At 42.2% G+C, this 276,367-nt stretch overlaps 2 protein-coding genes and 1 long non-coding RNA gene across 3 annotated transcripts; 1 reads left to right on the forward strand and 2 right to left on the reverse strand.

Moving 5' to 3' along the window:
- The first annotated feature begins 6,756 nt into the window (after positions 1-6,756).
- LOC139569804 (tyrosine-protein phosphatase non-receptor type 13-like) lies at positions 6,757-167,500 on the forward strand. Its single transcript, XM_071391162.1, is given in 43 exon segments — positions 6,757-6,940; positions 8,173-8,248; positions 8,866-9,019; positions 24,507-24,578; positions 24,863-25,037; positions 25,144-25,279; positions 25,405-25,543; positions 26,158-26,310; positions 27,086-27,271; positions 27,402-27,564; positions 27,671-27,926; positions 47,105-47,205; positions 47,360-47,437; positions 47,547-47,654; positions 47,802-47,918; positions 48,070-48,114; positions 48,424-48,605; positions 64,716-64,845; positions 65,376-65,590; positions 78,963-79,061; positions 79,201-79,598; positions 79,775-79,925; positions 80,042-80,554; positions 85,785-85,952; positions 86,180-86,354; positions 87,034-87,244; positions 87,381-87,418; positions 88,088-88,189; positions 100,222-100,230; positions 107,226-107,290; positions 107,707-107,868; positions 113,540-113,697; positions 113,776-114,032; positions 114,221-114,345; positions 119,439-119,524; positions 138,541-138,677; positions 139,026-139,174; positions 139,322-139,412; positions 151,548-151,704; positions 151,979-152,156; positions 152,490-152,705; positions 166,274-166,336; positions 166,995-167,500. Coding segments are annotated over 43 exon segments (6,588 nt in total). The 3' UTR covers positions 167,205-167,500.
- Positions 167,501-218,470: 50,970 nt separating this feature from the next.
- Positions 218,471-235,157, reverse strand: LOC139570619 (zinc finger protein 488-like). The gene is made up of 4 exons (XM_071392635.1): positions 234,987-235,157; positions 222,992-223,214; positions 222,471-222,702; positions 218,471-219,763 (listed from the first exon to the last, which is right to left on the reverse strand). Exons 2-4 carry the CDS (start codon positions 223,205-223,207, stop codon positions 218,664-218,666), a joined length of 1,548 nt encoding a protein of 515 aa, XP_071248736.1. The 5' UTR covers positions 223,208-223,214; positions 234,987-235,157; the 3' UTR covers positions 218,471-218,663.
- Positions 235,158-271,323: 36,166 nt separating this feature from the next.
- On the reverse strand, positions 271,324-271,871 carry LOC139569728 (uncharacterized). The gene is made up of 2 exons (XR_011673941.1): positions 271,760-271,871; positions 271,324-271,407 (listed from the first exon to the last, which is right to left on the reverse strand). It is a non-coding gene; the product is annotated as an uncharacterized lncRNA (long non-coding RNA).
- Positions 271,872-276,367: the final 4,496 nt, after the last annotated feature.

Consider the following 276,367-nt stretch of genomic DNA (forward strand, 5'->3'; position numbering starts at 1 on the left):
TTATGTCGGAAAAAATATGTTATCCTCTTTCCTATTTAAAAAACATCCAATAGGCTTTGATTAAATTTCCAATATCCTCGCCCATGTGGAAATTCAGTAAGAGAAATGTTTATGCCAATTATCTGATGGTCCGACCACATTCTATCCCCTATCAACACTTTGTAAACTTTTGGTGCCAACGAGAATGACATAAGAAATAAGCCAAGATGACTAGCTTGATTAAACCTCCGCCATGTATATGTCACTAGGTCAGGATATTAAACCTCCTCCATGTATATCTCACTAGGTCAGGATATTAAGGAGTTAGAGCCCTGTCTATGTTTGTAGATAAGATGAGAGCAACCCTCCAGCTAGGATGGAGTCCGTCACTCCTCAGCAGGCCAGGCTTGTTCCTGTTTGTGGGTGAGTCCCAGAAAGAGGGCCAAATATCTACAAATTCTATCTTTTGGGAGGGGTAGAAAACAGTTTTCAACCAGCGATTGAGTTGTGAGACTGCTGTAGAGCTCATCACTCCCCTTAACTGGGAGGGGGCAAGAGACAATTACTCAAGGCCTACACATTTTTCTAGCTGATTTACATGCTGAAGCTATGTTGCAGTTGGTGACCTCTGACTGTTTCATCCTGACATCGTTGGTGCCGACGTGGATAACAATATCCCTATACTCTCTACACTCGCCAGTTTTAGCTTTAGCCAGCACCATCTTCAGATTAGCCTTAACGTCGGTAGCCCTGCCCCCTGGTAAACATTGTATGATTGCTGGATGATTCTTTTTAAGTCTAATACTGTGTGTAATGGAGTCGCCAATGACTAGAATTTTCAATTTATCAGAGATAATGGTGGGAGGCTTCGGCGCATCAGACCCCTTAACGGGAGGAGGAGGAGAGACCAGAGAAGGCTCGGCCTCTGACTCCGACCGTTAATGGGGAAAACCAGTTGAAAGTTTCTGTCGGCTGAATGAGCGACACCGATTGAGCATTCCTACAGCATTTCCTTCCAGAAGCCATGAGAAAATTGTCAGGCTGCGGCGACTGTGCGAGGGGATTTATACGACTATCTGTACTTATTGGTGGCACAGACGCTGTTTCATCCTTTCCTACACTTATTACCCTTGCCTAACGATTGCATCTGAAGCTGGGCTTGCAGCACAACTATCCCTGCCATAAGGCAATTGTTCTCTATATTATGAGTACAGTGACTGCAATTAGAAGGCATAATGTTGATGTTACTTCTTAGCTTCGGCCTGGTGGTGGTCCTGACGAACCACGTCCAGATAAAGTGTCCGGGGTGAAAAAGTTGAATGAAAAAAGTTGAGCGAGGGAAAAAATACAAATATATAACGGTAATTAAAAAGTAAAAAACGTAAAGTTGGCAGGTAGCAAAAAAAGGTTAGCAACAAACTACGCAGCAGCACGTAAACAAGTCTACAAGTTGTGACTGGAAATGACGTCAAGTGCCTGAAAATGAGTTAATACCTACAGACTAATGAGTTGTGCCAGTAGTACACAACGACAGGGGGTCAGAAGTCAGACTGACAGGGGTTAAAACGCAAAGTGATACAGTATATTGGCTAATGTTCTATATTTAAGTCTGCTAATTCAGGCAAAACATTGGAATTCTATGGTAGTCTATAATACAAATTCTATAACATTAGGCCTAAGCGTACCCGGAAATTGCATCTCCTGTGTAACGAGTGCGCTGAGAGTTGGGAAGCAAGTACAGGGAGTGAGTGTTTTAATATATAAACAAAACAATAAACACGAAACACAAACAACGCACTGACATGAAACAGAGTCAATAACCCTTGAGGAAAGAACCAAGGGGAGTGATAGATATAGGGAAGATAATCAAGGAGGTGATGGAGTCCAGGTGAGTGTCATGAGGCGCTGGTGTGCTGGACGATGGTGACAGGTGTGCGGGATAATCAGCAGCCTGATGACCTAGAGGCCGGAAAGGGAGTATACGTGACATCCTGATATATTACTAAAAACAAATGGTTTAAAAATAACCTAACAATCAACCCTATAGGGACACTGTAAGTGTGGGCTATGTATTGTCTCAGTTTGGGTACCATACTAAATGGATAATACAGATTTGATTATATTCCCAATAAGAGTTTTTGATTCTTCTATTTAGCCTATTATTAGTTTATTTCAACAACTACAAAAAATGTTGTTCGGGCCCTCCAAATACACACACACAATATGTCTACTTACATCATTCATTAAAACAAGTTGTTTTAAAACAGTCAAACTACCCAGTCTCTACCCTTTAGCTCAGTGCGAATGTTGCCTGTAATCCATGGCTTCTGGTTGGTGTATGTACATACAGTCACTGTGGGGACGACGTCCTTGATGCACTTATTGATAAAGCCAGTGACTGATGTGGTGTACTCCTCAATGCCATCGGAAGAATCCCGGAACATGTTCCAGTCTGTGATAGCAAAACAGTCCTGTAGTTTAGCATCTGCTTCGTCTGACCACTTTTTTATAGACTGAGTCACTGGTGCTTCCTGCTATAATGTTTGCTTGTAAGCAGGAATCAGGAGGATAGAGTTGTGGTCAGATTTACCAAATGGAGGCCGATTGAGAGCTTTGTACGCATCTCTGTGTGTGGAGTACAGGTGATCTAGAATTGTTTTCGCTCTGGTTGCACATTTAACATGTTGATAGAAATTTGGCAGAACTGATTTAAGTTTCCCTGCATTAAAGTCTCCGGCCACTAGGAGCGCCGCCTCTGGGTGAGTGGTTTCCTGTTTGCTTATTTCCTTATACAGCTGACTGAGTGTGTTCTTAGTGCCAGCATCCGTCTGTGGTGGTAAATAAACAGCCACGAAAAGTATAGCTGAAAACTCTCTAAGCAAGTAGTGTGGCCTGCAATTTATCACAATATACTCTACTTCAGGCGAGCAATATCTGGAGACTTCCTTAGATTTCGTGCACCAGCTGTTGTTTACAAATATGCACAGACCGCCCCCCCTCGTCTAAGATAGTGTGCTGTTCTATCTTGCCGGTGCAGCGTATATCCCGCTAGCTGAATATCCAATATCCACCCATTTTGAAATCTGACAAAGTGGCTGGATTAACAAGAAGTTAAGCTTTTAAACAATGTATGACACTTGTATTTTCATGAGTGTTTAATATTACAATTTTTGTCTTTTGAATTTTTGTATTTTGTATTTTTAACCTCCCAAAGAAGTTTTAACATTTCTGGATTTTTTTTTTCAGATCATGAAACATGGGACAAACACTTTACATGTTGCATTCATATTTTTGTTCAGTGTAGTTTAGAGCAATGATGCCCGTACACCTCCGTCTTGTCGTTTTGTTTGAACAATATCAGTCAGTTAACATGACCTTTATGAATTATGAAGTCTTTATGTACTTGTTTTGATTACATACACTTTCAAAATTCACATAAGGTTATCTCATTGAACAAAACGTATAAGATCTCCTAAGCCTGTGTTTACCACAGACCTCGGCATTTATACAAAAAACCCTACAAAACCCCCATTCATTTCCTCATAGGCTTTGGCCAACGGAGTAAGTGCCTATTAAAAGCCATTAGGTTACTAGTGCTACAGCTACTACTGACTTGCAGCTTTGATGGAACAGGTCTTGTATTTTCTAGCGCTGGTTCTGGAGGTCAGAGGAATTAAGTAAATGGTGACTGTGAACACAGATCTTCCCTGCTCGGTATTGGCGGTTGCGCCTCTGACCTGATGCCTGTCAAACTGCGCGTGTGTAATCCAATTGACTTCTTAGTGCCAGGGCGGGCTAATAATAGTGGCAATTTACAGGAAGAAACAAAACGTTTTGAAACACCATAACATTTCAAGGATCTGGTTATGGAAGAAATGGATTCGGCTGTTTTGTGTTGAGGCACTGGCATGGAGTACAGTTTGGTTACAGTCTTGTGTTGCTTGATGGACTGTAGCTCCTAGTTACAGAGAGGACAACAAAACTACATGCAATGATCACGAGGATTATATTGGAGCAGTGTTGACGACGCTAAGGATATTACTGAAGGTTCGAGTTCTTCACATATCGATTGTGACCAGGTAAAATGAAACCCGCATGAACAGAATGTTCTTCTTTCTATCTTTTTAAACCGGGAAGTGTAATTTAGTCTATCACCTGCCAATAAAATTTGATAATTGGATAGTTAGGGGCTGTTCTGTATCCTGTTGTAAACCCACTGTATCACTTTTTGTTGTTGATACAAGTAGGCCTAAACATTATAGACCATATAGTATATTGCCATATCCATGTTGGCTTCATGCCAAACAAAATACAAAAAGGTAGGCTTAAAGTTTGAGGGCTTATATAGGCTACTCAACAACTGCATACTTACTTCCAGTCTTTGCCTTTGTAGGTCGTCCTTTGGTAGATACTCAGCCTAAAGTGTAGAAAGTATGCACGAAAGTACATTTCTGTTTGAGTCTGACAGTGATTTGTAAACACATCATGGGCAAACTCTCTCCAACATATATATATACACACACACACACACACACACACAGTTCCCAGACTCACTCTCTATATTAGATATCCCTCTCAATGTCTGACACAAATATTTAAAATATAATTCAAAGTATGTCTTTGTTATTCACATGACAAGAGGTACAGTTAGTGTCAGACTACGACAGTACATTGAAGTTCACATGGCAGCTACTGCTTCACGTCATTGGTTGTCATGATATGCGGGATTGTTGGCATGTGGCACATTTAAAGGGATACATCACCAAGCCTACTGTAAATGACTGGAAGCCACTGATTATCTGATTGTGTTGTGGTGCAGATTCAAAGAAACACTGGAGAGGTCTATTTGTGTTAAGTTTTTGTTTTGGCAACATCCCTCCCTGCAGACCATTTTTGAACAGACACTTATCAGACAAGCTCAGAAATTATTTCAGACCCCTTCCATGTACTTCACTCCGAGTATCAGCTTCTCCCCTCAGGTAGACGCTATAGGGTCCCAATATGTGTGTATGCTGAACATGCATAAGCACTCCTTTAGTCCCATGTCTATCAAATACCTAAACAGCGTAGTTGAGCTGTGTTAATACACCACTGGCATAATGTGTAAAGGCAGTGTGCAATATGCATTATGTATGTGGTTGTACGAGACATGTACAATATGTATGACATGGGTAATGTATGTATTATGTTGAGTGTGTAATGTACAGTGGTTATTTTGGATACAGTAAGTAGTACTGTATACAAAGTAGTCCTATCCTATTCTCTAATCTACTATTCTATGACATGTGCTACTATTCTACAAAGTTTATAGGGGAGCCTTCCCCTTCCTGGCTGATAGGGTTCTTACTTCCTGATTAGGGATTTTCCGATTTATCTTTAAGGATTTTCTAGAAATGAGTGGCCTGCTGCACCTGAGAGGTTGCTGTCCACTGCCTTGTGGTGCTGAACTTCAGAATTCTGATTATCCCGCTGTTCGCTTCAGTGGTGTCTGCTATTTGTTTGCTTGTTTACTTTAGCACCCTCAGAATTCTACACATGTGACAAAGTTGCCACAAATGTCTCAAACGGCCAACATGGGTGTAAGCGATGGACTGGGGCGTCACTCTGGAAAATTATGTTGCAGGGATGTTACTACTTGAACCATAATCACCAGTGGGAACCCTCTTCTTGAAATATCCTGTAGTTTTCAATCCATAGTACATATTATTAAAAAGAAATGTCTCCTATCAGTAGATGCAATCACATTGCAGATTGCAGTTAGAAGCCTACATTTCCATGGAGTGTGTCTGCCCCAAGTCCCACCATTCACCCTTGTACCACACAACCTGGGCCTAAAGTGACAGTGGCAGGGGTTTTGGAATTGTTTTTAAAAGTGGTAGGAATTTACAGTATATCTGATCCAGAGCTTGTAATGGATTACAACAAGAAAATGGGCAGGGTTGACCATCTTGACCAACTGAGGAGCTATTACAATGTTTGACACACAGACAGAAAATGGTGGAAGAGAGGGTGTGTGGTGTGGATGCAGTGCAGAGAGTGGGAAATGTGTAGAAACTGCCACTATATTATCTTCCCAATGTGATTTGACTTCTATTTGCTGATTCTTCAAATTGCTGAGTCTACCTTTAATCACATCTAATAGTTTGGATTAGGTTGTTGTATGTCACGTGTAAACATAAAAAGGTCATTTTTAACTTTTAGCGTTACTGACAACACAAAGACATAGACCACCTCTATTGTTCCTGCGGTAAGACTTTGGTAAAAAAGGATTAAGAGTTTAACCTTGGGGCACAGCAAGGATTAGGACCTGCAGTGATAACTAGTAATCTATGGATACAGAGTAGACGCACGCACACAAACACACACTTACAGACTCGAAGATGGAGTAGTTACCCAGGTCAAACGGACAGGCAGCCATACTTACCCCTATTTCTGGAACTTTGTGCAAGAAGCAATAAAGAAAATAAACTCTAAACTCTTTGATCGCGGACCATACTATTTTGGCATCTATGGACTGACTGTCTTTAACTCCACAAACAAAGACATAGACAACTAACGAAGCTGGGTAAGATTTGTGTTTATGCACTGAAAAAACAACAACACTGTGCTATGGAAAGTCTATGGTATTTATGGAACGTGGAACCTTGGTTTGAACCTTTAAACCAGGTAAAGCCATTAGTCACCTGGTTGTTTACCTGGGTTGTATTCACAAAGCACTCAACGGAAGAAAACTTCTTTCCATTTCCTGCTGCAAAACATATTCTTATGTTTGCTACGATGTCCGCTAATGAATACGCCCCTGGTTTTACCGGTTGTTTTACCTGGTATTTCACCTGTTATCTACCAGGTATTTTACCTGGTGTTTTACCAGGTAAGCATGATCGGTATCCTGACTACAGTGAGGGCTGTGCGGCTGGAGCAGGGAGCAGACAGTACTCTAACAACTCTGACACCAAGTCAGGTCAAATGCATGGGTTAGAATGCTTTGGTAGGAACACATGATAGAAAGTGTTTTGAATAGGAGAATTAGTGTTCTTATTGGACAATTGTTTTCTCTCATTTAGTGACTCCTGAAAAAAATTACTGATGTATAGTCCATTCGGAAATGACTTTTTCCACATTTTGTTACTTTACAGCCTTATTCTAAAATTGATTAAATGATTTACACACAATACCCCATAATGACAAAGCGACAACAGGTTTTTCGACCTTTTTGCAAAAAAATAAAAAATAAGAAACAGAAATACCTTCTTTACATAAGTATTCAGACTCTTTGCTATGAGACTAGAAATTGAGCTTGGTACATCCTGTTTTCATTGATCATCCTTGAGATTTTTCTACAACTTGATTGGATCCACCTGTGATAGATTCAATGTATTGGACATGATTTGGAAAGGCACACACCTGTCTATATAAGGTCCCAATGCAGAGCTTGAGAGGATCTGCAGAGAAGAATGGGAGGAACTCCCCAAATACAGGTGTGCCAAGCTTGTAGAGTCATATCGAAGAAGAATTGAGGTTGTAATCGCTGCCAAAGGTGCTTCAACAAAGTACTAAGTAAAGGGTCTGAATACTTATGTAAATGTGACATTCACGATTTTCATTTGTAATAAATTTGCAAACATTTCTAAAAAACAGTTTTTGCTTGGTCGTTATGGTGTATTGTGTGTAGATTGATGAGGAACAAAATCTATTTACTCCATTTTAGAATAAGGCTGTAACGTAACAAAATGTGGAAAAAGTCAAGGGGTCTGAATACTTTATGATGCACTGTACATCGTGTGAATTCATTTTGGATGTGCAAGGGGGTAGCTAGACAGAGCTCAGTGTTTTTAAAACTGTATATTTGTTATTACTGTACAATAAATTAGATTTCTGTTTCATCTGTTTTTTGAAGAATGTTGTAGATGGTCTAGATTAGGCACTCCTAATGGTTAATTTGCTCAGTACAGTTACTGAGATAATATTGCAGTGGACCATGGAAGCTGCTGAAATGCGTCCAAAGGGAAACCTTCCTTTTTTTTAGTAAATGAGTGATATGTGTATACTTTTTATTGCAATTGGTTCAACAGTATAATGTATGATATATGTTTAGAATATTTAAGTGTCTTTGAACGAAACAAATGTTTGTATTAGGCCTATCTTTTCCTTAAGTATGTGTTTTATCAGTGTCATTTGGTGTTTGTGTTACAGAGAGTTTACTTCACAAACCCTGGAGACAGAAACCCAGAAGTTCTCCCACCCCTGCATACCCACCTAACATAGACAGGTATACATGCCTAACAAAGCAGATAAACAAACACACACACACATTTGCACACACACATTTGCACACACACACACACACACACACACACACACACACACACACACACACACACACACACACACACACACACACACACACACACACACACACACACACACACACACACACACACACACACACACACACACACACACACATACACACACACACATACCTGTGGGACTGACCTGTGTGTGACCTCAGGCAGTTAACAACAAGTAAGACTCTGGGGAAAGACGCATTCCCACATCCATTACTGTGTCCTATACAATAATGGACATAAATAAATAATTTTATGTTAATTACAATCAACTTGATAATGAGCAACTAATGTTGTGAAAGTATTGGAAAATGTGGACAAGTGTTTCAATTTTTTGAGATTGAGGCGTACGGTTGAAGCACTTTTTCTGAACTTTCTATATCTGCCTCTCGCTACCTGTCGTGTCTGTCGCTCATCTCCCCTTTCCCCTTCTGAATGTTCTCCTTGTTTATCTCTCTCGCTCTCTCTCTCCCTGTCTTTTAATCTCTCTTTCTGACTCTCTTCTCTCTCTGACTTTCTTTCTCCACTGTCCCTCCAGACTGCCACGAGGTCTCAGACACATGGAAAGTAGCAGTAGCTGGCTGTATCAGAGCCCCTACATTGGCGCCCCCTCAAAGGATGCACCCCAACCCCACAGCCCCTCCATCACTTTCAGTGACCCCTCAGCCAGCCTCACCGAGAGGAAAGCCAAGGTAAATCTGTCTGTCTGTCCGTCACTCCATCCGTCTGTCCATACATCCGTCCGTCTATGATCTATCTATGCCACGGTTCCTCAACTGGCGGCCAGCAGGCTGAATTTGACCCATGGGGGATTTTATTTGGCCCCCCAGGTTTATTTATTTGACATAAAACAGCAAATCAGCTCCAAGTGATCTTCATTTTGGAAATCTGTTCCAAAGTATTCCCAATCATAACAAAGAGATATGATAGTATACATACAGTACCAGTCAAAAGTTTGGACACAACTACTCATTCAAGGGTTTTTCTTTATTTTGACTATTTTCTACATTGTAGAATGTAAAGATATCAAAACTATTAAATAACACATATAGTAACCAAAAAGTGTTAAACAAATCAAAATATATTTCATATTTTAGATTCTTCAAAGTAGCCAACTTTTGCCTTGATGACAGCTTTTCACACACTGGGCATTCTTTCAACCAGCTTCACCTGGAATGTTTTTCCAACAGTCTTGAAGGAGTTCTCACATATGCTGATGTCGTGTCTTGGACTATCATTAATGTGAAGACTGTTATATTATCAAATCAATTCTCTATGTGTAATTATTATGTGATTAACTAATCATGTAAGCATTAATTAACTAGGAAGTCGGGGCACCACGGAAAAATGTTGTTTAAAGAGTTACTATTTCCCGAATTTAACTCTCTTCAGATATTTTCTTATCTTATCAATAACAGTCACTTATTAATGTATTATTTCCTCATCAGTCATATTCTGAATGTTGCAAACTCTTGGATATCTAGCATAAATGATGAATCAGCGATATACCAATTGGCTTAATTATTTATTAACTAACTAACTAAATAATCACACAGAAGTACATAAACACACACAGGCTAGGTTATACAGGTTATACATTGCTCCTCAGTCGCAGTTGCTAATATATTCATATTATTAGTAGTATTGGATAGAAAACACTCTGAAGTTTCTAAAACTGTTTGAATGATGTCTGTGAGTATAACAGAATTCATATGGCAGGCAAAAACCTGAGAAGATATCCAAACAGGAAGTGGGAAATCTGACGTTGGTCGATTTTCAACCAAGCCCCTATTGAATACACAGTGGGATATGGATCTGTTTGCACTTCCTACGGCTTCCACTAGATGTCAACAGTCTGAAGAACCTTGTCTGATGCCTCTACTGTGAAGTGGGGCCGAAGGAGACAGGAATTAGTCAGGTCTGCCATGAGGTGACCATGCTCTGACCATGCGCGTTCACATGAGAGGGAGCTCTGTTCCATCGCACATCTAAAGTCAATGGTATTCTCCGGTTGGAACGTTATTCAAGATTTATGTTAAAAACATTCTAAAGATTGATTCAATACATCGTTTGCATGTTTCTACTGACTGTTACGGAACTTTTTGACATTTCGTCTGCTTTTAGTGAGCGCGCTTCCTGACTTCGGATTTGTTTACCAAACACGCTAACAAAAATAGATATTTGGACATAAATGATGGACATTACCGAACAAAACGAACATTTCTTGTGGAAGTGGGAGTCCTGGGAGTGCATTCCGACGAAGATCAGCAAAGGTAAGTGTAGATTTATAATACTATTTATGAGTTTTGTTGACTGCACAATTTGGCGGGTAACTGTATGGCTTCCTTTTGTGGCTGAACGCTGTTCTCAGATTATGGAATATTGTGCTTTTGTCGTAAAGCTTTTTGAAATCTGACACAGCGGTTGCATTAAGAACAACTGTATCTTTAATTCTATGTAAAACGCATCTTTCATCAAAGTTTATGATGAGTATTTATGTTATTTGACGTGGCTCTCTGCAATTTCTCTGGATATTTTGGAGGCATTTCTGAACATGGTGCCAATGTAAACTGAGGTTTTTTGATATAAATATGAACTTTATCGAACAAAACATATATGTATTGTGTAACATGAAGTCCTATGAGTGTCATCTGATGAAGATCATCAAAGGTTAGTGATTCATTTTATTTCTAGTTCTGCTTTTTGTGACTCCTGTCTATGGCTGGAAAAACGTCTGTGTTTTTCTGTGATTTTGCGGTGACCTAACATAATCATTTGTGGTGCTTTCGCTGAAAAGCCTATTTGAAATCGGACACTATGGTGGGATTAACAAGAAGATTACCTTTAAAATGGTATAAGATACATATATGTTTGAGGATTTTTATTTAATTTTACCCCCTTTTCTCCCCAATTTCGTGGTATCCAATTGTTAGTAATTACTATCTTGTCTCATCGCTACAACTCCCGTACGGGCTCGGGAGAGACGAAGGTCGAAAGCCATGCGTCCTCCGAAACACAACCCAACCAAGCCGCACTGCTTCTTAACACAACGCGCCTCCAACCTGGAAGCCAGCCGCACCAATGTGTCGGAGGAAACACCGTGCACCTGGCTCCCTTGGTTAGCGCGCACTGCGCCCGGCCCGCCACAGGAATCGCTGGTGCGCAATGAGAAATGGATATCCCTACCGGCCAAACCCTCCCTAACCCGGACGACGCTAGGCCAATTGTGCGTCGCCCCACAGACCTCCCGGTTGCGGCCGGCTGCAACAGAGCCTGGGCGCGAACCCAGAGTCTCTGGTGGCGCAGCTAGCGCTGCGATGCAGTGCCCTAGACCACTGCGCCACCCGGGAGGCCATGTTTGAGGAATTTTAATTATGAGATTTCTGTTGTTTAAATTTGGCGCCCTGCACTTTCACTGGCTGTTGTCATATCATCCCGTTAACGGGATTGCAGCCATAAGAAGTTTTAGCAAACTATAGTTAGCACATCTATTTTGTGCATAACACAAGTATTTTTTCCAACAATTGTTTACAGACAGATTATTTCACTCATAATTCACTCTATCAAAATTCCAGTGGGTCAGAAGTTTACATACACTAAGTTGACTGTGCCTTTAAACAGCTTGGAAAATTCCAGAAATTGATGGCATGGCTTTAGAAGCTTCTGATATGCTAATTGACATCATTTGAGTCAATTGGAGGTGTACCTGTGGATGTATTTCAAGGCCTACCTTCAAACTCAGTGCCTCTTCGCTTGACATCATGGGAAAATCAAAAGAAATCAGCCAAGACATCAGAAAATAAATTGTAGACCTCCACAAGTCTGGTTCATCCTTGGGAGCAATTTCTAAATGCCTGAAGGTACCACGTTCACCTGTACAAACAATAGTAGCCAAGTATAAACACCATAGGAGGATGCAGCCGTCAGACTGCTCAGGAAGCAGATGCATTCTGTCTCCTAGAGATGAACGTACTTTGGTGCGAAAAGTGCAAATCAATCCCAGAACAACAGCAAAGGACCTTGTGAAGATGCTGGAGGAAACAGGTACAAAGTATCTATATCCACAGTAAAACGAGTCCTAAATCGACATAACCTGAAAGGTCGCTCAGCAAGGAAGAATCCACTGCTCCAAAACCGCCATAAAAAAGCGAGACTACGGTTTGCAACTAACTGTATATGGGGACAAAGCAACTAACTGTATATGGGGAAATTATGTAACAAAACAAGATTCATAAAATGGGGTGATGACGTTGTGTAAGGGTAAGAGTGTATAAAAACCAAGCACTAAGAATGAAGATTCAGTTCTTCCATGGAACTGCTCGGCTTCTGTTACTTTTGTAATAAAAGTCTAATTGAATTTACGAACTCCGGTATCTGGGAAGTATTTGATTAAACATTTTCCACAACATTAGCGGGTTTTCTGTTGTGCAGTAAGCACACATGATGTGATTTGGCCACCAATGGACTGGGTGAAGTAAAAGGCCAGCAACACCATATTATTCAGAGCCCAATGAAATGACACCGCATATACATATCTAGCCTGCATAACACGTTATAGACTTATTTGTCGATCTGTAATGCTAGCTAGCTGTGCAGCCTGTTTGCAATGGGCAGCAAGCTAGCTAGATATGTCTAGCTAGTAGTGCTGAAGAGACATTATTCAAGTTGAAGTTGAATATTAGTAGTGGTGAAGGATCTGTTATCCAGCCAGCTCAAACTTAACTTCAGGACTTCAGTCAGTCTGCTGGTGAAGGATCTGTTATCCAGCCAGCTCAAACTTAACTTCAGGACTTCAGTCAGTCTGCTGTCTGCAGATCATACAAGCCAACATAAAATATCAATAGCATCTACCCGACCTCTTAGCTGAATGGTTATTGACACGTTTCTACTATAACGTGTGGGACGTTTATTTTGAACATTTCAGAAATTTCGTGACCTGGAAGCACTTTTTTAGTGTTGCTGATGAGTCGCTGATCAAGTGAGGAGTTCACAAATCAAAGGTCCCACTTGTACTGCCACTGGACAGCGAAAAACAGGTAAGTTAACCTTTATTGTCATTTAAATGAGCTTGTAGTAGTTGTTAAGTGCTGAGTTACATTGCATACAATTTTGGTGACTTCACAGCAATTGCTATCTAGCCAACATTTTGCTAGCTAGAAGGCTCAACTAAATGCAAATCCCCCTAGATACAGCCATGTCTTAGTCATGCCATGAGATCTGTACATGAAAGAAGAATATAATAATACGAATTGAATCGAGTTCCCATTTAGAGTTTCTGGCGCAGCACAGAGTTTCCCTTATCCAGATGGTGTGACAAAGGAATTTCCTAACAGACCTGCTAACTTACTTTGTTGTTACTTTTAAGGTTTGAACCAACATGCAGTGCCTCCAGCAGGAAGAAAGGCTAGAACCATTTGTCTGCCAGCACAGGGACAAGCTACACTATTCACAGCCCTGTGTAATGTTCAATGTAATTTTATTGCCAGACTTTTTGAAACTATTTGTATTGTTTTAACAATGTACAAATAAATAGAAATGTATGGTTTAAACATGTCTTTAATGTTTATTTGCTTTAGCTGTTAGTGATAATTCCCTAAGTGTTAATACATTTGTGTTTACATCATTAAGCCTTTATGTATGGGTTATGAATGCCCAAAGGTGTCTGACTTTATAGTAAGTAAAGCGTCATATGATAAGTACATTGTTAAAGATATTATATTGTATATTGTAATTGTATTATTTTGGTAACTACATGCCCCAGTGAACAAGCACCAAACCAGCGTGCGTGAGTGCAGAATTTGGATGGTGAGCCGTGCATTGCATGACGTGCAATTTTGTGCTGTTCCTATCAGAATAAATCTCCATGACTGGTGCTACACGTTGGAGTTCGTGTCGAGGATTGATTGTACACAACGCAAGAAGAGTACTGTTACAGTGGTGCCGTGACCGTTCTTCTGGATCGGATCATCCTTCGCTGGATTTCCATCTCAGAACTTCGCCGTGGTTGCCGTTGAAGAATCAGATAAGACGTTGCTGGGGCAGTTTATGGCGATATCGCATTTCGCCACAAGAGGGCGCCACCAACGTTTTATTATCGAAATTGATGATTTCTCTGGCTGAGACACATCACAGATAAACGATATAACTTTTGTGTTACTTGTTTATTTGCAATTCTAATGTATATCTGATATAAGTAGGGTGAGTTTTACCAGTGTACTAGATATAGGTTAGATTTTGACGTGAGGTTAAAGAAAGAAATATATATATGCATTTTTTTGCTATTTACATTTTTATTAGTGTGTTGATTTCCCATTGAAAATGGAAGGTGTTGGGAGAGGTAGGGGTTTCCTGTCATTTAATCTGTCACCATCTGTTGGTAGGGGTTCAGGCAAAATTCCAGTTGCTTCTACACCTATGCCTAAACTGGAGGGTTTTGGGAGTTTTGATGATAGTGTACCCATGGAAACGCCCAAGGATGTGTATGACAGAGTTTTGCCAAATACAGGGAGTGGGGAGGTCTCCATGGATTTCATAGCAGACATAGTACAGCAGATTGGTCATTCCATTGGGGAGAACATTGCCTCCTGTTTGGAGTCAAAGGCAATTGTTGGACATGTTGGGGACAATGTTATGGGGAATGCATGCAGCTCTAGGGGTTTGGATGTGTCAGGCCTGAACCTGGTATTGAAGTCTGATATCAGGGAACCGGTGTACTTTCGGGGGGATGGCTCTGAAAAGTGCACAGTGCATGAGTGGGAGGATATGGTCATGGTTTACATGCGTAAGAGGGGCGTATCTGTGATGGACCAAGCTGTTGAGGTTATGGGTAGGCTTATGGGAAGGGCCCGCGATGTTGTTAAAGTGGGCATACGCAGCAATCCCTCCGTTGATTTATCTAAAGGCCCGAGTCCCATCTTTGACATACTGAAACAACATTTTAGTGACACTGCTTTTTCAAGCATGCCCCTCGCTGACTTTTATGCCACATTACCTCTGACTGATGAACAACCATTTGAATATTGGCTCAGACTGAACAGGGCTATGGAGGTTGCTGAAGATTGTCTAAAGAGACAGAAAAAAAGAGTTGAAGACCCATCTCGTGAGCTCACAGTCATGTTCATCAGACATTGCCCTAACGCTGAACTGTCCCTTTAAGTGCAAGCCATTACAGCAATGGTCTGCTGCAGATGTTCATGAGAGGTTGGATGAATACAGGAGGGAGCAGAGGTATTCTCACTTATCTAAGGTGACCCCAGCCATCACAACAATGAAGCAGGAAGTTGGTGATGTCTTGCCAATCACCATGTCTGCTGTGAGGCCCCACATGGAAGTACCCAATACGTTGCCTTACCCAGCCCAGACAATTCAGGGCTCAGCTGAGCCGATGGAACGTATCCTTGCAATGCTGGAGCGTGTGCTGGAGCAGAGGCCACAACAGTCTGACCATAAGTTCCAGAAAGGGAATAGGAGCAAAGTGAAGTCTAATGGGCCATGTAACGTGTGCGGGGATGCTGGACATGATACTTACTTTCACTGCAGGGCCAATCACCTCTGCTTTCTTTGTCATGTAGCTGGCCACGCACGCTCTCAGTGCCCCAAGGCCCTAGCTCTGAGCACAGCTGGTGGAGTCCCTACAGTAACCACTGCTCAGCTCCCGGGAAAACTAGTAGGCCTGCATGTAGAAGGGGAGAGTGTTGGGCCTTTTGTAGAGTCCCCATCTGTGAGAGCTGTTGATTTGTAGTCTGTCTATAAAAGTGTTTGTGACGAAATGGAGACTGAGAAGAGTATCATAATGCAGAACACACAGAGACTTTCCCCATATGATGATTTCTTCTATGCCACGGTGTTAATAGGAGGAGGAGTAGAAGTGAGAGCTATGCTTGACAGTGGATCCATGGCTTGTACCTTGAGCTCTAGGGTCTTACCTGAACTGTTGCATGCAGGAGTGTTGAAAAGTCCATCATTGAGTCCGACAGAGGTAGTCTTGGTTGGTTGTGGTGGGTTGAAGACGAGGCCTTTGGGAGTATGTGAGCTGGAGATGGAGGTGTACGGATGTAGAGTTGCCGTGCCTACACTGGTGGTTGAAGGCCAGAGTGATGACCTCATCTCGGGCAGCAATCTCCTAAAGCACTTGATTCGCCATCTTGATTCGCCATCGGATGGAGATCTCTGGAAGGGGGTTTATACTCCTGTGTGTGACGGGGGTGAGGAGAGCAAGCTAATCGATATGATGGCTAATGTGGAGAGATGGAGAGACAGTGAAGTACCTGACAAAGTTGGAACTGTGAGACTAAAAGGGGCTGTGACTCTAGAGCCTATGCAGGAGCACTTAGTCTGGGGCAGACTACGAAACACTCAGAATCTATCAGCGGGCAGTGCTGTTCTCATTTAACCCAGCAGTTCAAGGTCAACACCAAGGTCAATACTGGTAGGGAGGACAGTAGCTCTATTGCGGGGGGATGGGTGGCTCCCTGTTAGAGTGATAAACCCTTCTCAGAAGACAGTGACATTGAGACGAAATGCCACTCTAGCCGATGTCTTTCCTTGCATGGCTCTAGAGGACTTTGACTGTTCTTGTGTGAATGATGATTCATCAGCAGCTTTACAGCAGCAAGTGCAGAGAACGGCTGATATACTCACTGACTGCCAAGATGACTTGACACTGACTGATGACGGTTCCAGCCAACTTCACGATACTGACGGACCTGACAGTTCAAGCGATCCTGAGGTCTTACGTGACTTAGGTTTGACTGATATTGATGTCGACTCCTGTCAAGCGTCTCCTGCTGGTAAGAAGAAACTCATCCAGCTCATAGCTGAGTACCAGTCTATTTTTTCCAGGCACAAGTTGGATTGTGGAAAAGCTTCCGGATGTCTTCACCGCATTCAACTGAGTGATGAGAAACCCTTTCGGATGCCCTACCGACGCCTTTCACCAAATCATTATGAGAAGCTCAAACAAGCATTGAATGAGATGGAAGTACTGAGACTCTGTACTGATTTTCGTTTGCTCAATGCTCGCACCATCAAAGACGCCCACCCACTCCCTCACCAGGCTGACGCGCTGGCTGCTTTAGGTGGAAATGCCTTTTTCTCGACAGTGGACCTTACCTCTGGCTACTACAATGTGGAAGTGCATGAGGATGACCGGAGATTCACAGCTTTTACGTCGCCATTTGGATTGTACGAATACAATCGTATGCCACAGGGGTTATGTAATAGTCCTGCAACCTTTATGAGGATGATGCTAAACATCTTTGGGGATCAGAACTTTCTTAGCCTGCTGTGTTACCTTGACGATGTCTTGGTCTATGCGCCCACTGAAGATCTGGCTATACAGCGCCTGGAAATGGTTTTTGACCGTCTCAAGGCTCACAACCTGAAGTTGGCGCCAAAAAAGTGTAACTTTCTGCAGAGGTCTGTGAAGTTTCTGAGGCATATCATTAGTGCGGATGGTGTAGCTACAGACCCTGAGAAGGTGAAGGCCATTACAGGAGTAACAGAAGCTGATCTGATGGAAGATGGCACTGACATTCCATCTCAGAAGAAATTGAGGTCATTCCTTGGGATGGTGGTGTATTATCAACAGTTCATTGAAGGTTGCTCGACCATTGCAAAGCCTCTCTTTGGATTGACTACTGGACACAAGGCTCCACGCTGGAAAAAGAAGCGACGCTCACCTGTCAGGAAGTTGACGGCTGCCGACTGGACAACAGAATGCAGACAGGCCTTATTCCAGCTAAAGCAAGCCTTACTGGACCAGGTTTTGTTGGCCCACCCCAACTTCGAAAAACCCTTTCTACTCTCGGTGGATGCGTCCAGCAATGGCTTAGGTGCTGTGCTGTCCCAGGTGCAGGAACAGGGAGCTACAGCGAGACCTATAGCCTTCGCGAGCAAGTCCCTCAGTTATGCGCAGTCGAGGTATCCTGCGCACAGGCTCGAGTTCTTTGCCATGAAATGGGCTATCTGTGACAAGTTCCACCACTGGCTACGGGGACAGCAGTTCACGGTATGGACGGATAATAATCCCTTGACATATATTCTGACCAAAGCAAAGCTTGATGCTTGTGAACAGAGATGGGTCGCCAAGCTGGCACCGTACGAGTTTGACATCAAGTACATCCCTGGAAAAATAAATGTCGTTGCAGATGCTTTGAGCAGAGAGCCCTTCGTACGACCCAGTGCACTCCATCGCCTGACAAGGGTCCCGTACGAGACCTTACTAGCTGAAGCCGACGCTGTGCGCACAGACAGAGTGCAAGATGTGTTTCGCTGGTCCAGCCACCCCTTTGACAAAGCCTCTGACTCCAACGAAGTGGTCATTAGCTGTCAGGCTACTGTTGACCCCCCATCTGGTGCTTTATCAAGACATGAAGTTGCAGCTGTTCTTCATTCACACAGGTGCTGGGGGGGTGAAGTGGGCTCACATGCACTGCTGTTGCCACAGCTTCCACAATGTAAGCTGTTATGCCATCAGAACAGACCGATGTCGATGTTCTGCCACACGACCTACTGATGAGTAAGCAGCGTGATGACAACGTGATCAGCAGAGTGATCTTCTTTGTGGAGAGGGGGAGAAGACCATCCCGGAGAGAGCTTGCCCATGAGAGTGTTGAGGTTTTGTGTCTTCACAGAAGTTGGGACAAGTTGACCATGAAGATGGGTGTACTGTATCGTGTTTCAAAGAATGTGGTTACAAAGAGGAAAACGTATTTGTATGTGGTTCCAGCCTCCATGAAAGCAATGGTGTTGAAGGGTGTCCATGATGAAGCTGGTCACCAGGGCCAACAGAGAACAGTCTACCTGACAAGACAGAGGTTCTTCTGGCATGGCCTGGAGAGGGAGGTAAAAGCATATGTGAAGTGCTGCAGGAGATGCGTCGTGAGCAAGACTCCTGATCCGGAAGCAAGAGCTCCTCTTGAGAGCATAATAACAACTGAGCCTCTTGAACTAGTGTGCATAGACTTCTGGTCTGCAGAAGATTCTTCAAACAAGTCCTTGGATGTGCTCGTTGTTACTGACCACTTTACCAAATTGGCTCATGCCTTCTTGTGTCCGAACCAGTCTGCTAAGTCAGTAGCTCATCAGTTGTGGAACAACTATTTCTGTGTCTACGGGATGCCTCGCCGTATACACTCAGACCAGGGAGCCAACTTTGAGAGCGCTTTAACAGCTGAACTGTTGAGTGTTGCAGGTGTTCAGAAGTCTCACACCACGCCGTACCATCCGATGGGGAACGGGTCCTGCGAAAGGATGAATAGGACGTTGGGAAACATGATCCAGGCCCTGCCAACGAGAGCAAAGCACAGATGGCCTCAGGCGCTGAAGTCCCTCACGTTTGCGTACAATTGTACAATCCACGAGACCATAGGCTTTGCCCCTTTCCTGCTAATGTTTGGGAGGACGCCAAGACTGCCTGTTGACATAGTCTTTGGCTCTGTCATAGAGAACCCAGAAGTTGTTGACTATGACCAGTTTGTTAAATCTTTGAGGAGAGATCTAAAAGAAGCCATGAATGCAGCACAGGCATCTGCAGCGAAGCAGTTGAAGAGGCATGCTGACCTTTATGACAGAAGAGTCAGAGGAGCACCAGTGGAGATTGGGGATCGAGTGTTGCTGGCTAACAAGGAGGAGCGGGGAAAGCGAAAGCTCGCTGACCGTTGGGAGGATACTGTCTACCTTGTCACTGGATTGAATGCTGACAGTCACACTTTTAAGATTCAGAACAGCTCCACTGGACGGGAGAAGACGGTACATCACAACCTGATAATGCCAGTCAACTTTCTTCCTCTTCCCCATGCTGCCATTGATAAGGGAACAGACATGTCTGGATTAACAGAGTCTGAGGGCATGAATGACAGCCTTGTGGTCTCAGCTGCCATGGACACTGCAGTGGATGATGATGCTGAGTACAGAACAAGAGTGTGGGTGTCAGAATTGCCTTCTGAAGGAACAGGTGACACAAGCCTGGAGGGTGATGTGCGATCCTTGGATGCTCAGGATATTCCACCTTTGGATTCTGTGGAAGATATACTGCAGCTGGAAGGTCTGCCTCGATCAGAGAGTCTTCAAGAATCTGACCGAGACCGTAACAGTGTAGTGAGTGAGCTAATTGACCAGTCTACTTACGATATCCGTACTGACCTACCAAACTCGGACCATTCCTTACCTGATCAGTTACAGACGGACTGTGTTGACAGACCCACTATTGCAACAGTACACAACACTGTTACCCCTTATGCAGTTGAAGGTACTCAGGGTCGTATTAGGTCAAGGGCAGGAAGACTATTTAAACCAGTGTCAAGACTGATTGAGATTATGAATCAGCAGACAGTTAGCTCTTGAAGGTTAAATGTGTGAATAGAGGGTCAATGGTATTGACATCTTTTATTTGTTTTGCTTTTACATCATTGTGACCATGATTAGAGGTTGCAAGATGGTAATGTGACGGATATGATCAACTCTCTTATGGTAGTTTATTTTATTACTTGGATGTTTTAAAGTCACTGAGTGTACTTAACATGTAACAGGCATGTTTACCTATGAGGGCTAAGGGGATTGATCAACTGCTTTTCACTCTAATTCTCAAGGAGAATAGTCTAATGACTGGAATATTTAGTGACTGATTTAAAGCAGGGTCTGCATCCTTGATATACACAGCTTTACCTTTTAGTTTCTCTATTAGGTAGTATAAAAATATATCTATTTTTTTTCTCTGGATTATTCTGTACATATGTTGAGTGTCTCTGTATCTGGTATGTTTGCACAGTGCCGTTTTGTATTTTTATTATTTTTCTTTGCAAGTGGAATTCAGTAGGGGGGAGTGTAACAGGGTTATATTGGTGATTCCCCTTGCCACTTTATTGTTAAGCCAATGGGTTTTTGGTTTTAGTTTTGTCTTGACTTCACCTACTCAACATGGCATCTTATTGGCTGGTTTGCGTAGCTTGCTTACGAGGGAGGATGTTTCAGTTAGAATCATCCCAGTGAACAAGCACCAAAACCAGCGGTAAGTTGTTGGTTGCAAAGCACTGTACGTCAAAAGTGATTTTTATACTCCCAAGTGATGATTTAAATGTACAATTTATATCAACCGGTTTGTAAATGTTATTCGAACATCACACATAAGATGCAGTGTTTTTTTGGAGAATATTGGTTGTGCATTTTGTTGTAAAGAATTCCCGCCAGTACTAGCTAGCAACTTACTGTGTCTGGTGGGGGGGGTTCATATATTTTGTACAGTGCGTGAGTGCAGAGTTTGGATGGTGAGCCGTGCATTGCATGATGTGCAATTTTGTGCTGTTCCTATCAGGTACATTGTTAAAGATATTATATTGTATATTGTAATTGTATTATTTTGGTAACTACATGCCCCAGTGAACAAGCACCAAACCAGCGTGCGTGAGTGCAGAGTTTGGATGGTGAGCCGTGCATTGCATGACGTGCAATTTTGTGCTGTTCCTATCAGAATAAATCTCCATGACTGGTGCTACACATTGGAGTTCGTGTCGAGGATTGATTGTACACAACGCAAGAAGAGTACTGTTACACTTGCTCAGGAATGGCAGCAGGCAGGTGTGAGTGCATCTGCACATACAGTGAGGCAAATACTTTTGGAGGATGGCCTGGTGTCAAGAAGGGCAGCAAAGAAGCCACTTCTCTCCAGGAAAAACATCAGGGACAGGCTGATATTCTGCAAAAGGTACAGGGATTGGATTGCTGAGGACTGGGGTAAAGTAATTTTCTCTGATGAATCCCCTTTCCGATTGTTTGGGGCATCTGGAAAAAAGCTTGTCCGGTGAGCGCTACCATCAGTCCTGTGTCATGTCAACAGTAAAGCATCCTGAGGCCATTCATGTGTGGGGTTGCTTCTCAGCCAAGGGAGTGGGCTCACTCTCAATTTTGCCTAAGAACACAGCCATGAATAAAGAATGGTACCAACACATCCTCCGAGAGCAACTTCTCCCAACCATCCAGGAACAGTTTGGTGACGAACAATGCCTTTTCCAGCATTATGGAGCACCTTGCCATAAGGCAAAAGTGATAACTAAGTGGCTCGGGGAACAAAACATCGATATTTTGGGTCCATGGCCAGGAAACTCCCCAGACCTTAATCTCATTGAGAATTTATGATCAATCCTCAAGAGGCGGGTGGGAAAACAAAAACCCACAAATTCTCCAAGCATTGATTATGCAAGAATGGGCTGCCATCAGTCAGGATGTGGCCCAGAAGTTAATTGACAGCATGCCAGGGCAGATTGCAGAGGTCTTGAAAAAGAAGGGTCAACACTGCAAATATTGACTCTTTGCATCAACTTCATATAATTGTCAATAAAAGCCTTTGACACTTATGAAATGCTTGTAATTATACTTCAGTATTCCATAGTAACTTTGTGAAAATTAATATTTGTGTCATTCTCAAAAATTTGGGCCACGACTGTATATGCTTTCACATCAATGCCTCAAGAATGTTGTCCAGAATACAATTACCCCAACATCTATCCTTTTATATGATGCATTAACCAGTAAAGCAACTAACCCAACCCATTTATGGCGGTTAAGGTAGCTCCCAGACGCAAACCCTCTGCATGTCTACAGTGGAATCTAGTATTTCTCTCTCTTTAGCTCCACTTCCTCTGTCATGGCATCTTCAAGCTCACCCATTATGCAGTTGGATCTCTCTTCACATGAGAATTGTGAACCCACCGACGAGAGACATGACGATCATTACCGCCCTACATGCTGCAAGGAGTACTGTGTCTGGACCAGACCAACGCTGTCCCAACACCCCCACCTGATGTATCTTTATGTACACTCAATCTCCAGAATTCAGCCCGTGCTCTCGGTTATCTCCTGTGTCTCACTTCAAACTAAGTATTACAGGACACTACATGAAGTGTCAATAAATAGGTTATTAACATTCTGCTTATTTATAAAGTTCTCTCATGATCCACAGGGTACTGTAGGGTGTGAGAGGTATTTGTGATAGAACACATACCACAGTCAAAAAGTCATAATTATTGTTAACCCTGCCCATTTCCACAAGTTATCTTTTTTATATTTATTTTTAAACCTAACTAATGAAGTCCAAGTTTGATGGGTTGGTCCACCAGACCTTCCGCACATTTGGGCAGAAGTATCTAGGAATGAGATTAGGTGTAATGTGACTAGGATGTTATCACTTTAGAGCGTATGCCATCCTTCAGCACGTCACCCTTTATAAAGCACATGTTTATATCATATTTGACATACCGTGTTAAGTCACTTTAGACATTGGTGATTATGTCACACAGTTATGCCACATTTATGAACCCTTTATAAAGCATGACATACGCGTATAGATGCTTTGTAACACATTTATGCAGCGCTTACGAAGGCATTATGAAGGCTTCATGAAGCCTTTATAAGCTGAATGTGATTTAAAGAGGGACCCAAATATTATATCTGTTTGGGCTTTTTGTGGACAATTTGCAGTCTACAATTTATTTGTAATTATGTTCCGGCCCCCTGACCTGAGAACAAATCAGCCCGCTGCTGAATCTAGTTGATGATCCCTGATCTATGGCACCCTGTGATGTGGGTTGATGTTCTTCTGAGACCCCGTCGAGTTATCTGCTGAGCTCTGGAGGTGATAATACACAAATAATATGCAACAGAATGCATGACTCTGAGTCATACATTCTATAGATTCCATACTTCTTATTATTCTCATAGTTTTTCCTCTGACGCATACAGCTCCTTCACAGTTTAAGATATAATCCCAGTCTCATACACTAAAGCAAATATGATAATTAGATTGATTTGTATGTTACTCAATGAACGTTCATTGAAAATAATTTGTCTTTAAAAACTAGGATGTGTACGCACAGCGGAGTGTGTATGGGGATGAAACGAAGATACAGTAAGCTGGGTGTAGTCAGCGTAGCCTGTGATGTCACTGCCCCAGTTAGATTGAGGTAGCTGTCACCTCCGACCCAGTTCTGGTTTATCAGTCTTGACTTCAGACTGCAGTGCTGCTGGAGCATGGTGACGGTCATAGCCAGGACTGATGCATCCTGTGTGTGTGAAGGTGTGTGTGTGTGTATTGTGGTGTATGAATTGTTTCCACGTGTAGTGATGTTAGCATGATGTGATTGTGTATCTGCACTGCTGTGTTTACATCGTGTTGTGTCTTTTCAGGCTCTGGGTCCTGAGTTTATCAGGATGGCTGACGAACCCCATGTATGTTTGGAGCTTCCCGGATCCATAGTGGTAAAAACATCAACTTTTGTTTCTAGAATTGTTCTGGAAGATTTATGTTTTTGGGTTTTGAGTGTATTTTTTGTTGACTAAAGATTGATTATCCTCTCTCTCTCTCTCTCTCTCTCTCTCTCTCTCTCTCTCTCTCTCTCTCTCTCTCTCTCTCTCTCTCTCTCTCTCTCTCTCTCTCTCTCTCTCTCTCTCTCTCTCTCTCTCTCTCTCTCTCTCTCTCTCTCTCTCTCTCTCTCTCTCTCTCCTTCTCTCCCCCTCCACCTAATCCATCTTCTTCCCCCCAGTCTAAGAAGGGTAGGTCTAGTTCGTACCAGAGAGAGGTTAGTGTGGTGTTGCCCAGTGGTCAGTCTGTATTGGTCAGATGTGACAAAAAGTCCAGAGGCAGAGACGTGTTCGACATGGTGGTGGCTCACGCTAACCTGGTAGAGCACTTCTACTTCGGACTGGCCTTCATCGATGGTAAGAAACTGACAACAACCCATCTTATGTCTCTCATAAACATATACTGTAGTTGATTTATTGATTTATAGTCATACTACGTATCCTATGTCATTCTTTCTTTTAGATGATGAATATTTTTTCCTGGACCACGAGATTAAAATCTCAAAAGTTGCTCCTGACAGTTGGAAAAAAGTAGTGTCGACTTCTTTTCTTGTTTTTCTACGGGTCAAGTTTTTCGTTGACGACATCTCTTTCATATTGTGAGTCTGATCATTATTTTATATCTTTCATTTTACTGAAAAGTATCTAGTTTTGGTATCATGAACTGTTAGTGAAATGCAGTTATTAGTTGTCTCTTTAAAGAACTGCACATTGGGTGTTCCAGACACAGGGTGACGCGTCACCAATACTACTTGCAGCTGCGGAAGGATATCCTAGAAGACAGGTTGTACTGCAACGAAGAGACGTGCATGTTCCTGGCGGCTCTTGCTCTTCAGGCAGAGTTTGGGGACTACATGTCTGAGGTAAACTGAGTGAACCACTGTCTCAGAAACAGAATTTTCCTTCAGTGTTTTTCTTTTCTTTAATGATCTACATTTTTTATTTATTTAACTAGGCAAGTCAGTTAAGAACAAATTCTTATTTACAATGACAGCCTAGGAACAATGGGTTAACTGCCTTGTTCAGGGGCAGAACAACAGATTTGTACCTTGTCAGCTCGGGGATTCAATCTAGCAACCTTTCGGTTACTGGCCCATCGCTCTAACCACTAGGCTACCTGCCACCCCATAATGGATTAGGTTCTCCATAAAATCCTGAGAGATTGTATGGCTCTTAATCATTTTTCCAGCCAAAGCAGTATGTTTATGAGGAAGTAGTATCTCATATCTACCTGTTATATCTGTCCAGTACAACATCAATGGCAATATATTGACAGACCTGGGTAATGTTCAGTATGGCACACAGTACCAAAACATTTTGAAACAGAAAAAGAATTAAGTCAAGGTAGTCCTTCCCTGTTGCAGTTAGTTTTATTGAGTTTGGTACCTATTGAATGCAATCCTGTTATATCTGTATGGTAAAGACTACTACATTAGTGGCAGTATATGTCATTGACAGGCCTGTTATCTCTGTTCAGTTGTATGGTAGGAACTACTACCAGCCGGAGCAATATGTGTCTAAGAGAATGCTGGAGAAGATGGCTCTGCCCACTCTAAAGGAGAAGTTGTCACGGTTCCACGCTAACAATGCCCAGATGCTGCCCGATGAGGCTGAGACCGAGTTCCTAAAAGTAAGAAAATTGAACAGTGGTTGAACACTGTATTAAATGTATTATTATTTGCAGAAATCAAAGTTTTGGAAATGAATCCCCAGTTCAGATACATAAGATGAGACAAGACGGTTTCCTGCAGTTTTAGAACAAAGTTTTCTTGATCTGAACGGCCTAGTTTTAAAACGGCTCATGTCTGCTGCTGGAGTCAACATGTCAAATCTTTAGCTAAAGTCTTGCGACGAGACGGATCTGTTTAGCCAGTCAGAGAACAATGAGCTGATGTTCTGTTTTAACTACGCAGTTAGTTAGCTAGCCTAGCTTGCTGATACTTCTCTGACAAAATACCAATGTGTGGTCTGTTTCTGGTGCATGTGTTTCATGATACTCGTTTGATACAACAACTTGCTACAACAAGTGGCCACTTGTTTCAAAATTTCATCACGTCATTGTAAAGAGGCACCATTAAAGTGGAAATGGTCTCAACTCCACGTCTCGTTTGTTTGATCTGAATGCCCGGTCTTCAGTCAGTTTTACAACACAACATTCTAAAACTGGGTAGTTTTGTCTCGTCTTATTTCGGCTGATGTATCTCAACTGGGCTTAAAGATACAGTAAAACAAAGCTTCTATTATTGCAAATCATAATCAATTTAGTGCTTGCCCTTTCAATTTTCTTTAATCTATTTTGGTTCCCAGGACCCTTTTTACATGTCTACACAAGAAAATTTTGAATTGAGCATGTTCTCCTCTACTGAGATCAACCTTGCAACACACTTGTTCTATCTACTCTCTAGATCGCTCAGCAGCTTCCAGAGTATGGGATGATGTTCCATCGGGTAGGCCGGGAGAAGAAGCCGGTGGTGGGGGAGCTGGTGCTGGGAGTCTGTGCCACTGGAATCATTGTCTATGAGCTGAAGAACCACCTCCGTACCGTCACACGACGATTCCTCTGGAGGGAGACCGATACCATCTCTGCCAATGTGAGTACTACTGGAATAATAGTGTTGTATTCTATACTGTGCTTTCAGAAGTGTGTTTGACATTAACAGCTCCAATGCTCTTGATTTAAAAGACAAGCCCCTGACGATTGTCTCTCCCCCCCTTCCCCAGCGTTGTAAACTGACAATAGAGTGTGGTGGTCCCAGCAGTAAGAAGCACAGTTTTGTGACAGAGAGTTCTAAGATTGCTCAGTACCTCCTTAGTCTCTGCTCCGCGCAGCACAAGTTCCACAGTGAAATGACCTCCAGGCAACTCAACTACAGCATCGCTCAAGGTACAGGACTCTTAAAGCACAAAGTCAGGCAGGAAGGCACGCATGCACACACACACAAACACACACACATTTGTGTATTCATTATGATTATTTGTTGTACTTACAGATGAGAACATTGAGAAGTACCAGTCTATCTGTCGAACACGTGACTCCCATATGAAGCGTCTTTCATGTTCCGAGGTCGTCCTGAACAGTGTAGAGATACCGGCCAACCTCAGCCAACGCGAGTCGCTAAGTAAGTTGTGTGATGACATCACAGCGAAGGTGGAGGCATGTCTACGGCAACAGAGTGAGATGAGGGAAATCAACAGAGATCTACCCGAGCCATGCCCACTGTCAGAGGTGAAGGAACAGGCCTGGAGGTAACATTACATAACACTACATACACTACATGCAGGTAACTGCCAAAATAAAGGAAACACCAACATAAAGTTTCTGTATAGGGCGTTGGGCCACCCAGAGCTGCCAGAACAGCTTCAATGCCCCTTGGCATAGAACAGCTTCAATGCCCCTTGGCATAGAACAGCTTCAATGCCCCGTTTCATATCTATGAAACGACATGAAATGTAGAAAGGCGCTGGAGGGGATGGCTGATGTTTTACGTGCTCTTAACCAACTATGCTATTTTGTTAGTTTTTTCACATTGTTTGTAACTTATTTTTTTACTTATTTTGTACATAATGTTGCTGCTACCGTCTCTTTTGACCAAATATAACTTCTGGACATCAGAACAGCGATTAACCACCTCGAACTGGAAGGACAATTTTTCTTTAACGAGTCCGACGCAAAGGATATACTGCTTTCTCGCCAACGGGCCCAAATCCCAGTAATTTGCGTGAAGAAAAGATGGAGGAAAATGGGCTGCCTTCTGAGAATTCGTAGGCGAGTGAGTAAACTCCCAATGCCATCCGTTCTATTGGCCAACGTGCAATTATTGGAAATAGAATGGATGACCTATGATCAAGATTATATTACCAACGGGACATAAAAAACTGTAATATCTTATGTTTCAGCGAGCCATTGCTGACCGACGACATGAATAATATAGAGCTGGCGGGATTTTCCATGCACCGGCAGAACAGAGAAGATACGTCTGCTAAGACGAGGGGCGGGGGTATTTGTCTACTGACAATAACAGCTGGTGCGCAACGTCTAATATTAAAGAAGTCTCGAGGAATTGCTCGCCTGAGGTAGAGTATCTTATGATAAGCTGTAGACCACACTATCTACCAAGAGTTCTCATCTATATTATTCATTCATATTTACCACCACAAACTGATGCTGGCACTAAGACCGCACTCATCCAGCTGTATAAGGCCCCAACCAGCTGTATAAGGCCAAATGCTCATCCAGAAGCGGCGATCCTAGTGGCCGGGAACTTTAATGCAGGCAAACTTAAATCAGTTTTACCTAATTTCTACCAGCATGTCACATGTGCAACCAGAGGGAAAAAAACTATAGACCACCTTTACTCCACAGACAGAGATGCATACAAAGCTCTCCCTCACCCTCCATTTGGCAAATCTGACCATAATTCTATCCTCCTGATTCCTGCTTACAATCAAAAACTAAAGCAGGAAGTACTCTCTCTCAATACGGAAGTGGTCAGATGACACGGATGTTATGCTACAGGACTGTTTCGCTAGCACAGGCTGGAATATGTTCCGGGATTCATCAAATGGCATTGAGTATACCACCTCAGTCATCGGCATCATCAATAAGTGCATCGATGACGTTGTCCCCAAAGTGACCAAACGTACATATCCCAACCAGAAGCCATGGATTACAGGCAACATCCACATTGAGCAAAAGGCATAATTAACTCAGGAAGCACCTGCTTTCAATAGGCTCTGTATCCTTCATTTACTCAAGAGCTGCCACTTTCAAGGATGGGACACTAATCTGGATGCTTATAAGAAATCCCGCTATGCCCTCAGACGAACCATCAAACAAGCAAAGTGTCAATACAGGATTACGATTGAATCCTACTACACCGGCTCTGATGCTCGTCGGATGCGGCAGGGCTTGAAAACTATTATGGACTACAAAGGGAAACCCAGCCGCGAGCTGCCCAGTGACGCGAGCCTACCAGACGAGCTAAATGCCTTTTATGCTCACTTCGAGGCAAGCAACACTGAAGCATGCATGAGAGCACCAGTTGTTCTGGACGACTGTGTGATAATGCTCTCGGTAACCTATGTGAGCAAGACCTTTCAACACGTCAACATTCACAAAGCCGCGGGGCCAGACGGATTACCAGGACATGTACTCAAAGCACGCACAGACCAACTGGCAAGTGTCTTCACGGACATTTTCAAACTCTCCCTGACCGAGTCTGTAATACCTACATGTTTCAAGCAGACCACCATAGTCTCCATGCCCAAGGAAGCAAATGCAACCTGCCTAAATGATTACCGCCCCGTAGCACTCACGTCGGTAGCCATGAAGTGCTTTGAAAGGCTGGTCATGGCTTACATCAACATCATCCTACCCTAGACCCACTCCAATTTGCATACCGCCCCAACAGATCCACAGATGATGCAATCTCTATTGCACTCCACACTGCCCTTTCCCACCTAGACAAAAGGAACACCTATGTGAGAATGCTATTCATTGACTACCGCTCAGCGTTCAACACCATAGTGCCGTCAAAGCTCCTCACTAAGCTAAGGACCCTGGGACTAAACACCTCCCTCTTCAACTGGGTTCTGGACATCCTGACGGGCCGTCCCCAGGTGGTAAGGGTAGGCAACAACACGTCCGTTACGCTGATCATCAAAGCTGGGGCCCCTCAGGGGTGTGTGCTTAGTCCCCTCCTGTACACTGCGTGGCCAAACACAACTCCAATACCATCATTTTATTTTGCTGACGACAGTGGTAGGCCTGATCACTGACAACGATGAGACAGCCTATAGGGGGGAGGTCAGAGACCTGGCAATGTGGTGCCAGGACAACAACCTCTCCCTCAATGTGAGCAAGACAAAGGAGCTGATCGTGGACTACATGAAAAGGCGGGCTGAACAGGCCCCCATTAACATCGACCGGGCTGTAGTGGAGAGTTTTATGTTCCTTGGTGTCCAGATGACCAACAAACTATCATGGTCCAAACACACCAAGACAGTTGTGAAGAGGGCACGTCAGCACCTTTTCCCCCTAAGGAGGCTGAAAAGATTTGTCATGGGTCCCCAGATCCTCAATAAGTTTTCTACAGCTGCCCCATCGAGAGCATCTTGACTGGTTGCATCACCACCTGGTACGGTAACTGCTCGGCATCTGACTTTAAGGCGCTACAGAGGGTAGTGAGTACGGCCCAGTACATCACTGAGGCCAAGCTTCCTGCCATCCAGGACCTATGTACTAGGCGATATCAGAGGGAAGCCCATAAAATTGTCAAAGACTCCAGTTACGCTGGCCATAGAATGTTTTCTCTGCTACCGCACGGCAAGCGGTACCGGAGCTCCAAGTCTAGGACCAAAAGGCTCCTTAAAGCATTTCCTTCACATGATGCATCAATTTAGACAAGTGTGTCGGGTAAGCGTCATTAACATTTATAAAATATTTCGATCTGGACACTTATGTTTTTGACATTGCAAGTAACCATTTCACTGTACCGTTTTCACCTTCTGTATCCTGTGCATGTGACAAATAAACTTAGATTTAATTTGATATTTAATTTATTTTTATGTCACCTTTATTTAACCAGGTAGGCCAGTTGAGAACAAGTTCTCATTTACAACTGCAATCTGGCCAAGATAAAGCAAAGCAGTGCGACAAAAACAACAACACAGAGTTACACATAAACAAAGGTACAGTCAATGACACATAAGAAAATAAAAATTTTAAAATCTATGTACAGTGTGTGCAATGTAGGCAATAAATAAGAAACAACACTTCTATTGCCTCTCCCTCTACGATACGCACTTCCGGTTTGGTTTGGAGCGAGTAGTTGCATTCCGCTTTGCTCCACAGGTAGTATTACAGGTAGTATTACATTTCATTTCATTACAGTACAACAGTTTGATTTGTTTGATCTTAGCTGGCTACATAGCCGTCTTTGTATCCAAGATAATTGTGTAGTCTAGAGTAATTGTCGAGGTTACCTAGCCAGTTAGAGGTTACCTAGCCAGCTACACTTTCAAACAAAGTCAACAACGCAGCCACTGCTAGCTAGCCTATTTCACCAGCCAGCAGTACTATATCATTTTAGTCAATAAGATTTTTTGCAACGTAAGCTTAACTTTCTGAACATTCGAGACGTGTAGTCCACTTGTCATTCCAATCTCCTTTGCATTAGCGTAGCCTCTTCTGTAGCCTGTCAACTATGTGTCTGTCTATCCCTGTTCTCTCCTCTCTGCACAGACCATACAAACGCTTCACACCGCGTGGCCGCTGCTACTCTAACCTGGTGGTCCCAGCGCGCACGACCCACGTGGAGTTCCAGGTCTCAGGCAGCCTCTGGAACTGCCGATCTGCGGCCAACAAGGCAGAGTTCATCTCAGCCTATGCTTCCCTCCAGTCCCTCGACTTCTTGGCACTGACGGAAACATGGATTATCACTGATAACACTGCTACTCCTACTGCTCTCTCCTCGTCTGCCCACGTGTTCTCGCACACCCCGAGAGCTTCTGGTCAGCGGGGTGGTGGCACTGGGATCCTCATCTCTCCCAAGTGGACATTCTCTCTTTCTCCCCTGACCCATCTGTCTATCGCCTCCTTTGAATTCCATGCTGTCACAGTTACCAGCCCTTTCAAGCTTAACATCCTTATCATTTATCGCCCTCCAGGTTCCCTTGGAGAGTTCATCAATGAGCTTGACGCCCTGATAAGTTCCTTTCCTGAGGATGGCTCACCTCTCACAGTTCTGGGTGACTTTAACCTCCCCACGTCTACCTTTGACTCATTCCTCTCTGCCTCCTTCTTTCCACTCCTCTCCTCTTTTGACCTCACCCTCTCACCTTCCCCCCCTACTCACAAGGCAGGCAATACGCTTGACCTCATCTTTACTAGATGCTGTTCTTCCACTAATCTCATTGCAACTCCCCTCCAAGTCTCCGACCACTACCTTGTATCCTTTTCCCTCTCGCTCTCATCCAACACTTCCCACACTGCCCCTACTCGGATGGTATCGCGCCGTCCCAACCTTCGCTCTCTCTCCCCCGCTACTCTCTCCTCTTCCATCCTATCATCTCTTCCCTCTGCTCAAACCTTCTCCAACCTATCTCCTGATTCTGCCTCCTCAACCCTCCTCTCCTCCCTTTCTGCATCCTTTGACTCTCTATGTCCCCTATCCTCCAGGCCGGCTCGGTCCTCCCCTCCTGCTCCGTGGCTCGACGACTCATTGCGAGCTCACAGAACAGGGCTCCGGGCAGCAGAGCAGAAATGGAGGAAAACTCGCCTCCCTGCGGACCTGGCATCCTTTCACTCCCTCCTCTCTACATTCTCCTCTTCTGTCTCTGCTGCTAAAGCCAATTTCTACCACTCTAAATTCCAAGCATCTGCCTCTAACCCTAGGAAGCTCTTTGCCACCTTCTCCTCCCTCCTGAATCCTCCTCCCCCTCCTCCCCCCTCCTCCCTCTCTGCTGATGACTTCGTCAACCATTTTGAAAAGAAGGTCGACGACATCCGATCCTCGTTTGCTAAGTCAAACGACACCGCTGGTTCTGCTCACACTGCCCTACCCTGTGCTTTGACCTCTTTCTCCCCTCTCTCTCCAGATGAAATCTCGCGTCTTGTGACGGCCGGCCGCCCAACAACCTGCCCGCTTGACCCTATCCCCTCCTCTCTTCTCCAGACCATTTCCGGAGACCTTCTCCCTTACCTCACCTCGCTCATCAACTCATCCTTGACCGCTGGCTACGTCCCTTCCGTCTTCAAGAGAGCGAGAGTTGCACCCCTTCTGAAAAAACCTACACTCGATCCCTCCGATGTCACCAACTACAGACCAGTATCCCTTCTTTCTTTTCTCTCCAAAACTCTTGAACGTGCCGTCCTTGGCCAGCTCTCCTGCTATCTCTCTCAGAATGACCTTCTTGATCCAAATCAGTCAGGTTTCAAGACTAGTCATTCAACTGAGACTGCTCTTCTCTGTGTCACGGAGGCGCTCCGCACTGCTAAAGCTAACTCTCTCTCCTCTGCTCTCATCCTTCTAGACCTATCGGCTGCCTTTGATACTGTGAACCATCAGATCCTCCTCTCCACCCTCTCCGAGCTGGGCATCTCCGGCGCGGCCCACGCTTGGATTGCGTCCTACCTGACAGGTCGCTCCTACCAGGTGGCGTGGCGAGAATCTGTCTCCGCACCACGTGCTCTCACCACTGGTGTCCCCCAGGGCTCTGTTCTAGGCCCTCTCCTATTCTCGCTATACACCAAGTCACTTGGCTCTGTCATATCCTCACATGGTCTCTCCTATCATTGCTATGCAGACGACACACAATTAATCTTCTCCTTTCCCCCCCCTGATAACCAGGTGGTGAATCGCATCTCTGCATGTCTGGCAGACATATCAGTGTGGATGACGGATCACCACCTCAAGCTGAACCTCGGCAAGACGGAGCTGCTCTTCCTCCCGGGGAAGGACTGCCCGTTCCATGATCTCGCCATCACGGTTGACAACTCCATTGTGTCCTCCTCCCAGAGTGCTAAGAACCTTGGCGTGATCCTGGACAACACCCTGTCGTTCTCAACTAACATCAAGGCGGTGACCCGTTCCTGTAGGTTCATGCTCTACAACATTCGCAGAGTACGACCCTGCCTCACGCAGGAAGCGGCGCAGGTCCTAATCCAGGCACTTGTCATCTCCCGTCTGGATTACTGCAACTCGCTGTTGGCTGGGCTCCCTGCCTGTGCCATTAAACCCCTACAACTCATCCAGAACGCCGCAGCCCGTCTGGTGTTCAACTTTCCCAAGTTCTCTCACGTCACCCCGCTCCTCCGCTCTCTCCACTGGCTTCCAGTTGAAGCTCGCATCCGTTACAAGACCATGGTGCTTGCCTACGGAGCTGTGAGGGGAACGGCACCTCCGTACCTTCAGGCTCTGATCAGGCCCTACACCCAAACAAGGGCACTGCGTTCATCCACCTCTGGCCTGCTCGCCTCCCTACCTCTGAGGAAGTACAGTTCCCGCTCAGCCCAGTCAAAACTGTTCGCTGCTCTGGCACCCCAATGGTGGAACAAACTCCCTCACGACGCCAGGTCAGCGGAGTCAATCACCACCTTCCGGAGACACCTGAAACCCCACCTCTTTAAGGAATACCTAGGATAGGATAAAGTAATCCTTCTAACCCCCCCCCTTAAAAGAGTTAGATGCACTATTGTAAAGTGGTTGTTCCACTGGATATCATAAGGTGAATGCACCAATTTGTAAGTCGCTCTGGATAAGAGCGTCTGCTAAATGACTTAAATGTAAAATATGTAAATGTAAATAGGCCCTAGAGGCAAAAATAATTACAATTTAGCATTAATAGAGATACTGGGGTGCAAAAGAGCAAAAGGGTAAGTAATAATATGGGGATGAGGTAGTCGGGTGTGCTATTTACAGATTGGCTGTGTACAGGTACAGTGATCGGTAAGCTGCTCTGACAGCTGATACTTAAAGATAGAGAGGGAGATTTAAGACTCAAGCTTCAGAGATTTTTGCAATTCGTTCCAGTCATTGGCAGCAGAGAACTTGAAGGAAGGCGATCAAAGGAAGTGTTGGCTTTGGGGATGACCAGTGAGATATACCTGCTGGAGCGTGTGCTACGGGTGGGTGTTGCTATGGTGACCAGTGAGCTGAGATAAGGCGGTGCTTTACCTAGCAAAGACTTATAGATGACCTGGAGCCAGTGGGTTTGGCGACGGATATGTAATGAGGGCCAGCCAACGAAAGCATACAGGTCGCAGTGGTTGGTAGTATATGGGGCTTTGGTGATAAAACAGATGGCACTGTGATAGACTGCATCCAATTTGCTGAGTAGAGTGTTGGAGGCTATTTTGTAAATGACATTGCCAAAGTCAAGAATCGGTAGCATAGGGTATGTTTGGCAGCATGAGTGAAGGATGCTTTGCTGCGAAATAGGAAGCCAATTCTAGATTTAATTTTGGATTGGAGATGTGAATCTGGAAGGAGAGTTTACAGTCTAACCAAACACCTAGGTATTTGTAGTTGTCCACGTGTTCTAAGTCAGAACCGTCCAGAGTAGTGATGCTAGACGGGCGGGAGGGTGCGAGCAGCGATCGATTGAAGAGCATGCATTTAGTTTTACTTGCATTTAAGAGCAGTTGGAGGCCACGGAAGGAGAGTTGTATGGCATTGAAGCTCATCTGGAGGTTAGTTAACACAGTGTCCAAAGAAGGGCCAGAAGTATACAGAATGGTATCGTCTGCGTAGAGGTGGATCAGAGAATCACAAGCAGCAAGAACAACATCATTGATGTATACAGAGAAAAGAGTCGGCCTGAGAATAGAACCCTGTGGCACCCCAGTAGAGACTCCCAGAGGTCCGGACAACACGCCCTCTGATTTGACACACTGAACTCTGTCTGAGAAGTAGTTGGTGAACCAAGCGAGGCAGTCATTTGAGAAACCAAGGCTGTTGAGTCTACCGATAAGAATGCGGTGATTGAAAGAGTCGAAAACCTTGGCCAGGTCAATGAATATGGCTGCACAGTATTGTCTCTTATCGATGGCGGTTATGATATCGTTTAGGACCTTGAGTGTGGCTGAGGTGCACCCATGACCAGCTCGGAAACCAGATTGCATAGCAGAGAAGGTACGGTGGGATTCGAAATGGTCGGTGATCTGTTTGATAACTTGGCTTTCGAAGACCTTAGAAAAGCAGGGTAGGATAGATATATGTCCGTAACAGTTTGGGTCTAGAGTGTCTCCCCCTTTGAAGATGGGGATGACTGCGGCAGCTTTCCAATCTTTGGGGATCTCAGACAATATGAAAGAGAGGTTGAACAGGCTAGTAATAGTGGTTGCAACAACTGGGGCAGATAGGTTTTAGAAAGATTACATTAGTTTACTCTTTAGTTTATCCCAGAGAACTGAGAATCGGGAAGGGACTCTCTCTCTGTACTGTATACAGTCAAGACAGTGCTGTCAGGAGCCTACCCACGGTGTACATCAACACCGAGGTCAAGCCAGCCATGACTGTCCAGCCTTGTGGTAGTCCTGACTCTATTCTACTTCACCTGTAGAGATTTTTTTGAGAAAGAGAGAATCCTCTCTGTTTCTGGGCATGTGTGAGCTATGACATTATTTACAGTGACATAGCCCTACCTTCACAATAAGCTACTCAAATGAATGTGTACACTGCATTTTTCTAGACAAACTCCAGTGAGGCTGAATTGTTGTTGTCTGTTGACTCCTGAAACACAGACACAAATGTGGAGTTAGTGAATAGTCGCATTGTCTCTCTGTCATGGATAAACATATAGCCTAAATTATATGAACTTGACAATAAGATACAATGCCATACTCAAGTGTTCTCCGTGGAGAGGAAGGTGTCTGTCTGGCCATGGTTTCACTTCTGTGGCCATATAGAGCAGAGGGGGGCTTGGATGGTGCCTGTATGGCTCAGAACATGTCGCTTGAAATGCCAGGGTTGTGGGTTCGATTACCACGGGGGAAATGTATGCACTCACTACTGTAAGTTGTTCTGTTTAAGTGTGTCTGTTAAATTACTAAAATGTATTTGGGTGGCCAAATAGAAAATGGCATATAGGCAACTACAATATTAGTTCTCACATCCGGTGCCTGTTGGATAGGACAGAATGATACTCTGCTTAACACAGAAGTGCAACATTTTGGGATGAACTAATTTCACTAGCTACAGTGCATTCGGAATGTATTCAGACCCCTTGACTTTTTCCACATTTTGTTACGTTACAGCCTTATTCTAAAATTGATTAAATTGTTTATAACCATCATTAGTCTGCACACAATACTCCATAATGACAAAGCAAAAACAGGTTTTTAGAAATATTTGGAAGTTCATAAAAATTATAATAACTAAAACATCACATTTACATCGGTGGAGGCAACTACATGTTCACATAGACATGCGTTTTTGATTGGACACCCTATATATAGTTAGTGACCCTTAGGCCTACTCATGCTGCTATGCATATGAAAACAACTCAAACTTTACTTGTCACCTGCGCCAAATACAATGTGTAAACCTTACCCTGAACTGCTTACTTACAAGCCCTTAACCAACTGTGCAGTTCAAGAAAGAGTTAAGAAAATATTTAAGTAATAACAATAAAATAACAATAACGAGGCTATATACAGGAGGTACCGGTACCGAGTCAATGTGCGGGGGTACAGGTTAGTCTAAGTAATTTGTACAGGTAGGTAGGGGTGAAGTAACTATGCATAGATAATAAACAACAAGTAGCAGCAGTGTAAAAAACTAATGATGGTGGGGGGGGGGGGGGGGGGGGTTGTTAATTGTTCAGCAGTCTTATGGCTTGGGGGTAGAAGTTGCGTCCTGTCGACAACATCCGGTGAAATTGGATGGCACGTAATTCAAATAAATAATCGTAATATTAAACATTTATGAACATACAAGTGTTTTATATCGGTAATTACCTTCTTATGGCTTGGGGGCAGTATTTCGACGTCTGGTTGAGAAGCGTGCCCAAAGTAAACTGCCTGTTACTCAGGCCCAGAAGCTAGGATATGCACATAATTGGTAGATTTGGTTAGAAAACACTCTAAAGTTTCCAAAACTCTTAAAATAATGTCTGTGAGTATAACAGAACTGATATGGCAGGTGAAAACCTGAGGTAAATCCATCCAGGAAGTGGGACTTTTTTGATGTGGGTATTTTCAATTGAATGCCTATAGAGTATCTAATGGGTTAGGACCCAGATTGCAGTTCCTATGGCTTCCACTAGATGTCAACAATCTTTAGACATTGTTTCAGGCTTGTTTTCTGATAAACGAAGAAGAATGAGATCTTTCTGTCAGTGAACTGTAGAATTATGCAGTGCTGGTTTGCGCGTGTGACCGAATGCGCGCCCTTCGTTGTTTTTCCTTTCTATTGAATACGCTATTGTCTGGTTGAAATATGATCAATTATTTAGACAATTGACAACCTGAGGATTAATTATAAACATCGTTTGACATGTTTCAACGAACTTTACCGGTACTATTAGGATGTATTCGTCTGCATGTTTTGACCGCCTTTGAGCCAGTGGATTACTGAACAAAACGTGCCAACAAAACAGAGTTTTTGGGATATAAAGAGGGACTTTATCGAACAAAACAAACATTTATTGTGTAGCTGGGACTCTTGTGACTGCAACCATATGAAGATCTTCAAAGGTAGGTGATACATTTTATCGCTATTTCTGACTTTTGTAATTCCTTTACTTGGTTGTAAAATGTTTGCATGCTTTGTAAGCGGGGCGCTGTCCTCAGATAATTGCATGGTATGCTTTCGACGTAAAGCCTTTTTGAAATCTGACAAAGCGGCTGGATTAACAAGAAGTTAATCTTTAAGTCAATGATTTTTTATAAATGTTTATTATGACTATTTCTATATTTTGAATTTGGCGCTCTGCAATTTCACCGGATGTTGTCGGGGTGGGTCGCTAGCGGAACGCCTGCGCCAGAAAGGTTAAAAGCTTAAATTCTTGTTATTAATCTAACTGCATTGTCCGATTTACAATAGGCTTTACAGCGAAAGCATACCATGTGAATGTTTTAGGACGGCGCCCCACATCAACATATTTTTCAACAGGCACAGGCTTCATAAAATCACAAATAGCGATTAAATAATCACTTACTTTTGAAAATATTCCTCTGTTTGCAATCCCAAGGGTCCCCGCGATAACATGCATGCTTGTTTTGTTAGATAAAATCCTTCTTTATATCCCAAAAAGTCAGTTTAGTTGGCGCCATCAATTTCAGTAATTAACTCGTTCAAAATGCAGACAAAGGAATCCAAAATGCTACCGCTAAACTTTGTTAAAACAAGTCAAACTATGTTTCTATTTAATCCTCAGGTACCCTAAAATGTAAATAAACTATAATATTTCATACGGAAAGAAGTATGTTCAATGGAAAAGTAAAATTAGCAAGTGCGAGTCCTCTTCGTCGCGCGCCCACCAGACTGATTTCCAACTGTGATTCCTGGTACCAAAACTAAAAATTCTTCCTCGTTTTGGAAGAAACAAGCCTGAAACCTTGAACAAAGAGACGGTTGACATCTAGTGAAAGCCATAGGAATTGCAATCTGGGAGCTGGAATTGCATAGGACCCATAGCATTCCATTGAAAGAGCATGGGGTTTTTCTTTGTCTAACATATCAATTGTGTTATAGTGTCATACATTATTTTAACATTTCTCCAAACTTCAAAGTGTTTTCTATCCAATGATACCAATTATATGCATATCCTGGCTTCTGGGCCTGAGTAACAGGTAGTTTTCTTTGGGCGCGTCAGTCAGGCAGAAATTCAGAAAAAAGGACCCTAGCCCTTTAAAGAGCTAACCAACTAGGTTCAAAGTTAGCTAGCTAACATTAGGCTATGACTAGCAATGCAAATTACTTTCTGATTCGAATAATATTACTACACAGATCATACACGTAATGTTAGCTTACGCTCGCTAGCTACTGTAGCTATCAGTATGCTTTAACTTGCAATGAAATGTATAATATCTGAAAATGTAGCTAGACTCTTACCAGTATACATGGATGAATGCTTCACATCAGACTGGAACCATTTAACTCTGTTTTGTTTGTATCTACCAACTGATCTGTCGATAGCACCTGCTAAATTCAGGGCATCAATCTTGTTGAGAAAAGTAGCAAAACTTTTGTACATTATATCTATCAAGACATACTGACCAGCTCACGCTATAGATAGAAGCATGCTACATGGCAGACTAATCCAAACTCATCTCCTGGCATCTCCAGCCCATCCATTATCTCAGCCAATCATGGCTAGCGAGAAGGTTCCTGATTTTCTCCGTGGCTAAACCAACTAAGCTCGTAATTTAAAAATTGTATTCGCATTTACGGATGGCATACACGTTTGTTATTAAAGCGCATGGAAGTTCACATGTTCCAGAAGGCATTTCTGCCCCAAAAAATGCATTTTTGAACAAAATAAATGTGTACGTTCAAATGCCTCTCCTGTGAAGTAGTGACGTGTGACTTCACCTATTTTCCTGAAACGAGTCACAATTTTTAAACGGTCTGTTTGAGAGATAAGTTTGAGGTAGGGTTTTTTAAGTGTTTTTTCTCCAATTTATGCTTTGTCCAAATTCGAATATAGGACGAGTCAACAACATTATTTGGGTAATGGCTTTAACAGTTGCAGATGGTTGCGGATAATTTTCGTGATGCATCAGGAAATTCAAATGAGCCTCGTGATTGGCTAAAAATGAGCATTTCTCTTTCTCTCCATGCGGGGGGCAGTCGAGTCAATGGAATCAAGGCTCGCTATCTTAATCTAGCGCTCGCTCAAACGCTTTAGGCCTAGGTCCTATTACTGCAACATTCAAATGTACAAAAATGTATCTGATTGGCTTAAAATGAGCAGAGGGACATTTCAAAATGGTGAATTTTTGCACTTTAGCAAGTCTTTATTCATATAAAATATCAGATTAATTTAATTTTCCATGTGGTCTATATTAAAGATTTGGCAACTAGTAGGTATTTTTTTAACCTCCGGCTTTGAGCTGGATGTGTCAATGTGTAGTTCATAAATTCATAATCTATGAGCAGAATTACTGTCTTACCTCAATTATCCATGAAATCCCTAGTTTGAAAGCAACTGTTTTCTGGGAAATGTGTGGTGCCATTTTCCCTACATTTACCCCCACGTGGGCCAGCCCCCTAGCGATTCAATGTTCAGTTAATGACCTTCATTCCCTTGCAATTTGAGTGACAGCTAGTAAGATGCACACACAGTAGACCGAAAGAGAGAATGACAGAGAGCACATATCTGCACATTTGTAACGTAGTACGCAATTTTCGGGGACCACATAGTTGGTGGTACAGTAACCAAAAATTTTTGGGGAAACATTGACTTAGATTGTATTTTACTCAAGTACAATGTGCCGCCTTAAGAAACTACTCAAGTAAGAGTAAAAAAGTATTATTACAAATTTAGTTTGGTAATTGTTTATACCTTATGGTAAACTATGACAGTAAACAAAAAGGACAACAGCTAATTTGACATTTAATTTATTATTAAAGCCTGCCAACAACATCTTGCAGATGTCCTCCAGCATAGGTAGTCTCCAATGAAGACTGACATCAAACAAAGTCCGTAGGCTGTACTGTTTCAATTACGGTCATTCAACGTTGACTTGTTCTCTATCAATGTGCAATTTCATTTACCCTGGATTTACCCTCCATCCTCCTTCTCTTCTGAACCGCTCCTTTCCACTTTGAAAGTTATTTAATTTTTTTGGCTGGCCCATTCTCACACCCTTGGTTGTGTCGCTACAAGTTGTAAATAAAAAGACACAGAAAAACTAGATGTCTAGTATATGGCACCAAAAGCTTATGGAGATCATACACTGACTGTATGGCAGAGGGGCTTATTGGCCTTTTCATAAAAACAGAATGACATTTAAACACACATACACAAACATACACTGAGAGCGAGAGAGAGCAATGCGTAGGAGGATGCTGTGGTGGACTGACCCATTGGTCTAGCTAACGTTAGTTAACTACATGGTTGACACTGCAGCTAGCTAGATAGCTTAGCCAGTTTATTTAGTGACAACCTAATGTGATAGCTAGTTACCCACTGCCACACATATCTGATTAATCTGTGCACGCTTTATGCCAATGACAAGGTGGCTAGTTAGCCAAAAAACAGAGATTATGTGGGAATCTAAAAAATTGATATTAAACTTTTTCTGTCAGAATCTGGGTCAGCCGAAGCTAGTTAACTATCTAGCTAGTTAGCTACCTAGCCATTTAATTTGCACTTGTCCACAAAACACCATTTCAGCAGCAGAATTATATCTTAGAAATAGATTTCTTACTCCAGAAATATATAATAATACAAAGGCAGAAGTGAATTAAAGTCCAATATACCTCTGATCGTGTCTGGCTGAGAACCCAAGAACAAAGTGAAGTGCGCTTCACTTCAAGAGCCTTGGTAGAGATAAAACTGGGTTTGATGGACAACTTGGAGAGCCATTGGACTTAAGAGTTTTTATGAGAAGCTATGTTGAATTTCATTGGTCAAATGTTGTGAATTTCATTGGTCAAGGGGTTGTGAAACGTTCATACAGACATAAAAGGGAACCAATAGTATCGGTTCATGTACAACATTTGGTTAGGTGGTTTTCCTCCGACAGCAACAATATAATAATATACAGTGCCTTCGGAAAGTATTCAGACCCTTTGATGTTTTCCACATTTTGTTACTTTAAAGCCTTATTCTAAAATGTATTAAATAAATACAAATCCTTAGCAATCTAGACAGAATACCCCATAATGACAAAGCAAAAACAGGTTTTAGACATTTTTGCAAATGAATAAAAAATAAAAGACACAAATACCTTATTTACACAAGTATTCAGACCCTTTGCCATGAGACTCAGGTGTATCCTATTTCCATTGATCATCCTTGAGATGTTTCTACAACTTGATTGGATTCCACCTGTGGTAAATTCAATTGATTGGACATGATTTGGAAAGGCACACACCTGTCTATATAAGGTCCCACAGTTGACAGTGCATGTCAGAGCAAAAACCAAGCCATGAGGTTGAAGGAATTGTCCGTAGAGCTCTGAGACAGGATTGTGTCGAGGCACAGATCTGAGGAAGGGTACCAAAACATTTCTGCAGCATTGAACATCCCCAATAACACAGTGGCCTCAATCATTCTTAAATGGAAGAAGTTTTGAACTACCAAGACTCTTCCTAGAGCTGGCCGCCTGGCCAAACTGAGCAATCGGGGGAGAAGGGCCTTGGTCAGGGAGGTGAACAAGAACCCAATTGTCACTCTGACAGAGCTCCAGAGTTCCACTGTGGAGATGGGAGAAACTTCCAGAAGGAAAGCATCTCTGCAGCACTCCACCAATCAGACCTTTATGGTAGAGTGACCAGATGGAAGCCACTCCTCAGTAAAAGGCACGAAAAACCGCTTGGCATTTGCCAAAATGCACATAAAGACTTTCAGACCACGAGAAACAAGATTCTCTGGTCTGATGAATCCAAGATTAAACTCTTTGGCCTGAATGCCAAGCGTCACATCTTGAAGAAACCTGGCACCATCCCTACGGTGGGCATGGAGGTGGCAGCATCATGCTGTGGGGATGTTTTTCAGCGGCAGGGACTGGGAGACTAGTCAGGATCAAGGAAAATATTAACTTAGCAAAGTACAGATATCCTTGATGAAAACCTGCTCCAGAGCGCTCAGGACCTCAGACTGGGGTGAAGGTTCACCTTCCAACATGACAATGACCCTAAGCACACAGCCATGACAACGCAGGAGTGGCTTCAGGACAAGTCTCTGAATGTTCTTGAGTGGCCCAGCCAGATTGAACGTCTCTGGAGAAACCTGAAAATAGCTGTGCGGCAACGCTCCCCGTCCAACCTGACAGAGCTTGAGAGGATCTGCAGAGAAGAATGGGAGAAACTCCCCAAATACAGATGTGCGAAGCTTGAAGCGTGATACCCAAGAAGACTCAATGCTGTAATCACTGCCAACGGTGCTTCAACAAAGTACTGAGTAAAGGGTCTGAATACTTATGTAAATGTGATATTTCAGTTTTATATTTTCAGTAAATTAGCACCAATTTCTAAAAACCTGTTTGGCCTTGTCATTATTATATTGATGAGGAAAAAAATGATTTAATTAGTTTTAGAATAGGGCTGTAACTTAACAAAATGGGAAAAAAACTCAAGGGGTCTGAATACTTTCCGTAGCCATTGTAAATCTTTTGTAACTCAAGTGATTTGGTAAAAAGTAAGTTACTTCCTTCAGAAATTACTTGAAATTACAAGTACAGCCCAAGGAGAGTAACTAGGAAAGGTACTAGTTCCTCCAAAAATGTAAAGGTAAGTAGTGGGCCAGATTCAAACCCATGCCTACTCTGGCACGTGTGCTGTTGTCAGCAGCAGTACCTGCTGGACTACACAGGCACTGAGATTATATGTATATATATAATCTCAGTGCCTGTGTATATATATGCTTGCCCTGAACATATAATAAACCATTGATCTAAAAAAACGGATTTTACATCTACCCCCTGCAAATATTGTACATTTATTATAATCCGCATACAGTGCCTTCAGAAAGTATTCTCACCCCTTGACTTTTTCCACTTTATGTTGTGTTATAGTGGAACTAAAATAGTTTTAAATGTCTTTAAAAACATTTGTAAAACATTTATGAAAAATAAAACACTAATATATCTTGATTAAATAATCATTCAACCCCCTGAGTCAATAGATGTTAGAATAACCTTGGGCAGCGATTACAGCTGTAAGTCTTTCTGGGTAAGTCTCTAAGAGCTTTACACACCTGGATTGTACAATATTTGCACATTATTCTTTTTAATATTCTTCAAGCTCTGTCAAGTTGGTTGTTGATCATTACTAGACAGCTATTTTCAAGTCTTGCTATAGATTTTCAAGCTGATTTAAGTCAACACTGTAACTAGGCCACTCAGGAACATTCAAAGTCATCTTGGTTTTAGGTTATTGTCCTGCTGAAAGGTGAATTTGTCTCCCAGTGTCTGTTGGAAAGCAGACTGAACCAGGGTTTCCTTAATGATTTTTCCAGTGCTTAGCTTTTTTTATCATAACAAGTTCCTTAGCCTTGCTGATGACAAGCATACCCATAACCTGAGCGGCCGTGCTTGAAAATATGAACAGTGGTACTTAGTGATGTGTTGTGTTGGATTTGCCCCAAACATAACGGTTTGTATTCAGGACATAAAGTTAATTTCTTTGCCAATTTTTTGGCAGTTCTACTTTATTGCCTTATTGCAAACGGGATGCATGTTTTGGAATATTTATATTCTGTACACTCTTCTGTCTTTTAAGCTAGTATTGTGGACTAACTACTGCAATACCCTTGTTAAAACCAAGTAGTGAGTTTATTTGTTATAATTAATTGGTATTAGATTTAAAAGGTGATTGAATTGCTCCTAAATTGTAATGTTTATAAATATTTACTTAATGTATAAGTGAAAAGGTTGGTTTATTTTTAAGTTTAAGTTTTGACCAATAAGGTCGCCTGTTAAGCTGTGGCCAATGGGAGTGGACCTGCTTAATTGGAGGCCTGGGAAAAAAGAGAGGGAGAGAGACCTTGAGAAAAGGATGGGTTTTTACATTAGGACCGTTGGTGAGGAAAAATTATAAAGAAGACGACAAAACTAGAACAAAACCCATACCTGCTAAGACATGAAGGGGAATACCGATTTTATTTTATAAGAGAGTTGTTATAATTTTGTTAAGACTTAGTGAAGACTGAAGCTAGCATCTCATCGTGAAGGTATTTGACAGCCTTGAGGTTAGCCTAGCATCGTGTAATACTGAGAGAGAATTGCTTGGGAAAGCTTAAACGACTTCATGTTCCCATGGGATGTCGGTTATGGCTAAGGAGTACTGTCTGCATTGATAGCGGTGCTTGCTGTGGATCTTGTGAGGAAACCTGCAAGGAACTGCCATACTTCGCTAAAGGAATATCTACAAGTAACGTTCGTGAGTAACCACAAGGTGAGGTGCTTCTGGACTTTATGTGTGTCGTAATTTTTTGCACGACTCATTGGGGTTTATTATTATTATTATTTTTTTATGTTGTGCTATGTTAATATGTAATAACACACATATTGAACCGTATGTATGTTGCTTTGGTGGAGTTATTTAATGTTTCAATCTAATTTAATGCATGGGATAGCCTATCCTGATACAATAACAGAAACATATAATAATTTCATCTGAGGTTAATACCAATTGTCATCACCCTAGAAAGTTTACAATAGGAATTCTTATCGGAGATGTCCTTCTCACCTAACATCCCATGCTGTTGAGATACGTTAATAAGTTCATATTGCGAGAGTCATATTCAAGCCCGGTGAGAGGGTTACACTACGATGTTTCCCCCCCTCTTCCCCTTAAAATGCAGGCTGTAACACAACAAAATGTGGAAAAAGTCAAGGCGTGTGAATATTTCTGAAGGCACTGTAAGAATTCATACAAGACTAGCTTACATAGGCTACTTGAACTGACGCTCAGTGGACTTGCAGTCTAAGTGATTGTATAGCATACAAACACCACTTCCAGCTGTCCCGTGCAGTGCTTCTAAATATTAAATATCCTTTCAAATCCTCCTGCTGTAGGATTTTTCCCTCCTGCAACAAAATGGGACATATTAAGATCCGACATCTGTACAACCATTTTTTTATTCGTCCACAAATGCTTACTTACATTGACTTCATCCTTTGATGATGATAATCATTATTCTGACAAACTGTGTGTCGTTGTGTTCTAGTACTCCATAATTATTTCCATCAGATAGATAATTAGTATAATAATAAACTATGTAAACCCATGACTGTGTTTGTGTTCCAGTACTTCAGAGCCCATCCCCAGAATCATCTCCAATGCCTCTCTACAGAAACAGGACTCTGAGGGCTTCTTAGAGGCCCCCTCCACAACCTCCTCCATACGAGGTGAGGACTGAGTACGCTATATCTGAAATATATACTCTCAAGCTGCATATGTTTAACTCTTTGCATTAACTTAATTCCTTCACTCTTATCTTAGCTTATTTTATGAATGCTCTTGGTATTGTGTTTAACCCCTGACCTGTGCGTTGTTTTACAGTAGACACATTAACCAGGGGTTCTCCAGAGAGAGAGATCATCTGTCTGGTCCTACGGAAAGACCCTAAATTGGGCTTTGGTGAGTAGTAGGGTTTTAGGGGTGATTGGGTGGTTTTCTAGATTCTTTTTTAGCCATAGAAATACAATGACTCTGGTACTCTGTCTCTGTGTGTTTCTGTTTTTTTCAGGTTTTGTGATAGTGGGGGAGGACAACACAGGGATCCTGGACCTGGGAATCTTCATAGCCTCCATCGTACCTTACGGACCAGCGGACAGAGACGGCAAAATCAGACCAGGTACTGAACAGGGAGCTAAGTCATCAGGATTCAGACGAGGTTACTCATCAAGTTAACAGACACACACAAACACATCATACTAGTCTTTTCATTTTTCTTTGGTTGATGGTCAGACTGATACTGTGGTTGGATTGATTGATTATGTAGGTGGTCGTCTGATCTCTCTGAATAAGATCAGTCTGCAGGGCGTGACGTTCACCAATGCAGCAGCCATCCTCCAGAGCAGCCCTGATGAGGTGGAGCTCATCGTCTCACAGCCCAAATGTACTTAGCACCTATTACAATAAAATACATCCCCACCCAACTATACGCTACATACTCTCTCATCGCCACAGTTCTCACTCTGTCATACACTCTCTGACAGACCTTGTCTGTCTGTTTCTCCCTCTCTCCCTCTATCCTCTTTCCCATGCAGGTTCTTTGAGGGACAGTAAGAGCTTGCTGCCTCCCAGTACCCGGGGTATGACATTGAAGAATTGACTTAAACACTTTTGTTCTTGGGGAACATAGGTTATGATGTTGGAGAGGGAGTTCAAAAAGCCACCCACCATCTGGTGCTGTATAACCAGTAACAACTTCTATATTGCCCTTTTCAGACTATTGTGTCAAACTGTGCTGGGCTGGACATTTTCTTTTTACATAGTCTTTTTCAGCACTTTTCCAGCAACTGTGGTGGTTGAGTAACCAGGCCAGCTCAGTACTGCTTGGTTTGGCTTGATACGGCTCATTAGTGTGAAAAGCCCTTCTGAGTCCTCTCTCTCCCATGCAGATTCTCTGAGGGACAGTAAGACTTCTCTGGCCCCCAGTACTCAGAGTCTGATGTTGGAGAGGGGCTTTGGGTCCCAGACCACCCTGAATGGGACAGAGGAAGCACTGGCTATGTCTAACAATGCCACATCTAAACATGGCAAGAGACTCCACAACCCTGTGGTCCGGATCCTAGACGCTCAGGTAACACTGCCCACTGGGCACACCGTCAGCACACAGTAATATTTGGTTGAGACATTGATAAATGAGATTTCAACCTTTGTTCACCCACTCAAAAAGACAGCCAACAGTTATTTTTTAATTTCAGTACTATCGAGTTTGAAAACTATACACAACTAATAATCAACTACATTTAAATATTGGAGTGAGGTTAACCTCACTAGGGTATGTGGGACGGTTGCGTCTCACTTCTTCAACAGCCAGTGAAACTGCAGGGCGCCAAATTCAAAACAACAGAAATCCCATAATTTAAATTCCTCAAACATACAAGTATTTTACACCATTTTAAAGATACACTTGTTGTAAATCCAGCCAAAGTGTCCGATTTCAAAAAGGTTTTACGATGAAAGCACACCAAACGATTATGGTAGGTTAGAGCCAAGTCACAGAAAAAGACAGACATTTTTCCAGCCAAAGAGAGGAGTAACAAAAAGCAGAAATAGAGATAAAATTAATCACTAACCTTTGATGATCTTCATCAGATGACACTCATAGGACTTCATGTTACACAGTACATGTATGTTTTGTTCGGTAAAGTTCATATTTATATCCAAAAATCTGAGTTTAGGCGGGACGCTACTGTCTCACTTGGCAAAAAGACAGAGAAAATGCAGAGCGCCAAATTCATATTAATTACTATAAAAATCAAACTTTCATTAACTTCTTGACGCTAGGAGGCAGAATTTTTATGTTTGGAAAAATAACGTTCCCAATGTAAACAGCCTATTTCTCAGGCCCAGATGCTAGAATATGCATATAATTGACAGATTAGGATAGAAAACACTCTAAAGTTTCCAAAACTGTCAAAATATTGTCTGCGTATAACAGAACTGATTTTGCAGGAGAAAACCTGAGGAAATCCAACCCGGAAGTACCTCTTATTTGGAAAAATCCCTGTTCCATAGCCTCCCTTTGCTGGATTTAAAGGGATATCAACCAGATTCCTTTTCCTATGGCTTCCTCAGGGTGTGAACAGTCTTTAGACATAGTTTCAAGCTTTTATTCTGAAAAAATGAGCGAGATTTATCAAATCCAGTGTCCTTGATTAGTTCTTGTGTGCGAAAAATGTAGCTCAACATTTTATTTCTGTCTTCTATTGAATAGTTTACCGTCCGGTTGAAATATAATAGATTATTTATGTTAAAAACAACCTGAGGATTGATTATAAAAAACGTTTGACATGTTTCTACGAACTTTACGGATACTATTTGGAATTTTTGTCTGCCTTCATGACCGGCACGAGCCTGTGGATTAACTGAACATAACGAGCAAACCAAATGGAGGTTTTTGGATATAAAAATAATCTTTATCGAACATAAGGAACATTTATTGTGTAACTGGGAGTCTCGTGAGTGCAAACATCCGAAGATCATCAAAGGTAAGCAATTCATTTTATTGCTTTTCTGACTTTCGTGACCAATCTACATTGCTGCTAGCTGTTCGTAATGTTTTGTCTAGTGATCGATAAACTCACACAAACGCTTGGATTGCTTTCGCTGTAAAGCATATTTTCAAAATCTGACACGACAGGTGGATTAACAACAAGCTAAGCTGTGTTTTGGTATTTGGCACTTGTGATTTCACGAATATAAATATTTTTAGCAATTTTTTATTGAATTTTGCGCTCTGCAATTCAGCAGTTGTTGATGACAATTATCCCGCTAAAGGGATCCGTGCGCCAAAAGGTTAAATCACACATGATAGATACCAAATTCAAGCTACACTGGTTGTGAATCCAGACAACATGTCAGAATTCAAATAGGCCTTTCGGCGAAAGCAAACGATGCTATTATCTGAGGATAGCACCATTGTAAACAGAGAGAGAGAAGCATATTTCAACCCTGCAGGCGCGACACAAAACGTGGAAATAGAAATATAATTCATGCCTTACCTTTGACGAGCTTCTGTTGTTGGCCCTCCAATATGTCCCATAAACATCACAAATGGTCCTTTTGTTCGACTAATTCCGTCGATATACAGTGGGAAGAACAAGTATTTGATACACTGCCGATTTTGCAGGTTTTCCTACTTACAAAGCATGTAGAGGTCTGTCATTTTTATCATAGGTACACTTCAACTGTGAGAGACGGAATCTAAAAAAAAAATCCAGAAAATCACATTGTATGATTTTTAAATAATTAATTTGCATTTTATTGCATGACATAAGTATTTGATCACCTACCAACCAGTAAGAATTCCGGCTCTCACAGACCTGTTAGTTTTTCTTTAAGAAGCCCTCCTGTTCTCCACTCATTACCTGTATTAACTGCACCTGTTTGAACTCGTTACCTGTATAAAAGACACCTGTCCACACACTCAATCAAACAGATTCCAACCTCTCCACAATGGCCAAGACCAGAGAGCTGTGTAAGGACATCAGGGATAAAATTGTAGACCTGCACAAGGCTGGGATGGGCTACAGGACAATAGGCAAGCAGCTTGGTGAGAAGAAAAACAACTGTTGGCGCAATTATTAGAAAATGGAAGAAGTTCAAGATGACGGTCAATCACCCTCGGTCTGGGGCTCCATGCAAGATTTCACCTCGTGGGGCATCAATGATCATGAGGAAGGTGAGGGATCAGCCCAGAACTACACGGCAGGACCTGGTCAATGACCTGAAGAGAGCTGGGACCACAGTCTCAAAGAAAACCATTAGTAACACACTACGCCGTCATGGATTAAAATCCTGCAGCGCACGCAAGGTCCCCCTGCTTAAGCCAGTGCATGTCCAGGCCCGTCTGAAGTTTGCCAATGACCATCTGGATGATCCAGAGGAGGAATGGGAGAAGGTCATGTGGTCTGATGAGACAAAAATAGAGCTTTTTGGTCTAACTCCACTCGCCGTGTTTGGAGGAAGAAGAAGGATGAGTACAACCCCAAGAACACCATCCCAACCGTGAAGCATGGAGGTGGAAACATCATTCTTTGGGGATGCTTTTCTGCAAAGGGGACAGGACGACTGCACCGTATTGAGGGGAGGATGGATGGGGCCATGTATCGCGAGATCTTGGCCAACAACCTCCTTCCCTCAGTAAGAGCATTGAAGATGGGTCGTGGCTGGGTCTTCCAGCATGACAACGACACGAAGCACACAGCCATGGCAACTAAGGAGTGGCTCCGTAAGAAGCATCTCAAGGTCCTGGAGTGGCCTAGCCAGTCTCCAGACCTGAACCCAATAGAAAATCTTTGGAGGGAGCTGAAAGTCCGTATTGCCCAGCGACAGCCCCGAAACCTGAAGGATCTGGAGAAGATCTGTAGGGAGGAGTGGGCCAAAATCCCTGCTGCAGTGTGTGCAAACCTAGTCAAGAACTACAGGAAACGTATGATCTCTGTAATTGCAAACAAAGGTTTCTGTACCAAATATGAAGTTCTGGCTTTTCTGATGTATCAAATACTTATGTCATGCAATAAAATGCAAATTAATTACTTAAAAATTATACAATGTGATTTTCTGGATTTTTGTTTTAGATTCCGTCTCTCACAGTTGAAGTGTACCTATGATAAAAATTACAGACCTCTACATGCTTTGTAAGTAGGAAAACCTGCAAAATCGGCAGTGTATCAAATACTTGTTCTCCCCACTGTATATCCTAAATGTCCATTTATTTGGCGCGTTTGATCCAGAAAAACACCAGTTCCTATATATCGGGGTTTCGCCTGCTAAATATGTTCTGTTATACTCACAGACATGATTCAAACAGTTTTAGAAACTTCAGAGTGTTTTCTATCCAAATCTACTAATAATATGCATATCTTATCTTCTGGGGATGAGTAGCTGGCAGTTTAATTTGGGCATGCTTTTCATCCAAAATTCCGAATGCTGCCCCCTACCCAAGAGAAGTTAAGAAAACATTGGGATCTGATTTGACCAAAACACACCATGAATTCAACAAGGATTACCATCAATCCATGAAGTTTGTTGATTAGTTGTTTAGAAGTAGTTGCCATTTTGTGAAGTAGGCTTGTTTACTTTAAATAAGGATAATTTCCTGAGCTAAGAATAGGAAAACAAACTGTATCAAGCAGGACCTTTCTGATGTTGCACATTCTTGAAAAGCATGCTAATGTATAATACATTTTGCACCAAGAGTAGAATTGTATCTTCTAGACTTAGGGTCTATGCTACTGTTGGCTATTGTCATTCTGTGACAATTAGAGCAGTAACTTGGAAGAGCATTGTGTAAACCTTTGTCTATGTAAAAACTGTTATGCAAAGTAAATAAAACGGTCAACATTTTATTACACTTGAAAAGAAAATGCTATGCACCATAAAATACTGTAGATGTACAAGCCATAAAAAAATTATTAAAAAAAAGCCCCCAAAAGTTATTTCTGGCACAGGCTTCTGGAAACACAAATGAGAAGTTCAATAAACCAGTAAAAGTCACTGTCGGAAAAGGCTTTAATGCTTTTAATTTCTTAAGTACTATTTTATCTCCTTAGTCATTGGTCCTCCCACTGCCCCTCTTGCAATCAGGTGCATGTTTCAGGCAGGTTGACATCGCCTGTAGTATTTCTGCCTATGTAGCCTTTGATTCGCAAATACTCACACAAAACAAATGATTAGCTAGAGAAGGTATTCAAATGTCATGTAAAATGTCATAATTTGGTCTCCACTGTACCTATAATTATGCTGCAAAGGTTGGAGACCTCAAAGACCCTTTTGTTTCCTTTCATATTCATCGTTGACATGAGGCCGTTTGTCAAGGTTCTGTATAGAACACAAAATATGTACTTTACAACCAACATGCCAATTTCAATCAAATTTGTTTATAAAGCCCTTTTTATATCAACTCATACCAATGAAACATTTAATTTCTCACCATGTATTTTCGAAAATCATTCTCCATTAGCTGCTCTTCCATCTTTAGTAAATATTCCTTTGGCTCTTTCAGGTTAAAGACAAATTCCTCAACCTGACTCGGGCTACTGGCCTTTACAAGATGTTGCATCATCTTTCAACTGAACAAGAACAGGCAAACATTCAGATATTATGCTGGGGATAATTTTGATGCAGAACATAAGATGGCAACAGTATTAGAAAAAAGTTTCAAAAAGATATCTTCAGGAACGAGTGAGCTACATGACATTGAGCATGTAGTCACCCAGGTGTCCCACACAAGTTGCCCAAATGTACCCAAGTGGCCAAATTGGTACAGTGATACATTTTGAAGTAAATGACTATATACAAAATACTAAAATGCTATTCTAACACACACCCCAAAATAATAATAATAATAATAATAATATGAAAATTTGATTTAAAAAAAAATCAATCAATCAAGTTTATTTGATATAGCCCTTCGTACATCAGCTAATATCTCGAAGTGCTGTACAGAAACCCAGCCTAAAACCCCAAACAGCAAGCAATGCAGGTGTAGAAGCACGGTGGCTAGGAAAAACTCCCTAGAAAGGCCAAAACCTAGGAAGAAACCTAGAGAGGAACCAGGCTATGAGGGGTGGCCAGTCCTCTTCTGGGTGTGCCGGGTGGAGATTATAACAGAACATGGCCAAGATGTTCAAAATGTTCATAAATGACAAGCATGGTCAAATAATAATCAGGAATAAATGTCAGTTGGCTTTTCATAGCCGATAATTAAGAGTTGAAAACAGCAGGTCTGGGACAGGTAGGGGTTCCATAACCGCAGGCAGAACAGTTGAAACTGGGACAGCAGCAAGGCCAGGTGGACTGGGGACAGCAAGGAGTCATCATGCCCGGTAGTCCTGATGTATGGTCCTAGGGCTCAGTTCCTCCGAGAGAGAGAAAGAAAGAGAGAAGGAGAGAATTAGAGAGAGCATACTTAAATTCACATGGATAAGACAGGAGAAGTACTCCAGATATAACCAACTGGCCCTAGCCCCCCGACACAAACTACTGCAGCATAAATACTGGAGGCTGAGACAGGAGGGGTCAGGAGACACTGTGGCCCCATCCGATGATACCCCCGGACAGGGCCAAACAGGAAGGATATAACCCCACCCACTTTGCCAAAGCACAGCCCCCGCACCACTAGAGGGATATCTTCAACCACCAACTTACAATCCTGAGACAAGGCCGAGTATAGCCCACAAAGATCTCCACCACAGCACAAACCAAGGGGGGGCGCCAACCCAGACAGGAAGATCACGTCAGTAACTCAACCCACTCAAGTGACGCACCCCTCCTAGGGACGGCATGAAAGAGCACCAGTAAGCCAGTGACTCAGCCCCTGTAATAGGGTTAGAGGTAGAGAATCCCAGTGGAGGGGAACCGGCCAGGCAGAGACAGCAAGGGCGGTTCGTTGCTCCAGAGCCTTTCCGTTCACCTTCACACTCCTGGGCCAGACTACACTCAATCATATGACCTACTGAAGAGATAAGTCTTCAGTAAAGACTTAAAGGTTGAGACCGAGTCTGCGTCTCTCACATGGGTAGGCAGACCATTCCATAAAAATGGAGATCTATAGGAGAAAGCCCTGCCTCCAGCTGTTTGCTTAGAAATTCTAGGGACAATTAGGAGGCCTGAGTCTTGTGACCGTAGGTGTAGGTATGTACGGCAGGACCAACTCTGAAAGATAGGTAGGAGCAAGCCCATGTAACGCTTTATAGGTTAACAGTAAAACCTTGAAATCAGCCCTTGCCTTAACAGGAAGCCAGTGTAGGGAAGCTAGCACTGGAGTAATATGATCAAATTTCTTGGTTCTAGTCAGTGCTAAATACGGCTGCTGGAATCCTAACTGAAGTTTATTTAGTGCTTTATCCGGGTAGCCGGAAAGTAGAGCATTGCAGTAGTCTAACCTAGAAGTAACAAATGCATGGATTAATTTTTCTGCATCATTTTTGGACAGAAAATTTCGGATTTTTGCAATGTTACGTAGATGGAAAAAAGCTGTCCTTGAAACAGTCTTGATATGTTCGTCAAAAGAGAGATCAGGGTCAAGAGTAACGCCGAGGTCCTTCACAGTTTTATTTGAGACGACTTTACAACCATCAAGATTAATTGTCAGATTTAACAGAAGATCTCTTTGTTTCTTGGGACCTAGAACAAGCATCTCTGTTTTGTCCGAGTTTAAAAGTAGAACGTTTTCAGCCATCCACTTCCTTATGTCTGAAACACAGGCTTCTAGCGAGGGCAATTTTGGGGCTTCACCATGTTTCATTGAAATGTACAGCTGTGTGTCATCCGCATAGCAGTGAAAGTTAACATTATGTTTTCGAATAACATCCCCAAGAGGTAAAATATATAGTGAAAACAATAGTGGTCCTAAAACGGAACCTTGAGGAACACCGAAATGTACAGTTGATTTGTCAGAGGACCAACCATTCACAGAGACAAACTGATATCTTTCCGACAGATAAGATCTAAACCAGGCCAGAACTTGTCCGTGTAGACCAATTTGGGTTTCCAGTCTCTCCAAAAGAATGTGGTGATCGATGGTGGCAGCACTAAGGTCTAGTAGCACGAGGACAGATGCAGAGCCTCGGTCTGACGCCATTAAAAGGTCATTTACCACCTTCACAAGTGCAGTCTCAGTGCTATGATGGGGTCTAAAACCAGACTGAAGCATTTCGTATACATTGTTTGTCTTCAGGAAGGCAGTGAGTTGCTGCGCAACAGCTTTTTCTAAAATTTTTGAGAGGAATGGAAGATTCGATATAGGCCGATAGTTTTTTATATTTTCCGGGTCAAGGTTTGGCTTTTTCAAGAGAGGCTTTATTACTGCCACTTTTAGTGAGTTTGGTACACATCCGGTGGATAGAGAGCCGTTTATTATGTTCAACATAGGAGGGCCAAGCACAGGAAGCAGCTCTTTCAGTAGTTTAGTAGGAATAGGATCCAGTATGCAGCTTGAAGGTTTAGAGGCCATGATTATTTTCATCATTGTGTCAAGAGATATAGTACTAAAACACTTAAGTGTCTCTCCCGATCCCAGGCCCTGGCAGAGCTGTGCAGATCCAGGACAGCGAAGCCCTGGAGGAATACGCAGATTTAAAGAGGAGTCCGTAATTTGCTTTCTAATGATCATGATCTTTTCCTCAAAGAAGTTCATGAATTTATTACTGCTGAAGTGAAAGTATCAATTTTTTGGGGGGGATTGTTCTTATTTTCCTCAATTAAGTTGGAAAAGTAGGATGATCGAGCAGCAGTGAGGGCTCTTCGATACTGCACGGTACTGTCTTTCCAAGCTAGTCGGAAGACTTCCAGTTTGGTGTGGCGCCATTTCCGTTCCAATTTTCTGGAAGCTTGCTTCAGAGCTCGGGTATTTTCTGTATACCAGGGAGCTAGTTTCTTATGACAAATGTTTTTCGTTTTTAGGGGGGCAACTGCATCTAGGGTATTGCGCAAGGTTAAATTGAGTTCCTCAGTTAGGTGGTTAACTGATTTTTGTCCTCTGACGTCCTTGGGTAGGCAGAAGGAGTCTGGAAGGGCATCAAGGAATTTTTGTGTTGTCTGAGAATTTATGCAGATTATTTGTTGCGATTTCAAACGTAATAAAATGGTGATCCGATAGTCCAGGATTATGAGGAAAAACATTAAGATCTACAACATTTATTCCATGGGACAAAACTAGGTCCAGAGTATGACTGTGGCAGTGAGTAGGTCCAGAGACATGTTGGACAAAACCCACTGAGTCGATGATGGCTCCGAAAGCCTTTTGGAGTGGGTCTGTGGACTTTTCCATATGAATATTAAAATCACCAAAAATTAGAATATTTTCTGCTATGACTACAAGGTCCGATAGGAATTCAGGGAACTCAGAGAGGAACGCTGTATATGGCCCAGGAGGCCTGTAAACAGTAGCTATAAAAAGTGATTGAGTAGGCTGCATAGATTTCATGACTAGAAGCTCAAAAGACGAAAACGTCATTTTTTTTTTTGTAAATTGAAATTTGCTATCGTAAATGTTAGCAACACCTCCGCCTTTGCGGGATGCACGGGGGATATGGTCACTAGTGTAACCAGGAGGTGAGGCCTCATTTAACACAGTAAATTCATCAGGCTTAAGCCATGTTTCAGTCAGGCCAATCACAGCAAGATTGTGATCAGTGATTAGTTCATTGACTATAACTGCCTTTGAAGTGAGGGATCTAACATTAAGTAACCCTATTTTGAGATGTGAGGTATCACGATCTCTTTCAATAATGGCAGGAATGGAGGAGGTCTTTATCCTAATGAGATTGCTAAGGCGACCACCGCCATGTTTAGTTTTGCCCAACCTAGGTCGAGGCACAGACACAGTCTCAATGGGGATGGCTGAGCTGACTACACTGACTATGCTAGTGGCAGACTCCACTAAGCTGGCAGGTTGGCTAACAGCCTGCTGCCTGGCCTGCACCCTATTTCATTGTGGAGTTAGAGCCCTGTCTATGTTGGTAGATAAGATGAGAGCACCCCTCCAGCTAGGATTAACGCCAGCAGCATACCACCCTGCATACCACTGCTGGCTTGCTTCTGAAGCTAAGCAGGGTTGGTCCTGGTCAGTCCCTGGATGGGAGACCAGGTGCTGCTGGAAGAGGTGTTGGAGGGCCAGTAGGAGGCACTCTTTCCTCTGGTCTAAACAAAGATCCCAATGCCCCAGGGCAGTGTTTGGGGACACTGCTCTGTGTAGGGTGCCGTCTTTCGGATGGGACGTTAAACGGGTGTCCTGACTCTCTGAGGTCATTAAAAATCCCATGGCACTTATCGTAAGAGTAGGGGTGTTAACCCCGGTGTCCTGGCTAAATTCCCAATCTGGCCCTCAACCATCATGGTCACCTAATAATCCCCAGTTTACAATTGGCTCATTCATCCCCCTCCTCTCCCCTGTAACTATTCCCCAGGTCGTTGCTGCAAATGAGAACGTGTTCTCAGTCAACTTACCTGGTAAAATAACGGTAAAATAAATAAATAAAATAAATAGGATGGAGTCCGTCACTCCTCAGCAGGTCAGGCTTGGTCCTGTTTGTGGGTGAGTCCCAGAAAGAGGGCCAATTATCTACAAATTCTATCTTTTGGGAGGGGCAGAAAACAGTTTTCAACCAGCGATTGAGTTGTGAGACTCTGCTGTAGAGCTCGTCACTCCCCCTAACTGGGAGGGGGCCAGAGACAATTACTCGATGCCGACACATCTTTCTAGCTGATTTACACGCTGAAGCTATGTTGCGCTTGGTGACCTCTGACTGTTTCATCCTAACATCGTTGGTGCCGACGTGGATAACAATATCTCTATACTCTCTACACTCGCCAGTTTTAGCTTTAGCCAGCACCATCTTCAGATTAGCCTTAACGTCGGTAGCCCTGCCCCCTGGTAAACAGTGTATGATCGCTGGGTGATTCGTTTTAAGTCTAATACTGCGGGTAATGGAGTCGCCAATGACTAGGGTTTTCAATTTGTCAGAGCTAATGGTGGGAGCCTTCGGCGTCTCAGACCCCGTAACGGGAGGAGTAGAGACAAGAGAAAACTCGGCCTCAGACTCCGACTCGCTACTTAATGGGGAAAACCGGTTGAAAGTTTCTGTCGGCTGAATGAGCGACACCAGTTGAGCATTCCTACAGCATTTCCCTCCAGAAGCCATGAGAAAGTTGTCCGGCTGCGGGGACTGTGCGGGGGGATTTATACTAACGTTAGTATCTGTACTTACTGGTGGCACAGACGCTGTTTCTTCCTTTCCTACACTGAAATTACCCTTGCCTAACGATTGCGTCTGAAGCTGGGCTTGTAGCACAGCTATCCTCGCCGTAAGGCGATCGTTCTCCTGTATATTATGAGTACAGCGACTGCAATTAAAAGACATCATGTTAATGTTACTACTTAGCTTCGGCTGTTGAAAGTGCTGACGAACCATGTCCAGATAAAGCGTCCGGAGTGAAAAAGTTGAATGAGGGAAAAAAGTTGTGATGGAAAAACTAAAAATATAAACGGTAATTAAAAAGTAAAAAGAAAAAAACGTAAAGTTGTCAGCTAGCAAAGTAAGGTTGGCAACAAAACGCACAGCAACAAAACGCACAGCAACACGTCTGCAAATTCAAGAGGAAGTTGAATAACAAGGTTAACTATTTACACACATTCAATGTATAATATACAATATTGTGAAGACCCTCAGTCCTCTACATAATATTGTTCTGCTGATGCCATGCCCAATAGCAGTCTCTTTCTGCTGTAAAGCAGAGGGTTACTGAACAGGTGGTGCAGGTGATGGGGCATTTCCTGTGACAAAGCACACATCGACGCCTCCCCACTGTGCCCTTTTTGCCCTGAGGCACATTCATGCCTGCAAAGATGAATCTGGGCAGGTGAACAGCACTGGTTGGAGCAGAAGGGGCAGAGGTAGAGGGAACAGAGGTAGAGGGGACAGAAAGTGCTGCAGTAGACTTTCTGTAGCAAGCAAGCTCCTGGATGAGCAGCTCTCGGAAGGCTAGCTGTGAGATGTGGGGCTGTCCACAGCTCTTAGCCATTTCCTTCTGGAGGATGAAGGAATTCACCACAGCAATGTCAATGAAGTGATAGAAAAATGTCGTGTACCATTTCATTGTCTTGTGGAGGACATTGTAGTAGCCAATCAGTGCATCTGACAGGTCCACACCTCCCATGCTCTTGTAGTCCTTGATAGCTAAAGGAATGGGGACATTTTTGGTGGTCCATGCCCCGGCACCGTCTTTCACACGCATGATGACATGATCCCCACTGAAGGACTTGTGGATAGTGGAGCACATGACCACCTCTCTGGTATCCATCCACTTCACAAACAGCAGGCCGTCTTGGCGAATCCATCTCATGGTCCCCCGCTCAGCACGCTTAGGCATGTCGTTCACCTTTGTCTTCGGAAAGCCCACTCTGTTGGTCCGAATGGTGCCACAAGCCCACACCTCCAGCGTCCTCAGGTCTGCAAACAGGGTAGGGCTAGTGTAGAAGTTATCCACAAAAAGTTTGTAGCCCTTCCCTAGCAGCTGAAAATCTAATAACTGCATAACGGAATCATAACTGAGTCCCTTACCGGTCGCAAAACTGCTCTTCCCCTCATAGACAAAAAAATTGCATGTGTATGCACACACAGAATCAGCCAAAACAAACAGCTTGTAACCCCACTTAGTTGGTTTGTTACGCATGTATTGTTTTAGGCCAATTCTGGCCTTTGAGGCTACCATCCTCTCATCGATGGACAGGTTCTGGGCAGGCTGAAAATAAGTCTTGCATGCCTCAACGATGCTGGGGTAGAGGTTTTATTTTGCAAACCATGCTGTGCCTCAATTCTTCTCGTTGTCCTCATTAACTTCTGGGTCACTGATGTGAAGTGCCCGTGAGATTGTCAGAAACCTTTTGCAAGACATGACAGTGGAGGGGAAAGGCAGTTGATAGAGGGGAGCAGTTTTCCAGTAGTCTTTCAGGGTTTTGAGCTTCACAAGACCATTGACAGTTAAACATTAAATGACCATTGACAGGAAACAAAAGATCTGACATGGAAATGGGCTTCCATCCCTCTTTCTTGCCTGCCTGCTTCTTAGCACCATACTTATTAGTGTTCAACACCAGGGAATCAACAACAGATGAGGTGAAAAACAGCTGAAAAAGTTGCATGGGGCTGTACTTGGATGTCATATCCAGCTGAGGGCCTGATGGCCTCTTTGGTCTGAATAATGGAGGTGGAGGCGCCACATCCTCCTCCAGCACAGAGTGCCAATGACCCTCCTCTCTGATTGCAGGTGTATCTCTTCCCCATCTCCGCTTTTTTGTCACAGACTTCACACCTGGCAGGGCGGGGGTAGATGTGGAGCCGGAGACAGCAGGGGTCCGGCTAGATGAACAAGCTCCCCTGGGGGATGGGCAACTTGGTAGTGGGGGCTCCCAATCAGAATCGGAGGGACTGTGAAATAAAGACACAGACACACAGATTATATATAGAGTAGTGAAACAAAATCATTTTGGGGATCTGTGGTTCTATTCCATATTTAGATCAAATAAATGTAAAAAATCACATATATATAGAGTAGGGAAACTCAATCATTTTGGTATTATTTTCAAACAACGGCATGAGAGTTACTTACCAATCGAGAATTGCGTCTTCTCCATACCAAAAACATATCCTCAAATTGGGAGTCCAAACTTGACATACAATCTGATACATCTTCTTGTAAATCTGTGTCACTTTCTCTATCAATTTCGTCAATAATTGCATGTAGATCTGTATAGCTGGACTTTGCCTTCGATTTTCCAGATTTACTCGCCATAATTCTTTCAATAAAATAACGGAAAATGATCTCGACTCAATACTGCTACGCGCAAACAAAGTGGCTCCTTCAGGTAGAAATTAATGGCGAATGTCTGCATAACGCACGACTTTCGTTCAAGACCGGGTCTTCCCGGATATAACCATTAGATATTGGCGTTTACCTCAGCTCATTGGCTCTCTACCAAGCTAGATTTCAAGACAATCAGTGGTCATTGGGCCAAAATACAGTCAATCAAAGAAGCACTGGTCATATCATTGGCACGCAATGAGGTCATTGTTTGGTGTGTTCAAATCAGTTCCTTTCGGTCAATACGTCCCGTAAAAATAACCATCAGGTATGGTTGTGTTACTAACAAATAGGATTGCAATGAAACCCACCATGACTAGTAACACGTACACTTAGTGTGAGTAATTACATCGACTGTTTCGTCGAAAGTTGAAGGAGTCGGAACTCATGACACAAGCCGTTTACAAAATGTGTCGTGTTATGCTATAAAAATGGATTTAATCGAACAAAACAACTATTGCTATTTCTGACTTTTGTGACGCTACTGCTTGGTTGGAAAATGCTAGTTATACTTGTGTGTGCGGCGCGCTGTCGTCAGATTATCGTAAGGTATGCTTTCGCCGAAAAGCATTATTGAAATCTGACACCACGGTTGGATTAAGAACTAGATAAGCTTTTAAATGATGTTAGATACATGTATTTACAAGAACGTTTAATACTACGAATGGTGTATTTAGAATCTTTGCGCTATGCTATTTCACCGGATGTTAGCCAGGTGGGACTCTACCGTCCCACCTAGCCTAGAGAAGATAAAAGGGTCTGATCATTTGCAGTGATTTGGTGAGGGGATCCCTCAATTAAGAAGACACAAGCCCACAAGTCCTCATGACCTCGAGCCGTCATGCTCCAATGTTAAGCCATATAAGAGACCAAGATGATTGGACAACATCATGACGATTGTTTTTACAATTAGAATACCTTTCTCAAATACAATGATACGGAGTTGGCTTACGTTGTGAAGGGTCGTCTTCACCATCATTACTTGGTGGCTTGTGCTGCGTTTAAAAAAAACTTTTTTTTTAGTAGTTCTGGCACAGGTATTTTGGTGAGGGCTTGGGTAGACCTTCGCCTGAAAATATCTAGCCTTTTTCTACACACATTTGTGTTTTATTGAAGTGGAAGAAGACTTTAAAAAAGTAAACCTAAACACATTACCAAACTTGAAACCCAAATTCTACAACATGCCGAAGTTAACCACACAAGCCCCTACCCTGGAAATCCAGATGAATTTCAGCTCAGTTTCACTTTTTTTCACTACACTAACAATGGTGAAACAAATAGTTATTTCGTCTGGGTTGACACTACCTTCCCACTAGCCACACACTTGTAGATTTGAAGGGATCAGTTAATACTTACTGCATTTAAGTATAATGTACAGTGCTTTCCGAAAGTATTCACACCCCTTGACTTTTTCCACATTTTGTCATGTTACAAAGTGGGATTAAAATGGATTTGTCATTTTTTTGTCAACGATCTAGGCTCAGTAATCTGTAATGGCAGAGTGGAAGACAAATTCTAATACTTCAATTTTTTATGGAAAATATCTTGACTAAAAGTATTCATCCCGCTGAGTCAATCAGACAGGTCACTTGTGATACAAGTCAGTATTCAACGTCCATCCAAATCTGAGGATTTTGGGAGATGACGTGGAAACTGGCCACTAGGGGCAACAGTGAGCATTGTTACCTTCAAGAAGGTTTCAGTGTTGTGGATGGGTATGGCGGCTGGGCGTAAGCATCTGCCTCAGATTCCAAAGGTTGCAAGTTCAAATTCAGCGATAAAATGTTTTTTTCCCCCAGATTTTCTTTTAATTTAAACTTCTTAGGGATAGACACCAGTCGACAACATCCTGTGAAATTGGAAGGCGCGCAATTCAAATATATAATTGTAATATTAAACATTCATGAACATACAAGTATCTTATATAATTTAAAAGCTTAAATTCTTGTTAATCTAACTGCGTTGTCCGATTTACAATGGGCTTTAGAGCGAAAGCATACCATGCGATTGTCTGAGGTCGGTGCCCCACATCATCATATTTTTCAACCAGCACAGCCTTCACAAAATCATAAATAGCGATTAAATAATCACTTACTTTTGAAAATCTTCCTCTGTTTGCAATCCCAAGGGTTCCAGCTACAACATGAATGGTCGTTTTGTTAGATAAAATCCTTCTTTATATCCCAAAAAGTCTGTTTAGTTGGCGTCATCGATTTCAGTAATCCACTCATTCAACATGCAGTCAAAGGAATCCAAAAAGCTACTGCTGAACTTTGTCCAAACAAGTCAAACGAGATTTCTGTTTAATCCTCAGGTACCCTAAAATATAAATAAACTATAATATTTCATACGGAAAGTAGTATGTTCAATAGGAAAGTAAAATTAGTAAGCGCGCGCCCTCTTCCTCGCGTGCCGAAAGACTGATATCGTTCCAGTGGTCTCTTCACAGAAACTCCAAATTTATTAAATTGTTTTTTCCCCCTCATCAATCTACGCGCAATACCCCATAATGACAAAGCAAAAACAGGTTTTTATACATTTTTGCAAATGTAGAAAAAATGTAATAAATTCTGAATACTTTCGGAATGCAATGTGTATATAAAGCCCAGATTCCAGAACAATAACCAGTAACATAACAAATCTAGCTTTTTCCTCACATGACTTCACTGGCATAATGAGTCTCTAAACCTTTACCCCCTGTTGTCGGACAGCATTCTGTGTTTCTAGCTGTTACAGTAAGTGTTTTTTTGATGTTTACTGAGTGTATGATCGCTGTGGGTGAATGATCGTTGTATGTGCAATTGCTGTGTGTGCTTAGGTGGTGTGCCTGCTTCTAGAGAAAGAGCTCCAGGTAGCTTCACAGAGCCAATCAGGAAACCTCAGGAGAGACAGCTCCATGGAGATGACCTTGAGTGGCAAGACCAAGGACTACAGCTTTGTCACTGATGGTGAGAGGACGCACACACACAGGCACCCAAACAGGCAGACACACACACACACTCCTGTGACTTATCTGACAGCTACATTGTGGTGACTGTCACACATGTGTGCATTCCACAGTGCACTTGTACGTGAGTGAGTGTGTGTGTGTTCCGAGTCAGAAGCACAATCTGGACTTTACGGTTTACACACATTCCAGTCTGGTGGAGGGGGATAATGTACTCAGTCATTTTTTAACAGTAGAACATGCTCATTGTTGCATGTAAATAATGTGAAGCTGAATTAAAGGTGCACTAAGCAGAAATCACTCCGCCATTTCCTGTTTGCAAAAATTCTAATAGCTAGTCTAACGGAACTTAAGTACGGGAAGCATAGAAATAGTGCACATAGAACAGGGATACCGCTTCTTAGACTTGTTTTTGCAGGTACATTTGGTTGGGTTCCCCAAAAAGTTACATATTGCAGCTTTAAATTAAATACAAACACACACCGTCCCCCCTCTTTCAAACACAGCTAAATAAAATTGCACTCTTCTCAGACAACACTCTGGATGTGCGGTTGAAGAAGACTCTGTGTGGTTTGGGCTTCAGCTTCTACATCAGTGAGTTGAACAGTGGTTCTGACCAGGGCAGCAGTGTGGTGCAGATCAAAACTCTGTTCAAGGGTCAACCAGCCCAGGAGTCAGGACAGATCAGAGAGGGAGACATCATATTGACTGTCAATGGAAGATGGGTTTCAGGACTCAGCTACCAGGTACGCAATGTCTTTTTTGTACAAATCCCTTTGTCAATCCCTTTGTCAAATCTCTTTGTGTTAAGGTTCGATGTTAAATATTTACATATGTTGACGTACCTTGCTGAATCTGAGTGAACGGGGGGATGGCTGCCGTTTTACACTCCAAACCAATTGTTATTTGTAAATTATTTTGTGCATAATGTGTCTGCCACTGTCTCTTATGACCGAAAAGAGCTTCTAGAAATCAGGACAGCGATTACTCACCTCGTATTAAAATACAATGTTTTTCTTCAACGAGTCGGACGAGATGGATGTTTAAAAACTGTAATATCTTATGTTTCACCGAGTCGTGGGTGAATGACGACATGAATAACATACAGCTGGCGGGTTATACACTGTATCGGCAGGATAGAACAGTAGCCTCTGGTAAGACAAGCGGTGGTGGTTTATGTATATTTGTAAACAACAGCTGGTGCACGATATCTAAGGAAGTCTCATGGTTTTGCACACCTGAGGTAGAGCATCTCATGATAAGCTGTAGACCACACTATTTACCAAGAGAGTTTATATCTATTCTTTGTAGCTGTCTATTTACCACCATAAACCGATGCTGGCACTAAGACCGCACACAATGAGCTGTATACGGCCATAAGCAAACAAGAAAATGCTCATTCAGAGGCGGCACTCCTAGTGGCCGGGGACTTTAATACAGGGACATTTACATCCATTTCACTTAATTTCTACCAGCATGTTAAATGTGCAACCAGAGGGAAAAATGCTCTAGACCACCTTTACTTCACACATAGAGACACATACAAAGCCCTCCCTCACCCTCCATTTGGCAAATCTGACCATAATTCTATCCTCCTGATTCCTGCTTACGAGCAAAAACTGAAGCACCAGTGACTCGGTCAATAAAAAAGTGGTCAGATGAAGTAGATGCTAAGCTACAGGACTGTTTTGCTAGCACAGACTGGAATATGTTCCGGGATTCTAACGTTGGCATTGAGAAGTACACCACATCAGTCACTGGCTTCATCAATAAGTGCATTGATGACGTCGCCCCCACAGTGACTGTACGTACATACCCCAACCAGAAGCCATGGATTACAGGCAACATCCGCATTGAGCTAAAGGGTAGAGCTGTCGCTTTCAAGGAGCAGGATTCTAACCCGGAAGCTTATAAGAAATCCCGCTATATCCTCCGACGAACCAACAAACTGGCAAAGCATCAATACAGGACTAAGATCAAATTGTACTACTCCGGCTCCAACGCTCGTCAGATGTGACAGGGCTTGCAAACTATTACAGACTACAAAGGGAAGCACAGCCGCGAGCTGCCCAGTGACACGAGCATATCAGACGAGCTAAATTACTTCTATGCTTGCTTTAAGGCAAGTAACACTGGCCAGACGGATTACCAGGACGAGTACTACGAGCATGCGCTGACTAACTAGCAAGTGTCTTCACTGACATTTTCAATCTCTCCCTGTCTGACTCTGTAATACCAACATGTTTCAAGCAGACCACCATTGTCCCTGAGCCCAAAAACACTAAGGTAACCTGCCTAAATGACTACCGACCCGTAGCACTCACATCTGTAGCCATGAAGTGCTTTGAAAGGCTGGTAATGGCCCACATCAACAACATTATCCCAGAGACCATAGACCTACTCCAATTTGCACACCACCCCAACAGATCCACAGATGATGCAATCTCTATTGCACTTCACACTGCCCTTTCCCACATGGACAAAAGGAATACCTATGTGAGAATGCTGGGACTAAACTGGCACTAAACACCTCCCTCTGTACCTGGATCCTGGACTTCTTGACGGGCAGCTCCCAGGTGGTAAGGGTAGGTAACAACACATCTGCCAAGCTGATCCTCAACATGGGGGGCCCCTCAGGTGTGTGTGCTTAGTCCCCTCCTGTTCTCCCTGTTCACTCATGACTGCATGGCCAGGCACGACTCCAACACCATCATTAAGTTTGCTGATGACACAACGCCTGATCACCGACAACTTTGAGACAGCCTATAGGGAGGAGGTCAGAGACCTGGCTGTGTGGTGCCAGGACAACCTCTCCATAGTCTCTAGGCCGTGCTGAGTTCAAGGACATGCCCCACTTGACCGTAGCTCGCTCGTCCTGACCGCAGCGAGCATGCAAAAAAGTAGGCTCAAAATTAAGCTTAACCTAAAGTTGAGGTGCTTTTGAGTGACAGTGGCAGAACCGTTGAGGCTAGAAACACAATTCAACCACAGGAACGTTCCTAAGGTCCTCCCAATATGTGCAAGCCTAACCTGACCATGTGGAATTAACCCTTAACTTCTTATGGCTGCAGGGGCAGTATTGAGTAGCTTGGATGAAAGGTGCACAGAGGTGCCCATATTAAACGGCCTGCTCCTTAGTCCCAGTTGCTAATATATGCATATTATTATTCATATTGGATAGAAAACACACTGAAGTTTCTAAAACTGTTTGAATTATGTCTGTGAGTATAACAGAACTCATATGGCAGGCAGAAACCTGAGAAGTTCCACTTCCTGTTTGAATTGTTTCTGAGGTGTCAGATTTTCAACCATGCTCTCAATTGAAATGACAGCGAGATATAGATTCCTACGGCTTCCACTAGATGTCAATAGTCAACAGAACTTTGTCTGATGACTCTAATGTGAAGGAGGGCCGAAGGAGACAGGAATGAGTAATCACTTCCACGGGCTGATCACTTATTCACCATGCGCCTTCACATGAGTGAAGGACGTCCGTTCCATCACTCTTCTGAAGTCAATTTAATTTTCCGGTTGGAACGTTATTCAAGATGTATGTTAACAACATTCTAAAGATTGATTCAGTACATCGTTTGACATGTTTCTACTGACTGTTACGGAACTTTTGGTCATTTCGTCACGTTATAGTGGAGGCGCTTTCTGACTTTGGAATTGTTTACCGAAGGCGTGAACCAAAGTAGCTAATTGGACATAAATAACGGACATTATCGAACAAATCAAGCATTTATTGTGGACCTGGGATTCCTAGGACTGCATTCTGATGAAGTTCATCAAAGGTAAGGAAACATTTATCATGTATTTTCTGGTTTCTGTTGAGTCCAACATGGTGGCAAATTTGGCTATTGTTCTGAGCTCCGTCTCGGATTATTGCATGATTTGCTTTTTCCGTAAAGTGTTTTTGAAATCTGACACAGCGGTTGCATTAAGGAGAGGTATATCTATAATTCCATGTGTATAACTTGTATTATCATCTACGTTTATGATGAGTATTTCTGTTGAAACGATGTGTCTATGCACTATCACTGGATGTTTTTGGAACTAGTGAATCTAACGCGCCAATGTAAACACAGATTTTTTTGTTATAAATATGAACTTTATCAAACAAAACATTCATGTATTGTGTAACATGAAGTCCTATGAGTGTCATCTGATGAAGATAATCAAAGGTTAGTGATTAATTTTATCTCTATTTCTGCTTTTTCTGACTGCTATCTTTCACTGGAAAAATGGCTGTGCTTATTGTGGTTTGATGGTGACCTAACAATCATTTGTAGTGCTTTCGCTGAAAAGCATATTTGAAATCGGACACTTTGGTGGGATTAACAACAAGAATACCTTTAAAATGATATAAGACGAGGGATCACGTGACCCCTGAACGAGATGGCCGCATGAACTAGGAGCTCCGCACAAGTAGTTTCCAATTCCTAATCTTACCTCCACTTCAAGTTTAAACTCATTTAGCTTTAGTCAAAAAGTCATGGCGGCTACAAAAGGCGACACTAAAGGTGACATTTTTACCCGGACTCGAGCACTAGCGACGGAAAAAGCCTCCAAGAAGCAGCTAGCTTCAGAAAAAGCTAGCGCCATTAGCCAGGAGCAAGAGGACCCGTTCCCCCCCGAGGCCCAACGAAGGCCAACCTCGCACTCTGTCGAAGACATCTTTTCTGAACTGAGATCCCAACGTACAGAACTCAACACTAAACTAGATGCCATTAACGCTCAGCTCAGTGCGATAGGGGGCAAGGTGACAATCCTGGAAAATGCTTTGCCTGACATAAACAACAAGATAACCATAAACGCGGGGCGCCTGGACGAGGCAGAGGGGCGAATCCTATCCACGGAAAACTTATTGACAGACGCCATGGAAACAATAGCATATGCTAAAAAAAAAATAGAGCAGCTGGAAGAGAAAACAGAGGACCTGGAAAACAGGGGGCGAAGGAATAATTGTGTTCTATTAAATCTGGGCGAAAAAGAAGAGGGAAACATGCCACTGATCCGCTACCTGCAAGACAAACTTCCCGAGTGGCTCCACCTGTCCACCGACAGACCCATAGAACTCGAGAGAGCTCACCGAGCACTGAGGCCCCCACCAGCAGCCAGACAACCACCGCGCCCAATCACCATACGTTTCTTGAGATTCACCGACAAGGAACGAGTCCTACAGGCGGCGAAAACCAACACCATTACAGTGGGAAACGCCAAACTCACCTTACTCCAGGACCTGTCAGCTGGAATACGCCGAAAGCGCCGAGAGTTTGACGAGGTGAAGAAATGCTCCATTGACCGAGGCATCTTTAGGGGATTCAAATACCCAAACGAGCTCAGGATTCTTCACCAAGGAGCCCTGCGACACTTCAAAACTCCCGAAGAGGCAAAATGTTTTTTGAAAGACAACCCCGGTCAATGAGACATGGACCAATGACTAAATGCGATTACTATTATTACTAAAGGAGGTAAGACAACATATAGCCGATATCCAAAGACCCACCCGCCCTGCTAAATGTCATTATAGCCGTCTAATCTATATTTATGTTCCTTTAGCTGAGAGGGATAGGCTCCATATTATAACCTAGGCCTACTATATGTAGGCTGGGCTATTGATTTTATTTTCTCCCATTTTTAATGTGGTCTGGACGGGGGCTACGTTGTCATTTACCCAATGCGGGGCGGAGAGGATGAGGCATTTCTTTGGTGGGGAGGGGGAGACGTTGTGCGTTGCTAACTGTTCCTGGTTTTTTTTGTTCTTGTTGTTGGAACACAGAATTGTGACTGAGCGGGGAGGTAATAGATCCAACGGGATATGTCGAGTTGTTTGGGAACTCGGCTGGGGTGTTCAGAGACTGTTATTTTATGTAAACCATTTATTTTCCTTTTATGTGAACGCAGCTGTAACTACTATCCACCTTTACCCAGAGATGACTTGCACTAAAGTTCGATTACTGTTCGATGACGATGACTAGTACCTTAAATCTATTGACATGGAACTGCCATGGTCTAGGTCATGCAATAAAACGGAAAAAGATACTATGTGCTCTAAAAAAGGAAAAAGCAGACATCGCGCTATTGCAAGAGACACACCTCTGTGATGCTGAACATGCCAAACTCCGCAGAGCTTGGGTGGGACAGGTGTATTTCTCATCTTTCAAATCCAACAGTAGAGGCACAGCCATACTTATCCATAAGAATGTTCCATTCATAATTGACAAAAACATATCTGATCCGGAGGGGAGATTTATTTTGATAACTGGGTCACTGTATGGGCAACCAATTACTCTCTTAAACATATACGCCCCTAACACAGATACTCCTGCTTTTTTGTCGAAAATGATAACCCTGTTCAATGAGCATTGTGTTTCCTTTGGAGTGTTGGCCGGAGATTTTAATTGTACCCTGAACCCAACCCTAGACAAATCATCTCAAGTCCCCACCACAAATCCTAGATCTGCAAAGATGTTGAACTCTCTTACTAAAGAGATGGGACTGATAGATATCTGGAGAGAGACTAATAGCTCATCTATGGACTATACATACTACTCTAATGTCCATAACACCTACTCCCGTATAGATTACATTTTTATCCCAAAGAGTTTCATAAATTCAGCCACGTGTAGAATCGGACCCATAGCGCTTTCGGATCACGCCTTTGTCCACCTCCGCTTTGACCTCTGCAAAAACATCCCGAGGTCAAAGAGCTGGAAATTCAACACCTCCATGCTATCAAACGAAGCATTCCATACATTGGTAACTACATGGATAGACAACTACACACAAGACAACAAAGATTCTCCTGTTTCTCCGGCCACAATGTGGGACGCTGCTAAAGCCACACTAAGAGGTCATCTAATTGCATATGCTTCCTCTAAGAAAAAAGCAATGGAAGCACACAGGCTAGATCTGGAGAGGGAGCTGGAACGCTGTGAAAAAGTACATAAACAATCCACAGACAGCACCTCCTGGAGTCAACTTAAAGCAGCCAAAGCCAAACTGAATTTGGACTATACTCGGGAGATTAAAAAAAAAGTTTTCTTTACTAAACAGAAATACCATGAGTATAGCAATAGGCCTAGTAGATTGCTTGCTTATCAATTAAAAAAAGAGCAGTCAGAGCGTACAATTATGGCTATCCGAACAGCAGAGGACGAGGTCACATATGACCCAAAAAAGATCAATTTAACTTTTCATGATTTTTACTGCAAACTATATACCTCTGAGAGAAAACACACGGAAGCAGAACTCCACTCCTTCCTAGAGGGAATCTCGCTACCTAAACTATCAGAGACTGACCAAGAAGATCTCAACTCCCCCTTCACTCCTGAGGAGATCCTGGAGGCAATTACCTCCATGCCACCTAACAAGTCCCCAGGCCCAGATGGATTCCCCAGAGAGTTCTACAAAGCTTTTTGGCCCCAGCTTAGCCCTATTTTCATGCCAATGCTGGAGGATTTTTGCAAAAACGGAGTTCTCCCAGACTCAATGCGCACAGCTCGCATTACAGTGTTGCTCAAAAAAGACAAGGACCCCCTATCCTGCTCCTCCTTCCGGCCCATAAGCTTGTTGGATTTCGACTACAAAATAATTACCAAATTGCTGGCCAAAAGACTAAACACTCTTCTTCCCAAAATAATAAAAGCGGACCAAACTGGATTTATTAGAGACAGATACTCTTCTGATAACATTCGCCGTCTTTTTGATATTATTGATCAAGTAAACGCACAGAAGACCCCTGTCCTGCTGGCTTCACTGGATGCTGAGAAGGCGTTCGACAGGATGGAGTGGAGCTTTTTGTTCTCAGTCTTAGAAAAGTTCAATATGGGCCCAAACTTTATTAAATGGATCAAATCACTATACTCTCATCCAAATGCCATGGTGACTACTAACGGACTGAACTCTGACAGATTCCCTTTGGGACGGGGCACAAGACAAGGGTGCTCGCTATCCCCCCTGCTCTACTTGTTGGGGGCGGAGCCTCTGGCAGAGTTGATAAGGAGCAATCCAAGTATTACAGGTGTTCCTGCAGGCGGCCTGCAGCACAAGATTTCGCTTTACGCGGATGATGTCTTGCTCTACATATCCAACCCTGAGAAATCCCTTCCTCCCATTTTAGACACAATTGCTCAGTATGGCACGTTTTCAGGTTATAAGATAAATTTTAACAAATCCACTGTCTGCCCTCTCAATATTACACTCACCAGTTCTATGAAGACACTATGCCCATTCCAATGGAAGACACAGGGGTTTCAATACCTTGGGATATTCATAACACCAGATCTGAATAGGCTTTTCAAGGAGAATTATCTTCCACTCCTGGATCGAATCAAAAACAACCTCCAAACCTGGATCTCCCTCCCAATTAGCTTAGTAGGAAGAATTAATGTAATCCGTATGAACATCCTCCCTAGACTGAACTATTTATTTCAGATGCTCCCATGCTATCTCCCAGCTTCCTTTTTCAAAACAATTAACCAAAGCATTACCAAATTTATATGGGGCAATAAAAAACCTAGGATCAAGCTCTCCACTCTATCGAAACCTGAATCTAAGGGCGGTCTTGCCCTTCCCTCCCTTCAATTGTACTACTGGTCTGCCCAAATCCGCAACATGCTAACATGGATCACAAACAGACAAGAGTCAACGTGGATCCAGATAGAAGCCCAATCCTGTGGTTCATTGCCACTAAGCTCAACTATATTCATTAATAACTTTAGTGAAGTGGGCAACATAGCCAAAACATTTGTGATTTACAGCACCCTACTAGCGTGGAGGGACTGTAAGAAATACCTGGGCATCTCCTCCCAAATATGCTCTCACTCGCCTATAGTAGGCAACCCAGACTTGCCAAAAGCCCTGAGGGATGCCAACTTTAATCTTTGGCATACTCTAGGAATCAGGACCTTTTCAGACCTATTTCATCAGAAGACCACTACACTGAAATCCTTTCAAGAGCTCTGCAGTGAATTCAATGTGCCAAGATCCCATTTTTTTAAATATCTTCAAATTAGACATGTCATCTCCTCATTTACTTCCAAGAGGAGGTTTAGAACTCAGTTGAACGAAGTTGAAACCCTTCTTGTCACAGCGCAATCCATTAAAGGCAAAATATCCTATATCTATAGACTCCTTTCTGAGAAAGGAGGCTCCTCCTTTACTCCTTTGAAAATAATCTGGGAAAAGGACCTTGGTCTGACTATCAGTGATGAGTTATGGGCGGAGGTTTGCGACAGGGTATACTGCTCCTCTACTAATGTAAAAAGGAAAGAATCGAATTACAAATTTTTGTACACATTTTATTACACTCCCTTGAGACTCCATAAAATGAAAACAGACATTTCTCCTAACTGTAAAAGATGTACCTCTGAAAGTGGAACCTATATGCATGTATTTTGGAGATGTAGAGAGATTGCCAGATTTTGGCAATCTATACATACTGCTGCACAGAAAATACTAGATGTACAGTTTGATATGACCCCGTGTCTCTATCTTCTTAATGCCCAGCAGGACTTTGTTCTTGATCCTGACAGAGAAAATTTGCTCATGACCATTACATACTTTGTTAAGAAATGTATCCTTCTATTGTGGGCCTCTAGTACCTCTCCTACATTTAAAATGTGGATTGACCAGATTGTTGACTTTCTCCCTCTTGAAAAGCTCACTTATGACCTCCACAAGAGACAGCCCAAGTTTGATAGACTCTGGTCTCCACTACTCCACTATATCTCAAATTGGACAGAGTGAATGGGGGGATCGGGGAGGTGGGCAGATGCGTGTTGTGTAAGGTGCTGTAAAATCTAAAAACTAATCATTGGCTCGTCATCTCAGCTAAGGCTGGAAATAGCAAATAAGAACCTTGATAGTGCTGCTGCAAGTTCTACATTTTAAATTTTGTTATAATTATTATTTGTGTGTATGTGTGTATGTATGTATATGTAGGTATGTATATATGTATATATATATATATATAACATTTTTTTTAATTATTATTATTTTTTTTTTTTTTAAGTCTGTCACATCTGTGAATGTGGAATGTGTTTGGTTGGTTGTTTGAAAACTTAATAAAACTTTAAATTGAAAAAATAAATAAAAATGATATAAGACACATGTATGTTTGAGGAATTTTAATTATGAGATTTCTGTTTTTTGAATTTGGCGCCCTGCACTTTATCTGGCTGCTGTCATATCGATCCCGATAGCGGGATGCAGCCATAAGAAGTTAACCTGATGAGGACAGGGGGTGCTGTTTTCACTTTGGGGGAAAATCGTTCCCAATTTAAACGGCCTCGTACTCAATTCTTGCTCGTACAATATGCATATTATTATTACTATTGGATAGAAAACACTCTCTAGTTTCTAAAACCGTTTGAATTTTGTCTGTGGGTAAAACAGAACTCATTTGGCAGCACACTTTGTGACCAGGAAGTGGAAAGTCTGAAATCTATGTTCTGTTCAAGGACCTGCCTATAAATGGGCATGATACGTATGACTATACGTGCACGTCATACACCTTCCCCTAGATGTCAAGAGGAAGTGAGAGGAGAAAGGAGTTGATTATCTTGTTCTGAGGTGGAATACATCCTCTTGGAACGTGTCCCCCATTTTCTGTTTTCTGCAAGGCGCGTGCAGGGACCTGTTATTGCCTTCTGAAAAGCTGTCGTTATGGGCGAATACTATCTCCTGCGTTGATTTTATTTGATACATGTCACAATATCATCGTAAAGTATGTTTTTTCAATATAGTTTTATTAGATATTTGAAATTTTTTCGGGACGTTAGGCGTGTTGCTTTGTCTGCATATGTTCAGGAAGGATAGCTTCGCGCCACTTGGCCAGTGTGCTTGCTAATTCAAGAGGGAAAAACGAAGTTCTGATACTAAACAAAGACGGTTCTGGACAAAGGACCCCTTGTACAACATTCTGATGGAAAATCACCAAAGGTAGAACCCATTTTGGGATGCAATTTCATATATCTGTCGAACTGTGTACTATTATTTTTGCGTTCAGGTTTTGGGCTTTCACTTACCATAACTAAGCCTTATGTCGTAATGAATAGATTTTTTGAATTCTAACACTGCGATTGCATTAAGAACTAATGAATCTATCGTTTCCTATACAACATGTATTTTTTTGTAATGTTTATGAATAGCTATTTGGTCAGAATAGGTGAGAGTCTAATAGAAATATCTGCACATTCTGGGAAAAAGATGCTACGTTAGCATATTGTGTAACCACTGATTTCAGCTCTAAATATGCACATTTTCGAACAAAACATAAGTGTATGTATAACCTGATGTTATAGGACTGTCATCTGAGGAAGGTTTATGAAGGTTAGTGAAATGTAATATCTTTTGCTGGTTTATTCGCTAACGCTAACGTGCCTATTGCTATCGCTAACGTGCCTTGATGAATGAATGCGGTAGTGTGGTAGGCTATTGTAGTAAGCTAATATAATGCTATATTGTGTTTTCGCTGTAAAACACTTAAAACATCGGAAATATTGGCTGGATTCACAAGATGTTTGTCTTTAATTTGCTGTACACCATCGATTTTTCAGAAATGTTTTATGATGAGTATATAGCTATTTCACGTTGGTCTCTATAATTACTCTGGCTGCTTCGGTGCTATTTTTGACGGTAGCTGTGATGTTAGCTGCATTGTAAAACTGATTTATACCTCAAATATGCACATTTTTCGAACAAAACATAGATTTATTGTGTAACATGTTATAGGACTGTCATCTGATGAAGTTGTTTCTTGGTTAGTTTGGTTGGTTCTAGGTTAGTTAGGTTGGCTTTGTGCATGCTACCTGTGCTGTGAAAAATGTCTGTCCTTTTTTGTATTTGGTGGTGAGCTAACATAAATATACGTGGTGTTTTCGCTGTAAAACATTAAAAAAATCGGACATGTTGGCTGGATTCACAAGATGTGTATCTTTCATTTGCTGTATTGGACTTGTTAATGTGTGAAAGTTAAATATTTCAAAAAAATATTTTTTGAATTTCGCGCTCTGGCTTTTCAGTGGAATGTGGGAGGAGTTCCGCTAGCCATAGCTGGGGCTAGAACGGTTAATGAGGGATTTTCCATCACCAAATGGAGTGGCTGAAATCAACACAAACGAGTGATTGGACAGTGTCCATTACACATATGCTATTTTGTCCAACTTCCTATGATCATATATGGCAAATGGACATAACATACTGATTTAGTACTTTCAATACTGATATATGTCATTTGGACATGGTTCACTGACTTTTGGGCTCTGGCCGACATCCTATGATCATATATGGCAAATGGACAAAACATAGGCCTTCTGGACAAATTCAATAAAATAAGAAATGTATGTCCTTACGGTTGCTACATATGCATAGTTGACTATTTGTTATTTTTTTTCTTCGAAAAACGGTCCAAAAAAGAACTTTATATGAGGTTTTAAAATTGTACTTTTTTTTTTTTTGATTTTGAAGATTTCACCCTTGAGACCTGACTGACCATTTCCCACATGAAATCCTACAGTGGAGCGCGTTCACTGCCTTTGGGATTTTTGGAGTTATGACACTTGGCATTTGCCATGTCCACTTGCAATATCTTTTTAATGTACTACTGTCCATTTGAGTGGTATTTGCTATTGTGTATATGGTTCACCCAATGCCAATAAGATACCCTTCATTTTTGTCCGTTTCATGGGGGTCTTCTCTTATGTTCTTTGGTGAGTCAGCATCACAGATTATTTTGACAATTTATGGAGTAGTTGCTTGAAGAGGAGGCTAGGATTTTAACCAGAAACTGTGGGTAGTTATGTTAGTCAGCTAGCTAGCTAAAGCATGCAAGATTTGGTTCTGGTTTCTGAAAATAGGGTTAGTTCAGCGTTATAATGCAGTGTGTGTCTCTGTATGTTAGCTCTGTGCTTTATTAAGCACGCTCCCTCGCTATACCTCCTCTCTCTGTTCCATGTTACAGTTAACCTCTCTTGGGTAGGGGGCAGTATTTTCACCTCCGGATGAAAAGCGTGCCCAAAGTAAACTGCCTGTTACTCAGGCCCAGATGCTAGGATATGCATATCATTGGTAGATTTGGATAGAAAACACTAAGGTTTCTAAAACTGTTAAAATAATGTCTGTGAGTATAACAGAACTGATATGGCAGGTGAAACCTCGAGGACAAACCATCCAGGGAAAAAACAAATTGAGGTCATAGGATTTTCCATTGGGTTTCTTTGGGATACCCTTATTAATAGGAACCTGGTTGCAGTTCCTATGGCTTCCACTAGATGTCAACAGTCTTTAGAAATTGTTCTTTGTTTTTCTTTTGAGAAATGAAGAAGTAGTCCTATTCATAGTCACTATTCAAGTGTCACTCCAGGTGGACTCTACTGTTTTGGTGCGCGTGAACTGGAGCGCGCTTCACGTTGTTTTTATCCGGTATTAGTTTATTCCGTCTTAAATTTTTTGATTGAAGATCTTCAAAGGAAAGGCGTTTATTATATCGCTTTTTCTGACCTTTGTGGCGCACCTGCCTGGTTGAAATATGATTTTCATGTGTTTGTATGCGGGGCGCTGTCCTCGGATAATCTGCTTTCGCCGTAAAGCCTTTTTGAAATCTGACACAGCGGCTGGATTAACAATTAAGCTTTATTTTGATGTATAACACATATATTTTCAAGAAAGTTAAATATTTGAATTTGGTATTTTTGAATTTCGCGCTCTGCAATTTCACCGGATGTTGGGCAGGTGGGAAGGTAGCGAAGAAGTTAATTCTTTGATCTAGTAGAAATTAGCTCTGTGTGTCTCACTTCCACCTCTGACTCTGAATTCAGGATTACACAGCGATCAGACGGTCTGCCTCAGTCTAGTTAACATGCAAATGAGTTGTTGTCATGGAATGCTTGGTGCAAATTGATACTGTATGTATCTGTGGCCCACCATTGTAACCACACAATCTAATTTTACATTAGTGCACAAAGTATGGTGAAAAATAAATTGAGGCTGATTCAGATAATTTGTTGTGGTTAGTAAAAGCCTGCAGACCTCCCTACCAATATGCCCCTGCCCTCCGCAGCAGACACACACACCCATAATTCCTTGTACTGGCCCTTGACCTCTCATCAACAGAGGGTCTTGTTCCTGCTCAGTGGGGCTCAGTCTGAGGTCCACCTGACTCTCTGCAGACCTGTTCCTGGAGTACTGTCTCAACTGCACGCTGACACACTGGTGATTTTGCGCACGCACACACACACACACACACACACACACACACACACACACACACACACACACACACACACACACACACACACAGTAACAGGCAAACACATACTGAGCACTGAGTTTTATCTCACTCTTTAAATAGGTTCCTTTCCCATCTCCTACCAGTGGGGTGAGGTCCAAGTCTCTAGACATCAGGCTGGGAGAAGACTACAGCCAGCTGCTCAAGCTACAGTCACACCAGATTCACCAGAACCATCAGTACAACAAGGAGAACCAGTCCCAGAAGGGGCCTATGAAGTCATCATATGCCCAGGAACAAGCCTCCAGTCAAGAGAGTCAGGACAGCGAGATGAAAGCAGCTGAGAAACAGCCATCCTCACTCTCTCCCACCCCTCCCTCACCCCCTTCCCCGATTTCCCTCGCCAGCAGAAGTGACCCAGCAGACCATGAAGAGTTGTCTTTTGTGGACGAGGAAGTTTCCGAAGAAATTAGCTTGGCATCTGGTGGGTCCAAGACCAGCGTTAGTCTCATGTACGCCAGGTAACATTATTGAACATTCTATGTACAGTAACATATTATTGATGGCTGCCTTTTGGAAACCGGTCTCTCTTGTAAAATACATTTTTGTTTTCAATGGGATTTACCCGTATAATTAAAGGATCAAATAAATTAACACACACAACCGAACTGTGATTGAACCCTGTATGCACTTCCAGTTGCATCAGAGACGAGGCGGATGGCGGTTTGACATACTGCCTTATGGGTGATCGAATAACCATTCTGGCTGATCAAGAGTACTTGACCATCAGTTCAACTTCTGACAGTCCCTCTAGCCTCACCTTAAAAACCTCACGTACCCCCAGTGTGGTTTCACACACCACCTCTCATACACTCATACACCCAGGCCCAGATCCACCACCCCTACTAGTGTCCGATCCACCAGCCCCAATTGTATTTCCATCCCCCACAGCTTGTCCTCGCAGACCACAAGTTCAACAAACCCCAATGTGTCCTCGAAAACCACCTCTGTCCAGCAGACACAATCTCAGCCCTCTTCTAGGCCTCCATCCAGCCTCTCTTCTAGGATGTCTGACCTCAACATCAGCCACTCTGTGCATCATCCCCAGCCCCAGCCTGCTACACCCCCTCTTCCCAGCCTCTCCTCCCATACTGCAAACCCTAACTCCAGGACCTCCGATCGCAAACACAGCTTTACCTCCAATCGTAAACATAGCATCACCTCTGATTGCAAACCCAGCATCACATTCAATACTACCAATGCCTCCAACATCACTAGTACAGTCATCCAATACCATCCCCAGCCCCCTGACACCTTGCCCCTCTCTCAACCCCCCACACACCACCCCTCTCCCCAGCCTCCCCCATCCTCACTCTCTCCCCTCATTCAGCCTGCACCCCTCCCATGCACACATACTACCTGGAGACAGGAGACAGAAGGGGAGGAGGATGAAAATTATGATGAGGATCCCAGAAAGGTAAGACCTAGGGCTCTATTGTAATAAACCTAATGCAATGGTAAATCTAAGCGCTTGCGGTAGCGCCATAGGAAAGTATTCAGCCCCCTTGACTTTTTCCACATTTTGTTACGTTAAAGCCTTATTCTAAAATCGATAAAATACCCCATAATGACAAAGCAAAAAATGTAATATCACATTTACATAATTATTCAGACCCTTTACTCAGTACTTTGTTGAAGCATCCTTTGGCAGCAATTACACTCTTGAGTCTTCTTGGGTATTTGGGAAGTTTCTCCCAATCTTCTATGCAAATCCTCTCAAGCTCTGTCAGGTTGGATGGGGAGCGTCACTGCACAGCTATTTTCAGGTCTCTCCGGAGATGTTCGATTGAGTTCAAGTCCGGGCTCTGGCTGGGCCACTCAAGGACATTCAGAGACTTGTCCCGATGCCATTCCTGCGTTGTCTTTGTGTGCTTAGGGTCAGCTTGCTGTTGGAAGGTGAACCTTTGCCCCAGTCTGATAACCTGCTCCAGAGAGCTCAGGACTTCATCAAGGATCTCTCTGTACTTGCTCCTTTCATCTTTGCCTCGATCCTGAATAGTCTCCCAGTCCCTGCCGCTGAAAAACATCCCCACAGCATGATGCTGCCACCACCCATGCTTGACCGTAGGGATGGTGCCAATCTTGGTTTTATCAGACCAGATAATCTTATTTCGCATGGTCAGAGTCCTTTAGGTGCCTTTTGGCAAACACCATGTGGACTGTCATGTGTCCTTTACTGAGGAGTGGCTTCCGTCTGGCCACTCTACCATAAAGGCCTTGTTGATCGAGTGCTACAGAGATGGTTGTCCTTCTGGAAGGTTCTCCAATCTCTGCAGAGGAACTCTGAAGCTGTCAGTGACAATTGGGTTCTTGTTCACCTCCCTGACCAAGGCCTTTCTCCCCCGATTGCTCAGTTTGGCCAGGCGGCCAGCTCTAGGAAGAGTCTTGGTAGTTCAAAACTTCTTCCATTTAAGAATGATGGAGGCCACTGTGTTCTTGGGGATGTTCAATGCTGCAGAAATGTTTTGGTACCCTTCCCCAGATCTGTGCCTCGACACAATCCTGTCTCAGAGCTCTACGGACAATTCCTTCGACATCATGGTTTGGTTTTTGCTCTGACATACACTGTCAACTGTGGGACCTTATATAGACAGGTGTGTGCTTTTCTACATGTCCAATCAATTGCATTTACTACTGGTGGATTCCAATCAAGTTGTAGAAACATCTCAAGGATGATCAATGGAAATAGGATGCACCTGAGCTCAATTTCAAGTCTCATAGCAAAGGGTCTGAATACATATGTAAGTAAGTTGATTGTTTTTCACTCTCTTTGTTAGAACGGACAACTAGTCAAAGCTCAAACCAAGTTCATTCACTAAAGGGATCAAACAGCTGCAAAGACCAAGACATATTTACACGAGCACTGGTATTTATACCTTCCTGCTATGCTGTGTCTCCTCCTTACACATCTGGACAGCAAATCCATCTGTTGCTAGACACGACTTTAGTGAGACCTGTTCCTTCTCACTTCATCTGACCTGACCTCGGCACAGATTCCTCACTCCTCCCCAACTCACAGCTGTCCTGTTGTCTGGAACCAGACTGTGACCCTTCTCGTCTCCATAGGATACCTGATGTCTAACAAGATGTTCTGACAGAATGTAAACTTTCCGCATTCCCCTCTCTTCCTCAGTAACATGAATACTGTTCAGACTATATAAACTTGGAAATTACTTTTAAACGAACAGAAAATAATACATGAACATTCACAGTTGATTATTATGTTTACACCTCAGACTTATGGCTTCTGATCTCGACTTACACTATGCACGCATCTCTCGTCAGACAACTGAGAAAGACATTTCAGCTGGAGCTTTTCACTTCCTCCATTTCAGCTGGAGCTTTTTACTTTCTCCATTTCCTTCTGATTCCTAAGAGAGTGATAGCACAAGACTTGGAAAGCAGAAAGAAACACAAAACATAAGTATTAATAATGTGTTAAGCTATGCATAATTATATATGCAAAGAAAATCTGAAGTTTAATAACACGATGATACCCACTCTCTCTTCACCTGAATCTATGCCTTCTGGAACATTTTCTGCTGGGTTACACAAAAATGAAAACTTCCTCATGCTTTCACCCAGTCTTCCCCGCCCAGACACTGGTTACTAGAGGTGTTCCCAAGCCATGTCATTTTCACTTCGCTCCCAATCTCCTTCCTCCTCCATGGCCATCGTATATACACATGCTGTGGCCCTAATCAACTTTACCTCAGGAAAATCAGCACTGTATATAAGTTTCAACATAAATGCCCTCAGAAGATGATATCCCAACAATGCTACCAAGCTAACCCCTGCTACTACTAACACTGCCCATGACGCATACTTCAAAATACCCCTCATTTACGCCTTAGTCCAGTTCCATGCTGTGACTATAACATCCTTCACTACTACTACCGCTCCTTCAGTTACTGTCCCTACAGCGACTGCCATGAGAATAGCTATTACATGGAATCTGTCTCCTGCTCTCCTATTGCCTTCGTGGTTCACTGATAGATCTAGGACTGAACCTTTCAGATACTCCCTACCTGTCTCCCAACTCATACCCGGTCCCATAGTCACCAACCTCTCCAATGACCTGTTTTCTGCTACAGTCGGTACCTGTGGATAACACTTTCCTGTGCTCAGGTTAGGTAAACATCGCTCATCCCAAGGCCGATTTACACCCCACCCCTTTGTGAACGCCTTCGTTAGTGTAAACTTTGGGTCCTAACGGTTGATAACCACCTTCTGACACTTTCCGTTTAACGTCACTCGGTCCCAATCTTCTGGGAGATATGTCAAGTGTTTGCTGGCTGTTAGGAATGGAGGAGAGATTAGTGGTGTTGGAAGAGTATCCAACCTTACAAAACTCTGAGCCACATGTTTCTTAATCACACTCTGCAGGAGATGTGATGCTACTACTACAGCGAACTTCTCTTCCGTTGATGTGGCCTCCTGTATACAGGGATCTGTGGCTATTCTTTCAGGCGTTGTACCTTCTTTGACAATCCCATCACTGAAAGTGTCTGAAATGACAACACTATCTCTGCTACTCTCACCATGATCTGGGTATGTGTGACGTTCAATTTAACTTCATAGTAGTCTTTATATTGTGCACAGTTAGCTGTCCTTCCTCTCCTATGAGCTATCCTCTGTAACAATATACATAGAGGAGTGGTATCGTTCCCCAGAGACTCTATTACCCACTTCATTAATTTATTAGCCACTCAAATCTCCGCCACAGTCATATTAAATTTTGCTTCCCCAATTCCCTGTGATGTTAACACCTTGGCACTGACATCGGTCCTGCCATAATCTGCAACCAACACTCCATAAGACTGACCCTTGACACTCCCCCGCCATCATACCATTTACACTGATGGATTTCTGTCTCAGTCACTAGTTCAGCCCCTAATTGAGACTAAGTATGCCTTCATCTGCTCATATGCATCTTCTTCCCCCTTGACCGTAAGAATTAGTTGGTTCCCATATTCACCCCTTAGGATGTTGTCCAGAGTATAATTACCCCCAACAAGCTATCTTTCCCCATGTTCTTAGTCCACTGGTGTCTAAAACTTTCCCTGACCACTTCACTCCCTTAGTTGCTGTACTAAGGGGCATCACTGGTGAATAAAACCTCCTTTTACGCGATAGCACTTCCCCAACACTATCCTTTGCTGCTCCATTGTCAGCAATGGTTGTGTCAATGCTATTAACCTCCTGAAATGCTTTTAGTCCTGGTAGCATTAATCTGAAATTTATCGACTGACCTTCAGCTGATTTAGAACCCCGGCACCTTATGTCCATCTGCGGCAAAAGAGGACATCTAGTTTCGTTCTTTAGACTCTATTACGTTCCTTCCACACTCAAATCAAAGTTTGTCATGTGCGCTGAATACAGTGAAATGCTTACTTACAAGCCCTAAATGCTTACTTACAAGCCCTAACCAACAGTAACTTTTAAGTAAAAAATAGGTATTAGGTAAACAAAAGATAAGTAAAGAAGAAGAAAAAATGGACCTACAGTACCAGTCAAAGCTGTGGGGATGTTTTTCAGCGGCAGGGACCGGGATACTAGTCAGGATCAAGGGAAAGATGAACTGAGAAAAGTACAGAGATCCTTGATGAAAACCTGCTCCAGAGCGCTCAGGACCTCAGACTGGGGCAAAGGTTCACCTTCCAACAGACAATGACCCTAAGCACACAGCCAAGACAACACATGAGTGGCTTCGGGACAAGTCTCTGAATGTCCTTGAGTGGCCCAGCCAGAGCCCGGACTTGAACCCGATTGAACATCTCTGGAGAGACCTGAAAATAGCTGTGCAGTGACACTCCCCATCCAACCTGACAGACCTAGAGGGGATCTGCAGAGAAGAATGGGAGAAACTCCCCAAATACAGGTGTGCCAAGCTTGTGTCGTCATAACCAAGAAGACTCTAGGATGTAATCGCTGCCAAAGATGCTTCAACAAAGTACTGAGTAAAGTGTCTGAATACTTATGTAAATGTAATATTTCCTATTTTTTTGTATGAATTTGCAAACATTTGCAAAAACATGTTTTTGCTTTGTTGTTATGTGGTATTGTGTGTGTGTGTGTGTGTGTGTGTGTGTGTGTGTGTGTGTGTGTGTGTGTGTGTGTGTGTGTGTGTGTGTGTGTGTGTGTGTGTGTGTGTGTGTGTGTGTGTGTGTGTGTGTGTGTGTGTGTGTGTGTGTGTGTGTGTGTGTGTGTGTGTGTGTATGTATGTATATGATTGAGGGGGGGAAATATTTAATCAATTTTAGAATAAGGCTGTAGTGCAAAAAATGTGGAAAAAGTCAAGGGGTCTGAATACTTTCTGAATGCACTGTATTTACACAAGCACTGGTATTTATACCTTCCTTCTATGCTGTGTCTCCTCCTTAAACATCTGGACAGCCAATACATCTCTGTTGCTTGACAGGACATTAGTGAGACCTGTTCTTTCTCATTTCATCTGACCTGACCTCGGCCCAGATTCCTCATTCCTCCCCAACTCACGGCTGTCCTGTTGACTGGAATCAGACTTCGGCCCTTCTCTATAGGATTCCCGATGTCTAACAATAACATGTTCTGACAGAATATAATGTAAAACAGCAGAGATGGTGTCCAGTCCTTTGGTCTATATATCTATCTTTATTTCCCTCCAGGTTATGATGGAGTTTGAGATGTGTGTGGTTCTGACCAAGTTGTCGCGCAGTAGTTTTGGGTTCACCATCACACGCAGCAAACTGGATGCCTGCTACTACATCCAGGACATACTGGACAACCCTGCTAAGACTGACGGACGGCTCAGACCAGGGGACAGACTAATCACGGTACACCAGTGGAGGCCGCTGAAGGAAGAACGGCTCATAATGGCTGGAATGGAGTCAATGGAGTGGTATCAACTACATGGAAATCACGTGTTTGATATGATTCCATTCCAGCCATTATCATGAGCCGTCCTCCCCTCAGCAGTCTCCACTACGGTACACACACACCCACACACACCCACAGGCACACATTATCCCTTACCGGTTTCTTCCATTTTCCCCTCTCCCAGGTCAACGGCCAGGATGTGACAAACGTGACAGATGAGGTTGCCATGTCGATCCTGAGGTCATCTCCTAGGAGGCTGAGTATGACCCTGGGGAGGGCAGTGACCAACCTGATAGCTCCACCTTCTCCAGACAACCTGCAAGACATCATTCTACACAAGACACCTACTGGACAGCTTGGTAAAAAACTGAGTGGGAGCGGGACAATTAGGATTTAGTTGAGGGAATCATCTTATGGGTATGCTTGTAATCGTTAAGGACAGTTTTTCAGGATAAAAACGGAATGGAGCCTAAGGACAGGCAAAATCCTAGAGGAAAACAATGCAAGCCCAAATATACACTGGAGTTGCTTAGTAAGAAAACAGTGAACGTTCTTGAGTGGCAGTTTTAATTTAAAGCTACTTGAAAATCTATGGCAAGACCTAAAAATTATTTTCTAGCAATGATCAACAACCCAATTAGAATTTTTAAAAGAATAATGGTAAAATGTTGGTGTGGAAAGCTCTTAGACTTACCCAGAAAGACTCACAGCTGTAATCGCTGTCAAAGGTGCTTCTTCAAAGTATTGACACAGGTGTGTGATATTTCATTTTCAATACATTTCGCACAAATTTCTAAAAACATGTTTGGGGTATTGTGTGTGTAGATGGGTGAGGGGGAAAAATCATTGATTTATCCATTTTGACTTCCGGCTGTAACACAACAAAATGTGGAATAAGTCAAGTGGTATGAATACTTTCAGAAGGCACTGTATATCTGGATGGTGTTCATTAGGGCACACCTTAACAAATATTTGTAAGATGAAAACATTGTTAGTCAAGGTCTCGTCGTTTCACTGAGTCTAATGAACACCTCTCAGGTATAAAGCTGACAGGTGGTATAGGCAGCAAGAGGCAGGGGATCTACTGTCTGGAGGTGGTTCCTGGTTCACCTGCCTGTGAGGAAGGCAGCGTCCAACCAAACGACAGGATCCTGTACATCTGTGGCCGATGCACCATGGGAATGACTTTGGAGGATGCTGTCAAGGCCTGTGAGAACGCTCCACGCAAAGTGAAACTCAAGGCCACCAGGTGTGTTTGCGGAGGGCGGTGTGTGTGTGTGTTTGCGTGCCCTTGTGCTTGTGTGTGTATCTTCTGCATGCATGCATGTGTGCGTGCACTCAAGTGTTTGTTTTTGTTGTTAAATTAACTTTCTTTCTTGTTGTAGAGATGATCAGCCTGTGACGCCCAAAGCCAAGAGGAATGGTGTGTATCAGACCATATAGGGAGATGATGACCACTATGTTCAGTTCAGAACTCCTCTTGATGTGGATGACTGCTGGTTCAAAGAGAAACAGAAACTCTGGAAGGTGGCCAAGTGGTGCAATAGGTTAAGTTGATATAATGAGAGGTTCGTAGGTTGACGCCTCATTGAGGAAGTAGATGCTATTCTCAGATCAATCGTTACCAGAGTTGATAACCATACCTCAGACAGAGACAGGCTTCATGGTTTGGCGTTTCAACCAGTGGAGGCTGCTGAGTGGAGGATGGCTCATAATAATGGCTGTAATGAAGTGTAAAGGCCTTTAATTAAGTGAATGAAATGGTATCAAAACAATGAGAACCATGTGTTTGATACCATTCCGTTCACTCCATTCTGGCCATTATTATGAGCCGTCCTCCCCTCAGCAGCCTCCACTGGTTTCAAAATAGGGTGGCAGGTAGCTTAGCGGTTAAGAGCGTTGGGCCAGTAACCAAAAGGTCACTAGTTTGAATCCCAGAGCCGACGAGGTGAAAAATCTGATGTGCTCTTGAGCATGGCACTTAACTCTAATTGCTCTTGTAAGTCGCTCTGGATAACAGCATCTGCTAATTGACAAAAATGCAACAGTAAATGTAAACATGACAGTGTGATTCGGTGTCCTGTCTGTCCAGGTCTCAGTGACCTGAGAGAGTGGAAGAAGGAGAAGGAATTGAAGTATTTCACTCATTTTGAGGAACCTGCCTTTCCTGAGCCAGAGACACCTACAGAGCAGGGTAAGAAACTTCTCGCTCATTCTTTCGCTCTCTCCTCTCGTCTCTTTTTCTGTGTTTGTAGCCGTAGATTGGTGCTAATAGACAGGGTGCTGTGTGTGGGGGGGGGGGGTTGCTGACGACCACACGGTTGTAGGCCTGATAGTCATCAACAACGGCGAATCAGCCTATAGGGAAGAGGAAAGTGAACTGGTATTGTGGTGCCAGGAAAACAACCTCTCCCTAAACGTCAGCAAAAGAAAAGGAGTTGGTGGTTGACTTCAGGAAGCAGAGGGAACATGCCCTGATCCACATCAACGGGACTTGCAGTAGAGAGTCAGCATCCACATCACTGAGGACTTGACATGGACCAAAAACACCACTCTCGTCAAGAGGGCACAACAGCATCTCTTCTTCTTCTTAAAGCGGCTGAAGAAATTTGGCATGCTTCCCCGGGTCTTCTCAAAATACTACCACTGATTCATTGAGCGCGTCCTGACTGGTTGCATCACGGCCTGGTACAGGAATTGCTCAAACCAAGACCACATGGTGAAGACAGCCCAGTACATCTCTGGAAACGTGCTCCCACCCATCCAGGATATCTACTTGAAACAGTGCCTGCGGAAGGCCCGCAGCATCAAGGACTCTACACACCCCAGCCACGAGCTGATCACTCCTATACCGTCGGGCAGACAGTATCAGAGCATGAGGTCTGATACTAACAGGCTCAGAGACAGTTTCTATCTACAAGCTATCAGTCTGCTGAACACATGAACTGGACCCAACACTCCGCACACATGCACTCACTCACGCACACACCCACACAGATATACACTCATCCACGCACACACACCCACATAGACATAAATGCTACACACACATCACAACCGCAAAATTCTGCACAATTTAAAAACTTGCCCCCCAAGACACATGTAAATATTGGACTATAAATTGTGCCTTCCTATGGAAGCCCAAGCCCCCCCCCCCCCCATTTTTTGTTGTTGCAATTACCTTGTTTGAACACCTTAGTATTTAGTTTTGAATGACTTAATTGTTTTGCCTGATTAGGCCTCTTTTATTATGCAGTTTGTCATACCATGTAATGGTTGATGCAGCCATTCATTCATAGACAGTTCTTTGATCGCTTAAAGCCGAACTGCTTTTGAATACTGGAGCATGTAAAAGGGGAGAGTTTGGAGTAGAGCATAATTCAAGCAGATTAAAACAATTGTATCGGCCTTCTCTCCTGCTCAAGTTTTGCTCTGGTACTGTTCAGCCACAAGCTCTGGGCATGATCTGCCTAACATTTATTGTTTCCTTTATCACTATTTTAATTAGAACCCAAAGCAGGTGGAGGAAAATAAGTTTATTCAAAGAGAACAGATTCTCTCCACAGAACAAAGAGACAGGATGTAGCTTTACAACCCAGCCCTAGCCTCTCCCCGTGTACTGAGGACGTACAGTTGAAGTCGGAAGTTTACATAGACTTAGGTTGGTGTCATTAAAAATCGTTTTTCAACCACTCCACAAATTTCTTGTTAACAAACTATAGTTTTGGCAAGTCGGTTGGGACATCTACTTTGTGCATGACACAAGTAATTTTTCCAACAATTGTTTACAGACAGATTATTTCACTGTATCACAATTCCAGTGAGTCAGAAGTTTACATACACTAAGTTGACTGTGCCTTTAAACAGCTTGGAAAATTCCAGAAAATGATGTCATGGCTTTAGAAGCTTCTGCCAGGCTAATTGACATCATTTGAGTCAATTGGAGGTGTACCTGTGGATGTATTTCAAGGCCTACCTTCAAACTCAGTGCCTCTTTGCTTGACATCATGGGAAAATCAAAAGAAATCAGCCAAGACCTCAGACAAAAAGCTGTAGACCTCCACAAGTCTGGTTCATCCTTGGGAGAAATTTCCAAATGCCTGAAGGTACCACATTTATCTGTACAAACAATAGCACGCAAGTATAAACACCATGGGACCACGCAGCCGTCATACCGCTCAGGGAGGAGAAGCGTTCTGTCTCCTAGAGATGAACGTACTTTGGTGTGAAAAGCGCAAATCAATCCTAGAACAACAGCAAAGGACCTTGTGATGATGCTGGAGGAAACATGTACAAAAGTATCTATATCCAGAGTAAAACAAGTCCTATATCGACATAACCTGAAAGGCCGCTCAGCAAGGAAGAAGCCACTGCTCCAAAACCACCATAAAAAAGCCAGACCACGGTTTGCAACTGCACATGGGGACAAAGATCGTACTTTTTGGAGAAATGTCCTCTGGTCTGATGAAACAAAAATAGAACTGTTTGGCCATAATGACCATTATATGTTTGGAGGAAAAAGGGGGATGCTTGCAAGCCGAAGAACACCATCCCAACCGTGAAGCACGGGGGTGGCAGCATCATGTTGTGGGGGTGCTTTGCTGCAGGAGGGACTGGTGCACGTCACAAAATAGATGGCACCATGAGGCAGGAAAAGGATGTGGATATATTGAAGCAACATCTAAAGACATCAGTCAGGAATTTAAAGCTTGGTCGCAAATGGGTCTTCCAAATGGACAATGACCCCAAGCATACTTCCAAAGTTGTGGCAAAATGGCTTAAGGACAACAAAGTCAAGGTATTGGAGTGGCCATCACAAATCCCTGTCCTCAATCCTATAGAAAATTTTGGGCAGAACTGAAAAAGCCTGTAAAAAGGCCTGCAAACCTGACTCAGTTACACCAGCTCTGTCAGGAGGAATGGGCCAAAATTCCTCCAACTTATTGTGGGAAGCTTGTGGAAGGCTAACCAAAACGTTTGAACCAGGTTAAACAATTTAAAGGCAATGCTACCAAATATTAATTGAGTGTATGTAAACTTCTGACCCACTGGGATTGTGATGAAATAAATAAAAGCTGAAATAAATCATTTTCTCTATTCTGACATTTCACATTCTTAAAATAAAGTGGTGATCCTAAAACAGGGAATTTTTACTTGGATTAAATGTCAGGAATTGTAAAAAACGGAGTTTAAATGTATTTGGCTAAGGTGTACAGTATGTAAACTTCCGACTTCAACTGTATATGTTTTGCAAAAGATATGGGCAATACAGTGAGTTCTTCACCTGTATCTACTGTTAAGCTATTAGCCATGTTCACATATATTCCATCCGATTTCATATGTACCCCAGCTGAGATAGGACGTAAGAGGGAGTCTATTAGTTTACCTCCACAGCGTCCATCAAACTCTGCTGAGCCGGAGAGAGATTCTTCAATTTCTGCATCAGCATTGTGTCGTTGTGGCTGTTGTCTTGATTCTATTTTCCCTTAGACGGACCCTTCTAATAAGAACACGTTTTATTTCCCGACATTCTTGTTGCCAGTGACCAGAAATCCCGCAATGACATTCACCAGGTTTCTCTTCTGCTGAAAGAATAATGTTGGTTTCACTTGGAACCTGCACAACTCTGACAGCCAGTTTATTACGTTGATTGATGTCTTTGTCCAGTCGTGGTTACCTGTCGCCAAAGTTTTGTCTCCCAGTCATTAGTTGTGGAAACATGTTGACTCAAAGCCAGGCAATGCTGACCAGATGCTTGAAACCTGACCTGCCTTGCTCAACTCAGTGTGGGTAGATTGAGGGAACAAAGGGTCCACATGTTGGAGCCAAGTCTGTTTTTACGACCGTTGCCTATAATTGTTCTACTTTCAGGGTTTTTATCTGTTCACCAAGAGCTCTCAAACTATCTGTATCTCTCTGCAATGTCCTGTCATGATTCTCCAGAGACAATTTCTCATCCCGTTTTCTTACTTTGTCTAAAACAGTTAAAGACCATCTTGTATTTCTCAACTAGTTAGATTTCCTCTATTTTTCCCCAAGCTTTTTGTATATCAGACAGATTCCATCTGTGTCAACAATGACAGAGTATTTCTTTATCTCTTGCCTACACCTCTCTACTTTGAAATGGTTCTTCAGATCACAAAATCTTTTTCATGCTCACATCCGGAGGAGCTGTCCCACCCTTTCTAAAGTGTTTTTCTCACTTAACAATGGCATTACATTAACTTCAAAAGTTATATCATATATATCTCTGTTTATTTATTTATTTAACCCCCCCCCAAAAAAAATATATCACCCCTTGAGAACTCAAACCTCCTATCTATAGATCACATTGTTTCTGTAGGGCCTGGTTACCCATAACACGTGTGTTCACTTCAAAAGCTTGTTGAAGGCTTACATTAACAGCACATTTCTCAACACTGGTGCGACTCATGTCGCCTATGGTAGGCCTACAGTATATCTAAAAAATATTTTTTTCAATGAAGTGACCGCCAATAATTACACATGGGTCACCGGCACGGGTATCTAACATGCATCTGTAGCAACGCATTTTGTACTGCGATGCAGTGTCTTAGTCCACTGCGCCAATCAGGAGGCTCCATCCACAAGTATCAAAATACATAGAGGTGTTCGTAAAGGTATATTGTCCTGCTAACAGCCCATAATGGGCTATTATAATACTCTACATGGTGTACAGGTCAGGATAACCAAAACATTTCTTTATTAACTTCTCTAGGGTATGTGGGACGGTAGCGTCCCACCTCGTCAACAGCCAGTGAATCTGCAGGGCGCCAAATTCAAAACAACAGAAATCCCATAATTTAAATTCCTCAAACATACAAGTATTTTACACCATTTTAAAGCTACACAAATCCAGCCAAAGTGTCCGATTTCAAAAAGGTTTTACGACGAAAGCACACCAAACGATTATGTTAGGTATGAGCCAAGTCACAGAAAAAGACAGCCATTTTTTCCAGCTAAAGAGAGCAGTAACAAAAAGCAGAAATAGAGATAAAATTAATCACTGACCTTTGATGATCTTCATCAGATGACACTCATAGGACTTCATGTTATACAATACATGTATTTTTTGTTCGGTAAAGTTCATATTTATATGAGTTTAGGCAAGACGCTACTATCTCACTTGGCAAAAAGCCTGAGAAATTACTATAAAATCAAACTTTCATTAAATCACACATGAAAGATACCAAATTAAAGCTACACTGGTTGTGAATCCAGCCAACATGTCAGAATTGAAATAGGCTTTTCGGCGAAAGCATAAGATGCTATTATCTGAGTATAGCACCATAGTAAACAAAGAGAGATAAGCATATTTCAACCCTGCAGGCGCGACACAAAACGCAGAAATAAAAAATATAATTCATGCCTTACCTTTGACAAGCTTCTGTTATTGGCACTCCAATATGTCCCATAAACATCACAAATGGTCCTTTTGTTCGATTAATTTCGTCGATATATATCCAAAATGTCCATTTATTTAGGTATGCTTTTCATCCAAATGTGAAAATGCTGCCCCCTACCCTAGAGAAGTTAAAGACTATCAGAAAGAATGTTGGTACTTATTTATTTTGATCCAAAGCCAAGAATGAGTGAGTCACTCAGCTTTATGTAGGTGCCGGGCTATATTACTCTGCCATCAACTTGATAATATATAACAATATATTGGAGGTTATTTAGTTTTCAAAAGAAAGTGAGCGATTTGTAATTTGAATAAAGGCCAAAATAATATTTTTAAACGCCTGTCACGTTCTGACCATAGTTCTTGTGTGTTGTGCTTGTTTTAGTGTTGGTCAGGACGTGAGCTGGGTGGGCATTCTATGTTGTTTGTCTGATTCTATGTTTGGCCTAATATGGTTCCCAATCAGAAGCAGGTGTTTTGTGTTGTCTCTGATTGGGAATCATATATAGGTGGCTTGTTTTGTGTTGGGATTTTGTGGGTGGTTGTTTCCTGTCTCTGTGTTTTCTCTGCACCCGATAGGGCTGTATCGGTTTGCCACATTTTGTTATTTTGTATCGTTGTAAGTGTTCAGTTTTCATCTTATTGATTAAATCATGTTGAACACGGAATACGCTGCGTCTTGGTCCGATCCCTGCTACACCTCCTCTTCAGACGAAGAGGAGGAAGGCTGCCGTTACAAGGCCAAAACATTTATTTCTGTTTTTTAGAGGGAGAGAACGCTAGGCCATTTGTCTGCCGCCCTATGGGACTCCCAATCACGGTCGGAATTGATACACAATAATAATAATACTTTTTTGTATTATTTATTTTGTATTTTCTGGTGGATTAAATTGCAACCAATCACGGCCGGTTGTGATACAGCCAACCTAACTAACCTAACCAACCTACATTTGACGATAGAATTCTCCCCCTACCCTCCTTCTAGGCAAGTCTATTGTCCAGCTACCTCCTAATAGCCATAATGGCGCTGTACAACATGACCGTGTGTGTTTGAAAGAGTATTTTCCAGTAAGCAACAATTTGTTTACCTTCATTAGACAACTTTGTTCCAATATTTCTGGATTTCAGTGATATTTATTCCCATAGTAATTCATTATGGATCATAACTAAATAAACATCAGTATTTTTATCATTATTTTATTAACAAAAGTATAAAGATGCTGATAAAGAAATACAGTACTGTACAGTAAATGCTTTTACATTTGGATAGTAAAGCATTTTGAAGATATAAGCCACCTGCATTTGTTTATTAGGCTACTGTGCAGTCTGACAAATAAACATAGCCTACAGTACATGGGAAAGTGCCTAATTCTTTACATAAGGGAGAGCAGGCCATGTCCAGACTTTGTCGGTGACCTCAAGTACTCATTAACTCTGTCCTTAATGCTTTTTCGGGTTGCATCAGTCATGGACAGAAACTTCTGAGACAGTGTTAATGATGAACACCCGGAGGTTCACTGGTAAGCCACATTTGCCTTGGTCAAGTTATGTTGTCAGAAGAGGAATGGAAATGTCAGGGTGAACCGACGACCTGACGAACCTTCCAGTTATGTTGACTCTGCCTGGCAGAGGTGGAGTTCCAGAGCTCACAGTTGTGCCTGGCATAGATTGTGACTCCATCTCGTTCCTCGCCCTCTTCAATGCGTCATTCTCCGCCTGACTCTCCGCCAATGCCGCCTGGCTCTGGAACAATGCATCAGCTGTCGTCCGTATCTCTGCCCTCCAGATAATGTTTCGATCTCTGCTGGTCTGCCTTCAATGACTCGATCTCTGTCTTCAAAGATTGAATCTGATCAATGTGCACCTTCATCAGATAAGCAGAATGGTACCGCCCTGAGCCCCCATCGATTACAGTGGCATATGATAGAAACGGTAGATTAATTAAAAGTGACTCTAACACACAAATTCTGCGTACACATTTTAAGAATCTAGTAATTCTAACCGCTTTCTTGGCAACCATGCGTTTTTTCGGTGCGGCCCGTGTCCAGCCCTTTGTCCACTGATCTCCACGAATGGTTGTCGGCATGGTTGTATGCTCTGCAAAAACACATTCACGATTTTACTACACAATATTTTATTTTTTATTTAACCCTCGATTTCATTACACAGTATGCCTACACATTGGTAGGCTATATACATTTTATTTTATTTAAGAAAATGCACTGAAACCAAAATACCTTTTTGTTTTGGTGATTCTCAGCTCCTGCTCATTTTCAAGTCCTCACCGTAGAAAGATGCTGGCTTGATGAAAACGATGTCCATTTCGTTTGTTTTCTTTGGTCGCAATGTCATTTTCTTTAGATAAACAGCTAGTTTATGAATGGTAACTGTGTTACGGGTGGAGTTTGGGGCGGGGTGAGGAGAACTGGAAAGGTGTGACTTTCAGTTTACAATAGGCCGTAAGTATACAGCAGATCGCCGATTATGCTGCTAATCGGGTTACAAGTGTTTGAAAACCTGTTTTTAAAATGTCACCAGCTGTCCATCACCACTGTAAATAACATTTAACATTTCAGCCCTCTTTCTTTTCCCTGGATCAACTCACAGTTGAGTTTTTCATGACCAATACATCCGGGTCACGGCACCAAGTGTTAGTAGTTGATGTTACTCTTCAATAACACAGACCCCAAAGCAAATAAATGTTATTCATTTTGTATGGCCCTAGCCTGTGGTTGACCAATTTAAAATTCCTTGCAATAAAACTGGGCCAATGGCCAAATAACAAGTATCCTATTTCAGGTTCAAAGTATAGACAATTTGGACCAATGAGAACTTGCCATGTAGCTATGAGTCCCGGACTGAAATTGCTCCCATGTCTCTGACCCATTGATATTACAGAAAATGTCCATTGATTGTTAGTACCTTATTGACCTCTCATCCTCTGCATTGTGTATTTATCTTGGAAGTATTCTTACACCCTTTATGTCTGTATGAACGTTTCATGACCCCATGCCAAATGAAATGTATTCAAAATAGCTTGTCATCAAAACTTTTAATTCCATTGTCTCTCAAAGTTGTCCGTCAAACCCTGTGTGACATCAACTGAGTGATGTCACACACTCTGGTACCAGGGAATCAGAATGTCAGAGGTAAGTTGCACTTTAATTACCGTTTGCCTTTGTAATATTATACACTGAGTGTACAAAACATTAAGAACACCTGCTCTTTCCATGACATAGACCAGGTGAATCCTGGTGAAAGCTATGATCCCTTATTGATGTCACTTGTTAAATCCACTTCAATCAGTGTAGATGAAGGGGAGGAGACTGTTTAAATAAGGATTTTTAAGCCTTGAGACAATTGAGACATGGATTTTGTATGTGTGCCAGTCAGAGGGTGAATGTGCAAGACAAAATATTTAAGTGCCTTTGAACGGGGTATGGTATTAGGAGGTGCCAAGCGCACCGGTTTGAGTGCATGAAGAGCTGCAACGACACTGGGTTTTTCATGCTCAACAGTTTTTCTTGTGCATCAAGAATGGTCCACCACCCAAAGAACATCCAGACAATTTGACACAACTGTGGAAAGCATTGGAGTCAACATGGGCTATTATCCCTGTGGAATGCTTTCGACATCTTGAGTCCATGCCTAAGACGAATTGAGGTTGTTCTGAGGGCAAAAGGGGGTGCAACTCAACATTAGGCAGGTGCCCACATTTTTGATCCATATTTCTGCTGTTGAAATAGTGTTTTGAGGGTGAGTGCAAATGAAATGGCTTGGTAGCTAATGTTAGCTAGTTAGCTTAGGCTAACCAAGATTCTGCCAAACAAAGTTTTATCTCCTGTTTTTAGCTCCCAATCTCTGCTTGTTGGTTAACTAGCCACCTTGTCATTGGCATAAAGAATGAAAAGATTAATCAGATGTGTGTGACAATAGCTAACTAGCTATCACATTAGGTTGCCGCTAGATAAACTGGCTAAGCTAGCTAGCTGCAGTGTCAACTAAGTAGCTAGCTAACGTTATCTACAGTAGATCAACCGGTTAGCCCAGTGCCAGGGGGGTCTAAATGTTATTCATTTTATTCTCAGTAAGCTTTTTGTGCCACATACTAGAAATGACTTTTTGTTGTGTGTGTGTGTCTTTATTTACAGCTTGTAACACAACCAAGGGGGATTAGAATGGGCCAGCCAGGAAAAAATACCCTTCAAAGTGGAAAGGAGACGTTCGGAAGAGAGGCAGGGTAAATCCTACCTCGGCAGGGGGGGGGGGGGAGTATTGAGTTGACTATTGCAATTAATTCTGTTTCTCCGCTTTGATTAGTTATTACTTGCATGATTCTTACCTGAATAGACTACCTACCTTGCTGTTTAATTCCATGCTGAAATGTGTCTGATTTGTATACTAGTAACATTGATAGTGAAATTTCGACATTGATTGTTGTTTGACTGCTGTAACACTTCCTCCTTGATATTGAAGTAAAACATGAAACATCACACTTGGTGTAAATCTTTTTAGTACGCATTCACCATCATATGTACTTGAAATTAATTTCAAATAGTTATATTTAAATTGGGAAATTATTCCAATGTCGAGTAGGGCTGTTATGGTGACCGTATTACAGCTACACCAGTGGTCACGAGTCGTGATGCCAGTCAAATTCCACGTGACCGTTTAGTCACAGTAATTAGGCTTCTCCATGCCCTGATGCTGCTTATGGTTATTAGTAATGTACCAAACGTACTAACTGCCTGGTACTCAGCACTCTATTGTCCCTCTAATCACTTTGACATCAATCCAAATCTAATCAAAAATCTAATCAAACCCTTCATTAGATCCCATGAGCTCATGTTACACAACATTTCTTAGGCTATGCTATTGCGTGAGTAAACTGCGTTGGCCTCTATTAAAAAGAGGAGGATCCCATCAGCTTTCTATGGGCTAGGCCTAGTATATAAATGTAGTAACTTGACAAGGAATGCCCACACGCATTTCTATATTACTTTCCATTATTTTCAACTTAAGAAATAAAAGGTGTACAGCCATGTACAAATGTTACCAATATAGCAAAACGATACAGCCCACTCAACATGTGATAGTCACCTTTTACAGATACGACTGTGGGTGATGACCTCATCAAAGGGGAAAGGTCATAGTCAATGCTAATGCAAATAATAACCATGCACACATGAATACCAATCATACTATACTGCAGGTAAGGACAATACATATTCAATGTAGTTATTTATATGGTGTCGACACTAACAAATATCTAGACTTTCCTAATATGAAGCACATTGCTTGTCTTTACAACATGGGTATAGCCTACCTGACTGGCATAAAAATGAACCACTGGAAAAGCGTCCTCCATTTGCTATTTAAGTGCATAGATGACATGGATTTTTTTTCTGCCCATTTTGAGACAGGTGCATGATATGGTCCATTCTAAATCAAAACAAATTTCACACATATTAGTTAGTATAAGTCAAGACAATATTAAATCAAGAATAGTCTAATGGATGAAAATATTAGCATATCACTTAGCATACCTTTTTTTGCAACTTTTTCAAAGTCTTGTAGCCTAGCCCATAGGCCTATATGTTTGTATCACAACTAAAATGGCCAAATAACTTAAGCACATTAATCCGCTTTACAATGGGTGTAGAGGGTAACTGGCATACATACGTAGCGCGTGAGTTTCAATTTTGGGGGAGAATTTTCACCATAAAAATGCACCTTTATAATAAAAGCATTACATGCATAATCGCATTAGCGGTCACTTTTGATAGTGATGTTTCCTGCTAATGGAACATCCAGGCTTATAGCCTCCTGCCGTGGGCGCATTACTTCGCTTACGTGAAGAAATAGCCTAATAGTTTATCAACATTTTAAGCTGAATGTTCTGATCTGTTGCATCAGCCTCATTGTGTAAATAAATATTTTAATGCTAGTGGTTGTATAAATGTGGGATCTATCGCATCCCACAACTGTCCTAGTCTATGTTTGGAATATTTATCTCTCGCACAGAATAGTATAGTTAAACTTTTGTACTATAGGGGATAGTAGATTGACATAGCCTAGTGCGTTTGCTGTTCGTTAGGCCTACTCATCTTGTTGGCTAACGAAAAGTAAATGTGGACAGTGGACACTTCCAATATCTTCAAATTGCGCCTCGGAATTGGATAAGAACGCTTGCAGTTGTGTCCCCAATGTGTCTGTCTTCACTTGTAGCCTGTGAGAAAGACCCGATCACCTGACTGAGAGCCATGTGAGTGAGAGATGCTTCGGTGTCACGCCCTGGCCTTAGTATTCTTTGTTTTCTTTATGTTTTTTAGTTAGGTCAGGGTGTGACATGGGGAATGTATGTGTTTTTGTAGTGTCTAGTGTAGTTGTCTAGTTATGTCTATGGCTGCCTAGATTGGTTCTCAATTAGAGGCAGCTGTGGTTCATTGTCTCTGATTGAGAGCCATATTTAAGGCAGTCATAGGCATTGGGGTTTTGTGGGTAATTGTCTGTGTCTATGTTGCATGTTTGCACTTAGTCTTTGATAGCTTCACGTTCGTCGTTTTGTTTCGTTGTCCTTCTTCTAATAAAGAGAAGATGTATTTTCCACACGCTGCGCCTTGGTCCTCTCTCTCTCCCATTGACGATCGTGACATTCGGAGCATTAAGCATGCAGGGAAAAGGGAATTAAAATGATTATATTCAGGCCAAGGGCACAATGGCTACTGGCCGCAAAAGGCATGGATATTTTTAGGGGGCATTACGGTCACACAAAGGGGATGCCGTAGGGAAATTCAAGGCATTAGCAAGTGCTTGTCAAATTGTGAATGAGAGACTAATGAAGTGTTCAGCCTGTACAAAAAACATAGCAGAGCTCATGCCTTTCATGCAACCTTTTTCAAAACATCATTACTTGCATCATGCAGCCTTAGAATGTATTAAAAATTTAAACCATATAGCCCTACGTTTGTATCACAATTAAAGTTACATAAATAACTCTAAATTAAGCGCATAGGAGTACCTGTTTCTTTTGTTAACCGCTCTAATTCTGTGGAGAAAATATCCTTTCTATTTTATTCAGCTTTGTTCAGTTGTATTCTTCATACTATGAAATACAATAAAATAATGCGACGGAATTCTAAGCAAATCTCGTCTGCTAATTGAGTATAGCCCACAGCCATATGGCATAGCCAGATCAGGACCTAACATAAGGACAACTCAGAGTATGCTATTCAGTTCTTCTGAAATAGACTTCATTTTCTTCATATCGTGTTTCTTTAGACCTGTCTAAAATAAATAAGGGATTTATTGTGAAGGTGTAGGCTATATTACATGGATTTATTAGACTTTTTAAAATGTAGATGTTCCAAAGGTCTACATCAGTGGCTTGTAGGCTATGTTTTGAAGCCAGGTGATGCTAAATGTGTTTGTTAATTAACGGTCAATTACCGTGAGACCGGTAGTTATTTGCTTGACAATCACCGGCTGACAATTTCGGGACTGCCACAGCCCTAGTCTCGAGTACCATTGACCTTTTAGTAAAATTGAGCACATTGATAGATATTAAGTCAACTTTGAATAAGACCATAATTGAAACTGTACAGCCTGCAGACTTTTTTTGGCGTTTGTCTTCATTGGAGACGACCTGTGCTGGAGGAAACCAAAGGGTCAGGACAAATCCTCTTTGTGATATCAGAACAGGTTTGGCAGATCTCTGCTCTGCTTCAAATGCCCTGATTGAGAAATATGCCCAATCTATTGTGACACTTTTGTTTACTAAACGACTACACACAACATTGTCCAAATAATCTGTGCGCACCTCAGACATGTTTTGCCCAGCAGGTGGTTTTTGACTCCTGGGCTGCATTTACACAGGCAATTTGTTTCACTAATTGGTCTCTTGAACTGGACTGTGTTTACAGCGCAACTTTGGATCATTAGAACGCATTCGCCAAAAGCCACAAAACACTCCTGAATGGATTTCTGCACATTTGTAAATGCCACGGGAGTCCTCTTACATTTGGGAACTTTACAGTCCATGAAAAGGTAGGCACTCACTCCCTCAGTTATGCACATCAACAACAACAAGATCAAGAACTAATGCTAGCCAGAGGAAGATTATCTAAAATCCAATGAAGGAACATTAAAAACTTAAACGTTTTCAGCTAGTTGGCTGTCAAAATTGCACTGACGAATGATGGCTGACGTGATCATTGCCCTTGCTAATTTGATTTTATTGACATTCCCAGCCTTAGTTACATTTGTCCGTTTTTGTCCAGAATGTTGAGTCGTTGAAACTGAAACAGTGCATTCCCAATGGAGACAGCAAACAATGTACCAGGCCAGCTATGATTTACAACCTGGTAGCAATATTTTTTGGACTACCAAGAAATGTATTGTTGAATTATATTAATCATGCATTGCACTGAATCCATCTATTCTGCCAACAATGTCTTAGTGTACGTCATGCAATGTTAAGTGAAATAGAATCTATTTTTAAAACCTCTTATGAAGTTGGTTTTGTAGCATAAACTGGGAATTTGATATTTTTGTCTGTTTCATGTCTGCAAAGTAGTTAAAACACTGTCAATTCCACCTAAAACTTTAGGTCACCGGTTACTTTATGTGCTAAACGTGAAATGTTTTTTGCAATGTGAAGTAGTAGTTTTACATTTTGATTGGGAAATGCTTAATTGTTTTTATTTTTAATGATTGGGACCTACTGGCTTATTATGTCCGAGTTTACGGACTGCTTATCCTTTTAACATCATGCTTAAACCACTTTAATCTGATTGGGTGGGCCTGTGTCCACCCAGGCCCATCCATGTCTACGCCCCTGATGCAAACAGCGCAACATGACAATTGCACATCACAAATAACACTTCGAACTAAAATGTATCAATACCTGGTTTGCATACATATTGTTGCCTTAGTTAGCATTTACTGGTAGATATCATAAGTTGAAATGTCTTTCCTACCCTACCGGCTACCGATTCTTCTGTGAGCTGCTCAATGCCAAAACCAGTTTAGAACTGAAAACTCTTCCTGCCTGCAGATGACATTCCGCTGAAACTAAGCTATGTGCAGCGCACATGTGAATGTATTTCACGTGCTTTGCGATTGTGTAAGCTACTTTATGCATGATTTCTTTATTGTACTACATAAATTGTATACCACCACTACACTACTTTCATATGCATCAGTAGGAATTAAGAAGTGAGTATACGCAATACCCACAGAAAAAAAGTGTGTTGTCTTTCTGTCCGAGAGGAGACCTACACACCAAAATGGCCACAGAGGATGGAGGTCAATGTGAGTTTTTGTCCTGTTCTGACTACAGTGCATTCGGAAAGTATTCAGACCCGTTGACTTTTTCCACATTTTGTTACGTTACAGCCATTGACATCACCAGACCCGGGCTTTCGTGGCTTTAGCCGCCCGACTGATTTTGCCTCAGCCCGAGTCTTTTGCCCTGCTGGGATGGTGTAAAACAAGCTAGGCTATACTGTATTACACATGGCAATGAATACTCCAAACTAGAGCCCTGGCCTGTCTCTGCCTTTTTTAGTGCTGCCTCAAACCAGCATTTCTGTGTACGATGTCTCTAGCAGGCGGAGTCAAAGTGGTTTTCCAAAGTCATTTTTGATTCATCCCAAAAAAGTATATTTTGGCGCCTGCGGGCGACTGTTCATTCTCTGAGGGAGAAAGTGTTAAGATGAGAAGGAGAACCGGAGGTAAACTTTGTTGGCTTGCTATTACTATAGCACATTTTGTTAGCCCATGATGATGTTATTCAGAGTTATTGACCTCACATTAAGACAGATTCGACTAACTTACATTTAAACATGTTGACTCAAAAGCTGAACTGACAGATCATGTTAAGATAACTAATTAACGTGAGGGACTACCCAGTCTAGCTAGCAGCAGTGCTGCTTAATTAGAAACCTATCAAATTTTATGAGCAGAGTTTTGACAGTACATTTATTGATTAGCTATCTGGACACTGAATCCAACTGCTGGAGCTCTGTTCACCACCCGACAAAGTATCACTAACTAACCAATTACTGTCTAATCAAGTACTGTCCAAATATGCAAAAAAATAAATAATAAAGATAGCTTGCTAACGTGACGTTAGCTACTTTTGGAAATGTCGAAGGAATTGTCTAAAGGACTCTCAGACCATGAGAAACAAGGATCTCTGGTCTGATGAAACCAATATTGAACTCTTTGGCCTGAATGACAAGCGTCATGTCTGGAGCAGAACTGGCACCATATCTACGGTGAAGCATGGTGGTGGCTGTGGGGATGTTTTTCAGCGGTAGGGACTGGGAGACTAGTCAGGATTGAGGGAAAGATGAACGGAGCAAAGTACAGAGAGATCCTTAATGAAAACCTGCTCAGGACCTCAGACTAGGGCAAAGGTTCCCATTCCAACAGGACTATGACACAAAGTACACAGCCAAGACAATGCAGGAGTGGCTTCGGGACAAGTCTCTGAATGTCCCTGAGTGGCCCAGCCAGAGCCCGGACTTGAACCCGATCGAACATCTCTGGAGAGACCTGAAAATAGTTGTTCAGCGACGCTCCCCATCCGAACTGACAGAGCTTGAGAGGATCTGCAGAGAAGAATTGGAGAAACTCCCCAAATACAGGTGTGCCAAGCTTGTAGCGTCATACACAAGAAGACTCAAGGCTGTAATAGCTGCCAAAGGTGTTTCAACAAAGTACTGAGTAAAGGGTCTGAATACTTAAAAAGTGATATTTCAGTATTTTATTTTGAATACATTTGCAAAAATATGTAAAAACCTGTTTTTGCTTCGTCATTATGGGGTATTGTGTGTAGATTGATGAGGGAATAAAACCATTTTATACATTTTAGAATAAGGCTGTAATGTATCAAAATGTTGATAAAGTTGTGGAGTCTGAATACGTTCCGAATGCACTGTATATTGTTGAAGTGAACAGAAATGAGGCTTTGTTTTGTGACTGGAGGGATATAACTATTTTCAAGGTCAAACAGGCATTGATACAATGTATGTGTTATATTAATCTTGTTTCATTATAAGTCTGCATTGGTTATTGTACCTTTGCTTATGAATAAGACAAGGGGCGGGGGTGTGTCTATTTGTCAATAACAGCTGGTGTGCGATGTCTAATATTAAAGAAGTCTCGAAGTATTGCTCGCCTGAGGAAGAGTACCTTATGATAAACTGTAGACCACAAAATCTACCATGAGAGTTCTCATCTACGTATATTATTCATAGCCGTCTATTTACCACCACAAATCGATGCTGGCACTAAGACCGCACTCAACCAGCTGTATAAGAAAACAAGAAAATATTCATCTTGAGTGGCCGAGGAAACTTAAATCATTTTTACCTAATTTCTACCAGCATGTCACATGTGCAACCAGAGGAAAAAACTCTCGACCACCTTTACTCCACACACAGAGACGCATGCAAAGCTCTCCCTCGCCCGCCATTTGGAAAATCTGACCATAACTCTATCCTCTTGATTCCTGCTTACAAGCAAAACCTAAAGCAGGAAGTACCAGTGACTCGCTCAATACGGAAGTGGTCAGATGACGCGGAGGCTACGCTACAGGACTGTTTTGCTAGCACAGACTGGACTTTGTTCCAGGATTCATCCAATGGCATTGAGGAGTATACCACCTCAGTGATCAGCTTCATCAATAAGTGCATCGACGACGTCGTCTCCACAGTGACCGTACGTACATATCCTAACCAGAAGCCATGGATTACAGGCAACATCCGCATCAAGATAAAGGCTAGAGCTGCCGCTTTCCAGGAGCGGGACACTAATTCGGACGCTTATAAGAAATCCCGCTACGCCCTCAGACGAACAATCAAACAGGCAAAGCATCAATACAGGATTACGATTGTATCCTACTACACCGGCTCTGACGCTCGTCGGATGTGGCAGGGCTTGAAAACTATTACGGACTACAGAGGGAAACCCAGCCGCGAGCTGCCCAGTGACATGAGCCTACCAGATGAGCTAAAGGCCTTTTATGCCCACTTTGAGTCAAGCAACACTGAAGCATGCATGAGAGCACCAGCTGTTCCGGACGACTGTGTGATAATGCTCTCGGTAGCCGATGTGAGCAAGACCTTTAAACAGGTCAACATTCACAAAGCTGCGGGGCCAGACGGATTACCAGGACGTGTACTCAAAGCATGCGCGGACCAACTGGCGAGTGACTTTAATTATATTTTCAACCTCTGCCTGACCGAGTCTGTAATAACTACATGTTTCAGGGAGACCATCAAAGGTCATGTGCCAAAGGAAGCAAAGATAACCTGCCTAAATGATTACCGCCCCGTAGCACTCACGTCGGTAGCCATGAAGTGCTTTGAAAGGCTGGTCATGGCTCACATCAACAGCATCATCCCGGGTAACCTCCCCTCCGATTCGCATACCGCTCCCACAGATGCAATCTCAATCGCACTCCACACTGCCCTTTCCTACCTGGACAAAAGGAACACCTATGTGAGAATGCTGTTCATTAACTAAAGCTTAGTGTTCGACGCCATAGTGCCCACAAAGCTCATCACTAAGCTAAGGACCCTTAGACTAAACAGCTCCCTCTTTCAACTGGATCCTGGACTTCCTGACGGGTCGGCCCCAGGTGGTAAGGGTAGGCAACAACACTCAGGGGTCTGTGCTTAGTTCCCTCCTACTCCCTGTTCACCCACAACTGCATGGCCAAACACGACTCCAACACCATCATTAAGTTTGCTGACGACACAACAGTGGTAGGCCTGATTACCGACAACGATGAGACAGCCTATAGGAAGGAGGTCAGAGGTCAGAGATGCCAGGACAACAACCTCTCCCTCAATGTGAGCAAGACAAAGGAGCTGATTGTGGACTACATGAAAAGGCGGGCCGAACAGGCCCCCATTAACATCCACTTGTGCTGAAGTGGAGCAGGTCAAGAGTTTCAAGTTCCTTGGTGTCCACATCACCAACGAAATATCATCATCCAAACACACCAAGACAGTTGTGAAGAGGGCACGACTGCATCTTTCCCCCCCAGGAGACTGAAAATATTTGGCATGGGTCCCCAGATCCTCAAAAAGTTCTACAGCTGCACCATCGAGAGCATCCTGGCCGGTTGCATCACCGCCTGGTATAGAAACTGCTCGGCATCTGACCGTAAGGCGCTACAGAGGGTAGTGCATACAGCCCAGCAAATCATTGGTGCCAAGCTTCCTGCCATCCAGGATCTATATACTAGGCTGTGTCAGAGGAAAGCCCAAGAAATTGTCAAAGACTCCAGTAACCCAAGTCATAGTCTGTTTTTCCCCCCCACCCCCATTTGTTTTAACACTGCTGCTACTTGCTGTTTATTATCTATGCATAGTCACTTTACCCCTACCTGCATGTACAAATTGCCTTGACAAACATGTACCCCCCGCACATTGACTCAGTACCGGTACCCGCTGTATACAGCCTTGTTAAACTGCGTTGTTGGTTAAGGGCTTGTAAGTAAGCATTTCACGGTAAGGTCTACCTACACCTGTTGTATTGGGTGCATGTGACAAATAAAGTTTGATTTGATTTGATCAATGATGGCTGTTCCTAATACTTTGCAAATAGTTTTTGCCTCTCAGTAGATTTGGTTACGTTGCGCAGGATTGAGGAACAGTAGCTATCAATTACCTTACCTGCCATACTGGCCTTTGCGACTTACATAACATAGCAAACTTTGATGTTCTTGCAGAGATATGTTTTTTAAGCTCTCCTCTGTCTCATTTTGTTCCGTCTCTCTGTGTTTGTTCTGCAGCTAAAGCCGTGACCGAGACCACTGGGAAATTCAGATCACGTCTCTTTGTCACCTCAGATCAAGATGTAAGTAAGATCGCTGTCTACCTATCTCTTTTTCTTTCTCGCTCTCATTATCTCCCTCTTTCTATCGCTCTCTCTCTTCCTCTCTCTTTCTCTCAGTGATGACACAGGTTGAAGCTAGAGTCATCTGTGCTCTCGGCTCTGGGGGGCTGTGTGGGCATTCTCACCTGATTCATTCATTCATATTTTACTGCTCAAACACTGCTCACTTCAGCCTGTTGGCAGATAATTGCTTAATGCACTTATATTTGTACTGTCTTGGTACAAGGGGTATAGGGAAATTCCTAACTTCCTAAACTGAATTTTCACTTAATCATGCATTGATATCAATGGGAGACTTAGTGCAAATGTGTCTTTAAGTGGAAGTTAGAATTGACCCCTATGAGTGGATTTGTAACGTCCCCCTTTCCCTCTATCAGAGCGGTATCTTGCAGATAGATGTCTGTAAGCCAGAGGGAGGGTGGCTGGGCTTTGCTCTGATTGGAGGATGCAATGGGAGCGTGCTCAGAGTGAAGAAGATCTGCACTGGAGGCGTGGCCCAGCAAGACGGGCGGCTCAGAGTGGGAGACATACTGCTCGAGGTACGCGCAAGCACGTACACACACACACTTATCAATGACTGATTATGAGTCCTAACATTACTTTTAATATATTTGTACTAAATACAGTGAGCTCCAAAAGTATTGGGACAGTGACATTTTGTTTTTGTTTTGGCTCTGTACTCCAGCACTTTGGATTTTAAATGATACAATGACTATGAGGTTAAAGTGCATTTTGGGTGAAATGTTTTAGAAATTACAGCACTTTTTGTACGTAGTCCCTCAGTTTTAGAGGACCAAAAGTATTGGGACAAATTCACTTACTTTACATGTATAAAAATAGTCAAAAGTTAAGTATTTGGTCTCATATTCAAAGCACGCAATGACTACATCAAGCTTGTGACTCTACAATTTATTGGATGCATTTTCTGTTTGTTTAGCTCGTGTTTCAAATTGTTTTATGCCCAATAGTAATTCATGGTAAATAATGTATTGTGTCATTTTGGATTTACTTTTATTGTAAATGAACACTTCTACATTAATGTGGATGCTACCATGATTACAGATAATCCTGAATGAATCGTGAATAATGATGAGTGAGAAAGTTACAGAGACATACATATCATACCCCTGGCTAAATTAAGGCAGTTATACAATTTTAAAAACATTACAATACATTCATTACAGAATTCACAATGTGCCCTCAGGCCAATACTCCACTACCACATATCTACAACACATGTGTACGTGTGTGTATAGTGCATATGTGTGTGTGTATGCATGTGTCTGTGCCTATGTTTGTGTTGCTTCCCAGTCCCCGCAGTTCCATAAGGTGTATTTTTTTCTGTTTTTAAAATCTGATTCTACTGCTTGCATCAGTTACCTGATGTGGAATAGAGTTTCATGTGGTCATCGCTCTATGTAGTACTGTGTACCTCCCATAGTCTGTTCTGGACTTGGGGACTGTGAAGAAACCTCTGGTGGCATGTCTTGTGGGGTATGCATGGGTGCCCGAGCTGTGTGCTAGTCGTTTAAACAGACAGCTCGGTGCTTTCAACATGTCAATACTTCTCACAAATACAAGTAGAGATGAGGTCAATCTCTCCTCTACTTTGAGCCAGGAGAGATTCACGTGCATATTATTAATGTTTGCTAACTGTGTACATCCAAGGGCCAGCCGTGCTGCCCTGTTCTGAGCCAATTGCAATTTTCCTAAGTCCCTCTTTGTGGCATCTGACCACAAGACTGAACATTAGTCCAGGTTCAACAAAACTAGAGCCTGTAGAACCTGCCTTGTTAATAGTGCTGTTAATAAGGTAGAATAGGGCAGACTTCTCCCCATCTCAGCTACTGATGCCTCAATATGTTTTGACCATGACAGTAAATTCAACTTGCTCAATTTCCACATTATTTATTACAATATTTAGTTGAGGTTTAGGGTTTATTGAATGATTTGTCCCAAATACATTGCTTTTAGATTTAGAAATATTTAGGACTAACATATTCCTTGCCACCCATTCTGAAACCAACTGCAGCTCTGTGTTAAGTTTTGCAGTCATTGCAGTTGCTGTAGTAGCTGACATGTATAGTGTTGAGTCATCCACATACATAGACACACTGGCTTTACTCAAAGCTAAGGGGCCTTGACAGCTGCCCTAGGGAATTCCTAATTCTACCTGGATTATGTTGGAGAGGCTTCCATTAAAGAATACCCTTTGTGTTCTGTTAGACAGGTAACTCTTTATCCACAATATAGCAGGGGGTGTAAAGCCATAACACATACGTTTTTCCAGCAGCAGACTATGATCAAAAATGTCAAAAACCGCACTGAAGTCTAACAAAACAATATTTTATCATCAATTTCTCTCAGCCAATCATAAGTCATTTGTGTAAGTGCTGTGCCTGTTGAATGTCTTTCCCTATAAGCGTGCTGGATGTCTGTTGTCAATTTGTTTACTGTAAAATAGCATTGTATCTGGTCAAACACAATTTTTTTCTAAACTTTACTAAGGGTTGGTAACAGGCTGATTGGTCGGGTATTTGAGCCTGTAAAGGGGGCTTTACTATTCTTGGGTAGCGGAATGACTTTTGCTTCCCTCCAGGTCTGAGGGCACACACTTTCTAGTAGTCTTAAATTGAAGATATGGCAAATAGGAGTGGCAATATAGTCCGCTATTATCCTCAGTAATTTTCCATCCAAGTTGTCAGACCCAGGTGGCTTGTCATTGTTGATAGACAACAATCATTGTTTCACCTCTTCCACACTCACTTTACAGAATTCAAAATTACAATTCTTGTCTTTAATAATTTGGTCAGATATACAGTACCAGTCAAACGTTTGGACACACCTACTCATTCAAAGGTTTTTCTTTATTTTTTACTATTTTCTACATTGTAGAATAATAGTGAAGAAATCAAAACTATGAAATAACACATATGGAATCATGTAACTAAAAAAGTGTTAAACAACTCAAAGTATATTTTAGATTATTCAATGTAGCCACCCTTTGCCTTGATGACAGCTTTGCACACTCTTGGCATTCTCACAACCAGCTTCACCTGGATTGCTTTTCCAACAGTCTTGAAAGAGTTCTCACATATGCTGGGCACTTGTTGGCTGCTTTACCTTCACTCTGCGGTCCAACTCATCCCAAACCATCTCAATTGGGTTGAGGTCGGGTGATTGTGGAGACCAGGTCATCTGATGCAGCACTCCATCACTCTCCTTCTTGGTCAAATAGCCCTTACACAGCCTGGAGGTGTGTTGGGTCGTTGTCCTGTTGAACAAATGATACTCCCACTAAGCACAAACCAGATGGGATCGTGTATCGCTGCAGAATGCTGTGGTAGCCATGCTTTTTAAGTGTGCCACCATCACACCTCCTCCTCCATGCTTCACCGTGGGAACCACACATGCGGAGATCATCCGTTCACCTACTCTGCGTCTCACAAAGACATGGCGGTTGGAACCAAAAATCTCCAATTTGGACTCATCAGACCAAAGAACAGATTTCCACCGGTCTAATGTCTATTGCTCGTGTTTCTTGGCCCAAGCAAGTATTTTCTTCTTATTGATGTCCTTTAGTAGTGGTTTCTTTGCAGCAATTCGACCATGAAGGCCTGTTTCACGCAGTCTCCTCTGAACAGTTGAAGTTGAGATGTGTCTGTTACTTGAAATCTGTGACGCATTTATTTTGGCTGCAATTTCTGATGCTGGTAACTCTGATGAACGTATCCTCTGCAGCAGAAGTAACTCTGGGTCTTCCTTTCCTGTGGTGGTCCTCGTGAGAGCCAGTTTCATCATTGTGCTCGATGGTTTTTGCGACAGCCTTTGAAGAAACTTTCAAAGTTCTTGTAATTATCCGGATTGGCTGACCTTCATGTCTCAAAGTAATGATGGACTGTCATTTCTCTTCGCTTATTTGAGCTGTTCTTACCAGAATATGGACTTGGTCTTTTACCAAATAGGACCAAGAGTGTCCAAAGCTTTTCATCAAGGAAAAGGGGGGCCACTTTGAAGAATATAAAATATATTTTGATTTGTTTAACACTTTTTTGGTTACTACATTATTCCATATGTGTTATTTCATAGTGTCGATGTCTTCACAATTATTCTACAATGTAGAAAATAGTAAAAATAAAGAAAAACCCTGGAATGAGTAGGTGTGTCCAAACTTTTGACTTGTACTGTACATGTACTTGGATGTGTAGTGTCAGCTTTTGTTGCTGGAATTTCATGCCTAAATTTGAAAAACTTGCCAATGAAATATAATTAAAGTAGTTGTCAATATCAATTGGTTTTGAATTGAATGAGCCATCTGATTCAATGAATGATGGAGCTGAATTTGCCTTTTTTCCCAAAATATCCTTGAAAATCAAATCAAATCAAATTTTATTAGTCACATACACATGGTTAGCAGATGTTAATGCGAGTGTAGCGAAATGCTTGTGCTTCTAGTTCCGACAATGCAGTAATAACAACAAGTAATCTAACCTAACAAATTCCACAACTACTGCCTTATACACACAAGTGTAAAGGGATAAAGAATATGTACATAAAGATATATGAATGAGTGATGGTACAGAACGGCATAGGCAAGATGCAGTAGATGGTATAGAGTACGGTATATACATATGAGATGAGTACTGAAGGGTATGTAAACATAAAGTGGCATAGTTTAAAGTGGCTAGTGGTACATGTATTACATAAAGATGGCAAGATGCAGTAGATGATATAGAGTACAGTATATACATATGAGATGGGTAATGTAGGGTATGTAAACATTATATTAAGTGGCATTGTTTAAAGTGGCTAGTGGTACATTTTTACATAATTTCCATCAATTCCCATTTTTAAAGTGGCTGGAGTTGAGTCAGTATGTTGGCAGCGGCCGCTAAATGTTAGTGGTGGCTGTTTAACAGTCTGATGGCCTTGAGATAGAAGCTGTTTTTCAGTCTCTCGGTCCCTGCTTTGATGCACCTGTACTGACCTCGCCTTCTGGATGATAGCGGGGTGAACAGGCAGTGGCTTGGGTGGTTGTTGTCCTTGATGATCTTTATGGCCTTCCTGTGACATCGGGTGGTGTAGGTGTCCTGGAGGGCAGGTAGTTTGAAGGTGCTCCAAAGCCTTTTACTGTCATTCTTTGTCATTTATCTTTGTTTCATAGTGTAGTTTCTTCTTTTTATTCAGTGTAGTCACATGATTTCTCAATTTGCAGTACATTTGCCAATCGGTTGTGAAGCCAGACTTCTTTGCCATTCCTTTTGCCTCATCCCTCTCAACCATGTACTTTTTCAACTTTTCATCATCCTCTGGGATTTAACAGTTTCTTAATGGGTGCATACTTTTTAGTAACTGGGATAAGCAATTTCATAAATATGTCAAGTGCACCGTCTGTTTGATCCTCATTACACACCACAGACCAACAAATATTCTTTACATCAACAACATAGGAATCACTACAAAACTTATTGAATGACCTCTTATACACTGTACTAGGCCCAGCCTTTGGAACTTTGGTTTTCTTGTATATGGCTACTATATTGTGGTCACTACATCCAATGGATCTGTATACTGCTTTCAAGAACATTTCTGCAGCATTAGTAAAGATGTGATCAGTACATGTTGATTATTTCAATCCTGCACAGTTTGAACCTGAACCAGGTTGCAGGCACTGGTTACAGTTTGAAGCTTTTTTTTTGAGTGGGCAGCTATTTAAATCACAGTCTATTTAAATCACCCAGAAAATATACCTCTCTGTTGATATCACATACGTTGTCAAGCATTTCACACATGTTATCCAGCTACTGACTGTTAGCACTTGGTGGTCTATAGCAGCTACCCACATGAATGTAACTTTGCATCCAACACGTTTGTACAGTCACAAGCTTAATGTAGCCATTGTGTGCTGGGAATATGGGACTAAATACTGAACTTTTTATCTACTTTAATACACATATAAGTGAATTTGTCCCAATACTTTAAAATAGGGGGACTATGCAAAAAAGTGCTATAATTTCTAAACTGTTCACCCAATATGGATGAAAATACCCTCAAATTAAAGCTGATAGTCTGTACTTTATCCTCATAGTCATTGTATCATTTAAAATCCAAAGTGCTGGAGTATTGAGCCAAAACAACAAAAATGTATCACTGTCCCAATACTTTTGGAGCTCATTGTATGTGTCATTGTTGTATTCCAATGTGTTTTAGGTGAATGGGATAATAGTATCAGGTCTGAGCCACAGTAAGGTGGTGGATATCCTTCGTAAGGTAAAGGGAAACGTCCAGCTCATCATCTGTAGAGACATCATACCACGGGTCAATACAGCACCCTGCACTGATGGTTCCTTCTATATGGCCTCTTGCCCTAGAGACAACATGGCCGCCTGCCCTGGATCAAATACGGCCTCCTGTCCTGGATCAGGATCCAATATGGCCTCCTGTCTTGGATCAAATATGGCCTCCTGTCCTGGATCAAATATGTCCCCTTGTCCTGGGTCAAATATGATGACCTGCCAAGGAGTCAACATGGCTATCAGCACTGGGTCAAATATGGCCTCCTGTTCTCAATCAAATATGGCCTCCTGTCCTGGATCACATGTGACCGCCTGCCCTGAAGCCCATATGGGGGATAAAGCGGAGCTTGTCTCTAACCCTGCTGCCTGCTCCTTACCTGATGTCCAGCAGGAGGACCTTCCCCCTGGTGAGATCTAAGAGGGCCAGTTAATCCCAAATTAATGTTTATTGGGGGGGTTTCATACTTAAAAAGTTATATTTTTAGCTATTTTTAGCTAAGTATATATTCCAATCTGCAGTCCTCAAACCTAAACAAAATGTACTTAAATAATTGAGTTATACTGTATGTATTTTTGCCTGTGTGTTTGATTCCAGAGTTGACTTCAGATCCAGTACCCTATGTAGAGGAGGATATTACCCCCCTTTCTCCCCCCCACCTCTCTCCTCCCCATCATCCCGCACACCGCCTGCAGGCCCTGACAGGGGGAATGGCTGGACAGGTAACGCACACACACACTCACAGTGCTCTAAATAAAATAACATAAATGGTGGCACTGGTGCTCCCAACTTTAGAAAGTTAGGAGTACCACATAAAATTTAGGAGCACCAGAAAATAAAATTTCTTGTTGATTGAGACAGTCTTTATTGGGCCTATATTAATTCTAGTTATCGTGGTTTCCAAGCAGATGTTGTGCCCTAGAAACAAATATGTTACCCTGTAAAGACATTTGTTTATTATAAAAGCTAAAATCTTGATACAAATACCTGTCATTGAAATTACAAAGTAATTTGTGGAATATTAGGTTTCTACATTGTGTAAAAAGCACTGTTTCCTATTGAGATGCATTACATTGAAAATTGTACACTGTCTCTTTAAGAATGTCAGTGACGTTCTGAGTGACAACATGCAAATATGTCATTCATTAATTGCTATGAGCATTGATCTCTCATTTCCATTCTTTCTGTGCCCCAAAATGTTTGGATATACTGGAAAAGTTGGCAGGTGGTTAGCTAGCCACCTATTGAGGTAACATGACTGAACAAGGTGTTAACAGCCCACAAGTAGTTTTAAAACGAGATGGTTTAAGAATGTAAAATGTGGTCCGCCAATTGAGATGCATCCAGCTGCAACGTAGATTATATGGTTCACAAATTCTGAACAGTTTGGGCTAGAGACAAGCGGTTTTCAATGTAGTAATGGTACAACCACCACGGTCACAAATCTGCACTCACTTTTTTCTCTAGGGCACTTGGAAACAGCAGTACAGCGATGCTTATTTCAAATGCTTTTACTCAAATAGTATTTTACTGGGTGACTTTTACTTGAGTCATTTTGTATTAAGGTATCTTTACTTTTACTCAAGCAAGTATGACAGTTTGGTAGTTTTTCCACTTCTGCATGTTATGTGTATGCTTGTCATCAGTAAGGACTCAGGAGTTTAGGATAAGAATAAACGGAATAGAGCTTAGCACGAGCAAAATCCTAGAAGAATATATGGATCAGTCTGCTTCCAACAGACACTGGGAGACAAATTCATCTTTCAGCAGAACAATAACCTAAAACACAAAGCCAAATATACACTGGAGTTGCTTACCAAGACGACATTGAATGTTCCTGAGTGGCCTAGTTACAGTTTTGACTTGAATCGTCTTGAAAATATATGGCAAAACTTGAAAATGGCTGTCTAGCAATGATCAACGACCAACTTGAGAGCTTGAAGAATTTTTAAAAGAGTAATGCACATATGTGACCCGTTTCAGGTAACTAGGTAAGGAGCAGCAGCACGGTCAGATGATCTGGGGACAGCAATGAGTCATCATGCCAGGTAGTCCTGAGCCATGGTCCTAGGGCTCAGGTTCTCCGAGAGAGAGAAAGAAAGAAAGAGAGAAAGAGAGAATTAGAGAGAGCATACTTTAATTCACACAGGACACCGGATAAGACAGGAGAAATACTCCAGATATAACAGACTGACCCTAGCCCCCCAACACATAAACTACTGCAGCATAAATACTGGAGGCTGAGACAGGAGGGGTCAGGAGACACTGTGGCCCCATCTGATGATACCCCCGGACAGGGCCAAACAGGCAGGATATTACCCCACCCACTTTGCCAAAGCACATCCCCCACACCACTAGAGGGATATCTTCAACCACCAACTTACCATCCTGAGACAAGGCCGAGTATAGCCCACAAAGATCTCCTCCATGGCACAACCCAAGGGGGGGCGCAAACCCAGACAGGAAGACCATGTCAGTGACTCAACCCACTCAAGTGACGCACCCCTCCTAGGGACGGCAAGGAAGAGCACCAGTAAGCCAGTGACTCAGCCCCTGTAATAGGGTTAGAGGCAGAGAATCCCAGTGGAGGGGAACCGGCCAGGCAGAGACAGCAAGGGCGGTTCGTTGCTCCAGTGCCTTTCCGTTCACCTTCACACTCCTGGGCCAGACCACTCAATCATAGGACCTATTGAAGAGATGAGTCTTCAATAAAGACTTAAAGGTTGAGACCGAGTCTGCGTCTCTCACATGGGTAGGCAGACCATTCCATAAAAATTGAGCTCTATAGGGGAAAGCACTGCCTCCAGCTGTTTGCTTAGAAATTCGAGGGACAATTAGGAGGCCTGCGTCTTGTGACCGTAGCGTACGTGTAGGTATGTACGGCAGGACCAAATCGGAAAGATAGGTAGGTAGGAAAGATAGGTAGGAGCAAGCCTATGTAATGCTTTGTAGGTTAGCAGTAAAACCTTGAAATCAGCCCTTGCCTTAACAGGAAGCCAGTGTAGGGAGGCTAGCACTGGAGTAATATTATCACATTTTTTGGTTCTAGTCAGGGTTCTAGCAGCCGTATTTAGCACTAACTGAAGTGTATTTAGTGCTTTATCCAGTTGCAGTTACCAACGCTCTGGATAACTGCCTAACCAGCTCTGTTATAGCGAGCAATGTTCAGTGAGCCCTCAATTGTGTCTGGAAGTAGCTAGAAAGTTAGCTTGGGTACCTGACTGCTTTTAAATAAGGATCGGTGTCCCGTTAGCAGGCACGCAATTCAAATGAATAATCATAAATATTATGGATTTTAAACATTTAGGTACATATAAGTGTCTTATATCAGATGAAAGCTTACATTCTTGTTAATCTAAATGCACTGTCCGATTTACAGTAGCTATTACAGCGTAAACATGCCATGCGATTGTTTAAGGACGGCGCCCCACATCAAAATATTTTTCCACCGGCACAGGTTTCATACATTCACATATAAAGATGAAATATTCACTTACTTTTTGAAAGTCTTCTTCTGATTTGTCATCCAAAGGGTCCCAGCTGTAACATGTCGTGTCATTTTGTTAGATAAAATCCTTCTTTATATCCCAAAAGGTCTGTTTAGTTGGCGCCATCGATTTGAGTAATCCACTCGTTCAATTTGCAAGTCAAAATATATTTCTATTTACCCCTCAGATACCCTAAAATGTAACCCTAAATGTAAAATGTGCGTAATTTCTTCATGGCTTGCGCAAACACGGATTTCTAAGACTGTGTCCTTCTACTAAAACTGTTATTTCTAATTTGTTTTTGAAGTTACAAGCCTGAAACCTTGAACATAGACTGCTGACACCCTATGGAAGCCATAGGAATTCCATCCAAGGAGCTAATTTTAAATATGACCTTTCTCTTGTATTTCTAACAGGACGGTCTCTCAAAATAAAAATATTTCCAGTTGGTTTTTCTTTAGATTTTCTCCCTACCATATCTATTGTGTTATATTCTCATTATTTGCATGTCCTGGCTTCAGGGCCTGAGCTACAGGCAGTTTATTTTGGGCATGTCATTCAGGCGGAAATGGAGAAAAAAAGGGCCTAGCCCTTAGAAGTTCAAATGTATTTTGTATTATTATTATTATTATTATGAACAAAACAAATACAAAAACAGAATTATACAAACAAGAGTACATAAACCTAACAGACAGGGGTATTACATATCGAGATGATACATTTTCAATTTGTCAAAGTTTTATGGTATGTATTGCTTTTTTGATTTTACACTTACTGATAATTTCAAAATAATATTTTGATTATATTTTAAACAATGTGAAGACGGGTTTGTTCTCCACACACTTCATTTTATGGATAAAGAATCTGCCGTGAAAAATAAACAAATTAACAATGTAAGTTAAATCAGGGTCCGTATAATTTGGATCAAAATAAAACATAATGGCCTCCTGGGTGGCGCAGTTGTCTAAGGCTAGCTGTGCCACCAGAGATTCTGGGTTCAAGCCAAGGCTCTGTCGCAGCTGGCCGCGACCGGGAGGCCCATGGGGCAGCACACAATTGGCCCAGCGTCGTCCGGGTTAGGGAGGATTTGGCCGGCAGGGATATCCTTGTCTCATCGCGCACTAGCGACTCCTGTGGCGGGCCGGACGCAGTGCACGCTGTCCAGGTCGCCAGGTGTACTGTGTTTCCTCCGACACATTGGTGCAGCTGGCTTCCGGGTTGGATGGGAATTGTGTCAAGAAGCAGTGCTGCTTGGTTGGGTTGTGTTTCGGAGGACGCATGGCTCTCGACCTTTGCCTCTCCCGAGTCTGTATGGCAGTTGCAGCAATGAGACAAGACTGTAACTACTACCAATTGGATACCACGAAATTAGGAAGAAAAACGAGGTAATTAAAAAAATAAAACATAATATCAGTCTTTCAAATTAACATTAATAGTAGTTTCTTTTAAAATAAAATCTTCTAACGCACTCCAAAATCTTCTGACATAAGAACAGTCTCAAAATAAATGGTCAAGAGTCTTTGGGTCACAACCACAAAATACACATTTGTTATCAATAGCCATTTTGAATCTGACTAAAAAAGGTCAGATAAAACCTTAAAGAGATGGGTGGGGATAAAGCTTAAGAGGGTGTGAACGATGTTGAATGGGTGTAGACAAAGAAAGGCTCTCCAGTAGTAGTAGCAAAATATTCAAAGGCCATTTTCTCAAAAGTGAGTTTATAAACCTTCAAAGCAAAATAACTTCCCCATTGCTCTTCGACTGTAGTGTATGATATACCATTTTCTAGCTCCGAGTCTCTACTTTTATCCAATGTAAAAAAAAAAAAAAAAAAAAAAAAAAAAAAATACAATTTCAAATGTTGCTACATAAGACTGATTTGAGCCGGTCGGTCACATATATTGTTATTTTCCAGGTGTGCAAAGCTCTTAGAGACTTACCCAGAAAGACTCACAGCTGTAATCACTGCCAAAGGTGATTCTGACATGTGTGAATACTTTTGTACTTCTGTAAATTAGATATTTCAGTACTTCATTTTCAATACATTTGCAAACATTTCTAAAAACATGTTTTTACTTTGTTGTAATGGGGTATTGTGTGTAGACCAGTGACACATCTCAATTTAACACATTTTAAATTCAGTCTGTTACACAACAAAATGTGGGAAAAGTCAATATTCTCTGTATGCAACAAAATGGTTGCGCTTTAGAGCCCTACACACAACACACACACACACCACTGTAACATTGCAGTGTATCTTAAGAGCCACCTGTCACCTCACTCTCTTTCTCTCTTGTTCTCTCTCTGTGTGTGTGTGTTTTGTGTAGGAGAGCTGTAACAGTACACCCTCTCATCAGGCTTGCTGCCTGTCTAGCAAGAGTGTGACTAACTTGCTGTATGAAGCCTCTGACAGGTAAGACTAATTTGATCCTCCTCTTTTCCTCTCTTCTCTTCCTCTGCTCCATCTGTCTCTCAATAACAATCGCACATTTGGGCCTGTACGATTTTGATTCTTAAAGCTAAGTTCACTTTACTTGAATGATCAGTTTCAGACGCAAAATAGATGTTTCCTTGATGAGTTAACTGCCCTGTAAGCTCTGTGTATTAATATTAAAGTCATGTTTCAGTTGTTGTTCTCAGAGTACCCTGTGTACATCTGTAGTGCCAGACCACACACTGTTACTCCACGTTACTGTAGTGTAGACTGACTTTGACCACAAGGAGGGAGCAAGGAGTCACTAATAAAACACAAACTCATGTTTCCTATGATGATATAACCATATCACAATAGAATGTTCTAGTTGAATAGAAGTTGACTTGACTCTTAAAGGCTCTTCATGGTCAATCCGAACTGCAGTGGCCATACAGCATTTACTGCCTCCCCAAAAGTCAGAGCATTCATGCTTTTTGCACTTCAGGGAGCTGTCATACACATCCAATACATTTTTCTGTACTGCGCTACTCGTAATGATTGAGGGCTAATCTCTATTGCCATCCAGTTAATTACAAGCAACTGGCTCAATGAAAATACCTTACCTCTTCTGAGATGTTGGAGTTCATTTCCCGGTGCTTGACATAGGAGCTCAGCCAAGATAGCATGAAATAAAAAGACTGCCCTGTTTTCCCACCTGCATCTCAACCCCAAATATCTCAGCAAAAGTAGCCTACATTTAGGCTATTGTTTATTTGTGTATTTCAAACTAAGTTGAAGTAAAAATCTGAATATAATGCTTGTATGGATTTCAACCCCATCGTCATCAATCAACTACATAACAGTTAAAAACTACTTTGACTACCATAACTGATTTCTGTGTGCCAGCTATGCTACCAGCTTATACGAATGGCAGTTAGCATTTGGCAGTCACTTTTCTAAACCTTAAAAGGGACAACTTCTAAATGCTATGCAGCCAAATACACTGCTCAAAAAAATAAAGGGAACACTTAAACAACACAATGTAACTCCAAGTCAATCACACTTCTATGAAATCAAACTGTCCACTTAGGAAGCAACACTGATTGACAATACATTTCACATGCTGTTGTGCAAATGGAATAGACAAAAGGTGGAAATTATAGGCAATTAGCAAGACACCCCCAAAAAAGGAGTGATTCTGCAGGTGGTGACCACAAACAACTTCTCAGTTCCTATGCTTCCTGGCTGATGTTTTGGTCACTTTTGAATGCTGACGGTGCTCTCACTCTAGTGGTAGCATGAGACGGAGTCTACAACCCACACAAGTGGCTCAGGTAGTGCAGTTCATCCAGGATGGCACATCAATGCGAGCTGTGGCAAAAAGGTTTGCTGTGTCTGTCAGCGTAGTGTCCAGAGCATGGAGGCGCTACCAGGAGACAGGCCAGTACATCAGGAGACGTGGAGGAGGCCGTAGGAGGGCAACAACCCAGCAGCAGGACCGCTACCTCCGCCTTTGTGCAAGGAGGTGCACTGCCAGAGCCCTGCAAAATGACCTCCAGCAGGCCACAAATGTGCATGTGTCAGCATATGGTCTCACAAAGGGTCTGAGGATCTCATCTCGGTACCTAATGGCAGTCAGGCTACCTCTGGCGAGCACATGGAGGCCTGTGCGGCCCCACAAAGAAATGCCACCCCACACCAGACTGACCCACCGCCAAACCGGTCATGCTGGAGGATGTTGCAGGCAGCAGAACGTTCTCCACGGCGTCTCCAGACTCTGTCACGTCTGTCACATGTGCTCATGTGCTCAGTGTGAACCTGCTTTCATCTGTGAAGAGCACAGGGCGCCAGTGGCGAATTTGCCAATCTTGGTGTTCTCTGGCAAATGCCAAACGTCCTGCACGGTGCTGGGCTGTAAGCACAACCCCCACCTGTGGACGTCGGGCCCTCATACCACCCTCATGGAGTCTGTTTCTGACCGTTTGAGCAGACACATGCACATTTGTGGCCTGCTGGAGGTCATTTTGCAGGGCTCTGGCAGTGCACCTCCTTGCACAAAGGCGGAGGTAGCGGTCCTGCTGCTGGGTTGTTGCCCTCCTACGGCCTCCTCCACGTCTCCTGATGTACTGGCCTGTCTCCTGGTAGCGCCTCCATGCTCTGTACACTACGCTGACAGACACAGCAAACCTTTTTGCCACAGCTCGCATTGATGTGTCATCCTGGATGAACTGCACTACCTGAGCCACTTGTGTGGGTTGTAGACTCCGTCTCATGCTACCACTAGAGTGAGAGCACCGTCAGCATTCAAAAGTGACCAAAACATCAGCCAGGAAGCATAGGAACTGAGAAGTTGTTTGTGGTCACCACCTGCAGAATCACTCCTTTTTTGGGGGTGTCTTGCTAATTGCCTATAATTTCCACCTTTTGTCTATTCCATTTGCACAATAGCATGTGAAATTTATTGTCAATCAGTGTTGCTTCCTAAGTGGACAGTTTGATTTCACAGAAGTGTGATTGACTTGGAGTTACATTGTGTTGTTTAAGTGTTCCCTTTATTTTTTTGAGCAGTGTATATCTAAATCGTATTTTAGTAACCACATTGTGGGCCTCTTACAATACATCAATCATGACAGATTTGACAAATATCCACTTTGTTAGACCAGATGTGTTAACCTTTTGTCATTAGGGGGAGCTGTTAGCATTATATATTTTTTTACATTTCCAAATTAAACTGCCTCGTACTCAATTCTTGCTCGTACAATATGCATATTATAGAACAGGGCTCCGGGCAGCCGAGCGGAAATGGAGGAAAACTCGCCTCCCTGCGGACCTGGCATCCTTTCACTCCCTCCTCTCTACATTCTCCTCTTCTGTCTCTGCTGCTAAAGCCAATTTCTACCACTCTAAATTCCAAGCATCTGCCTCTAACCCTAGGAAGCTCTTTGCCACCTTCTCCTCCCTCCTGAATCCTCCTCCCCCTCCTCCCCCCTCCTCCCTCTCTGCTGATGACTTAGTCAACCATTTTGAAAAGAAGGTCGACGACATCCGATCCTCGTTTGCTAAGTCAAACGACACCGCTGGTTCTGCTCACACTGCCCTACCCTGTGCTTTGACCTCTTTCTCCCCTCTCTCTCCAGATGAAATCTCGCGTCTTGTGACGGCCGGCCGCCCAACAACCTGCCCGCTTGACCCTATCCCCTCCTCTCTTCTCCAGACCATTTCCGGAGACCTTCTCCCTTACCTCACCTCGCTCATCAACTCATCCTTGACCGCTGGCTACATCCCTTCCGTCTTCAAGAGAGCGAGAGTTGCACCCCTTCTGAAAAAACCTACACTCGATCCCTCCGATGTCAACAACTACAGACCAGTATCCCTTCTTTCTTTTCTCTCCAAAACTCTTGAACGTGCCGTCCTTGGCCAGCTCTCCTGCTATCTCTCTCAGAATGACCTTCTTGATCCAAATCAGTCAGGTTTCAAGACTAGTCATTCAACTGAGACTGCTCTTCTCTGTGTCACGGAGGCGCTCCGCACTGCTAAAGCTAACTCTCTCTCCTCTGCTCTCATCCTTCTAGACCTATCGGCTGCCTTTGATACTGTGAACCATCAGATCCTCCTCTCCACCCTCTCCGAGCTGGGCATCTCCGGCGCGGCCCACGCTTGGATTGCGTCCTACCTGACAGGTCGCTCCTACCAGGTGGCGTGGCGAGAATCTGTCTCCGCACCACGTGCTCTCACCACTGGTGTCCCCCAGGGCTCTGTTCTAGGCCCTCTCCTATTCTCGCTATACACCAAGTCACTTGGCTCTGTCATATCCTCACATGGTCTCTCCTATCATTGCTATGCAGACGACACACAATTAATCTTCTCCTTTCCCCCCTCTGATAACCAGGTGGTGAATCGCATCTCTGCATGTCTGGCAGACATATCAGTGTGGATGACGGATCACCACCTCAAGCTGAACCTCGGCAAGACGGAGCTGCTCTTCCTCCCGGGGAAGGACTGCCCGTTCCATGATCTCGCCATCACGGTTGACAACTCCATTGTGTCCTCCTCCCAGAGTGCTAAGAACCTTGGCGTGATCCTGGACAACACCCTGTCGTTCTCAACTAACATCAAGGCGGTGACCCGTTCCTGTAGGTTCATGCTCTACAACATTCGCAGAGTACGACCCTGCCTCACGCAGGAAGCGGCGCAGGTCCTAATCCAGGCACTTGTCATCTCCCGTCTGGATTACTGCAACTCGCTGTTGGCTGGGCTCCCTGCCTGTGCCATTAAACCCCTACAACTCATCCAGAACGCCGCAGCCCGTCTGGTGTTCAACTTTCCCAAGTTCTCTCACGTCACCCCGCTCCTCCGCTCTCTCCACTGGCTTCCAGTTGAAGCTCGCATCCGCTACAAGACCATGGTGCTTGCCTACGGAGCTGTGAGGGGAACGGCACCTCCGTACCTTCAGGCTCTGATCAGGCCCTACACCCAAACAAGGGCACATCCACCTCTGGCCTGCTCGCCTCCCTACCTCTGAGGAAGTACAGTTCCCGCTCAGCCCAGTCAAAACTGTTCGCTGCTCTGGCACCCCAATGGTGGAACAAACTCCCTCACGACGCCAGGTCAGCGGAGTCAATCACCACCTTCCGGAGACACCTGAAACCCCACCTCTTTAAGGAATACCTAGGATAGGATAAAGTAATCCTTCTAACCCCCCCCCCTTAAAAGAGTTAGATGCACTATTGTAAAGTGGTTGTTCCACTGGATATCATAAGGTGAATGCACCAATTTGTAAGTCGCTCTGGATAAGAGCGTCTGCTAAATGACTTAAATGTAAATGTAAATATTATTATTACTATTGGATAGAAAACAATCTCTAGTTTCTAAAACCGTTTGAATTATGTCTGTGGGTGAACCAGAACTCTTTCTACAGCGAAAATCATGACAGGACATGCGAAGCTCTGAAAAATAGTCTCGGATCAGTTTTAAGCTCTGTGTATGCCCTATGGATCTAAATGAACTGCACCCGCCTTCCCCTGGATGTCAGTAACCAATGAGAAGTGGAATGGCGTCTCTACGTGTTTCTCAGAGTTTATAAAACGCAATGGAGTGAGATGTCCCTTCTTTTGGACGCTCGCCAGGACGCAAGGGAGGACATCAGAATGGCATGCTCAAAAGCTCTCGTTATTGATCAAAGATATATCCGTCTGTGATTTAATTCGATATAGGTGTTAGAAACATCATAACGAAGTTATTTGAAACCGATTTATATCAGTTTATGCGAGTATATTGCTAATTTTCGGAATTTCCTTAGTATTGCGTTTGAGGATTTGGACATGTGTGTGCCGTGTAGCTATCGTTAGCTGCTAGTTCCGAAGTTGAAGAGGTCGTTTTACAACAAAGCAACGATTCTTTTGGACAAAGGACACATTGCCCAAGATACTGATGGAAGCTCGTCCAAAAGTAAGAGTTATTTATGATTTTATTCCGTATTTATGTGGAAAAATGTAAACACAGTTGTCGGCCATTTTTTGCGGCACTAGTCTGGCTGTAACTCACAATGTATGTCTAGTAACGTTAATTTAAAAAATCGAAATCAGCGGTTGCATTAATAACCAATGCATCTTTCATTAGCTGTCCAACCTGTATTTTTTTTGTCAATCTAATCGATAAATAATCGTAAACATAGGTGCCTTTCCAAGATGGCGCCGGCCAGAATGCATGCCATGTTTTGACAGATTACATTGCATAACCACGATTTGTGATGCTAAATATGCACATTTTCGAACAAACTCTATATGCATTGTGTAATATGATGTTACAGGACTGTCATCTGAAGAATTCTGAGAAGGTTAGTGAAAAAATTAATATATTTTGGTGGCGATAACGTTATCGCCCCTTTTGCCTTGATTCAATGCGGGGGTGATGTTAGCTCATGTGGTATGCTAATATAACGATATATTGTGTTTTCGCTGTAAAACACTTAGAAAATCTGAAATATTGTCTGGATTCACAAGATCTGTGTCTTTCAATTGCTGTAGGCTGTGTATTTTTCAGAAATGTTTTAGGATGAGTATTTTGGTAATTGACGTCGGTCTCTGTAATTATTCCGGCTGCTTCCAACGCTATTTCAGATTGCAGCTGCAATGTAGAACTGTGATTTATACCTGAAATATGCACATTTTTCAAAAAAAACATATGCTATACCATAAATATGTTATCAGACTGTCATCTTATGAAGTTGTTTCTTGGTTAGTGGCTATATATATCTTTATTTAGTCGAATTAGTGATAGCTACTGATGCAGGAAAAAAATGGTGGAGAAAAAAAGTTGTGTCTTTTGCTATCGTGGTTAGCTAATAGATTTACATCCCATCCTGCATAAGATAATGTAAAATCTAAGTTACAATTAAAGACTAAACCGTACGTAAGTCTCATGAGTCGTAATTCTAAGAAGCCTTTAAGGATACTACATATTTGGCGATGAGGATAACTATGGAGAACTGCGTTGGATTTTTTTTGCCACGAAGTTAACGGAGTGTTTGGCGTGCGACGCGGGAGGTGAGACTCAAGTGAACGGTGGAAGATTCTGAAGGCTTGATTCCCTGGATACGGGTAGGACAAATTATTGACTGTGTGAGGGGAGAAACAATCGGAAAAGATGGCTTTGGCAACAATAGGCTCGCTACCACCATTTGATCCTAAAAATCAGGAATGGGAGGAGTACTGTGAAATAATGGAACATTTCTTTGCTGCTAATGAAATAACTGATGCCGCTAAACAGAAATCCATACTCATAAGCGTTGTCGGTGCACAGACGTACAGCTTAATGAGAAACCTGTTGAGCCCAGATAACCCAGGAGAAAAGTCATTCATAGATTTAGTCGAACTATTAAAAAATCACTTCAACCCCAAACCCAGTGAGATAGTACAAAGATTCAAGTTTGATTCACGCATGAGAAAACCTACCGAATCAGTGGGGGAATATGTGGCTGAGTTGAGAAAACTAGCATTGGACTGTAACTATGGGAATACATTATCGCAAATGCTACGCGATCGGCTGGTGTGTGGGATTAATGATGACAGGATACAAATACGATTGTTATCAGAGCCTAATCTCACGTTTGAGAATGCACTCAAACTGGTCCAGGCCATGGAGTCCGCAAATAGAAATGCACTGGATTTGCAGACAAGAGGCGCAACTGCGTGCCATACAGTAAAAGAGAGCAACGCTGAGCGCGTAGAATTTCAAAGAACAGAAAGCCGTGGTGCAGCAGCCAATAGAGACTGTTACGCTTCGAACACACCGGCTGCGTCATTGCGTTTCGAAACACCAGAAGTACATTCATTTCCAATGGAACGCTGCGTTTGCCTTGCAGCATTGCGTTGCAGAGGCAGTTGCAGTGCGTTCTGTGTGATGCATACGTTCGATTTATCGAACGTATGCATCAAATTGTATGCGTAGATTTACTTGACAGAAAGTAGCATAATGTGAAGGTTCAAGTTTTGTTGCACACATATGCAGTAAAAAAAAATGTGTGATAACATAATAAAAACAGTTTGAGTGGAGAATTTATTTACATTTTTTATTAATTTATTTGCCAAGTATATTATTTATTTGATGACATCCACAAATTAATTGTGAGAGCCTATAATATAATTTCCCTCAAATGCAGTTTTGGAGCAAAATGCAATAATAAATAGTCAAGATAGCAGCTTAGGCTCTTTCAACAATGAGACCAACGTTGAGGAAGGTGGTCTTGATCGCGCTGTTGGGCCGGGACCAGCCCCGCCGAAAGCGCAGGTCTGTGTGGTTCCAGAGATGGTTTATTTATTATTTATTTGACTATTTCTTTCACACACACCTCATTGGCTAGTTAGCTAGCTAGCTAACGCTAACTAGCCACATCTAGCACAAGCTCACTACTAAACTGACCTGGCAATCCTACTATCGTGAACACTTGTCTCCAAGCAGCATTTTTTTGTGTTTATGTCCCTGTAGCTGTCAGCAGTTGTGTCAAAAAGACACGGTTTTGAGGATACTGCGAAAATTATTCTCTCTTCCATGTGTCCAACCGCATGCGACCATTTGCAAAAGGTACCTGCATCAGTATAGTTGCCTAGCTGCGCAAAATGTTATGCAGCAGTGATGCAATGACGCAGCCGGTGTGTTCGAAGCGTTATCGTTGCAAAGGCACACACGCAGCAGTTGACTGTAAATTCAAACACGAAAAGTGTTATGCATGTGGGATAATAGGCCACATTGCGAGGGCGTGCCGCAATAAAAAAAAGCCACGGGCTGCAGAAAAGAGGACGGACAGAAAACCGAATAGCTCTAGCTACCGCTCTAATCAAGTGATAGAAAGTGAAAGTGAGTGCGCAGACGCTGTGCAAGCATTCTCAATGTACAGTGTACAGGGGGCAAATATGAAGAAGGTGGAGCCTTTCATTGTGGAAATGGGAATAAATGGATTGAAGGTACCGTTTGAACTAGACACCGGATGTAGTGTCACTCTGATGAACAGGTCCCAATTCTATAGGAAGTGGAAAACCGTTGAAGTGCCTAAACTGAGAGACACCCCCATTAAACTAAAAACGTACACAGGGGAGAAGATCACTGTGATTGGAGTTGCTGATGTTCAAGTGGAATATCATGGACAAAAGAAAAATCTGCCTCTCTTAGTAGTGGAAGGTACTGGCCCCAGCTTACTAGGAAGAGGGTGGTTGGAGGAAATAAAATTGAACTGGGATGAAATCAAACATGTCACCACAGAGACATTGACACTACAGCAGGTGCTTTCAAAGCATGAGTGTGTTTTCAAAGAAGAGCTAGGGACATTAAAAGGGGTCCAAGCTACCATTCATGTTGCTGCTGATGCTACTCCCAGATTCTATAGGCCAAGATCAGTTCCATATGCCATGAAGCCTAAAGTGGATGTGGAAATTGACAGACTCTTAGCAGAGGATATAATTGTACCTGTCAAGTTTTCTGAGTGGGCAGCACCAGTTGTTCCCATACTAAAACCAGATGGTTCAATCAGATTATGCGGTGACTATAAGCTGACTGTAAATAGAGTTTCTTCTCTGGAGCAGTACCCAATACCCAAAGTGGAGGATTTGCTTTCAACGTTAACCGTAGGGCAACAGTTTACAAAACTGGACATGAGTCACGCATATCAGCAAGTGCTAATGGATAAAGCTTCACAGAAGTACCTGACCATAAACACCCACAGAGGGATGTTTACCTATAAACGCTTACCTTTCGGGGTGTCTTCTGCACCAGCTATCTTCCAAAGAACTATGGAGGGAATTCTGCAGGGGATACCCAAGGTAGCAGTTTACCTCGACGACATTCTTGTCACGGGAGTCACGAAGGAGGAACATCTCAGAAACTTAGGTGAAGTTTTGAGGAGGATGGAGGATGCCGGTCTCCGGCTGAAGAGGAGCAAGTGTACACTGTTAGCTGATGAAGTGCAGTACCTGGGTCACAAGGTGGATGCCAAGGGGTTACACACTGTCAAAGCTAAAGTGAAGGCTGTTGTGGAAGCTCCAGCTCCGACAAACGTGACAGAGCTGAAAGCCTATCTAGGCTTACTGAACTATTACAATCGCTTCCTTCCGAACCTCTCTACCTTCTTAGCTCCTCTACATCAACTGCTAAGGAAGGATGTGGCCTGGAAATGGTCAGAAAGACAGGAAGAAGCTTTTGCAAAGTCAAAGGTGTTACTGCAATCAGCTGAAGTGCTAGTCCACTACTCAGCAGACAGAGATCTTATCTTATCGTGTGATGCCTCAGCGTATGGTGTGGGGGCGGTGCTATCCCACCGGATGGAGAATGGTGCCGAGAAACCTATCGGGTTCATGTCAAGAACGTTGTCGCCAGCGGAGAAAAAGTACTCTCAGCTGGACAAGGAAGGACTGGCTGTCATATTCGGAATACAGAGATTCCACAAGTACTTGTACGGGAGAACATTCACTATTGTGACGGATCATAAACCTCTGATCTCTCTGTTCCATGAACAAAAGCCAGTACCACAAATGGTCTCTCCAAGAGTTCAACGTTGGAATGTGTGGCTCAGGGCCTACGAGTACAGAATCATTTACAAACCAGGTCGATACCATGGGAATGCTGATGCTCTGAGTAGGCTGCCTGTTCCAGAAATCATCAGTCAGGAAGAAGAAAATGACCAGGTTTTGATGATCGACGTGTTGGATGATGCACCAGTGAACACAGCACAAATCAGGCAATGGACTTCAAAGGATGTGACGTTATCACAAGTGCATGAATTTATCCTGAAAGGATGGCCTACAGTGACAGAGCCTCAGATCATGCCTTACTACACTCGCCGCTTGGCATTGAGTGTTCGAGATGGATGTGTTCTGTGGGGTTCAAGAGTAGTTATCCCACCACAAGGGCGGGGGTTGCTACTGAAGTTGTTGCATCAGTCGCATCCAGGTATGTCGAGAATGAAAGGCCTAGCGAGGTCATATGTCTGGTGGCCAAAGATGGACCACGATGTGGAAAATGAGGTTAGCCGGTGTGAAGATTGTCAGAGTAACAGGAAGTCACCACCCACCGCGCCATTACATCCATGGGAATGGCCAGAAAAACCATGGACACGACTACATGTGGACTACGCTGGACCTTTCCTAGGAAAAATGTTCCTTGTGCTGATTGAATGAGAATCAAAGTGGATGGATGTTTACCCCATGAACACGTCAACATCGTACGCTACGATTGAGAAGTTGAGACAAAGCTTCAGTGTTATGGGATTGCCTCAAATGTTGGTTAGTGACAATGCTACTTGTTTTACAAGCACTGAATTCACAAGTTTCATGAAACAAAATGTAATTCAGCATGTAACGTCGGCCCCTTTTCACCCATCTTCAAACGGATTAGCAGAACGTGCGGTTCAGACCTTGAAGGAGGGGATGAGGAAGATGCAAGGGCCCAGCATTGAAACAAAGGTGTCAAGATTCTTGTTTAGCTACAGGATTACTCCTCAAGCTACGACTGGGTTGTCACCTGCAGAAATGTTGATGTCAAGGAGGTTAAGGTCAACCTTGGATCTCATCAGACCAGACCTGAAAATGAAAATACAACAAAAGCAATGGAATCAAAAATGGAATCATGATACCCGAGCCAAACTCAGAAGTTTCTCAACTGGAGATGATGTCTATACAAGAAACTATGGGTTTGGTCCTAAATGGATTCCAGCTACCATTGAGGATTGCTCAGGACCAGTATCTTATACTGTGATCATCGGAAGTGGACAAAGACTAAGGAGACACGTGGATCAGATCCGAGCTCGAATTCCAGTTCCATCCGGAGATCTGGATCAATTCTTAAACGAGCAGGACAGGACATTGGAACGTTCCCCAGAGTTGCAGTTGGACAAACCACCTGAGACCAACAATGCTCAACTTCCTGAGACCACCAGTCCGGGACGACCTCCTCCTGTGAAGTCTCCACAAAAGGACTTTGTTTCACCATCAAGGGGTGAAGATCTGGTGGCACCAGCTACACCACCTCTGAGACGCTCTATTAGAGAGAGACGTCCGCCAGACTTTTTCAGATCCTAAAGGAGATCATTTTTGAAAAAATGTAAATAAGAATATAGCATAGCTCAGAAAGGAATTAAATTGGGTTATTAGCTTTAAAGGGGGGGAATGTAGTAACCTGGTATATTTATGTTTACCAATAGATGGCAGTATTGACTCAAGACGGGTTTGCTTTCCGCTATCCGTAGCTATTTCCTATGTCTGCCTATATTACCATGATTAAGAAAGCTTCAGGTAGTTTTTAAGCCAGGTGCATAAGATAATGTAAAATCTAAGTTACAATTAAAGACTAAACCGTACGTAAGTCTCATGAGTCGTAATTCTAAGAAGCCTTTAAGGATACTACATATTTGATTCTCCATCCGGTGTCTAGTTCAAACGGTACCTTCAATCCATTTATTCCCATTTCCACAATGAAAGGCTCCACCTTCTTCATATTTGCCCCCTGTACACTGTACATTGAGAATGCTTGCACAGCGTCTGCCGCACTCCCTGTAAAACATTTTAAAAATCAGAAATGATGGCTGGATTCACAAGATCTGTATCTTTCATCTGGTGTCTTGGACTTGTGATTTAATGATATTTAGATCCTTGTATTTACTTGTGACGCTATGCTAGGCTATGCTAGTCAGCTTTTTTACTGTGGGGGGTGCTCCCGGATCCGGGATGAGTACCAAGTAAAATTAACTGTCACAGACCTTTCAGAAATGTCTAATTATAGCACTGGGTGAGCACATTCTAAGCATTGTGACTTTTGACACAAATCAGCTACTTTGACCACTTTCCCATAATTTAAAACAAAGCTTAAGAGTGTATGAACCTTTGTCTACTTCTCTGCTTTTCAAATATAAAATCAAAACAATACAGCTGTTTTAGTAACTGCATCAACTCCATTTTTTTTTCAACTTTTAGAAACAACTGAAATTTTGACCACTTTCCCAGTACATTAGACAAAAACTTAAAGGGTATGACATCTTGATGTACTTCTCTGCTATTTAAATCGGGAATAAGAACACAATTATCTTCTACCAATTAAGAGTGTCGTGACTTGACTTTAACATCAATCTGAAGACTGTTATTTATCTAAATAACTAACTATGTTTAATTGTTACCTGATTTAAATTAATGTAACAATTAACTCATTAGGATCTGGGGCACCACGAAAGCAGTACTTTAAAGAGTTACCATCTCTCGAATTAAACTCTAAAATGTCTTTAGCTATCACATCTATAAACAGTTAACTTATTAATCATAACCTCGTATCATATCATCATTCTGAACAGTCGTAACCTCCTTGCATCTGCAAAAATCTGAGCCTTACTTATGATTCAGTACTACACAAATTGGTTTAACCTCTCTAAGGTACGTGGGACGGTAGCGTCCCACCTCGTCAACAGCCAGTGAAACTGCAGGGCGCCAAATTCAAAACAACAGATATCCCATAATTAAAATTCCTCAAACATACATGTATTTTACACCATTTTAAAGATACACTTGTTGTAAATCCAGCCCCAGTGTTCGATTTCAAAAAGGCTTTACGACGAAAGCAAACCAAACGATTATGTTAGGTGAGTGCCTATTCACAGAATAACACAGCCATTTTTCCAGCCAAAGAGAGGATTCACAAAAAGCAGAAATAGATAAAATTAATCACTAACCTTTGATGATCTTCATCAGATGACACTCATAGGACTTCATGTTACAAAATAAATGTGTGTTTTGTTCGGTAAAGTTCATATTTATATCCAGAAATCTGAGTTTACATTTGCGCGTTACGTTCAGTAGTTCCAAAACATCCGGTGATTTTGCAGAGAGCCACATCAATTTACAGAAATACTCATTATAAATGTTGATGAAAATACAAGTATTATGCATGGAACTTTAGATGCACTTCTCCTTAATGCAACCGCTGTGTCAGATTTCAAAAAAGCTTTACGGAAAAAGCAAACCATGCAATAATCTGAGTACGGCGCTCAGAGCCCAATCAAAACAAAAAGATATCCGCCATATTGTGCAGTCAACAGAAGTCAGAAATAACATTATAAACATTCACTTACCTTTGATGATCTTCATCAGAATGTACTCCCAGGAATCCCAGTTCCACAATAAATGTTTGTTTTGTTCGATAATGTCCATAATTTATGTCCAAATTCCTCCTTGTTGTTCTAGCGTTCAGTACACTTTCCAAACTCACGACGCGCGTGCAAGTCCAGCGGAAAGTACGGACGAAAAGTTAAAGAAGTTATATTACAGTCCGTAGAAACATGACAAACAAAGTATTGAATCAATCTTTAGGATGTTTTTAACATAATTCTTCAATAATGTTCCAACCGGAGAATTCCTTTGTCTTCAGAAGTGCGATGGAACAGAGCTCGCTCTCACATGAACGTGCATGGTCAGCGCATGTTCAGCTCATGGTAGACCTTACTCAATCCCCTCTCATTCGGCCCCACTTCACAGTAGAAGCATCAGACAAGGCTCTAAAGACTGTTGACATCTAGTGTAAGCCTTAGGAAGTGCAACATGACCAATATCCCACTGTATCTTCAATAGGGAATGAGTTGAAAAACAACCAACCTCAGATTTCCCACTTCCTGGTTGGATTTTTTCTCAGGTTTTTGCCTGCCATATGAGTTCTGTTATACTCACAGACGTAATTCAAACAGTTTTAGAAACTTCAGAGTGTTTTCTATCCAAATCCACTAATAATATGCATATTTTAGCTTTTATGGCTGAGTAGCAGGCAGTTTACTCTGGGCACGCTTTTCATCCGGACGTGAAAATACCCCAAAGAAGTTAATTATTTATTTACTAGCTAATTAAATGGGAACACAGGATAAACATACACACGTTGCATCGGTTATTGACTTAATATGCTGAAGACAGGTCCCTAGCAGAATGACAACAACTTTGCTGCTTGTTAAAGAAGAGATGGAGAGAGAGGGGGACAGAGACACTTAGCATTGGTACATTCAGAAATTACTGTCACTTACAGTAACCATATACTTGCATTTACCATCATTTATACAGTTTGTAGGAAAGGGGCGGTTCCGGCAGGCTGACACACTTTCTGATCTCACTCAGGGGCGGTGACTACACTTTGCAAAGTCTTAAAAAAACAATTATGTCTTATAGCTAATCAAACACATCCCACTCTGAACAAAAACACTTTCATAATTTTTTATAATACATGCTCAAAGCACAGTAAGGAAACTTTATACATGTAGTGGGTATACTTTCAAGTTACAGTATTTCCATTATAACCTTTTTTATGACATCACAAAATAACAAACAAAATTACATTAGTGTTTTATAGATCGCCTCTGACCATTCCCCACGTTCTATGTTACACAGTCTGTTTGAGATACAAGTTTGTGGTGGGCTAACAGAATATTACACTGGACAGTTATTTTCAGCTAACTTTCCACTGTTGAATTTACTTTCAGAAATATCTCATTATAGCACTCGATTAAGACATTCTAAGCCTAGGACGATGAGTAAACATTATGACTTTTGATACAAATCAGCTACTTTGACCATTTCCCAACAACTTCGACACAAACTTGGAGGGTATGACATCTCGGTCTACTTTTCTGCTTTTCAAATCTAAAATCAGAACAGAAATCAAGAGTGACCTCTGTTTTAGTAACCGCATCAACTACTTTTCATCTCAACTTTACAAACAACAGAAATTTTGACCATTTTACCAGCACTTTAGACACAAACTGAGTGGGTATGAAGTATTGATCTTACTTCTCTACTATTCAAATCTAAAGCCAGAACACTTCTTACAGTACTAGAAAAACAATTTTAAAGAGCTGAAGCAAGGCACATAATTTTACTTCATGTAAAATTACCATCTCGTTTGATATCAGATATAATAGCAGCTTTTCTAGACCGTATTTGGTCCCGCTTTAAATGACATGCAGCTTATAAAGCCTTCATAAACCCTAAATAAATGTGTTACAAATCATCTATAAGCATATGTCATGCTTTTATAAAGGATTCATAAATTTGGCCTAACTCTGTGACATAACAACCAATGTCAAATCTGACATAAACCTGTGCTTCATAAAGGCTGACATATTGGGTTCAATTCCCTTGACAACCCATATGTAAAAATGTATTCACGCATGACTGTATGGTACATTTTATGAATTATATTATATTTCATGTAACGGCAGTCTAAGTCGTCCTCCTCATCGGACGAGGAGAGGCGAGAAGGATCGGAGGACCAATGTACAGCGTGGTAAGTTTCCATGATTTAATAACACGAAAACTAGACAAAATACAAAACAACAAACGAACCAACCGTCACAGTCCCGTGTGGCACAAACACTGACACAGGAAACAACCACCCACAAATCCCCAACACAAAACAAGCCACCTATATATGATTCTCAATCAGGGACAACGATTGACAGCTGCCTCTGATTGAGAACCATATTAGGCTGAACACAGAAACAGACAAACTAGACACACAACATAGAATGCCCACCCAGCTCACGTCCTGACCAACACTAAAACAAGCAAAACACATAAGCACTATGGTCAGGACGTGACATTTCACTAAAACATTTTTAGGATGTCCCAACCTCTTTCCCACTAAGGTGCATAGTCAATATTGGACCTGATCTCAACTTCCCCCAAAATGTTGGTAGGGCCTTTTAAAATCGTTTTAAATTTTTTGCCTACTTCTGTTTGTTTGTTTTTTTCGTTTTCTTGGTTTTGGTTTTCCAGGTTTCGGTTTACCCCACTTTTTTCACACTTTTTTCATAGAAAAACAACAGCATTTAATTTTCTGTGTTAACAACAATGCTTAAACCACATCAGGGGATGTCTTTTGAGGTCTGGAAACAATCTAAGAAATGCCGATTTTTGAGTGTACTTGCCCTTTAATTCAGTGAGCATGCCCATTGAATGTGGAGTACATTGAATGTGACATTGAATGTGATTCGGCCGCCAATGTAATGGGTGGCGTAAAAGGCCAGCAACACTCCGTATCATTCAGACCCCCATGAAATGATACCATACAGTACATTCTACAGACCCTACTGAGTATTCACTACAATTATTTTGCTGTTGCAGAATGAGTTATTTCTCTAAGCCAATATGTATTCCATATACAGTGATTCGCATTGTCTTCATTTATTTGACCATGGAACATGTTTTAAAACAGTCATTTAATGCATGTCAATTAAATATGAACAAATATGAATCATTGTTAATGTTTAGACAATTATTTTACATATATCATGAATGGTTATTGACACTTTTCTACTATTGCGTGGGGGACTTTTATTTAGATTTTGTATTTTAATTCCGTGACCCGGAAGTACTTTTTTAGTGTTGTTGATGAGACACTGATTTTTCCACATTTTGTTACATTGCAGCCTTATTCTAAAATGGATTAAATATGTTTCTTTTTTCAGCAATCTACAAACAATATCCAATAATGACAAAGCGAAAACAGGTTAAGACGTTTTTGCAAAATATATATTTTCAAAAACAGAAATGCATTATTTACATTAGTATTCAGCCCCTTGGAGTTTGCCAAAATGCACCTAAAGACTCTCAGACCATGAGAAACAAGATTCTTTGGTCTGATGAAACCAAGATTGAACTCTTTGGCCTGAATGCCTTGTGTCACTTCTGGAGAAAACCTGGCACCATCCCTACGGTGAAGCATTGTGGTGGCAGCATCATGCTGTGGGGATGTTTTTCAGTGGCAGAGACTGGGAGATTAGTCAGGATCGAGGGAAAGATGAACGGAGAAAAGTACAGAGAGATCCTCGATGAAAACATGCTCCAGAGCGCTCAGGACCTCAGTCTGGGGCGAATGTTCACCTTCCAACAGGACAACGACCCTAAGCACACAGCCAAGACAAAGCAGGAGTGGCTTCGGGACAAGTCTGAATGTCCTAACATATCTAGATTGACCTGAAAATAACTGTGCAGCAATGCTCCCCATCCAACCTGACAGAGCTTGAGAAGATCTGCAGAGAAGAATGGGTGAAACTCCCCAAATACAGGTGTGCCAAGATTGTAGTGCCATACCCAGGAAGACTCGCTGCTGTAATCGTTGCCAAAGGTGCTTCAACAAAGTACTGAGTAAAGGGTCTGAATACTTATGTAAAAGGGATATTTCAGTATTACATTTTTTATGAATTTGCAAAAATTTCTTGAAACCTGTTTTTGCTTTGTCATTATGTGGTATTGTGTGTAGATTGATGAGGGAAAATAACGATTGAATACATTTTAGAATAAGGCTGTAACGTAAAAAAAAAAAAAAAAATGGGTAAAAAGTCAAGGGGTCTGAATACTTTCCGTAGGCACTGTATGTGTTATGAATGACCAAAGGTGTCTAACTTCAAACTAAATATTACAGGACACCACATAGTGTCAATAAATAGGTTATTAATGTTCTGCTTATTTATGAAGGTTCCCTTCATGATCCGCAGGTGGTTACTGTAGGGTGTGAGAGGTATTTCAATTGGTTGATGGACCTGCAAAGCGTGTGTGTGAGTGTGTCAGAACCAATATGATTTGGAGTAGTCCAACCTGAGACTACCTGTTCCCATGCTGGAGACCAGGGCTTGATTACAACCTGTTACAATGGTGCCAACATTTTGTCGCTGATCTTCCCCGGTGGGGGGGTGAATGTTTTTGTTGTGTGCATGTTTGTGTACTGAGGAACATGTGACTTGGTTCCAGAAGAAAGACACTTTCAATTTCATTATGTTGGGGGCATTCATCAAGTGTTTCTTGTGGTAGCGTCGTCCCCAGGCTATTGCACACATAGCACATATAAGCCTGTGAATATCTATCAACCAATTTGGCCTTAGTAGGAGTGACCATAGAATTCTATAGGAATGACCTTACTGAGTAAAGTATTTGTCATTATCACTACTTAACACTACTTAACCCTTCCCATTTCCATAATTTATCTTCTTAAAATTTTATGTTAAACCTAACCCTAACTAATGAAGTTTGATGCGCTGGTCCACCAGACCTTCTGCACATTTGGGTGGAAGTGTCTAGGAATGAGATTAGATGTAATGTGACTAAGATGTCATCCCTTTAGAGCGTATGCCATCCTTCAGCCCAAAATGTCACCCTTTATAAAGCACATGTTTTTATTATATGTCACATTTGTTATGTCACATTTGACATTGGCGATTATGTCACACAGTTATGCCACATTTATGAACCCTTTATAAAGCATGACATACGGTTATAGATGCTTTAACACATTTATGTAGTGCTTATGAAGGCATTAGTACGGTTTTAGGAAGCCTTTATAAGCTGAAAGTCATGTAAAGCGCGACCCTGTAGGTCAGGTAAAAAAGAAGCAGGGAAAGGAGGGTCAGCCTTGCACGATTTCAACCCTATTACGGAACACTATAAATGGTCTGGTCTGACCCCTACAGAAGAGTAGGAATGGTTTCATCCCTGACCCCTCCCCTCCAGGAACCAAATCTCTGTGACAACATTGGGCGAACCCATCACGGGCAGCAAGAAAAGCCAATCAGACGGCTGGAGCAGCGAGGATGAGGATGATGGGACGTTTGAAGCTAATGGTCAGGAGACGATGTCACCTTCCTCAGGTACAGGGCAGGGCCGCCGGTTCAAATCCCAATTTTTTTTGCCGTTGTGGCTTTGAGCAAGGGCACTTAACCACTAAACTGCTCCAGGAGCTCTTGCATCATGGCTTTTTCTTTTTCTAGCACTGTTAAATGGTTGGTCTACAAAAACCTTACTACAGGTAGCCTAGCGGTTAAGAGCCTTTGCTCCAAAGCCCGCTGGTTCGAATCCCCGAGCCAACTAGTTAGCAAACTGTCGATGTGCCCTTGAGCAAGACAATTAACCCTAATTGCGCCTGTAAGTCGCTCTGGATAAGAGGGTCTGCTAAATGACTAAAATGTAAGAACTGATTCCCTCCCCTCTCTCTCCAGGCCCACCTATAATTTCAGAAGAAGAGTTGGCCAGCCTAGCCATGATCAGTCCAGCTAAGACCAGTCAATACTCTGGGCCCAGAGTGAAAGCCCTGATACAGATGATACAACATCAACTAGACCAGCAAGAACTGGTCCGAGAGTTCATGGTGGGTATACAGTTTGTGTTCCTCATACACATACACGCACGCAAACACACTAATGAAGTATGCTAACCATATCATGCACGTTGGTCTACCTTTTCAATAGCAGAAGCAAACCTTTTCAGTTGCTGTTGTTTGTGTTGTTTGTTTTAGGCCTTGGAGCATCTAAAGCCATTTGATAACTGTCTGGTGGGGAAAGCTCCTGAGAACCGGGAGAAGAACCGCTACCAAGACATCCTGCCCTGTAAGTTCTGTTAAACTACTTAAACTACAGTCCCTTTTACCCTGCTGTGTAGTCTGCACTAGAACTATCTAATCTGGGCTGGGGCTGGAGAGAACAGCTGCGGGCCAAATTGACACAAGACGTCTTAATGTCATCATTTTCTGGTTGTAAGACCACAACCCAGTGGTCCTTGTTGCAACCAGATGAGAGGTATTTTTAATGACAATAACAAGACATCATGGGAAAGATGTCATATTTTGGTCGTTATCTGGTCAGATAATAGTTCAAGATAAATATTGTTTTTTGTGGTAGCTTAAAGAGGCAATCTGCATTTCAAACAATAACAAAGTGGTTTACCCTGCCACTGATATGGTAAACAGCTGAGGGATGGAGCTGGAGAAATGTAACCACTTTCGAATTCATAGACAGAGCTATGGATGCAAGGACTTACCACCCATGAGATCAAGTGTACAGTTCTAGTAATGTTTTGAGGCTATACAGTGTTTGTTTACAATGACATTGGTTACAAACATTGGAGTAAAACAAGCTTTTATTTTGGGTTCTGATGGGGTAGCGCAGTTGAACTAAGCTCGTGAGGCATTCACAAGTTATATTCTTCAAGAATCAATGAGTATAGAGTTTGTCATTAATTTAAAAGTCCAGAAATTGATGTAGCAATCGCAGGTTGCCGCTTTAAAGACATCAACAAAACGTCCTTGTACAACCGGTATATAACCTGACCATAATATCGTCATTGCAACCAGTTTTGCTTGCTGGGCAGTGTTTACTCAAATCGTATCCCTTCTTTTATGACTTCCCATATTTAGGATATTTATTTTCACTCACACTCTCACAAATGAAACATTTCTAGTCAGCATGTTTACAGTGTTGACTGATCACTATTACCTGAGAGGAAACTGCCACAGCACCCCGATATACAGCTGCTAGTGACAGGATGGAAAGAGTGTAACAGAAGGTATACATTTACAGGTGAACAGTGGAGCACTTGACTCCATACAACACACACACACACACACACACACACACACACACACACACACACACACACACACACACACACACACACACACACACATTACATGCAACATTACATGCATCATGGCAATTAAATGAAACTAATCCGATTGCTGTGGTAATTTACGGCTGTGTGAGTGATAGGTGAGGCAAGTCTGCTTGTCAGAGACTTCTCTCCCTCTTACAAGCTGGAGACAGAAAGTTTTCCAAACATACAGTCATAAAAACACTGAAACAGTTTAGCACGTTAGAGGGTTTGAGAACATTGTCATGGGAAAAGATCAGACCTGATCCTCAAATGCATACACACACACTAGGGCTGGGCGATATGGACAGAATATCATATAATTATATTTTTTACGGTATTTTATGTTCTTGAATAATAAAAGTTCTACATTTGCTTTATGAGTTGTGCATGACCCTAGGTTAGCAACACATACATTTTAAGTATTTCAATGGGGTTTTCGCCATTTCAGTGGGGGTTTTCTGATTGTTTCATCACTCAAACTTCAACCAAAAGTTTATCTCATTTGAGATAATTTCCACACTGCCACATAGGTCTGCACAATATGGGCAAAAAATCTAGGCCTTATTTGTAAACAAATATTGCTATTTCCTTTTGACTGGTGATTTAGATCAAAACACTTGGGTGATCTGTTGAAATTATGGAAATATAATCATTATTCTAATTCTACAGTTAGAATGTACAGTTGAAGTCGGAAGTTTACATACACCTTAGCCAACTACATTTAAACTCAGTTTTTCACAATTCCTGACATTTAATCCTAGTAAAAATTGTTTTAGGTCAGTTAGGATCACCACTTTATTTTAGGAATGTGAAATGTCAGAATAATAGTAGAGAGAATGATTTATTTCAGCTTTTATTTATTTCATCACATTCCCAGTGGGTCAGAAGTTTACATACACTCAATTAATATTTGGTATCATTGCCTTTAAATTGTTTAACTTGGGTCAAACGTTTTGGGTATCCTTCCACAAGCTCCCCACAATAAGTTGGGTGAATTCTGTCCCATTCCTCCTGACAGAGCTGGTGTAACTGAGTCAGGTTTGTAGGCCTCCTTGCTCGCACACGCTTTTTCAGTTCTGCCCACACATTTTATATAGGATTGAGGTCAGGGCTTTGTGATGGCCACTCCAATACCTTGACTTTGTTGTCCTTAAGCCATTTTTCCACAACTTTGGAAGTATGCTTGGGGTCATTGTCCATTTGGAAGACCCATTTGCGACCAAGCTTTAACTTCCTGACTGATGTCTTAAGATGTTGCTTCAATATATCCACATCAATTTCCCCTCCTCATGATGCCATCTATTTTGTGAAGTGCACTAACCCCTCCTGCAGCAAAGCACCCCCACAACATGATGCTGCCATCCCCGTGCTTCATGGTTGGGATGGTATTCTTTGGCTTGCAAGCATCTCCCTTTTTCCTCCAAACATAATGATGGTCATTATGGCCAAACAGTTCTATTTTTGTTTCATCAGACCAGATGACATTTCTCCAAAAAGTACAATCTTTGTCCCCATGTGCAGTTGCGAACCGTAGTCTGGCTTCTTTATGGCAGTTTTGGAGCAGTGGCTTCTTCCTTGTTGAGCGGCCTTTCAGGTTATGTCAATATAGGACTCGTTTTACTGTGGATATAGCTACTTTTGTACCTGTTTCCTCCAGCATATTCACAAGGTCCTTTGCTGTTTTTCTCGGATTGATTTGCACTTTTCGCACCTAAGTACGTTCATCTCTAGGAGACAGAACGCATCTCCTTCCTGAGCGGTATGACGGCTGCATGGTCCCATGGTGTTTATACTTGCGTACTATTGTTTGTACAGATGAACGTGGTACCTTCAGCGTGTGGAAATTGCTCCCAAGGATGAACCAGACTTGTGGAGGTCTATATTTTCTTTTCTAAGGTCTTGACTGATTTCTTTTGTTTTTCCCATGATGTCAAGCAAAGAGGCACTGAGTTTGAAGATAGGCCTTGATATACATCCACACGTACACCTCCAATTGACTCAAATTATGTCAATTAGCCTATCAGAATTTTCTAAAGCCATAACATAATTTTCTGGAATTTTCCAAGCTGTTTAAAGGCACAGTCAACTTAGTGTATGTAAACTTCTGACCCACTGGAATTATGATACAGTGAATTATAATTGAAATAATCTGTCTGTAAACAATTGTTGGAAAAATTACTTGTGTCATGCACAAAGTAGATGTCCTAACCGACTTGCCAAAACTATAGCTTGTTAGCAAGAAATGTGTGGAGTGGTTGAAAAACAAGTTTTAATGACTCCAACCTAAGTGTATGTAAACTTCCGACTTCAACTGTAATAGTGGCCATTTGAATACAGTGTTGTTTCACATGACAACTAATGAAAAATCCAGGGAGATGTTCATAGAATTAGGAATTAGAATACTATTAAGATCTCTACGGATTTCTTTTGTGACAGGGTAAGAACCAAGGTGTTGGTCAGTGTTTAACAGGGGAGTGGGACCTTATAATCTTTTCTTACTTCATGTAGCTAATATTTTCATGCTTTGCCTATTTCTGTGATTTATATGGTACTGTTGCACAAAAAACATGCTAAATTAGGCCTACACCAGCACTACCCCGGCTGTATTAACTAGCTACGTTTGCTCTGACTCAGTACACTAGCCAGCTACCTAGCAATTAGCATTATCGGCAAACATAATTTATTTAGCCACATCTTGATAAGAAAAGACAACTACCTGTTTGCAGACAGTAATATACACAAACTAATAGTGCAATTATGGAACGCTTGTGGATTTATATTAAGAAGCAAAGTGGAAAGCAGCATTGTTGTCGTCAACATATTGTTGCATCTGCTGCATTGATGCAGACTGAAGAGTGAACGGTCAGCAAGTGATCTCATCAAAGACAGTACTCTGTGATCTCGTGGTCGAGCAACAACAACTGTGCTCTTTGAGTGAGGGGCAAGGCTTGGTGAGAGAGGGAGAAAGTTGTCACTAGTTACCACAGTCACAAAGTCATAATTATGGCTAAACGCTGCTTATTTCTACAATGTTCTTCGAATCTGATTTTAAACCTAACCCTAACCTTCCCTAACCTTAACCATACTGCTAACTGCTTTGTTTTCATGAACTTTTACGATATAGCCAATTTTGACATTCTGGCTGTGGTAACTATTGACAACCGAGGGAGAGAGGTGACTCAAGTAGCAGAAGTATACTATAAAAACTGAGTAGCGTATCACATTTAACAAAGAAACATTTTAGAAGGTAAAGTAAAAACCCAAACCCGTCCGTGCATCAATACTGGTATATAGTTAAATACGAAATACTGCCCAGGCCTAATGTACACACACACTGACACAGTGGAGTGTTTACTTTTCTCACTCCAGGAGTTCTGTTTCTATCTGCTGAGAACAACTATGAAACCTTGGCCTCTGTTGAGATTTGACAGAGAGACGACAGAGCGAAGGAGGGATGTGGTAAGGAAGAGTGAGGAGGGATGGAGGGGATGAGGTTTTGAGTGATGAGACTCCCGATCTCCATCAGATCCCGTTGTGAGATAGACCACAACACTCGTCTCCTTCTCTTCTCCTCCCTCCATCACTCGTCTCCTCTTTTCTCACCCTATGTCTATCATGCCTCTCCTCCCACGTCATTTACTCCCCAGTGCCCTCTCATTATTCGTTAATCAATGTTTTTTCTTCTATGTTGTTTTCCTCTATGTAGTATTTATTATTCCCTGGACTGGACTGTTCCTGGTAAAACAACAACAGCGCATTTGTGGAACACACTGGTCACCTCGTAAAGTGTGTGTGTGCGTGTTTGCGTGCGTGTGTGTGCAATATGTCTCTGACAAGAATGTGTTGGGAAATGCTGTTTTATTGTTCTATTTTGGAAAACTACTGAGGAATGTGTGTTTCACAGGACGTTCCATGGACAATAAATGTGGTGTTTATAAACCTAAAATGGTTTATGGGTTTGTCCTCAGAGTTAACTCCTGTAATGAGGAAACATGTTTAGGGAAGATTGTGAAACTGACCAGAGAGTATGTGGCATAGAAATATTATGTGTTTTATTATAGTAGTACACAGTGACTTTAGCTCTATAGGAGCCCTGCCTCCAGCTGTTTGCTTAGAAATTCTAGAGACAATAAGGAGACCTGCGTCTTGTGACCGTAGCGTACGTGTAGGTATGTACAGCAGGACCAAATCGGAAAGCTAGGTAGGAGCAAGCCCATGTAATGCTTTGTAGGTTAGCAGTAAAACCTTGGAGCAGGAAGCCAGTGTAGAGAGGCTAGCACTGGAGAAATATGATCACATTTTTTGGTTCTAGTCAAAATTCTAACAGCCGTGTTTAGCATTAACAGAAGTTTATTTGGTGCTTTATCTGGGTAGCCAGAAAGTAGAGCATTCCAGTAGTCTAAACTAGAAGTGACAAAAGCATGGATGAAATTTTCAGCATAATTTTTGGACAGAAAGTTTGATTTTTGCAATGTTACATTGATCTAAAAAGCTGTCTTGATATGTTCATCAAAAGAGAGATCAGGGTCCAGAGTAACGCCGAGGTACTTCACAGTTTTAGTTGAGACGACTGTACAACCATCAAGATTAATTGTCAGATCCAACAGAAGATCTCTTTGTTTTTATGGACCTAGAACTAGCATCTCTGTTTTGTCCGAGTTTAAAAGTAAAACATTTGCCACCATCCACTTCCTTTTGTCTGAAACACAGGCTTCCAGGGAGGGCAATTTTGGGGCTTCACCATGTTTCATCGAAATGTACAGCTGTGTATCGTCCGCATAGCAATGAAAGATAACATTATGTTTACGAATTACATCACCAAGAGGTAAAATATATAGTGAAAACAATAGTGGTCCTAAAACTGAATCTCGAGGAACACTGAAATTTACAGTTGATTTGTCAGAGGACAAACCATCCACAGAGACAAACTGATATATTTCCAACAGATAAGATCTAAACCAGGCCAGAACATGTCCATGTAGACCAATTTGAGTTTCCAATCTCTCCAAAAGAATGTGGAGCTCGATGGTATCAAAAGCAGCACTAAGGTCTAGGTGCACAAGGACAGATGCAGAGCCTTTGTCTGACGCCATTAAAAGGTATTTTACCACCTTCACGAGTGCAGTCTCAGGCTATGATGGGGTATAAAACCAGACACCAACAGCTTTAAAAAAAAAAAAAAAAATTGAGAGGAATGGGAGATTCGATATAGGCCGATAGTTTTTTATATTTTCTGGTTCAAGGGAGGCTTTATTACTGCCACTTTTAGTGAGTTTGGTACACATCCGGTGGATAGGGAGCCGTTTATTATGTTCAACATAGGAGGGCCAAGCACAGGAAGCAGCTCTTTTGGTAGTTTAGTTGGAATAGGGTCCAGTATGCAGCTTGAAGGTTTAGAGTCCATTACTATTTTCATCAACGTGTCAAGAGATATAGTATTGAAAAACTTGAGTGTCTCCCTTGATCTTAGGTCCTAGCAGTGTTTTGCAGACTCGGGACAAATGAGCTTTGGAGAAATACGCAGATTTAAAGAGGAGTCTGTAATTTGCTTTCTAATGATCATGAGCTTTTCGTCAAAGAAGTCCGTGAATGTATCACTGCTGAAGTGAAAGCCATCCAATGCTGCTTTTTAGTTAGCTTTGCGACAGTATCAAAAATACATTTTGGATTGTTCTTATTTTCCTCAATTAAGTTGGAAAAATAGGATGATCGAGCAGCAGTGAGGGCTCTTTGATACTGCACGGTACTGTCTTTCCAAGCTAATCGGAAGAATGGTGTAGCTCCATTTCCGTTCCAATTTTCTGGAAGTTTGCTTCATGGCTCAGGTATTTTCTGTATACCAGGGAGCTAGTTTCTTATCACAAATGTTTTTTGTTTTTAGGGGTGCGACTGCATCTAGGGTATTATGCAAGGTTAAATTTAGTTCCTCAGTTAGGTGGTTAACCTCTCTGGGATATGTAGAACGGTAGCGTCCCACCTCGCCAACAGCCAGTGAAATTGCAGGGCGCCAAATTCGAACAACAGAAATCTCATAATTAAAATTCCTCAAACATACAAGTATTATACACAATTTTAAAGATAAACTTCTTGTTAATCCAGCCACAGTGTCTGATTTCAAAAAGGCTTTACGGCGACAGCACACTTTGCGATTATGTTAGGTCAGCGCCTAGCCACAGAAAACCATACACCCATTTTCCAAAGAAGGAGAGGTGTCACAAAAGACAGAAATAGCGTTAAAATGAATCACTAACCTTTGATGATCTTCGCCGGATGGCACTCCCAGGACTCCATGTTAGACAATAAATGTGTGTTTTGTTCGATAAAGTTAATCTTTATGTCCAAAAACCTCATTTGAAATTGGTGCGTTATGTTCAGAAATGCATTGTCTCAAACAAATATACGGTGAAAGCGCAGAGAGCCACATCAAATTACAGAAATACTCATCATAAACATTGATGAAAGATACAAGTGTTAAACATACGATTAAAGATAAACGTCTCCTTAACGCAACCGCTGTGTCAGATTTCATAAAAGCTTTACGGCGAAAGCACACTTTGCGATTATGTTAGGTCAGCGCCTAGCCACAGAAAACCATACAGCCATTTTCCAACCAAGGAGAGGTGTCACAAAAGTCAGAAATAGCGTTAAAATGAATCACTTACCTGTGATGATCTTCATCTGATGGCACTCCCAGGTCTCCATGTTAGACAATAAATGTTTGTTTTGTTCGCGCGTTTAGTCCAGTAATCCAAATGCACAAGTCGCGGGAACTAAGTCCAGACGAAAAGTCAAAAAAGTTCCACTACAGTTTGTAGAAACATGTCAAACGATGTATAGAATCAATCTTTAGGATGTTTTTATCATAAATCTTCAATAATATTCCAACCGGACAATTCCTTTGTCTTTAGAAATGAAAGGAAACGCAGCTCGCGCTCACGGCCGCGCGGAAGGCTTTCAGCCAGACCCCTGGTTCAAACAGCTCTTATTCGCTCCCCTTTCATAGTAGAAGCCTGAAACAACGTTCTAAAGACTGTTGACATCTAGTGGAAGCCTTAGGAAGGCGTAGGAAGGAAGTCAGACAATCTGACCCTATTTACACTGTATATTGGATAGGCAATCACTTAAAAAGACTACAAACCTCAGATTTCCCACTTCCTGGTTGGATTTTCCTCAGGTTTTTGCCTGCAATATGAGTTCTGTTATACTCACAGACATTATTTTAACAGTTTTGGAAACTTTAGAGTGTTTTCTATCCAAATCTACTATTATTATTATATGCATATTCTAGCTTCTGGGCCTGAGTAGCAGGCAGTTTACTCTGGGCACCTTATTCATCCAAGCTACTCAATACTGCCCCCGTTCCCAAAGTTAACTGATTTTTGTACTCTGACATCCTTGGGTAGGTGGAGTCTGGAAGGACATTTATGAATCTTTCGGTTGTCTGAGAATTTATAGCACGGCTTTTGATGATCCTTGGTTGGGGTCTGAGTAGATTATTTGTTGCTATTGCAAACCTAATAAAATGATGGTCCGATAGTCCAGGATTATGAGGAAAAACATTAGGATCCGCAATATTTATTCCTCGGGACAAAACTAGGTCCAGATTATGACTGTGGCAATGAGTAGGTCTGGAGACATGTTGGACAAAACCCACTGAGTCGATGATGGCTCCGAAAGCCTTTTGGAGTGGGCCTGTGGACTTTTCCATGTGAATATAAATGTCACCAAAAATGTGAATATTATTTGCCATGACTACAAGGTTTGACAGGAATTCAGGGAACTCCTGAATAGTAGCAATAAAAAGTGATTGAGTAGGCTGCATAGATTTCATGACTAGAAGTTCAAAAGACGAAAACACATAATTTTTTTTGTCTATTGAAATTTGCTATCATAAATGTTAGCAACACCTCCACCTTTGCGGGATGTGTGGGAGATATGGTCACTGGTGTAACCAGGAGGAGAGGCCTCATTTAACACAGTAAATTCATCAGGCTTAAACCATGTTTCAGTCAGGCCAATCTCGTCAAGATTATGATTAGTGATTTGTTCATTGACTATAACTGCCTTGGAAGTGAAGGATCTAACATTTAAGTAGCCCTATTTTGAGATGTGAGATATCACAATCTCTTTCAATAATGACAGGAATGGAGGTGGCCTTTATTCCAGTGAGATTGCTAAAACGAACACCGGCATGTTTAGTTTTGCCCAACCTAGATCGAGGCACAGACACGGTCTCAATGCGGATAGCTGAGCTGACTACACTGACTGCTAGTGGCAGACTAGCCCTGTCTATGTTCATAGATAAGATGAGAGCACCCCTCCAGCTAGGATGGAGTCCGTCACTCCTCAGCTGGCCAGGCTTGGTCAGAATGAGGGCGAATTATGTACAAATTCTATCTTTTGGGAAGGGCAGAAAACAGTTTTCAACCAGCAATTGAGTTGTGAGACTCTGCTGTAGAGCTCATCACCCCCTAACTGGGAGGGGGCCAGAGACAATTACTAGATGCCGACACATCTTTCTATTCGATTTACACGCTGAAGCTATGTTGCGCTTGGTGACCTCTGACTGTTTCATCCTGACATCATTGGTGCCGACATGGATGACAATATCCCTATACTCTCTACACTCGCCATTTTTAGCCTTAGCCAGGACCATCTTCAGATTAGCCTTAACGTCGGTAGCCCTGCCCCCTGGTAAACAATGTATGATCGCTGGATTATTCTTTTTAAATCTAATACTGCATGTAATGAAGTCGCCAATGACTAGGGTTTTCAATTTGTCAGAGCTAATGGTGGGAGGCTTCGGTGTCTCAGACCCCATAACGGGTGGAATAGAGACTAGAGATGGCTCGGCCTCAGACTCCAACCCATTGCTTAATGGGGAGAACCGGTTGGAAGTTTATGTTGGCTGAATGAGCAACACCGGTTGAGCATTCCTACAGCATTTCCTTCCAGAGGCCATGAGAAAATTGTCTGGCTGCGGGGACTGTGCTATGGGATTTATACTACTATCGGCACTTATTGGTGGCTCAGACGCTGTTTCATCCTTTCCTACACTTAAATTACCCTGCCTAACGATTGCTTCTGAAGCTGGGCTTGCAGCACGGATATCCTCACCATAAGGCGATCGTTCTCCTGTTTATTATGAGTACAGCGACTGTAAAGCATGTTGAATGAAAAAAGTTGAGCGGGGGAATTTTAAAAAAATTATTAAAGTTGGCAGGTAGCAAAGTAGCATTAGCAACAAATCTGACCACGCCTCCATTTTGCTACTACCGTCCTATAGGAAGAAACTCAAACAAGACATGCCCATGACAAGAACTATTCAATGCTGGTCTGACCAATCGGAATCAACGCTTCAAGATTGTTTTGATCATTCGGACTGGGAAATGTTCCGGGCAGCCTCAGAGAATTACATTGATTTATACACTGATTCGTTGAGTGAGTTTATAAGGAAGTGCATTGGAGATGTTGTACCCTCTGTGATAATTAAAACCTACCCTAACCAGAAACCATGGATAGATGGCTGCATTCGCGCAAAACTGAAAGCGTGAACCACCGCATTTATCCATGGAAAGATGACTGGGAATATGGCCGAATATAAACAGTGTAGTTATTCCCTCCGCAAGGCAATCCAACAAATGAAATGTTGGTATAGGGACAAAGTTGAGTCGCAATTCAACGGCTCAGACACGAGACATATGTGATAGGGTCTACAGGCAATCACGGACTACAAAAATAAAACCAGCCACGTCACGGACACCAACGTCTTGCTTCCAGACAAACTAAACACCTTCTTTGCCCGCTTTGAGGATAATAAAGTGCCACCGACGCGGCCCGCTACCAAGGACTGCAGGCCCCCCCTCTCCTTCTCTGTGGCCGACGTGAGTAAGACATTTAAACGTTTTAACCCTCACAAGGCTGCTGGTCCAGACGGCATCTTAGCCGCATCCTGAGATCATGTGCAGACCAGCTGGCTGGTGTGTTTACGGACATATTCAGTCTCTCCCTATCCCAGTCTGTCATCATGAAGTGCTTTGAGAGACGGTTCAAGGATCATATCACCTCCACCTTATCTGCCATGCTAGACCCGCTTCAATTTGTATACCACCAAAATAGGGCCACAGACAATACAATCGTCCATCACACTGCACACTGCTCTATCCCATCTGGACAAGAGGAATACCTACGTATGTAAGAATGTTGTTCATTGACTACAGCTCAGCATTCAACACCATAGTACCCTCCAAGCTTATCATTAAGCTTGAGGACCTGGGTCTCAACCCCGCCCTGTGCAATTGGGTCCTGGACTTTCTGATGGGCCGCCCCCAGGTGGTGAAGGTAGGAAACAACATCTCCACTTCGCTGATCCTCAACACAAGGGTCCGTGCTCAGCCTCCTCCTGTAGTCCCTGTTCACCCATGACTGCGTGGCCATGCATGCCTCCAACTCAATCATCAAGTTTGCAGACGACACAACAGCAGTGGGCTTGATTACCAACAATGACGAGACAGCCTACAGGGAGGAGGTGAGGTCACTCGGAGTGTGGTGTCATTTCTGGACATTTTGAGCCTATAATCGAACCCACAAATGCTCCAGGTACTCAACTAGTTTAAAGAAGGCCAGTTGTATTGCTTCTTTAATCAGAACAACAGTTTTCAGCTGTGCTAACATAATTGCAAAAGGGTTTTTTAATGATCAATTAGCCTTTAAAAATGATAAACTTGGATTAGCTAACACAACGTGCCATTGGAACACAGGAGTGATGGTTGCTGATAATGGGCCTTTGTAGATTTTCCATAAAAAATCTGCCGTTTCCAGCCACAATGGTCATTTACAATATTAATAATGTCTACACTGTATTTCTGATAAATGTTATGTTATTTTAAAGGACAAAAACAATTGCTTTTCTTTCTAAGTGACCCCAAACTTTTGAACGGTAGTGTACATCTGACCATTTTTGTGATTCAGATTATTTTATTAGTCATTTGGAAAATATGTCCTCCTCACACACACACACACAGCATGACTATATAACTATCTCTCTCTGCCCCTCTCTAACCCCTCTCTCGCTCTCTCTTCCCATTCTCTAGATGATAAGACGCGTGTTCTAGTGGGTGATAACCAGGACTATATTAACGCCAGTTATATCCGTATGGAGGTTGGCAGCGAGGAGTTCTTCTATATCTCCTGCCAGGGTCCTCTGCCCTCCACCGTGCCCGACTTCTGGCAGATGGTCTGGGAGAACAGGTCTGTGGTGATTACTGTGTTGTGAAAAGTGTTTACATACAGTACATGACATCAGTGCACACACAAATGTTTTGACAGAAAACATTTTCCAGTAGAAAATCTGCATTTATTATTGGATAAGTCCATGTAGTCCCTCCCTGTTTCAGTCTGCTTTCTTCTATTTGATGCCTAATGAACACAATACTGGTGTGTCAGTGCTGACCTCTAACTAAAATCTTATAGCATATAATTGAACAGTACAAAGTTGTTAACAACCCTCCTCCCCACTTCCCAGGTCTGATGTGATAGCCATGATGACCCAGAATGTGGAGAGAGGCAGGGTGAAGTGTCACCGCTACTGGCCAAAGAAGGTTAGCTGTCCCCTGGACACGGGACGCTTCCATCTCAGCCTGGAGAACCAGCAGATCCAGGAATACTTCCACATCAAGATCATCCGCATGGTGGAGAAAGAGGTGAGGGGGAGAGAGGGATGACAGAAAGAGAACACATCTCAAATACGATCTACTCATAGATGTGACGGAGAGAGGATAGTAGAAAGCTGAAATATGTAAAGCATAAATTAGCATGAGTATAATGTGCTAATTTTGTATCTACTAAATCCAATGAAGCAGTTTTGAAGGATGCGCAATCTCTCTCATTTCAATTAAGTCGTCCATAAGCCACTGTCATCTCTTAGAGGGTTTAGGCCCTGGTTTCTGTTATGTTAAAACGCATTTGTACAAATATTCTAATTTGACATTTTATTGATTGATCAGTTGATTGATATCTGTTCCCTCCTGTTCCAGTCTGGTAAGACCCACTTTGTCCGTCACCTGAAGTTTACCCGTTGGTCTGACCACGGTGTGCCGCAGTGTTCAGAGCAGCTGGTCAGGTTTATCCGTTACCTCCGAGCGGTCCACCATAAAGGACCTGTCACTGTACACTGTAGTGCTGGAATAGGACGAACAGGAGTACTGATCTGCACCGATGTCATACTGAGTCTCATAGAATACGATCTCCCGGTAAGTTGGAGCACACGTGCTCACCAATGATGTATATAAACGCTAGAATACTGATGCTATGTTTTGGCAATGAGAGAATCCCCCGTTTTGAATCCCCTGTCCACCATATTGGTACTCCTCAGAAGGAGCATTCCTCCATAGGATTGAATGGAATTCTACAGTATTTCAATTAAATGTTTCAAGGACAAAAGTACATGTACACTGTATTTAAGTATTTATTGTTGTAGTGGGGACAGTAACATTAGTACTCTACAAATTCTATTTTAAAGGGGCAATCCACAGTTGACACAATAAAAGCTGGATGGGCCTGGAGAAATGTAACCACTCTCAAATTGATAAACAGAGCTATGTTCTTACTAGTTACTGATTTTAGGCACTGATAAAACAACATGTAGCTTGTTCTTTATTAACAATAGTTTGACAGCTTTCTGATGAAGATGTGTTCTCAGAAATCAGTCCGTACTGACAGCATGTTTCTCAGCAATGTTGCGTCAGCTGTCTGCACTGTCTACTTTTCATGGAAATTGTTTTTCTTCAGAAATACTGCACAAAACACCTTAGCTAGATGTAAAATTGTGCAACTAAAACCTCTGTAAAAACGTCAAATTTTATTCCTGATTCATCAAAGATTAATTCTGAAAAAAGTAGTAGTGGCAATGTTGTTGCTATGGTGACTCAACATGGACAAACAACAACAAATGTCAGGGTACGATATAGCGAACATAACACACCCACATCGAAGACGCAAATCTTGTTTTTCCTAATGAGCAGCAGAAAAGCCCAGACAATATCAGTTAGTTCAGACGCTCTTCAATCTGCAATTGAAACATTAACAAAGTGTTTCCCAGCCACTGTTTCGATAAACTGAGGTATGGGGCTGGATAATTGTAACCACTCTCATATTCAAAGACTGAGCTATGGATGCAAGGCCTGACCAAAATTATAGTTTTTAATCATGTTTTGATGCTTTACAGCGTGTGTTTACAAACATTGGAGTAAAACGCTACTGAACAAAAATGTAAAATGCTACATGCAATAATTTCAAGATTTTACCAGTTCAGTTCATATAAGGAAATCAGTCAATTGAAATAAATTAATTAGGCCCTAATCTATGGATTTCACATGGCATGAGCACAGGCATGGGTGGGCCTGGGAGGGCATAGGCCCATCCACTGGGGAGCCAGACCCAACCACTCGGGAGCCAGGCCCAGCAATCCAGAATTTATTTTTCTCCACGAAAGGGCTTTATTATAGACAGAAATACACCTCAGTTTCATCAGCTGTCTGGGTGGCTGGTCTCAGACAATCCTGCAGACGAAGAAGCCGAATGTGGAGGTCCTGGGCTGGCATGGTTGCACATGGTCTGCGGTTTTTAGGCGGAGGCTTATGGTAAAGAATTGAACATTCAGTTTTCTGGCAATAGCTCTGGTGGACATTCCTGCAGTCAGCATGCCAATTGCATGCTCCCTCAAAACTTGAGGCATCTGTGGTATTGTGTTGTGTGACAAAACTGCATATTTTAGTGGCCTTACTGTCCACAGCACAAGGTGCACCTGTGTAATGAACGTGCTGTTTAATCAGCTTTTTGATATGCCACACCTGTCAGGTGGATGGATTATCTTGGCAAAGAGTAATGCTCACTAACAGGGATGTAAACACATTTCTGCACAACATTTGAGCAACATAATCTTTTTGTGCGTATGAGAAATGTCTGGGATCTTTTATTTCAGCTCATGAAACATGGGACCAACACTTTACATGTTGTGTTTATCAAATCTAATTTTCTTTGTCACATGCGCCGAATGCTTACTTACAAGCAATGCAGTTCAAGAATATTTACTAAATAAACTAAAGTGAATTTCAAAAACAAAAAAATCTAAGTAAAATTACATAACAATAACGAGGCTATATACAGGGGGTATTGGTATCGAGTCAATGTGCGGGGGTACAGGTTAGTCAAGGTCATTTTTAAAGTGACTATGCATAGATAATAAACAGCGAGTAGCAGCAGTATAAAAACATTTGATTAATTGTTCAGCAGTCTTATTCCTTGGGGTAGAAGCTGTTAAGGAGCCTTTTGGTCTTGGACTTGGCGCTTCTGTAACGCTTGCCATGCGGTAGCAGAGACACCGCCTAGCATATAGGTCCTGGATGGCTGGAAGCTTGGCACCAGCGATGTACTGGGGGCGTATGCATTACCCTCTGTAGCGACTTACGGTCAGATGCCGAGCAGTTGCCATACCAGCTGTTGATCAAACCGGTCAGGATGCTCTCGGTGGTGCAGCTGTAGAACTTTTTGAGGATCTGGGGACCCATGCCAAATATTTTCAGTCTCCTGAGGGGGAAAAGGTGTTATCGTGCCCTCTTCACAACTGTCTTGCTGTGTTTGGACTATGATAGATTGTTGGTGATGTGGACACCAAGGTACTCTTGACCGGCTCCACTTCAGCCCCGTCAATGTTAATGGTGGCCTGTTCGGGGCCCTCCTTTTCCTATAGTCCATGATCAGCTCCTTTTGTCTTGCTCACATTGAGGGAGAGGTTGCTGTCCTGGCCCCACACTGCCAGGTCTCTGACCTTCTCCCTATAGGCTGTCTCATCGTTGTCGGTGATCAGGCCTACCACTGTTGTGTCGTCAGAAAACTCAATGATGGTGTTGGAGTCGTGTTTGGCCACACAGTCGTGGGTGAACAGGGAGTACAGGAGGGAACTAAGCACACACACCTGAAGGGCCCCACTGTTGAGGATCAGCGTGGCAGATGTGTTGTTGCCTACCATTACCACCTGGGGGTGGCCCGTCAGGAAGTCCAGGATCCAGTTGCATAGGGAGGTGTTTAGTCCCAGGGTCTTTAGCTTAGTAATGAGCTTTATGGGTACAATGGTGTTGAATGCTGAGCAATAGTCAATGAACAGCATTCTCACATAGGCGTTCCTTTCGTCCAGGTGGGAAAGGGAAGTGATTGAGATTGCGTCATCTGTGGATCTGTTGGGGCAGTATGCAAATTGGAGTGGATCTAGGGTCTCCAGCATGATGGTGTTGTGAGCCATGACCAGCCTTTCAAAGCACTTCATGGCTACCGACGTGAGTGCTACAGGGCGGTAATCATTTAGGCATGTTACCTTTGCTTTCTTGGGCACAGGGACTATGCTGGTCTGTTTGAAACATGTAGGTATTACAGACTCGGTCAGGGAGAGGTTGAAAAAATCAGGGAAGACACCTGCCAGTTGGTCTGTGCATGCTTTGAGTACATGTCCTGGTAATCTGTCTGGCCCCACGGTTTTGTGAATGTTGACCTGTTTAAAAGGTCTTGCTCACATTGGCTACGTGGGAGCGTGATCACACAGTCATCCGGACCAGCTGGTGCTCTCATGCATGCTTCAGTGTTGCTTGAATCGAAGTGAGCACAAAATGCATTTAGCTCGTCTGGTAGGATCGCGTAACTGGGAAGCTCGCGGCTGGGTTTCCCTTTGTAGTCCGTAATATTTTTCAAGCCCTGCCACATCTGACGAGCGTCAGAGCCGGTGTAGTAGGATTCAATCTTAGTCCTGTATTGATGCTTTGTCTGAGGGAATAGCAGGATTTCTTTATAAGCGTCCAGATTAGTGTCCCGCTCCTTGAAATTGGCAGCTCTAGCCTTTAGTTCAGTGCGGATGTTGCCTGTAATCCATGGTTTCTCGTTGGGAAATGTACGTACGGCCACTTTGGGGAAGACGTCATCGATGCACTTATTGATGAAGCTGTACTCCTCAATTCCATTGCCTGAATCCCAGAACATATTCCAGTCTGTGCTAGCAAAACAGTCCTGTAGCGTAGCATCTGCGTCATCCGACCACGTCTAACCGACCACGTCTAACAGTCAGCATTTGAGCTGGCCACACTGTTTTTTCACAGAAATATTTTGCACAAACAGTCTTAACAACTTTATGTTCTCAGTGTGAGCAGTTTATTTTTGGATGGAATGTTCAGACATTCAAATAAATAGCAACAGCAAAACACAATTCTCATCCAAATCTAAAAAATGTAGGCTACATGAGTCCTAGCACTAACTGAGGAAAGAGTGAGCTAATCTGAGTAGTCATATTTAGCTAACTCTCAGCTGACAGAAACCATACTATAAATGAACTAATAGCAATTACTATTTACAATTCATTACATCATGGGTGAGTTCACCAGTGATTAAAATAAGTGAGTAAAACTCTCTAAATGTCTATAGTAATCTGACAGTGGGTAGAGTGTGTGCCCGCCACCAAGTCTGTTTTTCTGCCTCAACCAAAGATAAGAAAAGGTGACAAGATGAGCTGGGTCTGTTTGCAGTATGCACATTGAAGGGGGTTAGTAATCTACTATCATTCACTTCCCATCATTCACTTCCGGAAGTTGACTCAAAAGACGAGTGAACTATCCCTTCACCTCGTTTTGTTATAACATCTTTGGTCTGACAGATGTTTACGTGACACCCACAATGCATTGAATGATGTCAACCAACATGGCTCCACACATAGCTGGCAATCAGCTTAGCATTAGCTCATCATAATCAGTACAACCTTTAAAACAGTATTTTACATACATATGTGTCCATTACAATCTATGCAGAATCAGAATGCATGATTTGTCACCAGTACTTGAAAACATGTGAATAAAACTGTAAATAACTAAATAATTACCACACTGTAGCGGTATTGTTAGAGAGGGGTAAAGATAGGTATAAACCCTGCCGAAAGGAAAAAAGTAGGATATATAGAGTACCACTACCAGACACACACACATCAGCAGAAGAGACTGCCTAGAGTGTAGCCTGTTTGCCAGATAGGCAGTGGAGAGAAAATATAAGACACACCATATAAAACACACATCACAGCACAGGGGTAACCCAACCAATAATAACTCATACAATAATAATGACAGAGCAATTTAATGGCAACTTCATAGAAACAATTTACAAGAAAGAACCTAGTCATCAACATTAGAGGATTTGCAATAATCTGTATTACCTACCAGTGGAGGAGTGCAGAGGGTATGAATGGGTGGGGGTTATTGTGTATTGTTCAAATAACAATACACAAAAACTTGCAAGCAACCTCCCATTAACTAAAATGTCATCCCAAATACGTCTAGCAGGGGAATAATAGTCCAGTGACACTGAACATCAAAGGGAAGCGCATTGATAAAAAGAAAGTCTGTTGCAGTGAAAAGCACTGGAGCGATAGAGGGGAGAGAGAGAGAGAGAGAGAGAGAGACAGTCTTAGCTGTTGACTTCAGGCTTGCAGTTGCACTGTCTGTCCGTCTGATGGTTTGTTTGTTTGTTTGTATGTCAAAGCTTTGCAACAATGTTGCTACTAATCCACGCGATCAATAACCGGTGTGGTCCCAAAAGATAACAACCACGACCTAGAGCGGTAACACCGATGATCAAGTTAAACAATTTACAAAATAAACACGCTGAAAATAAACAAGACTTCATTGCATTGCACACACTATCCAACTGCCGCGCCAACTAAGAGCTCCCTTCCAGAGAGCCGGAAGAGCTATCTTTATTTCCTCTTTCCTTACTACTGATGCGCTCTAAAAGTGGCAGCGCAGGGTTTCGCCACAACACAAACCATTTTCTGATAATGATTTATTTATACGTACATGTGGAACGTCCTGGCAGTCAATCACGTAACATCTTGACACTCACTCAGAGCCATTCAGTGTTGTTGTTTATGTATGTAGCTAGTGGGCTAAGCAGTAGCACTAGCAATGTCAATCAAAAGGCGATAACTCACAAATGCGGAATTTCCGAGTATGAAAGTGAGAAATCAGATTGTGACAGTGACAGTGAAGAGCTAACCCGCAACCTTTTGGCCATTGAGAACCCTGAATCTGAAGACCCTGGCCCACCAACGAAGTCCCAGGTCCCTCTGAAGATGCTGGTGGTGATGGAGGCAGACCAACAATGGATGGAGTACGGGAGGTCTGCGGTAGCTGGAAAGCCGCCAGCCATTTCACCCCTTTTGGCCCTGCTGTTGATTTTGATGAGTCCCAGTCTGGAATGCAAAGCCTGGAGTGCTCCAAGCTGTTTCTGACAGACAAGCTGGTCAGAGACATGGTGGGGGAGACCAATCGCTATGCCTTGGAGCTACAGGAGAAGAGAAAGCCAGGAGTGAGGGGGAAGCTCACTAAATGAGTGACAACCACAATTAGTGAAATTAATACCTTTCTGGTGACAGTCCTTCTCTTTGGGAATAGTGAAGAAGAACTCCCTATGGGAATACTGAAGCACAAATCCACTCTCTTTTCCCAAGACCTCTTCCTAGTTATGCTGCGATGCCTGCATTTCGTCAACAATGCTACTGCCAACCTACAGTGCCTTCGGAAAGTAATTTGACCCCTTGACCTTTTCCATATTTTGTTAAGTTACAGCCTTATTCTAAAATGGATTAAATCCTCAGGAATCTACACACAATACCCCATAATGACAAAGCCTAAACAGGTTTATAGACATTTTTACAAATATATGAATAAAACAAACAGAAGACCCATTGTTATGAGATTCGAAATTGAGCTCAGGTTTCTACATCTTGATTGGAGTCCACCTGTGGTAAATTCAATACATTTCAATTTATTTAGAAAGCTACACACCTGTCTATATAAGGACCCACAGTTGACAGTGCATGTCAGAGCAAAAACAAAGCCTTGAGGTCAAAGGAATTGTCCTGTCACGTTCCTGACCTTATTTCCTTTGTTCAGTCTTGTTTAGTTGGTCAGGACGTGAGCTGGGTGGGCATTCTATGTTATGTGTTTCTATGTTTGGTTTAGGGTTGTCTACTAGCCTGATATGGTTCTCAATCAGAGGAAGGTGTTTTACGTTGTCTCTGATTGGGAACCATATTAAGGTAGGCTGTTCTCACTGTTTGTTTGTGGGTGATTGTTCCTGTTCGTTGCGTTCGTTGGCTCTATGTTCACATGTTCAGGTCTGTAGCGTCGTTAGTTTCATTTTCTGTTTATTGTTTTGTTCGTGTTGTTAAGTATTCCAATAAATATGGAAACGTACCACGCTGCAATTTGGTCCTCCTCTCTTCCACCTAACGACGAGCGTTACAGATTCACCCACCACAAATAGACCAAGCAGCGTCATAACAGGCAGCGGCAGCAGGAGCAGCGCAAGGAGGAATGGACATGGGAGCAGAGTCTGGACTACACTACGTGGGAGGAGATCGACAGGTGGGCGATCGACCCAGGGGGAATGCCGGAGCCCGCCTGGGATTCTCTGGAGCAGTGTGAGGAGGGATACCGGCGAATGGAGGCAGCACGGCGACGCGGTAGGAAGCCCGAGAGACAGCCCAAAAAATGTCTTGGGGGGGGGGACTAAAAGGGAGTGTGGCGAAGTCAGATAGGAGACCTGCGCCAACTTCCCGAGCTTACCGTGGAGAGCGTGAGTACGGGCAGACACCGTGTTATGCGGTAAAGCGCACGGTGTCTCCTGTACGTGTGCTTAGCCCGGTGCGGTACATCCCAGCTCCACATATCGTCCGGGCTAGATTGAGCATTGAGCCAGGTGCCATGAAGCCGGCTCAACGCGTCTGGTCTCCAGTGCGTCTCCTCGGGCCGGCATACATGGCACCAGCCTTATGCATGGTGTCCCCGGTTCGCCAACACAGCCCAGTGCGGGTTATTCCACCTCCCCGCACTGGTCGGGCTACGGGGAGCATTAAACCAGGTAAGGTTGGGCAGACTCGGTGCTCAAGGGAGCCAGTACACCTGCACGGTCCGGTATATCCGGCGCCACCTCCCCGCCCCAGCCCAGTACCACCAGTGCCTACATCACGCACCAGGCTTCCAGTGCGTCTCCAGAACTCTGTTCCTCCTCCACGCACTCGCCCTGTGGTGCGTGTCTCCAGCCCGGTATCACCAGTTCCGGCACCACGCACCAAGCCTCCTGTGCGTCTCCAGAACCCTGTGCGCCCTGTTGCTGCTCCCCACACTAGCCTTAAGGTGCGTGTCCTTAGCCCGGTACCACCAGTTCCGGCACCACGCACCAGGCCTACTGTGCGCCTCAGCCTGCCAGAGTCTGCCGTCTGCCCAGCACCGCCTGCGCTGCCCGTCTGCCCAGCGCCGCCTGCACTGCCCGTCTGCCCAGCGCCGCCTGCACTGCCCGTCTGCCCAGCGCCGCCTGTGCTGTCCGTCTGCCCAGCACCGTCTGAGCCGCCCGTCTGTCCTGAGCCTTCAAAGCCGCTCGTCTGTCCTGAGCCTTCAAAGCCGCCCGTCTGTCCTGAGCCTTCAAAGCCGCCCGTCTGTCCTGAGCCTTCAGAGCCGTCCGTCAGTCAGGAGCCGCTAGAGCCGTCCGTCAGTCAGGAGCCGCTAGAGCAGCCCGCCAGACAGGAGCCGCCAGAGCAGCCCGCCAGACAGGAGCTGCCAGAGCCGCCCGCCAGCCAGGAGCTGCCAGAGCCGCCAGCCAGCCAGGAGCTGCCAGAGCCGTCAGTCAGCCAGGATCTGCCAGAGCCGTCAGTCAGCCAGGATCTGCCAGAGCCGTCAGTCAGCCAGGAGCTGCCAGGAGCCGCCAGTCAGCCAGGAGTTGCCAGAGCCGCCAGTCAGCCAGGAGCTGCCAGAGCCGCCAGCCAGCCAGGAGCTGCCAGAGCCGTCAGCCAGCCAGGAGCTGCCAGAGCCGTCAGCCAGCCAGGAGCTGCCAGAGCAGCCAGCCAGCCAAGAGCTGCACCTCAGTCCGGAGCTGCCCCTCAGTCCGGTGCTGCCCCTCAGTCCGGTGCTGCCCCTTAGTCCGGTGCTGCCCCTTAGTCAAGTGGGGTTAATATGGAGGGTCGCCATTAAGAGGAGGCCACGGAAGCGGGGATTAACTATGGTGGGGTGGGGGCCACGTCCAGAGCCAGAGCCGCCACCGTGGACATATGCCCACCCAGACCCTCCCCTATAGGTTCAGGTTTTGTCCGCACCTTGGGGGGAGGGTACTGTCACGTTCCTGACCTTATTTCCTTTGTTCAGTCTTGTTTAGTTGGTCAGGACGTGAGCTGGGTGGGCATTCTATGTTATGTGTTCCTATGTTTGGTTTAGGGTTGTCTACTAGCCTGATATGGTTCTCAATCAGAGGAAGGTGTTTTACGTTGTCTCTGATTGGGAACCATATTAAGGTAGGCTGTTCTCACTGTTTGTTTGTGGGTGATTGTTCCTGTTCGTTGCGTTCGTTGGCTCTATGTTCACATGTTCAGGTCTGTAGCGTCGTTAGTTTCATTTTCTGTTTATTGTTTTGTTCGTGTTGTTAAGTATTCCAATAAATATGGAAACGTACCACGCTGCAATTTGGTCCTCCTCTCTTCCACCTAACGACGAGCGTTACATGTCCATAGAGCTCAGAGACAGGATTCTGTTGAGGCACAGATCTGGGGAATGGTACTAAAAAATGTCTGCAGCACTGAAGGTCCCCAAGAACACAGAGGCCGCATCATTCTTAAATGGAAGAAGTTTGAAACCACAAAGGATCTTCCTAGAACTGGTCGCCCGGCCAAACTGAGCAATCGGGGGAGAAGGGCCTTTGTCAGGGAGGTGACCAAGAACCCGATGGTCACTCTAACAGAGCTCTAGAGTTCCTCTGTGGAACTAGCATAGAAAGATGTCCAGTTCCAAATAATTGTCAATACTGTTTGTGTGTGTGTGGTTTCTGGAAGTACAGAATAAAGAGGATTTATTAGAAATTAGAATACAATATCAGGATATAGCAATAAAACAATATTACAATTAAGTAACATAACACTGCTATAAAAAATAATCAATTGCTTGGACAACATCACAATTAAGAATGAAATACATAAGAAACAGTAACTGAAGAACTCCCCAAGGGCTCCACAAGGGGGCAAGTCATAGCAGAGCTATGCTAAGCAGGCCAAAAATGAATACACAGGAGGACATTGTCATGAGGAGGCAGGATCGCTTCAAAGGAAACAACACAAGCTAATACTTCTCTTAGCATTGTTTTACAGCGGTAATATAATAATGTAGCTAGCTACATAAGCACAATTGAGTATAACACATAAAGGTTATGAAATTAGTATCTTGCGTGTCCACGGTTATGAAGGAATACACAGAATACAGAATGTATGTTCCATACATAGCTACATACAGTATGCTACAGTAGAAACAACATAAGATATACAGAAACTTTTATGATAACGTAATAAGGCACTTACATTCATAGGAACGCACACATGTCCAAAGTAATTATTAGTAAGAAAAACAACAATGAAGGCAATGGTCTGACTGGAGATGAGAAAATGTCTGCATACTTGACTTGGGGAATCACTGGATAGTGCTTGGGCTCTCATCGAAGAGAGAAGTTTGTTCAGCTCATCTAGCTAATCCTTGCTTGACATTAGCATGCCTCATATGTAAATAGTCTGCCACAGTGAAATTGGCTACTCCTATGTGAATTAATGAGCAGGTGGAACGCACCTCATTTCAAACTGTTTGAAAATAAAACTGTTGTTTGAATATTATTTGAAATTGACAAGTTGAAACATCCTATTAGATAATTAGCAGGCAGCGTACCTTGGTTTGAGGGCAGCGTGGGTTAAATTACCTGCTGTGTAACAATAACATTTTGGAACAGTGAGCACATCATGACACCCGCAATAAATAAAAACTCACGCTGGGGTACCATTAGAGATATTTGGAACTCATGCGTGAAAAGGTTCCAGACCAGGTTTTAAAGTTTGAATAGAATTTCTAGCTTAAACGGTGTAAAAGGAGTCGCGTGCTAAATAATAAATATAATAACTAGATAGTAGTTTTCCATGAAGAAAAATGGTGGCACTTGCTTTAGGTCTTTAAAAGTACTTTCTTGGTAGTGGAAGAAGTGTTCTGATTTTAGAATTGATAAATCAGAGATTTCATGCCCTCTGTTTTAATCAAAGTTTTTGTTGGAAAAGTGGTCAAAATGCATGTAATTTTTTTAATTGAAAGATAATGTATTTGATGCACATACTAAAACAGCTGTATAGTTTGGTTGGTAGAAGATATTTCAGTTCTGATTTAAGATTTGATTAGCAGAGACATAGACCAAGATGGCATACCCTCAGTTATTGTCAACCTTGTTGGGAAATAGGCAAAAATGGCAGTTGTTTGTAAAAGTTGACAGAACATCTAGTTGATGCGGTTACTAAAACAGCTGTACTGTTTGATTTGGTTCAAGATAATTATGTTCTGATTTCAGATTTGAATAGTAGGGAAGTTTCATAGGCTCTAAGTTGTCTAATTTGTTGGGAAAGTTGTTAACATTTTAGTTTGTAAAAGTTGATAGAAAATGCAGTTGATGCAGTTCCTAAAACAGCTGTGTCATTTGATTGGTATTAGATATTTCTGTTCTGATTTTAGATTTAAAAAGTAGAGAAGTAGGCAAAGATTTCCTATGCTCTTAAGTTTTTTTATAACTTGTTGAGAAAGTGGTATCAAAGTATCTGATTTGTATTAAAAATTCTATATTTTTTTACTGTGAATTTTGGAAGTCTGGGAGTTTTAAACAATGGGACATTTAGACTGCTGAAGAAATCCCATTGAAGTGGATGAGGTATTTTAAGAAGGTCAAAAAGTTTAATAGTTTTAAAAAATTAATGTAATTGTATTAAAAAGTTGTATAATAGCAACTTAATCCAGATCAGTCTACACATTTGAAAGTTTGAATGGCATTTCTAGCTTAAATGGTGTAAGAGAAGTAGCATGCTAAATAATAATAAGAAGAACAAGAGGAATAAATAATTTTTATAAGATTTAAAGTGGGGACCTTTGCTTTCGCAAGTGCCATTAAAAAGTTTTAAACAAGTGGTACATTATTTAAAGTGTGACTGCTTTCCAAACCACACTAACAAGATTATATTTTGAGTTTGACAGTCGAACTAAGATCATGAGCCCTGATTCCTACTCGAGTTAAGCGTGCGTAAATGGAACGTTATTCTTTTTTTATGCGCTTTTCTCTCTATGCGTATTAGGACCTTGAATTTAAGGTTGAGTAAATGACGGAAATGTGTCATGAACTTGACAACTTTCAGGATGATTCAAACCACAATAAATTTTTTCATCAATATACAGTATTTTGTGCGTAAAGGTTCTCCAAACATACTTTCCTAACACTAAAATTAGCCTAAATAATCTACAAAATTAGACTTTTTAAAATCTACCAGTTAGTGCTGAAAAGGAGACGAATATGCATAGATGGCTTTCTTTCATTGATCCATATATTCTCACCCCGTTCTCTCAATGTATTCTTTTGAGTCTGTCGACAAAATACTAATTTAAGTTACACCGTATTTATAGGGTTGGCTTTATTACCTCTTAAGGATCGGACCCTTTTTTTAAATGTTTTGCCTAAAATGACATACCCAAATCAAACTGCCTGTAGCTTAGGACCTGAAGGAAGGATATGCATATTCTTGATACCATATGAAAGAAAACACTTTTGAAGTTTGGGGAAATGTGAAATTAATGTAGGAGAATATAACACATTAGATCTGGTAAAATATCATCTTTGAAATGCAAGAGAAAGGCCATAATGTATTATTCCAGCACAGGCGCAATTTAGATTTTGGCCACTAGATGGCAGCAGTGTATGTGCAACGTTTTAGACTGATCCAATGAACCATTGTATATCTGTTCAAAATGTTGTATCAAGACTGCCCAAATGTGCCTAATTGGTTTATTAATACAATTTCAAGTTCATAATTGTGCACTCTCCTCAAACAATAGCATGGTCTTCTTTGCCTGTAATAGCTACTATAAATTGGGCAGTGCAGTTAGATTAACAATAATTTAAGCTTTCTGCTCATATCAGATATGTCTATGTCCTGGGAAATGTTTTTGTTACTTACAACCTCATGCTAATCACATTAGCCTACGTTAGCTCAACCGTCTGACGGGGGGGGACACCGATCCCGTAGAGGTTTTAAGATAAATGTTCTGAAAACCCAATTGAATGAAAACTCCCTTAAAATATGTTGGTTTAATTAAATTGATTCAGAGTGCACAACGTAGTCACACCTGCAGAGCGCGTTGCATGACTGAATAAGGTAATTCTGAACACCAAATACTGAGAAGTGCATAGGAAAGCCATAGGTAGGAAAGGTATACATTCCTAAGTCGGGATCAGGACCAAAATAACAACAAATCTCAAAATTGTTAGGTGGTCATGTCATGTCAGCCAGTGGTTCCTGGCCTTAGGGGGGGGAATTATTGTTTTACTTCAGTTCAGTTCACATAATGTAAAAGTATGCATTAAGGTGTCTACAATAGAACATACTTTAATAAATGCATTTCTATATCTTCCAAAACCTTTTTTACAATTGTGGAGTACAAAGATGGTAGCGCATTGGCTTCAAAAAAGCGCATGCTGTTGGTCATCAAGTGTTTATGTACATCATTGGTGCGCACCCAGACACACACACATACACGCACACACTCCTTACCTTAAAATAAGGACACAAACTATGCTCTTCAGTTGGTGTTCACAAAAGTTTGTGTGTATATCACAGACGTATGCCTGTACTGACCGACATGAACCTACAGTAACTCCTTGACCCTCTCTCTGTCCACAGATCAAGGTCAGCAGCATTGTTAGGGAGATGAGACTGCAGCGATATGGCATGATTCAGACCAAGGTCAGTACAGTAGGCCTACCATACAGAAGTTAGTGGTCAGAGGTCAGGGGTTAAACGTTTTTTTGGCCATTCAGGGTACCAATGATTCTTTGTCTATGGCTTCCATAATCCTGTCCACTCTATTGTTTCCTACATAATCAGATAATAAATTACACATATTCCAGAAACCCAGGTTGAGTAGTAGTTCTTTGGACCTACTAACCTGGTGTGGGTTTCCAAAGACTTCATAGCTAGTCGTATTTTATTTTTCTCTACCACCCAGCCACACAGCCGCGAGAGAGTAACAACAATAAATCCAATGTTTGACAGTCAATCTATGCATGACCAAATCTAATTCATTAAAAAAATTAGGCACTTTGCGGTTGGAGTGGCCTGAGTCTGGTTGGAAGAGAGAAAGTATTTTAGTTAAGAAACTTACGGGAAACCCACCCTCATCATTAATGACAGTGTGTGAGTAAGTGGACCCCCAGAGAGCTAGAGAAAGAGGCTGCCTCTCCCAGAAGCTATTTCCCCCTAAACACTAATGTACCACATCATTAGTCATTAAAACATCCTATAATAATTTGACTACAGTCGGCTCTTTACTGCACTTTGTGTGTGTGTGCGTGCGTTTGCATGCGTGTTTGTGTGTTGTAACACCTGTCTTGTCTCTGCATAGGAACAGTACTTGTTCTGCTACAAGGTATGGTTGGAGGTTCTACAGGGCATCCTGCAGCTGCATGGTAACCGATGGCATCCTGAGAGCCCCCACAAATTGTAACCCGAGAGCCCCCGCAAACTTATGGGCCCTCACATACACAGTAACCGATGGCAACCCGAGAGCTTCCCCACTTCCCAAAGAAGATACCTTATCAATGAAGATGAGTGATATTTGAATAGTTGACTGTGTAAGTTATACATTTGTTAGCAGTTGATTTTGTTATGAGCACTGTAAGTATGTGTTTTAGCCAACTACTTCATTTGTTGTCATGCCTAACATGACTATTAACAGTTGGCTATAGCATATATAGATGGAAGACCAGGCTATGTTTCTGCAGAGTTTTGATATTTGGGTTATGAATTTATTGATGGAGGTAGACATTCTTACTGTTGGTTCTTTCTTTGTTCTCAAACTGTGATTATAGTATTTAAAAAATTGTGAAATAAATGCATGTTAATCATTTATTAATTCTGTCCATGACTGAAACCAAAAGTGAATGGAATCAAGTGCCTTGAAAAGACTTGCAGCTTTATGTGACACTGATTAATAATCCAGGTTTCTGGGGGTAAATCCAAACATGCGATCTTGGAGTGCTAAGAGACTCATATTTTTGTTTGTTTCACCCCCAGAAACCTGGAAACCAGGTTTGATTGAACAGGACCCTCAGTACACATGCTCTGTGTGATTCTGTAAGGAATGTCTGTCCGATGCTGTTTTTGTTCGAATCGTGTTGTCCCAAAACTTGTCCCAAAGCACAGTAGTGAAACTCTATTCATTTTGCAGTCTAATCTCTATGACCACTGAACAAGTCCTTGAAGTTTGAAATATAATGGGGGTCAAATGCACAAAATCATTGTACAGTAACATCACCATTGTAGCTGCAGTTTCAGTAGCATGATAATATACCTCACTGTAACATTCACTACCAGTACAGTATAGCCTCAGTCTGATCACTATGTATTACCTTGGACCGTCACAAAAAGTTGTTCTGAAATACTGCTTTGTTTCACGGCGTGGTAAGGGCTGGATCACAATTAGAAACTGATCTTTTTTATTTGGTAGGTCACAATATCTACAATCAGAGAGAGCGAGAGAGAGAGAGAGATTTACCTACAAGTGCTAACTAACAGAACATGGAAAAGAGTCCCTCTGCAGGCTTACTGAAGGGTAAATAAGTGTGTCTCAGAGGTGCCCTTGTGACTGCATGGGAAAAAATCTAACAGTATGCTTCCTAAGAGGAAACAGCTAGCCACACACACACGGGCTCTGGAGTGGGAAGTCTTAAAACCTGAGTTTGAGGAAAGGCCTGTTGTACAGTCTCCCTCTCTCCCACTCAGTGTCTTCATCAGGACTCCCAACCTCACTCATTCACTCACAAAGTCCCTTCCTCATTCCCTCTTTCGCACTCTTTCCCTAATTCCCTCTCTCCCCCAGACCTTATTATAGTTGTGAGTTATTGCATGATAGGCCCGACGTGGGTTATTCAGGGTCCAGTCACTTTTATAGGTTTATAGAGTTATATAAATCATACTTGCCTTCTATAGTTTTATATAGATAGTTGTTAATTTGTATAGTTTTGTATATAAGGAGAGGGCTATCAACCAACGTGAGTCGAGGGCAATACCTTTTATAGTTTTGTGTAAATAGTTCTTTCATTTTTATAAAAGGTGATCACAGGAGTCTTGAGGAGGGACCTCTGACCTCATCCGATGGGTTTTGAGAAGGAGGCGAGAGGACGCAAGGAATCAAGGAAATTCAATTGAGATTCTAACCTTGATAAAATCTCACATTCTCCTCATCCGTCACCAGCCACCGTTCTATAGCAACACTGTAGACACTGTAATCTTCTCCTCTCTAACTTTAAGGCACATGTGAGAGGATTATCTTTGCTTTAGCTGTAAGGAGAGGAGAGAAGGAGTGTAGGAGAGGATGTCCAGAGGTGATAGAGGAGTGTAGAGAACATGGGGAGGTGGTAGAGTATTTAGTTGTGGTGTGTTCAGTGATTTACAAACCATGGGAACATGTAGAAAGGAACCCACCAACTTCCAGTAAATCATCTCTGTTGGGTTCACAAAGAAACACACACACAACCATCTTTTCTCTTAATACATTTTAAATGCAGGCTGTAACACAACAAAATGTGGGAAAAGTCAAGGGGTAGAATACTTTCTGAATGCAGTGTAAATAGGGGACTTAACATTTCACCAAAACACAACATAATGATAGCTTCTCAATGTAGTTTTTTTAACAACCAGTTAATCCAATAGCAAAAAATGCTAGATCATTTTTTTTAAATTGCCCTTTGAATGTAATATGCTATAATAACGTACATTACACCGTTTTTACATAAGGCAATACACTTGCACTACCGACTGAAAATCACATTTCTATCCCATGTGTTATCAAAGTTGTGATCCCTGAAGACAACGTTCACAATCATTGATGCAAAAAATAAAATGTATTGTTCCAATATAATTACAAGATAGGTGTACTGTAATCAAATTAACATAAAATAAACATAACGTTTAGCAGGCACTAGTTTGCATCCGGCCTGTCATGAGCATTTGGCCATAGGTTCTCTTCGACATTACTGTAAATGTCTTCATTGTTCATGCAGCTGGGGAAAACTTTTTGGCATGGCGAATCCAAGTGTGACATTGGTCTGGAAAGATGTCATCGCATGCCTCATCCATGGCCTGAAGGAGGGTGGCACACTCATGGGGATGACAATGATAATCTTTCCACCTGTACTGTAGTCATGTATTGTATTTTACAGTTTGTATTGTACTTGTGTATTGTAGTGGTCCTGTGTGACTCAGTATGAGCATGGCTTTAGCAACACAAGAGTGGTGGGTACGATTCCCACTAGGGTCACATACGAAAATGTGTGGAGTCATTGTTGTCACTTTGGATAAAAGCGTCTGCCCTCATCAAAAAGACCCTAGCAATTTAATTTTGGATACATGTTTACTGTTGTTAGGTTCTTCTTTTTCAGAGTAAATAACTTACAGACACTAGAGAAGCTTGACCAAGTTTAATTCTTCCCAAAGGGTCGACACAGCTGTATTCAGACAAAAACATTTTCTCACCATCACAAGTATATATACCCCACTTTGGACACTCCTCTCTAATCCTTACATCGTATGGTTCCACAGGAAGAGGGTAACAGGATACTAAAACCATTATTACTCCCTTCAGGGGATCTGACCTGACCTCCTGACCTCAACCCCTCCTTCGCCTAATCCACAGATGTCCTCTCGTATCACCTATCGCACTCCCGTGACTCTCTCCCGTCCACCCAACACATTCCACAGCCACTCTGTCTTTCTACAGAACTCTCCTTTATATACTATGTGTCTGATCTATCATGTCTTTAATATCACGATGTTCAGAGTTTAGCCCGAATCCAACACTGTATAGGGATGCATTTGTCATTATAAGATTTTTTTTATTTTTTTTTTTACTTTGAAGTAAAATCATAATAGTCATTACAGTTGAAGTTGGAAGTTTACATACATTTAGGTTGGAGTCATTAAATCTCGTTTTTCAACCACTCCACACATTTCTTGTTAACAAACTATAGGTTTGGCACGTTGGTTAGGACAATCGACTTTGTGCATGACAAGTCATCATGACAATTGTTTACAGACAGATTATTTCACTTATAATTTACTGTATCACAATTCTAGTGGGTCAGAAGTTAACATACACTAAGTTGATTGTGCCTTTATACAGCTTGGAAAATTCCAGAAAATTATGTTATAACTTTAGTAGCTTCTGATAGGCTAATTGACATAATTTGAGTCAATTGGAGGTGTACCTGTGAATATATTTCAAGGCCCATCTTCAAACTCAGTGCCTCTGCTTGACAAATTCTAGACCTCCACAAGTCTGGTTCATCCTTGGGAGAAATTTCCAAACGCCTGAAGGTACCACGTTCATCTGTACAAACAATAGTACGCAAGTATAAACACCATGGGACCACGCAGCCGTCATACCGCTCAGGAAGGAGACGCGTTCTGTCTCCTAGAGATGAACGTACTTTGGTGCGAAAAGTGCAAATCAATCCCAGAACAACAGCAAAAGACCTTGTGAAGATGCTGGAGGAAACAGGTACAAAAGTATCTATATCCACAGTAAAACGAGTCCTATAATGACGTAACCTGAGAGCCGCTCAGCATGGAAGAATCCACTGCTCCAAAACCGCCATAAAAAAGCCAGACCACGGTTTGTAACTGCACATGGGGACAAAGATCGTACTTTTTGGAGACATGTCCTCTGGTCTGATGAAACAACAATTGAACTGTTTGGCCATAATGACCATCATTATGTTTGGAGGAAAAAGGGGGAGGCTTGCAAACCGAAGAACACCATCCCAACCATGAGGCACGGGGATGGCAGCATCATGTTGTGGGGGTGCCTTGCTGCAGGAGGGACTGGTGCACTTCACAAAATAGATGGCATCATGAGGGAGGAAAATTATGTGGATATATTGAAGCAACATCTCAAGACATCAGTCAGGAAGTTAAAGCTTCTTCTACGATGTCAAGTGGGGAGCCATAAAAAAAATTTGCCCGCTTGGTGGGAGGGCACCCCAACCAAATCTCGCTTAGGGCCCCCAAAAGGCTAGAGCCGGTCCTGTGTGCATGTACGTGTGTGATTGAAAGGCAGACTGAATCTAACATCTGTCCTCCAGGCCTTGTACGCGTCCTAATAAAGGAGCTCTGAGTAACTCCATTGATGGGTTAACTTTACGATAAACTCTGTCAGTCTTAAACCGCTGCACAACTTGGTAGTGCCACTCGGGATTTAGTATATGTAGTTAGCTAGCTAGCATTTCCCAACTAGCTGGCAAAGTTTTGACAGCTAGCTAGCAAACATTAGCTCTCTTTTATGGTAGGCCTACCAACTAGGCTAGTTAGCTAGCTAGTTAACATCTACAGACTATACTTTCCATGCAATTTGTTGAGGTTTTTGGGATTAAGTAGAAGGCTAGCTAGTTTTCTAACCTTCTAACTACTTGTGTCGACACAACTATGATTAGGGTGTCCACCCACTCTGCCCAGAGTGGGTGAAAGCACACTTTGGTGATGACATTTCACTTCCTTATGTTATAAAATACATTTTGCCAAGACAAATATGATTATTCATGTTCTGATTCGTTCAGTGGGTTCTTTCTCTAACATATCATTAACATATTATTTCCACCGGTCTAATGTCCATTGTGAGTGTTTCTTGGCCGAAGCGAGTCTCTTCTTCTTATTGGTGTCCTTTAGTAGTGGTTTCTTTGCAGCAATTCGACCATGAAGGCTTGATTCACGCAGTTGATGTTGAGACGTGTCTGTTACTTGAACTCTGTGAAGCATTTATTTGGACTGCAATTTCTGAGTTTGGTAACTCTAATGAACATATCCTCTGCAGCAGAGGTAACTCTGAGTCTTCCTTTCCTGTGGCGGTCCTCATGAGAGCCAGTTTCATCATAGTGCTTGATGGTTTTTGCGACTGACCTTCATGCCTTAAAGTAATGATGGACTGTAATTTCTCTTTGTTTATTTGAGATGTTCTTGCCATATTATGGACTTGGTCTTTTACCAAGTAAGGTTATATTCTGTATACCCCCCCTACCTTGTCACAACACAACTGATTAGCTCAAATGCATTAAGAAGGAAAGAAATTCCACAAATGTATTTTAACAAGGCACACCTGTTAATTGAAATGTATTCCAGGTGACTACCTCATGAAGCTGGTTGAGAGAATGTCAAGAGTGTGCAAAGCTGTCAAACGGTGGCTACTTTGAGGAATATCAAATATATTTTGATTTCTTTAACACTTTTTTGGTAACTACATGATTCCATGTGTGTTATTTCATCATTTTATACAAAGCGTGAGCTTTTCAACACCATACATGGCTTGCGTTAAGAGCAAATTGTTGGCCGTCTATGAACACGCTTTCATACTTCACTGCAACAAGCCTTCACATTGATGAGAAGTGGGTCATGAAGTTCCATGTACTGGCAAATGAGAACATGGAGGAGAGGGACACAACAGAGAACCTAAAACGGCATTAACTACCATCGTTGCTCAGTGGGTGGATGTAATACCAGGCATACACTACACAATTTTTTCCCATCCAAGACTAATTTTCATGATCGGGGTGAAATCCTTTAAACTTGGGCTAGGTTCAGTACGTCGGGACTCGCGTAGTTCGAGCAGGTCAAGGACACACCGATGATGACTGTTCCGTTCTCCAGACCCCTGTCTGATATCACAATAATTTTCTGAGTTCAGAAATGTTGGTCGTGCCTCTTGCAGTATGAGCAGTGCTATGATGCAATTGGGCAAGGACTGCTGCCAATAGCCAATGACCATCCAGCATCTAAAACCAAAACAATGATGGCGAAGAGGAAAGCAACAACACGCACCGTGTGGACCGAGGTGATAAAAGACAGATTGGAGGCGCTGTGGAGAGAACACAGCTGCCTTTTCAACAGGCAAGTTTGTTTTACATGAGGTGGAGTTTGATTATTTTAGACCATTCCAATGGTCCTTAAGTGAAATCTCCACCCACCCTGGGCACCGGGCCATGCAAAATGAACACCACCAGTAGTACATCTGCGTCCTACTATGACAGAAACAAACAAATAAAATTCATATTATCATTATTATTTCATATTAAGTCCATATTCTGCACCTCTGCCTCTTTTTTAATGTTTCTTAATGTGACACACTGTTTGCGTGTCTACATTTTTTTCTACAACAACTGAGAAACACAAGGCAGGATCAACTAGGGAATCATCAGGTAATGTGAGCACCCACGTCCTGGGGTTGAGGATGAATGGAATGAAATATTTCAGACAAGGAAATCGCGAATTATGAGCACATCCTAGTTAAGATTTTAGAAGTTGTGTAGTGTATGCCCAGCATAAGGTGAGCGCTGTCTGTTATGTAGCCAGGACAGTGGTATAACTGCATTGCCCCCTAACAGTCATACCAATGGTTTATATACATCATTGGGTCATATACAGGACCATTTCTGAATTAACGTCATTTTATGATTACGGTTTAAATGTTAAGAACAATTGTACATTTGTCACATCCCTACTATGTACTGTAGATACACAATAATTACAAGTAAGTACACCTCAAGATACACTTCACTTTAAGGAGTTAAATCCTGTGTAACACCTTGTAATTACCTTGTACTTATGCAGATATTACATGCATTCTGTGGTGTATTAGTGTGTTTATTTTCTCACTTGGATGGTGCTCCCGGAAGCTTAAAAATAGGGCCAGGTTGTCAGGATGGGTAATGTACTATACAAGGACACATTAATTACAAGTAAGTACCCCTCAAGATACACTTCATTTGAACTCAAATCTATTCCTTCGGGGGGGGGGTTCTACTAAGCTAACATATGGAATTGTTTTAAGATGGTCATACCCCAATGACTAAATGCGATTACTGTTATTACTAAAGGAGGTAAGACAACATATAGCCGATATCCAAAGACCCACCCGCCCCGCTAAATGTCATTATAGCCGTCTAATCTATATTTATGTTCCTTTAGTTGAGAGGGATAGGCTCTATAGCATAACCTAGGCCTACTATATGTAGGCTGGGCTATTGATTTTATTTTCTCCCTCTTTTAATGTGGTCTGGACGGGGGCTACATTGCCATTTACTCAATGTGGGGCGGGGCGGAGAGGATGAGGCATTTCTTTGGTGGGGAGGGGGAGACGTTGTGCGTTGCTAACTGTTCCCGTTTTTTTTTTGGAACACAGAATTGTGACTGAGCGGGGGGGGGGTAGTAGATCCAACGGGATATGTCGAGTTGTTTGAGAACTCGGCTGGGGTGTTCAGAGATTGTTATTTTATGTAAACCATCGATTTTCCTTTTATGTGAACGCAGCTGTACCCACTATCCACCTTTACCCAGAGATGACTTGCGCTAAAGTTCGATTACTGTTCGATGACTAGTACCTTAAATTTATTGACATGGAACTGCCATGGTCTAGGTCATGCAATAAAACGGAAAAAGATACTATGTGCTCTAAAAAAAGGAAAAAGCAGACATCGCGCTATTACAAGAGACACACCTCTGTGATGCTGAACATGCCAAACGCCGCAGAGCTTGGGTGGGACAGGTGTATTTCTCATCTTTCAAATCCAACAGTAGAGGTACAGCCATACTTATCCATAAGAATATTCCATTCATAATTGACAAAAACATATCTGATCCGGAGGGGAGATTTATTTTGATAACTGGGTCACTGTATGGGCAACCAATTACTATCTTAAACATATACGCCCCTAACACAGATACTCCTGCTTTCATGTCGAAAATGATAACCCTGTTCAATGAGCATTGTGTTTCCTTTGGAGTGCTGGCTGGAGATTTCAATTGTACCCTGAACCCAACCCTAGACAAATCATCTCAAGTCCCCACCACAAATCCTAGATCGGCAAAGATGTTGAACTCTCTTACTAAAGAGATGGGACTGATAGATATCTGGAGAGAGACTAATAGCTCATCTATGGACTATACATACTACTCTAATGTCCATAACACCTACTCCCGTATAGATTACATTTTTATCCCAAAGAGTTTCATAAATTCAGCCACGTGTACAATCGGACCCATAGCGCTTTTGGATCACGCCTTTGTCCATCTCCGCTTTGACCTCTGCAAAAACATCCCGAGGTCAAAGAGCTGGAAATTCAACACCTCCATGCTATCAAACGAAGCATTCCATACATTGGTAACTACATGGATAGACAACTGCACACAAGACAACAAAGATTCTCCTGTTTCTCCGGCCACAATGTGGGACGCTTGCTAAAGCCACACTAAGAAGTCATCTAATTGCATATGCTTCCTCTAAGAAAAAAGCAATGGAAGCACACAGGCTAGATCTTGAGAGGGAGCTGGAACGCTGTGAAAAAGTACATAAACAATCCCCGGACAGCACCTCCTGGAGTCAACTTAAAGCAGCCAAAGCCAAACTGAATTTGGACTATACTCGGGAGATAAAAAAAGTTTTCTTTAATAAACAGAAATACCATGAGTATAGCAACAGGCCTAGTAAATTGCTTGCTTATCAATTTAAAAAATGAGCAGTCAGAGCGTACAATTATGGCTATCCGAACAGCAGAGGACGAGGTCACATATGACCCAAAAAAGATCAATTTAACTTTTCATGATTTTTACTGCAAACTATATACCTCTGAGAGAAAACACACGGAGGCAGAACTCCACTCCTTCCTAGAGGGAAGCTCAATTATATTCATTAATAACTTTAGTGAAGTGGGCAACATAGCCAAAACCTTTGTGATTTACAGCACCCTACTAGCGTGGAGGGACTGTAAGAAATACCTGGGCATTTCCTCCCAAATATGTTCTCACTCGCCTATAGTAGGCAACCCAGACTTGCCAAAAGCCCTGAGGGATGCCAACTTTAATCTTTGGCATACTCTAGGAATCGGGACCTTTTCAGACCTATTTCATCAGAAGACCACTACACTGAAATCCTTTCAAGAGCTCTGCAGTGAATTCAATGTGCCAAGATCCCATTTTTTTTAATATCTTCAAATTAGACATGTAATTTCTTCATTTACTTCCAAGAGGAGGTTTAGAACTCAGTTGAATGAAGTTGAAACCCTTCTTGTCACAGCACAATCCATTAAAGGCAAAATATCGTATATCTATAGACTCCTTTCTGAGAAACGAGGCTCCTCCTTTACTCCTCTGAAAATAATCTGGGAAAAGGACCTTGGTCTGACTATCAGTGATGAGTTATGGGTGGAGGTTTGCGACAGGGTATACTGCTCCTCTACTAATGTAAAAATGAAAGAATCTATTTACAAATTTTTGTACACATTTTATTACACTCCCTTGAGACTAGAATGAAAACTGACATTTCTCCTAACTGTAAAAGATGTACCTCTGAAAGTGGAACCTATATGCATGTATTTTGGAGCTGTAGAGAGATTGCCAGATTTTGGCAATCTATACATACTGCTGCACAGAAAATACTAGATGTACAGTTTGATATGACCCCGTGTATCTATCTTCTTAATGCCCAGCAGGACTTTGTTCTTGATCCTGACAGAGAAAATTTGCTTATGACCATTACATACTTTGCTAAGAAATGTATTCTTCTATTGTGGGCCTCTAATACCTCTCCTACATTTAAAATGTGGATTGACCAGATTGTTGACTTTCTCCCTCTTGAAAAGCTCACTTATGACCTCCGCAAGAGACAGCCCAAGATTGATAGACTCTGGTCTCCACTACTCAACTATATTTCAAATTGGACAGAGTGAATGGGGTGATTGGGGAGATGAGCTCAATAGTTCCACCCCTTGTGTATTGCGCTGTCATGGCTAAAAACCCATTTTACATTACCTGTTGGGTAAGGTGCTGTAAAATCTAAAAACAAATTATTTGCTCGTCATCTCAGCTAAGGCTGGAAATAGCTAATAAGAACCTTGATAGTGCTGCTATATTCTATATATAGTTCTATATTTTACATTTTGTAATAATTATTCTTTCTGTGTATGTATATATATATATATAACTTATATAACTTAATTTAAAAAATATATATATATTATTATTTTGTTTTTGTTTAAGTCTGTCACATCTGTGAATGTGGAATGTGTTTGGTTGGTTGATTGAAAAACAAGAAAACTTAATAAAACTTTAAATTGAAAAAAAAAGATGGTCATACCATGGATCATTTATCTATTTGATTCTGAATTTTAGGAACCCTGTAAGTATAAAATAATATAATAAAAATTATTTGAAAAAATATGTACGACTATAGCCCGCACAAATGGCAACACAGACGGTCCAAAACAATATCATAAGGAGTAATGTTTTGAAGTGTCTGTCCAATATCTAGGAAACATACAAAAGCGCAGCAAATATTTCTTTTTTTGGGGGGACACAAAACTACTTCCGTACTGTCATTCATTTTATAAAACAGATACCGGATTACATTCAGACGAGTCCTGTGACAGTTATGGGGGACATAGAGCAAAACGTAGAACACCATCGTGTTTGTGAGAGTATCCCCTTTCCATAGTGTGGTCATAATATACTGAACAAAAATTAACAATATGCAACAATTGTTCAAACTTTGTCTCATGCGGCCTGAAACATCTTCACATAGAGTTGATCAGGTAGTGTCCTGTGGAATGTTGTCCCACTTCTCTTCAATGGATGTGCGAAGTTGTTGGATATTGGCGGGAACTGGAACACTCTGTCGTACATGTCGATCCATAGCATCCCAAACATGCTCAATGGGTGACATGTCTGGTGAGTACAGTATGCAGGCTATGGAAGGACTGGGACATTTTCAGCTTCCAGGAATTGTGTACAGATCCTTGCGACATGGGGCCGTGCATTATCATGCTGAAACATGAGGTGATGGCGGCGGATGAATGGCATGACTATGAGCCTCAGGATCTCGTCACGATATCTCTGTGCATTCAAATTGCCATCGATAAAATGCAGTTGTGATCGTTGTCTGTAGCTTATGCCTGCCCACACCATAACCCCACTACCACCATGGGTCACTCTGTTCACAATGTTGACATCAGCAAACCGAAGGTTGGACGTACTGCCAAATTCTCTAAAATGTTAAGTTGGAGGTAGCTTATGGTAGAGAAATTAACATTCAATTCTCTAGCAACAGCTCTGGTGGACATTCCTGCAGTCAGAATGCCAATTGTACACTCCCTCAAAACTTGAGACATCTGTGGCATTGTGTTGTGTGACAAAACTGCCCATTTGAGTGGCATTTTATTGTCCCGAGCACAAGGGGCTTCTTGAAATGCCACACCTGTCAGGTGGATGGATTATCTTGGCAAAGGAGAAATGCTCACAAATAGAGATGCAAAAACAATTGTGCACAAAATTGGAGAGAACATTTTGGGGATCTTTAATTTCAGTTTATGAAACATGGGACCGACACTTTACATGTTGCGTTGATATTTGTTATGTGTAGTTTGTAACCCAAACAGTTACAGACAGAAGTTGGCACATCGGCAGTACCGATTTAATACTAGTTCTGTGAGGCTTGTGGGGGTCGTAAATAGAAATGGAGAATGCCATCGTGTTCGTGAGAGTCTCATCTTTCCATAGTGGTCATATTATTTTGTAGGCCAAACCCTTCTGACGCTCTCCCTCTCTTGTTCCGAATCACACATAGGACTATTGATAAATTATGTAGTGTCTTAGCTCTTATTACTTAGTTATATAATAAGAAAGACTCTGAATACAATAAATGGTACTGGAGCTTCACATTTTACTGGAATCAGTTAGTACCAGAATAACATAGAACAACACTGCGCATGAACAAGGATGCTCCATTCTTAAAGGGGACATCAGTAATTAACAGAACATAACATTCCCTCTCTTATACAATCAGAGTTACTTTTACCAAACCACAACTGAAACACTTCCCAGAACTTGTTGTAGTTATTTTGTATCTTTTAATTTGAACTTGAACAGTTAGTTTTTGTTTGTTTGTTTATAAGTCCAGTCTGTCTGGTGGATGGTGCCTTCGTTCTGGGTAGCGCCTAGGATTGTCTGGAGGCTCCTGAACATCCTCAGTGTGTGCTTGCTCCCTTATAGCTTCTGCTATAGCAGCACCTTCATCAACACGTTCCCTTCTTTCAGCCTGGGGTCTCTTTACTGCCCCTCCATCCTCTACAGTTCCCTGTGTGTCACTCTCAGGAGCTCTCTGTGCCTGTTCTCTCTCGATTGTTGTGCTGTTTTCCGTGGAATGCATTTGGTTAATGTGACGCCGCCACATTATGTCTGGGCTCACTTGAACCTGGTAAGTTCTGGGTCCCGTTTGTGTATGTACGGTCCCTCTTTTCCATTTCCCTCCTCTTCTGTAGTCTCGCACCATCACTTCCTGTCCTGTTTGGAGATGGCGCTCCCGGCCACCGGAGAGCATCTTGGCTTGTTTGTTCAGCACTTCATTACGCCTGTTAGGCTTCATGATGTCCAGCCGTGTGCGGAGAGGCCTCCCGAACATCAATGCGGCTGGGCTTTCATTTGTCGTGGCATGTGGGGTGTTTCGGTAGGAGACCAGGAACTTGGCCAGTTTTGTTTGCAAAGTCCCTTCATCTCGTTTTGCTGCCCGGAGTCCTTGCTTTAGGGTTTGCACAAAGCGTTCTGCCAGCCCATTGGTGGCAGGGTGGTAAGGAGCTGAGGTTGAGTGTTTGATTCCATTTACTGACATGAATCTTGTAAACTCGTCACTTACAAAAGCTTGCGCGTTGTCACTTACTAGCTGCAGCGGCAATCCGAAGCGTGCAAACGTTGTTCTGAGACACTCTATCGTCTGATCTGAGGTGGAAGAGTCAGTGCAAAACACCTCTGGCCATTTGGAATGGGCATCAACTATAACCAGAAACATGTGCTTTTCAAAGGGACCAGCGTAGTCCACATGAATTCTCTGCCATGGCTCTGTGGGCCATTCCCAAGGGTGGACTGGGACAGGAGCAGGCATGTGAAGGGTTTCCAAACATCCGCTACAGTTCTTTGCCATATTTTCTATCTGTTGATCCAGACCTGGCCACCAGAAGTGGCTCCTTGCGAGCAGCTTCATTTTGACAATTCCAACATGACCTTCATATAGTTGCTGCAAAACCTGATGTTGGCATTTCTGGGGTATCATGACTCTCATTCCCCACATCAAACATCCTTGGTACGTTGTAATTTCGTTTCTCCGCTGGAAATACGGAGTCAGCTCCTTTCTGCCTGTAGCTGGCCATCCTGACATGGTGTAGGTGTACACTTTTGACAAGGTCACATCTTTCCTTGTCTCCTGTTTGATAACTGTGCTTGTGACCGGTAGTGCCTCGAGCTGAGCGGTATGGAAAATGTCTACTGCATCCACACTCCTTTGTCTTTCTCTTGTACACGGCAGTCTGGATAATCCATCTGCATTTGTGTGGAGGGACGACGGCTTAAACTCAATGTCATACATATGACTGGCAAGGAACAAGGCATATCGCTGTAACCTGGCTGCTGTCATTGCCGGAATGCCTTTCTTTGGACTGAAAATGGAAAGCAACGGCTGGTGATCCGTAACCAGCGTGAAACGCTTGCCATATAGGTATGCGTGGAATTTCTTGACGCCCCACACTAGCGCCAGTGCTTCTTTGTCAATTTGTGAGTAGTTTTTCTCTGCATCATTCAATGTCCGTGACGCGAATGCAACTGGCCTCTCTGACCCATCTTTCAGTGTGTGTGAAAGGACGGCCCCTAAGCCATAAGGGGACGCGTCACAAGCCAACTTCACTGGCAGTTCAGGGTCGTAATGCATCAGGACCTGTTCAGATGTGATGAGCCGTTTTGCCTCCAGAAATGCATTTTCACACTGTTCTGTCCACCGCCATGTCCTATTCTTTTCCAGGAGCTGATTTAGAGGCTGGAGTACTGCTGAAAGGTTTGGGAGGAATCTTCTGTAGTAATTGATCAGTCCCGCAAAAGATCTCACTTCTGTGATATTTTGTGGTCGTGGTGCCTGTACCACTGCCTCGATTTTGTCCTGTGTTTTGTGCAATCCATTGCGGTCAATTTCATGTCCACAGAAGACAATCTTGTCTTTGAAGAACTCACACTTCTGTAAGTTTGCCTGTAGACCATACTCTTTCAGTCTTTTCAGGACCTCTTCCAGGTTAGCCAGGTATACTTTGTCGGTGCGTCCTGTTATGATCATGTCATCCAGTATACACTGGGTTCCTGGGATTCCTTGCAAAATCTGGTCAATAGTTCGTTGCCAAATGGCTGGGGCCGATGCGATGCCAAAAACCAGGCGGTTATACCTGTATAGACCTTTGTGTGTGTTTATTGTCAGGTACTGTTTGGAGCTCTCTTCAACCGGTAGCTGCAGGTAAGCCTGTTTCAGATCGATTTTACTGAAGTGTTTCCCACCAGCTAGTGCAGCAAAGATGTCCTCCAGACGTGGCAAGGGGTATTGGTCCACATGCAACATCGAATTCACCGTTACCTTGAAGTCCCCACACATTCTAACAGACCCGTCTTTCTTCACAATAGGAACTATGGGTGTGGCCCATTCGCTTCTGTCCACTTTCGTCAGGATCCCTGTATCCTGCAAGCGATCGATTTCCGCTTCCACCTTTGGTCTCAGGGAGTATGGAACAGATCTGGCTTTGCAGAATTTTGGGGTTGCGTCATCTCTCAGTACAAGTTTTGCTGTGAAGCCTTTTACTGTTCCCATCTGATCACTGAAAACTGTGTTGTATTTCTTCCGCAAGTGTTCCAGTGTTTGGTCTGTGTCTTTCTCTTTGGACTGGAACGTGTGGAGCATTTTCAAATCACACCAGTTCAGCTTTATTTTTGAAAGCCATTCCCTGCCAAATAATGGGGGGCCAGTTCCAGGCACCACATACAGCTGTAACTGCTGTGTTTGCCCCCCATAACTCACTCTGACCTGCAACGCCCCCATTGGGCTCAATCTCTCTCCTGAGTAGGTCTTCAGCAACACATTTGTGTTCTTCAGCTTGATAGCCTTGAAGTGCTCATTGTAGACAGTAGTGGAAATTATAGACACTGCAGATCCTGTGTCCAGCTCCATTTTGAGGGGTTTGCCTTCGATATCTGGTGTCACCCATATTATGTTACTGTTTGGAGAAGTCACTGTGTTTAACTCCATTGTACCAATTAATCGTTCATCTGAATCACTGCCACTGTTCTCTGCTAGTGCATTCACAGACCCTTTAATTTTCTCAGTTTTCCTGTTGTGACTGAATTTTGCTCTGCATGCTCTTTGAATGTGCCCCCTTCTACTGCATTTGTGACAAATTTCGTCTTTGAAACGGCAGTCCTCTGCTCTGTGACCATCTCTGTCACACCTGTTGCATTTTTCGGCCACACGGGGGCGCTGTCGGCTGCGTGAAAACTTGTGCAGGGAAGTTTGTGATACGTCAGTATTTCTTTTACGTTGCAACTCAAATGCATCTTTCGTCGCGATTTCCATAGTCACAGCAATTACAACAGCCTTTGCAAACGTGATATCTGATTCTGTGAGCAAACGTTTTTGAATGTGTTCATGTTCCAGTCCACAAACAAATCTATCCCTTAATGTGTCATTTAGGTTCTCTCCAAACTGACAATGTTCAGACAGTTTCTTCAACTCTGCTACATATGTACTAACACCCTCACCCTCATTCTGATCTCTCTTGTGGAAACGAAAACGTTCCGCGATGAGGAGTGGTTTAGGTGATAGGTGATTTTGCAATATCTCCACAATCTCTGTGAATGTTTTATTTGAGGGCTTCAGAGGGGCAGTCAGATCTCTTAGCAAACTGTACGTTTTTGGGCCAATTAAACTCAACAACGCTGGTACTCTCTTGTTATCAGCAATGTCGTTTGCAATGAAGTACTGTTCTAGTCGTTCAATGTAAGTTGCCCAGTTTTCTTGCGTGTCATCAAACACATCTATTTTCCCGATGCTAGCCATTCTCTTTACCTCCGGCTCCACGGGTCTTTGATCTGCCGCCTCGTTCTCGTTAGCTCTCCCCTCGTCGTCACTGCTTGCTAGCTGTTGTGCTACAGGGTCAAAATCTTCCTCTCTTCCTACGAGCTCCATCTGCATTCGTGATGCACACTGCAGGTAATCATCCTCGTCGCCATTGTAGTGTCTTAGCTCTTATTACTTAGTTATATAATAAGAAAGACTCTGAATACAATAAATGGTACTGGAGCTTCACATTTTACTGGAATCAGTTAGTACCAGAATAACATAGAACAACACTGCGCATGACCAAGGATGCTCCATTCTTAAAGGGGACATCAGTAATTAACAGAACATAACAAATTATAAACTTCTTCTAATTATTAGTGTTTACATAGCACATTTAAATCTCACCCAATGTCTCTAGTCTTTCTAGTGAGGGTGATCAGGCCTCACCAGTAAGTCAGAAAAGAGGTCAGCGGTCATTCAACCCCATTAAGTGAGTGTTTTTCCCTGTACCTGTTTCCCTGTACCTATTTCAAATATTTAAAAAAAAATTGTATCAGGTTTACATTTTCAGTACATTTCTTATCAAGAGAATTTACAAGTGTACAACCAAAACTCTCACAATAGAAACCCCAGAAAAATGTAATTTGTTTACCGTTTAAGTTGCATCCTTTCCAACCCACTAAAACAAAAATTAAAATATCCCACACAATAAATCAGTATTAACCACTAACAAATATGAATTAACAGGTGGGTTGTGTGTGGGTGCTGGTGTGTGCGTGGTAAAAATCGTAGGGTAAAAACAAACAAAATGGCCGCGCCTTACCCTTACGTCAAGCTGAATAGGCACATTCTAAAGTAAACAATCCCAGAGCCCCTCTCTTGTAATCATTGTTATTTTGACCTGTTGCATTGAAATACAGTTCTGTACAAACTGGTGCTACCCAAACTGTAGAATTTATTATTAATAATTGGAAATGGTCAAAAACGTGTCTTATTCAATAATTCATACCTCTGTCCCAAATTTCAATCAATCAGCTTATCATCCAAATTTCAATCAGCTTAACACGTCCTTTCCACACTCACACAACTTTCACATCCACATTCACTTAGTACTATTCCCAAACATACTCAGTAATCTCCCTTATTACTCCATGTGCATCTTCAACGATTCTCCTGTCGTTACATAGGAAATGCACCATATGCATCTTTCTATACATATAGAATAGCCTCATATTCGGAAATAATACTCTGTTCTTTCATATCTCCATACAGAATCCCTATATAATGTTATACATTTTTAGTTATTCATGTCCACACCGCAGCAACGATCACAACGCAGCAGCCCAAGAGGTACACATATCTTTCATATCGAGGAAATCAGTGTCCGGGGGCTGTTACCCTCTCAAATATTTCAATAGCTTCTCCTGTCAGTGCTCACTACCTGTAGATCGATGAGCGGTGATGGACAGAACCCCAATATGACGTTATAGATCTGAAAACTCAGCTCACACAGAACTGGTTGGGGTATTCATTATTTTCCTTATATAACTATACTTAGATATTCATATCCACACAACTCTATGTGCATATATGCACCATAAGTGACCCGTTTCGGGAAACTAGGCATATGTCATGGGTCACTACTTCACAGGAGAACCATTTGAACATAAACATTTTATTTTTATCAAAATGCGTTTTTAGCCAGTGCTCAACATGTTTAATTACAAACGAATACTGTGAACAATTACAAAATAACAAAACGTGGCAAACCGAAACAGCCCTATCTGGTGCAGAGAAAACACAGAGACAGGAAACAACCACCCACAATCCCCAACACAAAACAAGCCACCTATATATGATTCCAAATCAGAGACAACACAAAACATCTGCCTCTGATTGAGAACCATATTAGGCCAAACATAGAAACGGACAAACAAGACACACAACATAGAATGCCCACCCAGCTCACGTCCTGACCAACACTAAAACAGGCAAAACACACAAGAACTATGGGCAGAACGTGACATGCCATCTGTAAATACGCATACTATTTTTTTATTACGAGCATAATTGGTTAAACCAGAGAAAAAGTGAGCAACCTTCGTGCTATCCATGATTGGCTGAATTTGAGTGGGCTGGACATGCCGAGGGATGAGTTTGGATTGGTCTGCCATATAGCACGCTTCTGTCTATTTGAGCTGGTCAGTATGTGTAGGTAATCCTATCTAACGCTGCTTTTTTTTAAATGTGTTGCGTAGTAAAACTTTAAAAAATACTATGCAAGTATCCATTTCAATAGAATGTCACTGCAACAACTGTGCCAGAGCGCAGAATAACTGATGAATTCACGAACGCTCAACACCGGTTGAATATGTCCAGCGGGATTAAATTGTTGCCAGGAGCACAGTTACAGTCACCAACGCTCTGGATAACATGAAAACAGGCTAACTATCTCTGCTAGGGCGAGTAAAATGGTCAGAGTTTGGGTGGGGGCTAAAGCTTAAGATGATTCTTATGGCATTGCACACATTCAGTGTGAACCAGAGGGTTTGACACAACGGGCCAAGCAAGCTGTACAAACAAAACGGAAAAGACACAGGACGTCTTTCAAACGGGGTTGCAGTCTGCCGTGAAGTGTTCATCCATGTATACGGGTAAGAATCTAGCTACAGTTTCAGATGTTATACATTTCTAATTTTGTCAGAAAGTTGTTTTCATTGCAAGTTAAGCTTACTGTTAGATAGCTAGCTGATGTTAGATGGCTGGCTCGCTAGCAAACATTACGTTTATGATCTGTGTGTAATAATGTTTTCTCAGAATGCCATATCGCATTGCTAGTTATAGCCTAATATTAGCTAGCTAACTAGCTAACAATGAACCTATTTGGTTAACTTCTCACGAGTCACCAACCCTGATCCGGTAGCACCCCCCACCCCCCCCCCCCCCCCCCCCCCCCACTGAGTAGCATAGCTAGCATAGCGTCACAAGTAACTTGTAGCATCTAAATATCATTAAATCACAAGTCCAAGACACCAGATGAAAGATACAGGTCTTGTGAATAAAGCCACCATTTCAGATTTTTAAAATGTTTTACAGGGAAGACACAATATGTAATATATGCAATATGTATGTCTATTAGCTAACCACGTTAGCAAAGGACACGATTTTTTTACTCCCAATAGTTTTTTCCTGCGTCAGTAGCTATCACTAATTCGACTAAATAAAAATATATATAGCCACTAACCAAGAAACAACTTCATAAGATGACAGTCTGATAACATATTTATGGTATAGCATAGTTTTTTTTGGAAAAATGTGCATTTTTCAGGTATAAATCACAGTTCTACATTGCAGCTGCAATCTGAAATAGTGCTGACCCAGCCAGAACAATTACAGAGACCAACGTCATATAACGAATGACTCATCTTAAAACATTTCAGAAAAATACACAGCGTACAGATATTGAAAGCCCAACATCTGGTGAATCCAAACAATATTTCAGATTTATTAAATGTTTTATAACGAAAACAAAATGTAGCGCTAAATTAGCATAGCTATACCAGGCAGATTCGGCTAGGCGCCCACGGCCAGTTCACATGCACAACAGATATGATATAACATCGTAAATTGGGTCTTACTATGGCTGATCTTTCATCAGAATGTTGATCAAAGTGTCCTTTGTCAAGATGAGTCGTTGGTTCCGTTCAGAATTGTTCCTTTCCCACTCCATTTAGCACAGGTACTGGTCGAGTGGCACGGATCTCTCAAACGTAAATAAAATCAGACAACGGAACACCACAAAACTCCCGAAAAAATTCAAATAATCTGATTAAACTATATTGAAAAAACATACATTACGATGATCTGGTCACATGTATCAAACAAACTTCGAGACGGAGATAGTTTTCATCCATAATGGCCGCACAACAGAAGACAATCGCAGCTACAAGTCGCACGATTTAGAGAACCGGAAGTTGTCGGTCACGCCAAAGAATTAGCTCTCATTTCACGTCAGTCCCAGATAAACAAGATATTTTTCCTCTGACGTCCTCTTGACACCCAGAGGAAGGCCAATGAGGTGTGTTTCGGGTCATAGGGGGCACGACCATATATAGGCAGAGCGTTGAAGCTGGCATACACATCATACATCATCTTCTTCTTGGTCATGGAAAGTGCTGTCAAATGACTTCTGTATCACTCAGAGACAAAATTGAAACGGTTTTAGAAACTAGAGATTGTTTTCTTTCCAATGGTATTATTTATATGCATATAGTAAGAGCAATAATTGAATAAGAGGCAGTTTAATCTGTAGAGCAAATTATGCTAATGGGAAAATAGCACCCCCTGTATTCTCAAGAAGTTAACTTTAGCTAGCTATGACAATCGGTTTGTATTGCTAGTACTCTATGGATTAGGATTATGGTTCATTGTTTAGCTAGCATGTCTAAACAAAAGACTCCACTTCGCCAGATGATTACATGACCCATCAAGTTAGCCAGGTGTCGTGACTCTCCTTGTTAGGGCGGCGTTCGGCGATCGACGTCACCGGCTTTCTAGCCATCGCCGCTCCATTTTTCATATTTCCATTTGTTTTGTCTTGTTCCATACACACCTGGTTTTCATTCCCTAATCACACTGCATGTACAGTGGGGAGAACAAGTATTTGATACACTGCCAATTTTGCAGGTTTTCCTACTTACAAAGCATGTAGAGGTCTGTAATTTTTATCATAGGTACACTTCAACTGTGAGAGACGGAATCTTTTTTAAAAATCCAGAAAATCACATTGTATGATTTTTAAGTAATTAATTAGCATTTTTGTTGCGCCTTCTTCACCACACTGTCTGTGTGGGTGGACCATTTCAGTTTGTCGTTGATGTGAAAAAATTCCACTTTCTCCACTGCTGTCTCTTCGATGTGGATAGGGGGGTGCTCCCTCTGCTTTTTCCTGAAGTCCACCATCATCTCCTTTGTTTTGTTGACATTGGGTGAGAGGTTGCGTCATTGTTGGTAATCAAGCCCACTACTGTTGTGTTGTCTGCAAACTTGATGATTGAGTTGGAGGTGTGCATGGCCACTCAGTCGTGGGTAAACAGGGAGTACAGGAGGGGGCTGAGCAGGCACCCTTGTGGGGTCACAGTGTTGAGGGTAAGCGAGGTGGAGATGTTGTTTCCTGCCTTCACCCCCTGGGGGCGCCCCGTCAGAAAGTCCAGGACCCAATTGCACAGGGCGGGGTTGAGGCCCAGGGCCTCCAGGTTGATGACGAGTTTGGAAGGTACTATGGTGTTGAATGCTGAGCTGTAGTCAATGAACAGCATTCTTACATAGTTATTCCTCTTGTCCAGATGGGATAGGGCGGTGTACAGTGTGATGGCGATTGCATCGTCTGTGGACCTGTTAGGGCGGTATTGTTCTTGTACATACTGTATATTATGTTCTTTATATTGACACTGTTTCTGATATTGCTACTATGCAAGTAACCATTTCGCTGTACCTCCCAGAGGCAGTGGTGCAAGACCACATGGACAATTCCCAGAAATGCCTATAGACCGCTTCTTCCTGTACATATAAAACAACACCCCGTGCTCAAAAACACTTGCTATTATTGCACGTGCTATTATTAGTAGTCCCAGATTACAATGGGCGGTGGTGGAAAGAACCCCTAGATAACGTTATAGATTGAAAAAAACTCTCACACAGAACTGGAAAACTCAGCTCACATTCACACTGGAGATAGTCCCCTGACAGTTCTCATTCACTCAGTATGTTATAGCTACATTTCAATCTCTTATTATCCACATTTCAATCTGCTTATTATCCATATTTCAATCAATCAACTTATTAATCAAATTTCAATCTTAATTGTAATAATTTAAATCCATGTATTATCCAAATTTTAAATCAGTTTAATATGTCATATCTCACAATCACACAACTTTCACACCCACATCCACATTCACCAAACACACTCGGTAATCTCCTTTATTACCCCATGTGCAACTTCAACAATTCTCTTGTTGTTACTTCCTATGCACCATATGTATCTCCTATGCATATATAATAACACCACGTTATTGTTAGTAGATGCAGACCACGTAGACACTTATTCAATAAATGCCAACAGACCGCTATCAGCGGGGCTTTCCATGGTACCATTACGCCCTCGCTCTAGTCTTCTCATAAGACTAGTAAATAACCTTCTCTCTATAAGACTATGGGTACCTTTTTATGCATTACTCGCATTCATTTTATTGGTTTCATCATTTTTATTTATCAAATTAATTTAAATTGACTTACTGAAATCAGCTGCGTCCCTCAATTGTTTGTGGATGATGTGTCTCCTCCTGGGCATCTCACAGTAAGGGTCTGGTCTGGGCAGGTCTCGTCGTCTTTTGGTCAGACGGAAATTTCCCTCACACCTGTGTTGAATATGTTTTGGCACAAATTTAGAGACTAAACTGTGCCAAAGGTTTTGTAGTTGTAAACAAAAAAATCTGTGCTTGTAAGAGCTGCTCTGCAAGCAACCAATAGAGGCAGTGGTTGTGTGGCTAGCAGAGGCAGAGTTGTGCTTGGCAGATCTGAAAGAGGCGCAACATTATAATGACACACACACAGGGCTATGGGACGCTTTCTTCACTCCCAGAAAAGTAGGATGCATAGCAAAGAGGTTTGGTCTATAGAGAGTGAATCATGAGGTGTTTGGGGACAGGGCCCATCTTCAGATCACTGGAAACACTGACACACACATGCAAGCACAGACATGTGAGAGTGCGTACACAAACACACGCACACAGTGGTTACGCTCCATTACTGTATTTATTTTTCATTGCGGGGAGAGAGGCAGGCTCAATGTGAATGTGCATCTGAATGTTTCACCACCACAACTATATGATTAAAAACACCTTTACTTAGAAAAGGGATATCACACTTCAAAATCACATTTTGGCAGATATTTTCAGACCTCAAAAGTAGTCCAAATATCACGCCATCGGTGGTGTAGGTCCAGCTCTACGTCTCAACCCAAATTAATGGAAAAGATAAGCACCTCAAATCTGGAAATTACATGGTGCTTATCTTTTCCATTAGATGGCCTGCTACGTGAAACTACAGTATATCAACCGAGATCCAACGTATGAAAACATCTGACGAACCTTGATTTTGGAGTGTAATGTCCCTTTAAACTCCTATAGGTCAGGGGTATATACACTTCTCAAAATTAAAAGCTGTCTGATATATCATATCAGAAAGACATTTATCCAGCAAAAAGTAACCTACAAATCATTTGGGTCATGATCTTCTGTGACTTACCTGCCTTTTCAGGCGTTCTGTTTGCACAACTACAGTGGGGAGAACAAGTATTTGATACACTGCCGATTTTGCAGGTTTTCCTACTTACAAAGCATGTAGAGGTCTGTAATTTTTATCATAGGTACACTTCAACTGTGAGAGACGGAATCTAAAACAAAAATCCTGAAAATCACATTGTATGATTTTTAAGTAATTAATTTGCATTTTATTGCATGACATAAGTATTTGATACATCAGAAAAGCAGAACTTAATATTTGGTACAGAAACCTTTGTTTGCAATTACAGAGATCATACGTTTCCTGTAGTTCTTGACCAGGTTTGCACACACTGCAGCAGGGATTTTGGCCCACTCCTCCATACAGACCTTCTCCAGATCCTTCAGGTTTCGGGGCTGTCGCTGGGCAATATGGACTTTCAGCTCCCTCCAAAGATTTTCTATTGGGTTCAGGTCTGGAGACTGGCTAGGCCACTCCAGGACCTTGAGATGCTTCTTACGGAGCCACTCCTTAGTTGCCCTGGCTGTGTGTTTCGGGTCGTTGTCATGCTGGAAGACCCAGCCACGACCCATCTTCAATGCTCTTACTGAGGGAAGGAGGTTGTTGGCCAAGATCTCGCGATACATGGCCCCATCCATCTTCCCCTCAATACGGTGCAGTCGTCCTGTCCCCTTTGCAGAAAAGCATCCCAAAAGAATGATGTTTCCACCTCCATGCTTCACGGTTGGGATGGTGATCTTGGGGTTGTACTCATCCTTCTTCTTCCTCCAAACACGGCGAGTGGAGTTTAGACCAAAAAGCTCTATTTTTGTCTCAACAGACCACCTGACCTTCTCCCATTCCTCCTCTGGATCATCCAGATGGTCATTGGCAAACTTCAGACGGGCCTGGACATGCGCTGGCTTGAGCAGGGGGACCTTGCGTGCGCTGCAGGATTTTAATCCATGACGGCGTAGTGTGTTACTAATGGTTTTCTTTGAGACTGTGGTCCCAGCTCTCTTCAGGTCATTGACCAGGTCCTGCCGTGTAGTTCTGGCTGATCCCTCACCTTCCTCATGATCATTGATGCCCCACGAGGTGAGATCTTGCATGGAGCCCCAGACCGAGGGTGATTGACCATCATCTTGAACTTCTTCCATTTTCTAATAATTGCGCCAACAGTTGTTGCCTTCTCACCAAGCTGCTTGCCTATTGTCCTGTAGCCCATCCCAGCCTTGTGCAGGTTTACAATTTTATCCCTGATGTCCTTACACAGCTCTCTGGTCTTGGCCATTGTGGAGAGGTTGGAGTCTGTTTGATTGAGGTTGTGGACAGGTGTCTTTTATACAGGTAACGAGTTCAAACAGGTGCAGTTAATACAGGTAATGAGTGGAGAACAGGAGGGCTTCTTAAAGAAAAACTAACAGGTCTGTGAGAGCCGGAATTCTTACTGGTTGGTAGGTGATCAAATACTTATGTCATGCAATAAAATGCAAATTAATTATTTAAAAATCATACAATGTGATTTTCTGGATTTTTGTTTTAGATTCCGTCTCTCACAGTTGAAGTGTACCTATGATAAAAATTACAGACCTCTACATGCTTTGTAAGTAGGAAAACCTGCAAAATCGGCAGTGTATCAAATACTTGTTCTCCCCACTGTACATAGAACATGTAATGGAATGGCAAGGACTGTCTTCACCTCCCGAACTCCCCCACCCCTCATCAGCCATGTCAGAAAATCATGATTAACACCTGCTGATAATTAACCAGCCCTCTCTGTCAAGCTGTTATTTGAAAATAATAACTGTCTCACCATGTCAAAGATGTTCCCATAATGAGAAAACTATTTTACACACACACACACACACACACACACACACACACACACACACACACACACACACACACACACACACACACACACACACACACACACACACACACTCCATGGATAGAAACATCGTTTATCTTCATCTACGGCAGATCATCCTTGAGTGGCTCCGGCGGGAGCAGGTAATTGAAAATTGACTATGGAGCTGTGAATTGATGCTATTTAGCGACAATGATAATTTATGACTATCAGCTTGTGGAGTCCTGGGAGTCGTTTGTATTCATTAGTGTAAATTCTAATTAGGGTTTGTGATTAAAATGTGACTGTGACAGGCAGCGGGGTGCTGATGAGATCTCTGGTTTGGATCTCTGGCTCAGAGATTCGCCCTTAACCAGGAGCACCGTGGAGGAGGACGACGACCAGTCGTCACTTGCGGCTAGCACCATCAATCTGTGTCTGCTTCCAATTGAGATGTCCGCTCTGATGGACACTGCATGTGTGTAAAGGAGGGATAGAGAGAACGCACCAACCGAGCAATTAAATTACCATATGCCTGCATACACGTCACATAGGCCAATAGACTTGCATGCTTGTGCACACACGTGCACACATACACACATTCAGGGAGAAACAAAACACTCACTTAATAAAACTCACTGTGCTGTGTTCCAAAAGACTGGTAAGAAATCTTCATTTAACCTAGCTAGCCATAATAGCACCTCTCTTTCCTGATAATTATTCATTGAAGAGTAGTCTTATTAATCCAATAAATAGGCGTATGCAGCTAATGATGACCAAGCACAGTCCATCCCCAGACGTGCTGATATAGTGATGTGTTTGACTTTCCAAACGAAGGGACTTTAAGTAGGTCACTGTCACAATGATACACATCAGACATGGCGGGTCAATGGCTGCTCTGCTCCTCCACTTGGCCGCTTGACACTAAACGGATAAACAGGACGGCTTATTAAATGCTCCTTTAGCAAGTGGCAGAGCACCATAAATTACCGCTGACGCATGCTGTCACTGCAGAATAACGTGGCGCCCTGTCATGGCGGGAACGTGAGACACTTCATCAGATGTGCCACGCCAAAGGTCATTTGTCACCGGCCTGATATGTGGCAGACAGGTTCCCTAGCAAGATTGTTGGTTCAAAAACAGAGCTCAGGATATCGCTCATCAGTCAAGGTTGCACACCCAAGAATGAATGATTGTAGCGAATTTGGGGGAACATTTTCTACCAAAAATGAACATACTCGCCGACGCTTACCCTGTATCGAATCCAGACACGGTTGCTGTATTTAGCCTAGAATCATTGTTTTTTGTGCTTTTATTTCCTTCCCGTGAAAATCTGACAGTAGAAGACCATCTGGCTTTTCCGAAAATCCTCGCTCCTCTTACCCCTGTAAATCTGTCATCACCCATAACATCATTATCAGCTTTACATCGAAAACAATATTAGCTAAGTTGTTTTGATTGTAAATAAAGGAAGTAATAAAGATACAGATTTGGAGGAAGGTGTGAGAATGACACATTTACTCTAATTGTTTGAAATCAGTGCACATAGCAGACAAGCAGGAAAATAAAATTGTTTATACAATGGAGAATTTAAAGACTGACTTTAATTTATCAAAATGTAATTAGAGCATTCAGCTAAGGGATTTTGCACTCAGAGTGAATCAAGGAAGAAAACAATATTGTTGACTAATTCATCAATGGAAAATTATGCTCTATAAGCTTGACAAATAGTAAAATGTATAAATAGAATAAATAGTAAAAAGTTAAATAAATGCCACAGAGGGACAAACAATTTAACACAAATAATTACAGTTATATATAATCAACTAAAAATGGAGAGAGACTGGCTCCATCAGAATGCTCAGCCCGTCAGGAGCGGAGGACAGGGGCTGATTGTGGGACAGGCGGGCATAGATGTGGAAGACGGACAGAAGCCCAGCCTGGCAAAGGTGTCGAGGGCACGGACAGAGGCCTAGCTGGTGGAGTAGCCCGTAAAGAGTGGAGGAGTGATGCGGGTAGAGGTGTGGACTGGATGCTGGATGCTTTTCACCCTCAACAGTTTCCCATGGGTATCAAGAATGGTCCACCACCCAAAGGACATCCAGCCAACTTGACACAACTGTGGGAAGCATTGAAATCAACAAGGGCCAGCATCCCTCTACAACCTTGTAGAGTTGCCCCGATGAATTGAGGCTGTTCTGAGGGCAAAAGGTATACTCAATGTAAATAATAAATAATAGCAGCAGTGTGTGTGTGTGTGTGTGTGTGTCTGTGTGTGCAAGGGCCACAGCTTTTGTGGAGCAATAGGTGTTCAAAGGGCCCCTGGTTCGAGCCCAGGTTGGGGCAAGGAGAGGGACGGAAGCCATGCTGTTACAGAGAGTCAGTGGAAATAGTCTCTTAATTAAGGTGTAGGTGAACAGCAGGTTGTACAGGTGGACAGCTAGACTTTTCAACAGTCTTATAGCCTGGTGATAGATGCTCCGGTACTGTCTGCCAGACGGAAGCAGAGAGAAGAGGCCATGGCTAAAGTCCTTGGTGATCTTCTGTGGGATGGTGCAGCTGCCTTACCAGGTGGTGATGCAGCCAGACATGATGCTCTCAATGGTGCTGTAGAAGCTGGTGTTTTGCTAACTATCTACTGTCGTGTCTTTGGCATCATTAAACAGAAGACTTATTTTATCAAATCAATTCTCTGTAATTATTATTACCTGATTATTCTAATCATGTAAATGTAATTAACTAGGAAGTCGGGGCACCAAGGAAAATATTCAGATTACAAAGTTATAATTTTCCTAATACAACTTTTCAGATATTTTAATGAATGAATTATTCTTTACCTCACGTTAGTCTCATTCCAAACGTCGTAAAATGTTGGTTATCTGCATGAACGCAGTCTTCACTAGGAATCATCCATACATCAATTGTCTCAATCATTTATTTATTAACTAACTAAATAATCACAGAAATGCATAAACAAACAGTAGTACATATGGTTACAAGGAAATGATAGGGGAGGTTCCCTAGTGGGATAAACCGATATTACGGCTTGGTGGACTAAAGGGAAGTGGGTGTAGACTGAGAAAGGCAGGAATTACGCAAATGAGTCACTACACACTTGATAATTATATTCATTGAAATGCTAATCTTTTGCACATGAACGCTCACTCATTCGGGAATAATTGCAATCAATATATATATTTACGCTCAGTGTGTCGTCGTGATCTCTGTTGGAAAGTTCGTCCGCCCTCTCTCTCTCTTCCGTGGTTAGAATGGATACTTCAGAGTCCCATTCAGAAATATTGTTATAGAATAGATGTTTCGGCCACGCATTCACGGGTACATAATTTCTAGCTGCAGACTAGTAATTAGTATCGAAGAGTAGCTCTTATTCTGTCGGATCGATAGTCTCAGAGTTTAACCACGTGGTATGGTTAAAAGATTCAGCAATCTACTCAAACCTTAGCTCCCTCTGTGATCGAGGTACTGGTCTGCTGGGAAATCTTCAGGTGGGTTTTTTATTTGTAACAGCAGAAAAGGGCTGTCCCATGACGCCAGGTCAATGTCTGTGCTCATGTGGCGGGCCTTTGACTTAGTTAAACTCCAAAGGGAATTGGATTATTATTTATTTTTTTAATAACATGCCCAACGTAAACGGACATTTTCTCTGGCCCAGATCGTAGAATATGCAATTTACAGATTAGGATAGAAAACACTCCAAAGTTTCCAAAACTGTCAAAATATTGTCTGTGAGTATAACAATACTTATTCTGCAAGCGAAAACCTGAGAAAATGTAACCCGGAAGGGATATCTATTTTTTTAAATCTGTGTTCCCTGGCCTGTCTAACCTCCATTTAAAAGGGTATCAACCAGATCCCTTTTCCAATGGCTTCCTCAGGCTGTGACCAGGCTTTAAACATAGTGTCAGGCTTTTATTTTGAAAAATGAGCGAGTTTTTTCAAAAGTAGTCAGGTGTCCTCTGAATATTTCCTGCGCGCGAGAGAGGGGCACCCCATTTTCCTTTTGTCTCTTAATGAATAGGTTATGATCCGGGTGAAATATTATCGATTATGTTTGTTAAAAACAACCTGAGGATTGATTATAAAAAACATTTGACATGTTTCTACGACCATTACGGATACTTTTTGGAATTTGTCGAACGGAACACGGCTTTGATTTTCTGAACATAATGCGCAATCCAAATGCCGTTTTTTTGTGATAAAAGTAATATTTATCGAACAAAAATAACATTTGTTGTGTAACTGGGAGTCTCGTGAGTGGAAACATCCGAAGATTATCAAAGGTAAGTGATTAATTTCATTGCTTTTCTGACTTTCGTGACCAAGCTAACCAAGCTAATATAAGGCTTGCTGTTGTAGCATTGAAAGCTACAATCACAAAAGCTTGGATTTCTTTCGCTGTAAAGTATATTTTCAAAATCTGACACGATAGGTGGATTAACAACAAGCTAAGCTGTGTTTTGGTATATTTCACTTGTGATTGCATGATTATAAATATTTTTTGTAATATTTTTGCATTTGGCGCCCTGCAATTCTAGCGGTTGTTTAGGAAAGGGATCCGTAGCGCAGAGAAGTTAAACAGTTTATAATCACATTACCTAATTTCACAAATAGTTTCATCTTTACTCATTCATTTTATACAACAATTAGATGCAAGCCTCACAACTGAGACTCTTGTATAAACAGAGTTATGGTAATGTGGCTGTATTGTCTCTCATGAGTTTCACAAACATTAAACGAAATGGACCGGTCGTAGCTGGATTCTCCCCCGACCGTGTACACATTCTCCAAAACATGGACATTGTTTAGTTCTCAAGTTCTATGATGGAGAAGAGGTACCTTTGTTCTCCTGTGAAACCTTCTCTCTCTACACTGCCTGGCCATGAGGAGAGAGACTCCTCTAGGAATTTATGACCTGCAATAACAGAGCCTGGGTGAAGGGGTAATAGGGAGGTGGTGAGAGAGAGGGGGATGGTGCTCGCTATACCTAAAGAGGGCCACGTCATGACACTACAATAACATTTGTTAGTAATTCCAAAGTAGCTAACATTAGCTAGCTGGGTGTGACATAACATAGACCTACTACAAAATCATACTTTATAATTTAACCCAGTATAGAAATATTGGGGCTGACGTCTGACTTTTTTGATGATGAGACAAACTATTTTGACAACCTGTAAAAACATCCAGATAGCTACTGTTACTGTAAATACTGTAGCTAGCTAGCTAAGTTGTTAGCTAACTGTAACATGATGTAGCCTAATGCACTGATCGTACCTCAAATTGAAAAAAGCAGACAACAAAACTACTGATTTCAGGAAAAAGAAAACATAAACCGTTAGTACTTAAGGTCCTCAATACTATGTAAATGAACAACATATATGCAATATTATATTTATTCATTACCCGCCGTTGGTATTCGCTCACATTGTTTCTATGTACTTTGTCTTTAGTTATCATGTATTTGTTAGTGCTGAGCGATTATCAAAATGTAGGTTATTGGTTATTAAAGGGATACTTCAAGATTTTGGCAATGAGGCCCTTTATCCAGGATTTTTTATTTCAGCTAATGAAACATGGAACCAACATTTTACATATACAGTTGAAGTCGGAAGTTTACATACACCTTAGCTAAATACATTTAAACTCAGTTTTTCACAATTCCTGACATTTAATCCGTGTAAAAATTCCCTGTCTTAGGTCAGTTAGGATCACCACTTATTTTAAGAATGTGAAATGTCAGAATAATAGTAGAGAGAAGGATTTATTTCAGCTTTTATTTCTTTCATCACATTCCCAGATGGTCAGAAGTTTATATACACTCAATTAGTATTTGGTAGCATTGCCTTTAAATTGTATAACTTGGGTCAAATGTTTTGGGTAGCCTTCCACAAGCTTCCCATAATAAGTTGGGTGAATTTTGGCCCATTCCTCCTGACAGAGCTGGTGTAACTGAGTCAGGTTTGTAGGCCTCCTTGCTTGGACACACTTTTTCAGTTCTGCCCACAATGTTTCTATGGGATTGAGGTCAGGGCTTTGGGATGGCCACTCCAATAGCTTGACTTTGTTGTCCTTAAACCATTTTGCCACAACTTTGGAAGTATGCTTGGGGTCATTGTCCATTTGGAAGACTAATTTGCAACTGTAACAGTATAACTTTAGTCCGTCCCCTCGCCCCGACCCGGGCGCGAACCAGGGACCCTCTGCACACATCAACAACTGACACCCACGAAGCGTCGTTACCCATCGCTCCACAAAAGCCGCGGCCCTTGCAGAGCAAGGGGAACCACTACTTCAAGGTCTCAGAGCAAGTGATGTCACCGATTGAAAGGCTATTAGTGCGCACCACCGCTAACTAGCTAGCCATTTCACATCCGTTACACAACCAAGCTTTAACTTCCTGACTGATGTCTTGAGATGTTGCTTCAATATATGCACATAATTTTCACTACTCATGATGCTTTCTATTTTGGGAAGTGCACCAGTCCCTCCTGCAGCAAAGCATTCCCACAACATGATGCTGCCACCCCCGTGCTTCACTGTTGGGAGGGTGTTCTTCGGCTTGCAAGCATCTCCTTTATCCTCCAAACATAACGATGGTCATTATGGCCAAACAGTTCTATTTTTGTTTCATCAGACCAGAGGACATTTCTCCAAAAAGTATGATCTTTGTCCCCATGTGCAGTTGCGAACTGTAGTCTGGCTTTTTATGGCGGTTTTGGAGCCGTGGCTTCTTCCTTGCTGAGCGGCCTTTCAGGTTATGTCGATATAAGACTCGTTTTACTGTGGATATAGATACTTTTGTACCTGTTTCCTCCAGCATCTTTACAAGGTCCTTTGCTGTTGTTCTGGGGTTGATTTGCACTTTTCACACCAATGTACATTCATCTCTAGGAGACAGAACGCGTCTCTTTCCTTAGCGGTATGATGGCTGTGTGGTCCCATGGTGTTTATACTTGCGTACTATTGTTTGTACAGATGAACGTGGTACCTTCAGGCATTTGGAAATGGCTCCCAATGATGAACCAGACTTGTAGAGGTCTAGAATTTTTGGTCTGAGGTCTTGGGTGATTTCTTTTGATTTTCCTATGATGTCAAGCAAAGAGGCACTGAGTTTGAAGGTAGGCCTTGAAATACATCCACAGGTACACCTCAAAATATGTAAATTAGTATGTAAACTTCTGACCCACTGGAATTGTGATACAGTGAATTAATAAGTGAAATAATCTGTCTGTAAACAATTGTTGGAAAAAGTACTTGTGTCATGCACAAAGTAGATGTCCTAACCGACTTGCCAAAACTATAGTTTGTTAACAATACAGTTTTGGAGTGGTTGAAAAACGAGTTTTAATGACTCCAACCTAAGTGTATGTAAACTTCCGACTTCAACTCTATATTAACCGACATTGGTGTTCAAATGTGCTGGAGTCTCAAAGGTCTGATAAAGACAAATACCTCAGCTTTTTCACCAGATGAGGTGTTTCTTCTTTATTGCCATGAACTGGGTCTGAGAGGAACAGGACACCAGAGGCAGCAATGAAGTGAAAACAAATGGATTCTGAAGCTGAATTTATATATATTTTAAAATTATAGCTCTAACACTGTAAAAATGTTCAAACAGTGTGGGACAGAGTGATAAGACATTACTCTTAGGCCCTCTGCCTTCTAATATATTGAAATATGCTGCAAGGCCTTTGGCACAGTTCATTAATACAGGAAGACACAGTATATCATGAATACATTATTTGGGGACTTTGAGAATATGTGACAGCAGGTAAATTATACAGTGAACTGTGTATACTGTTGCATTAACATAATCTGATTGATTTACACTATCAAATTGGAGCCAGGAGGATATTTAAGGCCAGGAGCTTGTGTTTCCTGTCACACACTGAGGGATGAACATGTGAGCTGTGTCTCAAGGCCTCCCCAGTGTTATAAATCTGACAGTAGACGGGCAGTGCAGCCGTTTGACCCCTGAACTCTCCTGATGAGAGGGCAGTGTTTCAAGGCGATGATAAGGGCTTTAGCCCAGGGAATCCTAACACTGAATAAACGTGATGTAGTGTATTGTAACAGAAGCCAGATGTGGGGTCGCTCCACTTGCACTTCCACTAACACCTTATAACAAACTTCCCTCAGAGTCCAAACACTTAATGAAGAAAATGATAGTCTAGTGTGAAAGAGTCATAGAGTGAAAAGGGAGAGCCCATTTACAGTGGCTTGCAAAAGTATTCACCCCCTTGGCATTTTTCCTATTTTGTTGCCTTACAACCTGGAATGAAAATAGATTTTTGGGGGGTTTGTATCATTTGATTTACACAACACGCCTACCACTTTGAAGATCCAAAATATGTTTAATTGTGAAACATGTTTAATTGTGAAACAAACAAGAAATAAGACAAAAAACAGAACTTGAGCGTGCATAACTATTCCCCCCCAATAGTCAATACTTTGAAGAGCCACATTTTGCAGCAATTACAGCTGCAAGTCTCTCGGGGTATGTCTCTATAAGCTTGGCACATCTAGCCACTGGGATTTCTGCCCATTCTTCAAGGTAAAACTGCTCCAGCTCCTTCGAGTTGGAAGGGTTCCGCTGGTGTACAGCAATCTTTAAGTCATACCACAGATTCTCAATTGGATTGAGGTCTGGGCTTTGACTAGGTCATTCCAAGACATTTAAATGTTTCCCCTTAAACCACTCAAATCAAATATTATTGGTCACATACACATGGTTAGCAGATGTTAATGCGAGTGTAGCGAAATGCTTGTGCTTCTAGTTCCGACCATGCAGCAATATCTAACAATTTATCTAACAATTTCACAACAACTACCTTATACACACAAGTGTAAAGGAATGAATAAGAATATGTATATATAAATATATGGATAAGCGATGGCCGAACGGCATAGGCAAGATGCAGTAGATAATATAGAGTACAGTATATACATATGAGATGAGTAATGTAGGGTATGTAAACATTATATAAAGTGGCATTGTTTAAGTGACCAGTGATACATATATTACATAGAATTTTTAATTATTAAAGTGACTAGAGATTTGAGACAGTATGTTGGCAGCAGCCACTCAATGTTAGTGATGACTGTTTAACAGTCTGATGGCCTTGTGATAGAAGCTGTTTTTTAGTCTCTCGGTCCCAGCTTTGATGCACCTGTACTGACCTCGCCTTCTGGATGATAGCGGGGTGAACAGGCAGTGGCTCGGGTGGTTGTTGTCCTTGATTATATTTTTGTGGTGGTGTAGGTGTTCTGGAGGGCAAGTAGTTTGACCCCGGTGATGTGTTGTGCAGACCTCACTACCCTCTGAAGAGCCTTGCGGTTGTGGGCGGAGCAGTTGCCGTACCAGGCGGTGATACAGCCCTACAGGATGCTCTCGATTGTGCATCTGTAAAAGTCTGTGAGTATTTTTGGTGACAAACCAAATTTCTTCAGCCTTCAAGAGGTTGAAGAACCGCTGTTGCGCATTCTTCACCAAGCTGTCTGTGTGGGTGGACCATTTCAGTTTGTGCGTGATGTGTACGCCGAGGAACTTAAAACTTTCTACCTTCTCCACTACTGTCCCGTCGATGTGGATAGGGGGGTGCTCCCTCTGCTGTTTCCTGAAGCCCACGATCATCTCCTTTGTTTTGTTGACATTGAGTGTGAGGTTATTTTGTTGACACCACACTCCGAGGGCCCTCACCTCCTCCCTGTAGGCCATCTCGTCGTTGTTGGTAATCAAGCCTGATGATTGATGATTGAGTGGTAAGCGTGCATGGCTACGCAGTTATGGGTGAACAGGGAGTACAGGAGAGGGTTGAGAAGACACCCTTGTGGGGCCCCAGTGTTGAGGATCAGCGGGGTGGAGATGTTGTTTCCTGCCTTCACCACCTGGGGGCGGTCCGTCAGAAAGTCCAGGACCCAGTTGCACAGAGCCGGGTCAAGACCCGGGGTCTCGAGCTTAATGACAAGTTTGGAGGGTACTATGGTGTTAAATGCTGAGCTGTAGTCGATGAACAGCATTCTTACATAGGTATTCCTCTGGTCCAGATGGGTCAGGGCAGTGTGCAGTGTGATTGAGATTGCGTCGTCTGTGGACCTATTGGGGCGGTAAGCAAATTGGAGTGGGTCGAGGGTGTCAGGTAGAGTGGAGGTGATATGATCCTTGACTAGTCTCTCAAAGCACTTCATGATGAAGGAAGTGAGTGCTACGGGGCGATAGTCATTTAGCTCAGTTACCTTAGCTTTCTTGGGAACAGGAACAATGGTGGCCCTCTTGAAGCATGTGGGAACAGCAGACTGGGATAGGGATTGATTGAATATGTCCGTAAACACACCAGCCAGTTGGTCTGCGCATGCTCTGAGGACGCGGCTAGGGATGCCGTCTGGGCCGGCAGCCTTGCGAGGGTTAACACGTTTAAATGTTTTACTCGCGTTGGCTGCGGTGAAGGAGAGTCCGCAGGTTTTGGTAGTGGGCCGTGTCGGTGGCACTGTGTTGTCCTTAAAGAGAGCAAAGAAGTTGTTTAGTTTGTCTGGGAGCAAGACATCGGGGTCCGCGACGGGGCTGGTTTTCTTTTTGTAGTCCTTGATTGACTGTAGACCCTGCCACATACCTTTCATGTCTAGGCCGTTGAATTGCGACTCTACTTTGTCGCTATACTGACGCTTAAATCGAGTGTTGCTTTAGCAGTATGCTTAGGGTCATTGTCCTGCTGGAAGGTGAACCTCCGTCCCAGTCTCAAATCTCTGGAAGACTGAAACAGGTTTCCCTCAAGAATTTCCCTGTATTTAGCGCCATCCATCATTCCTTCAATTCTGATTAGTTTCCCAGTCCCTGCCGATGAAAAACATTCCCACAGCATGATGCTCACACCACCATGCTTCACTGTGGGGATGGTGTTCTCGGGTTGACGAGAGGTGTTGGGTTTGCGCCAGACAGAGTTTTCCTTGATGACCAAAAAACTAAAGTTTAGTCTCATCTGACCAGAGTACCTTCTTCCATATTTTGGGGGAGTCTCCCACATGCCTTTTGGCGAACACCAAACATGTTTGCTTATTTTTTTCTTTAAGCAATGGCTTTTTTCTGGCCACTCTTCCATAAAGCCCAGCTCTGTGGAGTGCTTTGTAGCTGCTTCAGGGTTATCTTTGGTCTCTTTGTTCCCTCTCTGATTAACTTCTAGTTCCTCCCAAACCCGGATCCGGGAGCACCCCCCACAGTAAAAAAGCTGACTAGCATAGCCTAGCATAGCGTCACAAGTATCTAGCATCTAAATATCATTAAATCACAAGTCCAAGACACCAGATGAAAGATACACTTCTTGTGAATCCAGCCATCATTTCTGATTTTTAAAATGTTTTACAGGGAAGACACAATATGTAAATCTATTAGCTAACCACGTTAGCAAAAGACACCACTTTTTTTACTCCACCAGTTTTTTACTCCATCAGTAGCTATCACTAATTCGACTAAATAAAGATATATATAGCCATTAACCAAGAAACAACTTCATAAGATGACAGTCTGATAACATATTTATGGTATAGCATATGTTTTTTTAGAAAAATTTGCATTTTTCAGGTATAAATCATAGTTTACCATTGCAGCCACTATCACAAAACTCACCAAAGCGACTAGAATAACTACAGAGAGCAACGTATATTACCTAATTACTCATCATAAAACATTTCTTAAAAATACACAGCGTACAGCAATTGAAAGACACAGATCTTGTGAATCCAGACAATATTTCAGATTTTCTAAGTGTTTTACAGCGAAAACACAATATATCGTTATATTAGCATACCACATGAGCTAACATCACCCCAGCATTGATTCAAGGCAAAAAGAGCGATAACGTTATCACCACCAAAATATATTAATTTTTTCACTAACCTTCTCAGAATTCTTCAGATGACAGTCCTGTAACATCATATTACACAATGCATATAGAGTTTGTTCGAAAATGTGCATATTTAGCATCACAAATCGTGGTTATGCAATGTAATCTGTCAAAACATGGCATGCATTCTGGCCGGCGCCATCTTGGAAAGGCACCTAAGTTTACGATTATTTATCGATTAGATTGACTAAAAAAATACAGGTTGGACAGCTAATGAAAGATGCATTAGTTATTAATGCAACCGCTGAGTTAGATTTTTAAAATTAACGTTACTAGACATACAGTGTGCGTTACAGCCAGACTAGTGCCGCAACAATGGCCGACAAATGCGTTTACATTTTCCACATAAATACGGAATAAAATCATAAATAGCTCTTACTTTTGGACGAGCTTCCATCAGTATCTTGGGCAAGGTGTCCTTTGTCCAAAAGAATCGTTGCCTTGTTGTAAAACGTCCTCTTCAACTTCGGAACTAGCAGCTAACAATAGCTACGTGGCACACACATGTCCAAATCCTCAAAGCGCAATACTACGAAAATTCCGAAAATAGCAATATACTCGCATAAACTGATATAAATCGGTTTAAAATAACTTCGTTATGATGTTTCTAACACCTATATCGAATTAAATCACAGACGGATATATCTTAGGGCGATAACGAGAGCTTTTGAGCATGCCATTCTGATGTCCTCTCTTGCGCCTTGAGGAGCGTCCAAAAGAACGGACATGTCACTCCATGGCGTTTTATAAACTCTGAGAAATACGTAGAGACTCCATTCCACTTCTCATTGGTTACTGACATCCAGGGGAAGGCGGGTGCAGTTCATTTCGACCCATAGGGCACACACAGAGCTTTAAACTGATCTGAGAACAGAGCCTAGTTTTCTGACCTTCGCATGTCCTGTCATGATTTTTGCTGTAGAAAGAGTTCTGGTTCACCCACAGACATAATTCAAACGGTTTTAGAAACTAGAGATTGTTTTCTATCCAATAGTAATAATAATATGCATATTGTATGAGCAAGAATTGAGTACGAGGCAGTTTAATTTGGAAATGTAAAAAAAGAAATAGTGCTAACAGCTCCCCCTATTGACAAAAGGTTTTAATGCCCTTCTTGCCTGATCCGTGAGTTTTGGTGGGCGGCCCTCTCTTGGCAGGTTTGTTGTGGTGCCATATTCTTTCAATTTTTTAATAATTGATTTAATTGTGCTCCGTGGGATGTTCAAAGTTTTGGATATTTTATCAAAATGAAAAACTGATAACAAATTTACATAAATATTAAGATCCTTTACTCAGTACTTTGTTGAAGCACCTTTGGCAGCGATTTCAGCCTCGAGTCTTCTTGGGTATGACGCTACAAACTTGGCACACCTGTATTTGGGGAGTTTCTCCCATTACTCTCTGCAGATCCTGTCAAGCTGGATGGGGACATTCAGAGACTTTTCCCAAAGCCACTCCTGCGTTGTCTTGACTGTGTGCTTATGGTCGTTGTCCTGTTGGAAGGTGAACCTACACCCCAGTCTGAGGTCCCCAGTTCTCTGGAGCAGGTTTTCATCAAGGACCTCTCTGTACTTTGCTCTGTTCATCTTTACCTCGATCCTGACTAGTCTCCCAGTGCCTGCCTCTGAAAAACATCCGCACAGCATGATGCTGCCCCCACCACGCTTCACCATAGGGATGGTGCCAGGTTTCCTCCAGACGTGACGCTTGGCATTCAGGCCAAAGGATTCAATCTTGGTTTCATCAGACCAGAGAATCTTGTTTCTCATGGTCTGAGAGTCTTTAGGTGCTTTTTGGCAAACTCCAAGCAGGCTGTCATGTGCCTTTTATTGAAGAGTGGCTTCCATCTGGCCACTCTATCATAAAGGCCTGATTGGTGGAGTGCTGCAGAGATGGTTGTCCTTCTGGAAGGTTCTCCCATCTCCACAGAGGAACTCTAGAGCTCTGTCAGAGTGGCCATCGGGTTCTTGGTCACCTCCCTAAACAAGGACCTTCTCCCCCGATTGCTCAGTTTGGCTGAGCGGTCAGCTCTAAGAAGAGTCTTGGTGGTTCCAAACTTCTTCCATTTGCGAATGATGGCGGCCACTGTGTTCTTGGGGACCTTCAATGCTGCATAAATGTGTTGGTACCCTTCTAAAGATCTGTGCCTGGACACAATCCTGTCTCGGAGCTCTACGAACAATTCCTTCGACCTCATGGCTTGGTTTTTGCTCTGACATGCACTCTCAACTGTGGGACCTTATAATAGACAGGTGTGTGCATTTCCAAATCATTTCCAATCAATTGAATTTACCACAGGTGGACTCCAATCAAGTTGTAGAAACATTTCAAGGATGATCAATGGTAACAGGATGCACCTGAGTTCAATTTTGAATCTCATAGCAAAAGGTCTGAATGCTTATGTAAATAAGGTATTTCTGTTTAATTTTTAATACATTTACAAAAATGTCAAAACTTTTTTCGCTTTGTCATTATGGGGTATTGTGTGTAGATTGCTGATAAAAAAATATTGAATCAGATTTAGAATAATGCTGTAACGTAACAAAATGTGTCAAATTTCAAGTGGTCTGAATACTTTCCGAAGGCACTGTAGCTAATCAAATCAAATTTTATTGGTCACATACACATGGTTAGCAGATATTAATGCAATTGCAGCGAAATGCTTGCGCTTCTAGTTCCAACAGTGCTACCTAATACACACAAATCTAACAAGTAATCTAACAATTCCCCAACAACTACCTAATACACATAAATCTAAAGGGGTGAATGAGAATATGTACATTTTATTGTTTTACAAAAGAGAGAAAGAGATAAGCTTTTGGCATGAGCGCATCGGATATCACCACCAAGTGAGCTGCGCATCAGTGAAACTGGAAAACATTTTTAGGACTATAATTTCCTTCTCATATTGTAGCCTACAAAATGTGTCTCCACACACATACGCCTAGGCTATTGATGGATTCAAGACAAAGTTTTTTAAATTTATCTCAGGTTTTCAGTTTGTCAGTGTCAAAGTAGCCTGCCATTTCGATCATTTGTGCAGTATGTCAAATTAAGTAGAATTGCATGAAATGCATGTATAAAAGGCCACATTTTTCCCGGACCCTAGGCTACTAAAAATGTTCTCCAGGTGTATAACTTCTGTAAGTGCCTCTCTATTGCTCTATGCCTCTAGCAAATGAGATGATATGCATGCAATGCTTTTTTATAAGGGTGAGGATTTTCTTTCTCATGTGTTCAGGTACCTCAGAGGTCACCCCACTCTAGCGCTCACTTTTTGTTCCGGCACCTTCCGATTTACAAATTAAGCACTACCTACCCATAATGACATAGTGAAAACAAGTTTTTTGAAATGTTTGCTAATTTATTGAAAACGAAATACAGAAATATCTTATTTACATAAGTATTCACACCTCTGAGTCAATACTTTGTAGAAGCACCTTTGGCAGCGATTACAGCTGTGAGTCTTTCTGGGTAAGTCTATAAGAGCTTTCCACACTTGGATTGTGCAACATTTGCCCATTATTATTTTCAAAATTATCTGTCAAGTTGGTTGTTGATCATTGCTAGACAACCATTTTCAGGTCTTGCCATAGATTTCCTAGTAGATTTAAGTCAAAACTGTAACTCGGAAACTCAGGAACATTCACGGTCTTCTTGGTAAGCAACTCCAGTGTAGATTTGGTCTTGTGTTTTAGGTTATTGCCCTGCTGAAAGGTGAATTAATCTCTGTGTCAGAAAGCAGACTGAACCAGATTTTTATCTAGAATTTTGCCTATGCTTAGCTCCATTCCATTTCTTTGTTATCCTGAAAAACTCCCCAGTCCTTAATGATTACAAGCATACCCATAACATGATGCAGCCACCACTATGCTTGAAAATATGGAGTGTGGTAGTTAGTAATGTGTTGTATTGTATTTGCCCCGAACTTAACACTTTGTATTAAAGACAAAAAAGTGAATTGCTTTGCCACATTATTTTGCAGTATTACTTTAGTGCCTGCCTTGTTGCAAACAGGATGCATGTTTTGGAATATTTTTTATTCTGTACAGGCTTTCTTCTTCTCACTCTGTCAATTAGGTTAGTATTGTAGAGTAACTATAATGTTGGTGATCCATCCTCAGTTTTCTCCTATCGCAGCCATTAAAAAAAGTTAGAGTTTAAAGTCACCATTGTCCTCATGTTAAAATCCCTGAGCAATTTCCATCTTCTCTGGCAACTGAGTTAGGAAGGACGCCTGTATCTTTGCAGTGACTGGGGGTATTGATACACCATCCAGTGTAATTAATCACTTCAACATGCTCAAAAGGGATATTCAATGTCTACTTTTTTTTTTTACCCTTCTATCAACAGGTGCCATTTTTTTGTGAGGCATTGAAAAAACCTCCCTGGTCTTTGTGGTTGAATCTGTGCTTGAAATTCACTTCTCGGTTGAGGGATCTTACGGATAACTGTATGTGTGTGGTACAAAAATTATGTAGTCATTAAAAAATAATGTTAGACACCATTATTGCAATCAGAGTGAGTCCATGCAAGTTATTATGAGACTTGTTAAGCACATTTTTTCTCCTAAACTTTAGGCTTGCCATAAAAAAGGGGTTGAATACTCATTGACTCAAGACATTTCAGCATTTCATTTTTTATTAATTTGTATAACTTTTGAAAAGTCATAATTCCACTTTGACATGATTTGGTATTGTGTAGGCCAGTGACAGAAAAATGTCAATGTAATCTATTTTAAATTCAGGCTGTAACACAACAGAATGTGGAAGAAGTCAAGCAGTGTGAATACTTTCTGAAGGCACTGTAGCTTCAAACTGCACTATTCTGCCTCTCTCTGTAGCCCACCTTTCCTAAAAATGTTGATAATGCATTTAATTCATCCACCGTGTTAACGATGGAGGGTGATTTGATTTCTAGTTAAGCAAAGGTTTTTTCAAAATGAAAAAGATTTAGTCTTGTATAATAAACTCTGTACATTAGTTTACTGGATTAAGCATACATTTTCTTTAACTGTAATTGTGTTAGTTATTTTCCAACACTCTCTCCATTTTGTGCCAATATCAGTTATTTGTAGGTCTTGGTTCCAATAGTTTATAATTTTTTCTAAGAGATTGTCAGTTGGATAGGCTTTCTGCAAGATTTTGTATATATTACCTATCATATGACTATCCTTTTCTGACTCAAATGAGAAAATTCTCAACATTGCTCTGATATCCAAAAGATTCCAGATCAAAATGTTGTAATGTAAAACTTATAATGTATTTTAAAATGTCTACATTTGTCAGTCCAAAATTGCCTTTTAATTCTGTCATGGTAATAAGAAATATATACAATTACTTCCAAGACGTTTATGGTTTCTATGCCTTTAGTTTAAGCTATCCAAGAAATGTTCTATCGGGGTGTGTTTTTAGAGAGTGATATTGGTTCTGTCACGCCCTGACCGTAGATTGCTTTGTATGTTTCTATTTTTAGTTGGGTCAGGGTGTGATGTGGGTGGGTATTCTATGTTGTAGGTCTAGGTTTTCTAGTTCTATGTGTTTGGCCTGGTATGGTTCTCAATCAGAGGCAGCTGTCTATCGTTGTCTCTGATTGAGAGCTATACTTAGGTAGCCTGTTTTCCCACTTTTGTTTGTGGGTGGTTATTTTCTGGTTAGTGTTTGTTGCACCTGTCAGAACTGTTCGTTGGTCGTTTTGTTCGTGTATTCATCTTGATTAAAAGTATTATGGATACGTACCACGCTGCACTTTGGTCCTCCTCTCCTTCTCCAGACGACAATCGTTACAAGTTCTTGTAGAATATATTTTATTTTATTCCATATTGTTATAGTGTTCTTAACCATTTATGTGTTAACGTTCTTAGCTCCATCCTTTGAAAACAGACACTTAAATATTCTGGGGATGAACATGCGCATATTCAATTTTTACCCATTTCTGTTCTTTAGTGCATTTATTTTTATTGAACCTTTATTTAACTTTATTTGACCGATTGGCATCCGTTATAAACCTGGGAGGGCCCCTGTCGGCTGGCCTTTGGCCGGTGTTCGGACGGACGGTTCCTCCCGCCCCATGTGAATTTGCTTCTATCGGTGGAACCCCTTTTGGAGACGGTTCACCCAGTTTCTCTGATACAGTCCAGCCGAGCCACATCCAAGCAAGACCCAGTCCAGCCGAGCCACGTCCAAGCAAGACCCAGTCGACCCGTCTGTCCCAGTGGCCCTATGTTGGTGTTCCGGTGCACCGCTCGAGAGGTCTTATCTAGCTGGAGGGTTTAGTAGGAACTGCTGCAGGTATTACTGAATGGGTGTGCCACTACCCGCTACACACTGGTGCCAGAGACATGTGTGTTTCTCAAACCCTGTCGTTGGCTCGATTCCTACTAAACCCTCCAGCTAGATAAAGATCTCTCGAGCGCGCCCTGGCTCCTGTGGCTCTGGCCACGGGCAGTTCAGGGCCTCCCACTGGATTGCACTGGGGCCTCCTCCCCCCCACGGGGTAGGACCCTTCCCCCCCCAGCCATTCTCCACCCAGCGCGCCCAGGGACAACCTCTACGTTGCGGGGGGCTACCTGGTTGATCCTGCCAGTAGCATATGCTTGTTTCAAAATTAAGCCATGCAAGTCTAAGTACACACGGCCCGGTACAGTGAAACTGCGAATGGCTCATTAAATCAGTTATGGTTCCTTTGATCAGTCCAACATTACTTGGATAACTGTGGCATACCTAGAGCAAATAATTTCCAACCTTCAGGGATGCGTGCCTTTATCAGACCCAAAACCCATGAGGGGTGCTCTCGGATGCCCCGGCCGCTTTGGTGACTCTAGATAACCTTGAGTTGATTGCACACACTTTGTGGCGGTGACGTCTCATTTGAATGTCTGCCCTATCAACTTTCGATGGTACTTTCTGTGCCTACCATCTTGACCACGGGTACCGGGGAATCAGGGTTTGATTCTGGTGGGGGAGCCTGAGAAATGGCTACCACATCCAAGGAAGGCAGCAGGCGTGCAAATTACCCACTCCCGACTCTGTGAGGTAGTGACGAAAAAGAACAATACAGGACTCTTTCGAGGCCCTGTAATTGGATTGAGTACACTGTAAATCCTTTAACGAGGATCCATTGGAGGGCAAGTCTGGTGCCAGCAGCCGCGGTAATTCCAGCTCCAATTTATTGCCATGACCATATTTAACAATATGTTGCAACCTACAACCTATACCCTGTTCAAAGGCATTCGAATGGCACACATACCCAATCCATGTCTCAATTGTCTCAAGGCTTAAAAATCCTTCTTTAAACTGTCTCCTCCCCTTCATCTACGCTGATTGAAGTGGATTTAACAGGTGACATCAATAAGGGATCATAGCTTTCACCTGGTCAGTATGTCATGGAAAGAGCAGGTGTTCTTAATGTTTTGTACACTCAGTGTATAGCCTATGAATCCACACACTCCCATTCTCTCCCCCCTACTACACATATTCACCCTCCCTCACATATCCATTCATATACACACAGCCACACACACCCACCCATCCATAGAACAGTTATTGACATACAGTGCATTCAGAAAGTATTCAAACCCCTTGACGTTTTACACGTTTTGTTAGCTTACAGCCTTACTCTAAAATTGATCAAATTGTGTTTTTCCCTCATTAACGTACACACAATACCCCATAATGACAAAGCAAAAACTGTTTTTAGAAATTTTAGCAAATGTATTAAAAATAAAAAACAGAAATACTTTATTTACATAAGTATTCAGACCCTTTGCTATGAGAATCGAAATTGAGCTCAGGTGCATCCTGTTACCATTGATCATCCTTGAGATGTTGCTACAACTTGATTGGAGTCCACCTGTGGTAAATTGATTGGACATGACTTGGAAATGCACACACCTGTCTATATAAGGTCCCACAGTTGACAGTGCATGTCAGAGCAAAAACCAAGCCATGAGGTCAAAGGAATTGTCTGTAGAGCCCCGAGACAGGATTGTGTCGAGGCACAGATCTGGGGAAGGGTACCAAAAAATGTCTGCAGCATTGAAGGTACCCAAGAACACAGTGGCCATCATTCGTAAATGGAAGAGGTTTGGAACCACTAAGACTCTTCCTAGATCTAGCCGCCCACCAAACTGAGCAATCGGGGGAGAAGGGCCTTGGTCGGGTTCTCTGTCACTCTGACAGAGCTCTAGAGTTCTTCTGTAGAGATGGGAGAACCTTACAGAAAGATAAAATATCTCTGCAGCACTCCACCAATCAGGCCTTTATGGTAGAGTGGCTAGACTGAAGCCCCTCATTATGGGGTATTGTGTGTAGATTGATGAGGGAAAAATACAATTTAATCAATTTTAGAATAAGGCTGTAACCTAACAAAATGTGGAAAAAGTCAAGGGGTCTGAATACTTTGAGGGTACTGTACATTAATTGTCTTATCAGTGTCTATGTAGCCTGTTGGCATCGGCTACTTCTATAGAGAACAGTTCATTGGGGCCATCAACTGGAAAGGTTTTTTGCAGCTTGATAAAGGCTTCATCAGCGCTTGTGAAATCCATATTTTGCGTTCCCTTCCGTACCCACAAAACTGCTGGGAGGCAGAATTGAGATTTGATCTCATTTTCCTCCAGTGACTGTCTGATTGGCAGGTATTCCTTACGTTTCTTTCTCAGCTTTGCAGACAGGTCCTGGACTAATCCAATGGTCTAGCCTTGGCTTCTCATCCCCTTTCCCGGTTGTGCCTTCAGAATGTTGACTTTGGTCTGATAGTTCCATTGTTTGAAGATTACTCTGTGTGGGTATTTAGTGTTCGATCCTATTGCGTCATTCCAGATGCTCTGGTGATATTCCCACCTCAAGTTACTCTGAAATCAGTTTGACTACGTAATTGGAAAGACCCGTTTTCCATCGTCTTCTAGTAAAGACAATATTCTCATGTAGTTACGTCTCATTCTGTTTTCTTGCTGATCCAATTTCTCTTCTAAAGTTAGCATTTTTTTTTTCAAAAGGCACATTTTGTTGTGTTGTTCGTTCATGCACACACCTTGTTTGTGCGTGTCTGACACGATAGCCTCCACTATCTTTGAGGCAAATCTACTTTTTAAAGGTTCATGATCTTGACACCACAAACAGTCGCCTGGACATTCCCTATATTGACGGACTGGTGAGTTTAAATAGGGTAGTCGTGAGATCCAGGGGTACAACTTTGGTTTTAGAAGTGGGGGGGACATAACTTGGTGGGGGGGGGGTCTTTTGGAGAGGACCCATTTCCTGAATTTATACACAATCTAATATGACCCATGGCCTTTCCAGCCATCTTTATTTAGAACAACATAAAGTAAGCAGAAATGCCCATTCATCAAGCTAGGTAAGAGATCATTATTAAATATGTTTAAGTGATTGATAAGACTGAACTAGATCAATGATAATTCAATAATCAATATTGTGTTGCACCTTTAACCAATAGCCTAACAAATGAACAACTCTTACAAATAAAAAGTGAAGACTTTTGTCTTTATTAAGCCATCTTCTACATCAAACTTCAGCCAGACCGCCCAGCCAGCCTGAGCCACCTGCAAGCCCAACCCCTACCAGTCTAGTCAATAACTCAACTCTCTCCCCAACACAATGTCTCAAGCAAAGCAAAATAAAGGGTTGTATCTGCAAAAATTCACCTCAGCTCCATCACAGACTGGTCTTCCCTGGCTGCCTGACCCCGATGAGACCCCTTTCACCATCTGATCCTTCTCAGATGAGGCATGACAAAGAATTGGTGTACAGTTATACGTTATATTATCCATGAATAGAATCAATGTTTCAACAATTGAAATTACCATTATTCTCCCAGACTGTAGCCTACCCATCAACTCAAGATGGAACTTTGTATCCATTCACTGAGTGTTATAATATACTTTAGAATTGTCCTGAGGTCTGTAGATTGGTCTTCCCTGGCTGTCTCCATCTGATCCTGCTAAGACACGATGAGCATAGTGTTGTGTACTGACTGTGCACCATGACCATAAAGCCTGTAGAGCTGTTTATACTGTGTCAGTGTGAAAGTAGGGAATTAGCTAGGGAAACTGACAGATCATTAACATAACATTGTAATACTTACTAGTAAAAACTGACATTGCACTGAAAAACCTTCAGAATAGTTGATTTAATAATTTGATTCAGGTCAAGTGCGATTGAGGCAAAAATAATAGCTAAAGTTAGTGAGCTAACTGGCTAGCTAAAGTTAGCTATCCCTGCTAGCTAATGGTACTTCTGTTGAAACGAGACAAAACAAAGGCTACAAAACATTTCCATACATACAACAGCTGCTAGATACTGCTACCTGACAGATACTGTAGCTACAGGCTAGCTAGAGCTAAACTGGCTGTGGTAGCTACTAGCTAGATAACTAGCTGCTAGTAGTTCATTCACTTTAGTCAAGAGGGGATGAAACATTACCTAATGTAACATGTCAGTTACACTACTAGCTTAGCTCTAGGAATAAAAATATTTTTCGGTCAAAAAGCCTTTACCTTGCCAGCTAGATCAGTCAACTAGTCGCCAGTTTCTGCTCTGCTTGTTTTTACAGCTCTGAGAAAAAGCGCAACAGACAGCAGAAGCTCTACCTTCACACAGCCTGTACGCATGCTCTGCGGTGTCTGTTCAGTCTTAAATCCAGCCGGCTGAAACTGGAAAACAGCCTACTCAACCTCTCTGAGGCGTCCGCATGGTACTAAAGCACACCGGAGCCACGTTTTGTATCACGGTGCAATGATAAAACTGGGGGGGACGAACATGCAATTTCAGAATGTGGGGGGCATGTCCCCCCCTGTGCCCAGTGAAAGTTGCGCCTCTGGATTCAACTTGACGTAGTTCTCAAAATTCCCTGTACCCTACTTTTAAATCATGCTGAGAATAATTTGGGAAATCATCTTTTCACACTAGACCATTTGTACATATAAAATTACAGGGGGGGGTTCAAAGCCACAGTTCAAGGAAAAACTACAGTACTCCTGTTTTATAAATAGGGTGCAGTTTTCTGTGCTCGCCTGAAATGGCTCTTTCCGCAGGTGATTAGAACCCGAAGCAAATCGTCGTTCTGTTAATTAGGACTAATAATGTGTCGGTTTATATAATCACATTCACATTTATTCTATAACGTCTGAAACAGAACTATGATTGTTTGACTGAATAGTCAGTTAAGAGTTTGTGCTTTCCATGGTCAATGCAATTGGGTTACGTTACAAAGATTGTACTCTGAGAAAGTCGAAGCCTGACTTTCCCATGAACCTTCAGGTCCTGGTGCCCACTTCCCACCTCATTTACCTGCGATAGAAAGGCAATTTCTGTAGGCCAGGTTTACCCTGAAGCCTCAATTTAGGTTCACTGTGTTTTTCACCCAAATAAGTCATTACATTTAATGGTTCTTATACTGTACAATAGTGAAACTGAAAACTCTGTAAGAACGTGTGCTTTTTGTCGGCTGTCTTCATATCTCTGCAACAAGATATAACACTTTGGTAAAACAAAAGACTGTCTTAAAATTAATCACTGCAAAGTGATTATTCCATTTCAACCTCTAACCTCTATGCCTACCCTATGGTGTTGCGTTCACTAGGCTTATCTGAAGGGACTAGATAGGTGTCAACAATATGGCTAAAGCTCCACCCTGGAAACATCACTCTTCTTTCAGATCTGTGAACACTTAGGGCAGGGGAAAGGGACTTGGGCAGGTTGAAATGTGACTGGGCCTGATTTCTGAAATGTGTAAAGAACGCACTCTGGAGGTGAGTTCCATCTAGTAAAACTGATAAGAAATGTAACCTGTCCAGCATTGTCAATGTGAGAAATTGCCAAAGAGTTGACCTTGTGTGCCATTCGATATTTGTTCTATTTGTCTTCAGGGTCCAGATGACTGGTTACCTTAAGGCCACTGTAACCAGCTATTAGATTCAGTGTTTAATGTTCCGCCTGATTAACCAGATATTGTGCTAATTAACAGATGAAGTGATTGATTAAGATCTGTTATCGCTGGCAGCATGTACATTTTAGATTATAAGCTTGATGAATGATAAAGACAAGAGTCAGACTATTGTGAGTGATGTTCCAGGTGGAATATTTTTTTTCCATAACACAATCCGTTGTTTTTCACCACTATACTGAATGGCCTAATACTGTATAACACTTTGATTCGTATTGTTGGTTTTGGTACTAGCCCCACTTGGCCTCATTGGAGTCATTACCCACCTTCATTAAACAAGTTGAAAAGGCCAACAAGTGTCTTGGAATGGGATTGAATTACTGGACTCACTGGCCGCTGCATTTGAGGAAAATTGGTGTCTTATGCCACCTGTTGGAATAGAAGGGAATAAAGGCAATGCCATCTCAAACGTTCAACAGCTTGCTAAAAAGGTTTTTCAAATAGATAAAATATGTTTCCACATTATTATCCACTGTGTTATTTGCAGTCATTTTCATTTGTTAGGTGAAATCTAGTATCTTTATTCAGCAATACATGTCCCCTTTCAGGTCATGAAAATGAAATGGGTAAAATAGTTCAGGTTGTGGGTGTCACATGTATGGGTGACCCAGTGAATCTGGTGGGTCAAGTAATACAAGGTCAATATGTTTCACACAAAATGTCTTTATGTAGGCCTAAGTATAGACACAGTGCTAGTAGAGTTTGGCTTTGATGTTTTTCATCAAAAACAGCTAAATGAATCTACACATCTCTGTACAAGCTCTGGTACTACTGTATGTCTAGTCAAACAATGAGCAACAGACATTGAAAACATGTTTAACAATAAAAGGTCTATAGCAAGAGCTGCAATTAAGCTACCTTCAGTCTCTCTCCAGTCCCACCCTGAGTTTCATAAGGCACAGTTCAGACATGTCATTTTCCAACCTACACAACAGGACAATGATCCAAAATATTCCTATCACGCACATTTCGTATTCTGTTGACATCTAGTGGACACTGTGTGCAATCCTGAATGGCCACCTATGTGCCCTTACACATAATGATCGATAGTCACAAGTGGATGGTCCTACATTCAGGTGTTAGTGACTTCAAATTGTAATTAAATGTTTAATTACTCAGGTCTACTCTTGTAATTAATCTCAATCTCAAGCTGAACCTCGGCAAGACGGAGCTGCTCTTCCTCCCGGGGAAGGACTGCCCGTTCCATGATCTCGCCATCACGGTTGACAACTCCATTGTGTCCTCCTCCCAGAGTGCTAAGAACCTTGGCGTGATCCTGGACAACACCCTGTCGTTCTCAACTAACATCAAGGCGGTGACCCGTTCCTGTAGGTTCATGCTCTACAACATTCGCAGAGTACGACCCTGCCTCACGCAGGAAGCGGCGCAGGTCCTAATCCAGGCACTTGTCATCTCCCGTCTGGATTACTGCAACTCGCTGTTGGCTGGGCTCCCTGCCTGTGCCATTAAACCCCTACAACTCATCCAGAACGCCGCAGCCCGTCTGGTGTTCAACTTTCCCAAGTTCTCTCACGTCACCCCGCTCCTCCGCTCTCTCCACTGGCTTCCAGTTGAAGCTCGCATCCGCTACAAGACCATGGTGCTTGCCTACGGAGCTGTGAGGGGAACGGCACCACCGTACCTTCAGGCTCTGATCAGGCCCTACACCCAAACAAGGGCACTGCGTTCATCCACCTCTGGCCTGCTCGCCTCCCTACCTCTGAGGAAGTACAGTTCCCGCTCAGCCCAGTCAAAACTGTTCGCTGCTCTGGCACCCCAATGGTGGAACAAACTCCCTCACGACGCCAGGTCAGCGGAGTCAATCACCACCTTCCGGAGACACCTGAAACCCCACCTCTTTAAGGAATACCTAGGATAGGATAAAGTAATCCTTCTAACCCCCCCCCCCCTTAAAAGAGTTAGATGCACTATTGTAAAGTGGTTGTTCCACTGGATATCATAAGGTGAATGCACCAATTTGTAAGTCGCTCTGGATAAGAGCGTCTGCTAAATGACTTAAATGTAAATGTAAATGTAATTAGATACAGAATGTCCGATGTCGTTTTCATTAAATATCAGTTTTCTTATGTCCAATAGGCTTTAATTGTGAGAAGTCATGTGGCGTGACAGGTGGTGACGTTCCCGGAAGAACTCGTGGCAGATAGGGCATGTGAGTTTCTCCTCTCGCCTCCTCACCTGGGACCGCTCCAGAAACTCCTTGTGGTGGGAGCGCATGTGGAACACCAGGTCTGAAGTCATGCGGAAGGAGAGGTTACACTTGGCGCACCAGTTCTGCACCGACACCCCAAAGGAGCTAAATGTTGGAGGAAGAATTGTTTGTATTTGGGCTCCAATGCTCCTGGACCAGTGCTCTGGTGGGTAAGGAAAAGCATTGCAAGTAAGCGGTGTGGGTAGGGTCTGTGCGCCAGGTAAATCACCATTCAACATAATATTATTAGATGCCAACAAATTGTTGTATCCCAGAACAGTCTTTGAGGTAAAAATGTCTCTCACGTCTTCTAGGTGGTTCGATGGGGCAGGTGTGTTGGATGGGTGAGCTGTAGAGCAGTTAGAAGAAGTCCCTTTACTGGGTTTACAGAAAGCGCTTTTCTGCTCCTCCTGTCCACTGCGCAGAATGAATGAAAACTCACGGTTGTTGCTCTTGGAGTTCAAACCAGAGCTTATCTCCCTCACTGTCTCAGAATCAGCCTCTGTTGGCTTTTCTTTCTCGTGCATAACACTCCTTTTTGCAGCTCCTACTTCTGTGAACGCACTATTTTTGCATTCCACCTGGTCCTTTTTGAGCTGGTACTTCTCCGCCTTCAGTTTCAAAACAGAGCCAGTTGACTCTGGCACAATGAGGTGGTAGTCTCTGGTTATCTGTGTGATGTTGTCATTCAAGATGTTGGTTTTCTCCAATAACACTGGTTTCCTCCATCGGGGGTAATCCGTCTCCTCATGTTTCCTTTTCCGCAGAGAAATCTCGGCTTCCTCACTGGCGCTGGATTCTTTATGTTCCAGATCCCTGGCGATGTTGTGGAAGTCTGTGATGCGGTGTTGACGTTTTATTTCAATGTGTTTGTGTTCATAGGCCTCCCTGCTCAGCATGTCATTCTTCACCTGCGAGCACAGGAAGCGGCAGTGGGCCAAGTAGGGATGCTCGTTCTTGAAGACCTGGTTACATTTTGCACATTTGAGCTCTGTGAAGATATATGCATTTTGTTAGTTAATATGTACATTACAAAACACATTGGTGCAAAATGAAGCAAATAACAATAGTCCACATATTATCTTTGAAAAGTTTCAGTACATCTCTTCATTTTGTCGTTTCCATTATGCATTTACGCACAGGCTACAACAAAACTTCTGACAAAATGCTGAAACAACAAGGGTAACATTAGCATGCCGATCTTTTGAGGATGATCATGAAGAAGATGATGCCCTAGTCAAAATATCCTATAGGATTAGTGATAGGAATAGATTCTCACATTCCTTTAGGATTTTGTCACCCATATCAGAATCCTATTGGGCAACTTTTTCCCCTATTGGTAATCCGATTGGATCCTATAGGTTTTTGATAAGACTTGTAGGATTTTGTCACTCCAATCAGAATCCTATTAGAACTTTTTTCTTAATTGAACCCAATAAATAAGTTGTCTTAAGTTCCAGTACAATACAACAACATTAATAACAATATTTTAGTTGATCCGGAAACAACAGTTCTATATTCATTCCGGTTTTATTCACCTTTAAACTGTCCCTTTAAGAGTGATTGATGAGGTCACAGCGAGCACGGCTTGCAGTGTTAATTAACTACCGCCACCTGTGGCTGTGCAGAAAATCTCTGGTTTTCTAACATTATTATTTGAACTGTTTTATCCTTTACTGTGCATGAATGCAATAACTGTGAATACAGTATTTGTTTCCTTATGAAGATGTCAATGTTTTAGTCATTTTGCCATTGTGCAGTATTTTGTGCACTCGTTTTAATGCTAGCTATGAAACTACTGTTAGCCACATTTTGCCTATCAGCTGACTAGCTAGCTAAGTTGTAGTCATTTGTATTTCATTTGAGTCACTATTGTTATAGCAGATAATAAATGTTTATATTGTTTGTTATTGCTAAATATATGTGCCTTATTATAGGCAAGGCAAACACGTTTTCATGATTTGAGGTAGAAGCAGTTTTTACCTAATTAAGTAGAATACTATTGGAAATTAATGTTGAAAGTTCTATTTATATTCCAAAAAGATAAGTTGAAAAGGATGCTGTCGCTGCTTCCCATTGACAATACGTTTTGAATAATATCCCTAAGTGTCCTAATCAATAAACAGTTTGTTTGGCAATTAATCACTCATATTGACTAGGGGAAAATCAGGTTGTATGCGCTATGGGAAATTAACACAACTGAAAAACCACATGGAAACTGGAAATATTGTTTGCATCTCTTGTTAGAGGAACACCTGCTAAAGACAACCAGCTACATTTTGGGAGTCACTAAAACAGAGAGAGAGACGCAACATTTATTTGTCAATCACTCATATTGATGTCTCATTGTAATCAATAGAACAAGAGGGGGGAGTCGGGGTGCACGTCCTGTTAAAACTAACCTTACAAAAAAAAAAGGAGGACAACTTCTAGAAGACAGCAAGCTACATTCTGGATTGTTGCATTTTGTTTCAAGTCGGTCGCCAACTCAGAAAGCTAAACGCAACACTATCATATACATTTGAAATCAATGGAACGGGGGCAGACTTTGGTGTGTATGAACTATTTAAACTAACACTATTCAAAGGGCACACTGAATCTGAGAATAATTCGTATAGCACTGGTTAGAAGAGAATTTGCTGAAAACAGTCATCTAAATTCTAGAATGTCGGAGGGAAGTTTTGTAAGGCTCCCAAAATGGGTCAGTTGCTTTGTAATTTAACTTAAACGAATCACGACCCGCCATAGGATATCAATAGTGACAAGGGTTGGCTGTTATTTGAGTGATGGATTTGAGAGTCAAACTATCTATTGGTGTGAGGCCAGTGACCTTTATAGCGAGAGCGGCCCAAATTTTCCCAGCCATTTGAGTTGGAAAATGATAGCAGAATTCGACCGCCGGAGCGTATGACAAAATCAGCGATACAAAACCAAAGATATTGATCGGTTTTAAGCAATCGATTTTGTGTCGTGATTACTATAAACGGTTATACTAACATCACTAATCTGAGGTAAAAAAGGATATGTAATTACCCTCAATTCGATGTGTAATTTAGTAACACATACAGTCCACATACAGGAAATTAGTTCTAAAATAAATTAATGTAATCTGTAGCTTTATTGGACAATCTCACAGCTAAATATGGCACAGATACCTAAACATTTATGTTCAACTGCAATTAGACCAGTAAATTGAGGAACACTCGCTCTCTCTCTTGTGTCTCTCCGGAGCATAATCTTCATCTCTTTGCCTACTCACACCAGTAATAATTCCCGGAGGTCCTTAACCTTTTCAACATACCAGCACAATATCGGAGTGATTCAAACCCATCACATTTCGGAACCAGTCCTATTAGACGCCTATGGGATTTTACTGTATACTATAGGATTTTATTTTACAGGATTCCAATACAATAGACAAATCATATCAGATTTTGGAACCAGTCCTATTGGACTTCTATGGGATTCTTTCCTATAGGATTTTAATACAAGAATCGTATCAGATTTGGGAACCAGTCCTATAAGATAAAATCCTATAGGATAGGTCCTATAGGATCAAATCCTATAGTATAGGTTCCAAAATCTGCTAGGATTTTCTATTAGGATTGTTTTATTGGAATCCTAAAGGATTTTTTGGCTAGGTTGCTGATTAAGAGCTGTATTTCTATAGCACTTTCCCAAGTCTCTATTTCTCTCACCGGCATTATGTCCTCTGGTTGAGATGTCAGTGAAGCCCAGTAGATGTGACAGCTCCTGGTCATACCACACCAACAGTTCCTCATCCTGATGGATTTCCTTGGTGGTCCGGAAATACAGCTGGCCTCCCTTCAGGAACGCTTCGGTGTTCTGCTCCTCCCGGTGACGTGCCGCTTGCACCAGACGCAGCCAGGACAGCACGAGAGCAGAGCTCCGCATAGCCTCGGGGTCCACCTGCTCAGAGAAATCATTATGACATAGAGATATCAGGATCGCCTCTCCTCAATCATTGTGAAAACATTTAATTGATTGGAATTTGTAAAGATGTAAATGTAATGGCTGGTCAATCATTTTCCACTGGTATATGGATGACAATGTCTATATCAAGCCATTTTGTGGTATATCTTTTTTTTTTAACAAGATCTTGATTTAGCCTATGAGTCTCTGTGTTGCATCCTTGTGTCTCTGTGTGGTATCCCAGCTTGCAAGACAAAATGTGTTATTAAATATAAAATAAATTTACCCTGAACACGTATGATTTGCTTCTCTTGTCGCAGGATTTTAGCGCTATGAAGGCGATGGTGTCATGGAACGTGTTCTGAAGGAGGCACGGGCCGAACTGTGCCCCAGCAGGGATGTTGCACATGACATGTACGCTGGAGTAGAGGACTGTCGCGTGGTGGTGGAGGAATTTACCCTCGCTGGTCCAGAGGGAATGAGGTAAAAAATTATGGTCCATGGTTTGTCTGTAGGAAGATGATAGATGTTAATAATGCATTATTAAAATGATAGTTATTCGAAAGTGTAGGACATTTTAAATGTGATGAATCGAGACTTTGAATATGATGCTTTTGCGAAAGAGTTATTAGAATACAATATATTAGGCTTAAATATGCATAATCCCAAATTAGTAGACCGATATAAATGCAGTGTAAAACTGTTCCCTGTTAATTTACAACATTATACTGACAGCAGAGTTGCTGTTACAGGGGTGCTGTAAAACATTTTACAGTAAGAACTGTAATCATTGCAGCAACACTTCTTGCGAATCCAAGATGGCGTAGCAGTAGGACATGTGTTTGTCTTTGTCTTATCCCGTGTAAATAGCCGATCTTTTTCGTATATATCTTAATCTCACTTTCTATCTACGAACTAAATATACTTTCCTACAACCCGCCTCACCCAATATGGTACGAATCTGCTATTTTTATTCCTTATAACTGGAACTTCCATCAGGAGCTAGCCAGCTAACTAGCTACTAGTCTTTGTTAGCCACGGCTAGTGGTCTACACCTTTTTCTTGGTCACCAGCCAGCCTTAGCTCGGACAACACCTGCCAGTCTGCACAGTGCGATATCAACCCAGATCATATTGGACTGCTTCTCTCTACCACATCACCGGATTCTGGCGCTCTGGATCATTACACCGGATCATCGCAGCTAGCTAGCTGCAAACGAGTGGCTACTGTTAGCTAACGCCTCTGTCACGAAGCAAGCACCAGCTAGCCTTGAGCTAGGCCCATATACCAGCTAATTCTAGGGCTACAATACCTCCTTTGCCAATTGGCCTGGACTACAGGTCGACTGATTAAGATTTTTCAATGCAGATACCAATACTTGGAGGACCAAAAAAAGCAGATACCGGTTTAAAAAAAAAAAAAAAAAAAAAAAAAAAGCACATTTGTGGCCTGCTGGAGGTCATTTTGCAGGGCTCTGGCGGTGCTCCTCCTTGCACAAAGGCGGAGGTAGCGGTCCTGCTGCTGGGTTGTTGCCCTCCTACGGCCTCCTCCACGTCTCCTGATGTACTGGCCTGTCTCCTGGTAGCGCCTCCATGCTCTGGACACTACGCTGACAGACACAGCAAACCTTCTTGCCACAGCTCGCATTGATGTGCCATCCTGGATGAGCTGCACTACCTGAGCCACTTGTGTAGGTTGTATTCTCCGTCTCATGCTACCACTAGAGTGAAAGCACCGCCAGCATTCAAAAGTGACCAAAACATCAGCCAGGAAGCATAGGAACTGAGAAGTGGTCTGTGGTCACCACCTGCAGAACCACTCCTTTATTGGGGGTGTCTTGCTAATTGCCTATAATTTCCACCTGTTGTCTATTCCATTTGCACAACAGCATGTGAAATTTATTGTCAATCAGTGTTGCTTCCTAAGTGGACAGTTTGATTTCACAGAAGTGTGATTGACTTGGAGTTATATTGTGTTGTTTAAGTGTTACCTTTATTTTTTTGAGCAGTGTATATGTAATAAATGACAATTACAACAATACTGAATGAACACTTATTTTAACTTAATATAATACATCAATAAAAATCAATTTAGTCTCATAAATAATGAAACATGTTCAATTTGGTTTAAATAATGCAAAAACACTGTGGAGAAGAGAGTAAAAGTGCAATATGTGCCATGTAAAAAAGCTAACGTTTAAGTTCCTTGCTCAGAACATATGAAAGCTGGTGGTTCCTTTTCGCATGAGTCTTCAATATTCCCAGTTAAGAAGTTTTAGGTTGTAGTTATTATAAGAATTATAGGACTATTTCTCTCTATACCGTTTGTATTTCATATACCTTTGACAATTGGATGATCTTATAGGCACTAATCTCGGAAGTTGATAGGCTTGAAGTCATAAACAGCGCTGTGCTTCAAGCATTGCGAAGAGCTGCTAGCAAATGCAGGAAAGTGCTGTTTGAATGAATGCTTACGAGCCTGCTGCTGCCTACCACCGCTCAGTCAGACTGCTCTATCAAATCACTTAATTAATTTAATTATAATATAATAAACACAGAAATACGAGCCTCAGGTCATTAATATGGTCAAATCTGGAAACTAGCATTTTGAAAACAAGTTTATTCTTTCAGTGAAATACAGAACCGTTCCGTATTTTATCGAATGTGTGGTACCCACAAGTCTAAATATTGCTGTTACATTGCACAACCTTCAATGTTATGTCATAATTATGTAAAATTCTGGCAAATTAAATGACGTCTTTGTTAGGAAGACATGGTCTTCACACAGTTCGCAACGAGCCAGGCAGCCCAAAATGCTGCATATACCCTGACTACTTGCACAGAACACAAGAGAAGTGACACAATTTCCCTAGTTAATATTGCCTGCTAACATGAATTTCTAAATAAGAAAATATATATAACTAAATATGCAGGTTTAAAAAAATATATATACTAGTGTATTGATTATAAGACAGGCATTGAAGTTCATGGTTAGGTACATTGGTGCGACGACAGTGCTTTTTTCACGAATGCGCTTGTTAAATCACCACCTGTTTGGTGAGGTAGACTGTGATTTGATGATAAATTAACATGCAACGCATTGATTATTTGCAACACAGGACAAGCTAGCTAAACTAGTAATATCATCAACCATGTGTAGTTAACTAGTGATTATGTTAAGATTGATTGTTTTTTATAAGATAAGTTTAATGCTAGCTAGCAACTTACCTTGGCTCCTTGCTGCACTCGCGTAACAGGTGGTCAGCCTGCCACGCAGTCTCCTCATGGAATGCAACGCAGATTACCGATTGTTATGAAAACTTGAAATCGGCCATGCCGATTAATCGGTCGACCTCTAGCCTGGACCCTTTATTGTCGACACGGAGCCCCGCCGATTCATCAAAACTGGACTGCCGACGTGATCGCCCGATGTGGTCTCAACAGGCTACTCTGTTACGATGTCGCCAAAGAACCATCTACTAGCCCCGGCCCGCTAGCTTTTCTGAACGCTGTGTCCGCTGCTCGCCTAGCGTAGTGGTGACTACCAAACGGCACCCTGACTCACCTATTGCTGCTCTTTTGACACAATGATCACTCGGCTACACAGCTGATGCCCCCTGGACTGTTTCAATAACACGGTACTTCATTTTGTTTACCTGTCGGCACCAGCCTCGAACTCAGGTCCTCTATTTACCTAACTGACCCACTCTGCCCATTCATCGCCATTTACCCCGCTGTTGTCTTAGCTCTCCTGATCAACTCCTGTGATTACTTTATTCCCCTCTCTAATGTCAATATGCCGTGTCTACTGCTGTCTTGGCTAGTTCTTATTGTTTTATTTCACTCTAGAGCCCTCAGTCCCACTCAACATGCCTTAAATAGCTCTTTTGTCCCACCCCACACACATGCTGAGACCTCACCTGGCTTAACTGGTGCCTCCAGAGACGAAACCTCTCTCATCGTCACTCAACGCCTAGGTTTACCTCCACTGCACTCACATCCTACCATACCATTGTCTGTACATTATTCCCTGAATCTATTCTACCACGCCAAGAAATCTGCTGCTTTTTTCTTTGTCCCCAATGCACTAGACGACCAGTTCTTATAGCCTTTAGCCGTACCCTTATCCTACTCCTCCTCTGTTTCTCTGGTGATGTAGAGGTTAACCTAAGGCCCTGTAGCCACCAGTTCCACTCATATTCCCCAGCCGCTACCATTTGTTGACTTCTGTAACCGTAAAAGCCTTGGTTTCATGCATGTAAACATCAGAAGTCTCCTCCCTAAGTATGTTTTATTCACTGCTTTCGCACAGTTTGCCAACCCTGATGTCCTAGCCATGTCTGGAAGCCAGGATTCTACAACATTTTTTCTACAACATTCTACAACATTTTCCGCCAAGATAGAACTGCCAAAGGGGGTGGAGTTGCCACCAAAATTTCTGACATTTCCATCCCCAACTACAACATTTTCCGCCAAGATAGAACTGCCAAAGGGGGTGGAGTTGCAATCTACGGCAAATATAGCCTGCAGAGTTCTGTCATGCTATCCAGGTCTGTGCCCAAAGAGTTTGAGCTTCTACTTTTAAAAATCCACCTTTCCAGAAATAAGTCTCTCACTGTTGCCGCTTGTAGACACCCCTCAGCCCCCAGCTGTGCCCTGGACACCATATGTGAATTGATTGCCCCCCATTTATCTTCAGAGTTCGTACTGTTAGGTGACCTAAACTGGGATATGTTTAACACCTCGTCCGTCCTACAACATAAGCTAGATGCCCTCAATCTCACACAAATTATCAAGGAACATACCAGGTACAACCCTAAATCCGTAAACACGGGAACCCTCCGAGATACCATCCTGACCAACCTGCCCTCTAAATACATCTCTGCTGTCTTCAACCAGGATCTCAGCGATCACTGCCTCATTGCCCTGCGTCCGTAATGGGTCAAACGAACACCCCTCATCAAGGTCAAACGCTCCCAAAAACACTTCAGCGAGCAGGCCTTTCTAATCAACCTGGCCCGGGTATCCTGGAAGGATATTGACCTCATTCCGTCAGTAGAGGATACCTGGTTATTCTTTAAAAGAGCTTTCCTCACCATCTTAAATAAGCATGGCTCATTCAAAAAAATGTGGAACTAAGAACATATATAGCCCTTGGTTCACTCTAGACTTGATTGCCCTTGACCAGCACAAAAACATCCTATGGCGTACTGCATTAGCATCGAATAGCCACTGCGATATGCAACTTTTCAGGGAAGTTAGGAACCAATATAGACAGGCATTTAGGAAAGCTAAGGCTAGCTTTTTCAAACCAGGTGAACCTCGCCTGGTTCACCAACTACTTCTCAGATAGAGTTCAGTGTGTCAAATGGGAGGGCCTGTTGTCCGGACCTCTGGCAGTCTCTATGGGGGTGCCAGAGGGAGAGCAGGGCTAAGATTGAATCATAATACACCGGCTCCGACGCTTGCCGTATGTGGCAGGGCTTGCAAACTATTACAGATTACAAAGGGAAGCACAGCCGCGAGCTGCCCAGTGACACGAGCCTACCAGACGAGCTAAATCACCTCTATGCTCGCTTCGAGGAAAAGCAACACTGAGGCATGCATGAGAGCATCAGCTGTTCCGGACGACTGTGTGATCGCGCTCTCTGTAGCCGAATTGAGTAAGACATTTAAACAGGTCAACATACACAAGGCTGCGGGGCCAAACGGATTACCAGGACGTGTGCTCCGGGCATGTGCTGACCAACTGGCAGGTGTCTTCACTGACATTTTCAACATGTCCGCGATTGAGTCTGTAATACCAACATGTTTCAAGCATACCACCATAGTCCCTGTGCCCAAAAACACAAAGGCAACCTGCCTAAATGACTACAGACCCGTAGCACTCACGTTCGTTGCCATGAAGTGCTTTGAAAGGTTGGTAATGGCTCACAGCAACACCATTATCCCAGAAACCCTAGGCCCACTCCAATTTGCATACCGCCCAAACAGATCCACAGATGATGCAATCTTTATTGCACTCCACACTGCCCTTTCCCACCTGGACAAAAGGAACACTTATGTGAGAATTCTATTCATTGACTACAGCTCAGCGTTCAACACCATAGTACCCTTAAAGCTCATCACTAAGCTAAGAATCCTGGGACTAAACACCTCCCGCTGCAACTGGATCCTGTACTTCCTGACGGGCCGCCCCCAGGTGGTGAGGGTAGGTAGCAACACATATGCCACACTGATCCTCAACCTTGGAGCTCCCCAGGAGTGCGTGCTCAGTCCCCTCCTGTACTCCCTGTTCACCCACGACTGCATGGCCAGGCACGACTCCAACTCCATCATCAAGTTTGCAGACGACAACAGTGGTAGGCCTGATCACCGACAACGACGAGACAGCCTATAGGGAGGAAGTCAGAGACCTGGTCGGGTGGTCCCAGAATAACAACCTATCCCTCAAAATAACCAAGACTAAGGAGATGATTGTGGACTACAGGAAAAGGAGAACTGAGCACGCCCCCGTTCTCATCGACGGGGCTATAGTGGAGCAGGTTGAGAGCTTCAAGTTCCTTGGTGTCCACATCAACAACAAACTAGAATGGTCCAAACACACCAAGACAGTCGTGAAGAGGGCACGACAAAGCCCACGACAAAGCCTCAGGAAACGAAAAAGATTTGGCATGGGTCCTGAGATCCTCAAAAGGTTATACAGCTGCAACATCGAGAGCATCCTGACTGGTTGCATCACTGCCTGGTACGGCAACTGCTCGGCCTCTGACCGCAAGGCACTACAGAGGGTAGTGCGTATGGCCCAGTACATCGCTGGGGCTAAGCTGCCAGCCATCCAGGACCTCTACACCAGGCGGTGTCAGAGGAAGGCCCTAAAAATTGTCAAAGACCCCAGCCACAGACTGTTCTCTCTACTACCGCATGGCAAGCGGTACCGGAGTGCCAAGTCTAGGACAAAAAGGCTTCTCAACAGCTTTTACCCCCAAGCCATAAGACTCCTGAACAGGTAATCAAATGGCTACCCGGACTATTTGCATTGTGTGCCCCCCCCCCCCAACCCCTCTGTTTACGCTGCTGCTACTCTCTGTTTATCATATATGCATAGTCACTTTAACCATATCTACATGTACATAATACCTCAATCATCCTGACTAACCGTTGTCTGTATGTAGCCTCGCTACTTTTATAGCCTCGCTACTGTATATAGCCTGTCTTTTTACTGTTGTTTTATATCTCTACCTACCTATAGTTCACCTAATACCTTTTTTGCACTATTGGTTAGAGCCTGTAAGTAAGCATTTCACTGTAAGGTCTACACCTGCTGTATTAAGCGCACATGACAAATAAACTTTGATTTGATTTGACAGGGTTCAATTCTCAGGCCGACTCTTTTCTCTGTATACATCAATGATGTGTCGCTCTTGCTGCTGGTGATTCTCTGATCCACCTCTACGCAGACGACACCATTCTGTATACTTCTGGCCCTTCTTTGGACACTGTGTTAACAAACCTCCAGACGAGCTTCAATGCCAGTCTATTTCACTGGTCACCCCCAAAGCCAACTCCTCTTTGGCAACCTTTCCTTCCAGTTCTCTGCTGCCAATGACTGGAACGAATTGCAAAAAAAGAAAGAAAGAAAGAAAACCCACTGAAGCTGGAAACTTATCTCCCTCACTAACTTTAAATATCAGCTGTCAGAGCGGCTTACCGATCATTGCACCTGTACACAGCCCACTTGCACATTCATCTTTTGCACATCTATCACTCCAGTGTTAATTGCTAAATTGTAATTATTTCCCCACTATGGCCTATTTATTGCCTTACCTCACTTGCACACACTGTATATAGATTTTTCTATTGGGTTATTGACTGTACGTTTGGTTATCCCATGTGTAACTGTGTTGTTTGTGTTGCACTGCTTTGCTTTACCTTGGCGGGGTCGCAGTTGGAAATGAGAACTTGTTCTCAACTGGCCTACCTGGTAAAAGAAGGTGAAATAAATTTAAAAAACAGCTGTATTATATAATTACCGTAATATGCTGGAAACTCTGCTGCCAGTATAATGCTGTAAATGTACAATACAGCATGTTACCATTATCAATTTTATAGTACCAAAACTCTTACTGTAATATTTTTACAGTAATTGTAATGAATTAAATTATTTTTTAAAAGTATTTTACTCTAATTGCATGGGATTGGTGCAAGAAGGTTGGCTGCTAGGTATTGTGTTTTCATATTACAGCATATCAAATATAAATACAGTATCATTCAAAAGTTTGGACACGCCTGTAATGAATAGACAGCTTTGCAAACTCTTGACATTCTCTCAACCAGCTTCATGAGGTAGTCACCTGGAATGCATTTCAATTAACAGATGTGACTTGTTAAAAGTTAATTTGTGGAATTTCTTTCCTTCATGCATTTGAGCCAATCAGTTGTGTTGTGACAAGGTAGATGGGTATACAGAAGATAATATGGACTTGGTCTTTTACCAAATAGGGTTATGGCAAGAACAGCTCAAATAAGCAAAGAGAAACGACAGTCCATCATTACTTTAAGACATGAAGGCCAGTCAATCTGGAAAATGTAAAGAACTTTGAAAGTGCCTTCAAGTGCAGTCGCAAAAACCATCAAGCACTATCATGAAACTGACTCTCATGAGGACCGCCACAGGAATGGAAGACCGAGTTACCTCTGCTGCAGAGGATAAGTTCATTAGAGGTACCAGCCTCAGAAATTGCAGCCCAAAGAAATGCTTCAGAGTTCAAGTAGCAGACATCTCAACATCAACTGTTCAGAGGAGACTGCATGAAATCAGACCTTCATGGTCAAATTGCTGCACAGAAACCACTACTAAAGGACAAAAAGAAGAAGAGACTTGCTTGTGTCAAGAAATACGACAGACCGGTGGAAATCTGTCCTTTGGTCTGATGAGTCCCCATTTTTGGTTCCAATCGCCATGTCTTTGTGAACGGATGATCTCTGCATATGTGGTTCTCACCGCGAAGCATGGAGGTGGTGGTGTGATGGTGTGGGGGTGTTTGGCTGGTGACACTGTCAGTGACTTATTTAGAATTCAAGGCACACTTAACCAGCATGGCTATCACAGCATTCTGCAGCGATACGCCATCTCATCTGGTTTGCGCTAAGTGGAACTATTTGTTTTTCAACAGGACAATGACCCAACACACCTCCAGGCTCTGTAAGGGCTATTTGACCAAGGAGAGTGATAAAGTGCTGCATTAGATGACCTGGCCTCCACAGTCATCCGACATCAACCCAATTGAATTGGTTTGGGATGAGTTGGACCGCAGAGTGAAAGAAAAGCAGCCAAAAAGTGCTCAGCATATGTGGGAACTGCTTCAAGACTGTTGGAAAAGCATTCCAGGTGAAGCTGGTTGAGAGAATGCCAAGAGTGTGCAAAGCTGTCATCAAGGCAAAGGGTGGCTACTTTGAATAATCTAACATGAAATATACTTTGATTTGTTTAACACTTTTTTGGTTACTACATGATTCCTATGTGTTATTTCATGCTTTCGAGGTCTTCAATATTATTCTACAATGTAGAAAATAGTAAAAATAAATAACCCTGGAATGAGTAGATGTGTCTAAACTTTTGACTGGTACTATATATCAAATATGTATGAATCCCTTGCACTTCTAGAGGCCATAACAAAGGCTTCAAAACTTGTAGTGACTACAGGGTAAAACATACCAAGGACATGGCAAATAGGTTTGAGGCTTGCTGCCATGCCAATCTGTCCCCTATAAACATTCCATTGTTGGGGACCTACTACAGCACTTTCACTCACAGGTGCAACAATTGTAGCCTCTTACAAGGCACTCCTCAATATGTTAACGAGCAAGAAACAAGACCATGCACCCTATTGGTCAAAAGGATTTTGGCAATCCAAAAAGACAGTAAGGTATTGTGTGTGTGTCACGTTCTGACCATAGTTCTTTTGTGTTTTCTTTGTTTTAGTGTTGGTCAGGACGTGAGCTGAGTGGGCATTCTATGTTGTGTGTCTAGTTTTCCGTTTCTATGTTTGGCCTGATATGGTTCTCAATCAGAGGCAGGTGTTAGTCATTGTCTCTGATTGGGAACCATATTTAGGTAGCCTGTTTTGTGCTGGGTTTTGTGGGTGTTTGTTTCCTGTGTCAGTGTTTGTGCCACACAGGACTGTTTTGGTTAGATTCACTTTTGTTATTTTTGTATTGTGTCTTGTTCAGTGGATTATATTAAAACATGGACACTTACTACGCTGCGTCTTGGTCCGATCCCTGCTACACCTCCTCTTCAGACGAAGAGGAGGAAATCTGCCGTTACAGTATGGTGGAATATCAAATCAAGTTTATTTTATATAGCCCTTCGTACATCAGCTAATATCTCGAAGTGCTGCACAGAAACCCAGCCTAAAACCCCAAACAGCAAGCAATGCAGGTGTAGAAGCATGGCGGCTAGGAAAAACTCCCTAGAAAGGCCAAAACCTAGGAAGAAACCTAGAGAGGAACCAGGCTATGAGGGGTGGCCAAATGTTCATAAATGACCAGCATGGTCAGATAATAATACAGTACTTTTTTAAAGCAATATACTGTTAAACCATTATTTCATTGGAATTTATGGTATAATTTACCAGTTAAGCCTAAAATCACCCAGAGGGCATTGCAATTTACTGTAAATAAAATATGGTACATTGCCGTTTTATTGTAGAATACTGTAAAAACAAGATTTAGAAAGGAAAACACGATAATATGGGTCATATCTTTGGGCTAGAAGCAAGCCATTTTCTCTGTAGTAATGGTGCAAACAGCAGTCACAAATCAGTTTATTGAGCTCAGTTTATTCACTATGGCACCCAGAGGCTGTGGTATAGTGAAGCCTAATCATTACAACAATTTGGGGGTGGATTTTTTTCCCCCTTCCCCTCAATGTTCTGACAGCATGAGGTTGGCACCTGAAACTAAACATTTGAAGTAGGCATAAGTTATTACTGTAAAGAAATGCAGTATGTTGGTCATTTCTACAGGTTTCCAATTAGAGTTAACTGTACTTTTCAGCATTAATTCTGTATAACACTTAAGGTATTTTACTGTGCATTCTACAATTTTTCACTGAGATTACAGAAAAGTCTTAGTGTATCATCTATTCGATTTCTTTAGGATCTAAATGGTATATCTATTAAAGTGGTGAGTAGAAGTTGATTTATTTCTCTGAATAAATATGCATTTTATCAAAAATATTCATTGTTTTCCATAAAATTTCTTTATTTTTCATAGCAAATAGTGCAGACTCCAGATAAAAATAGGCCTATAGGAAAATGTTGTGTTGAATTAATAATGTCTGTATTATGCATTTGAATCACTCAATTTTATAACTTTTTATTCTAAAACCACATTTGAGAGTTCATATCCCCAGCAACTGGCGCTCAGTCGCACGTCAGAATTAGACATTCAGCCATGTTTCTCAAACGTAAAATGGTGACGTTTAGGCATTAACTCTGAATGGTTAAGTGAATAGGCTTAAAACAAAAATCTCAAACAACTTTATATCGCTGGATTCAAATGTGGGGTCAGAAGCAGATTCTTATGCCTATCCTCCACCCTAGCTAAAGCGAAACTTACTTGAAGGTAACAGCCCTAAATGTTGCTCCTAGTGGCCGGTTTCCACGAAATCTCCCGACATCCTCAGACAAGGATGGACATGGAATACTGACTTTCACGGGTGAGCTTGTTTATGAGAGCGATGGCATATGTTTTTATTCAACATTATCAATGATTTTGTGGCAAATTCTTAATGTATATCATTCAACTAAATGTACCCTTACCTAAATATTGAGCAGGCATATGGGCTTGACTTCTATAGTCCTTTGTCTCAGGTTGTCGGTTTGTTTCATTGTCTTCCCATCTGCACTGCAGCTGCCTCTGTCTGCGCGCGTCTGCAGTTTTGTTGCAAACAATGTCCATTCACATGTGTTGGTCTATTCACTTGGGTTGGACGTTATGCCCATTTTAGTGTAGGCGATAGGCTTTTGATGAAAAGGTCATTTTTCCTCTGGATATATCAAACTACACATTAAATAACACTTATATTGGGGTTTAGGTCTATTTCCAATAAATGTAGTAAAGTTGTCCGATAAACATCAAGACACGGTTTTCTAACACAAACACCTGTCTTTGCATAAGGCTTTGGTAAAAATGACACTTTCCCTTTTAAGGTAAAAAAGCAAAACAACTCATCCAAGACACTCCAAAACTGTGTTGCACGTGCATATCACATACCCGCTGGTCGTTGAAGTAGCGTGTGTTGTCTGCGAGGAGGCTGGTCATCCGCTGGCGCGCTCTGACCGTGACCGGTATAACGATTCTCTTTCCTTCCTTTGGTTGCTGTTAGCATCTGAGAGTGAGTGATCTCGAAAGTGTCTACCTCATTACTGCCTCTGCTCTCACACACACACACTTATCCCCATCAGCAGAAGGTGCAGTAAGGCGTGCTAACACGCACGCGCACACGCGCTCTGCCTTGACAAATCAAAGCCGTGAATTTCGAAAGTGTCACTCAAAGAAAAAGCTATAAATACTATAAATATACGTTCATTGCGTAAGAATGCTATTTCAAATCCACAGAACACTCGCCACAATATTTCGAAGTGGTCCTATGTAAAAATTGCTTTACATTCAACTGTATGCAAAAGTATGCCCTATGTATGAGGGATAGGGGAAAAAATATAAGTATTTAAAATTAATTTTGACAATAACCCTCGTTGTAATAGTAGGTAGTTATTTCACAAATTTCTCAGCCTGGAAGAGATTACTCAATGTACCCCAACTAAACCCTTGATGCAGAATAATCCACTAAATGCTAATTAGATTTTATAAAACGTTCCTGTTTAATTGTATGCATAATGTATTTGCCCAATGGCAAGGCTGGACCCCTTGGATAAGAAGGCATTTAATAATGCAACATTGTACAGCCCCTCAGTAGCCTATAATTATTATCACCCCAGTGAGAGGCCAAATTGTGTTTCTCTGCTATGCAATGTTCTGTAACTTCTACAGAGCTAATGCATTTCCTGAAACTCAAATTTACTATCATTACCAATCATTATTTTGTTAATTTCATACACGTCATATTTCAACAAAAGTGTCTAGGAAGATTTATACATTTTATGGAATATGTTTTTAACTTTTTACATCCATAGGCTACAATCAAATCAATTCAGCATCCTTATTTTCAGACATTGTGGATGAATCATTAATTAACATTTGAGTAGACTTATGAACGTTTCACCAGAAAGTTGCTCTCACTAACCAGAACAATAAAATCTCATGACACATCTACAACACTGCTATCACCTTGATTACAGTAATTGGTGACTGTTGGCATCAATTAACGCTGTGCCCTGGGGTGTGTGCCTAGCCACTGCCGCTAACTGGTGTGCCCTCCATGTTTTTTATTTAAAATCAATTTAAGTAGGCTTAATTGCAACTTTCACCAAGCATAACAATGTTTATTTGTATTTTTATGTGAAACCATGTTTTGCCATCTATGGCCCCACCACCTCAAAGCATATGCAGGAACTAAAATAATTGTCGATCTTAAGATGTACTTTTTATGCAAGGCAATTCATGTTGAAGTCCAAATGAAGTCTGGTAATTACGAGGCTAGAGAAAAGGGAACTTTCTTGTGCATAGTGAAATGCAGTGTATAGTTAAATAGCCTACAAACATTTAGTTAACTTCCGACTGTGGCAAAGGCTTATTGGGATTTTCATTTACTATTTTTGTCTTTCACATGATTAGTTTTTATACCGAAAAAGGGAAATATGCTGGCTGTTGCCTTCCTATCTTGAGCTGAGTCCTGTCCTCCACAATTCCTCCAGGGGATGCTTGGGGCGAGGAAGCCGAGGTAAAGAGGGACTTGGTTTGCGGTATTAGTCAACAAAACTGTCCCGGAAAGATGACGAGAGCTGCCATTCGTGTGTCTTTAGCCCTGGGTTGCGTTTCAAACTCAAAGTAGACAGCCCTCGGCCCTGAATCCTATGCCCTTGGGAATCCCGCGGCCATATTTGTTGTCTGTCCAAATGATTAGCCAAGCAAGAGAAGTTGGCAACTTACTGTAAGCCCCTCAGCCCTCGTTTTTTTATAGAGTTTGCGAGTGTACAATTATGTTTACTCCAGGCCTAAATGCCCCATAATTCAATTCGTGATGATTGTATATTCGCTAAGAAAAGTCAGCCAAAACTTAAAACCAACATTAATATGGAGGTCAACATACAAGTGTAAGTAAAAACAAATGTAAATAAGTTAGAAATTGTGCCACTAATGTACATGACGGCTCAAACACGTATCATAAAAGTAATTTTAATTTGGTTCGCTTTTGGAAACGCTAACTTGCGCACAACTTTCCCAGACATCACACTTATACATTGTAATTTTCAATTTACCTGATATAATAGGATGTCTACGGATGCGTTGTCTTCTAGCCAAGCTATGAAATACAATCATAATTGACTGTAGCACATAAAGCACACAACAGTTCCATAATGACTGAAAACACACCCTAGGGATGAACGAGTGACACATTTCCAGGCAAGAGCGGTCCATTTAAAATTAATTCATTCTTCCCTTGCCCTGCAGTGTCAGACATCATCAGAAGTGTCCACTTAATTTGAGGGCTGAGGGGAGAGGGTAGGGTGTGTCTTCTAAATGTTTGGAATGCAGCCCTGGTGTTGGGAATGTGGATTTTTATTCTCAGACTTCACTTGGTAAAAGGAGAGATGGAAGAACAGGAGAAGTCCTGTCATCGTGCCTTTGACCTATACTTTGACCTTGACAAGTGTCCGTTATTTTCCTTTTCCCCACTGCATATCGCCATGCAACCCATCCAGTAGTTTGGAAAAGTGGTCTGCTGCCGGAGCAGAAAGGCCGGTTTCCCAATTCATTCTCACATACTGTATCTACAAACCTCCCTGAGACAAGCTATGCCACCAGTAACTTTTCTGCAGTGGCGAGTATTTATGGATGCCAAGGGAAGCCAGGCTTCACCCCACAAAAAATAAATAAATGTGCCTGTTTCATAGTTTCCCTTCAATTCGCAAGAGGCTGAATGTATCTCCCAGGATAAAGCATCCAAGCGAGCGAAACAGTGTCTCTCTGTAGGCCAGCTATCTGATGCCGTTTGGTCCAAACGAGTATGACGTTGTTGCCGGCTGAGCATCTGGGCTCTCTTGACAAAGTATTAAAATAAATTACCTATCAGTCTTGTGTTCAACTGGGAATGGTCCTGGTGCACCAAAAAAAAAGTGGGAAGCCAGCTTGGATTTGGCGTCTCCCCTATCAAATCCCATTGAGAGCATACCTCATTGACAGAAACTTGAATTGTTGCTTCTGGTTGTGTTGTCCTCTGGTGAATAGCTAGCTAAAATTGTCCCTTTCCTAAATTAGCTATGGATGGAGATGGGGATTTGGACTTGTGGTTTTACTTAATTCTCTGTACAGGCCAATGATTATAACTGGGATTCTGATCCAACCATTAATTCATACATTGTTGTGCCCCTGGCCTGAGAGGATGGAAGTTCAATATGTAGCTAGATGTAGAAGGCTAATGTAAGGCTAATGTTAACTAGCTAACGTTGCCCATAAATTGAAGTTATGCTAGCTAGCAAGCATTTTAGCCAGGTAGCCTAGGACAACAAAAAATAAAAGCTTGTACTGTATGACAGTGACCGTTTCGTCACATGAAAGAGGATGGCATTGGCGTTTCTCCATGGTTCTGATTTTTGTGTGTGTGTGCGTGCGTGAACGCACACAGAAATCAGAACCATGGATAGCCTCATTTAGCTTAATTTTATTGGACAATTGTTTTTAGGTATATTTTAGTTGTCTCTGTAATAGACTAAGCACAAGTGATTTTGATGTTGAAATGATGCTGAAATAGTGGAGGCAGTTCCTATTTTCTTTGCGACTTGCGATTACTCTGTGGTTCTAAATCAATAGTTGTTTAGTGGTCCGAAAAATTTAAAACATTAACTTGCTTGACCATGCTGTAGGTCATGTTACTGTACATGCAATATGCTTTGTGGGCTTCCCTGGACAGAAGTTGCTATCCGGTTTTGTGATAAAACAAAGGTGTGGTTGAATATATTCTGCCACTGTCTTATTGTCTCTGCCTTTAGGCCTATAATTCATATGCCTTGTGACTGTGATATAACAGGTTATAGAGCAAACAATGCAATTATCACAACACACAGGTTATGGGGGGGGCTTGGCTTCCCCAATGATTTTTACCCATACTGTCACGCCCTGACCTTAGAAATCCTTTATTCTCTATTTTGGTTAGGTTGGGGTGTGACTAGGGTGGGCATTCTAGTTTCTTTATTTCTAGGTTGGCTTGGTATGGTTCCCAATCAGAGGCATCTGTCTATCGTTGTCTCTGATTGGGGATCATATTTAGGCAGCTTTTTCACACTTGTTTGTTGTGGGATCTTGTTTGTGTATAGTTGCCTTGAACACTGTATAGCTACATGTTCGTTTTGTTCTTTATTGTTTTTTGCCGGTTCACGTAATAAAGATGATGAACCCAAACCACGCTGCATTTTGGTCCGATTCTTACAACAACGGTCGGGACAGAAGATCCCACCACCAACGGACCAAGCAGCGTGCCCAGAAGGAGCAGGGATCCTGGGTCTGGGAGGAAAGCCAGGAGTGGACATCCTGGACTTGGGACGAAATAATGGCAGGAGACAAAAGCCTGCCATGGAAGCAGGCGGAAGCAGCAAAGGAGGGAAAGCGACGACATTTTGGTTCGCGGCAACGACGTAGGCCCAAGAAGTAGCCTCAACAAAAAAAAAAATGGGGTGGTCGGCGACGCTGAGGGGTGAGTTATAGACCATGGAGGAAGCGTTGGATAGATTGAGAGAGAGTGAACGGAGGGGTGAGATAGAGACCTTCGAGGAGTGGTTGGCAAATGTGAAGAGAGTGAAGCAGAAGAGCTGTTGGTATGGCTGGGGAGGCAAGACATTCGCCCTGAGGAGCATGTTAGCCATCTGATGCCACCTGTGTCAGCTCCCCGTATTCGTCCTGAGGAGCGTGTCATCTGTCCGGTACCATCTGTGCCCGCTCCACGCACCAGGTCTCCAGTGCGTCTCCACAGCCCAGTACGTCCTGTGCCAGCTCTCCACACTCGCTTTGAGGAGCGTGTCATCGTTCCGGTACAATGTGTGCCGGTTCTACGCACCGTGTCTCCAGTGCGCCTCTACAGCCCGGTGCGTCCTGTGCCAGCCCCCCGCACTTGCCGTGCGAAGGTTGTCATCTGTCCAGGAAACATTGTTCCAGCTCTACGCTCCAGACCTCCAGTGCGTCTCCCCAGCCTGGTACGCCCTGTGCCAGCTCCACGCACCAGGCCTCCAGTGCGTCTCCCCAGCCTGGTACGCCCTGTGCCAGCTCCACGCACCAGGCCTCCAGCGACGGTCTGCAGTCCGGAGCCTCCAGCGACGGTTCCCAGCCTGAAGCCTCCAGTGACGGTTCCCAGTCCGGAGCCTCCAGTGACGGTTCCCAGTCCGGAGCCTCCAGTGATGATCCATGGCCCGGAGCCTCCAGTGATGATCCATGGTCCAGAGCCTCCTGCGAGGGTTCCCAGTCCGGAGCCTCCTGCGAGGGTTCCCAGTCCGGAGCCCCCAACGAGGGATCCCAGTCCGGAGCCTCCAGTGAGGGTTCCTAGTCCGGAGCCTCCTGCGAGGGCTCCCAGTCCGGAGCCTCCTGCGAGGGCTCCCAGTCCGGAGCCTCCAACGACGGTTCCCAGTCCAGAGCCCCCAACGAGGGATCCCAGTCCGGAGCCTCCAGTGAGGGTTCCTAGTCCGGACCCTCCTGCGAGGGCTCCCAGTCCGGAGCCTCCTGCGAGGCTTCCCAGTCCGGAGCCTCCAGCGAGGGTTCCCAGTCCGGAGCCTCCAACGAGGGTTCCTAGTCCAGAGCCTTCTGCGAGGGTTCCCAGTCCGGAGCCTCCTGCGAGGGTTCCCAGTCCGGAGCCTCCGGCGACGATCCACGGTCCGGAGCCACCGGCGACGATCCACGGTCCGGAGCCTCTGGCGACGATCCACGGTCCGGTTCCTCCGGCGACGATTTTGGTCCGATTCTTACAACAACGATCGTGACAGTTACTGCTTTTCTGTTGTCATTAAAATGATTTTAATCATATATTTCCTCAAACAGTGTGGCCTATGCTATATATATACTGTATATGGTAACTTTTTAAATTCAATTTAGTGAGTAGGAGGGAGCCTGTCATGAACTTTAATGTGGTCATTAGTTACTGTGGTAAAGTTGTTTTGAGATTTGATATTCGCCATACATTCAGAACTTCAAATTTCAAAAGCTTGCCAATGTTTTGAGCTACCCCTAGTCCAAAAATCCTATATGATTCCCCCTATAAAATACAATAGAAAATCTTAGCAGATTTTGGAACCTATCCTATAGGGTTTTATCCTATAGGACATAACCTATATAATTTTTGTCCGATAGGACTGGTTCCTAAATCTGATACGATTTTTGTATTGGATTCTTGTATTGGAATACATTTTTTTTTCTCTGTTAAACTAGGGAGAAATGTGTACATTATTAGCCTAAATTGACTTTTACATTTATTTATAGTGTGAAAATTTATTGTACGTGGACAGTATGTGTTACTACATTACACAACCTTTTGACCACATCGAATTGAGGGTAATCGCACACCCTTTTTACCTCAGATTAGTGATGTTAGTATAAACATTTATAGTAATCCCGATGACACAATCGATTGCTTAAAGCAGATCAATATCATTGGTCTTGTCTGTTGATTTGTCATACGAGTTGGCGGTTTTAGGACTTTGAATTCTATCATTTTCAAACTCAAATGGCATGGAACATTCAGAGCTCTCTGTATAAAAAATCTCTGGCCTCACACCTATGCATGAATTTGAGAGTCAAATCATCACTCAAATAACAGTTAACCTTTGTCACTATTGATATCTTATGGCGGGTCGTGATTCGTTTAAGTTAAATAACAAAGCAACTGATTTGTTTCCTTTCCCGTTTCGGCAGCCTCCCAAAACTTCCATCCGACATTCTAGAATTTGGATGACTGTCTTCAGCAAATTCTGTTCTAATCAGTGATATACTAATTATTATCAGATTCAAACGTTTGCCCTCGCTCTAATTTCTAATTGATATCAATATGAGTGATTTAACAAAAGTGTTGTGTTTACCTTTTCGTTGGCTACCCACTTGAAACAAAATGGAACAATCCAAAATGTAGCTGGCTGTCTTCTACAAGTTGTCCTCTAACCTTTTTGATATATACTGAACAAAAATACAAACATGTAAAGTGTTGGTCCCATGTTTCATGAAACAAAAGATCTCAAGTTTTCCATACATACAATAAAAGCTTATTTCTTTCAAATTTTGTGCTCAAATTTGTTTACACCCCTGTTAGTGACCATTTTATTCTTTGCCAAGTTACACTAGACGGCTAAAAGTATGTGGACACCTGCTGGTCGAAGATCTCATTCCAAAATCATGGGCATTAATTATGGAATTGGTCCCCCCTTTGCTGCTATAACAGCCTCCACTCTTCTGGGAAGAATTTCCACTAGATGTTGGAACATTGCTGTGGGAACTTGCTTCCATTCAGCCACAAAAGCATTAGTGAGGTCGGACACTGATGTTGGACGATTAGGCATGGCTCTCAGTCGGCGTTCCAATTCATGCCAAAGGTGTTCGATGGGGGTTGAGGTCAGGGCTCTGTGCAGGCCAGTCAAGTTCTTCCACACCGATCTCAACAAACCATTTTCTGTATGGACCTCGCTTTGTGTACGGAGTCATTGTCATGCTGAAACAGGAAAAGGCCTTCCCCAAACTGTTGCCACAAAGTTGGAAGCAGAGAATCATCTAGAATGTCATTTTATGCTGTAGCGTTAAGATTTCCCTTCACTGCCTAGCCTGAACCATGACAAACAGCCCCAGACCATTATTCCGCCTCCACCTTTACAGTTGGCACTATGCATTGGGGCAGGTAGCATTCTCCTGGCATCCGCCAAACCCAGATTCGTCCGTCGGACTGCCAGATGGTGAAGCACGATTCATCACTCCAGAGAACGTGTCTACTTGAATGAAAGTCTAAAAGTATTGGGTTTTAAATATACTTAAGTACCAAAAGTAAATGTAATTGTTAAAATACACGTAAGTATCAAATTATACTTTAACGTTTCGTTATAAAATCCTTATTTTGCAATCCAGGCGACATGATTTTCATGTTTTTTAAATTTATGGATAGATGGCACACTCAGACATCATTTACAAATTAAGCATTGGTGTTTAGTGAGTCCGCCAGATCAGATGCATTAGGGATGGCCAGGGATTTTCTCTATAAAAGTATGAATCGGACACTTTTGTGCGTCGGAAAATGTATGGAGTAGAAAGTACATTATTTTCTATAGGAATGTAGTTGTCAAAAATATAAATAGTAAATTACAGATACCCAAAAAAACTAAAGTAGTACTTTGAAGCGTTTTTACTTAAGTACTTTACACCACTGGAAATGACTTCCATCATTGACTGAGAGCGGACATCTTATGAAATGTCTTCTGTAGAGACATACTAATGAAAACCAGAGAACATGCAACGCCAGTACCCCACTGTCCTTAGTGTGGTTGACTAAATACATACAGACATACTGAACACAGCAACTGTGGTGACACAACATGAAGTTTCAAACAAAATGCCTAGAGGCAGCAATGTGTTGGCACATGTAACATGTCATTTAACATGCATTGTGTTATGAACAATCATCAACAAGGACTTCAGCATGTAGCACAAGACACGGATATATTATCTGATAAGGAAACAGCACAGATAGCATGTCATGCAATGCAGCCACACCACATGCTGTATCATTCTAAACTCTGCACGCGGGCTTTGCAAAATACAATAAACATGCCCAGACACATGCACAACATGCCCAGCGAATAACCAGCTAGCATTATCTGAAATTATATTTGACAAAATGCACCACAAATATTCACAAAGGAAACATCTTGTGTACAATATTCCAGAAGTGTTTACAAACAAATTGATATAACTTGTACATTCCAATCTGCGCTTAGGAGTATAAAAATCTCTTTTGATGTACAGTGCTTTGCAACAGTTAACTTCCCACTGGTTTGGCGCTTGTTGACTGGGACGATTCAAACTCGTAAGCAAGCCACGCAAACCAGCCAGTATGATTCCATGTTGAGTAGGAGAAGGCAAGACAAAAAGGGGATTCACCAATAATAACTCTGTCACACACACAAACAGGAGATAAACTTGTTTTATTGCCGATAATCACAGACCTAATGGATTATTGTGTGTGTCAGTTACTTGCGTTTTGTTGAACTCTGACTCCAACACAGTAAACTATGGCTCCAAGCGACCGTGCCCTTTGCGCCTGCATGAAGAGAACACACACACCTCTGATCTGTTAGCGCCATATTTGATTTCATAGTAGGATTAGCAACGGACAAAGGAATTGTTAAACAATATTGGACAATGAATGAAGATACTTTAAACCTTTTTGAATGTTTAAAATGCATCAGATATTGACAATTACAGTATAGCACGTAAAATATTGTACTGGCCTAAATAATGAATGTAGTTCAGGCATTTTGGTGGGAATTCAGATATTCAGTTAATTGTAAAAGTTAACTTTCTTTTCTTATAATGCACTCATATACAGTGGCTTGCGAAAGTATTCACTCCCTTGGCATTTTTCCTATGTTGTTGCCTTACAACCTGGAATTTTAAAAAAATTACGATTTTTGGGGGATTTGTTTCTTTTGATTTACACAACATGCCATTAGTTTTTAGTTAGTTATTAGTTTTTAGTCTCCTACCACTTTGAAGATGCAAAATATTTTTTCTTGTGAAGCAAACAAGAAATAAGACAAAAAACATAACTTGACATGAAGGAATGCTCCGGTTGGAACGTTATTGGATATATATGATAACAACATCCTGAAGATTGATTGACCTGTTATATAACTTTTTGAAGTTTTCGTCCGAGTTCGCCTGCATTTGCGCGAGCGTTTGGACATGTGCACTAAACATGCTAGTAAAAGTAGCTACTTAGACATAAGTAATGGACATTATCGAACAAAACAACGATTTATTGTGGAACTAGGATTCCTGGGAGTGCATTCTGATGAAGATGATCAAAGGGAATATTAATGATATAATTTCGTATATCTGTTGACTCCAACATGGCGGAGAAATGTTGTTATGTTTGAGCGCCGTCTCAGATTATTACATGGTGTGCTTTTTACGTAAAGTTTTTTTGAAATCTGACACAGCGGTTGCATTAAGAACAAGTGTATCTTTAATTATATGTAAAACATGTATCTTTCATCAAAGTTTATGATGAGTATTTCTGTTATTTGACGTGGCTCTCTGCAATTTCTCCGGATATTTTGGAGGCATTTCTGAACATGGCACCAATGTAAACCGAGATTTGGTGATATAAATATGCACATTATTGAAAAAAAACATAAATGTATTGTGTAACATGATGTCCTATGAGTGTCATCTGATGAAGATCATCAAAGGTTAGTGATTAATTTTATCTCTATTTCTGCTTTTTGTGAATACTATCTTTTGCTGGGAAAATGGCTGTGTTTTTCTGTGGCTATGTACTGAGCTAACATAATCGTTTGGTGTGCTTTCGCCGTAAATCATTTTTGAAATCAGACATGTTGGCTGGATTCACAACATGTGTAGCTTTAATTTGGTGTCTTTCATGTGTGATTTCATGAAAGATTGATCTTTATAGTAATATATTTGAATTTGGCGCGCTACATTTTTTCTGGCTTTTGGCCAAGTGGGACGCTACCGTCCCACATATCCCAAAGAAGTTAATATATCCACATAATTTTCCTGCCTCATGATGCCATCTATTTTGTGAAGTGCATCAGTCCCTCCTGCAGCAAATCACTCCAATAACATGATGCTGCCACCCCCATGCTTCATGGTTGGGATGGTGTTCTTCAGCTTGCAAGCCGCCCCCTTTTTCCTCCAAACATAACGATGGTCATTATGGCTAAACAATTATATTTTTGTTTTATCAGACCAGAGTACATTTCTCCAAAAAGTACGATCTTTGTCCCCATGTGCAGTTGCAATTCGTAGTCTGGCTTTTTTATGACAGTTTTGGAACAGTGGCTTCTTCCTTGATTAGCGGCCTTTCAGGTTATGTCAATATAGGACTCGTTTTACTGTGGATATCGATACTTTTGTACCTGTTTCCTCCAACATCTTCACAAGGTCCTTTTCTGTTGTTCTGGGATTGATTTTCACTATTTGCACCAAAGTACGTTCATCTCTAGGAGATAGAACGCGTCTTCTTCCTGAGCGGTATGACGACTGCGTGGTCCCATGGTGTTTATACTTGAGTACTATTGTTTGTACAGATGAACATGGTACCTTCTGGTGTTTGGACATTTCTCCCAAGGATGAACTAGACTTGTGGAGGTCTACAATTTTATTTCTGAGGTCTTGGCTGATTTCTTTGATTTTCCCATGATGTCAAGCAAAGAGGCACTGAGTTTGAAGGTAGGCCTTGAAATACATCCACAGGTACACCTCCAATTGACTCAAATTATGTCAATTAGCCTATCAGATGATTCTAAAGACATGACATCATTTTCTGGAATTTTCCAAGCTGTTTCAAGGCACAGTCAACTTAGTGTATGTAAACTTCTGACTCACTGGAATTGTGATGCGGTGAATTATAAGTGAAATAATCTGTCTGTAAACAATTGTTGGAAAAATTACTTGTGTCATGCACAAAGTAGATGTCCTAACTGACTTGCCAAAACTATAGTTTGTTAACAAGAAATTTGTGGAGTGGTTGAAAAACAAGTTTTAATGACTCCAACCTAAGTGTATGTAAACTTCCGACTTCAACTGTACCTCTACCGGTATGCCATCAAGCCCTGGGTTTTTTCCAGACTGAAAGGATCTAATATTCTCAAAAAGTTCTTCCTCTGAATTTGACCTTCGCACTGATCTTTCTGTACATTTGTTTCTTTTCCATTTTTTATATTATTTGGAAAGAATTTCTTACCGTGATCGTCATTCAGTGGGAGAGGATGGGACGGAAAAGAGAACATCTGTCTAAAATAATTAGCTTCCTCTTTTAAAATATAATTCGGAGAATCATAGATGACTCCGTCTTCAGAAACGAGTTTCGGCAAATTATTTTTGTTAGCGTTCCTGTATTGGAGATTCAGGAAGAATTTTGTGCGTTGTTCTCCATATTCCATCCAGTTTGCTTTATTTTTGTAATAGATTACATTAGATTGTTCTTTTTGTTTTTCCTCTAAATTATTTTGCATCTCTGTAGTATCGTTTTTATTGCTATCTACCTGTACTATTAGTTCATGGATTTCCCTTTTTAGTCTTGTCTCTTTAGCCAGAAACTGCTTTTTTATTATTGATGAATATTGAATTGAATGACCTCTGAAGGTACATTTAAAGGTATCCTAAACAATAAGGTGATTTGCTGAACATATATTTTACTGGAAAAATTCAGTTATAAGTTATTTTGTCTTGGTTAAAAATAAATTGTCCTCCAGTCAACTTTGATTAAATTTCCAATATCCCCGTCCACGTGGAAAATCTATAAGAGTTATGTGAATGACAATTAGTTGATGATCCGATCGCATTCTGTCTCCTATTAAAACTTTTTTAACCTTCGATGCAAGAGAGAAAGAGACAAGAAAGTAGTCAAGACGACTAGCTTGATTATGTCTCCTCCATGTATATCTCACTAGGTCGATGTTTTTAGTCTCCAAATATCCACTATTTCTAATGTGTCCATAATATTTGTGATTTCCTTAAGGGCACGGTGATGATAGTTTGTAGAGTGATTACCTTTACGGTCCACTGATGTACTTAACACTGTGTTTATAGTCTCCTACCATAATGATATGATCATTTGTTGCCTGTAAGTTCAATAAATTGCTATAAATGTTTTTGAAGAAGTGTGGATCATCCTGATTTGGACAATATAGATTATTAAGCCAAAACTCTTTTTCGTCCACTTTCATATTCAAAAAGATCCACATTCCTTGCGAATCATTCCTGACTATTTGTACATTCAAATCAACATTTTTGTTAATTAATATCATCACACCTTTTGAGTTCCTTTGTCCATGACAGAAAATTATTTCACCACCCCATTCCTTTTTCCACGCAACTTCATCTAAGGATGTAGAGTGAGTTCTCCTGTAAACAGTATATGTTATATTCCTTTTCTTTTAGCCACGTAAAGACTGATCTTCTTTTTTTATAATCTGATAAACCGTTACAATTATAACTGGCTATACTTATTTCACCCCTTACCATAACTAGATACTATTCTCAGTCTAAACTGACCATAATTAGTGCTTGTAAAGTTATTGCCATCAGAGCTATTATGACGGACAAAATTAGAGCTTTCACATGTCTAATATTTAGAATTCAAGAAATAGTTTCTGGCAATATTTGTTTTATTCCCTTGCCTGTTTGCCTGTGAGCCAATGCCATAGTTGTTGGAACATTGAGACAAGATACAGTAAATCTGAGTAGGTTGATGTGTATGATATTGTATGTGATTTAGTGAGTGTGTACGATGTCTGTATAAGATTAAGACTATAATGTGTGCTGTCCAAATAAATAATAACTCCGCCAATTTGCATGGTTGAGTGTCTGTGTGTAACATGAAGTGAGTATAGCCTTAATAGTCATGATGATAATTGTAATCCATATCATATCACCATCATAGTTGCATCATAATTACCTTTAACATCATTGAAAAACACATCCCAACATTTCCATAGCAATTGACATTTCACATGATCATGAAAGAGACCTTGCATTACTCTAGAGATAGCTTCACGATATCTTCCCCTTGCTTGTTGTAAACATATATAAACTTGTACAATAGAGAGAGAATGAGAGAAGAGAAACGAGAGACAGAGAGAGTGAGAGAGGAGGGGGAGATCGTGTGTGTGTGTGTGTGTGTGTGTGTGTGTGTGTGTGTGTGTGTGTGTGTGTGTGTGTGTGTGTGTGTGTGTGTGTGTGTGTGTGTGTGTGTGTGTGTGTGTGTGTGTGAATAAGTCTGTATGAGTAAGCGAGCATGTAATTGAGTACGTGTGTGTTCATATCCACTTTATAGTGTTTAGATATTTTTACAGTTCCCATACTTTCTTTTTTTCGTAACCTGAAGTCCCTGTAGAATTTAGTACAGCCATGGTGTTATGGAGCTGTCTCAGAATAGCTTTCCATCTATGAAGAGTTTGTCCACAATGAGAAAGGCACGCTTACCCTTCTCCCTCTGTTGCCTTTGTACCAGATACAGTCTCTTACGACGTTCATTTATCTCCCTTGGAAATTGGTAATTGAGACCGAATTTGATCCCTTTAAACTCCCCTCCCCTGCTTTTGATCAGCTCCTTTCGTTGGTAATGTTCAAATTTTGCCATGATTGGTTGGGGACCCTTGGACTTGTTGCTCCGAGCTCCAAGTTTGTGTACTCGGTGGAAAGCCATCTTGTTTACAGTCTCTATATGAAGTTTCAAGGTGGATGGCATGAATTCTCTGATTGCGCCCTCTGGATTATTGGATTATTTTCACGCATGCTACGACTTTGTATGTCTAGTAGCGACTCCTTCATCACCCTGTTTTCCCTGAGTAGACAATCCATGTTGGAATCGTGGATTTTTACCTTGGCTGTGAGTGCCTTGTTCTCTGCTTGGAGCATGAGAATTTCAATCTGACTAAACTCCAAACTCCCCCTCAGCCCTGCTACCTCCTCACACAACTATTCCAGTGTTGCATGGATTCCAGCCAGAGCACTAGCCTCTACTTCAACAGTAAGTAAATTGTTCGTGTCTGTATTTTCTTTTTTTGTCAGGTTAAAGTTATTTTGTGAGGTAGTCAGATCTTTCCATGATGGAGTATGTTGTTCCTCCATAGCGTAAAGCTGTTGGTACTCATTGATTTCCCTCAGGATCTCCTTAGTATCCAGGTTGGTTCTTTACTGCAACCAGTTGTTTTACAAAAAGATAACAATTCGTTTTTCCCACAATGACGACAGGTGTCTGTAGTACAGCCAGCTAGCACTCGCGGAATCCACACAAAAAAATGGAACATAAACTTGCAGTCCCAGAATCATTAGCAATAAAACTTTAGTTCTGAATAAAATCGATTTAAGGAAAAATATTTTATATAAACAACAAACCGAGTGTAGACAGTACAATGTTCTGTTGCGCGCTCTGATGACTTATGTTGCGTGATGACGTGATGACCTGACGTGAGAGCCGTAGTCTTTACACTGTACCAGTCAGAGGGGGGTATGGGGTGTAGTTTGCAGTCTTTCCAGCTTCAGTTTGAAGTGATTGTGTTAGTTGTGTTGTTGGCTAGCTCCTCTGAACAACAGTGTCCTGACGAGAGAGCACATTTTCTATGCCAGGCGAAATCGCGCTTCATTATGGATGTATCCAAATAGATGTCACTAGAAAACAGCTTAATTAACAAATGCAAAAACAGCAACTGTTGTTATTATTTCTGTACTCTTTGACAGGACTGTAAGTTAGCCATAGGTGGCTAGCTAGCAAGCAAGGGATAAGAACGTTTCGAACAAAAGACTGGGTCGCGTCCATAGATACAGAACAAAAGGACTGAACGACTGGGTCGCGTCTCTGGCAACCAAACTGATAAAACAACCCTAGCTTTGTATTGGGACTATATCTTGTGGAAGGATGAAATAGTATGAATAAATTAATCAAAATAAAGTTTTAATTAAATATATGTCAATCAAAATAAAGTTTTAATTAAATATATGTCAATCATTATTTGAATATGTTGGTAACCCGTGGTATAAAAGTGATAATGCTTTTGAAGCTGGTGTTTGGAGGACTTTCGTCTCGGGCCTAACAACACCTCCAAAGACCGGCTTCTCGGGTATTATCACTTAATTAGAATCAGCTTTGGCAGCGATTACAGCTGTGAGTCTTTCTGGGTAAGTCTCTAAGAACTTTGCAAACCTAGATTGTGTGTGTGTGTGTGTGTGTGTGTGTGTGTGTGTGTGTGTGTGTGTGTGTGTGTGTGTGTGTGTGTGTGTGTGTGTGTGTGTGTGTGTGTGTGTGTGTGTGTGTGTGTGTGTGTGTGTGTGTGTGTGTGTGTGTGCGCAAGAGGGTAAGAGTGAAGGAGGGAGGGAGGGAGGGAGGGAGGGAGGGAGGGAGGGAGGGAGGGAGGGAGGGAGAAACTGATACGGGGAGTGAGTGGAAGAGAAAGGGAGGAAGAAACAGAGACCGAGAGTGGGAGAGAGAGTGAGACCCTTCTTCATAAAGACTGTTCTGTATAATAATATGTTAATCAGGAATAGCATGTCCTTGCCTGGTCAGCCTGTCACTAGACTTGTTCCAAACAGCCTAATTTACTATTCGATTGATGAGAACAGTAATGGTCAGTGAACTAAGAGACTTATCGGACAGTTTCATACACCCAGAATAAGTAGATTTAGAGGTTAAGTTGTCAATCAAGAGGAGTAAATGTGACGTCTTTAACAGTACATTAGATTAAAGGGAAAGGGAAAGGGGGATACCTAGTCAGTTGTACAACTGAATGCCTTCAACTGAAATGTGTCTTCCGGATTTAACCCAACCCTTTTGAATCAGAGAGGTGCGGGAGGCTGCCTTAATTGACATCCACGTCTTCGGCGCCCGGGGAACAGTGGGTTAACTGCCTTGCTCAGCGGCAGAATGACAGATTTTTACCTTGTCAGCTCAGGGATTCGTACCAGCAACCTTTCGTTTACTGGACCAAAAAAGGTAGGACAAAATATTTTTACACTTTGCAATAATATTTGCAAGACTGTTTCAAGCAATGTCCATTAATGATCACTGTATCATAACAATATTTTTTATAACTTTTTTTAATGCATTTTCAATTAAGATATATTATATAGTCAAAGTTATCCGTTTTCATATTACGGTGTAAAAGAGTCATTCTTAACGAAAGTGGTGATATGTAATGTGTTTTTAACATGACTGTTAACATCACCCTGCCTCCCCCTCCCCTTCTCTCCGTCTTTCCCTGTAACCCCAACCACTCGCCTCCCATTACTGTTCTGTCGCACTAACATGATTGAAGTGGCCACATTTGGACATGCCAAACCCCCCTACACAAACACAAACACACACATACAAGAACACACACACACAGACAAACGCAGGACCTAGGATCAAGGGAGACACTCAAGTGTTTTTGTACTATATCTCTTGACACAATGATGAACATAATCATGGCCTCTAAACCTTCAAGCTGCATACTGGACCCTATTCCAACTAAACTACTGAAAGAGCTGCTTCCTGTGCTTGGCCCTCCTATGTTGAACATAATAAACGGCTCTCTATCCCCTGGATGTGTACCAAACTCACTAAAAGTGGCAGTAATAAAGCCTCTCTTGAAAAAGCCAAACCTTGACCCAGAAAATATAAGAAAAGATCGGCCTATATCGAATCTTCCATTCCTCTCAAAAAAAGTTGAAAAAGCTGTTGCACAGCAACTCACTGCCTTCCTGAAGAGAAACAATGTATACGAAATGCTTCAGTCTGGTTTTAGACCCCATCATAGCACTGAGACTGTATTTGTGAAGGTGGTAAATGACCTTTTAATGGCGTCAGACCGAGGCTCTGCATCTGTCCTCGTGCTCCTAGACCTTAGTGCTGCTTTTGATACCATCGATCACCACATTTTTTTGGAGAGACTGGAAACCCAAATTGGTCTAAACGGACAAGTTCTGGCCTGGTTTAGATCTTATCTGTCGGAAAGATATCAATTTGTCTCTGGGATGGTTTGTCCTCTGACAAATCAACTGTAAATTTCAGTGTTCCTCAAGGTTCCGTTTTAGGACCACTATTGTTTTCACTATATATTTTACATCTTGGGGATGTCATCCGAAAACATAATGTTAACTTTCACTGCTATGCGGATGACACACAGCTGTACATTTCAATGAAACATTGCCCTCGCTGGAAGCGAAAATTGCCCTAGAGGGAAGCCTGTGTTTCAGACATAAGGAAGTGGATGGCTGCAAACTTTCTACTTTTAAACTCGGACAAAACAGAGATGCTTGTTCTAGGTCCCAAGAAACAAAGATATCTTCTGTTGAATCTGACAATTAATCTTGATGGTTGTACAGTCGTCTCAAATAAAACTGTGAAGGACCTCGGCGTTACTCTGGACCCTGATCTCTCTTTTGACTAACATATCAAGACTGTTTCAAGGACAGCTTTTTTCCATCTACGTAACATTGCAAAAATCTTTCTTTCCAAAAATGATGCAGAAAAATTAATCCATGCTTTTGTTACTTCTAGGTTAGACTACTGCAATGCTCTATTTTCCGGCTACCCGGATAAAGCACAAAATAAACTTCAGTTAGTGCTAAATACAGCTGCTAGAATCCTGACTAGAACCAAAACATTTAAATATTACTCCAGTGCTAGCCTCCCTACACTGGCTTTCTGTTAAGGCACGGGCTGATTTCAAGGTTTTACTGCTAACCTACAAAGCATTACATGGGCTTGCTCCTACCTATCTTTCCGATTTGGTCCTGCCGTACATACCTACACGTACGCTACGGTCACAAGATGCAGGCCTCCTAATTGTTCCCAGAATTTATAAGTAAACAGCTGGAGGCAGAGCTTTCTCCTATAGAACTCAATTTTTATGGAATGGTCTGCCTATCCATGTGAGAGACGCAGACTCGGTCTCAACCTTTAAGTCTTTACTGAAGACTCATCTCTTCAGTAGGTCATATGATTGAGTGTAGTCTGGCACAGGAGTGTGAAGGTGAACGGAAAGGCTCTGGAGCAACGAACCGCCCTTGCTGTCTCTGCCTGGCCGGTTCCCCTCTCTCCACTGGGATTCTCTGCCTCTAACCCTATTACAGGGGCTGAGTCACTGGCTTACTGGTGCTCTTCCATGCCGTCCCTAGGAGGGGTGCGCCACTTGAGTGGGTTGAGTCGCTGACGTGGTCTTCCTGTCTGGGTTGGCGCCCCCCCTTGGGTTGTGCCGTGGCGGAGATCTTTGTGGGCTATACTCAGCCTTGTCTCAGGATGGTAAGTTGGTGGTTGAAGATATCCCTCTAGTGGTGTGGGGGCTGTGCTTTGGCAAAGTGGGTGGGGTTATATCCTGCCTGTTTGGCCCTGTCCGGGGGTATCATCGGATGGGGCCACAGTGTCTCCTGACCCCTCATGTCTCAGCCTCCAGTATTTATGCTGCAGTAGTTTATGTGTAGGGGGGCGAGGGTCAATATGTTATATCTGGAGTATTTCTCCTGTCTTATCCGGTGTCCTGTGTGAATTTAAATATGCTCTCTCTATTTCTTTATTTTTCTCTCGGAGGACCTGAGCCCTAGGACCATGCCTCAGGACTACCTGGCATGATGACTCCTTGCTGTCCCCAGTCCACCTGACCGTGCTGCTGCTCCAGTTTCAACTGTTATGCCTGCGGCTATGGAACCCTGACCTGTTCACCGGACGTGCTACCTGTCCCAGGCCTGCTGTTTTCAACTCTCTAGAGACAGCAGGAGCGGTAGAGATACTCTCAATGATCAGCTATGAAAAGCCAACTAACATTTACTCCTGAGGTGCTGACTTGTTGCACCCTCGACAACTACTGTGATTATTATTATTTGACCATGCTGGTCATTTATGAACATTTGAACATCTTGGCCATGTTCTGTTATAATCTTCACCCGGCACAGCCAGAAGAGGACTGGCCACCCCTCATAGCCTGGTTCCTCTCTAGGTTTCTTCCTAGGTTTTGGCCTTTCTAGGGAGTTTTTCCTAGCCACCGTGCTTCTACACCTGCATTGCTTGCTGTTTGGGGTTTTAGGCTGGGTTTCTGTACAGCACTTTGATATATCAGCTGATGTAAAAAGGGCTATATAAATACATTTGATTGCCCTGATCTGCTGCTAGCCTACCACCACACACACAGGAGTTGTCACCTTATATTTGTACCTGCAAGCCTGACAAGGATGTGTATGTGTGTTTGTGTGTGCGTGCGTGCGTATGTGTGTGTACTGATATGCCAGCGGCCAACACCCCACCAGTTCCTGCCCACTACGAGGGGAAAGGAGAGAGTAGAGGAGAAGAGAAAGAAAAAGGAGGGAGGGAGGGAAGAGAGGGTGTTATCTCTGTAATTAAAGAAGTAGTGACAGGTTAATTGTGGGGATGTGGTGTGTAGGAAAGGGAGGGGTAAGGTGTGTGTGTGTGTGTGTGGGAGGAAGGGGAGTTTTTGCCATGCAAGGAGATGAGCACTAGTGAAAGGTCGCAAGCCACTTACGCTCTTTTGAACAGCACTCACACACACACACATAGACACATCCAATGAATACAGCTCTCAGCCAAACGCAAATTAGACTACCAGTGACAGAAAGAGCAGGACATCCTCAAATGTGGTACTAAATATGACAACATGAAGAACATGAAGGTCTGTGATTTTTAATTACTGCTACACATGACATTCACAACATGACTAATTCTGATGTCTTTGTATTTCAGAGAGAATGAAAATGTTTTTCCTTAGTTGCCTGGACCTTTTTGAAACATTGCTTTTCCCTGGTGGTGAACACACACACATACGCACACAGTGAACTTTACACTTTAGCTTTAAATGTTAAAAGGTGTGTCAAATGTTAGCAGGAATAAGGCTAGAGTATGCATCAGTGCACAGCAAAGATCACACACACACACAGACATACCATTGATGCCATAGGTAAGGTCAGAGCCTCTCTGTTTCTGCTGGTAGCCCTGCAGACCGCTTTCTAAGCGAGCGTTTTATCCCCCCTCTCTACAACATATGCTGTACACACATCCACACACTGACACACACATTCCAGCATATGCTGGTTAGCTTACGCCAATGCGCTTTAGTGGTGCCTGGGGGGACTAAAAGATCAGAGACACACACACACATATTCCCATCCACACACACACACATCTCTCCCGGCTGTGCAGGTGGGGATTTGTAAACAGCAGTACCTTTAGCGTTAGCCCCAGTGAAGCATATGCTGGTTGTTTTTCTGCTGCTTGAGTTTAGTCTTCCTGAAAGGTTAAGCATAGAGCACATAAGAGAGCAGGCAAAGAGCCACACACACACACTGCCTCTGGCTGTGAACACTTTCTAATGTAAAACAGGGCCAAATGAGACAAATAAGTGGAAGAGAACCAGGTAGTGGTTCGAGGGAATTGTTTTCTTCACGCCAGAAACACCAACCAGGTCCTCTGTAGCTTCAAACTCAACGACACAAACACTCTGGGTTAGTCACACACAAACATACACGTTTATGTGAAAAATGGGGGCGTCATTTTGGCTATAATTATAAATACTAAGAACATGTCTAATGAATATCTCTCTCTCTCCATCACACTCACAAATACACACACACATTTTCTGTATTCATTTGCAAGATTAATATGATGTTAATTAGCAGATGATAATTTTTCTTTTGATGAGAGGCCTGCTGGTATAGAGGAAACTTTCCTGCTGTGAGTAAGTAGAAGGTAAGTTACTCTTCTACTTACTACAGTATTCCAATGTGTTCTTCAATCCTACATGGTCTTGTATAGCTACAGGACTTGCAGGCATTAGTTCCAGCCCTGCAGTAACGATAGTGCTAGCACTCTGCCACTGCAGCTGGATTGGTAGATTGGTTTGAGCGAATTAGGGCCAAAGTCGTTTGTTGCTGTGATCAGTCACCGCTAACGAGCTTAGACAGTAATCAGAGAGAGAAAGAGAGTTAGAGTGGAAAGGAAAGAATAGAGGAGAGGAGTAGAAGCAGGAACATGGTTTAATTAGACTCTTGGAAAACACGCAGGAGAGACGGACAGAGCGTGTGTGCGTCTGGTGTGCATGCGTGCACATGAGTGTGTGTGAACACAGTCACGAGGGAAGTGAGAAGTTTTCTATGCGTGTCTGTATTTGCCTGGTCTCAGTTCAGCGCTAGGGGTCTGAGAGAGAGAGAGAGAGAGAGAGAGAGAGAGAGAGAGAGAGAGAGAGAGAGAGAGAGAGAGAGAGAGAGAGAGAGAGAGAGAGAGAGAGAGAGAGAGAGAGAGAGAGAGAGAGAGAGAGAGAGAGAGAGAGAGAGAAAGAAAAAGGGAAAAGACCTCCATGTCTAAAGACTTCACCCCAGCATCCTCAAGAGCCACACCAGGTTTGAGAGCTTCTCAAGGGACAGAGAAAGATCTGGGAGCTGGGAGAAACTACCCCCCAGCCCAGCGCATAATTATACCGCTGTCCCCCAGCCACAGACACCTGCAGGTGATCAACTGTCTTGTTGTTGTTACTCAGATGTCTGAGGAGGGCTTGCTCTTTTCTTGACTTGGGGTTAGAGAGACTCACCACTGCAACACCACTCTCAAAGACACTTTTTGTTTAAAGCTGTAACAAGAAGAGTGTATGTGTCTTTGTTTACTCTGACAGTGGATTTAGAAATTGTTTTGGTGAGTGCTTTTTTATTTCCCCCATCTCTATGTTATTAGTCATTATAAGTCTGCATCAGCCAACTCCTTGTTGCTATTGTTCCACAAAAACGAAAAAGGTAGAAAGGAGCAGTCAATACCTGGCTGTCTTGGCTTGTGCCCACACCCTCACCTCCACCCCAAATTGGTGTAACAAGGCATAATTGTGCTGCTTCTCCATTTATGTGCCCATAATGGTGCCCATGAAGCTCTGTGTTGTTCCCAGCACTATTACGGAGTCACCCCGTTATTACACGCTCTGCCAACAACACTCAACTGTGAACAGCCGAAGGGCCAGACAACGAGGCCTGTTGTTGTTGATTCATAAGAGAGTCATTTATGTGTTTACCCTATTTAGTCTACAAAGGTCATCATATTTCTATCTTTCACACAAAATCATAAGGGTTATTTTACAATGTAGCCCTTTTCACTCATAGTCCCTGTCATCCTGTATACAGATTAAAAATGGCACATTTTGTCATTAATAAGTACCTTAATTGTAACCCAGTGGCTGTACAGTAACATGCTATACATGACGCCAGAGCTCAGGTTCTCCGGTTCACAGCGCTGTATGGGGTTTGACTGACAAATGTTAGCAACTTGAGCAATGTGTGCGACAGCAAGATTCCCCCATCCCTCGATGTGTTCTGAAAGATGAGACATTGAGGATTATAATAAATACTGCTTGATGTCATACAAGCACACCACACACCCATGAGTTCAAATGCACACTTAACATTTCCATATTTGAAAACTCATGTCATTTACAGTATCAACCCTTATGATCGCTATGTTTGATCTACAGTAAAAAACGATGACATACCCTGTGTTGTCCTGAACAGAATGGCCCCGATTCCGACCCGAGTTAAGCGTACGTAAATTCCATTTTTTGCACGTTTTTCTCTATGCATATTCTGACCTTGAACTTTAATAGCATGCTATTCACCTGCTATTTGTTCGGGGTGGAGAACTAAGAAATTAAGGTGTGGCGGAGGTGTGTCCACAGATAAACCATATTCTGACCTTTAATTAATTCCCCCATAATTCCACCACCTTTACGGGTGAGGAAACCATGAATACGGTTGAGCGAACCTACGGGTTCCAAGTGAAAAAAGCATCTACTTCATTTTTTCGGATGGAAATAACAGCATTCTCCATGCACTGTAATTTAGAAATGGATAAGCACTATTGATGAGAGCTAGGTAAATGGGTAATCCGTTTGGAGAAGGGGATTGTAAATGCACATAGCAATTGTTTTCAATGATTTTCCCATATGATCCCTGAAGATGAATGTGAAACCAGCCATATGGAAGCAAACTGAAAATCATATCAACATGACATGTATTGCTGCCCCTTTTTCTCAGTGAAGTAGGCTATAAATAGCTGTGCCATTATTCCAAATTTTAATTGTGCCCTCATGATTTGCGTGGATAAAATTTGGAAAACCAAGGTATAGGCTTCTGTCGAGCTGAACCTGCCGAGTTGACGTATGCGCTTTAGAAGGTTTTAATTATAGACATGACGTTTTTTTCTCGGTTTTATTTTACAGTTTGTATCATGTTAAATATTAGCCAATATCGAGAGAAACCGTCATTAATACCACATACATTTATAACTGTCACTTTAGTTTTAGTTTTCTTAAATTTGTAGCTTACATTTTGCATTATTCCATTCTGTTGACCTTTCTTTCCTCTGTCATGTCTGTGTAAGTTGTTCCAAAAGGTCGCTAGCATTAGTGGTTCATATTAGGCTAACGTTGTGAAATAATTTCGGACACGTAGCCTATTTGAATCATTATGGAACTCAGACCACACGTAGCAGGTTAAACGTGGAGCCTGGAGCACGGTTCACGATTACTTTATTGTAATAAATTCCACGATTAGTGAGAATCAAGGTATATTTATAGGACTATTGTTCAACCCCAATTGTACACTTTTTTCCACCTTCCAATATTTAATGGGTTGAATTTGAATAGTACAACATTCAGGATGAATCAAACCACCAAAGGCCCTCCAAACCTGTTTTTTTATGGTTCATATATTCACTCCTAACCTTAAAATGTGCCTAAGTAATCTACAAGATCAGAATATGTTTTTATCTACCAGTTGGTGCTGAAACGGAAACGAAGATGGCATTCTTTCATTAACCAGGTTTCCATACAATCTTTTTATGTAAGATAAAAAATGTCATGACAGGCCTGATGGAAACAGAAAATGTGTTGGTAAGCATTCCCCCCAAAAATGTAAACAAAATACGCTACACAAGGTCGGATCTTTTTGTGTCTGTAAAATTAATTAGGCAAGAAATGTTGATGCTTTTATGCACAAATATTGATATGGTAACTAACATATCGAATTGGAGTCACACGATGACATGTTGTATGGTCCTCCCACTACAACTCGTCAGGAAGGCATGCAGTTTATTAGGATACTGTCACGGAATTCTAGGAGTGGTGGGTGTAGAGTCAGGCGCAGAGAGCAATACTTCCAATGGATGCGTTTATTTCGCTTGGTCTAGCCAACAATCAGGCAATGACCATAAATAAGGTATGTCTCCAAAAACCCAGCAATAACATACAACAAATTACGCAGGAGAAAAACAACATCACCACTGACAGTAGGAATAAGCCCGAACAAAAGCAGGCAGGCACTGGAAGTTGAAATAGACCATTGATGAACCAAAATAAGCAACAGGTGAAAACAATCAAGACAAAACCAACAGAAAAGATCAAGTGATCGGTGGCAGATAGTAGACCGGTGACTATGACCGCCAAGCGCCGCCCGAACAGAGGAGCCACCTTCGGTGGAAGTCGTGACAGATACAGATTCAATTCGTTATGATGAACATCATAGGGTGGTGAAAGTGATGAACTTGGTGCTCCTTTCCAATAAATATTGAGGGTCTTATTCTGGTGAGTTGAAAATGCAATGGAAACCCATTTAACTTGCATTTCTTTATTCAGTACATTGGCATTTATTTATTTATTTAACCTTTATTTAACTAGGCAAGTCAATTAAGAACAAATTCTTATTTTACAATGACTGCCTACCCTGGTCAAACCCTCCCCTGATCCAGACGACGCTGGGCCAATTGTGCGCCACCTTATGGGACTCCCAATCACGGCTGGTTGTGATGCAGCCCAGGATCAAACCAGGGTCTGCCGTAGTGACGCCTCTAGCACTAAGATGCAGTGCCTTAGACCACTGCGCCACTCGGGAGCCTACTTTAACCATAAAGGGTATTTTTATGTGCACTATGTCATCACGCACAGCCTTTTATCCCCAACAACTCAATTTGATGGAAATACATCTCTGCAGGGAAAATGTGCATATTGTTTTAAAGCTAATTTTAGAATATTCGAATGAAAGTCTGTTGCCAAATGGATGAAAATGTAGCTATTGATTCCTTTTTTATGTATTCTAGTCTGTCGACAAAATTCTAATTCATGGTTCACTGTATGTAAAGGATGTCTTAAGAAAATTTGTTGGCTAGAATATGGGAGGGCTTTCAGTGTTGAATTACATTTATTCAATTTATGCAAGGGAGCCACAGCTGCAAAGCCCGTTACGCACCTTCATAAGGTAAATCTGTGTAAGAAAGGCGTAATTTCCTGAGTGGGGACCGGGCCCAATGAGCCTATATTTGTCGTATTGTGAAGAAAATTTGCCATGGAAAACACTATGTGCACCTAAATCGCAAACTGTTTGTCTAAAGTGCCTTTTAACTTCTCTTATCTACGGATACCGGATGCGGGTTTGAATTCGACAACATACGGTGATCGCCACAAATAGTCATATTAAACATTCCTGAAAATAAAAGTGTCTCACATGCTTCAAAAGCCTAGAATCTTGCTAATCCAACTGCGTTGTCAGATTTAAAAAAGGATTTACTGCGAAAGAATACGATGCGATTATCTGAGCACAGAGCCCCATACCAAACTACTTTTTCAACCAGCACAGGCGTAACAAAATCACAGATAGCAATGAAATAAATTGTTTACCTTTGAAGATCTTGCTCTGTTTGCAATCCCAAGGCTCATTGTTACACAATGAATGGTCTTTTGTTTGGTTAAATACATTTTTATAGCCTAACACGAAACATTTTGTGAACGCTTATTTCGTGTCATTCAATTTTCGACGAAACATTCGACGTAAATACACAGACTAAACCTGACTTTATCCAGTCATGTTTGGTTTCCTTGCAATCAACTGTTTGTTTGTAACACAACCAAACTTGATGGGTCATTTCGCGGGACGTATTGACCCGAAAAAAACGATTGGAAGACAACAAGTAACGACCTTGTGCACCAATTATATGACCGCTGTTTCGTTGATTGACTGTATTTTAACCCAATGACCACTGATCGTCTTGAAATCTAGCTGGGTAGATAGCCAATGAGCAGAGGTAAACGGCAATATCTAATGTTTGTGTTTTGGAAGACCAACCCATGTAGTAAACTCCGGCGTAAAGATCGTCATTCGCCGTTGAAGTTTCATACTGGAAGTAGCCAAACTCATTACGCACAGCACTGTTTCGGTAACAAGCATCTTCAGATGTTTATATATCGAAAATCATGGCGAATAAGTCAGGGAAAGCTAAATCTAAGACTAGATATACGAATGTAGACAAAATTATAGAGGAAATTGATCGTGAAAGTGAAACATATGCTTTTGGAAGACGACTCAGTTAGCGACCATGACTCAAATGGAAGCATATTTTTTGAACGGAGAGGACATTGTTTTGGACTGGTAAGTTCTTCTCATGCTAATGCCGTTGTTTGAAATTAATAATATAAAATATTATTTGTGATTGTTTTTACATTTTATTTGCAATATATAAAAATTTAATGAAATGTGTAAAGTACACATTGGCCATATTTCCTCCAGCGCATGCTTCCTCAACTCAGTCTACATATTATGGATTAGAGGGAGCATGGTCGAGATGCATGTGTCTGCCGCCAACGTGTCCATCCCCCTCTGAAGCTGGTTCATCCAGCTGGACCCCTGCTGTCTCTGGCTCCACACCTCCCGGGCCATCTAGAGGTAAACTGTTCAAATTTACTCTTGAGGGCTATATAAATTGATTTGATTTGATAGAGGACTGAGGGTCTTCCAAATATTGAAAGTGTGTAAATAGTTACCCATGTTATTTTGTAAATGTATTTTTTATTTTTTATTTTTTCCCTCCATTTTTTGGGGGGGTGTGTTAGAATACCATTTTGGTATTTTGTATATAGTTATTTGTTTCAAAATGTATACCTTCACCAATTTGGCCACTTGGGTACATTTGGGCTACTTGTGTGGGACACCTGGGTGACTTCATGATAAATGTCATGTAGCACACTCATTTTGGAAGTTATCATTCTGAAACTTTGCACAAGTACTGTTGCCCTCTTATGTTTTTCACTGAAATTGTCCCCATATTCATATCTAAATGTTTGTTTTATCTTGTTCATTTTAAAGATGATGATACAACAATTAAAAAGAAAAAACATATGTTTTTTTCATTGTATTATCTAAACCAGATCTATTGTGTTATATTCTCCTACATTCAATTCACATTTACACAAACTTCAGAGTGTTTTCTTTCAAATGGTACCAAGAATATGCATATCCTTGCTCCTGGGCCTGAGCTAGAGTTAGATTTGGGTATGTCTTCAGGCGGAAATTGAAAGAAGGCGGGGGGGAGGTAGCTGTAAGAGGTTTTAAAGCCTAACATTGTAAGATCGCATTTTATAACCTCTGAGAGTTTCGAGCTTGAGGTGGTAGTCACCTCATACAAGTACTTGGGAGTATGGCTAGACAGCAAACTGTCCTTCTCTCAGCACATATCAAAGCTGCAGGCTTAAGTTAAATCTAGACTTGGTTTCCTCTATCGTAATCGCAACACTTTCACCTCAGCTGCCAAACTAACCCTAATTCAGATGACGATCCTACCCATGCTAGATTACGGAGACGTAATTTATAGATCGGCAGATAAGAGTGCTCTCAAGCGGCTAAATGTTCTTTACCATTTGGCCATCAGATGCCACCAATGCTCCTTTTACAGTGGCTTGCCAAAGTATTCACCCCCTTGGCATTTTCCCTATTTGGTTGCCTTACAACCTGGAATTAAAATTGATTTTTTGGGGGGTTTGTGTCTTTTGATTTACACAACACTTTGAAGATGCAAAATATTTTTTTGTGTGAAACAAACAAGAAATAAGACAAAAAAACAGGACTTGAGCGTGCATAACTATTCACCCCCCAAAGTCAATACTTTGTAGAGCCACCTTTTGCAGCAATTACAGCTGCAAGTCTCTTGAAGTATGTCTTTCTAAGCTTGGCACATCTAATCACTGGGATATTTGCCCATTCTTCAAGGCTAAACTGCTCCAGCTCCTTCAAGTTGGATGGGTTCCGCTGGTGTACAGCAATCTTTAAGTCATGCCACAGATTCTCAATTGGTTTGAGGTCTGGGCTTTGACTAGACCATTCCAAGACATTTAAATGTTTCTCCTTAAACCACTTGAGTGTTGCTTTAGCAGTATTCTTAGGGTCATTGTCCTGCTGGAAGGTGAACCTCTGTCCCAGTCTCAAATCTCTGGAAGACTGAAACAGGTTTCCCTCAAGAATTTCTCTGTATTTAGCGACATCCATCATTCCTTCAATTCTGGCCAGTTTCCCAGTCCCTGCCGATGAAAAACATCCCCACAGCATGATGCTGCCACCACCATGCTTCACTGTGGTGATGGTGTTCTCGGGGTGATGAGAGGTGTTGGGTTTGTGCCAGACATAGCATTTTCCTTGTTGGCCAAAAAAGCTCAATTTTAGTCTCATCTGACCAGAGTTCCTTCCTCCATATGTTTGGGGAGTCTCCCACATGCGCTTTGGGCGAACACCAAATGTGTCCTCTTAAGGATCTGCCCCTTTTTTACATTTTCACCTAAAATGAAATACCCAAATCTAACTGCCTCTAGCTCAGGCCCTGAAGCAAGGAATGTAGGATAATATAACACAATAGATCTGGTAAAAGTTAATACAAAGAAAAAACAACCTTTCTTTTGTATTTTTTTGTACCATCATCTTTGAAATGCAAGAGAAAGCCATAATGTATTATTCCAGCCCAGGTGCACTTTTGATTTTGGCCACTAGATGGCAGCAGTGTATGTGCAAGGTTTTATGTGCAAGGATCTTTTATTTCAGCTCATGAAACATGGGACAAACACTTTACATGTTGCATTTATATTTCTGTTCAGTATATATCAAGGCGGAGTTGAGTTTTGATGACTGGTCACGGGATTTGCTAGCAATAACATTGAGTCACACCATCAGTCAATTCTGAAAACGCTTACCTGTACCTATGTTTGTCCTGTACAATTGCAGTCCTTCTGCGGGGTGCTGAAATTCTTACTTTTAATAAAAACTTTTAGTGAATACAACCACCAACTTTTCCCTCGTTGCTCGTACTACGTAATCTGAGATTCAATTGGGGCCATGCTATCCGGAATCCTTAGTCATGGCCATAGTCTCTTTATTGCCCCTGTGGCTGTCACCCTTCACCACCCACCCCTAACCCGCCTCTGTTGGGAAACCTGCATATGGTGGGAAACGGAGCTCCATACAACCCCCAGCATACCCAGCCTCTCACACACACTCTCTCCTACATGGCTGTGGTTTCACGTGAAATAGCTTCCATCACAGCTGAGCAGAGAGAGACAGAGGACAGAGAAAGAGAGGGGAAGAAGAAAGCAAGAAACAGACAGACACACATCTGACCTGACAGCTCTGCCTGTCACTTCCCATGACGTTAAAACAATCCACTCACGCACTTCACTCAAACACACTTCGCAGGCAACTGTAAAATATCCCTCCTCCACACAACCAATGATCCACTTACACACACTATCCATAGAGCAGAACAAGTTCTGCAGATGTATCTGTTTTGCTAAAACTTCCTCTGAGTTTGGTGGTGGAGGGAGGGAGGGAGAGAGAGAGGGAGGGAGGGAGGGAGGGAGGGAGGGAGGGAGAGAGAGAGGGAGTGAGGGAGGGAGGGAGAGAGGGAGGGAGGGTAGGTTGACTCATTTGATTTTAATAAACAAGGGCCTCTCCTCCCTCTCTCTTCTCCACTGTGTGACAGGGCCATCAGGGGAAAATGAAAGGGAATCTCTTCTGTCACAATATGGCTCGTGGCCTTTCAACTTCCAATGAACTTGAAGGCCGTTCATGGGCCCATTGGAGTGAGAGTAATGTGGAGAGATGGGAGTGTGAGATGTGTGTGTGTTTGTCAGAGATGAAAGATCTTCGAAATTGATCTAGATGTCTTAGTGCTTTGTGTTATATTGTTTTGCTGGTAGTTATTGCTGTGTCTTTTTGTAGTTGTGCTTTTAGTCGTTGTTGCTGTGCTTTTCAACGGTGTGCTTTTGTCATTTTTGTAGCGATTTTTGTCATTGTGCCTTTTGTCATTTTGTTTTGTCATTGTTGTGCTTTTTGTCATTGTTGCTGTGCTTAGTTAAGTTGTATGATACTTTTAAAAAGACATACATAACCCATGCATGAATAAAACCCTGGAGGATGACTCTAAGGTCAAAGACACAGAAAAATTAGATAATGCTATGTCTTTTCACAGAACTGTGTCTTTGCGTCTGGAACTGGCTCCCTCATAACAATACAGCAATACAAAAGTTACAGAGGTCATTGTGGTCTTTCATGCCCTGACACAACCATCTAGACCACGCCGACAGCAATTATCTCCTCGGAACAAAAGTCGATTTCTCCCCTCAGAGTTGTGAAGAGCTTTGTTGCATGGGGCTGTTGGTTTTGGGTCGAATTCAGGCATAACAGCGAGCTCTCACAGAAGTACTCCACGTGCGAATCCGAGACCAGGATTGTGTTTCCATTGTGGGTGTGGTAGCGAAACAACCTTAATTTGCATGCAGTTAACATATATAATTTCTCCCGAGAGTGGAGTAACTTAAAACAGAGGGGTGATTCACCAGCACCGTGCCTAAAAAGTGGCAGAGGCTGCCGAACTATTGTCAAATGTCCGATAAGGTGCACTTAATGTTTTCAAATGGGACTCTATCCCCGCTCTTCCAACAAGAGAGTGATGTATTTTTTAGTTTGGTGCGGCGATAGAGCAGTGTTTGATAAAGCGGTGCTTGATAGAGCCGCATTTGATAGATCGGTGCTTAACTAACAGTGGAACAAGCGCCTGAGTTGTGCACCCCTGGTCTAGCAGTTGTTTCTGTTTGTTTGTGTTGCAAGGTCATTGTATCAACTTCACACAAGTTAAAAAAAAATTTGGATTCCATTCGATCACATCCTGCCCCTCGCTCTCACAACCCTCCCCTCCAGACCAGAGGCCTCTAGTCCGGCCGTCCTCTCTCTCCGTCTCCATTCCATCCCCAGTCTCCACACCTCCCTACTGCTCCGTCCCCCCCTCCAGAGAGGAAGGAAACTGCTCAGGGATTTCAAAACAGTTACAGAGTGTAATGTCCCTAATTGGAGAAAACTGAGGATGGATCAACAACATTGTAGTTACTCCACAATACTAACCTAAATGACAGAGTAAAAAGAAGGAAGCCTGTACCGAATAAAATGATTCCAAAACATGCATCCTGTTTGCAATAAGGCACTAAGGGACAGATATACATTTACTGGGGGGTGGGGGGGCTGGTCCCACTCAAGGTGTCATAAAGAAAAATGCACTCCTCTCCCCAATGTTAAAAATATTTTCAAATGACCTTTCCCCTTGTACTGTAAAATAAATTGCACACCCCCCCTCTCATAGAATTACCTCAAAATAAATAACTGTAGTGACCCTGTATTTATAAACATGGATATCGACTTTGCCACTTCAACATGCTTTTGTGGCACAGTCGATGCCACGGAGGGCTATGGGCCATAAGGTTGAGAATTCACCGACCACCACAGACAAGCTCACTCTCCCTGCCTGTTTCATTACACTAGTTTCAGAGCCGGCTACAGACATCGATCAGCTAGGGGAAATCTGATTTTCAACATTTTAAAGTCATATTTATAATTATATAAAATATACGCAACGAATTTTGCATCAACAGTTTTCTGTGCCAATGCATCACAACAAATAAACAAAGCATACTGACTTCCGGCACTTCAATATCATGGTTTGAGTTTTCAACACCATAATAAATAGACTGTCAATCTCGACAAAAACAGAAAAATCATCACTCCCTACCTTGTAGGTATACTCAGTGTCGAAGGCTTGGCAATCTCCGAATGTCATAAAAGTGTTTTATGTTTTGTATCAGAAGTCTCTTTCCATTCATCGCTGCACAATTTGGATTGATTGATTGTATTTTTCAAAAAAAAAATACACATTCACACAGTACTTTGTACTTTAGCAAGCTAATCTATGCTAAGAAGCTAGCAAGTTAGCAAGCTACCATCATTACCATAGCAACACCATCATCAGCACAATCAATTGTTTGTTTTGCTATAGCTCACAGCTCAGACAGAAATGGCTATCAAATAGCTGAGAAAAACGTTACTTTTTCTACTTTTACAAATTTTCTTTTTAATTGAATTAGAACATGAGCTCCTGATTTTAGCTTAAGTTTTTTGAGATGCTGTTGCAGTAAAAAAAAACTATATGTGAACTGAATAAAGCAGACAATGCTTGGGAATAAGATAGAAACTAAATTACCAAGATAAATTAAGATTATGTACAGATAGATGTCTGCTCTTCACCCAAGACCTTGGTGGTAGACTTACCAATACTAGAGGGAAAGAACAACAAATCTCTTATTTCATACTGTGAGCCCCTTCTGGCACACTGCCCTGTGCACAAAATAGCCAAAACATTGAAAGAATGTTATTGGAAAAGGAAAACCGATATCAATCAGTGAGGACAATGATGAAAACTGACCCAGCCTGACCGTTAACGTCTACCATAACGGCACCATCATGGTTCAGGGGTCGGAAAGCAGCCAGGAAGACTTCCCTAAGAGAAGAAGCAAAGGAGCATGAAGCTTCTCCACAGACCAAAATCGAGACAAGACCTCCAAACCTTGACCGCAGCCCTGTCTCTCCAAGACTCTCCTTGGATATCATATCTCTTAGAGATAGTTCTCGAAAGAGACTTTGCTGAGTTCAGGGACAAATGTACCTACTCAGATTGAGACATTTACATGTGTGCAATATGGCCCTATCAGTAAGTAAAGTTATGTTAATGGAGATCTAAATGCTAGAACTGGTAAGCAGACTACATAGACTTAGGGAGAAATACCCATGAACACAGTGCTACATCTGTGTATGAATCACAACTAACTACACAGAGACACAGCTATGACAGTATTGTCAATAAATATGGGAAACAAGTGCTCCAGCTCTGTAAAAACCTGGGTCTGCACATTGTTAATGGCAGGACGAAGGGTGACTCTCTGGGTAGGGAACGTATTGCTCTGCATTAGGAAACAGGGATGCTGGCCTTCTAGGCAGACTTCCTCTGTCCAGTGTCTGTGTTCTTTTGCCCATCTTAATCTTTTCTTTTTATTGGCCAGTCTGAGATATGGCTTTTTCTTTGCAACTCTGCCTAGAAGGCCAGCATCCCGGAGTCGCCTTTCACATTTCTAAGTGACCCCAAACTTTTGAACAGAAGTAAGTGTGTGTGTGTGTGTGTGTGTGTGTGTGTGTGTGTGTGTGTGTGTGTGTGTGTGTGTGTGTGTGTGTGTGTGTGTGTGTGTGTGTGTGTGTGTGTGTGTGTGTGTGTGTGTGTGTGTGTGTGTGTGTGTGTGTGTGTGTGTGTGTGTGTGTGTGTGTATCAGAAGTATTGTGCGTCACTAACCTCAGCAGGCAACATTTTACTCAATTATATTTATTTTGTGGAAAATCCTAACTCATTGACGGGAGACTAAGTGAAAATGTGACCTAAATGTGAAGTTAGGATTTGCGCCTTCAACTGTTGGGAGTGAAATCAAATGGGTTGTTATCCCTCCAATGAATCAAGTTTCACAAGTGTTTGTTTCCCTGGAGCCGCACACAAGCTTAAGATCAATGCGAAACGTTGGCTGGAATGGTGTAAAGCTCACCGCCATTTCAATCTGGAGCAGTGGAAACGCTTTCTCTGGAATGATAAATTACGCTTCACCATCTGGCAGTTCGACGGGCGAATCTGGGTTTGGCGGATGACAGAGGAACGCTACTTGCTGAATGCATGGTGCTAAAAGTAAAGTTTGGAGGAGGAATAAGGGTCTGGGGCTCTTTTTCATGGTTCGGGCTAGGCCCCTTAGTTCCAATAAAGATAAATCTTAATGCTACAGCATACAATGACATTTTAGATGATTCTGTGCTTACAACTTTGTTGTAACAGATTGGGGAAGGCCCTTTCCTGTTTCAGCATGACAATGCCCCCCGTGCACAAAGCGAGCTAAATGAACTGGCTACCATATAAGAAAAAAAAATCTACGTCTCGGAGACTCACCCTAGAAGACAAATAAAACATTTATTTTAGTGACCGATGTCAACAAGAGAACAGCGGCTACGATAAAAAGTACAGCCTTGCTAGAACAGTATTGTAAGGTCCGGGCACTATCCCTTAATATGGAAAAAAACTAAGCAATGATCTTTCAGACAAAATCCAGATGTCAGGAATTTAGATACCATTTCACCTCAGGAGAAACCACCCTGAAACACACCACCAATTGTACTCACCTTGGTCTGAATATAAGTTAATCTGGGAAGTTTGACAGTTTTCTTTGGGTGTATTATTTTCCATGTAAAATTGTTTTAGTTGATATATTATTATTGTTGCTCAAACATATACATTGCTTTGGCAACAGTGGAAACCACCCATTCATGTCAAAGCATTTATTGAATTTAATTGATAGAAAAGAGAGAGAAGAGTGAGTGAGCAGCCAGACTTCTTTCGGTCGGCTGTGTCAGTAGAGGGGTTGGTCAAAACAGAACTATAAACAGGAGTGTTGTAGTACGGTAGTCATCTCCTGAATGGAGCCTTTCTGTTGCTCTCCCCCTCACACACTGTGTCGCTTTAGTATGGGGTGAACAGGGAACAGGGCTCCCCAAAGCAATGACTGATTCATTCAAAGACTACAGTCAAAAGCCTCCCATCCTCCAACCCTACATCCAACTCTTGATGTCCCCTTGCAGATCTGAAATAATGGGATGAGTGCAAGTAATATGGAAGAGGCCATATTGCAGAGGTCTATCACAGCTACAAAGGCCAATGAAACAGTGTCTGGTGCTAGGGGTTGATTTTCCTATTTTCTTTATGACTATGACAATAGTGAAATAAAACAGTGTGAGTCTGATGTTCATCGTATTGCTCATTTTCAACCGCAATCTAGATCGCCATCTAACGGTCAAACAGAGCAATAACAAGACATTTTTCATTTTCACACATTATTGTCAATGTTTCTGCAGGATACATAAATAGATGTTTTAACAGATGTATGTCCATCTGTACACATTTGGGGTCAGCATGTCACTCATTACATCTGATGGATTGAACAAGCCTATAAAGTTTCATGTGTGTGTGCCCGATAGTATCCATTGATAACTATGGGGATCAGGCAAGAAAAAGTTCCAGGGGGGAAAATAAACAGATCTATTTTGAAGCCCTCTTTTCCAAGTCCTCTTTTTGTTCCTTCTCCCACTTTCTCTGTTTGTCGCAAACATACATGAGCTGTATGTTTTTTTAGGTGGTATGCATGTGCAATACTCTGTATAGACTCACAGACTCATAGAAATAGAATTAGCTTTAACTCTATTTCTATGCACAGACCCTCGTGAACAACAGGCAGACGGACACAAACACACATTCAACAGTTCTGTGTGTAAACTTTCCAGGACCTCCTGTTGTTCCTCTGCATCCTCTTCCCAGACTGTGCTCCCTTCTGGGTCCCTCTCACCATGCCCTTTAACTGGCCCTGCATTTTTGCTTTTTCCTACACACAAACACAGAACATATGGTCAGAGGTGGGTTAAGCTTTCACTATTACAACTACAATTTACTACAATTATTACTATGTTTATTTACTAATTCATTACTATGTTCTTACCTGCGGTTGAGCTGTGCTTTCCTCAGAGGGATGTAGGCATATGGATCAACCTTTCCTTTCCTCTTCACGTCTCCTTTACCATTCTGGAGAAAACACAAACACACTCTTTACCCATGTGAAGAGTCAATGACAAAGGTCCGACAAAGTCCTGACTGTTACTCCCAGTCTGAAATCACCCTGAGAAACGTGTGTGTGTGTGTGTGTGTGTGTGTGTGTGTGTGTGTGTGTGTGTGTGTGTGTGTGTGTGTGTGTGTGTGTGTGTGTGTGTGTGTGTGTGTGTGTGTGTGTGTGTGTGTGTGTGTGTGTGTGTGTGTGTGTGTGTGTGTGTGTGTGTGTGCGTGCGTGCGTGTGTGCGTGCGTGCGTGCGTGCGTGCGTGCGTGCGTGCGTGCGTGCGTGCGTGCGTGCGTGCGTGCGTGCGTGCGTGCGTGCGTCACCTTGGCCTTGTAGTCTCCCCACAGGTATCTGCTCCCTCCCATGGGTCTGTGGATCCTTGAGCCTCCAGCTGACAGAGAGAGAAACCTACACATTAGTACATACACACAGGAGAGGACTGAGACCAGCAACCAGCACACATGGACAGACACAGACAAAGAGAGACAGAATGACAGTCAGCCGTACCTTTGTATTTCAGCTGGGGTTTGAGTTCCATGTTGTCATCATAGTGACCATCCTGGAATGTTCTCTTTTTAGGTAGGCCTGATCACCGACGACGATGAGACAGCCCATAGGGAGGAGTTCAGAGAACTTGCAGTGTGGTGCCATAACAACAACCTCTCCCTCAACGTCAGCAAGACAAAAGAACTGATCGTGGACTACAGGAAACAGTGTCAGAGGAAGGCCCTAAAACTGGTCAAACTCCAGCCACCCAAGTCATCGACTTTTCTCTCTGCTATCACACGGCAAGTGGTACCGATGCAAGTCTGGAACCAACAGGACCCTGAACAGCTTCTACCCCTGTAAGAATATGTTGAAGATAAATACGCAATGCAGAGACAGAGGTCAATACAGTACTAAAGGTCAAGCGGACAAGAGTCAATAGAGTACTAACGATCAATGGAAATAGTGTTTTTTTCTGTAATTGGGGATTAATGGGAGGAATTTGTCTATATATTGAGTCTGAAATACGATACTTGTTATTTGGCCATTGGCATAGTTTTATTGCAAGGAATTCTAATTGGTCAACCACATGCTAGGGCTGGGCTATAAACTACATCCTGTTTCTTTGTTCTGTGAAGAGAATCACTGGAGAGCATCACTGAGGACAGGGAGAATGAACATCTACCATCTACCTCCCCCCATGATTTGCCCTATTTGAATAAACCTATTTTTCTCCCCAATTTGCTTTGGGGTCTGTGTTATTGAAAAATAACATCAACTGCTAACACCCCCAAACCATAAGACTGCTAAATAGTTTACTAAACAGTGAACCAACTAGCCACCCGGACTATCTGTTCTGACCCTTTTTGCAATAACTTTTTTGTCTCATCACATGCGCTGCTGATACTGTTGATTATCCATCATTTTATTCTTAGTTATATGTACATATCTACCTCAATTACCTCGTACCCTTGCACATCGCATCGGATCTGGTATCCCGTGTATATAGCCAAGTTATTGTTACTCTTTGGGTATTTATTATTACTTTTATTGTTATGTGTTTTACTTTTCTATTATTTCTCTATTTTCTTTTTCTCTGCATTGTTGGGAAGGGCCTGTAAGTAAGCATTTCACTGTTAGTCTACGCCTGATGTTTACGAAGCATGTGACAAATAACATTTGATTTGAAAATTTTTATTTGATTGATTTCGTACATGGGTAGGTAGTGTACCACGCCTAGGAAGGGAAGCTGCCACAGTAACGTGGAAAATCGGTAGGCAACTGTCACACCCTGGCCTTTAGTATTCTTTGTTTTCTTTATTATTTTAGTTAGGTCAGGGTGTGACATGGGGAATGTATGTGTTTTTGTAGTGTCTAGGGTGGTTGTATGGTTTAGGGGGTTAAATAGAGTAGATGGGTTTGTGTTTAATATAGGTGTCTAGCTGTGTCTATGGTTGCCTGAATGGTTCTCAATCAGAGACAGATGTCATTAATTGTCTCTGATTGGGAGCCATATTTAAGGCAGCCATAGGCACTAGGTTAATGTGGGTAATTGTCTATGTTGTACGTTTGTAGCCTGTGTGTGCACTTACGTTATTAGCTTCACGATTCGTTTGTTGTTTTGTTTCAGTTTGTTATAGTGTTTTTTGCGTGTTTTTTTCCCTTTCTCTACAATAAAAGAGAATGTATTTTGCACACGCTGCGCCTTGGTCCACTTTCTCTCAGCAAGACGATCGTGACAGCAACGTTGGTGGATACTTACAATCTTGACTCCAACCTCGTCCAGAATGTCCTTAATCTCTCCCTCATCATCTGTAGGGCTCCCAATCAGAGACAATTAATGACATCTGTCTCTGATTCAGAACCATTCATCCTTCTGCTTTAGCATCAATCAAACGTAATCAATTGTTTGATTAATGTATTTATAAAGCCCTTGATGTATTTATAAAGCCCTTCTCACATCAGCATGTATGCTTTACAGTAACCTGACCTGGACCCCAAAGAGCAAGCAAAAGGCTCCCTTCTAATCAGTGGTTATGATAGACAGACTATTACTAGATGTAGAGATAGAGTAATGTGGGTGAAAGAAAAAATACTAATTTCCATTTCCACAAAATGGGTGATAAAGTATTCCTTGTCTTCTAATTACAGTTGAAGTCAGAAGTTTACATACACTTAGGTTGGAGTCATTAAAATTCGTTTTTCAACCACTCCTCAAATTTCTTGTCAACAAACTATAGTTTGGCAAGTCGGATAGGACATCTGCTTTGTGCATGACAAAGTAATTTTTACAACAATTGTTTACAGACAGATTATTTCACTTATAATTCACTGTATCACAATTCCAGTGGGTCAGAAGTTTACATACACTAAGTTGACTGTACTTTTAAACAGCTTGGAAAATTCCAGAAAATTATGTCATGGCTTTAGAAGCTTCTGATAGACTAATTGACATAATTTGAGTCAATTGGAGGTGTACCTGTGGATGTATTTCAAGGCCTACCTTCAAACTCAGTGCCTCTTTGCTTGACATCATGAGGAAATCAAAAGAAATCAGCCAAGACCAAGACCTCAAAATGGTATACCTCCACAAGTCTGCTTCATCCTTGGGATAAATTTACAAACGCCTGAAGGTACCACTTTCATCTGAACAAACAATAGTACGCAAGAACAAACACCATGGGACCACGCAGCCGTCATACCTCTCTGGAAGGAGACACGTTCTGTCTCCTAAAGATGAACGTACTTTGGTGAAAAGTGCAAATCAATCCCAGAATAACAGAAAAGGACCTTGTGAAGATGCTGGAAGAAACAGGTACAAAAGTATCTATATCCACAGTAAAACGAGTCCTATATCGACATAACCTGAGAGGCCGCTCAGCAAGGAAGAAGCCACTGCTCCAAAATCGCCATAAAAAAGCCAGACTACGGTTTGCAACTGCACATGGGGACAAAGATCATATTTTTGGAGAAATGTCCTCTGGTTTGATGAAAACAAATAGAACTGTTTGGGCATAATGACCATCGTTATGTTTGGAGAAAAAAGGGGGCAACATCTCAAGACATCAGTCAGGAAGTTAAAGCTTGGTCGCAAATGGGTCTTCCAGATGGACAATGACCCCAAGCATACTTCCAAAGTTGTGGCAAAATGGTTTAAGGACAACAAAGTCAAGGTATAGGGTGGCCATCACAAAGCCCTGACCTCAATCCTATAGAACATTTGCCTCATGCAACAATACACATCTCCTTTGCATAGAGTTGATCAGGCTGTTGATTGTGGCCTGTGGAATGTTGTCCCACTCCTCTTCAATGGCCGTGCGAAGTTGCTGGATGTTGGCGGGAACTGGAACACGCTGTTGTAGATGTCGACCCAGAGCATCCCAAACATGCTCAATGGGTGTCATGTCTGTTGAGTATGATGGCCATGGAAGAACTGGGACATTTTCAGCTTCCAGGAATGATGTACAGATCATTGCGTCATGGGGCCGTGCATTATTATGCTGAAACATGAGGTGATAGCGGCGTATGAATGGCACGACAATGGGCCTCAGGATCTCATCACGTTATCTCTGTGCATTCAAATTGCCATCGATAAAATGCAATTGTGTTTGTTGTCTGTAGTTTATGCCTGCCCATACCATAACCCCAGAGCCACCATGGGGCACGCTGTTCACAACATTGACATCAGCAAACCGCTTGACCACACGAGGTCATACATGCTGTCTGCCATCTGTCCGGTACAGTTCAAACCAGGATTCATCCATGAAGAGCGCACTTCTCCAGCGTGCCAGTGGTCATGGAAGGTTAGCATTTGCCCACTGAAGTCGGTTACGACACTGAACTGCAGGTCAAGATCCTGGTGAGGATGACGAGCACGTAGATGAGTTTCCCTGAGACGGTTTCTGACAGTTTGTGCAGAAATTCTTCGGTTGTGCGATCCCACAGTTTCATCAGCTGTCCAGTTGGCTGGTCTCAGACGAAGTGAAGAAGCCGGATGTGGAGGTCCTGGGCTGGCGTCGTTGCACGTGGCCTGCGGTTGAGGCCTGTTGGACGTACTGCCGAATTCTCTAAAACTACCTCGGCTTATGGTCGAGAAATTAACATAAAATTATCTGGCAACAGCTCTGGTGGACATTCCTGCAGTCAGCAAGCCCTCAAAACTTGAGACATATGTGGCATTGTGTTGTGTGACAAAACTGCACATTTTAGAGTGGCCTTTTATTGTCCCCAGCACAAGGTGCACCTGTGTAATGCTCATGCTGATTAATCAGCTTCTTGGTATGCCACACCTGTCCCGTGAATGGATTATTTAGGCAAAGTAGAAACATTCACTAAAAGGGTTGTAAACATATTTGTGCACACAATTTGAGAGAAATAAGCTTTTTGTGTTTATGGAACATTTCTGGGATCTTTTATTTCAGATTATGAAACATGGGACCAGCGCT

This window comes from Salvelinus alpinus, chromosome 3 (genome assembly GCF_045679555.1).
Source record: "Salvelinus alpinus chromosome 3, SLU_Salpinus.1, whole genome shotgun sequence".
Taxonomy (NCBI): Eukaryota; Metazoa; Chordata; class Actinopteri; order Salmoniformes; family Salmonidae; genus Salvelinus; species Salvelinus alpinus.

Coding starts and splice junctions, on each gene's coding strand:
- LOC139570619 (XM_071392635.1), bottom strand. CDS start 223,207: ATGGACCATAATTTTTTACCTCATTCCCTCTGGACCAGCGAGGGTAAA. Junction 222,703..222,991: donor GCAAATCATACGTGTTCAGG/GTAAATTTATTT, acceptor TTCTCTGAGCAG/GTGGACCCCGAGGCTATGCG. Junction 219,764..222,470: donor AACCAGAGGACATAATGCCG/GTGAGAGAAATA, acceptor ATATCTTCACAG/AGCTCAAATGTGCAAAATGT.